Source organism: Calypte anna, chromosome 3 (assembly GCF_003957555.1).
Source record: "Calypte anna isolate BGI_N300 chromosome 3, bCalAnn1_v1.p, whole genome shotgun sequence".
In the NCBI taxonomy this organism is placed as follows: Eukaryota; Metazoa; Chordata; class Aves; order Apodiformes; family Trochilidae; genus Calypte; species Calypte anna.
In genome coordinates this window covers 31,511,379-31,797,624 of record NC_044246.1, presented here as the reverse complement: position 1 = coordinate 31,797,624, position 286,246 = coordinate 31,511,379, and the positions used below count along the sequence as shown (strand labels likewise).

At 40.5% G+C, this 286,246-nt stretch overlaps 2 protein-coding genes across 2 annotated transcripts; both read left to right on the top strand.

Annotated features, from left to right (window-relative positions):
* Positions 1-1,281: 1,281 nt before the first annotated feature.
* Positions 1,282-47,934, top strand: SASH1 (SAM and SH3 domain containing 1). Its single transcript, XM_030448140.1, has 15 exons — positions 1,282-1,368; positions 2,684-2,796; positions 4,235-4,336; positions 18,337-18,469; positions 21,742-22,088; positions 26,541-26,612; positions 28,938-29,081; positions 31,310-31,445; positions 32,192-32,361; positions 33,467-33,676; positions 34,366-34,516; positions 36,701-36,814; positions 42,995-44,127; positions 44,706-44,837; positions 45,568-47,934. The coding sequence occupies exons 1-15, from the start codon at positions 1,350-1,352 to the stop codon at positions 45,826-45,828; spliced, it is 3,237 nt and encodes a 1,078-aa protein (XP_030304000.1). The 5' UTR covers positions 1,282-1,349; the 3' UTR covers positions 45,829-47,934.
* Positions 47,935-90,637: 42,703 nt separating this feature from the next.
* Positions 90,638-245,046, top strand: UST (uronyl 2-sulfotransferase). The gene is made up of 8 exons (XM_030448503.1): positions 90,638-91,220; positions 150,795-150,838; positions 162,622-162,777; positions 170,602-170,681; positions 185,008-185,161; positions 212,144-212,241; positions 213,999-214,156; positions 242,316-245,046. Exons 1-8 carry the CDS (start codon positions 90,971-90,973, stop codon positions 242,597-242,599), a joined length of 1,224 nt encoding a protein of 407 aa, XP_030304363.1. The 5' UTR covers positions 90,638-90,970; the 3' UTR covers positions 242,600-245,046.
* The last annotated feature ends 41,200 nt before the right edge of the window (positions 245,047-286,246 follow it).

The following is a 286,246-nucleotide window of genomic DNA, read 5'->3' as shown; positions in this document are numbered from 1 at the left end:
ATCTTTTGATTTCTTATATGGAATTTCAAATGTCTGCATGCTAGATCACTGCTAGCCTATCCATTTGTATTCTGAAAATTACCACCACCAGTGAATAATTGGGGGGGGTTGTTATTTCTGTTTGCATTAGACCAAAGTCTCTTCCTTTCTTTCTGAAATATTCCGCATTCTTAGGACCTTGTATTCTATTGTTTTTCACTTGGCTTGTGGGGTTTTTTTAAACATACCATAAGTAGTTCATATTGCTATGTCTTAACTTACTAGTTGAGCTGTACAAATTTTATTTTGCTTGTTGGAGAAGAAAATAAATGGGAAAGGGTTTTGTTTGTTTGTTTTTAAATTTTTTCCTAGGTATATTTCCATTCTAAACTTAAGCTGTGTTTCAGGGGGTCAGTAAACACAGCTTAAGGTCTTTTAGGGTGAGAGCCAAATTACTCTAGTCACATGCAGAAACTCTGTGGCATTGTATAAACTGAGTTCCTTTGAATTTTTCAAAAGCAGAGGGATCAAACAGCTCTTTATCAGTAGCATTTCTGCCAGACCAGGCACAGTATGTTTTCTTGCAGATGGCATAAATTCTATAGCATGTGCTCTAATTCAATGTAACAGTTACATACCCTACCTCAAGCCTTGTTTCTTTTTTAGAATGAATTAGTTGCTTCTGGGTCATCAAGCCATATGCAGATATGATATTAATGACCATGGAGACCCAGCCTTGTACAGACATGCCAAAAGCAAGAGTTGGTTGTAACTGATGGTCTCATGAAATTTCTTATGCCAAGTAGCAGAATGTGTGTGTATGTTTATGCATGTGTGCATGTGTTTGTATGTATGTGTAGTATTCCTTTTCTGTATGGATACGCACATATTAGTAAATCATTCATCTGAGTTGTGGCTTACACTGCATAATTGTGGTTCAATAAAAGAGCTAAACCAACAAAATACCTCAAAAACACTTCAAGACTTGACATTAACAGCTCTACAGATATCAAAATGAATGTAAAATATTTTCTGTTTGCAATCCAAAATATGTAAGTTTTAAAGTCCTCTGTTACACTGGCAGTTACAAAAGTGTGTGCATTTCCCTGAAATATCTACATCAGTGTAGTTCTAGTACAGAATAAATAAATGGAAAAAAAAGTTAAATTTTCTTTATTCTTGTTTTAGACTTAGAAAATACAACTTAATGCTTGAAAGCTTCTCTAGCATTTACTAATTAATGTTTCTTTCTGAAATTCTTTTCCCCTTCCCCCTCATCTTCCCTCCCCACTTTTCTTTTAGGGAAAATAGACTGGAAAAAGAAAAATAAGTTTTTTTGGCAAAATTTCCGAAAGAACCAGAAAGGACTGATGAGGCAGACTTCAAAAGGTAAATTTCTTTTTAAAGGCATACAACCTATCTGTGCAAAAAAAGAGAGAGCCAACATCACTAGGGAGTAAAAATCATTTGTAATAGTGTGGCAGATTGGGGGGAGATTGTCAGTCTGGAAGTATTGCAGGTTTGGTTCTTTGTGTCAGGGCTCAGAAAAATAAGTCATGTTCTGTAGTATAGCATCTACATGAGGCTGGGATGCCTTCTGTCCTGTCTGTCAGTGATGGAACATGTGCAAAGTGATGCCCTTAATATATATTTTTAAGTAATATGTAATATCTGTAAATGAGTGAGATGCTTTTTTTTTTTTTCTGATCCTGACTAGCTGAGAGAAATTCTGATCTGTTTTAATTGGAGAGATGTTTCTCCTTTCTTTGACATTTTGTTACTTTGACTTGTTTGCTTTAGGCTTGAGTCCAACCTCTTATTGTAGGAAAAGACACTGCAAGAAGGAAGAGTAAAAGTGGATCTGGTAACTAGTGCAAAAGTAGGAACGATTCCACTCAGACTGCCAGATGTTATTCTCTAGTTCTTCTCCAAAAGACACAGCTGTGTGTTGCTTGAATTATTTCTCTTTCCACAGAAGAGAAATTTCTGCTTCCCTGTATGTATGTTAGATCTTTGTGTTGCAAACAGATGCTAGTCCAGCTCATTAGATCTGTGCTCAGATAGCTTGTGAGAGAGGACAGGAACCCATTTAGGAGGTCGAAAGGGAGCACATTTACACTGTCAGTCAAGCGTGGGTCCTTGCTGCCTCTCAAGTAAAGTTATAATTGTCCATGCTGATAGGAGAGGTCCTAGAATTAAAAGCCCAAATACATCCAGCACTGTGTGTCAGCTCAGTGGCCAGGATAGATCAAGGGACATGCCCAGTCTGCAGTCGAGAGCTGCAATGGCCCAGCATGCTCTTCTTGGAGATGTTGTCCATCCATCCTGACAGGTGACAACAATGGTCCTCAGGGCTGAGTGCAAGACTTTTCTGGCATTAGCACTTTCCCTTTTGATTCTTGTATTTCAGGGTCAATAACTGTGTGGTGACAGTCACTGTTTATTTCTCCTTCTCATGCTTTCTTGCTTTTGTTGTCAAAGTACACAGTTTTCTAGCTTTAATTACTTCCTTTTCTTGCTCAGTTATTTCCAAATCATTCAGTTCTTTGAAATTATACTATGAGGCTGCGCTGAGGAGGGTCTGTTTCTGGCCAGTCAGATCCACGTGGAGACCAGATTTCAGAGCACTGGATAAAATCCAGTGTCACCCCTCTCTGCATCACATTTTCCACAGGCTTGTTATCCCTGTGCTTTTTTCCTGCAGGAGAGGATGTAGGGTACGTGGCCAGTGAGATCACGATGAGTGATGAGGAAAGGATCCAGCTGATGATGATGGTCAAAGAGAAGATGATCACCATTGAGGAAGCTCTTGCCAGGGTATGATATGTATCATACTTAAGTGTCCTTGTGTAACATGTTTAAGGATGTGGGATATACCAACTCAGAGTTTTCATTGGTTTAGAAAATGTAGGAGAAGGGGGAGAAAGTCTGCCTACTTGTCCCATCACACAAATCGGCACAAATTAGATAGCAATTCTTAGTTTACATTGCCTTATTTGTTTCAGAACACATATATTTCTTAATATTTTCCTGCTGAAGGGCAATGTTATTGAAGACTTCCATTTTCAGCAATTAAAACATAAAATAAATACTTCCATTTAAGCTAAAATGTCTTCTGCTTGTTTCTTAGGTGTTTTGGTTTAATAGTCTTCAAGAAAACATATTCAGCCATTTTTGGTATTTGATATGAAAATCAATACAAATGTATTTTTTTATAAGTACATCAGCAGTCACAAGTGTTTCTTTTCAAAATCTAAACAGTAAGAAACCACAAGAAATATAACTGTATGGTATAGTCTTTGTGAAGCAATAGGGCTAAGACTTTAATTGTTCAGGAGTCAAAAGGTTGGTGGTAAAGTTTCCACACCACTTTTGATTTTGTACCCTTGAGCAAAGTACTGTGATGGAACACAGGGTATTCTGTATGGGCTCCATTAGATATGCAGAAAATTTGATTAAGATCATTAATTGGCACTCAGATGTATTTCTTTACTGACATACTACATCTTGAAATAGATTATTCTAGAATATGAAGTTTTGTTATTGTCTGAAGAAAATATTGCTTTGCTGGAAACATGTTATGAAAAAAAAATGCAAAATATTAAAATTACCAGGTGGTAATATTGGGAATTCTTTTTCTCCTCTGCTGTTCCACTTTTGTGGGAGAAGCTTTGTATTTAGTCTGTATGGTTCATATATGTACTGGTACTGTTTCCCTCTAGTGGTCTGAGCTACTAGCAGAAACCTTTTTTGTAATGATACTTTTTGATGATTCTCTCAACTGTTTGACTACAGTAGGATCAGCTTCGTATCTAAAGCCTTTTATTGGAAAACAGGAAAGGTGGCCTTTTGTTTAATATTATAAAAGATGGTTCTGAGTCTTTGCTGTGGATCATCTTCTTCATGAAGGAAATTGTCAGGCTATTGTTCTGTCCACTGTAAACTGTGCCTCTGGGAGGGAGATGTGTAATCTAAATTTTACCAATGACAGGTGATTGAAATTCATATTTACCTATAATTTCCTTTTAAGAAAAAAAAAATCTCCTAATTTAAACTTGTGATTCTAAAATGAATTTATTTATTTTGAATGAGTAAGCTATACAGTGCCAGAGTTCTGTTTTTCCTGGTTATGAGAAGGGAAAAAAAATCCTGAAAGGACATTAACTCTTGCTATTTTAATGAAGATAGATAGCTTCTTCTCACTGTCAAATATTCCCTGGTTTATTGTTTTTTGGGCTTTTTTTCCCAATTTCAGCTGAAGGAATATGAAGCCCAGCACAGGCAACCAAGCACTGTGGATGCTACAGAATGGCCTGATGGTTCTTATTCAACATTTGATGGCTCTTCCAACTGTAATGTAAGTACCTGTCATTCTGATGTAGTTACCCAGTATCATTTAATATTTAAATTCTTTTATTACACTACAGAAATTTCTGGATTTGACTGCTCGTTTTCTTAATAGCAAATGTATCATTTGACCTTGTGACACTATGTTCTGTCTGCAGAAGTCTTTATCATGGATTTTAAATCTCCAAGGTCTGTCGTTCTAGGTACCAATGGTCTTATTTGCCTCATTGTATAATTATTTATTTTTTTTTTCACCTGGCCCTTTGTCACCAAGCTTTTGAAGCACAAGTGATCCCAGGCAAAAATTCCTATGTTCCAAAATTTATATTAAAGGTTTTTAAATATTTTAAAAAGATTGTTTAGAGGGAACTGTTTCACTTTGCTGGTTGACAGCAACTGACAAGTAGTTTCTTGGGCCTTCCTAGCCCTTGTTGATATATTCTAGGATGAGAGTCTGGTGAAGTTGTAGCTGCCTGCTGCTTTCAAACAGTTCTATCTCTGCATTTGTTAACTGTCAGACCAGAGTTTTCAGCTTTTTTCAGACCAATAAACAGGCAGCTTTCCTCTCTCATTTTTATTTCTGAGCTGTGTAACTTCTGTTATTTTTATGGGCACCAGACATTCTTTGTGTCATGGCATTCTAAATTAATGTTTCCTTCCAAATATCTTCATCTTCACTGAGTAGTTTGTTCCACTTCATTTCTTCTTTCATTTCTTTCATTAATTGGAAGTTCACAGATAAATCTTAAAAAAGAACACATTCGGCTCTCAAATCCAAGCTCTTAGTAACCCATATAATTGAACCATAGGCTTTTGAGACCATTGATTGATTTATTTATTTGATTGTCAATGGAATTTCCTGCCAACCGCAGCAGATAGCTTCTCCTCTCTAAATAAAAAGAGAGATGTTTTGTGTTGTTTTATGTAATGTTTAAAATATTTTGTGCTGGAGAAGATTTTATTTGAATTTTTAAAAAAAGCTCATCTTTAGTTAGTTGGGAAAAGGGGGGGACTTATCTTGCCTATACTCTGCACATTTCTGATATATTAGAACAAAGAACTGAGAAAGAAAGATCCTGATTCTTCTGTGCTGATTGCTTAGCCTGCTGAAAATGGCTTGATCTTTTCTTCGTTAGAATTTATAGCCTGAACTTTTTCTTCTTAAGGCCTTTGGTGAAGGTACCTATAGCACAAGAGCCTCAAAACTCTCATTTCTGTGGTCAAATATCAGAAGGACACCTAATTTCTCTCTTAAATCTTCTAATAGTGATTTATGCTTGCGTTGAAGATACTGAAAGCTGTGCACACCTGACAGTATTTGCTCCCTAATGGGACACTGTGGCACTTTTCCTCTAAAATTATTTTCCTAAGCCATCTTTGCACTTCAAGCCATGAGCTCTGATGCCTCACTTCGCTGTCCTGGTAGACTTTGAACCCTCTTCCTGCTAACTTCAGTGGGAGATCTCCACTCCATCATTGTAGATATCTCTCAAGATTTTTGCCCTTGCACCTAATTTCTCTTCTGTTACATGTAACAGAAGCTGTGAAACTGCTTGCCTTCAAGGGAAAAGCAGATCACCTGCAAAAGCGAAACTTCATGTTAGAGCAGAAGTTGGCTTGGCTTCTCTTTTTTTGTGGACGAGAAAGTAACTAGGGTTAACTGAGGTGAAAGACTTCAGGCTATAATTGACATGCAAGAGGGAAAAACCAACAAGATGAAGTATCAGATGTGTCTAGAGATGGGTTATGTGTTCACCCAGACTGTTTTGCCAAAGGACATCTCTTTAAAATTACCAGCTTTTGTGAGGTGCAAAGATGGTTCCTTTTTCAAGCCCTTTCTTTGCCAAATGGTTTGACTTCCAGTGACATTTGTGGGATTTGTACTCTGCAAATTTGGAATATCAGCTTAAACCTAAATCTAAATCTAAAAACTCCAGAATCTAAAAATGAAGGCCAAACATCTGGGGTGTTGTAAGGGTTTAAGTACTCCATTGCTTTCAAGTAAGTTTTAATCACAGCATAAAAACAGCCACTTACAAAATAGCATCTAAAGGGCAAATATTATTAGTTGTTGTTGGTTTCCTTTTAAGGAAAGAAAGAAAAACAACCACTTGTTTTTTTAAAACTTGTACAACTATCATGTGTTTATGACTAACATCACTGCTGATCGTTAACTCATTTTAAAGATTGATTTAAGGATTTTTTTTTTCAGTTTCTCAACTTTTAAATTAATGTACCAGGCAATGCATTTCATACTCTTACAATGCTAAACCCTAAAGATGAATCACAAAGGGTTGAAGGATCATCATCTCAGCATCCAAAGAGAGGCAGCCCAGTGTCATTGCTGTGCTGTTAATTGTATGTCCTTTTTGTTTGCTCTTAAGAAGCAAACAAACAAACAAAGGCATTGCCAAGTCAGTAGGTGACTTGGTTCTGTGCCACTTGAAAGCAGTTTGTAGCTTTTAGTTTCGTTACTGTGATCCCTTTGTTTCACCACAAAACATGTGTGTTATTTAATTGGTAACATGGGAATACAGTTGAAAATGTTTTTCTTTTTAGTGAGATGCATCAGAAGTCTAAAAATTCCTCATCATGTTTTTTGCAAATTTATTTCTGAATATTTATGTTTCATCTTTGCTGGAGTGAAGGCTTCTCACAGTAACACTAGACAAGCTTCCATTGCCCTGTGCCAAGCACTGGGATGTAAAGCAGGTGCAGATACAAATGGATCCCTTTCTGGATTTTAGATAAGGGCCTATTTGTCCTCAAGAGTCAGAAAGTCCAGGGAAAGAGAGGACTTCAAAATCATACCACATTCTTTCTGTTCACTGAGGTGCCTTTTATGCTTCTTAAAGATAGAAGCTCATTTGCTAACTTTTGAGAGCTGAAATTCTCAGTTCATCTGAAACAGGGCTTCTTCATCCCCAAAGCCCTGCTGATATGGCTCCAGCCCAGCTTGGAGGACCAGCATTAGGAGAAACCAGTATAAATCCTTTCCTGTGCCCTCTCTGAAAAAGTGCTAATTGGTACCAGCTACAGTGTTTGTTGTGGGGGTGAAGGAAAAGAGAGAAGCAGTATAGAGGCTGTGACAGAAGTGTGTGTCCTATGTGCGCTGCCACTGACATAAACCACTAATTAACTTTCCTGACATTTTCTGTAGATGCAAGTTAAATGAAGCTGTAATTATCTCTGAGCTGAACTGTTTTGTTGGGCTTGTTGGGCTTCTGTGTTTTGGTTTTGATCAACAGATAATGGTCAGGCATCCAGAGCTCATTAGCACAAGCTTCCAGGTATCAGAGCCAGCCTTTGTTTGGAAGATGCTGCAGTGAGCCGTGCTGTGTGTTTCCCCAAGACCTCCCCACCTGCCACATGTGGCCCTAGCAGCCTCAGGAGACAGACCATAAAATTTATGAGCAGGGAGCACAAAGATAGCATCTCCCTCCCACAGTATGGGTTTGAGCCTGCAATGCTGTTTTACTTCCAAACGCTTCTTTAGCCAGGACTGTCAGCCAGGGGGAAACTGGCACTGAGGATAATGGCTGCACAGACCTGGAGATGTGCCGTGCAGACCTGCATCTGCCATGAGGCCAATGGTGGAGAAACCCCTGCCTTGCATTGCCACCCTTTTCAATCTTCTATTGATCCTCATTGTAATGGATGACAGCAAATTGAGTCCATGCAGCTACGGCTCTAGGTGGAGTGAGATAATCTTTTGTTGCTCCCATTCTCTGTATTTTTTCCTGGTGACGTTTTCATTTACAAAGTCGTTAAACAGGGCTAAGAGTTGAAAGGGTGGGCAATATTGAGTTTGTGTCTACTACAATTGTCACAGACAAAATAACAGATAAAAATGGTCTTTGGTTGCATTTGTTTCAATCCAAGAGGTGCTGAAGCTAGTGAATCATGATTGTATTACCCGTGGTATAAAACTGACTCTGACAAAAAACAAAGTCTAATAGAATTGTCTCTGACTTACAACAGTCATTATTGTGTTGTTTGGCAAGTGTGAAGAGTAGGAAGAAAAGAAATAATTGCAGTATAACTTCTGTAGCACCAATTACCTCGAGTAAATCTAAGTATAACTACACAAATTCACATTGTTCAGTTATGCTGTATTTCAGTCATTCTGATTGTAGATGCTTTCTGAATGCAGCAATTTTAAACTTGATTTTTTATTCATATTACTGGTTGATTCTTAAAATATATAACCATTTGTTAGCATTATTATTGCTCATTCTACAAGATTGTTTAAGTATGCAGAAAAGAAGCCCTTCTTTTGGTATAGTCAGTTTAACTTGTTAGAACCAGGCTGCAAGTCAATGCATATTGGGAACCAGCATGCAGACCCACCAGTGAACCATCAATGGAGACTAGGGTCTGATGAGTTCAAGTTTTTTGATTTTTAAGCAATAGTGTTTCAAGTGAAGCAGCAGGGATATTCAGAGCATTTTGAAAGCTATGCACTATGTTAGGACCATGTTTTTGCAGTTATCACAGGACCTACCAGGTTTTGGAAGTTGTTTTGGGTTTTTTATTTTTCCATGAAAGGCTAAAGAGTGGAAGATATTTCTGTTTCAGTTCTTCTTGGAAAGCTTGGTCCCATCTCCAGACCCTGCATGTTCTTTGAAGTAAGAGAGAGGAGCTGCTGCTGAGCGTGACTATGAATGAATGCACAGCTTTCATCTTTGCTCCAAAGAGTCTGGTGACCCAATTTCTATTAAGATTTCCTGAAAGGCCCTGATGTGCCTCATTGTATTGGGTGGTGTATTTATTATTACCATCCAAGTTCCTATAATACTGCTCGTGCTTAGTAACAGTAAAGCTGAAAAAGGACCCAATAATAAGACACCTCTTCAAAATGATAGTGCTACATTCCCATGCAATATGTCCAGCACAGGGACCTGTCCTGAGAGGCACTGGCTGCCCTTCACAGTATCAGGGATGGTGTTTAGTACCTCTGGGTGAAAGCTAGCAGCAAAAAAATTACAGCATGTTTTGTTACCATCTTTCCTTTCTCTCTCTCCAAGCCTAAGACCAGTGTTCCTATGGGCACAATAATACAAAAATTCATGAGAGAAACATAGATCATCATTACACTTCCTCAGATACTACAAAAATTTTAACTAAGGTCAGTCCTGTGGAGTGGTGATACAAGAGCGAGAGGTCATTAATGTGTTTAGATTTTGTTATTTAGAGTTCTGTAAGGAGTTTTTTACCTATTTGGCCTGAAATTTTTCAGAATGCTTTAGAATTTGCAGGAGAAATTTATTTAATTAGAAATAAAACTCTGTATCCCTTCTTTAAGTACTGTGTGCCATGCAAGACCTGCCGTGTTGTTATCAGATACAATTTAGCTAGGTCTGCATCCCTAGTGGGACCAAACATTGTCACCACAAGATTGTACTGAGCAGCTGGCAGTAGCATGGCCCAAGTAAACCTCCTGCTCACTGCCAGTAGGATTTGCTCCTGCAGATATGAAGACTGGATGTAATTAGTCTGTTGTAAGGTCTCTGAGAAAAGACTTCTTGCTCTCGTGACTGAAGAGAGCTTACAATAAGGCACAATCAGTGACTCCAATTAAGTGTGTTCATAACCCCTTCTGTTTTGACTGCATTCAGACGATCCTGTCTGACTTTACCACAAAATACTGGGCTACATATGTGGGGGAGGATAAGAGCTGGGAAGGCAAATTAATTTAATATTCATTAAATCACATTACTTTTTGCCTTTGGGCATCTGCATAATTGCTCTTCTCACTACCTAGAGAGTAGAAGACTGTGGTAACAGCTTTTTCCTATGACCAATCTCCATGCATGTCTCAGCCAGCAGGAGATGCTGTAATCCATAATGTGGTTTCCCTGCCCCCATCTTTTCTGAGACCAAGCCTATTAAATTGGAACAAAGCCTGGCTCAGTTAAAGAACGAGGAATCTCAAAAGCCATGTGTTTCACTGCCCTATTTGGCAGACCCAGGCTGAATAATCTTTACTTGTGATACAATAGAAAATTTTAATTGCACTCCTGCTGGCTACCACTTGCTCCCTCTCCCCACTCCTGGTGTTTCCTTCCTTGCACTCAGGACAGTAATATTAATAGTTTGGTTGTTTCAAAATACTCTAAGAATGTACTTTAAATTACTACACTGTTCACTAAAGGGATTTAAATCTTTCTCTTCTGAATTTTTTTTCTCTGATATGAATTTCATGCATTGGTGTTCCACCCTTGGTTTCCTGAAGTGCAGGGAGGTTGGTTTCCAGGGGTTGGTTTCCAGGGACAGTGTTGTATTCTATTCATCAACAGTGTAATCTTCACCAAAGAATGCAGATTCTCCCCAGGCCTTGCCAAAAGAAAAGGTGAACTTGGAGGAACATTGTTAGAAAATCTCTTTCCCATGTGCAGAGGACTCTACAGAGAACTAAAAAGGAATGCTGTGTTCTAACACATGTAAAATAATGTATTGAAGAGCTTGATTGCATGAGCCACATGCACCTATGATGTACATGAGTACAGTTGTAATGTCATTAAAATTAATTATGCTAATCTGTCAGATAAACACTGTGTCTGGCAGAGGAAATGTGTCTGGCTTGCAGATGCAAACATCAGCAATGTGATTCTCAAAATTACTTAACTAAAACCTGGAAACAGTTAACATCTAGGAATTTGCCTAAGCAGCTATTCTAGTATCAAGACAGACCTCCTGGGAGAATTAAATTTTTGTGTTCTTGTTACTTATGACAAATATTTCCCACTAATTTCAGCAAGCAGTGTCGTCACAGCTAATGTGTAATATATCTTTCACCAAAGTAGCCATTAGATGCTCCTTTGCTTTCCTTGTAAGTAATTGCAGACCAAGCCTAGACATGGAATTACTGTTTCCTGCAACTTACGTGAGAGGGCTGACAGTACCATTGCACATTTTAGATTCATGCAGTCTTTGCAGTTCATGCTGTTGCAGTTAATTATGTGAAGTGGCAAAAACATTTATGACCTCTGTTAATTTTTTTTTTAAATTCTGGAGGCCTTTATTTTTAATCTCAGGATATGATGCAGATTATCACATCTGAGCCTCCCTCAGTTTTCTATTAACAGCCTTTGCTAGGATCACAGGCTTGTTAAACATTCTTAATGAAACCCGAAACCTTCAAAACTCAAGTTGCAAAGCCCCCAACTTAGATCAGTTTCAGTCATGGCCATGAACTTTTTAAGGAAATCTGGGATAAATTTCAAGGAAGTCTCTGTCGTGTTTGACTTGATGTGGGTCAGTATGTTATTGAAATTGGAGAACACCAGCTGGTTTTATCTGAAGCTTAGACTTTTCCATAGGGTTTTACATCAGAGTTTTGGGGCTGAAGTAATTCAAGGGTAAGAACCCAGCTACAACACACCAGTAATTCTAGTTTACATGGTCACTAGGGAATAGAAAAGCTGTGTATGGTCCCTAGCACAAAGGTGGAGAAAATTGGAAAAGGATATTTAACTACATGGTTGATTAAATCAACCAGTCATCAAAGGAAGTGGGTGTTTAGCCCCACTATAATTTCACTGTGTGATTGATCTGTGTCAAATCCAGATTAACTGGCCATTGACAGTATGATCCTGAGTAAGGGGAATATTTTCTTGGTTTAAGAGAGTACTGGTGTGGGAATATCTTTGCTACAGTGCTTTCTGCCACTGGATAGCCATGCTCCTAAGTAGTAGAGGTTTTCATCAGTGTTTTCTTGCACTCTAAGATGAATTGTCCAAATTCTGGATTTGTCCCAAGGCTTGTGACTAGGTATGGTTGATTGTAAGAGGAGTGCCAATTTATTTGAGCATCTCAGAGTCTGCTTCTTAAGAAGGAAGGTCTGAGCCCACCTTAGGAGGAGAGATTGGAAGTCATGCTACCAGTTTTTCATAAAGCTTCAACGTGGCTAATTCTAGACCGGTCTGAGATTTCTGAATTAAACACCATTTGCCTTTCCATTTCTTTGTGATGTTCTTTTTTATAGCAGTGAAACCAATTTGGGGCAGGGGGGCAGAGAAGTATGTAAGTTCACTAATATAAAAAACATTTAAGCAAGGTTTATTTTTCTGTCAAATTAGCCCTTTCTAAAGGGAAATTCTCAGAGGGGCTTTTTGTCAAAAGAATTAAAAAGTGAAAATAAAAAGAGCATGGTAATGGGCTTCGGTTATATTTCCTACAGACACAGCCTCCACTCTAGTGGTCGTGTTTGAGGGTCAGTCTTCGTCTTGGGTTTGCAGAGATTCTCTGTATTTTTTTTCGTCCACTGAAATTCCATAGACAGTAATTAAGGAACTGGAGGCCAGCAAGAGGTCAGCAAGCCTCCGTCAGTGAAAACAGGGATTGTTTGCCATGTACAACACTCCCTTTTTTCCTTGTGGTGAATAGAAGATTTGCTTAGAGCTGATGACTTATGCCTTTCTTGCAAGTTATGCAGCTAGCGAGTAACCGGGGGAATCAATCAGTGACCAGAAAACAGCTAATTGAGTCCAGCATCACGCTTCTTTCTTCTTTACATATTCAGCGCTGGAATCAGAGCCAGTTTGGTGTCTGATCATGTAACTCCAGAGAAGAGGCGTTTTGTGCACCCAGGATACGGAGCGAATACAATACTTAAGAAGAAGGGTCTGATCCTAAATTTTAGGGTTGCGAAGCTGACAGCAGTTAAGGACTCAGGGGGAATTACGTGAAACTGAGCTTTAGGCCTATAAATGCCGAAGCTGGTAAGTCACTGAGCATGCAGTGTGATGTGGAGAGGGATGTGCCTCTTGTTTCGGAGAGGGATAAAGAGAAGAGGCTTTTGTGGTTATTCTTAGGCACAGCACAGCATGCACAGCATTTCTTGGTTCTTCCTTTCCTTGGGCTTTTAAGTTTTTTTCTGTTCTATTTTCCTTTCTGTGACTTGATCCAGGCATCTTCAATAAAACTTGAAAAATTTAGAACGGTTGTTTTTTTTGGCAGATGTCAAGCCTCTTAGAGAGAAAGAAGAAAGGACACATGTAGCCACGTCTCCTAAAGGGAACAGCAGAATTTCTTTGCATTTACTGTAAAGCTTGTAGTTCTGAAGTGAGCTAGCCAGGGCTGGGGGCTGTGATACGGTAATTCCCATGAGTCTGAATGTGTATTTTTGCCTCAGTTTGCTGAACAAGAATTGCCTGCTAGGCAAAAATAATTGCAAATTGGGCTATTCAGATATTAAGAGATTTCTTTACTTCTTAGGTGGGAAGTTTCCTAGAGGCAACTGTTTGGGGCTGAACTATTACTGGACATAAAAGTTAATTGTACATTTTAACATCTCTCTAAATGGCTTTACACAGCTCATGTAAAAGTCGTGTATGTTTTTGTTTATGGAGCTGGAACAGATTAATCAGTTATGATAGCTTTAACTGGATATTGTCATAGTGTTCCTTAAACATTTTTTATGACTAGCAGGCTTTGCCTATCTTGTGTTTTTTAAGGGCTGCTTCTGTAACCATGAAGTGTTTCCAAACATAGTCCTGCTGAAAGCTAGCTACTTACTTCTGGTTTACATTTTGCCAATTAATTCCAAGTACCCTAATAAATGTTAGTTTTGTGTGTGTGTGTTCGTGTATGAGTGAAACACTAAATCAAAGGGGAGGTTAGGATTATTATTTCTGTGGCGTGTGAAATGGGATGGGTGTTAAAGAACAGCAGAGCAAGGCGTGTGCCTTGCCTCTAGAACAGGCTGCAGCAAAGAGCCTGTGTGAGAAAAGTGGAAGAGAAAGCGAAGAGGGCTCTGGGAGCAGAACTACAGAGAGGTCCTTGAATATCAAAGTACACGTGGTAATTTCCTTTTTGTTTCCAAACATAAAGCTTGTTACTTGGATCTTGCATAGGAGATGATGCAAAGTGTGGCAGGAGTAGCAAAGTATTCCAAACAGAAAGGACGCTAGATGTGGCAGAGGGAATCTATCTCTCCAGGATTTGGTAGCATCTTTGTGTGTCCACGGGAGTTAGCAGCGAAGAGCCGGGTGGTGGTGTCAGTCCTCATCCTCTCCATTGTTTTCCAGACGTGTTGTACCTGGTGGCTGCAGTCCTTGGAATTTCCAGAGGCTGTTAAATTCCTCCCTGTTTCCTGTAGCCCTGCAGCCGAGCTCTCCAAGCTGGTGAGAGCATTGCAGATGTGTCAGGGACGCACTCACTCCAGGCAGGGCGGGGAAGGGCGGCTCTGCCCAGGGAGCCCCACCAAGGGGCCCCTCAGGCTTCTCCAGCTCCCCGGCAGCCCAGCCGGGCCCTGGGCTCTCTCTGTAAAGCCAGCGTGAGTTTTGTGCATCGGCGTTGGCCAATTTGTTATGGTTTAAGGCTGTGGAGCCAGCTGTCTGCAATCTGATGTAATGTTGCCCTGGAAACCAGAAATGAAACACTTAAGCATTCACCACAGAATTACTGCATGCAGCGTTAGCCAAAATAATTAAAAGTTGAGCCATATGGGCTTTCGGATGGAAAAATTTGGAGCAGAGGAGATGGAAGTTAAGTTGTTCCTATTTACTGTTCTGCAAATCCGTCTGTTTTCCCCTTGGAGCAGAGGGAGAGGCCTGCTCTGGCAGGGGGACAGGTCAGTGGAGAGGGCCTGGCTGTTTTACCAGCGCGTTAACAACCCTACGGGGGGAACAGCCATGTGCTGGGGCAGGAGGTGTTGGCAGAGAGGGCTGCAGCACAGCCTCCTCCTGTCCAAAGACTCTCTGGGCCCAGCCTCTTGCAGATGCATCCTTTCTCTTACAGATTATGCCTACCCTTTTGCAGTGCTGCAGCACACCGAAACGCTTCTTAAAGGGGGAGAGGGTGAGGGGCTGGCAGCTGGCTGTGTTGAAGCCCCTCGCCAAGATCTGACTGCTAGAGCTGTCCAGGAAGCCATTTGCCTGGCCCACAGCGTGCTGGGGAGGTTGGGCTGATTTTCCCATCTTAAGTCAGGGACAGCCACCAAAAAAAAAAGGAATCCTGTCACTGTAGAAATGGGGAGGGTAGAGAGAGTGGGCTGGGGAAGTCAAAGCACTGAAGTTCAGTGATTTCCAAATATGTCGCTTATGGGCTGAATGCTTTACATTTCTGTTTTCTGTTTAGTATTAGCTGTAAAAGAAAACATTGCTTGAGCTGGAAAAATTAAGCTGTTTCCCATGTGCCAAAATGGAAACTTCTGATGATTTCAAAAACTTTAAAAAAAAAAAAAAAAGTTTCAAAAACAGGAAGTGAATCAGAAGTAACCCTTTTTCAATCTGGTTTCATTTTCAAGGAATCAGCATTATTTGACAAGAAAGTTTCCTGAAGCAATACCACTGGCATAGTCACAGATAGTTTTAGGCCTTTTTGCACAAACTTATTAGCCGTCCTTTTCCTTTACAGAAGATTTTCCATGCCACATGCTAACTGATATGATGGGAAATAGACTGCTCGAAAGGGACAGACTTGGTTTTTAGTCAACCCATTATCCAACAGCTCCTGTTGTTAGGTGCAAGCTGTTCTCTCCTCTCTCAGCTGAGCCCTGGCAATGGGAGGGGTCTGTGTCTGCTGGTGGAGGCCCCTGATTCAAAGCATGCCAGGAGTTCTGAAGCGGTGGAGAAGACCAGCTGGAACTTGATTAAAATGAGACTTCATTTATTTTGATATGTAAAGGAGACCCCCTGTACTACCCACTCAGGTTTGATGTCAGTACTTTGCATACAGGTTATTTCAGCCCTTGCTCTCATGCTGGTAGTCATGAATGCCAAAGTCCAGACATTGTAAAAGCTCTTTTGGTTGTTGTTGAATTTTGGTGACTCTGTGGGGGATACAGTTCTTCATTGGATCCTAGTGGTGAAAAAGTAAGACTGATTGTTTTATTTGTTGGTATAATCCTGGGAGGAAAGATCAAATATGACTTGTTCTCTAAATCTTACAGAGCTCACAACTGACAAGCAGTAGTCCTGGAAAACCAAGGGTGTACAAAAAGTAATGAAAGCAATGACTTAGAGTAATTGCATTTAAAATAAATGTATCTGGAGTGCAGAGGATGCATGGTGGTTGCTAGCCAAGGTGAGCTTGGTGGCCTAAGAAGTCTTGACTGAACTTCTTGATTACAGTCAATCCATTCTTCATCTTATCTAAATATATCTGTCTTGCTGTTTAATGTGTCACTAAGTTTTCCCAGACATGATCTCTGAATTAATGCTCATCTTTCAGCTTATTTATCTTATTATAAACAAGTCTGATACTCTACTGCCCTGTTATTCCTGGAGATTATTTATTACCTAGCCAGTCTGCATCCATAATAAATGCATTCCTGTGGCTCTTAGATGACAGAATGGCAGTTCCTAGTGCCATATGATCCATTTGGAGTTGCTTCTTGTTTTGAAGTAACACAAATTAATGGGAAATCAGTAAATGACAGTGTCAGTGCAGAAGGCGGCTGAAGTTTGCTCTGATGTGGTTCTGCTGGCCTTGGGTGGTGCTTGCTCATCAGGTAGGCAATCAGCTGCCCTAGCTCCTTCAGGCACTATTTGTTCCATTGGTAGTGTACCCAGGTATCTGCAAATGCTAGTTGGTGTCCTGCCCCATGGTATCTACCATTATTACCACATCCTGATATTTCAGTGTATTAGAAAGTGTTTCTGTGTTTGGCCTGTCTTCTGTTCAGCCTCCAGATAAAAGCAGACAGCATTTTTGCTGGGGGAGAGAGTGGGGGATTTATTTATTTATTTATTTATTTTGAGCTTGGGTTTTGTTTTTTTTTCTTTTTCTAAAAGTTTCATTAAAAAAGGATGAGCACACTGTGGAAACCCAGATAGCTCTGCCGACAGGAAGTTGTATGAGAATTTTTAGAGCCAACCATTAGGAATGCAGTGAATTGGCTCGGACTGTGGGTGAAAACAAAGTAATGTATATGATCTATACTGTGCTCCAGCTGGAGTCTGCTCTGCACACAGGAATGCACAGCAGCATGCAGTGCCAGGGCTGTCCTGTCCGAGCCAGAGAGCCCTGTTGCCTCCTCTCCCCTTCTCTTCTCTTCTCTTCCCTACCCTTCCCTTCCCCCCACTGCCTTCCACATTCTGAACTGATTAAAACAGAGGAAGTAGCACACTGAACATTGGATCTGGCTTGAAAATCGAAGTTGTCTTCTTGTTCACAAGGAATGGATTGTTTCAGCTTGTTGTGTCACTGCTGCTGGAGAGAGGGGAATTTTTTTTGTCTCTGTAATGTTTGGTACTTGAGGGAAAACAGCTGGAACTGAGCATACTGGATCAGATGCAAAACGAAACGGGATGCTGGGGAATATGGACTGCACTGTATATCTGAAAAGGTCAGAGTTTTCCCTTGGTCAGTGCTGGAGGAATGCTGTGTCCATCTTAATTCCAGCCTCGAGAGCCTTCAGGAGGAGTGTAGGGAGCAGGGAGGAGGAAAGGAATATTTTGTAGCTGTGGCAGTTTGTGAGCAAGGCAGATGAGGTCTCCTCCTTCCTTTTCCCTCCCGTCCTTCTTATGCTGCTGGTTTTGATTTTCGGGGAAGACTGAGGGAAAAAAAAAAGCCAAGAGAAGTCGTCAATGACAGAGCTTCAGTTTGGAGAAGCTGTTTATAACCAGGTTTAAACAGCAAGTTCTGAGATGCCAGACAGAGCAGTGACTGACCCAAACCACAGGAGCATAACTGGTATGGTAAGAAGAGCCTTGGGAAAGAGCCCTGCCTGAAACGTACCGAGAGAGGACGTGGAAGTAGTTATTACACAATGCATGGGAAGAAAGACAAGAGCAGGAATGCATTTCAGTGCCTAGGATCTTACGTTGCACAGATTTAGAAATCAAAATGGTATGTCAAGCTTTCAGGATTTAAAAAAAAAAAAAAATAGAAATAGAAAAAACCTCAGTAATTTAAATGTTTTTTTCTGACCTGGGCTGAAAATATAACACCAGTTACAGATCTGCATTGACACAATGCAGCAGATGAGCTGGGTTAACTTGACTTGAAGGAACAAGCTGTGGAACAACTACTTTATTAATATTCCTTTTGTTTCTTTGCCAGTCAAGAGAACAATCTGATGATGAAACTGAGGAGTCGGTGAAGTTTAAGCGGTTGCACAAGCTGGTGAATTCTACTCGCAGAGTCAGGAAGAAACTCATAAGAGTGGAAGAAATGAAAAAACCCAGCACGGAAGGTAAAAAGCAAGATGCATATGGTTAAAACTGCACGTGTGAATACATGTTTCTGTTGGGGGGAATGTGGAGGGTTTGGGGGAGGGGAGAAGTGGCATGTTGTTAAGGGATGGTGTAAAAGACTGCTTTGTTTATAGTGCATGCCTTAAACAAGAAATTGAATTTTGAGACCGTGGAAGGAGGAAAGTGACAACCTAGCATGTGGTTACTGATCTGGTATTCCCAGAGCAGCCCTGGAGAGCCCCTCATTAAAAGATTAGAACTTGGTTTATGTATTATACCCCGTGCTGGGGAGGGACTGAGACTAGGAGCAATCCCACAGGCTAAGCAAGGACATAAGCAGAGGCACTACCATGTTGCTCCCTCCCCCAAGGCCTGGGACAGCACACAGGTGAAGCTCTCACTGGTTGTGGCAGGGTAGCAGCTGGTTGGTGGTACAGTTCTGCCACATGGCATTATCCTGTGGCAAAAGTACAGGAACTCTATCAGGCATTCTTGTGGGATAGTGACTGCCTCATGTAATGTTAACTCCTACTTCTGGGGGAGCCTGCTTGCAGTTTGGCTCCCACATGAGCCTTGCTGCCAGGAGAGAGGGGGGAGAGAAAAGAAGAGGAGGAGGGTGGGGAAATGGGAAGCAGAGTTCAGCCCCTGGGAATGCCATACAGCAGAATTAACTCTGGAAGACCTGTATCCATGTGTGAGCATTCAGATTAATGGAGCCTGAGCCTCAGGAGCCCTCTCTACACAGCTCTGTTTGAGTCCTCACTGTAGTTGTGGACACCCCTCTATGGTAGTGGCCTTCCTGGGATCTGTGTCGATTCCCCTCAGCTTTGCAGTCAGCTGAGACGTATTCTGATCCCTTCTTAGTGCCTTTAAGGAGAAGGTGTGCAGCTGCTAGGGTATGTGGCAGACAGCACGTTGCTGACAGATTTATGATCTAGCCTGCCACTCTCCTGCATGATGATGGTGTTAGTGCCACTCTCCTGCATGATGATGGTGTTACTGGCTTGCGTGATAGCCACAGCCATGCTACAGCTCTGGACCAGGCATTTGCCTTGTTCTGAATGGGAAGGTTTTGTCACTTCATAGGCTGAAGAGAAAGCTGGATTACTTTGAAAGCAAAAATAAGGTTTATGAAACGGGGCACACAAAACAGGACTATGTTTCCCCTACCCTGGGGATAGAATGACCCCAGGAATGTCTGCCCTTGCCCCATCCCTTCCTGGAAGCCTGGGAAAAGCTGCAAGGAACACTCAGCCAGAGGCTCCAGGGGTGGGAGCAGCTGCAGGAGCAGGACACCCAGGGGCCATTGGGCATGCAGATGCTTTTCTGCAGTTTAACCAGAGTTTCTTTCAGCTTGTTAACCATCTCTTTTGCTCTCTATTCCCTCCCTTACAGCGCTTCAAATCCTAATTTCCTTTTCTCCTTCAGTCGTTCTTTTTAAGTATCCCAGGTCCTTCCAGGTTTTTTTCCCAACAATTTTCCACCCCTGGCCCTCACAGAAAACTCACTGAATTAATTGTTGAAAAAGAAAAATAAAGTTGCTCTGCTTCCTTCTTTTCAATCTTCCTGTCTGTACTCTCTGTTTTAAGTCCAGACTTTTCTGAATAAATTATCTATAACTCTAAGTTTGTACTTTATCTAGTACTCTGAAGTCTTGCTCTGCAAGATCACAAAATTCCCTATGGTCGGGTCTGGGGACTGCTGTCTGGCCTTCCAGTTGACTGGATCTATTCTTGACGAGCTGTGTTATGAATGTGAAGTATGTAAAATCTTAGATATCTAGGTTTTGGGGAGCTGCCTGTAAAATTTAATTGACTAACATCAATAAAATTTCAGTAAATTTGTCAGTGTTCAACAAGGTGTGAGAGTAGGCTTGGTTGAAAATTTGTTGTACAGTTTCCCAGAAGAAAGATTCCTCCTCAAGAATCTCCTCACAAAGAACAACTTTGCCAGTTTTTTTCCCTCATATGTTCCTGTAGTTTTTAAAGAAAATTATACTGGTCCCTGATCCTTCTCCCACATTTCTGTTATTGGCGTTGTTATCACCCTAAATATACTTCTGGATGATCTGATACTCACTACAGTGTGCCAAAATCTGAGTCCATGGGTATTTTGTGTTCAACTTTTCCTAGTGAGCTAAATGACTGAAGCTTCCCATCTCCTGGGCACCATTCTTATATAGCATTTAAAAATGAATCACATCTACATCTGTGTCACTATGGCTTTGTGTCATGGACTCACTCCAAATAACATCTGTTACAGTGTTGACACACAATGAATATTTTACAAACTGTTTAAAAACATATTTACTCAGTGGACTAAAATTGTTTATCAGCACATACTCAGTCCCAGGAGAATGTCTATTTTCTGTTCAAATTGAGAAGTAAAGGGGGAAAAGAGCAAGTTGGACACTCCAGTAAGAGTGGTATTAAAATCAGACTCCATCTACAGACTTACCCAGAAAAGTTGTCAAGAGTGGAAGCTGTGTGTCAATTTTGATTAACTATCCCAATGAGTTTTATCTTTGTTAAATAGCATCTTAGGTTTCAGCAAATACGTGTCAAGTATGTTTTGCTGACAGAGTGAACTGAAGATGAGGCAGGAAGCCTGTGTGCAGCCACAAATTTTTTTTTAATCTTAAAATGTGTCCTGTTGTTAAGATTAGTAAATCATAAGTACTTTGGTAATGGTTTGAATTTAGCACTGCTGTAAAACTGGAAGCAATGAAAGATGAAGTCAAAGCTGAGTCGAGACAGAAATTTATTTGGGCAGGAAATAAATGCAGTTTGCATTTCTGTTTACTTTTCTGATACATATCTGTGAATGCTGTGAAATTGGTCAGGTGGGACTGAAAAGGATGTGTACTCTTCTTTGACTCTTTCCTTGGTACTGCATCTAATAGCTGAGCCTACACCTGACTCAGAAGAAAAGACCAGAGAAAAACATGAGAATCAGATCCAAGTTCCAGCTTTTAAGGGTTTTTTAGTGGGAGCATCTGTGGGTTTATTTATCTGCAGATGGGAGAGAGAAGCTTAACGATGAGTTTACTTACAGGTTGCTGTCATCTGCCTACTGTTAACTCATCCAAGAACTCATTTCACAAATGGAAGGAACTGCTTCAGATTTATCCACTTGCAAATACCTTCTGGGCTGCTTTTATCAGGAAGAGTTTTATTCCATTTTAAGTTTGTGATACCTCAAATAGATACAGTGCTGCTCCACACGGAAACATGTCCAATGACTTGCATTGTGCTGTTTTTGTCCCCTGTAGGTGTGGAAGAGCACTCCCTTGACAACTCACCCGTACTGGATGACAGATCAGCACTTTACTCTGGAGTTCACAAGAAGCAATTCTACTTTGACGGCTCCTGTGAAAAGCAGCCTGAGGATGACACAGACTCACTTACTACTTCTCCCTCGTCCAGCAGTCTTGATACGTGGGGAGCGAACCGAAAGCTGGTGAAGACCTTCAGCAAAACTGATAGCCGTGGCCTTATTAAGCCTCCCAAGAAACTCGGGACATTTTTCTCTTACCCAGAAGAGGAGAAGACCCAGAAAGTTTGTCGCTCCTTGACAGATGGGGAAATGAAGAAGAGCCTCGGCTCACTGAGCCATGGGGTAAGTACAGAAAGCATTTGCATTTATGACAGCAACAGGCACAAGCACCATCTTCTGGTGTCCCTGGAGGAGATTCAAAGTGTAAGGAAGCAGATCCGATTGAAGAAAATGGATACTAACTATTCCTGTTCCAGAGCTTTTCTTTGCCAGCGCCCTGCTAGGAAAGGAGCACCTCCTGCACCTTGTGACCTACAATTACTGCGGCACAAAACGAAAGGGGGTGGAGGTTGTGGCTTCCCAAACAGAAGGCTACGAGGGCGCACTTCTGTCAGCGAGTTCAATATTACCTATGTGGTGGAGAGAAGCCTGTACAGTCACCTCAACCTCTCACAGCTGGTGCGTCCCGTTACTGACAGGACCCTGAGCAAGGCTGACAAGCAGGACCTGAGGAGATGCCTGCTGGAGGAGGATGAGGAGGCCAAGAGGAAGTGGGCTGCCACAGTGGATCGCTGTACTAAAAGGGTTCTCTTGAGAATCCACCAAAAGTCTGTGAGTCAAAGAGTTGCCATGAAGGTGGTCTTCCAGTTTCTCTGAGGTTGCAGTCAATGCTTTCTGCTTTATGCTTTAAAATTCAGTGCTTCTGCTTTCCTTGCCATTAGAAACTCTTGAGCGCTGTAATTCAGCTGTAAGGGAAGAGTTTGATATAATCCTATCATAGAAGAGTTTTGTTGACTCTTCAGTTTCTATGTGTACAGAATAACTCAATGAGAGAATAAATATGACAAAACGCTGCTTTCTAATTTCACCTCTTGTAGAAACTGAGATTACCAGTGAACAGGGGAGCTTTGAGATGCTATTAACACGATCTTAGTGATGCTTTCAGAGTCAATATTCTCTTAAAGAGATAGCAGGGGATGAATGAAACTTGCAGAGGATTAGAGCATCCTTAGTCAGCTGTGCTCTATTTCTCTCCTGTTACTTTGTCATATTGGCCTTTCCCTACCCAGTCTGCATCCCATTAATTCACCCACCTAGCTCTCTATTCTCTGCTATATGAACAGCTGCAGAAAGACAGTGAGGTTTACGTTATGTAGACACTGCTTTCCTTCCCACTGCTCAGCATCCCCAGAACTTCCCTCTATGCTTTGTGTCTGACCAGTGCTCCTTCTTTCTAGCGGGGATTGAACGTGTCACTTTCCCTTAGAGCACTATGTAGAAGGAAAAAGGGGCAGCCAAAAAAAAGCAAATTATGCTGTACAATGGGAAATTAAGTGATATGAGCACTGCAGAGAGATCCAAAGCTGCTTCCTGATTGCATGATACAATTTTGACAGTTCCCTTAACCATGATGATGAGTTTCCTTGGAGCTTGCCTTTGGGGTCAGCCAGGTCTCCAAAGCTGAGCCAGCTAGACTGTTGTTTGTTTAGTTGACAATGTAGATGTGTTGCCTACTTCAGTCAGTGGAAACAGCAGTGCACCCATAACTTTAAGCAAGATATTCCAATGAACAATAAAGTACAATCAGTTTTTCCTCTTCAGCTACAGATTTTATTTCGAAAGGTCTCTGCTTCATTTCTTCAGGCATGAGATACTCTTGATATAAGAGCCTTGGTCTCCTTGAATAACCTGTGGGAGGTGACCAAGAATTCATGATTCACTTTTTGCTCTTTGGGTGCACAATAGATAGATTTTTTCTACCCAGTACCATGAATGTTCTCTTTTGACAGCTTTGCTCTTTCTCCTGCATTTACTGCTTGCCCTGCCACTCACAGGGTACTGTTTATTTTCACAGACATTGTGCTCAGAGTAATTGTTTTCCCATAAGGATATTTCAATTATAAGAGAAACCTTACTCATCCTTTTGTGTGTTGAAAAATAGAGGTATCTCAGGCAAAAAAGCATACTCTTGTGTGCTACAGGTGCCCCATAATTAAAAGTACCATCTAAAACTGTCTTTGTAAATACAAATGACAGAAACAAGCTTTTCAGTTCTTCTGGTGAGAAGTCTTACTACAGTAACTTGGTTCTGAAAACCATCTGGACTGACTTTAGCTAGTTCAGAGAGATACAGTCACAGAAGAAATGGACAGCATTTTGTTGTTGTTGCTGAGGAATTCTTCAGTTGACTACTCCTCTAGCCTCATTTGAATGGGATAAATGGTGGAGACACACTGCCCTAAGTAGTTTTTTCAACACATTTCTTCCTGACACTGTAAAAGCTGGCAAACCAACTAATGCCACTCCTGCTTTGTAGAAACAATGCTTATTTGCTGCAACCTCTGGGAAATTGCAATGCCCATGTATCCAGTGGAATTGGTCACTCTGTCTTGCCTTGCTGTTCATTTTTGTCATTTATATTTGTTTCAGTGACCTGGACATGCATGAAATTTTCAAACAGCACCGGTTTTTCTTTTCTCCCAAAACAAGAGTACTTTTGATTGCATGGCCATTCCATTGAATATCCGTGTCCTCATCCACAGACCTTTTGTTTGGTACAGTATTGCTACTGGATTCTGAAGGTGGAAGTCAAATGTTAAATGTATGGGGAGGTCCATAGTGAAACAATAAGCGTGCTTAATATGGTACATTTATTCAGAACCTTCTTACCAGCAGACATTTTGCTTACTGAGAAGACTCTGTTAGGAGGAGCTCTGACCGGCTTGACAGACAAGTTTGCTCAGGGCAGTTCCAGATGTCCTCTCTTCATTGCTGGGTTTACCACACACTGCAGGATTAGTTAGAATGGACTTACAGGACAATATTACTCATAGGCAAATGTGCTGTGCTTTAAAAAACTGATCTTATTACTTGTGGTTTGTCCCAAAAGCTTACAAAAAACAATTTTTAAAAGCTATGCCGCAGTCTCATTGGCTTCAGGAAACAAACACTTTAAAAAATTTTACATCATAGAACCCTCTTTAATGTGTGTAGATCCTAGACAAAGCTGGCTTTGAGTTCCAGTAGAGTTGTGGTGGTTACAAAAAATGTCATCCAAGCACTATAGGTACTCAGCATCCAACATGAAAGCTAGAAAAGAAAACTTTTCAAAAACTAGTAATAAGTATGCTGATTTGCAGTGACCAGGGCTGGAAGCTTGTTTACTTCAGTGGAACTAATCAATGCAATTGTTTAGTAAGTGACACAGTTTATAGAGCTTGCTTCTTCCTAACAGAGTGCCAAAGCAGTAGCTCTCAGGTCAGGGGTCTTCACTGACTCCCAGGTAGAACTTAGGGAATTGATTGTACAATCCGTAGGACTGGTCTTATGCTTAGTTGAGTCTTACTTGTCTGTAGTTACTCTGTTGGATAGTTTGGGCCCTAAAAACTGTTCACAAGTGGTTGATCTTCTGCCTCCTGTTTGTCTCAACTCTGCCTCTGAAGAGAATACTTGTAATAGATACCTGACTGTCACAACCCACACTCAGAGCCCAGAGCTGGAGTTGTGCAGGTAACTTATAACTGCTATACCTTCATTTCCCTGGACTGCCTTGTGAGACATCTGGTAGGGCCTGGTACTTCAGTGCTATGCAGCTGCTTGCTCAGTGGCTAAATGAAAAATCAAAAGCTTTTGCCCTCTGGATTGCAAAGAAAAATCCAGATTGTCTTGAGAGCCCTCTTAGTGTCTGGTCTTTTTTTCAAGTGATACCAAAGCTTTAGCAGAGATTCATGTCCCACAGTTAAACAATGGCTGGCTGTGGAAATGTAACAGTACTGCTTGGGAGGCAAGGAGTATCATAGTGCTGATTTTCTTGCTCTAATCGGGGTGATTATGATAAATTGCACCTGTGTATTCAGCCAGAACTGGGTCACTCCAATAGGTTATTGTGGCACTGTAAACAGAGCATGCTTCCTCCCAGAAATAGCAGAGCTGCCATGTGTCATCTCCACAGGTGTAATGATAAATACCTCATCTGAAATCAGGGCTTGCTAAAACTCTGAGGACATAATGCTTATGGACAGCTGGGCTGGTTTTTGCCTCCTCTTACCAAGGGTTTGCCCTGTAAGGCCCTTAGCATTTCCCTGGATTTCAGTGGAAATGAAGTCTGTGGAGCCAGACCCAGAAGGTAGGTTATTCAATGCTTTAAAAGATTGGTGGTTCTCTTTTTCAGTGCTACTGTGGACTTATTTATGAAGGCAGATGAGAGTGATGAGGTGGAGTTGCCAGCACCCTGGAAAACTTGATGCATAAGATCAACAGTTTCCTCAGACCAAAAAGTTTTTCTTTCAAGAGTAGGCAATAGATGACTCAGCAGCAGCAGACCTTAAGCCAAGGATTTGTCTACGGAAAAGACAAATGACTCAAATTGATTTATAACAGATTTCTTAATTTATAGTAGATTTCTTGTTTTATAATGTCCCATCCTTTTGTTTGTTTGTTTGTTCCCATTTTTGCAGCCATTTGTGTTTTCACTGATGCTCTCTAAATCGCAGTTGTTCTGAATAAGCTAATCCCTGTGATAGAACTGGATCCATCCTTTTTTTTTCTTTTTTCTTTTCTTTTTTTCTTTTGCAGAGAACCTGTAGCTTTGGAGGATTTGATTTGACAAATCGTTCCCTTCATATTGGAAACAGTTCTGACCAAATGGTGAGTTTGACAAGAAGGCACAGACTTGAAATAGCATAAAGTGAAATGTGTGATGGAGTTAGAATAGGCTGAAGTGTAATTTAGGTCTGTAATAACAGTTTGGGGATCCAAGAAAGCAAAGTATCTTTGTTAACCTCAAACTTCCTTAGCTTTGAGGAAAACATACCCACCCATATCCATATGTGTAAAGAGGCAGGAATAAGTGATTAAAGTGCAGATCTGGCCTCGCATCTGTGGGCTATTCTTAAGTCTGACTTCCTCGGAGCATCACCCCAGGCAAAATACATGATTACTCTGCTTTCTTGGCAAAAATAGTTACTATTTGGAATGATGAAACCAACTTTCATTTGCTGAAGATCAGCAAGTTATTTGGGTGGCAGTCATTATGTATGAGATTTATTATTTGTTTTCTTATTGTATCTTAAGAGTTCTGGAGTAGATCAGGATCCTATTGTGCTGAATGCTGTGCAATTGATCTCACAGCTCTTTGTGTTTAAAAAAAATCCACCCCCTCTGAGAATTAATTCCATTTTATTTTACTCTTGTTGATCACAGAGTTACTGTTGGTCAGCCTGCGGCCAAAAATAATAATAGAAATGAGCCAGAACATTATATCAAATTAAATTGCTAACATCTTTTTCCTTTTGCCCATGTATGTTTTCTGTCTCAACATTGGCTCTGATACCTTCTCTGTTCTCTGAAGTCTAAATTGTGAAACATTTTATATGCTAGCATTATATAATTTTTTCATGTCAGCTGGGATTTTTTTAAGGTTGTATTTGTTGGTTTTTGTTTGGTTTTTGGTTTATTTTTGACTTCATAAATTACCCTTAAATTGGCCTGAACAGTGGGTGGTTGTTTTATTCATTAATTATCAACTTAGTAAAAAAAAAGTTAACTTCCAAACTTAGTTTTTATGTTTAAACATAGATACTTTGGCACATTTCGTTCATTTTGGTTTTGATATAGGAAAGTTTGAAACCTAAACATTGTTTTCCCTTTACTGGCATCAGTAGTAGGAGAGATGCAGCACATCATAATAATGGATGCAGATCAAGGGCTTTTTATTAAAAGCATTTAAGTCATTAAATGGAAGATTTTATTTTCCAAAAAGAAAAGGCAAAGCACTGTCCTTAGTTTTTGCTAAAAGACCAAAAGTTATCAAAGAAATTGTAATCACAAACAACTTGTAAAGGAAAAATATATAATTATCAGAAATGAAATATCAGCTGAACACCAGATAAACCTTTTGGAAGAACATTAGTAAAATAGAAAACATGTATAAATTTAGAAAAAAGATAAGTATTTTATGTAGAATATATAAGGTACCCTTATTTTAGAGTTTGTTATGTACCTAAATTGTCCTCCAAAGGATTATTGAACCAACTTAGAGACCAAATGCAGTAGTCAGTCTATTTGGCCAGTCTGTTTTGGTCCTTTTGTGCACCCTTGCCAAGGGAGGGTGTTCTCTAATAGAGCTACCTTGCCATGGTTCCTGACACACTGCAGAATGAAAGACTGTGCCTAATGTGCTGCCTGGACCATCTGAGTAAGGGCTGAGTCATACAAGTAAGTTTGGCAAAATGTCAACTTATCCATGTTAATTCTTTATGTGTGCTTGTGGCATAAGTAAATTCTAGGTATCATAAGCTGATTTAGAAAAGGTTAAATGCATTCAAAGCAGCTGGCCTGTGTCATCCAATATATATGGACCAGCCAATTTAGTTCAGCAGTATTGTGTTGTGTGTCTTAAGAATAGCTCTGCAAGTATAGCCTTCTGTCATGGTTGATGCATTTAGTAGTTTGGATTTATTTTTTTTTCTTTTTTCTAAACAATCCACAGTTAACCACAAAGAAGAATCATCAAGAGAGGTTAAATGAATGCCTGCCTGAAAATAAAAAGTAAATTTGGGTAGCCAAATGTAGGTGTCTATATACCCACGCACACAGATATATATGGCTAAGATCTCAGAGGTGCCTTTGGTCCTGTGAAACAGAATGTAATATAGACCACAGCTACTGTTGTATGGCTTAGCCTGAAAACGTGGGGTTTTGTATAAGGTCAAATACTTACCTGAAACTCAAAGGGATGAAGTCTTCCTAACAGATATCTACACACAGCACCTGCAGGAAAGGTTACAAATCAAGCCCTAGGAGTCAGGTACTACTGCAGTGGTTAGCACAAGGTCTCAACACTGAATTTAGAACAGTAAACAAGGCACCATGCTGGTGTCTTTTTTCTACCTGGAAAACCTCTGCAATGACTACTGGCTGAGGAGAAACTGGCCTTTGTATTAAGGTCTTAAGCCCTTTTTTATTTTGCAGGGCAAAGAGGGAGACTTTGTTTATAAAGAAGTGATCAAATCACCTTCTGCCTCCCGTATATCTCTGGGCAAAAAGGTGAAGTCTGTAAAGGAAACCATGAAGAAAAGGATGTCTAAAAAATACAGCAGCTCCCTCTCAGAACAGGTATGTAAGATCTGCAGTGGAATCCACTTAATAATATAGAAGTGATAATCAGTATTGATTCTCATGCTTCAAGGCAACTCTGAAGAAATTTCTAACAAGACCATGTGGTGTGGCTTATTCCTATGTTCTTACAAAATCCCTCACTGTGAAATGGCTTCCTAGAGATGCCAAATCATGAAAATGTGTTTCAGATTTTCGTTCAAGAAGCTCATCAGCAGAAGCCTGTGGTTGATGGCACTACACATCTCTTTATATATTTCCATTTCTTTATCTATCATCATTATTTATTAAGAGAACTGGTCTGTGACACAGGGTCACAGTAATATATTTTATCTGCAATTTTCACCTTAGTTTAAATTCCCAGCATAATCTCACATACACAGTTCCTCTCTGCTATTACAGCTCTTTTCTCCATCATAGCTTGCCCTCTGCAGCAACCCATTAAAGAGAGGCACACTATAGTCAGAAAAGGGCATCCCACAGAAGATTTTCCTATTATTCTTTCATTACAGATTTTAATAGTTTATTCTTAAAGGCAAACTTGAAGTACATTAGTTTTAAATTAGGTTTTGAATTTCGGTGGCCTAAGAACAATTGCTGTCTTTTTCCCTTTTGTTATACTTTGGGTCCTTTGCTTTGATAGGGTGTCAAAAATTCCTCAGACTTTCTTTAAAACCAAACTTGCCACGTGAAATGTGTCAGGAATAGAGGAAAAAAAAAAAAAAGAAAAAAAAAAAAAAGAATAAAACAAACAAAACCCAAAACCTAAAAAACTAAAAAGCCACCGAGAGAGCACAGCTCTCCCTGGCTCACGTCGCCCCCAGGTGGCCTCATCCCGAGCGCTGGATCGCATGGATGCTTGCACTGGGAAGTGGTAACAGAAAGGGACCCATGCACCACTAGATCTGCCTTTTGGTGTTAATGCAGAGCCTTAGTGCTTGTAAGAGGAGCAGTTGGTAAGATTTAAAATAAAAACCACAAGCTGAAAGACCTGGAGACAGCATAGAGAGGCAGAAAAGTGTCTGGTTTCATGTAATGCTTTGCAACACTAGAATCCCTTGCCTGTAGGACTGTTATTCATACTTACTCATAACCAGGAGCAGTGTTACAGTTAGTATTATTTAATTTAAATTTACAGTTAAAAATTTTTGAGGTCTAATATGATTTGATGTCAATAAGGAGATGATTTGATGTTGGACTGGCCTTACAGTGCCCCTCTGCAAAGTCTGCCTAGGAAAGGGATACTTTGAGAAATTGATTTACAGTGAGTTAGCAGTACTTCTGCTCTCTAGCTTTCTCCCAAGATTGACTCGACCTCTGAAGTCATGTGCAGGCATGACTTTTTTTCTGATGATTCTGCAGCATGCGAATAATATCTTTCATCTAAAAGTTTTATGACTGCACATCTCTACAAATATTCTTCTTGTATGAAAGCTATAGTTCTTCTGTCTCCAAACTTTTTAGTGTGGTCCTTTTAGAATGTTGGTACCTGTCTGGCATAGAGACTGAAACTATATGCCAGTATCATTTTTTTCCTTAAAAAAACAAAAAAAACCCCAGCCAACAAGCAAGCAAAAGCTTGGCCACACATATCTGCTGCTTTGCTTTAACTGGGCTTACAGAATTTCAGTTTTGGAAAGACCCTTTTTGATTTCCTAAAATGCTTGACTGAATGAAGAGAGAAATTGCCTCACCTATTGCATTTGGAGAAAAATCTCTTTATATTTATGCATTTATTTATACTATGCACAGACTGCATTTTCTGGTTAATTATTTTATTTCTCCAAGGTAGATGAGCAAGGATACTAACAACTCACTGTGGAAACAAAAAAAAAAAAGTACAGTGCTGTGCATCTCACTTGTATTGTCTGATTTGGTTTTATTTGTCATTGTACAAAATCCTGATACATAAAGTTGAATTTGATGTTTGCAAGTACTGCTGGCAAAAATACCATGTGTCATTAAAGCCTTTGAATTGGGTGTTTTGTGTAATGTTTCTACTTACAGTGCTAGCTTTTCCAGACAGGGCTGTTTCCTCCTGTCCCTGCTTTCATGCCTGATAAAATAGGCTTTCTGCCACAGCAGAGTACCACAGAAAGCAGATTCATTGAAAATTTCACCCTAATAAAGAGTAGGAAAACAGAATGTCTTTTCCTTGGAGATGAATGAGCAGCTCCTGTCAATGCCTACGTTCATTTACCAAACTGATACGGTTTAATCCCTTTCAGGAGTCCAGCCCCGGGGTTATGCCGGGTTCTCCGCAGTCACCACCGCCAGACAGCGACTCCCTGGACAAACCCAAGCTGAAAGCCGGGGGCTCAGTAGAGAGCCTGAGGAGTTCCTTAAGTGGTCAGAGCTCAATGAGTAAGTTTGGTTGCAATTGCTTTGCTCCATTTGTGTGGCTTCAGGGAGCAGAGATCTCAACAGTAAGCAAAATCAGAAAGTCAAAAGCAGAAGCAGCGGTTAAAAAGTAGAAAGACTGATGGGTTAGTCATTAAGGGCTTACCAAGAACTGTAAGCTCTTTGGTGCAGAGACAGTCTTTTTGCTTTGTATTTATAAAGAGCCCTGAAAAAGTGAAATCCTGCTTTCTGGCTGGGTGTGCTGAGTCCTGCTATTATAATATAAATGATCTGCTATTATATTGTAAATTATTGGAGTGAGAATTACAGTCTTTGGCCAGTAATAAATAGGCTCATCTTTACACTGATTTGCTGCTGGGCACTCCTGATGGGATTCTCATCCCCCTTCCAGGGAGACCTTGAGGTTCTCTGGTTAACTAGTTAGAGGAGTTGTATTGAAAAACCTCTCTAGTTAAGATTCTCTCTACACAAAACAGAGCACAAATGTGGGACACAGATTGTGTGAACTTCCTTCATTATGGTTTATAGAACAATAGAAACCAAGAATATATGGGGAAAAAAACTGAAGAGAATGCTCCGTTTTTAACTGACTCTCTCATCACAAGTTATAGGAGCATTTAAGGACTTTTAACTTTGATTACCATATTTTGTATAAAGAAGACAAATTCTCTCCTTGTCTTTGCTGGTTTCTTAACCTTCTTCACATAGAAATTCTGTTTTTTTGAAGTGATACTGTGTCTTTCACACAGGTGGTCAGACAGTGAGCACAACAGATTCCTCAACCAGCAACAGGGAGAGTGTGAAATCAGAAGATGGTGATGATGAAGAGCTTCCTTACAGAGGACCATTTTGTGGAAGAGCCAGAGTTCACACTGATTTTACTCCAAGTCCTTATGATACCGACTCTCTGAAGCTCAAGGTACCAGATATTATCTGGTTTTAAGGGGTCAAACATTTATTTTGGCAAAAAACTTAATTAAGAGCTCTTTGCAAGATCCACGCATTTCTCAGTGATTTAATGACTTTACATAATTTTTTTTAAGACCTATAACCTGTCTTGTTCTGATATATTTAAGATTTGCTCAAATTATAGCAAAATGTTATAGCACACAAGTAAGTATTAGTAAATCTCCATGTCCAGGGAAAGACACTTCCATTTCTGGAAAAAAAAAAATGTGCCACAAATTAATGTCCATTTTGCAAACATTTTATTTGAACAATTGGAAAAATACTTTGTCTGCTACAATGAGTTAATCCCTCAATAGAAAAATTTTAAAAATCCTTTGAAGAAATGTAGATGCACCTACACATAGTGTAGTTTAAAGGCATTTCAGTTAATGTAATTTTTTTTGAGCCAATGTTGAATTACTTTGGTGACTGTGAGCTGTCACCCCCCTTTAACTTTTCTGGATATCAGGTTTTAACATTTTTAGTTGTGCTCTATTCAAACTATCTGACTCTTTACATTTGTTCCTGAAGATTCTGAGGGTAGCTAATTCCTATGTACATAAGGTTGTCTCTTTAAGGATACAGAAACAGTTGTGGATCTGTTCCTTTCCTATGGTCAGGAGCAAATTAAGAAAAGCAAGTGTTGCATGGTTCAGTTTGCATGGGCCTCCTTTCCTCAGGAGATGAGACATTTTGACCATTTATACTGAGCATGTTCTTATGAGCACTGGTTTCAGACAGTTGCATTGCTTAGGGACATGAGTACAAAAGAGCAGTGAAATAGCAGTGATGCACTGCTGGGGTGTCATTAGGCTTGTGAATCTGGACTTCTGGGGTCCATTCCAGGTTCTTTTGTTGACTTGCTCTTTGGTCTGAGGCATGCGACTTAATTCCCTTTTCTTCCATTTGTAAAACAAGTATAATCAGATGTTTTTGCAAGACCTGTGGTTAACCTTTTGGCAACTAGAGCATAGTCCATTCTATGTACATGAAAATCTAGGAGAAAATGGACATATTTCTTTACATATCTACCAGAAAGCATGCCTACATTGCTTTCCTGCTTCTTTTGCCTGCAGAAAGGTGACATCATTGATATCATCAGCAAACCCCCCATGGGCACTTGGATGGGCCTTTTGAACAACAAAGTTGGCACTTTCAAATTTATCTATGTCGATGTCTTAAATGAAGAAGAAGAGAAGCCAAAGAGGCCCACCAGGAGGCGCCGGAAAAGCAGACCACCCCAGCCCAAGTCAGTTGAGGATCTCTTGGATCGCATCAACTTAAAGGTCAAAATTCTCTTTGTTTATCCTTCAGTTTTGGTTGTGGGAAGGGAACCACACCTCTGGAGTTGTTAGTTTCGGAAGATGCACACCAGTTTCATAATCCTAAGGGTTGTGACTCCACTTAGCAGAATCACGTTTTTGCTGCAGAGTAAAAATAGCTGAGACCAGGCTTGGTGAAGTGCTGCAGGCTGCAAGTTGTATGCTCTTGGAAAACATAAATCATTGTGTAGAATGGCTACTAGCTGCTAGACTTGAAAAGCAACCAAAATGTGTAAAATAACAATAGTGGAAGGGTTTTTTTCCACATTTCTGTTCAGAAGAGCTAGGAATAAACTGTTGTGGATGTTGATCAACCTTTGTGTTTCTTCCTTCCCACAGATATGTGCCCTATTGTGCATCTGGGTAGCATGCTACCCAGGCCATTTAGTACAGTGCATTCCAAATAAATAAATATGTGCAGCGTTTGAGTTCTGGAACAAGTACCTCCCTGAACTCAGAAAACTGTTTATACAAGCTATAATCCTGTAATTTTGCTGTCACACAGTGGTTTGTATTTGCTAAGCTATTGCTTTTTTTGCTCATTGTGAAAATGTTTTACAGTATCTTTATTAACAAAATAAATATGTTGTCTTATGGCTCTTTTTCTTTTCTTTTTTTTCTTTTTTTTTTTTCCTTTTCTTTCTGCCATGCAGGAGCACATGCCCACTTTTCTGTTCAATGGTTATGAAGATCTAGATACCTTTAAGCTTTTAGAAGAAGAAGATTTGGATGAACTGAACATCCGAGATCCTGAGCACAGAGCTGTTCTCCTCACAGCAGTGGAACTTCTACAGGAGTATGACAGTAGGTGGAATGTTTGAGGTTTTCAGTTTTTCTTAAGTTCTGCCAAGGACCTTGTGAACTCCTTAAAAAGAAAACTGGTTCCAGGATTTTGATCTTTTTGCTTTTTTTCCTAATCTAGTTATTTCCAGGATAATCCTGTGTAACACAATTGAGATTTTTGAGGAATGGCTAAAGACTTGCATTTTTTATGCCAGGATTCTTTTATTCAAGCCCTATAGCCCAAGTCAAGTATTGTGAAGTGTGCAACATATCCGGTAGAATACTGATGTTCAGGAATAAATCTTGAGGTAACTTACTCTAAGGAGGTGAGGCATGGGGAATAGAAAAGAAGAAACTTCTAGACTAGAAGGAAGAGGTTAAGGTTGTCAAGGGTAAAAAAAGATCCAGAGGGTTGTTGAGAAGAATAATGTAAATTAAACTTTCTCCTATTTTACCTCTGATTACATATGATTCTTGGACTGGGAGGATTGTATGGGTAGCTTCAAGTTGTACACATGACAAGACAGTGATTTTCAAAGAGAAAATGTACCAGTCAAGGGCATAGTGTGCAAGACACTGACTCAACTATCTGAAGTGCAGCACTGCAATTCTGTTCATTTTATGGAGTGTCTCAGGCAAGTGGCTGTAAAGATGAGGGAAAGCAGAGTAACCCATCACAGTCACATTTGATGGTATCTTTACCACCAGGAGGAAGCAGGGCTGTCCCATCCATGCAGTAGTCATGGCAGAGTAGAATTGTTTAAAAAGAAAGTGTAACTTGAGACATAAATTTAGATTCACTCAGTTCCTATTTGCAACAACCTAAGACAGTACTGGATTTCCCCTTCATCCCTAAGTGTTAGCAGAAATTGAGTATCCCAGAGAGAAGAATCAGTGGAATGGATTGTGTTTCTCAGCTACTTCTGTGCAAAATCCTGTATTTTAGCTTAAACTGCCATAGCTGCAACTTAAACAGCTGCTTATTAAGTGGGCAATGTCTAATTCTGTTAGAGATGTGTGCTTAGCACCTCTGGATGGTGCTGTGTGTCCTGAGCTTTCACTGACATGTAGCTTTCTTGATCATTTCATTTCCCAAAGAGACATCCACACTTTCTGTGCCCTCCTCCATTCCCCAATAAAACTGGAGTTGTAGAATTAGATTCTTTTAACTTAAAGTAGTTTTTCCTCACCTAACATGAGCTTCTCTTATTTGTAACCTATTGAGAATGCTCACATCCCTGAAGCAATATTTTTTAAATGCCCTGCAATTTTGATTCGAAATCTTGAAGAACTGTTTGATGTAGTGGTTGGAAAGTATAAATGCCAGCTCAAAGTCAGGGTGATGAAGAGAAAGAGACACAGGGGCCAGACAGCTGTAACCTGGGAAGGGCAGCAGCACTTAGTTCTACTCATAATTACCTCTCCTGTGCTGAGAATAGGAATCAGAATAGCCATTTCTGAATTTTTGCTGCAGGGGAAAGAAAAAAACAAAAACACAACTCAGCTAAAATTGCATCCTTGCATCATGAAGTTCATTTTCTTGTATCTTCAGCTCCAGATGTAGTTTCTTTATGAAACTTGATTTCTGACCAGACATTCTGGGTGAATTTCTAGGATCCAGCCTATGCAGCCTGAATGGACCACACTTCAGTGTTGGCTCTTTGCACAGACCAAGGAAAGAAGGAATTTTTACCACTAGTCTCTCCCTTGTCCCTTCATACTTTGTTAGGGGATGGTATCTAACTTCTCCAGACCCACTGATCCCTTCTGGCAAGCAGATCAGGGTTAGGATTTTATTTTTTATTCAGTTTGGTTCTTTCCAGTGCTTTTTGCTTTTATTTTGGGTGTTGTTTGTTGGGGAGTTTTTTGAAGTCTTGGAAAGAACTTTCACACCATTATTGTAAATTCATTTCCATGGTTATAAGTTGCAGGACTTGGCCCCAAGGCAGCTGAGGCACACACACAGTCCATTCTGCTTTCATTATGTACCATGCTCTCCTCCTCACTCATGCTGAGGCTGTTTCTTAATCCATTACAGAACAGGATGACTTGTTTGCAACATTTGTGATGTCTGTTTCTAATGCTCACTCTTTTCTAAAAGAGTGGTCAATTAATATGACAGGGGAGATGAGGGTGTTGGAAGGTTGAAGCGTTAAGTCAGATTTTCTGTTTGCCTGTTTTTCACTGTATTCTTGCATCCTCTAGGTAACAGTGACCAGTCAGGATCTCAGGAAAAACTTCTCATTGAAGGGCAAGGCCTAACTGGATGCTCTCCTCGGGATTCTGGCTGCTATGAAAGCAGTGAAAACCTGGAGAATGGTAATGGTGACAGCGATGAGCCTTATAATCCTTGCAGCATTTTTTTTTCAGTAGATAATTTCATATACTTTCCACTCCTGTTAATAGTTAATACAAGCTACTTCATGCTTTGCTTTCTTCTTTGCTTTGACTGCCTCTTTTCCTCTTGACTTGAGCTGTTAGTTTTCATTGCTGCTGTTTCTGATTTATTTATTTGCATTGGTTGGAAACAGATTACATTTCACAAATAATGTTTCTTTTGTAATCCTGAAGCTACAAGCACTCTCTCTGCCATCCCCTGCCTTCTACACTCCCTATCATATTCTCATGCTGTCATGCATCATGAGGATTCACTGCTTATACTTTTGATAGTCCATGTCTAAGGGACCACTGGCAATGGAGAAGTCTCTCAACTCCTCTGAGAATAGGAGATTTTCTTATAAACCTAAGCAAAAACTGTTTAGAAAAAATGTTCTCTGTTTTAGGCCATTTTTTCATGTTTATGTGTGTTGCATGTTGCATTCTCCTCTGATTGGTAGCCAGCTGCAGAGATTTAGGACTTTTTAGTGTATGTACACTATCAAGTTAAATTAATTGAGAAGTTGGCAAGGAAATAAACTATGAAAAAAAGTGCTTATGATGTTGATTCCCACTATCTTGTCTTGTGTAAGTTAAAGGTGATGTGCTGAAAAATTACCAAGACTGGTGATAATAGAGATCACTCTGTTCTGATGAAATCAGGGTGTTGAGCTGACAGGCATGCATTTCTTCAGGGACAGTCTAAACTTGTCATTAGGGGTGAAATATTGAAACAGATGAAATTGGTTTGTGTTTGGCATTCATCACTCTAAGCATTTGAGCACAGGCTTGGCCTCAGGTGTCATCACTATCATCCAGTATAAACAGGAAACCAAGAACAGAATAAATAGAGATACCGTATGCCCTTTGTAGTGACTGCTTTTCCAATTTAAAATAGGAGCTAAAGATTTTTCTCTTTGTGTGTTCCTTTTCTGTCAGTCTGCCACTCAGAAATAACATTTATTGAAGAAAATTACAGTTTGCTTTGAATGCCTAAAATCAGAAACATAATAAATTTCTGAAAGCAGAGAGGATTTTTTTATTGAATATAAATCCCCCTACAGTAAACATGCTGAAATATTATCTAAATATATAGCATACATGACAATTTTCCTTCCTTTTTCTCTCTAAGTGCCATCATAATGACAGCTATAGCACTGAAGTTAAATTGCTGCCTGGACATTTTCCTTATTTTAACAATGTAAGGAATTAGAAGGAATTGTCATTGCCTGTCTGCCTAGATACTTAGTATTAGATTTAAACTAATATTTCTACCTCAGTTTTGCAGAATGTGGAATACTATTGATGATTTTTATATTGCTTTTCATGTATAGCTTTCTGCATTTCTGCATCATTTTTGCTCACAAATGTGTTTGGTGCTTGTTTTGAAAACCATTATGAAAAGAACATTAGGCATGGGATTCATTCAGAGATTTTTTTCAAGGCTGGTTAATCTAAAATGTATTCCACCTTCTTTGCAAATTTTATGGACCATACTTGTTCATCTTCATATTTTTTTCAAAATCTGTATTCTTGTCTGCTAAAATAAGGATAATCATTTGTCTAGTGTAAGCATCATAATGTGCTGGTCAGCAATAATACACTCTACTTCATAAAGGGGAAATTGGTCTTCAGAATTTCTGTGCCAAGGTTATACATAGTATTTTAGTGACTAGAATATTATCCTGTTTTGGGCTGATATTGGACCTTTTGGCCTCAGTTCAAGAATTCTGCTTTTCTTACATTGTGGATAGGAAAGGGTTTGTCATGTACTCTGGCAGCGGTACAAGTGTATATTTTATAGGTACTTTTCTGGGTCCCACTGCAGAAATAATTGTGTATTCTCATAGGTATCCACAATGTACCTCGAGCAGCATTGTGAATTTATTCCAACTCACACAGACCAAGGAACATGCAGTTTGTGACCTATTCATTGCTAGGTGGGAAGAAGCCAAGAGCAGAAAGCAGCCATCCATGATCAGAACATTAGTCTATATTGCCCAGTCCTTAGTTTGAAAGAAGGCAGGGAGAGAGAGCTCCTTTAGACTCCTGACACGAGTGCAGTTATTGAGCATGTTTTGTGTTGTCTGTCTGAGATGCAGTTGGAAATTTTTGGAAATCTGGTTCTCACAGGACTGGCCAAAAGCAGAAAGCCAGAGGAAAGTATAGGAGCAGAGCAAGTGTGATTTTTCCTTCCCAGAGAACTCTTGGGGAATGAATCATTTAAGGGCTTCAAACATTAGATACTGTTTCCTGGCATTCATCCATTTTCCTGAAACTGTCTTTTTGAACATCCCTGGTCTTCCTTAAAACTTCCATACCTAACGGTGTCTGTGTATAGACTGTCATACTTCTTCCCAAGTCATGTTTTCATAGTCTGAGCAGGCCTGTTAGTTATTTTTTACAGGTCATTTATTCCCACGACCGTGCCTGGTTTATTTGAACCTTTTCTTATTGTGCTATGTAGCTTTTTTAAGGAGACAGGGGTTTTGAAGAGATCAGAATTGCACACACAATGCACAGAGCTGAAAAGGCAGACAAACCATGGTTTTATCAGGTGGTATTCTCTGATTTGTTCAGCAACTCAAGCCCTGGTTTCCATAGAGCCAAGTAGTAAGTCTGAAAAGAATGCAACAAACCAGGTGGCCACACTGCCATTTCTGCTAGTAGTGTGCATTTCTATTAGTTTGTAATGATTTGAAAAAGCAATGAGGCTCAGATGGTCTACCATGCCATCATTTTTGTTGTGTCACCAGAGCTGTTTGAAATGCATGCAAAATATAGCCACAGAAAGCACTCTCTAAATGAAGTTAATAACGTCTGGGGTCTGGACAGGCATTCTGTTTCTGGTTTTGAGTACTTGAATTTCTGAGGGCAGTCTCCCATACAGAGAAAAATACTAAGAGAGACACTTAAAATTCGTGGCTGTAGCTCTAGTATCTCTGGAAGTATCCCCCAAATAATCTCCTTTGTTTTGAAGCAAATGATGACAGGGAATTGTAAAGATTCTCCTTAGTATTCTAATAATGAGAAATGTCTGCACCATAACTATAATGAAAACTATTGAAACCCTTGTAGGTTTTTCTCTTTTTTCTGAGAAGGGAAGAAAATGTTACATCTGTGGAAACTTTTTATGTATCTCTCTGGCTTATTAAAACAACTGAAGATATTTAAAAGTTTGTTTTCAGGAAATATTACCTTCTATTCTTAAAGTCTCAGGAGCATAATGAAATTACACCTGGCAGTCAGGAGGATGGAAAGAATAGTTAGAAAGAGAGAAATCAAAGCTGCCCTCCTGATACTGCTGTTTACCATTAACTATGTAAGAGAAATTGTATTATGAAACCCCTCTCCTTTGTGCAAAACAGTAGCATTGAACTCATCACTGTTGTTCAAACCATTTTCAACCAGAGAGCTTAGAGATGGTGTGTTAAGTTACATATTTTATGGACAAAATACTTTTTACCTACTCTCATTCTCTCCATGTGTTTACTTTTATGTAAAGCAAGGCTGGAATGAACTGAAGATTTGATTTTCCTTAAAAAAAAAATAATTCTTCTTTTTCTTGTGTTGGTTTGGTTTCATTTTTTCCTTCATTTGCCTATTTGCCATTTCTTCTTTTTTTGTATTCCCAGGCTGCTGGCTTTACACAGACATATCCCATTTCTGAAGAAATTAAATGTTGTTTATTAAATATCCTTATGGCCTCAGTAGGAGCTTATATTGCACAGTAGTAGCATTCATCACAACTTTTCTTTCAGTGGTGAGGTTCCTGAGTGTGCTTTCTTAAAAACAGTATAACTCCTGATCACTATATCAGATTGAAAAGAAGGTACATAGATTTTGTTATATGAGCTGTGATAGCAAGTCCCAGACAACATGGTGAATTACTGCACAAGTCAGACATGTACTAGGAAATATGAATAATGGAAGGAGAGCATTCCTTTCCATACTCATTACATACTCATGACATTAGTGCCAGAAGGCACTAAAAAATGAATGTAACATTTCTTGCCCATGTCTTTTTAATGTGGTTCTAAGTTATTTTCAGAAGGTGCTGGCCTAGCTCCTCGAAAAGGTGCATCCAGAAAAGTTTTTTTGTGCCTTCTCTGAACTATCTGAACAGGAGATAACAGTGAGTGAGACAGCTTAGTGTGTGATTTGTCTTGCTTAGCATTTGGGAGAAATGGTAATGTTTAGCTTGATTTGAACTGTGAACCATACAGTGTCTGGAAAAGGGTGTTGTTGTAATGCTTGCATTCATCCTGTAGGCATACCTTCATTTTAGATGAAATAACCTTGCTGGCATACCAGTAAACACAATTATTTTTGAGGGGATTTCATTATTTTGAGGGGATGTTTCATTATTTTTCAAATGTAACCTCCAGTTTCTTGGCTAGTTTTCTGGATACTTTGTTTTTTAGACTCCTTGAGCAGAAAAAAAGGCAAGAAAAAGAGAAAGCAAGCTATTTCTCTTTTAGGTTAAACAGATTCCTTCATTTGTATTTAAAACAAGCAGTGTTTATTATTCAGAAGTGTGTATTAGTCTCTCAGGATTAAACCTTTGAAGGGAAGCTATATGAGGAGAAAGCATCCATTGTTAAAAAGTACACCAGATTAATTTATTTTCAGTGAAGTCAGCACAACAACTTTTCAGATCTCTAAAAGTAACAGGTATTCAGGTGACAGGTATTCATTGACTGTTACTACACACTTTTGATATCATTTAGCCTAATCTGTTAATTTGTTTGGGTTGGGTTTTTTTGCTTTTTCTCCACTGGACAAAAGAATTTTCAAGCTTGCTCTGTCTGTCTGTCTATCTATCTCTCTCTTGTTTTTAGAAAGCTTATTGTACATAGAGGAAACTATAACTGCCACTCAGAAAGCATTAACTGTTCAGGATGTGCTGTCATTCTGGGAGATCATCTGCTTTGAGAAAAATGTGCTTTTATCTTGTTAAAAAGAAATTTTAAAAGATGTATGCAGTATTTGAGAATTTACCTTGTATTTCATGCCAATGAGTACTCTAATGAGCTCGGTCCCTTCAATCAGAATTTTTCTGTCAGGCAGGTTTTATGAACGTCACTGTTTGAAATCAGTGGTGCATATCTCATAAAACTACAATATAAAGCTTAAAGAACGTGCCTTTCACATTGATTATTGTCACAGAACCACAGAATGTTAGTGGTTGGAAGGGACCTCGAAAGATCATTGAGTCTGACCCCTAATCTGGGGCAGGACCACCTAAAGTAGGTCACACAGGAACATGTCCAGGTGGGTTTTGAATGTCTCCAGAGGAGACACAACCACACTGGGCAGCCTGAAGTGGTTATAATAAAACACCACATCTCTAAGACTTTCTACTTTGATAAAACACTATGACATGAGCATGATTCTTTTGCATCTTGTCTCTGTTTCATAGTATCAGGTATTTTTCCCTAAAAGTAAAGTTACAAAGGATTAGTGCAACACCAGTCTTCCTGTGCTTTGTTGCTCTCTGGTTTGCCATTGCAAGTAGTTTTCTAGTCATTGAAAAGATGAAATAACACTATTGAAGCACCTTGTAATTAAAAGTAATAGACAGGATCTTTTAAAAAAAAAAATCTTTTCTGAGCAATCTAGTAAACTTCATTATGTGAACATAATTATCAATATCCTAAACAAAGTAGAAAAAATAGTAGGTCTTTGGAGCTATTTCTGCGTGGAGTCAAATGAGCTCATCTGATGGGCATAGGGTATCAGTGTTACTGTAGGATAGTTCTACAGTGGAAAAGGTTGACATGATCTAAGCCTCAAATCTCTGCAAATTGGAGAGTTGGAAGTACATTAACTATTTTAAATGTATTTTCATTACACAATAAATTTCATAGAATCATAGAATTGGCTGGGTTGGAAGGGACCTGAGAGATCATCAAGTCCAACCCTAAAGTTAAGCAGTTCTTCATTAATAAAGCTGAGGCTCACAAATTCATATGCCTAAAATGGCACTGAGTTCTTGTACATTAAGAGTTAAAAAAGAAGAGTAATTTTCTTTCAAAGGCACTTTAAAGTGATTCATCATTTACACTGCAAAGGTGGTTTTGTTTTTTTTTTAATGGTGCATTTTGGTCTATTTCTTTCTAGGTAAAAATCGAAGGACCTGTCTTCTGCCCTCAAAATCAGCAAGTGAGCATAGCTTTAAGGACTTCAGCAGAAACCAGCTGTCAAATTATCCTACACTTCCACTGACCAAGTCAATAGAAACTCTACAGCAAAGTGGAAAAGAAAGCGGGTTAAGTTGTGCACATCGTGCTTTGAAGAGCTCTGTCAAACCCCCAGCTGTTATGGGTCTGAAGAACCGTAGAAGTTTACCAGTTGCTGTTTGTCGGAGCTATGAAACTCTGGATGGACCCCAGGATGTAGAGATGTGGCCAAGATCTCACTCACTGGATGATCTCCAGGGAGAATCCAATGCTAACCTACAGAACGCTAGCAAGAAAGTAGGTTGTTTTCCTCAGGATTCACTGGATATAGCAAAAAAGTCAACTGGCTCTGCCCTGCCACTTCAGTCTCATGAAGGCAGCTCTGTGGTAGGTGCCTTGGTGTCTAAGCAGGGTAAAGGAGCTGGTAGCTCTCAGAAGGGAAGAGCTAAGGAACTGGCCTGCTCTGTAACTGAGACTGCAGGTGGAAAGCCTTCTTTGTTTCCCTCGAAAAACTGTGAAGCTCAACCTGCCTTAGTCGCACATCTTGCAACAAGGACACTCCCAGAAATAAAAAGTAAAGGCTTTCATGACCTTGCACAGGCTGATTATGCTCCAGTCCTCAAGGGAGGTCTAGAAGCTGAGCAAAAAGGCATAAATGAGGCAAGAATGCAACCAAAAAATCCTCAGCCACCACCTGTCCCTGCCAAAAAATGCCGAGAACGCCTTTCTAATGGATTATATATTCCTCCCATGACCTCAAGTGGGAACCACTCAAGTCTAGAAGCACCATGTTTGCCAGCAAAAAAGAATAGCTCATCCATTCCCATTGATTGTCATGGAGTACCTGTCCATAGGACATCTTCTGAACAGGAGCCCAGTACACCTCCTAGCCCACTGCCACCCTGGCTGTCAGAGCTCCCAGAGACTGCTAGTGTTCAGCAGCATGTGATAAAGCTAGGTCCTGCCTCAGCAAGGAAAGTCTCTTGTAGCAGGGGAATGGATCTGGAAATGGTAGTTGAAAACAAGTTGCAGTCTGAAGACATTGATCTTACTGAAGAACCATACTCTGACAAGGTAAGTGGAGGACATTGTTTCAACATTTTTATCCTACTAGCATTTTAAGGGATTCATTTATTTATTAAGTCATTCATTTATTCTGTCTGTTGTATTTTTGTGAGTAGATAAACCATAAAATCATTGGGACATTAGACATTCTGTGCTTGGTTTTACTATCAGATCTTACACCTAAAGTAATGCATGGAGGAAATGGGAAATGTCAGACTTTTTCTGAGCCTTCATCTTTTCAGGCCACTAGTACTTTGGTGACACATTGACATGGAAAGGTCTCTCTCTCTCTGTTAGTGTGGGGAATTAGGGCAAAAAAGGAAATTGTTACTAGATTCTATGCTTTCAAGAAAATCTGAACCGATAGCATAGTGATTAGGACATCTTCTGGGGAAGGAAGGAAGAAAGGAGTCCTAAGGTCCACAGCTTCCTCTAGGGGTTGCTTTTTAAGTTTTTATGGAATCTCAAGCCAGGCTCCTTTTTAAACCCATCCTGAATTTTTCTTTGTTTTCATTCACTGGTCTGTATTGATCTAGTTCTTTGATCTTTATTATCATCTCTCCTTGTGTCTGGCTGGGATCATTCAGCATGGCCGCTGTGGCATTCCTGAGGCATTGGTACAGAGGTACTCTGAAGACTTAGATCAGCCTGTAAAGGATGTTGCTGCACACATGGACCAAATCCGAGTAAAGCAGCTGAGGAAGCAGCATCGCATGGCAGTGAGTATTTCCATAAACCAAATTTTCTTAATTATGAGCAGACTTTTAAAAAGGAGTGACTGCCAGTTAAGAGAGATACCTGTGTTAAGTCCTGATAAAGAAGTGATCCCTATATTCACTCAGTAGGTACAAGGTAGGAAGGGCTACTACAGGGACAGGAGGTACCTCCCTCTGTCCCAAAGGAGGACAGTCAGTAGTTGAAGGAAGAGTGGATAGCCCTCTCTCTTGACTACGTAATATCCTGCAAAATAAATCTAAGCAGACTTCTTATAAGACAACTTGTTCTGTCTGAGGAGGTAGTAGGCAAAATTACCACTCCCTTGCCTTACTGAGAAATTAATCATAGAATCATAGAATTTCAGGTTGGAAGAGACCTTAAGGATCACCTGGGCCAACCCTTAGAATTAAATTAATCACCCTGTGAAGTCTTGTCATTGGGTATTTTTAATTGATCTCTAACTAATTCAAAATGGCACATGAGGGTTACCCATGTGCAGCTGGACACTGCACGCTGTATCTGCATTGCCGGAATCGTTGCTGTTGCTTCTTGTGCCAAGTGATCTTAGCCCTTCTATCCACACCACTCTCACGTGGAAAAACATGAAATGAGAGGAGTCAAGACATCTGCATTGAGCTTCTACTGGTTTGGAAGAGAAAACCAAAGAAGACTTGCTATAAAACAAGCAGTTATGCTTAACATTAAGAGTTTGTTTTTTTCTCTACTGTCCAGATACCAAGTGGAGGGCTCACTGAAATTTGCCGAAAACCTGTGTCCCCAGGACTTATCACTTCTGTATCTGACTGGCTCATTTCCATCGGTCTACCTATGTATTCCAGCTTGCTCACAGAAGCAGGATTCAACACACTGAGCAAAGTGCCTTCTCTGTCACAAACTTGCCTTCAAGAAGCTGGCATCACAGAGGAAAGGCACATAAGCAAGCTCCTGGCAGCAGCAAGACTCTTCAAACCTCTTGACCCAGAGGCAATTTAACATGCTCCATAGTGTGGCACTGCCTGGTTGAAAACCCCCTGCTTCTTCTTGCACCATTATTGCCCTGATTACTTCACACAGCTAAAGGGATCGAGGAAGTGGCTCCCAAGGACAGGCAGAAATCTTCTTCAAAGAATGTGAAGTGTTTCTATTGCTGTCTTTGGCAACTGAAGGAGAAGAGAAGCAACCACCAGGTAACATGGATGTGGTACTTCCCTCCCCTCTCACTTCCCTTTAATGTCTTCTTATTTTGTAAAGTGCAGAGGGTCGGCCTGAGAATCAGACAGCTTCACAGAATTAAGGAACCCTTACACATTTTCTTCAAGTTTGTGAAAGTAATGTTCATTATAGGCCCCATTTCTATGAAGAGCTTCTTAGGCTGGGGTCCTTCTGTACATCTAGTTCCAGTTACCTGAAGTCAGTTCTAAAGACCAGGTACAAGCCAGGGTGCAGATTCCAGTAGAAGCTGTTTGGCAAATGCCTTTTTTTAATTCTAGCAGTCTAGAGCTAATCACACACCTCCTGTCATCTCCACTGTTGCTTGGTATAGGTCCCAATATGCCACAAAGCCTTTAGCTAGGCCAAAGTTAATGGACTGGAATTAGTTTTTGGTGTGGTCCATTTCTGTCACTCCCAACGCAATTAACCCATGGAGAGTCAGAAAGCTTCTTTTTATTTGTACAGAGCTGAGGTTGTTTTTATAACTGCTTTCTAGAAATCAGCTTTTTATTTGCCTTAAAATAAGCTTTTAAGCAGTTACTTTGTGTTCACTTACCTGTATTCATGATTCTCAAGCCTTGTTCCAGCCTTTACCCTTGAGATGCACTAAGGGTGATTTTTAACTGAAGTAGCTTCTACGAAATGCCTCATCATAACACCTTCTGTGTTGTAGAGATGCTTTTACAAAGGCAGGGTTATGCTAGGATTCACTTGTCAGGCTAACTTCTTCTTCACTACAGTCTACATTTACTGTTGTTACTAAACTTTTCCAAGATATACGGCCTTGTATATATGTAACTGCTTTTCATTTTAATCATATTCTGTGTACTGTGTTATATCGTCAATCATTATGCTGCAGCTTTGACTTGGTATCCTGACCATATCAATTCCAAACAGCGGGTTTCTGCAAATGAAAATTCATTTACAGGAGAGAAAATGCATTAAAAAAGCAAATTGTGTCCCATGGAAAACATCAGATCCAGTATCTCCATTGCACAGACAAAAATCTGAAATAGTTTTAACAATTACACTGAGTTTACAGCATTTGATATCCCTCATGATTGTGTATCAATTTTACCTCTCACTGGAAGAGAACATTGTTCTGGCATATTGTGGCGAATCATTTTTCCATGATTTAATGATATTTTTCTGCCTAAATCAGTGTAAAATGTCCCATTCGCATATGTGGCTAATGAATGATCTTATTTTTCTATATGGGTACACATTTTATATACCAAATACAGAGTGCCATGAATAGCACATAACTAGCTTTTTCTTTGAGGTCTACATATGGTGTGTCCTTCAGCTTCTTGTAGCACAAGTGCTCTGTGAGAGACAGAGCAGGCTTACTCTGGCAGGTAAAGGGAGGTAGTATAGAAACCCAGGCACAGGCAAGGCTGTATCCAGTTTCAGTTCTGACTTGAACTTACTGTAAATAAACAGAGAAGGTGCTTCACTCTTTGGTGTCTCAATTATCCCAGCCTCCTAATGAGCTAATGACAATTTTCCTGATAAAAAACTTTCAGATTGATGAATAAATAATTGTGGTTAGCCCATGATTCCTTACTATATAAGGTCCTTTCATGGTCATGTTTTAAGTCAGGTGAATTTTACTACAGATGATAACTAATTTGGCTTTTGGTAGAATTGATAAGTTTTAGATTTACCTCTCTTGTTTCATATTTTACCACTGTCTGTCTACTGCACATCACCCTGTGAAGGCAACCAGTTCACTAGTGAAACTTGAAATTGTTCTCAAGCAAAGCTCCTTTGGATCTGTTCCTGTAATGTTGTCCTTGCTGTGTGGATCATCAGCATGTTCTAATGGCAGCATCAGGAAACATACAGCTTAGGTGCTTTGCACAGCTGGTGAAAATCTAAAATAAAAAGAAAAAAAATGTGATTTTTTTTTTTTCTCTTTAGTAATGATGATTTGTATGTTGTTCCTCTCTGAGGCTCACATATTGACTCTCAGTAAGCAGGAGGTGGAAAGAGTATTTGGGACTTGCTGGGGATTGCTGGCAGGGGCCAGAACTGAATACAAGTAGACAGCAGCTATATTGGAGCAAGGTAAAAAACGAAGGTGGCTATATGCAATAAAAAAGGAAACAAATTTCTCTCTCCTGTATTCATGACTTTCCCCTCTGTTAACAGCAGAAGGAGAGTTACGGGATAAGATAAACCTGTATGCCAAGCACTCTTTGTTAATCCGTGATTTTTAAATGATTATGTAACCCAGGGAAACTAAATCACACCCATCAGGACTAGAGTGAGCAGTTTGAGATTTGTGAGTTTTAATCATTGTGTTGTTTTTCTTTTTAAGACTGTGCTCTGTGGTCTTACTTGAATTATAATTTTAGTTTATATTTTAATCCAAAAAATGCCTTAAGCTTCTCAGTGTTTGAGCTTCCCTGCTGTGCTTTCAGTTCCCTGAGCAGGTGAAGTGGTGCAGTATGAGAGCCCTCATCTCTTACGTTTTCTTGCAACCTTTCAGTGCTCTAAGCAAAAGTTCATTCATTGACTCTTGGGAAGCACAAAAGAAACCTGCTGCTGGAATCCTAATCTGCTCTGCTCAGGCTAACAATGTTAAGCATCTATCCATTATACCGTTGTAACTCTAAAACAGCTATTTAACAATAGAAGCAGCAAGCCCAAAATATTACTGAAACCCATCATAACCATGAGCTTCGATCACTGACCCATTGTCACCACCGAGGTGGTAAGGATGCCCATAGGTCCCCATGCTCTCTTCTGAGCCTACCTTTGGACCCAAACTGGGAGCACGATCAGAAGCATTAAACATTGCATTATCCCAATAGGTCATCATCTCTAAGAGCAGCAATAGTGGTCGATTCACCAAGTCACAGCTGTGCAGTTGTACTGTATTATTTTTAGAATAAATAATACTTTTGGTCCAAGATACTTTTATCTTTAATTGACACCCTCTGGGGAATCAAAAACTGTCAAGCAAGTTATGTAACAACTAACAAAGTTGCACTTTCTGTATATGAAATCAATATTTAAATAACTTATTTTTCTCCATTTGCTGTTCTTAAATGATGTAAGTAGCTGTAATATACCAATACTCAGTATGTCCTGCAGTTTGCTTCAACCCAAGAAAGCTGTGTATTGTAAAGGAAAAAAAAAAAAGAAAAAACAAAATATGAATGTGTAAAGATTACTGTGCTGTTTCATTTAGCAAAAAAATGGTTGACAAAAGGGTTTTCCTGTGTATCAAAACTTGTCTATAATTATATGTCATACTGTTCATAGATAAAAAGTAAATAAATTTCCTTGGTCTCTCTCTCTCTTTTTGGATGTTTTTAATTGAGCTAACAGGTCTTCTATTTAGTCGTCTTGGTAATAGAGTCCAGCTATTTCTTCTGTTCTGTCCCAGGCCCTCTCCCTCCAGCTTACCAAACCTGTCGTTCCTCACCTTGTAAGCACTTTCAGCACATACCTACAGCAGAAGAAAAAGGTATTAAAAAAAATAAAATCCCTGATATCCAGGACTAGAAGATGTCATTCTGTGGGCTGTGGATCATCACTGTCCAGACTTTATCTTTTACATCCCATGAGCGTCAGGCTGCTGGACCCAGGGAGATGTGTGTGACAGCTCTCCCAGTTCTTGCCTTGGGAGCTGTTCTACTTTGCAATGGAATAATTAAAAATCAGTGGAAGCAGCCAAAGTGTATACAAGCACAGTGCTCTGGAGCTGCAGTTAGAGCTCTTGCCTGAGAGAAGAGATTTCAAGCCTGGTTTTCATTTGCAGCTGTGCTTGTTTGGGCAAGGTGACTCATTCTGCAGAGGGCAGCTGGGACTCCTGAGCAGTCAGGTAATCTCTGCAGCCTGTAATAAGATGCCAATGGCCTCTGGGTTTTAGGGTGAGGGAGCTTGAGGACATGACTCTTTGCACTTCTTCTAGCTCACTGTGGTGACTTACTGCCTGGTGTGCTGCTGTTGTTGGTCTAGTTAAATTTGCTGTGTAATTAATGGGTATGCTTAGCTCCGTAGCAGAGTGCTGGCAGGTCTACACAGCAGCAGTGCACCGTAGCTAGAAGTTAATGCTTTATGGATTTAGCCCTAAGTAAAAAGGGTGGATTGTGCATGCGTTAATTGTGATTACTAGAAGCTTAACTCTGGAAATGACAGAAAGAGAAAACAAACAAACAAAAAAAATCTATCTTTTGGGTTGGATCCCGACAGCTGAATCTTTGGTTCCCCTCAGGCAGCGCTCCCATCGGAACTGTACAACGTGGCAAACAGTTCGTGGGAATGAGGAAGCGTGTCAGCTGTGAACTCTGAATTTTTCTCCTCTGTTAATAATCTTTCGGTTCAGCTGAGGACCGGGCCAGTGCTGTGCTTGTGCGCCAGGGGGCACTCCCTGCTCCCCAGGTTGGAGGAGAGCCCGCAGCCGGCCCGAAGGGGCTGCAGCTGGCTCCGGTACAGCCCGTTTCCAAGAGCCTCTCGAGTAACAAAACAGAAATAAAAACAAAACAAACACTGCGTAATATGAAAAGCCAGAGCGCTTGCCATTTCTGCAGCTGGAAGGAGCGTTGCTTCCCTTCCAAGGCTGCTGTGGTCCAGGGTTGCTTTGGGAGCAGCTGAAACACGAAGCCCCGTCTATCGCTCTCAGCGTTTGGCTGCCGTGATGATCCAAACGTGTGCTCACCACGGCCAAAGCCAAATACCGCCACCTATCCTTAGTCTAAAACAGGGGGGTGTTTGCACCCAAAAGGGAAGAGACATGGGAGAAACAGGTAAAATTCTTGCTACAAATACTTACAAAAAGAAACTTCATGCCTGAGCAGAAGGTTCGCATGCAAGCTATGGAGACTTAAAAGCTCTGCGTGTCATGTTGCAGATACCACCAGAGCTACCTCGTGAGGCTGCTAAAGGTTAATCAGTTAACATTCAGGAAGTAATATAAAGTGAAAGTCTTACTAGCTCTTAGGCTTGTCCTTTTCCAGGTACTGCAGTCTTTTATTGCATGGATGGACATCATTATTTTTCCCTTGGGTTCTGCAGCACTGTTAGTTTATGCTGAACTTTTATGTTTGTGTGACTGTGCTTACAGATGTTCAAAGCTTGACCCCAGAGCTCTGATGTGACTGAGATTCTGTCATCTCTAGTGGCTTTGGGCCTGTTCCCATGCAGAAAATAATTTTTTATATATATAAATGAACTTATACTACACAAAAAACAAAACAAACAAACAGATCTTCTCTGGACATTGGTGATGGAATAATATGCTTCCAGAAAGAGTCGGACTAGAACAAAGCCCAAAGTTTTTTTTCAAGGGGATCTTGTTGCTTAGGCTGCTATGCCTGGAGTTCATAAAAACTCTACATGCCTAAGGACAAACAGAAAGATGCCTGGTTAGATCACTTGCTTCCAAGCCAAGGCAGGTTTGAAAAGGAGAGAAAGGTGAGTTGGGATTACAAATCTGAACTTCAAACAGTTTTGTTGTTTATCGAATCCAGCTTTTTAACTTCACCATCTCTGAGGTGAGTCCTGCATAGGCTTGGAGGTTCTAGACTCGGCTCTTCCAAAGTGGATCCCATCCCAGGTAGGCAGAGTGCTTTGTGTTCCTGAAAAGTTCTACATTCATTGTATTGTCAAATGTTATTCTGAAAGTCCCATGAGCTGTATTTCTCTCTTTAGCCACAAAAAGCATAGGCGAATGTGGAAGTTCATGAAAAGCAGATCCATATTTATGTCCACAAATCCTGCCTTAAGGGGGACACACCGGAGAATTACATTATCAATCTGCTTCTATTGCTTTTGCTTTTTGTCTTCACTGACTCCTATGATACTGAATATATACTCATCAGGTACTAGAAATGAAAGTTGCAATTTTTTATGTTTTACGTAAGCATGGGTAAGCTGTTACCTAATGCTGTCATTCACTTTTAATGTTCTGTTTTAAGTGGCTTATTTGCAGTTAGCCAAAAGAAAACACCACTACCTATGAGCAGTTGTCTGCCTCAAAGAATGGAATTGCCTCTCTTGCAAGGTCAGTGTTGGTTAAAAACAAAATGCAATGCCACCTCAGCCATATGGGGAGCCTTTTCTGTACCATACTAGCAGCGTTAGAATAATATCTTTTAGTCCAATGTTCTTATGCCAGAGTCCCCACTGGAACTAGCTTGGTACCCAGAGCTCAGGTTAGTTCAACTTCCAGGTCTTAGCAACCTGGATCTGCTATTCAGATCTTAGGAATTGTGAGCCATGTCATGTAGCCTAAACTGCAAGTGATTTTATATGTTAGAGTAGCTATGTGAAAGAACCATCCTGCTGAGCACACTAAAGCCATAGGCAAACACTACAGACCTTTTTTTTGTTTCCTTTTAGCAGCACTGAATTACCTGTCATTCATAGCAGCTGCTGGGTGAGAAAGCCCATCTTTGGTGACAGTGACCAGCAGGACTGCTCCCCTCCTGCCTTGCACTGCTCTGCCCGCTCACCACATCAGGTCTGCTTCTGGGATGGCTGTGCTTGCTTAGGAGCATCAAAAGATGAGGATCATAGGAGGTGCTTTGGATTTGGAACAGCACCATTTCTGAAGAGCAGAAGAATGGCTTAGATGAATTCAATTACACAAATAAGCACTTATGTGCTTAATGCAGTAATCTAACGAAATGAGATGAGACATGAGAGGCTCTCTCAATTCATTAAGCCTCTTCCCTTCGAGAGAGAGACTTTTTTATCCCCCATGGGCTGGATTTAGCACATTCCTTGGGACCAATTGCTTCCTTCTGAGTTTTTTCCTCTGCAACCACATGAAAAAGCAGGAGAAAGTTTCAGACTGATTTCTGACGTATGTGCAAGTCAAAATTTGCTTTTTTGTCTCACAGGAAAAACCTCTGGAATGAGTCCATGATACTAAAAAAAATTTTTTTTTTTTTATATCTGTGTATATGTTTGTATGTGTATTTTTGCAATTCAATCAGTTGTGTCTCACTTCAGGAAAATGGAGGGCTTCTTCTCGAGTCTATTAGGATTCATGCAAGCTAACATTAAAAGCAATGGCACAGCCTTCCATGCAGTACCTCTCAGTGTGTAGATATGCCTCCCCTGGAGCAGACAAGTGTCTGCAACACACAGCATTTAACCTTGCAGGCAAAGCCTTCCAACCCTAGATATTTCATGCCCAGGAACACATAAAAGTAACACATTTGTCTATGATTGTCTGCAGAGATTCAGCCTCTCCTTACAGCTTTGCAAGCTGCATCCTACTGTTGTGTTAGGTTGGCATGTAAGAAGCTAAGGTGTAGTGAAATGAGGCAACCAGGTGCCACTAATTGCCAGGTAGTGGCATGAGCTTGTGTTAAGCCCACCTGTGCCTGATGAAGGCAGGCTCTAACTGCACATGAGCAGGATTAGGAGGCCAATAAAAGGTGAAGCCTAAGATACCGGCCCAGCTCAGTCCTGAGCAAGCCAACAGGGAGGTCAGCTGCTCTCGGAGCAATAGCACTGATCCAGGCTAGTCAACCCTGAGGGCTATAGACTCAGAGCACTGTTTGTGAGTCTCTGCTAGAACACCTGTTGGACCTTGGAGCGTCATACCCTAAGAGAGGTTCATCTTGCACCACTAAGGTTTTGCCAAGTTTTGGTCTCCAGTACATCATTCAGTGGTTGTGTATGTGTGCGCAAGAACAAAAGTGGCTCTGTGACCCCTCATACAAGCAGCACCAGAGATGTCAAAGTGTTGCAGGTAAAATGCAGGTGATACCACACTGATTGGGTGAGTACTTCATCAGGACCCTGCAAAAAATCCCACATTCCAATGGAAAACACAGGTGAGAAAACAAAGCAAACAGGAGGTCCTCCAAACTGGTAGCTATGTCTGCTCTTTTTTCCAGGTGTACTTACCTTGCTGAGTGCTTGTGTGAGGCTTTGTGAAGTCAAGATGCTATCTGAAGAAGGGAAATTCATTTCAGTCAGGTAAGTGAAAGAACCATCCAAACCAGATGCACTCCTCAGTTCTGAGTAATGTTGTTTTTATCAGGAGAGTTAGGTCCTGAGGCACAAGCAAGGAGAGGCTCAGGAGAGCAGGAAGGTATGGTGGATAACAGTGAGATCCCAGAGATGCCATCTTTTTGGTTTAATTCAATAAACCCTATTTAGCTCAAACACCAAAGATCTGTCAGGTTGCACCCAGAAGCTTGTGGAAACTTTGCACAGTGCCAGGGCAGGAAACATTTGATTTCTGCTATTTGTTTTCTATTCTTTCCAGTTATCAGCCCCAATAGCATTCCTTACTGTGCTGTGGGAATAATAATTTACAGGCTGTGCCTCTCTTCCTCCTTCGTGCTCTCTCAAGGTGTTCCTGAGCCACCCAAGCAGGGCAGTTTCTCCAAGCAGCCCAGACAAAAAAACTGGCTCTGGAGTTTTCCTGGCATGTGTTTACTCTGGCTGCATTAGGGGCACAGGAGAAAGGAAAATGGATCAACCAGCTCATGGAACAGCTGAGGAAGTAATGAGGATTACTGGGACAAAAAAGAGGGCAAGAAAGTAGGGATGAATGAAGAAACTAGTGGAAAGCTGATGAATGTCATAAAAATAAGACTATCATTTATGCCTTCTGGGAACAGAGAGGTCTCACATTCTCCGGTGTATATTTGGTGTGTGTTAGACAAGGCTGTACCATGCATTTGATAAGCTAGTTTAAGAAGACATTTTTCAAAGAAGAACTACCCAAAAATAGATGAAAGATTCAAGGAAAAGAAGAAAGTTGTCTTTGATTTTTAAACACTTGGGGGAGATACGTGCTATTATGGCCCAGAAGAGGAATCTTGTGGCTTAGGACAATTACTACTGGACAAGGCAAGACATCAGATTCTCAGGATGGAGAACTGTTCTCCATCTCTCTGAATCACAACAGCATCTGGTTCATCCTTGTTCATACAGTAGGAACATAAAATGGATTGTTAGTTTTGCCAGACACATAGTTTCTGCTCACTGGCTTGACTTATCAAGAAAGTAGCAGCCACAAGGTTTGTCATCATCATTGCATTAATTGCCTCTAAAACCCAAGGACTTTTTAAAAACAAACCAAACAAAATCCAAATGATGAGAGCACACCAAATCAGCAACCACACATTTGTTGCTAATGAGCCAGTTAGTCAAAATCCAGTGGGACTCTCTCTAAACCACATTCACATAATAACTCTGCCACTTGATGCCATTATCTGCATCAGATGGAAACCTACAGTTTGCTTCCAGCTCTTCTTTGATCCCAAGTGGAATGCACACAGTAACTGATGTTGGTACAAGGCTCTGAAAATGTAAATGGTTCTGCAAGTGCTGCTGCTTTCATCTCAGTTGCAGAAGGGTCAAATATTTGACAAAAGGTCATTTTTGCCTCCATCAATCCATACTTTGAGAAATCACAAAGCCTCAAAACAAACGCATAAATGAAACGATGAAGAAAGCCTATAGGGACAAAGAGATGGGAAAGGTTATTTAATATTGGCAAAATACACTTGAATCTCTATTGATTTGTTGCCTTCTCTTCACTTTGTTGCTTACTGACTTGTTGCCCTTTTTCACAAGAGAACATGTCCTGTCTTTCTTTAGGTAACCTGACTGGAGTATGATTCTCCCTGCCTGTGCAACCCTGAGCCAGGACACAGCTGTGAGATGATGGGGAGCACTTCAGCTTTCCCTGTGTCATGAAATGCACAGCTGCTGCCAAAACTCCTGATCTCCACACTGGTGCCCCTAAATCCACACCTCCCCCCCAGTCCATGCTCAGGCAGAGGAAGTAAAACCACTCTCAACACCCCCCCAAACTCTGCTGAATGCTCTGGTGACCTTGGCAGGGGAGTGGGTGTATAGCTAGACCAACAGCTGAGGCATGGGCCATGTAAAATCTGACATATTCTGTAGGTTTGATCTTGCAGCAAAAATCCCAGTAATGGTCCTGGAGCAAGGTAAGCAAGCAGAAGAGGCACAGGTGCTCGTATGACACACAGAGAAATGTCAAACAGAAGGGAGAGGATCCAGAGAGTTCTGTACCACTTTTTATTAAGCACAAGACATGGATTTACACCACTCCAAGAGCAAGTAAAATTCCAGATTAGATGATACTAAAATTTACCTCCAAGTCTTCTAAAAACATCATTGTAAGAGATTGTCATCACTGAAACAAAAAACAGCCTTTAAAAACATTAAATCTTCTCCTTTGCTGAAAGGCACTGCCATCTCCACATGCACTTCTCAAGTCTTATTTGTTCTGGTGTTCTCTCATGCTGACCAGCAAGATAATAAAACACCAGTCAAATGGTTCATTTAAATAATGTTTGAGGTCCAAAATTGCACTTTGAATGTGTAATATAAATGAAGCCCCCATGGGCTTGTACAGAGAAGCCACTTCACAGGATGTTTTACTGGCCAAGTACTGGATTGCCATCTACTGGAGAGTAATGAAATAAAATCCAATAAGCAGTGCATTGTAAGGGAGATATGTTGCTTCTGCATTTTTTGCTCTAACTTTCACTGCTTCTATACAATGTTATTTTTGCAGTGAGTGACTTAAAGAATTTTTTAAGAAATTTTCTTCAAATTGAGCATATGTGGTCCATTCAGAGCTGGAATTACTAGATAAGCAGCCAAAAAATGTTAAGGATTAAAGCGTTCTTAGTTCTCAGCTTTTGATATTGTGTGCCTTTTGTGGTCTAACTGTTGTAAGACTGGCTACTGGATAGCTCAACAGTATTGCTACTGAGATAAAATTACTAGTAGCAGAACTTATGCCAAAGCCATATTAAAACAAAACACCTATATCTTTATCCCTCTGTCCATCTCCTTTTACCTGTGCAATGAAACTCTGCATTTAAACCTATTAATACACAGTAATCTCTTGCTGCCTTCCAATTTATTTCTTTTTAAGATTATGAAGTCAAATGTTCTCAGAAGATAGGGAATAGAAGAATTCAAGTAGCCAACACAGCCTCAGTTCACCCTACCAAGTGCTCTACAGCTGCCACTGATGAACTGACCAGTTTTTCTTACAGGAAGCTTCTCTCAGTTGCTGCAGAACCTGACTCTGTTTCAGGACACTATACAGGTGCCAGATTTAAAAGAAGGGAAAAAAATAATATATAGGGCTGTGGACTACCTTACTGAGGAAGCTGGGAGGAGATACCCAATGAGGCAGATATGCTCAGGGACAGAAAGGATGAGTTTGTGGCTGTGTCAGTGGAAGCTGATTTGAGTCACACCTGTAACACAAAATATGAAAACAACAGGTAATCTGCTTTACAAGGCAGATGAAAGGTATTGAAGGGTTGGCTGTGTTTCAAGAAAAATATGCTTCAGCCATTACAACCCTTCTGAGTCCTCCTGCCTACCTGCAGCCCTGCGTCATCCCCATCTTCCTTTGTATGTGTCCTGTGCCAGTCCCATATTTTCACTCCACCTTTTATCCTCTTCACCTCTCCTTGCTTACCTTGTCATTACCTTGTCACCTACCAAGGTGCTTGTTCCAGCCTCTTCATCTCAGCTGAATACCACAGCCATAAGTATTTCACTCCAGACAACTTGTTCACAGATTGCTGCCGAGGTTCAGCTGGTGCAGCAAGAGAAAGACATTTTGGGGAAGGCCCTGGGTAGGTCCTGCAGTGTTATGGAAAATCTGCTGAGCAGATTTGTGTGGGGCACAGTGGCTGCAGCCAGCCACATTGAGACTTGCTTTAAGCTGGACAGTTGTCAGTGCAGAACAAATAATGAGGTTTGCCAGGCCCTCCTAGACTGACCCTAACACACAGAAAAGTTTGCCCAAAACAGGTGCCACTCAAATATATGCCCCTCCATTGGCACAAGACAGGCAGGAGCAGCCTGCTTGGTAGGACCAGTGCTACAGAGGGGCAAGAAGAGGGGTAGTTGTCAGAGGCAGATAATTTTTAAGGCAGTGAAAGCTAAAATAGGGTTAGTATAGCAAAGGGAAAGTACTGAGGGAAGGGGTAACAATAATAGCAGAAAGTAAAATGGCTAGGGTCACTGGAGACTCTGGGAGAATTAGATGAAGAGAGCATGCAGGCAAGTACTGTGTTTGTGGATAAGGAAGGCTGAATATGCATATATATGCATAGGAAAAGTCTGGTCTGTCCTTTTGTCTGTAAGTCACCATTGAAGGCTACAGATGCCCAGCATGAATATATACAAAAAAACATGCTTAGACAATTATATCAAGCTATATGCTACACTTCATTAGGGCACCAGGGCCAGCAGTAGGTTGGGTTTATCATTTTGATCAAAGCGGGAGAAGTGCCTTAGTTCAGGGCAGCCCATGGAATTACATTGCAGAATATCACTGTTTTGTTGATGTAAAGAGAAAGCAACAAAACACAAAGAAAATAACGTGTAAGTTTGACTGTATTCTCTAAATAATATTATTTTAAAGTTTTTTTAAAAGATAGTCCACAGCCTTATTCTCCCACTCTCTATGTAGAAGGCTTCAGCTCCTACAAGACAGAGCTGGCTACCCAGGGCACTTGCTTGTATCACAGATGGGGGTATGATCTGACTCATGGTGAGGCAATGGGACCATGAACACTTGTGTTCAGAGAAATATAAAGCAACTACTGGCAGCAACACACCAGATCAAGACAGTGATGATTTGCAGTTTTAGATCCAAGGACTGAGAAGCATTCAAGTAGACATGGGACTTTCCTCAGTTTTGCATCTGCGTGTCAGAGCTGGACCATGAGCTCTGGCTGGACCATGAGCTCTGGTGGGCAGGGGGAATGCTGTTGGCAATGGCAGACCCACCACGGGGCAGCCAGAGTTTTTTTTTTCTTTTGATGCCACTTAGAAAATCTATTGGAGCAAAACTCCCCTAAAATGATTATTTATGAAGTTTTTGTCTCTTGCAGATCATCCCTCAAAGCTCTGCTTGGAAATGTCCCCAGCTCCCCACCCTATTTGGCTTTTTCTCTTTGTTTTCAAGAAATACAGTCTCATCAAAATGGAAAAACAGCCAAACTGCTGCACAGAAAATGGAACCAATAGACTAATCTCCTGACTTGGAGCCTCGAGGATAACTGTACCAACAGCAAAGTGGGTTGCTTTTTTTTCACTCCCTGTCATAAATTGCTTAGAACTGTGATTTGACTCTGTCTTAAGGGTTGCTACAAAGTGGAATACGATCCAAGTCAGATGATGTGGTAGAGTTTCTTTAGAGAGATACAGCATGCCCTGTATGAGAGACAGAGAATAAATCTAATGTGCTTTGTTTTCAAGGAAAGGAGATTAGCAAAATTCTACTTTCTCCTGAAAAGGAAAGACCAAAATTAATGTAAAAAAAACATTATTCCAATAATCCTAGTGTGCAGCCCTGGGAGGCTGAACTCCCCCACTTATCTCCCTTTTAAAAAAATCATTCAACCATTTAAGAAAGTAAATTAAAGAAAATGGTGTAACCAATAATCCCTTAACTGTCCCTATTCCTCTTTTGTCATGAAACATTTTCTGCTTCATTGCTCTAGGTTCACAGCTATTGGCAAAGTCTGGGTCTCATCACTTCTGGGGTTTTTTCTTTTTCTTTTTCTTTTTCTTTTTCTTTTTCTTTTTCTTTTTCTTTTTCTTTTTCTTTTTCTTTTTCTTTTTCTTTTTCTTTTTCTTTTTCTTTTTCTTTTTCTTTTTCTTTTTCTTTTTCTTTTTCTTTTTCTTTTTCTTTTTCTTTTTCTTTTTCTTTTTCTTTTTCTTTTCTTTTTCTTTTTCTTCTTTTTCTTTTCCTTTTCCTTTTCCTTTTCCTTTTCCTTTTCCTTTTCCTTTTCCTTTTCCTTTTCCTTTTCCTTTTCCTTTTTCTTTTTCTTTTTCTTTTTCTTTCTCTTTTTCTTTTTCTTTCTCTTTCTCTTTCTCTTTCTCTTTCTCTTTCTCTTTCTTTTTCTTTCTCTTTTTCTTTCTCTTTTTCTTTCTCTTTTTCTTTCTCCTTCTCTTTCTCTTTCTCTTTCTCTTTCTCTTTCTCTTTCTCTTTCTCTTTCTCTTTCTCTTTCTCTTTCTCTTTCTCTTTCTCTTTCTCTTTCTCTTTCTCTTTCTCTTTCTCCTTCTCCTTCTCCTTCTCCTTCTCCTTCTCCTTCTCCTTCTCCTTCTCCTTCTCCTTCTCCTTCTCCTTCTCCTTCTCTTTCTCCTTCTCTTTCTCTTTCTCTTTCTCTTTCTCTTTCTCTTTCTCTTTCTCTTTCTCTTTCTCTTTCTCTTTCTCTTTCTCTTTTTCTTTTTCCTGTTTGTTTTTCTTTTTTAATTTGTCGAAAGGTAACAATTAAATTAAATACAATTCCTGCACTTGCCACAAGGCAAATGTGGGTCCCAGAAAAACAGGGTATGGGGGACTCTGTTCCTTCAGTGCTGTTATCTTAGTAATATTTAACTGAATAACTTCCTAACTTAACAGGTGTGGTGTTAAAGTATTTATCTATATCTTACCTACTGGATGTCATTAAGGTCACTGCTACCTCAGAAAATGATGTGTTAGAATTACATGTGATGTAGGATGAGGACAGAAAGTACTGAGTACTGCTGAGTACTGCTCAGTTTTCATCTGAAGAGAGAATAAATAGCTCTGACATCTGGAGGGAGAGACAGAGGCAGAATAGGGGGAAGGAGAGTGAAGTGATGATGTCCAAGGAAAATGTGAACGGCAAAGAGTTTGCTCAGGGTCTTCACAACACAGTGAACCGCTGACATTAACTCAGGAAGAGGAAATAATTGTTCATTACTCTGTTGTTAAATTCTGGTGTTCCTTACAGCAAGTTGCTGCAAGAGGCCACAGGAATTAAGGAATTGGAGAGACTGTGGAATATAGCTTAATTTGTGGCTTCTTAAAAGTTTATATTGTGAATGCAGACTTTACACACACTTAAGGCACAGATGGCTAGAGAGTGGACAAGGGGAAAGTTCATCATACTTTTTTCCAAAAACATAGTTTAGGATGCATCTTGATGGAAAGATACCAAGATTATTAAATTCTTAGTCTGCCCTAATACAACTGTTCCTGTGTTGATGCATTTAGTAGGCTTACTGGTAGATTGGAAGGTGCAGCTTGTACTTTCCTCCTTTTATCTAATTTTTTCCATAGTATGGACTAGTGGAAACAATGTGGATTTAGCCACACAGGTCAAAGGTTCACTTTTCTTTTGGCTAAGAGCAACTTGCAGTACCTCAGACTCAAGTTTTTATTGTCTGTGAGAATTCAAATGAAATTTAAGGTTCTTACCATTCAAAACCAAGTAGATCACTACTCTCTTACTCCACAGGACCTTTCAAACTTCAATTGATGCCAACAGTGGCCACATAGAAATGGTCTTTTCTGTCTCACCATTTTTGTATACATTCCATCCACTTTTTTTCCACTTTCTGGATCTTAAGGTTAATGCACATGCTTCAAACACGTGCTGCTTTTCTCCTTCCATGTGATAATGAAACTTGTGACAAAATTATTAGTGCCTCATGAGGAGCAAAGGAAGCAGAAATGTTTCCATTGCATGGGTCACCGTGGGGAGGCTTTGATGAATTAAGCAGCTGTGGAGTGGGTGACATAAGGCTGTTTCGGACACTATCATTGCCATCCCATCCTTTCCTTCCAGCTTGCCACCTACCACCTCACAAAGCGGGAAGCAGGGAAACCATCCATCCCATTCAATCCAAAAAAATTCCAGACATCTGTTATTCCAATCACTAATTTTTCAGGGCTAAAGCAACCTCACAAACTAGAGAAACAACCCCAGCAGCCACTGCCAGAATTCCAGTGCCTCTTTCTGGGAGAGGCTGGGGGCTGCCATGGCTCAGGGGGGAGCCTGGCAGAGCAACTCTGGCACTGCTGACCACCCTACGGTGCTCTCTGGCTCATGTTCCAGCAAGGCCTCCTGGCACGCTCTCCTCCAGGCTCCACTTTACTGCCATTTCCAACAAATAAATGGCTCTTTGCGACCCACAAAGCCCACGCGTTGAAGCCTGCTCCCTGGGGTTGTTTTCTACAGGAAAGCGGCTAAAAACCTCTCTGTCAGTGCCATGGGTTTCCACAAATGGGGGCTGTTGTGATTAAGTGTGTGCACATGAGGGAGCTTTCCAAGCTTGAGCAATCCATCTGGCAGCAGTATGCAAGACTTGAGGATTTGTTCCTCCAGTACAGGACCCAGAGCCGGTTTAATTGCATTAGTCACCAAGCAGCAGTACCGCTGATTTTTGGACCCAGAGCGCTGGCTGGCCAGCAAGTCTCATGGTTATTTTAACGTTGTTTATTTGACCTTTTCAGTGGTCTGGACCCCTCGAGGAACTCAAGAATGTTTCACCCCCACACTGTTGCCTCTGAAACACAGAGCAGTGAGGGCCAAGCCTTAGGCTAAATAGCAGGATGAGGATGCTCAGGCTGGGTAATGGCTCATTTTCAGGGCGAATGGTCTGCTTCTTGCTGACTGACTTTAAAGAAATCAGTTTTTAAATAGTGACTGAGTTTGATGGGAAAGAAGGAAACGGAGCTGGCTGATGTTTATTGCTCTGAGGATTACTTAACATTTCTTTCTTTTACTTATTAGCTGTTAGATTTCTTTATAGGCAAATAAATTCACAGATCGGTAGAACAGAACCATAATCTGACATTTAGACCCAGATTCAAGTTATCCCAAGTCTGTGGGTGTTCGACTCATGTTATTATCCACCTATTCAAGCAGGATAAAAAGAAAGAAACTGAAAAGGTATGTCATAACAGAAAGCTTTCCAAGGCCAGCAGGGCCCGCTCCTTCAGGCAGCTCGTTTAAAGATGCATAGTGTATATCCAGCACCGTTACTTGCTGCAATTCCTGTTACTGAAGACAAAGCATTGCACAAGTTTAAGCAAGTCTCCAAGTAATACTTCTAAAAAGCTGTTTACTGCCAGACCGTTAGTTTTTTAAACCTGTTGAGCCAAACTTTCTCAAACTGTACAGCATCTGGGGAGGAAATTATTGCTCAAATTGCCAGTGTCAGATCAGATGCCAGGCAAACTTTGTTCCATAGCAGTGATATCGCACTCATTGCTGTCTGAACAACACAACTTGTGTCTTGGAGCCCTGAATTTCTTGGCTTTCAGGAGGGCACTTGTCAAACCTGAGCTGATGTGAGAATTTGTACATAAGGAACAATAACAAAACTTGGCTTTGACTTCTCTCATCAGCTGAATGACTCCTGCATGGCAGGTTGAGGAAGAGGACAAAAGCTAGAAGGAATTTTGCACCGAATCTATAAAACTGTGACACTAACAGACAAGTCATATAGCAATAAGGGTGAAATACATAACATTTATTATATGATACTTGATACTATGTAAATCTATGCCCTATGTAGTTTGAAAAGCCTCCAGAAAAAACTTGAACTTGATAGCCCAAACCAGTTGAATAGGATCAAACCACCACAAGGGCAGATCTCTGTTTTAATAATCATCCTCTCACAAGATCTTAGTAGAATTTTACTATGTATTACCTTTAAAAGATCGCACACCAATGAGTTTTGAAGATAACAAAGATGATCTCAACCTGCCAGTGGGTTATTTGTGCCCTCTCCAACACTGAGTTTGCAGGTTGATGCTCCCAAAGTCAGAATAGTTACCTCTCAGGGCAAGGGTGTTTTTAGCTGGAAATATTTTACTATTTGAAACTTCCTGATTAACACTTCTTGGGATTCTCTGAATAGCTGGGGAGGAAGACATCTGTGTGCAGATAAAAGACATTCATGGATTTGCTGTCAGAGAGAAGCAGTTCCCAGAGGAGCATTACCAGAGATCCCCAAGAGCCAGATGAGATGATTGCAAAAACGATACCTCTGGTAATGCAGAGAATAAGAGACAAATAGGCAACCACATGCAGACACTGGCTCTGGGGGTTAGTTAGGACTCTGGTAGTCTATCCAGTAAAATTTTCAGTAGGAAGAAAGCTAACATTTAAATCCCTTCAGATTTATTTTTTGCTCAGTTTTATTCTGATGAGGGAGTCAGGGCAAGCAGCTGTGTTTTCAAACTCACTTTTATGGTGTAAAATTACTTAACAATCTAAGGGGAGGGAGCTGAGGCTTGGTTTGAGCAGAAAGTTAACATTTCAGACTGAACTTCTATTAGCTAACTAAAACATGATAATCTCTCTTACTGCCAAATAAACATACATGGTATGGCTCCATCCCAGCCTTTGGGTTAAGAGCTCCAACTCCATCTCTACTCTGAAAGGATACTCTGTAAAAAATGTGTCTGTATTTATTGGTTCTCAATCACTCGAACCTCAGATCTGCTCATTTAAAAGTAAAAAAGATGTTATTCCTAGCTGCCAGTGCTTAAACTGCACCTGGCTCACAAATCATCTTTCAAAGACTTCAGCTGCACCTTAACTGCGCCTGCTGGGGATCTCATTGGGCTGGGATTATGGAGGAGGCAGTCAGTGCCAGAAAGACACAGCTTGTCTTTCACAGCCCTGAGAGGGTGTGTGAGGCTGACAGCCTTATAAAATATCTTTTTTTAGCTATAAGATGAATGCATTCAATTTGCTGATCAGCTGAAGCATTCCACAATCACCTGAGGCTCACAGGAAAAGGTAAGTGATGGTGCACATCCATCATGAACTTAATTGAAAAGGTCACTGCTCGTCCTTAAATGAGGTAGAATGGCTGCCTTGGAACATATCTGGCCTTCTCTCTGACGTGGTTCTCAAGAGGGACAGCACGGTTATGTTACACAAACTACAAAATCCTACTAGAGGGGAGGAGTGGTCTGCATGGGTAATTTAAATTACTATTTTTCCCTCATGTGGTTTCATAAGATGACCAGAAGTCATCTTGTGAGACAAAGTCCTTTCTAGAGGACTAAGAAAACATAAAGATCCCACAGGGCAATGTAAGCTCTTGGGGGAACTGCTGACCCTGTGGCCAGGATGTGTTATTGGGGATAAGACACAAACACCACAAACTGCCTGGCCTATCTACAGGAAACGCTCGGGTTCTGCTACCAAAGAAGTTGGGGAGGCAGCAAAACATCCCAGGAGAATGCTGGATGCAGAGGCAGGAGGCCAGAGCAGTGAAGGCTGAAGTGAGCCCAGGAGCCAGACAGAGGGGCAGAAGCAGCTGCACCTGTAGCCTGGGGTCAAGATTTAAAGAAAAAGAAGGGAAGGGGGGGCAGAAAGAAAAGTGGGTTGGCTCATTTAATAATTGCTTATTGCCCCTCCCTGTAGGAAATTGGAAGGCTCTGTTAGAAGCAGGGAGTGCATCCTGAGTTGATTTTACCAAGGTAAGATCTGTACCAGACTACTCAGACCTACATCCTGCTCTGGTGCAAGGGAGGTCCCTGGGCTGTGGCAGGGTGAGCAGTGAGAGAGGGGTAGGTCTATAAGGTGACTCCAAAGCAGGCAGGTCTGGGTCATGCTGTGTTATCTTTCCCAAACAGAATGTTCCTCACATGTTAAGCAACTGCTGTGGCTGCACAGGCAATGCTTCTCTGTGCTCAGTTGTATTTGTTGGGGAAACTTGAGTATTTTACCCCTCTTGCTCTTAGCATATTTTCCTCTCCCTTTGCAACTTGTTTTCTCTTTTGTACTTGCTTGCATGACCTCTTCCTCTTGTCTGTGCTCTATCCTAATAAGCTTCTGTGTTCCAGATCTGCTTTTTCCCATTGAATGACAGTCATTCTGTCTCACTTATGTATGTGTGGCTCTGCCTACATTAATAATGGGGTTCTCTGCTTTGCAACAAAATGTACTTTTCTTTGCATTACAAACATGCATAGATGTTCCTGTTCTGGGCCAGTCCCAGTTTGATCTGTGTTGTTACTTAGCAGAATCATATGAAATTATTTTACTGAGTAATTGCCCATCTATTTTCAACTGGTCCATTTGAAAGAGGAAAAAAGTTGACAGCTGTTTTGTTTATTAAATCAATGTCAGTGCATATATGCCTTTAAATGGGTGAGGCCTTTTATTGCAGGGTGTGAAACCTAACTAATACAGGCAATGAGTGTTGTCACGAATCATTTTTAAGTGGCAAAGCTAATGTAAAGAATAGGTGTGTGACTAATTAACACATTCTCATCTTCAAGCCATAAAAACTAACCCATTCCCTCCTACTTTAGCAAGAAAAGTATCACTCCATCCCAAAGATGTAGCAGTTGATAAGTGATCAACTGCTACATCTTCGGGTGTACGAGTTCAATATGGTCTGTGGTGATGTAAGGACACATTATGCACAATGCTGAATCTGTAAGGAGTTTCTCATTTTTGTTTTGAGGCTAAGAGGCAACTAAATTTTTATCATGGGTCTACATATATGTATGCTCTTTCCATTTCACTTAAATCTCAGAAAACAGGGTTATGTTTGCAATAATAGAAATATTTTTGGCACCTATAGTAGAAGGGTAGTTCACAACACTGCAAAAAAGATAATGACTTCTAATTAGGATAAAGCCTGCAGCTGGGAGGTGTGGCGACCAACTTCTCATTTACTCCTCCCTGGGGCTGAAGAGGAGAAGAGGTTCAGTTCCCACCAACTGCTTGCAGCTTGTTGTCTCTCTGCCCTGCAAATCAGAGGGAGAGTTTTTTCCAAAGGAAATGAATGCCACAAAATGGAGAAAGACCATGCTGCTCGCTGGTTTTGTTTTATGGCTGTCATAGCTCCAGGGAGCACAAGGCCATTGACTTCAGCTTAACCTGAGCTAATGGTGGCTGTAATTTCTACCATCCCTTATCTTAGGAAGATTTACCATAGCATCATTTCTTAAAGTCACTGCACATAAGTGACAGCTCTTGTAAACAGATGATGATGAACTACCTGCGGGAATTATTCCTTCTACATATAGTGCTGTTGGAGGGTAATATCTGCCTGGTAGCAGGTGGCTGCAAGAATCCATTGAGAGCAGGGGGACTAGAGAGTGATCATACAACTGCTCCTGCCCTGCAGCAGATTGACTTTTGATGGGACAGCTTTGGGGACAGTACAGTAAACGTGTGCTGCTTGCATTGCCCATTCAGTTATATGTTTAAACAAATTTTCCAAAACAGAGGCTGGGATGTAAAAAGGGAATGAAAAGTGGGGGAACTGTAGCTCCTCCCTATGTAGAAGTATCAGTGCCACACACTCACTATGTTCCCCTCTGGACACTGACTGTACCTCCCAAGGTCTCCAGCAAATACATTCCTTCAATGCCATCTACACTGACATTTTGAGAAGAGCATCTATTAAGATCTGATTAAAACCAGAATATGCTGCTTGGCAAGACCTTGTCATGGGTGTCAAAGAATCAATCTGGTAGGGGCAGAATGCTCTCTGGTGATGGATCCAGTCCTCTGGGGGTGGAGTTGCATCTGGTTTCAACTTCTGCCAGCACACCCAGATGCTATCCCCACCAGCAGTCAAGTCTTATTTGTGGTGCCAGCCACCCAGACAGACTGCACTGCAGCTACCCTAGGGACAGCCCCTCCATACAGTGCCAAAAACCCCATCCTGCCTGCCAGCTCTCTCTAGGACATGCTCCACAGCCTCAGTGCTGGGAGCCTATTTAACATGTTGTAAGAAGACAGTCCTTTAAAAATAGAAAGAAAAGCAGGTCTCCAATCTTTTTTTAAGTTCCTTCTCCCATTTGGGCATGTAAAGAACTGTAAAAAAATTACACTCCCTTTTCCCCTTGCTTGCAACAGACTTGCCGAGAACATGATCTAGTTTTAAAAAAAGCCACAAGTGTCAAAGGTTTCTTTTCCACTTCAGGAGAGTGCAGCCTTCTGCTGGCAGCCACCAAGATCACTCATCCCTCACTTATTGTCATGTTTCATGCACTTTATGATGCTTTGAGCACCTCTTTTTATGGAATGAGGAGCACACCTAGTGATTTTTTTGTATCTCACTGAAGACTTCAGATATGAATAAGCAGATTTCACTGAGTTATTTCTATGAAAGAATATTTTACTGATTTTCTATGTTGGGAAAAACTACCCTCATAAGAAGACACAAGACAGACAACATTCTTCTAGTATCACGGTATGAAACTTTCATATCTTGTCTTGGAGTCATTTGAATCCTATTTACCATAGGATTCATGCTGAGGCTTTGGGGTCAGGTTTCTTTGGTTGGTTGTTGTTTTAAGTGCACATGTTAGTAACAAGGCAGACAGACTCCTGCAATATGTAGGAGCATATCAGTATCCATCTGAATAATTAGGTTTTCTCTAGTGCACTTCAGGGCCTTCTCCTTCCACCAGGATGTGGTGGACACAAGGTGCTTGTGCACTGTTACAATGCATGTAGTATGTCAAAGTGCCTTCTGAACAAAGCTATCTCTATTCCATCTAGAGTAAGAGGGACTGGCATGCTGAAAAAGCCCAGATAATAGCAAGTGTTTTTCAGAGGCAGGCATCCAGGAGGTTTTTTTAGGCAGCTGGCTGGCACTGTGATGATGCCCTACCAGCAGGCACCTTGGTCCTCAGCCTGGCTTCATGGCTGGGAAGCAGGACTGCTCAGGCCACTCTTTGAGGTGATGCTGCCCATGTTCCTGAAGGGCTCTTTTGCTGGGATGCTCTTTAGTGTACCCTGATGGGCCCCCGAGAGTCATTGTAAATGATGCAAGAATTCCCTGAGGGTTCCTCATCTGATCCAACCTTTACTGGAAGAAGTTCTCTCTTCTCCTTACCTGAGTAAATGCTTATACGCTCAGTGAGACAAGAGGAGCAGAAGCAGATTCCCAGCTCAGGGAAAATCACATATGCAGGTCTCCTGAGAAATGATCTATTATCTCCAGTACTGCTGTATCTAGGTGAAGAGAGATTATGGAGCAATATTGTGATGCAGATATTGGAAATCCAGATAACCACATCCAATATTTGAAAATGAACCTACTCGTCTATACTATTGATTAAATATGCCCTGGTAATAGCAGAAAATTTGGAATATATATTTCTCTTGGATAAAATTGACATAAATAGCACTGAGACTGCAGAGCTATATGTACAGGAGTGAACCAGATTGAAAGCCAGGCTGAGGAAACCTTCAGTTTGCTGGAATTGATTTTTCTCTCAGCAGAAAAGCAGATAAGAGTTCAGGATAACAGCATGCTAGCTTTTAGGAAAATAATGCTAGAAAATCTATGGAGTAGTATGACAAACAGAGTTACCATGAGTACTATCTATTGGCCTGGTTTACATTTAGATCCTTTTTGGAAAATAATCTTTCCAGTTTATTGTGGCTGAGTGTTTCCCCCATTTAAAACTTAAGACAGACCTTAAAAAAAAAATCAAATGCAAATAAAAAGCTGACATAGGGGTCAATCACACTTTCAGATCTAGCAGTTTTTTTAATTATCAAGGAGACTGCAGAGTCCAATACAGAATACCTATGTACTGTATGCATACTATATGCACGAATTCCTAGATGTAGTGTGGGACTTGAGGTTTGGATAATATTCCATTAGTGACCGAGGCAACTTAAGTAAGCTCCACTTCCCACACATGCCTTACTACTTCGTGGTATGTCTTTAGATTTTCTTCATCACTGAAGCTCACAGTGCATACCAAAACATCTGTTGCCAAGAGAAATAATATTCCTCGTGGTGTTTCTAGCTATGAAACTGATTTTTTTTTAAGGCTCAAGTGCTAATGCCAAACTCATTTACAGTTATTTTTGGCATTGCAAGCAACAAAACTGTGCATTCTGTTCAGAAAGTAGGTGACAAATTAAGTAAACAAAAAGCTCTTTTGCATTCTTTTTATTAAACTTTCTATGTAGGAAAAAGGTAGTCTCCATATAAAGTATCACAAACATATTTCAAAGGCAGGTTATAGGTTACTGAGGAGATACCAAGTCAAATCTGGGGTGAATGATTGGTCCCAAAGCCAAAAGAATTTGTAGAAAAAAGCTTACCCAGTTGGAAGAAAACAACAGATGATTTTAGTCAGCTTGAATGAAGCAGAAGAGTGAAACCCAGCTTCCTGGATATTCGTGAAAAGAGATGTTAAAAAAAAAACCAAAGTTAAAAACTGTCAAGCAAGCAGTGGCTGGGCAGGAGGGATCAGAAAAACCTGAGCACTGTGTTTCTCCCAGTGACTCCCTAGACAAAGCCCATGTTCTGTCTCAGTGTTTCAGAGTCAATGGGGCAAATTGAGTTGCTGACCTCCACAGCAATTTCAAAGAGTTTACTGCCATTTTTTGCATACTTGAGAGTGTTGGTTTCCACCAGTACTATTTGTTTTGTTGGATTTTTGTGTGATTGTGGGGTTTTTGTTGGGTTTTGGGTTTGGTGTTTTTTTTTTTTTATATATATTGCTGCGGGAGGGATGGGGGCTGTACAGTTTCATGAGGACAGAATGTCTTAAAAGTTTTGAAAATAATAATACAGATATAACTGTTGGCACTGAGTTATAAGAACTGGAAAGGAAAACAATGGAGCTTGCTCAGGTGTCTTGATTCCAGCCCCTTCAGGTTCTGGATGCTCTCTAGATAAAACCACTTTTGGTGCTGGCTCTTTGTAGTGGGATGAAGCCCTAGGAACATGGCAGTCACAGAAGAGGGATTGTAGGCCACAAAGTTCCAGCCATCTCAAGCTTTTCTAGCTTAAAAATTAAAGGTCTATGGACAGGTCTTATGGATACATTACTAGGTCTTTGACCTCAAAAACATTACTGGTTTTGACCACTTGCATTGGTACTGCTGGTTTAAAATTCCAGGTGGAAACTTCTCACTTCTGCATCTTCTCTCCTTAATCTCCCATCTGGTCCTCTCTTGTATCCTTTTTTTTTTTTTAATTGTAGAACCTTTTATCTAGCATTTTATATTTTTACTTCTGGGTGAGATACAATATGTAGGGCTTGCACTTATCTGCTTAGGCTGCTGATACAAAGACTGAAATACTCTGTATGTGGGTTTGGGTTTTTTGGTTTTTTTCTACCATTTTCGTGGGCAAAGTCTATTTTCTTTCTTCTGTGCATTAACCAGAATTTAGGGAGGAGATGACCAGCCCAACCATGGGAAACCGACAGGCTAGGGGCTATTTTGGTTGACAGCAACAGTATTGAATATCTGATTCACACAAAATGAGTGACTACATAATAATACACCTTAAAAAAAAATTCATTGCCTTTTATTTTGGGACAGGTGAATCAATTTTCAGCTTCTGACTCCAGAAGCTTTGAAAAATTGTTGAGCTCATCACAAATCCTCAGAAAAGAATAATCTATAAACATATTTTTGTGATATTTACTTCTGTTGAGAAACACCAAGTACAATCAGTTTGATGGTACAGCCGGAACCATTCAGTGCTCTAAGTGGAACATACACATTTTCTTTGCAAGTATATTTTCTACATTAGCTAACTCAATTAAAATGATCCACAGTATAAGAGTTAAAAATGTTGACATTTATTCTGTCATCTTTAAATTTCAGAATGTGTTTTGTATGGGAATGAACAGTTCAAACAAATGGAATATTATTCTTTAAATATCTTTGGTTTCTTGAAGATAAGGATGTGTCAGATCTGTTTGATTCACGGATTTTTTAATAGCCATGACTCTCAGAGATATACTTTTATCTTCAGTGGTGTGTGCGACTTCGAAGCACTGGCTTGATAACAGATTTAATAATGATATAGTATGTGTAAATTTAGCATAAGAAATTTCAGAAGCACAATATTTAAATTAATATTTAAATATTTAAATAAATTAATATTTTAATATATATAAAATATTTAAATTTAAATTGAACGTGCCCTTCTTCCTTCCCTCATCTTGTTTTCACACTTACGTTGCAATTGGCGTTTTTTCACACAGCAAACAGTAAGCTAATGCCATCTCTCAACTCCTCATGCCTGTTTATTTCCACCTCCACAAGATATTTATTGCTGCTTCTTTATTTCTTATATCCTGAGGCGTATGACTTTTGTTTACATCTTAATGGCATTAAGTAGCAGGATGTGTTTGTACAAGCCTTACAGGCATGATCCTGCTTGGGCTGCTCAGGTATTAATTAAAGCTGCATGTGAAGGGCTTGAAAATTGAAGTTTTGTAAGTGAAGTTGTGTGTTTCTGCTAGAACACAAAATGGTTTAGATTACATAACATGAGGAAATGTGTAATTTGGGGACCATTCACTGAGGTGAGCAGTTTATTTCCTTTCAGTAATAGTTGTCTTTTTATCTTTCTGCTCGATGTGATCCCCAATTCTGTAGGTTTATCCATAAAAAGGCAAGGATACATTTTGATAGCTTGGTGGAACATTTGACAGTTTAAAATCTATTTGCATGCTTGTAAATCTATTGCCAAACAATTTTTCATTTTTAGGTAAATACACAAAAAGTAGGTAGTGGCCTTAACATTGCAAGGCTTGATTTATAGGCAAGCACAATCCTTCTGAGCAAAGAGTAGGAGGTGAGTGTGGACTCTTTCCTTTACCTAAGATGACTTAAACTCACAACTTCCACTTTTCTGCAAAACACCCTCCTTTGGAGGCTGCTGGTCTCCACTTGTGGGCTCAGGGGTCTTTTTGCAAAGCAGAGCACCTTTAAATAGTGCCATTATGGGACTACTTGCCCCCACCCATTATGTCCCTGGTTTGGACACTCACCCATAGACAAGGTGAGTCTATGTCCTGTTCTCTCTGTAGATTGAACAGTTTGATAGAAATTGTCAGTGGAAGCAAAACCTTTTTGCAGTTTTTCTGCCACCTGAGAGCTCTGAGCAAGTCATTGCCTCTATGTTTCAGCTGACAAGAAAATGGATGCTTAATTACAATCCGATTTAAACTACACCCACAAACTGTTGACACACTTCTCCCTCAGAAGCACTGAGAGGATTATCTGTGTGAAACTGTATTTACAATTAAATAACACCTCTGAGCAAGTTTTTTTGGGTATGTCTGTACTGCTGAGAAACCCAAGGGAGGAAGCAACACTCCAGCATGGGTCCTGTCAGTCCTCCTAGCGCATGGTGCCCCTCTGACCAGAAGCTTCTCTGAAATCTTGCTCCATGCCCTGCTCTGTGCCTCCACTGATCTCAGCTGCTGCAATGAGGCCCTGGGAGGTGATAGGTTCTGAGGGGATTGCTTGGGTTGGTTTTGTTCTAAATTCAGAGTATCTGAAGCAATCTGGGCTGACTTAAAGCAGCACACTTAAAACAGTGTAGGGGGTTTTATAGCATGAAACTGAGGGCATTGTCAAGTACCATGGGGCCACAGGGGAAATATTTTATAGTATAAAGCGTGCTAGAATGTCAGAAAACTGTGCAAGGTAGAGGAAGACAAACTTGAGGCATCCATGTCCATACTGCCCTTTGGGAATGATCCACGGAGAGAAACGTTTCCAGAAGTGCACCCATTTGCCTCCTGGAGAAGGTTATCAGGTGTAGCCCACTAGCAACTGAGCAATAGACCTCAACTGAGCCCTGGTATTAGTGCTTGCTGCAGGGCTTTTTTTTTTTTTAATTTAGCAGTAGGGGTGTGCTCAAGGAATCTCAGCAGAGATCAGGAGTTACAATTTGTGCCCTTGCAGAGAAAAAACCAGCTACAGGAGGAATTTTGCTTCCTAGCTCACATAAGGGCTGTTTTAGTCAGAGGATACTATTGACCTGGGAAAAGAGAAACAGAGACAACTCTTACAACTTCTTAAAAATATCTACATTTAGTATGGCTTTATTGTTCAGGAGGATTAAAATACATCTGGGAAATATATGTCTCTTTTAAAAAAAAAAAGTTGTCACTGAATACAATCAATACAAAGAAGGATTAGAGGGTAAAAATACATTAAAATATATAATCATACATTAAACATAATGTAAACATATGTTAAAAATAAACATTTTAATTCTGATTTTACATTGCCATTTAGGTCTGGGCTCCATTTTTAGAAGCAGATTTCAAAATGCTTGTTTAATATCTGCATAAACAAGTTCCTAAATCACGTGTGTGTGTGTGTGTGTGTGTGTGATTACTTTCTGCAACATATTTTCTAATTAACTCACTCACTTCCTAAGAAAAGCAGGGCTTAGGTAGAGAACAACTTAAATTAAAGGTTTGCACAGTCTGTCACTTGTAGGAAATGAGAGGTTTCCTAAGAAGTCAGAACTAAGATTAATACCCCTGTATCTGTAATAGAAAATAATTTAGACTTCTTTTTTTAAGTTTCAGGCAGAATGCTAGTTGAAATACAGCTGGTCCAGCTTTCAAAGATAATTCTCTTAATTAGGATTCTCACTTCATCAGTTTGACATTCCCCTCATTTGTGAAAATGGAAGTGTGGGTCCCAAAGAGCAGAGGTAAGTGGTGAAAGTTAAAACTGCCTGCCCTGGTGAGACATCATCAAACTATGAAACTGCTCCTATTTTTCAGCTCTACATATAAGTAACATGTATATATAAAAAAGGTATCAAACAACTGAAGAGCTGTGGAGAGCAACAGCAATGAGCAGAGCTTGAGGAAATATATTACCAATGAAAAAAACCATAGGATTTTGTTTTCTTTAGCTTGGAGAAGAAGTGACTTAGAAAAATGTTAGTAACAGTTCTCAGAAATTATAGAGGCCATAAGGAAAAAAAGGGTTTGAAATTGTTCTCTGTGACCTCAGTGAACAGGACCAAAACATAATTGTGAGATGTAGCTGAGACATCACCAGTCAGAATAGCAGAGAACTGGAGATGGGTGAGGTGTTAAGATATATTTTTTGTTGGAGGTTTTCCAAACATCTCTTCAGATGTTTAAATACAAGCACTTTTCAGGGTAGTCTGGGCACAGACCTTTCTACTTTGGGAGAGCTGGATATGCTAAATGACCTGCTGAGGTTCCTTGTAGACCTGCTTTTTATCATTCTACAAAATAGGGCACTCTTTATTTACTGTGTATGTAAAAAAATAAAAATAAAATCATCCCTATTTCTCTTTTCTGAAGCTGTTTGATGCCAAGGTCACAAATGAAACAGTTGAATGCCGTGCTGTATGAATGCATCATTTCTACCCCTTGGCATCTTCTGCACGTTTCTAGAAAATTGCTTTATATTTGAGAGGGGGAAAAATTATCTTGACATTCAATCTTCACCACAGTAACTTCGAAAGAGAGGTACTTTACATGAGCAAAAACATGCCTTCCTTTCTGGAAATTGCTTTTTTATGTTTATGATCTTGGCCACAGAAGCAAAAAATGAAAGACATATAGTTCTACCCAGTGCATACAGATTTTTTCACAACCACAACTACAGCACAGCCTTTTTCTATGTCCTTCAGATTCAGATTGTTTCTGGAGTCAGTCCATGCCACCTTTATGCTTATTCAAAGGGATGAAACCTTTTCCTACCTCTATAATTTAAAGCTTTTGGCTTTTGTTAATATACTATATGTGAGAAAGGTTTTTAAAGTAATTAGGTGCATATCTATTCAGCAAAATGTGTACACACCCTTTCAGGAATCAATTTAGTTCTTGATACATGAACTCCCTCAGGCAGGAACCTTCCTGCATCACAAGTGTGATGCTATTTGATTTTGCTGGTTTGTAAACATGAACCTGAGAAGCACAGTGCTTCCTAATGAAACTGCAGCACCACCTAAATGTAGAAAAGAATGTGAAAATGCACATTATAGAGAGCAGCAGTTTTATTTGCTTCCAATCTAATCTACACTCTTTTCTCTTTCTAGTTCTGCTATGTATGAGGCAGGCTGCCTAGTCCATCTGACTCAGTCATTTACTTTTAAAGATCTTCTACTAACCACTGCTGACTTCCAATTCATCATTCAGAGCATCATCTCCTCTGCCAGATGGTCCTCTGTATAAGTTAGATGTCCCTGCTTGTCCTCTTTGATTTTATGATTCTTTCTCCTTTCAGATTATTTTATATTATGATCAAAGCTTTTAAATGTCCTCTTTATCTCTCTTAGTTCCCATCATATCCATAGCATTCTTCTGTCCCTTGAAATGTCTGCTTCTTAGTAAGAGTGCAGACCAGCACTCTTTTAACTTTTTTATTGTTGTTGGTTTTCACTTATGAGTTTTACTGTCTAAGTTGTTCACTGATAAATCTCAAATTCACTCACACTGCTATACTCTTCAGGGTTTTAGATCTGAGGCTTCAGTAGGATCAAAGAAGTCCACACTGAGGGCAAAAGGTCATCTAAAAATGTATGAACTCAGATCTTGGTTACAAACCAACCTATCTCCCAAATCATAGAATCATAGAATTGGCTGGGTTGGAAGGGACCTCAGAGATCATCAAGTCCAACCCTTGATCCACTACCACTGCAGTTACCAGACCATGGCACTGAGTGCCACATCCAGTCTCTTTTTAAGTATTTCCAGGGATGGAGAATCCACTACTTCCCTGGGCAGCCCATTCCAATGCCTGACCACCCTCTTGGTAAAGAAATTCTTTCTAATGTCCAACCTAAACCTCCCCTGGCACAACTTAAGACCGTGCCCTCTCGTCTTGCTGAGAGTTGCCTGGGAAAAGAGACCAACCCCCACCTGGCTACAGCCTCCTTTCAGGTAGTTGTAGAGAGTGATGAGGTCTCCTCTGAGCCTCCTCTTCTCCAGGCTGAACAGCCCCAGCTCCCTCAGCCTCTCCTCATAGGATCTGTGCTCAAGTCCTTTCACCAGCCTGGTTGCCCTCCTTTGGACCTGCTCCAGGACCTCAATATCCTTCCTAAACTGAGGGGCCCAAATGCTATAATTGGAAGTGGTACCATCAACAGCATTATGCACAATGAACTCTGATCAGGATTAAAACCAGTAACTGGGCCAAGAAGCCTGTGAGATCAGCAGATTATACTCCATTAAGACTGCTGAGCACGGATGGTACCTGGGTCTCCTCATGGAGCTCTGGCACACCCAAAAGGTGGGTACAGAGTCCTGCTTTCCCTGTGACTAAAAGTAAAAGTGTCAAAAATAGTACTTTATTTCAACATATTTAGTTTCTGGTCTTCTTTCCAAAAGTTGTTGCTTTCTTTGTCTCCCATTAGCTTATATCTCCAAAGGGACAAAATGTACTTAACTCCATAGTTAATATCTCCTCCTGCATTCTGCTTAAACTGTGATCAGAGAAGGACAGAGAAATGTTACCAACATTGAGTTGCAACATAAGTGCTTGAAAACATTTAAGATGAATGAATGGATAGGCAGAGTAAGTAACAGTGAAATGGTAAATTTTAGTTATATCCAGGTTGGTTGAACTCAGAGGTAACACCCAGATGTCAGGGCCAAGAGACTGGCAGGATGTCTACATGCATGGAGAGGGAAATAGAAAAATAACATGTAAAGGAAGATTAAGCTATTTTTCTGCTATATTAACAGTCAAAGGTCCATAAGTGCAAGAGAGATGTGCTGCAACATTAGCTTGGACAGGAGGCATGTCTGAAGTGAATCAGCAAGACTGATTCATAGCTTGTATTTCCCAGAAACAAGATGTGGAGGAAGAGGAGAGAAATAGAGTGCTCACAGAAAGCTGGGGAGGACAGCAAGGAGTAAGGAACCAAAGGCATCTATGGAAGCCAGGGAGAACCTTGCTTCAGGTAGTGTCAGCAGTGCCCACAGCACCTGGCTGGTCACTGAGGAAGAGAAGTTCTGCTCTCAGCTTTGGATTGCCAAAATGGGCATCTGAAACCTTCAGAAGAGCAGCCTGCCTCTTCTGTAAGCAAGAAACTAACTTTTCTAAACCTTTAAAGGAACATTTAGTGCTTCTAAATAACTTCTAACCCACACAGGGAAGGCCCCATTTCACAGCTGAGTATTTTAGTTTAATCTGTATCCCTGACTATTGTACAAGTTTTGCTTATCACCTGTAAATTTATTCATTCTTCCCATGTTAAGTAACCTTTAATGTGATAGATGTGTCTCCACCATGAAAACACCAAAGAAATTGTCCTCCCATAAGCCAATATATTTTTTCTCATCTAGATTATATTCAACTATGCATCATCTGAAAGGTACACATTAAACTAAAAGGGGATAAAATAAACCACCTTTTTGTAGCACAGAGGGAATAGGAATTTAGATGCAGTGCATAATGTTTATATGTGCATAAAACTGCTCTGCTTCCAAAACCTGAGCTCTGAAACTTAAGTTAGAAAAAAATCCATCCAATCATTCAGCTATATTACTATTATACAATGAATAGATGACACGAAACACTTTTGGCTTTTTCTCTTCCCTTTTCACTTGTACTATTTATAATAATGAGAATCAAGAAGAGCTTGTTATGCAAGCTAGTTATAATTCACATGGAAAGAGAATATTGATTTTTATGCAGAAATTAGATGAAAAGATACCAAACATCCTTTTGTCAGACAGGTTTCAGGCAGTAACTACTTCAACCACATCCACAAGAAAAAAAATGTATTTCTAAGAAGAGAAGTAGTCTTGATGACCAGACTGCAAGATCATGATGCATTTATCTAAGTAATAAAATTTCTCTTGTGGAAATCAAAATGGATTAAAAAAGGGAACATTTATAGAAGGCAGCATGATCCATTGGAAGAAAATAATAGATGCAAGTTTCACTCTAACATCTTTTTGTCCATGGATAATCAATGGCATATGGTGTATAGTAAATTACTTAATTATGTAACATGTCAAACCCTGTAAATAATGTAAGATTTGATTTTATAAATCAGTTCTGCCTGCAAGAAGTTTTGCAATAGGAAGTACTAGTGATTAAAATGTCAGCATGAAAGACTGCTGCAGGTTCTAACACTGTTATAACAGAATGTAATAATTATATGCTTGAAAACTCCGCATAGTAACAAATACAAAGTTTAAATTATTTTAAAGAGGGGTTTCAACTGAAAATTAAAAAGCAGCACTAAGGTACAGCAAGGTGGTCTCCATATGTGGCCTTTTCTAAGATGAGAACATATTCTATAGCTGCCCTTGCAGCACATTTACCACCCTGGCAGCCAGGGGACCCATGTTTGGGGACAGTGTTATATTGTCTGTGTCTGGCTTTTGCAAAAATTGTACATACTCTGAACATCATGCATTTGGAATTTTTTTAAACACTCTCCTATTCTCAGTTATCTGCATTCTTCATTTCCCAGCCAGCCAAATCCCAACAGGATGTGACAGTTCCAATGACAGCAGTTTTTCTCACTTTCTAGAGCATAACATGAAGAAAACAGCAGAATTCCTATAGGCTTTGCCTTACCTCTTCAAGTACCTCTTGCTTTCAATGTAAGATCTACTCTTTTGCTCCTGATAAGTCTAGTACTATTTTTAAGTGCCAAAGGAACATACTGCATCACACAGTAGTCACAGCTCAAAACTGAACTCTGCAGTGGAAGTTTAGTTTTATTTGATGGGCTATATACTGTCTGAAAGATAAAGTGACATTAAATGTATTTCACCTCTACCAAAATGTAGATTGTTGGACACTATTGGCAATGGAAAAAATTTCTGTGCTCTGTGGAAATTTCCTTACTGGCTCTCTTTTTCCTGCCCTCCCACCCCCTTTTTTTTTTTTTTTTTTTTTTTTTTTTTTTTTGGGGGTTTTGTTTTTTTTTTTTTTTTTTGCTTGGTTTTTTTTTTTCATTCTTTTCCTATTTAGCCTTTCCTTCCTATAGTTTGCTTTCATTGAACTAGATGTGTATCTGCTTACAAGAACACAGCAATTCCCATTTTGTTGTTGTTACAGATGTGTTCTTCACGCTTCAAGACTGATGTTTTTTTGAATTTTTCCCAAAAGCTTTTATTTGAAGCATTGCTATCCCTGAAACAACTTGTTTAACAATTCCTCTTAGCTGGAAGAATTGCCAAAGTAGGCAAGGGATTATTCCTTTTGGCAACTAGATTACAAAACATGCTCACAGCACAAACCATCCGGCAGCCTCTCTGAAGCCAAGGGATGAGTTGCATGCAACACATTCAGTGTCTCATCTCAGATTCTCCCCGTAGATATTCCCAAAGCATTAACATGTTTTCATATTCACTTAGTAAAGAGCAGTTAGAGTTTAAATTAGAAGCCACTGGACAAATGTTGGGTATTCTCATCTTGCTAACATCATCTACTCTTTGCCTCTTAGCAACTTAACATTCAGGGCCATACGAGGGAGTAGATTTCTACTCACAGTAGAAATCACAGTATGAGTAATTTCCCTTGAAAAACAGAAGACAATGATGTAAATGTTAGAAAATGTTTCACAGTCCCTCTGCCAAACTTCCTTGGGATCCTCCAGTCCTGCTCTAATTTACAAAAGTCGTGAGCTATGCAGAAAAACAACACGTGGGGTACTCCTGTGCCTTCACCATTCACTTTTTAATGAGTCCCAACATTAAGCAATGTCATCCAAAATCTTCTGAAATTATATTGATTTGTTTGCTTCCCAGAGATTTCCTGGCCATGAAACTCCAGTAAAATTTCTTCCATGGCCCCCTCCTAGTGTTTGTTGCTGTAGCAAACCTATTTCATCTATTGGATGAAAAAGACCATTAAAGCAGAGCAGAACCTGCAGATAAGAAGCAGAGGCATTCTAGGGGCTTCAGGTAGTGTGGGGGAATAATTTGAATTTTCATTTTTCTACCTGTTATTTATAAAAAAAAAAAAACAAAAAACAAACCCAGTGAAAGGAACATCCATATAGCTGAGATACAGGATATGGGTAGGACTGTCTTCAGGTGGACTGTGGCTCTGCCACAACAGTAAATAAGTTTCCCAAGGAAAGGGAAAAATCTTGAGAAAGCAGCCTATAAAGCTGGTAGGCCAGGATTCACCTTTCTATAGACTTACTGGAAAGGTATATCTTTCCAAAGATTAGTAAATAAAGCAAAGATCTGGAAGTACATGGGCATTTGGCAGCTCATTTTTGCAAAGATTGGAAAGCAATTTATGTGAGAAGAATAATTAGTTATTGCTTTATCTAAGATTTTGGCTTGAATCATTGTCATGCTACAGGTGTGGCTATTAGGAGAGGAAGGCATATTGCTTCCTCACAACTGAGGGCAACAAGAGTCCTGACTTTAAGTATGCAGGGCAGTAAAACCAGAAAGCAAAAGAGACAGGAGCAGGGTAAGAGACTCTAAGCTGGAAATATTCCAGAAAGGAACTTTAGGGTGCCTGGAGACCACCAGGCCAAGGTTTTTATTTAATGGACTCATGCTGCAGATGGTACTCTAACCTCATGCACTGAAACTTCAACATTCTTGGGTTTAGGTATATAAAAATGGATAAATATAAGTAATAAAACTCTCAGCATGCTGTTTCAGCACTATGGCTAATAACTGGGGTTTTAATTCTTGTGGATCCAAACCACACATAATGGATTTAGACTACCATGTCCACAAACTGAGAGAACTTGAAATGTCTCAGCTGTAAGACTTGCAGTTACAAGAATCTCAGTTGCCTATTAATATTAGAAATCTTGACTGTTAATAGATAATAAAAGTCTTCACTCATCTTATATTCCTTTAAGAGTTCAGAGAACAGAAGTGAAAAGCCTTTTTAAAAAGAGAAAATGCTTTGAGCTGCAGAAGGGATATAGGAGAGATTGTGTCCTCTGTAATAAGAGATGAATGTTTGTCATTAGTTTAATGAAGGGGCCCCAGAAACCTCCTGCACCCCCCATTAGTCCAACAGTTAGTCCATTGTGTACATGTACAATACACAGTCACTTGTCCTTGTGGGGGAATTACATCTGGGGCAAGTCTCAAGGCTAAAAATGGAGCCATTCCCACATTTCTAAAGCTTAGATTTAAAGTATGAGGGTTTAAAACCGAACACAAACAAACAAACAAAAAAAACCAGGAAAAAAACAAAACAAAAAAACCCCAACAATATTTGGGCTCCCTATTTTACTAAAATAATATCTCATCACTACAAAAAATCTTTCTCTTTTGGTTTTGGCTGAGGCCTTGGTTTAAACATGCTTTATTTCCATCTAATATTTACATGTCTGGTTAAATGGAGATGAATTTTCCAAATATCAGTGTTCAGGTTTGTAACTACTTCCCCTGGCTTGAACGAACATGCTATGTTTGTGAAAAGAAAAGCATTTTGGTCACCTGTGTGAGCAACACATGCAGTAATGAAGAGTAGGAAATTTTTAGCTTCCTGCTTTAAGAAGAGTTAAAGATACAAGTTAAAGATCCCATAATTTTGCAGGAGAGCTTGAATGAGGATAAAATTGCAGTTTATCCACTAGCCACTCTTATCGATAACTATATGGATGCTGATGTTGCAACAGTCAAGCAAATAACAAAGAAATTGTTAAAATATTCTCTCAGGATGTAACTTGACTCTTGCAGAGACTGACAAGGCAATTAAATCTCCGGATTCAGTGGGAGAATCACCCTTTTGACCCTATATTATAATATCTTCCCCAGCACTTGCATCTCCTACATTTGCAGTACAGTGCTGTCATTTTTTCCTGATCTGGGATCAGACACAGATGATTGCAGGAGGAATAATTCTTCATGCCTGGCACAAGGAACCTAGGCTGAGGTCCAGAAGAGTGGAGATGCAGCTGGTGCAATGTGCTGATTCTGGAGCGATAGCCTTGTCCTGTCCCCTTTCTCTTGTTACCTGTCCTGAAGGGAAGAGAGATTCACAGAGCACATGACCTCTGTGTGTATTTGAGGGTTTTCATTATGCAATTCAGGGTGAGATTTCCTACCACATCTGTCATCTCCCATCCTCTAAAAATGTAGGAGTTCTGTATCTCACCTGAGATGTGTTAGCAGGGACTGTCATACACAGTCCTTGCAAGAGTCTTTTGTCCATGGACAAACGTGGTTGTGAAATTGAAAGGCAAGACTGGGGAGAAGGCAATATGACCTCTCTATTGCCATAAATTAGCAAATATTTTTTCATAAAGTTACAAAAACAGCATTTTGCTCTATGCTGTTTGAATAAGGCAGCAACACTTTAACCAGATCTTCAAAAGACGCTGTGTAACGTTCTCTTAAATGCAAATGATACGTGGTTGAGCCTGCTTGTGTTAATTTGAGACACAAAGAGAAGGGAAAAATAAGGTGACATCTTTTGAAAAAGCCTCCTATAAGGGCAGTAGGAGCTGCCTTTACAAGGTGTGATGTTAAAGCCTGGCTTAGCTCAGTCAGCAGCACGCACACAGCCTGACTGAAATAGCGAAGGTTGATGCAGCAAGAGGCAGGGCAGCAAAATCCAGTGGAAAAAAAATACCAGCAGCAGTAACAGAGTCAATCTTTACTTCATCAAGCAACAAAATTGGACCAGTTGATCACAACTGATGCTCTGGTTTTTAAACTCAAGCCTCTCAATCAGGACATTACTCAGTTGAAGGTCCATTATAACGAGGATACATGCTTTCTTTTTCCACGAGAATTGGAAATAGTATGATCTAAGACTGACAACCCCAGCATCTGGGAGTGCTTAAAGCAGTTCATAGTTTTGCTCCAGTCACGTGGCTCTGGACAAAGACTGCAGAAAAATCAAATCAGTCCAGAGGAAGCCTTGATGCTGAGTAAAACTCAATAAATTGAGCAAGGAGCCTTTGATTCATTATAAATGAATGACATTCTTTCTCCTCTTGCAAACGCTTGCCTGCTATTTTAGTGTAAACATTCATGACTAAGTTAATTGAATTGCATCTTTTAATATCAATTTTATTGATTTTATTGCTCTGCTTTAGAGGTCCTAAATAATTTATTTCTGTAGTCTAGTCTTTCAACAGTCATTTTCATAGGCATTATCTACCAGATGTATTTTTATAGGTTTAAAAGATATAAAAAAAACCCAAAAGCTAACTGCATTCCAGAAACACTGTTGCCAAAGAATCTCATTTAAAAGTGGTAGGAAATAGTTTATGATATGCAGATCTGCTTGCTGCTTTCTATATTTCACATTTTAAGAGCAACACGAAATTGCAAGGCTAACAAGAATGAATTATTTAAATGAGACATACTCTTACTGAATTAAAAAAGTAAAGGTTCCATATTTCTCACGGTTCTTCTGCAAGCTGACACTGAATAAAACTCCTGGCTACACAAAATCACAATGAAACTTTACATATAGTCTAAAAACTTCCAGGTTTATATGTGCATGTGTCAAGGAAATGATAGGAAGCCAAGGTTATATATATGTAACTGTCTGGGAAATGAGTCAAAATTAAATTAGAAAGAGAATTCCCTGGCCTGTTGCATCAGCTGCTTGAACTAGTTTAAGTCATCATTTAACACCTCGTATATGTTTGTTTGCACACTTGTGTACAGGACAGTGTCTTCACCTTTGGTGCACCACTCTTTCCTAGTCCCTCATAGGAGGGGAGAGTTATCAGATATTGTTCTGGGACTTTGAATATTACTCTGTTGGTTTGGGGGTTTTAAATTTTGACCCTCCATTTCAGTTCTCAACCATGTATCACCACTCTACACTCAAAAGCTTCCTGATAAAACTGAGTGCCTAAAAGACCTCTACAGCAAAGGAAAACAGTTCTGAAGTATGTTCCCTCTGCTGCAGCTCAAGAGTAGTTTCTATAACTTGAAATATGATGTACTTCTGTTTGGGGCTGGAAGCCGCAGGGCTTTGGTAGCTAAAGGAGGAGCAAAGGCAGTTTCATGCAGTACATGCACTGTGGGACCACCACTTGTGGGAGGCTGAAAGATAAAGTGACCTGATTTACAGACTTGCCAGTAAACTTTATCTTGTGTCTCAGTGCCTTTTTTGTACATCGCTTTTTCCAAAATTTGACTTACTTGATGTAATGACATCCCTATGGCAGATGATAGAAAAGCAGCCAATGCATAGCTGTAATTTTGGTTAATTTGCAGTGTGAGGGGTCTGTGCTAAAGAACTTGACGTTTTCTGGCTTTTTGATATGTGAACAAATAGTTTTTCTGAAATAGTTTGACTGCATGCACCATGTCTGTGAATATTTCAGTAAAGTAACTTACAGCTTATGAGTTGTTTCATATATAAGGACTGAAAAAACATAGGGCCAAACTTACTGAGGGGTTTAGACCCCCAGTTGTTGAGACAGCTGCTTTTTGAAATTCCACCTAAAGCCTGTTGAGGATTAAATGTACCACACTGTGTCCTATTATCCCCACCCCATTCAGAAGGATTTTTCTTCTTCTCTCCTGTAACTACACATCACCTCTCCACTTTGCACGCCACACTAGGTGGAGTAGGATCTTCTCTGTCTTTGGTGAATCACTCTTTTCTACTCCCTCATATGAATCTGCTTCACACATCTTTCCTTTAGTTGTTTTCACTCTCGCTTTTCACCTTTCCCTCACCTTCCTCCTCCCCAAAGCCCTAAAAAAAAAAAAAAACAACAAACAAGTTAGAGAGTTTTCTCCTTCTGGCTGGAGCCTTCATCTGCAAGGAAGGGAAATTTTCATTGTAGATCTGCCTTATTTGATAAGACAACAGTGGTGGTGTGGCCATCAATCTGCAGAGAGCCCTGCACTAACCCTGCTTTGCTGCTCCCTGCTATTACACTGGGATAACTGTGCATGGAGCTGCATGCATGCAACCACTCATTTGGAGGTAGCTGTGTGTTTCTAACATATTTTTTGCATTTCCTGAGTTTAGACATTAATGGCTATCTGCTTTAATTAGTGCCTAATTAGCACTAGAGCTGTGTTATTCCCATGTGACTGTCTTCCTCTTGACATGTCTAAATCTGTTCAGTACATCATATGGTGTTACTCTGTTAACTGTCTAAGCAAAAGTAGCTTTTAATGGATCTGCTGTGTGAAACCTCATGTATACACATTGCCACTTCTGCCTTTCTATTAGAAGTTTCTGCAGACAAACGCAGGAATTAGACTGCTATTGGAAAATCAATACAAAGACGACACAAAGTCACAGGGAACTCAGCTGGGGGGGGTTCTGAGTGGACATATATAAGAGGAAAGGATTGATCACAAAGACCATGCATTAAGCAACATCCTCTATCTCTAGCTCTGTATCATCCTCTGTATCTCTAGCTTCAGTTGCCTCTTCTGCATGGTATGCATGCTGATTAAAAATTAAAGCATCATGGTTGACTTCTCTTGTTACTCATTTTCTTATTAAATTAAGCAAATAAAGACAAACAGTGATATCAGGAGTTAAGATAGCCCTGTGAGCACTGTTTGGCTGGAGCCAGCAGCTGCAAGGGATTAATATAAATGCTTTTTGATAAGTCCATCACACTCTGAGTGATGTTGATAGAACATGCTCCTGTAATTCCAAATACCGTTTCAATTACTGATTATAAATACCTCTTCTGAAGTGAACCTGCTCCATCAGAGTGTCACTAAGTTGTATCATCTGGCAAAAAAAAAATTTATTTCTCTGTCTGCAGATATTTACTGTCATATTTTTCCCAAGAGTATATTTCTGAACCTTCCACAAAGGACAGAAATTAATACAAATCAGCCAGCACAGGGCTGCAATTCCAGTTCAGTCAATGCAGATGAAACTTGCAAGCATTCTATATGAATTAAACGAAAGGGTAGGGTGCACCCTTATTTGATCTCCATCAAATTATCAGCTGTTGCTGAATAAAGCAAAATAAAGCCTGCACAGTTGCCATCAATTACTCTGTTATCCTCTCAGCCCTTTCTGAATCTGAGAGTGCTGGAGGAATCTAAAGCTGTGATCTTTCATGGGTGCTTCTCAGATGACATTACATTATTCTGTCATATCAGTGAACCTGTACTCAGTGAAGCCTTGCATCTAAATGTCCTCTGTCTTTACTGTCTTGTGGAAATTAATGTCCAGACTATGCTTTATCCCTTTCTAGTTGTTTATACCTTTGCAAACTGCCTATTCTCAAATAGCCCCCACTGAGGAATCTTGCTTAGTGAGAATTTATTTAGAGAATTTATTCAGAAAATGTCAACAAATAATGTTTGTCTGTTTCTAAGAATACAGGAAAGATGTTTTGCCTATGTTAGAAATAAAATCCTACCACTGCAAAAATGCGAAACCTTATTGCATCTGTTCCTTGGAGCACTGGTGTTTTGTTTTTTTGGTGTGTGGGATTTTGTAGGATTCCCATGGAAGACTAGAGATCTCTGCAAAACCTCAGAATATGTGGGCTCATTAAAAGAGGGCTGCAGCACCCCAGCAGCCTGGAGCAGATGTTACCAAACAAGACACTAGCAACACGGGCTCTAAATCCTGAGTGTACCACCCAGCTGGCAAGATGTTACATCTGGGCTGGCTGGGAAGCAAAACCAACTAACCAGGGGTGTAACCCATGCACGACATGGCAAAGCAAGTATCTCTGATGAGAAATGCCAGACACAACCTCTACATGTGTTTTATCTTGCTTATCTATTCAGTTGTTTTTTAATCTGCCCATTTGGAGTTATGAATCATTAGCTCAGGAATCTCTTACACAGAATCAATATTGACCCATGTAGAAATTTTCAACAGCTCTGTCTCTGATCTTTTGACTGTATGGAGCGTCCTCTGCCAGCCCTGGTGAAGGGCCTCTGTGCTTCAAAATGTCCTTGCTGGAACCATTGCAGCCAGGAGGAGGATTCAATCTGAGCAAAAGCTGGACTGGATGAGGTCATGGAAGGAAACAGATTTGGACAAAGATACTGGATCTAGGAGAGGAGGAAAAAAGAGTGGGACAAGGTCAAGGCAGGCAGGGGGTGAGGACTGCAGCAGTGAATACCACTCTGAGAATGACTGATTTTGTGTCTGCTAGCACCACGGCATTCCTAAATGATGTCAAACAGATTACTTGAACCACAGGTGGTCACCGAATGCTCTTTTTATGCTTGGTGTTCAGTCTGAGAGCCTGGGGTCTGCTTTGTAGAAGTAGTTAGCATTCACAGCTGTGTATGAAGTCAAAGGGAACTATGCTTTGAATATACTGAGTGCTGCATAATGCTAACTGTTTCACCAAGGCAAACTCCAGTAATCTCAAGGTTGCCAACCAAAATTAAAAGTTACATTTAACCTTCATTTCTCCGTGGCTCATTTTCCAGTCAGTATAATGGTGATATTAGCTACATCTCACACAAGTAATTCATAAGGATTAATCAAAGCTGAAGGTAGTGCAACAATGAATGCTATAGAAAAGCCTCCTATGTTGTTAATAATTCAACACTACAAGCAGGATTTTAATAGCTTTAGACAAAGCCCAAGGACATATGTTGAAGAAAGAGATTAAAAATAAACTGAAAGTCTGCACATACAGTGAACAGTGTTTGTTCCATGTACTGTATATAGCAGCAGTCTTCTGAGCTAAAACAATATAATCACACAATTAAAGGATAAATTGTAAGTCAAACCCTCAACAAGTCAGAACAAGTTTGTCTGAAAAATCCTACCTTTGGATTATAGTAAAGTAACTAGTTTTACAGCACTAATTTCACACAACTAATAATAACTAATAACTAACTTTACACTAATTTTACAGTAACTAATTTATACATTTAAAATCCATGCAACAGCAGCAAAGATTTCTGGTTTTTTTTTTATTCCTGTCAGTTTTTACCTGTCAGTGCTTAGAAATATGGCAAGAACTCTCTCAACAGTGCAGTCTTCTTGCTGGAATTGTAATCCATTAATTGGCCTTGTTTCCATTTTTTTTTTTTTAAAGTCTTTTTCCTGGAGATCAAAGGCATTCTTTGCAACCAGAAAAACATAAAAAAACATAAAGATTTATTGATTCACCTTACAGGTGTTGCCTGTCTTGTCATCAAAGCATCCATTTTTCTCAAATGTTCAGTGTAAGTGCTAACCTGTTTCTCATGTGCAACAGCAGCTAGCACCGCTAAATAAATCTGTAGTTTGTTCATTACAAACAAGCCAGTAGATACAGAGTATCCAAAAGTACATAAACCAGAGCAAAACATCCAGGGCAGGAGAGCATGTTAAAAAAAGCCTCTGATACTTCCTAAGTGTTTCAAAGGAACATTCATGAAAATTAAGACCTAGTAGTTCAACCATGACTTTATCTGGTGAAAGTTATTGGATGTTTCTGTTTAAAGTGAACTGCAGTCCTAAAGGTTTACCTTGTGCTGTCTCGTATTACTTTTAGCTTTTTTAAAAATAAAGTGTCATTTCTAACTTTGTCCTTGCTCCAGGTTTTGCGGAAATATCTGTGGATCTTTGGAAGGATCCGTGCGGTGATTCTGTAGAACTCTGTAACACCCAAGCTCCCTGAGAAGGTCTGCTCTTTCAGCACGCATGTGGGTAATTTTTTTTTAATCAAGAAACACAATGGGATTGGTTATTTATTGTCAGATTCTGGCTTTGTGCTCTTGACCACACCAGCAAGATTAATTTCTATATGTCAGCAGATGCCCTTTGCTGATGGATGCCAGCAACAAAACGAAGCCAGTAAGTGTAGGTAAGATTCAGGCATTCACCCAAGCCTTTCAGTAAGTGGCAAAAACATCTGAATGCAGTCTTCTGAGTAAAATTTCCAGCTGCAAGTGCGCTTATGAGATTATGAGTCAGCCCCCCTAAATCAGGCTGCATTTTTTAAGCCTAAAAAGGAAAAGGGTGATTGCTTTTTAATTTCTGACCTGGAGAGTTGCACTTGGATCATGATTTCCCACTTTTCTCCCTAACCACAATGAATAGAACTTGCTGTTGCTTAGAAATGAAGAGTCTCATGTGACCCCATGAGCAGGATCTTGGGGAAGGCCCCTCTTCCCGATAGTTCCATAAAACAAAATGGTGAATTGGCAGTACCACCCCAAGCCCTCCTCGCTCCACTGCTGTGCTGGCAATGCAGCCACACGAGAGAATGAAACGTATTTCTACTTCAGACAATGTGTGAGGATAAGAATAGCTCCAAATAAGCCATCAGGACATATTGGGGACATATGTTGTATAAGGAGGATGAAGCTATTAAACAGCTTGGTGCTGAGCAAACACCATGCACCCTACTCATGGCGGGAAGTGGCTCTCTTGGAGAAACGGCATGATCGAGTAATTAGAGGCGGTATCCTAAACCATATGTACAAGGGGGTCAAACTAAGGTTGCATGAACCATCTTAATTTTTTAATTTCCGTACTTGTCTAAAGCCTTGTCGCCTGTAGATGACAGCCCTGCTTTTATCACCTCAGCAAAGCCACAATGAGAACAGCTATCCCTCTCTTCTCTTCCACCACGACTGATGCTATAACGGCACCATATTTTAATGCTGAATTAGCCTTGCTTAAATCACCAGAATATTAAACCTTTCTACTGCTATCAATCATCCCTGCAAGGAAAGATTTGCCAGTCCCAATATAGCGTGTGTGGGCCTTTGGGGCCTTGACAAGATGAGACCCCTCACCCAGGCCCCGGAGGGGTGTCCTGGAGTCTGCCCCGGAGGTAAAGGCGCGGGCAGGGGGACCAGGGCTGTGTTTTGGGCAAGGCAGGGCCAGCCACTACTCTCCGCGGTGCCGCCTTGTGCAGGGAGCCTGTGCGGAAAGCACCGTCGCAGCCGCTGCCCCACGGACAACGGTCCCGCAGGGCACCCCGGGGCGGGCCGAGCCGGGGCAGGTGGGTCAGGGCGGGCCGGGACCCGCCGCAGCCAGGCCGGGGGGACGGTGGCGCCCGGCGGCGCCCGCAGGGGTCGCTCGCGCGGAGGCAACGGGCGCGTCGCGGGGAGCGGGGCGGGCCGGGGCTGGGGCTGGCCCGGGTGGGCGGGCGGCGGGTCCGAGGCCCGGGCGGGCCAGGGGCGGCGGGGACGGGCGGCGCGCACAAGTCAGCCGCGAGTTGCAGGCGGTCGGCGGCGGAGCGCTGGCTGTAACTTGACACCGGAGCGAGAGGCCGAGCGGAGAGAGGAGTGAGAGCGGCGGCGGAGGAGGAGAGGAGCCCCAGGGAGCGGGATGGTGACCACCTCCTTCCCCTCCCCTTAGCGGCGCTCCGCAACAGCCGCCGCCGCAGCGCCGGGGACTCTCGCCCGCCCCGAGCAGCTGGCGATGGGAACGGGACGGGTCCCCTGAGCTCCCGGGAACTTTCCCCGCCGCGGGCAGCCGGAGCCGAGCAGGCGGATGGAGGATGCGCTTTCCCTGGCGGGCTGCGTGACCCGGCGGAGGCGAAGGGGAGGATGAAGAAGAAGCAGCAGCACGGCGGCGGGGACTGCCCGGCGCCCCGGCCCCCCGCGGCGGCGGCGGGAGGGGGCCTGGGCCAGGGCGGGGGTTGGAAGAGGCGTCGGCCCCTCTCTCTGCTGCCCTTCCTCTCGCTGCGCGACTACGGCTTCTGCATGGCCGCCTTGCTGCTCTTCTGCCTGGGTTCCCTCTTCTACCAGCTCAACGGGGGCCCCCCGCACTTTCTGCTGGACCTGCGGCACTATCTGGGTAAGGGCGGCTGGCGGCGAGGACTTGTTGCGGCTCCTCCTTGCCCCCCAGGGTGGTTGGGCTAGGGGCCTCCCTCCGGGTGTGAGGGGTAGGAGGGGGTGCAGCCACGAGTCTCCCCGGCTTCCCGGTCGGCGGGACCGGGGCCAGGGCTGCCCGGCAGGGGTGGGCGGGCGTGCGGGCGGGGTGGTGAGGGCTGACACCAAGGTGGGAAGGGCCGACGGCGCCCTTGGAACCAAGGCGTGGGTGTGCGCCCTTTGGGAAGTTCATTTTGGAGAAAGGCCGGGTGCCCGTGAGACCCCTCCTCAGGCCCGAGACAGCTCGGTGTCCAGGGGCGGCTCTTTGTCTGCCCGGGGACTGTGGCAGAGCGCGGTCTACCAGCTACCTTTTGCCGGCAGGTCGGGTGTGAGGCGGTAGCAGAGCGGAGGGGAGGCTGGGCGGGGAGCAGGGAGCTCCGGCACAGCTGTCCCGGCCCTGACAGCGCCCGCCCGGGTGGGCGCAGGGCTGCGCGGTGGTGTGTGTGTGTGTGTGTGTGTGTTAGGGGGGGACGGGGTTACAGGTGGCTTCTGGCAGGAGGTGCTGTTGTAAAAAAACGACCATTCAAACCAAAAAAAAAAAAAAACCAAACCCCAAACACAACTACTTCCTGAGGCGGGTATCCATCCACGTGCTGCTGCTGAGTGCCTCAGGAGAGAGAGGTGTGTGCTGGCGAGGTCAGGGCAGCACCTGACTTGGCTCCGGCGCTTCGGCACAGCCTGTGCCTGACCCCGAGGCAGGGTGCGAGCCCCGCGTTGTGGCCTGTAGCCCTCATGCTCTCGCTGACCACAGGTTTGCGCTTGTTTTTTCTTTGTGCCCGTTTTCCACATCGCTAAATGTGGCTTCCCTGCCTAACGGAGAAGCTGTAAAAAACCAAAAAAACAGAGTGTATCATGAGGTCATGTAAGAGCTGCAGGCTGGCCGGGCCAGTTCAAATAGGGAGCAAAAACTAAGGGTTTCTCTGTACGGGAGGATTCCTACAGAACAATTTGTGGTGTGAATTTTTTACCACATCAGCTACCCTGTGTTATTTGTCTGTGAAGGTAAGTGGTACTCACTGGGAGAAGAAAAAGGGACAGGGCTAGATTGCAAACAAAAACATAGTCCTTGTGTTTCAGAACGAGCTGAAAATCCGTTCCTTATGAATGTTTTGGAAACACAATTCAGGGGATGTGTGTGTTGCTTTCTTTAAGGTTAAGCTATCCCATGTCTTAAGTGATGAGAGGGTATGGAGAGGACAGAGCCAGGTTCCTGTGGGAAGGTGCACAGCAGTAGGAGAAGAGGCAACAGGCAGAAGTTGCAATAAGGGAAATTCTAATTAGAAAAAAAAATTTCAACATGAGGCTGGTCAGACAGTGAAACAGGGATGTTGAGATGTCCTTGCAGCTATTTAGAACCCACCTGGACAAGGCACTGAGCAACCTGAGTTTAATTGTCCCTGTTTTGTTGGAATGATAGGTCCAGCTGAACAGAAGTACCTTCCAGTTCATGTTATTCTGTGATTCTGCTCTTAACTGGAGAAGAAAAAATCAGTGAAAATTGAAAAATCAGTGACAAGTGAAAACAGGAGAAGAAGAAACACTTTACTCTTTTGTGTTTGGGAAATAATATTTGCTTTTTGGGCTTGGGTTTTAATAACTTTTCTTCCTTTACTGTTACAATTAGGAAGAAATTCCTCCTATGGAGAGGAAATGGACGAAGTTTTCACCAAGGCAGAAGCATATTTTGCTTACAATTCATTGACTTTTGAAGTAGATCAAAGACTGATCTCTCTTTTTCAGAGGAGAGTTGATATAAAATAAAAAATTAAAAATTTAAATCTTGCTCAAGGATCGACATTGCTTAGCTTATGTGGGAATAAACTATGAGAAACATGGGGTTATGTGGCTTCTCACTTTGTGGCCTTTTGACTGCTTTTGAGGGGTTGGGGAAATAAAACTAGGATCTGCTTCCCAAATCACTGTATCCAGCAGTTGTGTCTCTGCTGGAATATCTTCTGAAGCCTGCACATGAAAGGCTTGGAAACCACTGCGTCTTGGTGAATGGGTTGTGATCATTTTTGTACAAGTGCAGAAGAGCCTTTATTGTGTGTCTGAACTTGATGAGCCTCTGGGGAAGAAGCACAGTCTTGTTTGAAAATAGTTTTTGGTTTGTTGTGTTTTTTTTCTTTTTTTTTTTTTAAGTGTTGACTCCTCTCAGGAGAAAGTAGACTGACCTATTAATATCTATACTTCAATAAAATTCTGCATGTTATATCAGTTAGTATAGGAGTTTCCTCTCTGTGACTGAGTCACCTGGGATTTTGAGAATACAAGGTCTTGTCTGGCATCCTGCAACAGGACAGTGACTGGAAGGGAAGCAGAATCCTTGTGGCTGAAAACCTTAATCTTCACTGAACAAGCTGTGCTGCTGCCTGGAACATCTTTTGCCTGGATGCTAAGGTGCATGGTTGCAAGCTGTTTTCCAAAGTTATTTTACACTTCCTTGGTGTACAGTTTCTCTTGAGCTGTTAAAAGATATCCTTGTGGATGACAGAGTTAGACTTTTGTTGTACCGAGTGTAGGTTTTGCAAGAATGCTGAATACTCCTTGGGATACCCAACTGGCAAGGTTTGCAAATTATAAACATTTTTATTCTTTTTTTACATCTGCTTGTTTTCCAGGGGACTAATAGAAGTGTTGGGAGGAATAGGTATTGGACATCCCATCCAGCTAGCTTCCAAAGCCCTACATTTTTGTATGTGTCTTTTACACAACAGTTGGACTTGTCAAGTCTCATGACATTTAAAAAATTAAACTTTTTTTTTCCCCTGAAGCCACAGACTCAGTGTACAAGCAACTCTTTCCCTCATTCCTTCCAACCCACAATTTATGGTGTTAAAATTTAAATCCCCAAGCAGAAAGGAGCAGTTCATTTGCAAACTATTTTTGCAATGTGTGAATTTTGCAAGCACCCTTTTTGCATTTAAATCTGCAAAACCCAAGAAGGACCAAAGGGAAAATTGGTTTATCTGTTTAACTACTTTGGGAAACTTTGTTTAACTACAACATGGGAAAGTGTCATCTTGTCTGACTTTGAGCTCTTTATTTGCACTACAAGTTTCAGTGTGTTGGTCATGGTTAGTTATGTTACTCTGGAGGGAATGGTTGAATGTTTTTTTTACCTCAGGACTTGGTAACAACACAAATTTCAACAGTGCGGATAGAAACTACATCTGCATCAGGCAAGTGTGTGCATAAAAGAAGACCTAGGCAGTGTGAAAAAAATTTAGGTCAATAAACTAATTTTGTTCTTAAGCATGCATCACAGTGAGGAGGAGGGATAAGTTTATTTTCAAGGGAATTAAGTGTGAAGATTTGCTAATTCTATGACCCTTACCTTTTGTGGTGGTAGGGATAAGTATTGCAGAATATTCAGACTATTAATAATATTTTTTTCTCCTGGACTAATTTCTCATGTGCCCTGGAACAGCTACTCTGATGTCCTGTCCATATGCATCTCTTTTTTTGTTTGATTGCCATACTGACTGTGGGGAATACTTTGTAAGAGCATTATTGCTCCTTGTAATGGAGGAAGGTAGCTATATTTAGTATTTCCACTTCGCATTGCCTTCTCTTCTCTTGTAAAACTCTAGCAGAGTCATATGGAGCAAATGAGAGTAGATCAGTAGATATGAGGCTATACTTTGTTATTTATACCACCCTGACTTAAACTGCATAATAGTTCAGAGAACATAAAGGTCTGTGGGAAGCTAATGGTTTCTCCTGTCTGTTCTGGCTGTGATTCACAGGAGCACAGCTCAAGTTGCAGAGTGTAGTCATCCCATCAAGATAGATCTAGAGCCCTGGTTTTCAGCATGTTGTTGAGGGCATTGACATTAGTGGTTTACTTCTAAAGAATCTGTAGAAGACATTTAAAAGCATGGCTGTTGCCAGTAGGGTCAAATTTACTGTATGGAGGTGCATACCCGTCCTGGACCATTCATGAGTGCCAAAAAACCTAGAAGATAACTTCCAGGCTTTCTAGTAATAAACTGCTGGATTGGGACTTGCACAATGTCTATGAGGTCTTGCTTGTTGATTCTGCCAAGGTAGTCCTGGCTCACTACTGAAAAACCAACTCCAGCAGTGGGAGGAAGTGAGAAGAGTCTTCCCTTAGATTTGTAAGGTAAAAATCGTAAATCTTGGACAGCCCTGTGGCTTTTGGGGAACACACTGGGGACTCTTCCCCTGCAACTGCAGTGGTTTTGCATTGTTTTATTCTTCTCTCCTTTGGCTTGTTATATATACATCAGAATACAGAAATTAGTATTTCCAGGGGCTGGTAGCAACCCTCAAATAACCAATACAAAAAGAAATAAAAATAGAAATCTTTGATTTCCAGTCTTTACAGTGCAAACTTGTTGTTCAGGTCAATTAAAGCAACTTTCCCGTCGAACTCCCCAGGAGCCTGCCAACAAGTATGCTGGTTCGATTGCACTGGTGGAATCTGCCTGTGCTGAGGCTTCCCATGAAGACAGAAAACTTATGTGGCCAGATGTGTTCTTCAGACAATCTGTAAATTACTCCCTACTCTCACTCTTCATACCACTGGAAGCTCTCAGATATTTTGGCCAGCTGTGCTCTGTGGGCTTAAAGTTGTCACAACAGCAGTTATGTTTACTTTGGACACATGGAATATATAACCATAATTCTGTCAGATGGAAGAAACAATTGTATTTGGGGAGGTTGCAGCAAAAACCTTCAAAATATTTAAAACTAAACACAAAGTGAAAAATTTTAGGTTTTTTCTGAGATAGTATGAATTGACTTTATTTCAGTTTTGAGTTTGGTTTTTGCACTTTTTTTGTTTACCTTTTTATTTTCCTTTTAAAGTGGCTTGACTTTTTCCTCTTAACGTTTTAAAGAGAGGGACAAAAAATACACTGATTACCCAAGGCAAACAATAAAAGTGACTGATGGTGCTTTGTAGAGAAATTTTATTCCTAAGCCGTAGAAGGGGATGCAGGAAACAACAGGTTTTTTTGGGGGGTGGATGAGTTAGGTTTGGGGGTTTTATTCAGGTAATACTGATTTTTATCTAAAACAATTGGAAAGCACATTTTCCAGGGCAAACTTGTCTAAATAATAAAAGCACCTACCTTGTTCTTCTGTGCATTAAATTATTTTTCTGATTGTGTAGTTCCATTGCACTTGTAATTTATTACATTTTAAAATTCATTAGCATTGTAAGGAGATGAAAGGTCGTTTAGAAGCTGTTTCCCAAACCCTTGAAAAGAGGGTCTGAAACAGCACGACAAGTGCGTAGGTACATCTTTCTTAGCTAACTTTTCACTTGTATTTGGGCTTGCTTAATTTGCTTTTTTGAATGTGATATGTATTATCTTTTAGATAAAATATGTTTGGACTCCCACTTACATTGCTAAGCTCTCAAGTTGTAAGTAAGCTTTTTTGGAAGACAAAAGACTTGCCTCATCTCCAAAAAGCTTTTGTTAAAAGGCTGCATGCCTTGCTCATCCTTCACAGCTTTTCTGATAATAAGATTAACAAAGCTCTATGTAACACATGATGCTGTCAAGGAAACTCTTTGGAGAACCAGAATGTACCTCGTTTTATGACTGGCTTGAGCATTTTCTTTTCAAAAAGATAAAGTGGACTGGACTTTTATTATCCTGGCTGGCTATAAAACACTGCATGCAGTGGAGTCGTAGCAAAAAATGATGAATATTATGTGAATGTGTTGTGATGATGGTTTAAATAGATTTGGAAAATTGGAAAGCATTCATTCAGAGGTGTGGTTTCTGCTTTCAAAATCAATTTCTGGTTTTGAATCAGGTATATATGCAACTGTATACATTTTTCTGTTCAGTATTACCAACTTTGTTGACAAAATACAAAAAGGATTAATTCAGTCCTTTATGAAAGGACTTATTAGGGAATGGAAATATTACTAATATTACTAATCCCTTACCAAGGAGAATATTACTACAGCTTTATCAAGAATGTATTTGGCTTTGGTTTGGTTTACTTTCAGGTTATATGACAGTGGGATATATATATACCTGGAATAGGTCAAGTCTACTGGTTAAATTGGGTGCTCCACTGGGGCTTGAGGAGATGGGGGAGGCTTCAGTTCTCTGCCCTGACAAACTTCATGTGAGATTGAACAAGTTGTGTGTTCATTCTCTCTGCAGTTAATGCCCTTTTGTCCAAAGGACATTTTGAAGATAAATGTTTAACAGATTATGATAATCACAGCTATAGCCACTGAAATACTTAGAATCACAGACCAGTTAGGGTTGGAAAGGACCTTAAAGATCATCTAGCCTGGATTCACAGGTGAGGTGGTCCAGCTCTCTGCTCATCTTTGTGGTCCTGTACTGTGTCCTGCACATGAATACTGCAGTACCCTTGAGAGCAGAGGGGAAGAATCACCTCCCTTGACCTGCTGGCCACACTTTGTTTGTAGCAGTCCGGGATATGGTTGCTGTTCTGTGCACCAAGTGCACGTTACTGGCTCATGTTGAGCTTCTCGTCTACCATCACTCCCAGGTCCTCAGAGCTGTTTTCAATCCAATCTCTACCCAACCTGTATTTGTGTAGAAAATAAAGGAAAAAATATACCTGTGATAAATGCTATTGTTGTGGAGGAATTTTGGACATGCCAAAGAGATAAGGCAGGTGGAGAGCATTAGAAAGGAGCTCCTGTGTAGGCTGAGGCAGTCAGTGATCCAGTGACTTTTCTTTCAATGTTCATTGCTACGGTCTCTGTGCAGTTTTAGTTCAAAATTTATTGCAGTAATTGCCAGAATCTCATCAAAGGGCATCAGTTTTTATATGTGTCCTCATACAGAAGCCTTCACGTCCAGGAGAATGTAGCCGTAATGTTTATTTCTTTTTTTTTTTTTTTTTTTGGTGTTGCTGCTTAGACTTAATTTGTAAAAATGAAAGTAAAACCACAGTTCTTTGAAGCTTTGTTCATTAGAAGTGAATGGCAGGCACTTTTAGCTCTATCAGAGGATATTCAACCAAAATGAATTGTGCCTGTCACTTAAGGAAAAAAGTGGTTGATACATTGGTTCTCATATTTCCATAGAAAATTAGGGAAGAGGAAGATTGCTTTTGCATAGGGTTTGGCAAATAATGATAAGCATTAAAATCTGCCAGAAAGGGAGAATCTGCTAAAAAAAAGTAACTGGTACAAAACCTTAAACACCTAATGCTCTGTGGAGAAAATAAAGGCTAATTTTTTTTTCCTTAACTCCAATAAGGGATCAGAGATTAACATCTGTGCTAGCTCTACTGCACTGACTCCTGCTGAAACTATTTTGAAATTAACAGTGTTTGCCAAAATCAGCAATGATAACAAGTGGAGATTTTTCATTTGTTATTTAGCTGTAGGTCTGTGTTGTTAAAACGTGTAGAATGTATGATGAAGATATAATGGAGGGACTTGATTTTGGTGTGATTTTTGGTGGGTGTATAAAATGGTTGAACAGATCAAATAAGATTCTAGGATTGTTCTGACACAAAAACTCGGAACAGTAAATACAGTGGGATGAATAGAAAAAACCCAATGTGTTTATTTTTCATATCTCAGTTTTCTCATACCTTCTTTTACTCCCTGTTTCCAACTGATAACCGATTATTTCTCCCCCATCCTCTTCTTCTGATCCCATCATTAAAAATCTTATTTTAATAACTAGGGAGTTTTTAATGTCTTTTGTGTCTAGCAAGCAACTGGAATTACTGAAGTGGTTTGAGTTTGTTTTTTGTGATCATCACCACATTTTTTTGGACATGAATTTTGGGCACTGAAGAGCCCATCTTTGAGTCGTAGCTTCAGGTGAAAGTGCTTTAGCTTTTGACTCCTGTAGCCCAGTCAAGAAAAGCACTGCTAGTTTGCTGGTTATTTTGGCCTTGCAGCTGTCCCTCCGTGCAAAAACAAATTTGCAGGTGAGATGTAAGAGTTTACACTTCATGTAGGACTGGAGAGAAAGGTCTGTTTATAGGTGTTTGGGGTTTTTTTGGAAGTGGTGACTTTGCACCTGCTGCTGACCCCCTGCAAGTGCTGTTTTGAGCAGCAGCTCTGTGAAAGGAATCCCTGTGTGCTTCCACTGTTCCCACTGCAGCCAAGGGGGTGAATAGCCACTCTGTGTGCTCGTGTGAGTCTGTATGAACATACTTTCCAAAATAAACTACTGCATTGTTGCTCAGGGCAGATAATTTTAAAAGATGTGTTTAAAAGCCATTTTTAAGTGGATTGCCTTTCCTGAAGAATAAGTGGATGAACTTTTAGTCCTCCTCTGGTGCCGCTGTAAGCTTCAGACCCAGGGCATGCACGGTGCCAGGGGCTGCTCCTTCTTACCATAGGGGCAAGAAAGGGATGAAAATAAATTTGAAATAAGTGAGAATTAGGTCCCTCTTTTGATCTTGCTGTAAGATTCATATAATTCTCAATTAGATTACCTGGATTTTCCAGTCTTAACACTGAGGGGAGAGAGCCACTTTTAGGTCATTACAGTTTGGTAGACAGAAGATGCAAGTAGGATCAGCCCTTTTCAGAGATGTCAGTCAGCCTGTTGCCATTAACTTGGAAGGGAACACCAGGACTGAGTTTGCTACTGCTGCCTTAGCCACCACTGTTTGTCCCTGGGCAACAGAGATGCCTCTAGGGTCCCTTCTGAATGCTGCAGCAGTGGCTCAAAAGTATAACCTAAAAGCTCATGGGTTTGTGGGGTTTTTTTATTTGTTAGTTGGTTTTTGTTTGGTTTTTTTTGCTTTTTTTTTTTTGTTCGTTTGTTTGTTTAATTATTATTTTTAAAAGTTAAGTTAAAAAACTTTCAAGTGAAAGCTGTAGAAAATGATGACACATGACATTTCATCAAGGAAAATTTCCCCATTGCTATTGGTGATCAGGCAAGTAGAGTTTCAAACATAAGTATGTTTATATAATGAGGCATTTGGTTTTCTTTGGTTTAGAATCTAGGTTAGAGGATGTTTGGGGACTGGAGGGGTGGATAGGAAGAGGAGAGCAATTATTTGACTGTCTTGCTCTCGAGGACTGCATTGAGGGAAGCAGACCATTTTGTGTTGAAAATAGATCTTTGCCTTTCTTTGTAAGCAAGGAAGCATAATGATTAGGTTTGTGTTTATGGTTTCTAAGTATTAATGCTTTAGAAGTGGACATTTGTATGCTTGCCAGAACTTGCTTCTTATCACACTTAATGATTCAGGTTAGAAGTCATCAGGAGGCTGGGATGAAGGTCATATGGAGCCCATGGCAGTTCAAGTAAAGGAGCAGCACATCTGCCATGCATAAATAGTGTGCTTTAGCACTCCTAAGAATGTTTATTTTAAAAATCTCTACTCACTGAGTGGGTGCTTGGTTCAGTTTAATCTATTTGCCCCAGAGAGAGGATGCCTACAGAAAACTATTCTTACAAGGTCACAAAGCTGCTAGCAAGTGACAAATCTGTGAGATGAGCTACCAGTGGCTGGATTAAAAACTGCTAGTCAAGGGAATTTGACTTAATATTCCACTTATTTTTCACATTTTTTTTTTCTTCCCAGTTTGGTATGTCCCTGGCATTAGGGAGGACAAGGTGCTCCTTAAAACTGTCCTTGCAATTACCTGTTTGTGTTTCTAAAATACATATTGCAAATTTGTAACATCTGAGTGAATGTTTCATAACTTTTGCCTAATTACTACTAGGGACTTTTGTGAAGTCTCTGCTGTTGCTTGCCTTTTGTCAGAGTGGCATATTTCTTTGGAAGAAATGATGATCATCTCGAAAATTCTGAGATGGTGGGGGTGAGAGGGAGAAGCTTGGGATTTACTCTAGCAAAATTTTTAGGTGGTCACTTCATGTCAGTGGGTCCTTGAAATCTGAGTGCTTTGGATGCCTAAAAATAAAGACTACATAAATCACTGGAAAAATAGCACTGTAGAGGATAGCTATCCCTGCTTGACGGGTGGATATGATGCATGTATTTCTCCCCAGTTCTTGCAGTTCTGTGAAAAGGGTGTACAACAGCTTTGATACAATCTGAAATGCTGCAGCAGATAATGTGAGGCAAAGGCTGTGAAACTGCTGACATCCCAGTTCCTTTCATGTCTGCAGCTGATTGTTCTTTCTTATCAGAAATCCCCATGTAAATGCACAGATATCTTTTGTGTTGCCCATTGGGAGATAGCACAATAACAAAATTATGATGAATAACAAAATAGCAGGGCCCAAACCCTACCACCTGTGACTGAGTTTTGTGGAGGGATGTGGTTTGGTTGACTTGGTATGTTGTTTTGGTTTTTTTCTGGTTGTGTCGTTTTGGTCCTCACTGCTCCTGTGCTATAAGCAAACAGGGGTAGTTGTGTATAGAAGTGAATAGTAGCAAATGTATTGGCTACCATTAGCAACAGGAGGCAGGAGACACTGAATCTGCAGTCTGAGGATACATTGCCACTTACTGTCTAAGGAAATATTGAAACAAGGCAATTTGGGAGTAAAGAAAAGTTTGATGTTTCATGAAAATCAGGTAGTACCTGCTGTATATAACAATGAGGGGGTGCCTGAGTGTTTCCCAACCAATTTAATTTTCTGACAGGACTAAATTATTTTCAACCACCCTAACAGAATCACAGAATGGTTGAGCTTGGAAGTGACCTCTGAACATCATCTGTCCCACCTCCCATGCTCAAGCGGGGCCACTTAGGGCCCAAGATCACATCCAGATGGCTTCTGAGTATCCCTAGAAATGGAGGCTCCACAAGGTCGATGGGCAGCCCGTGCCAGTGCTTGGTCATCCTCACAGTAAAAAAATGTTTCTTACTGTTCAGAGGTAACCTTCTGTGTTTGAGTTTGTGCCCATTGCTTCTGGCCCTGTCATTGGACACCCGTGAAGAGAGCGTAGCTCTGCCACCTTCTCCTTTCAGGTCATGCATTGATAATATCCCTCTGAGGCTTCACATCTCCAGGCTGAATGGTCCCAGTTCTCTCAGTCTTTCTCCACATGGGAGGTGCTCCAGTCCCTTCATCATGTTTTTGGCCCTTTGCTGGATTGTCTCCAGTCTGTCTGTATACATGGAGGAGCCCAGAACTGGACACAGACCACTCCAGATGTGGCCTCACCTTCTGAACAAAGGAACTTGATTTGAGAATGTGCAAGGAAAGTCCCTTGCAAAGTAGGACTTCTTAGAAGGTTTTTTTTTAGCACATATAAGAGGAAGAGAGGAATCCAAGTAAATACTGTATTCTTGCACGTTATCTTTCTGGTGTGGATTTGTTTATTAGATAACTTTTGAGCTGTTGGAAGTTCATGTTAAGAGCTGGAAAATAACTACCACTCTCTTGCATGTGAAGTAGGTATTCACATTGTGATTAAATGAAAGCTGAAGTAGTAACTTAATTTCCACAAGTGTGAGCTCTCTATATTGCCTCATTAAATACAAGAAAAACTGATCACTTGATTTCATCATATTCAAGAATATTTTTCTGGTGAGTCAGTCAAGTTTAGTGTGAGTTATTTAATCTTCTCATAAACAGCCTTACTCTATTAAGCCTGTTGCATTTTTACCCTCTCTAGTTTTGAATCTGATACTTGTCCCATCTAATCAACAAGCCAAATTTTGGCAAAGCTCTGGAATTCTTTATGGCTGAGTGGTCATCATTTTTTTGCACTGTGCTACATGGAAGCAGCTGTCAGCTTCAGGTTTTTTTCTCCTGTAACATTTTGATGATGGATGTTAGAAGCCAAAAAATTTTTAAATAGCATGCAGCATCTGTCACCTTCTGACCCCAGCTCAGGTGCCGCTGAGATTGGCAGTAATTGGGCCTTACTACTGTGCTGAGGTGTTCAGTGAGCTACATACAGTAAATTCATTGTGTAATTTTTTGAGAGACCATTGCTGTCGCTCTCGTCTTTGCTTTGCTGGCTCAAGGACACAGAATGTCAGGCCAGCATGGGAACGTACAGCACCAATGGTAGATACAGAGAGTTTTATCTGTTGGGGATCCCATTGGGCTGATGTGCTTTTTCCTCTGTTTCTGTGTGCTGTGGGGCTGGTTTATGCACTTTTCATGCTTAGTGCAAGAGGCTGATGAGATTTGGGAAGATCTTATTGAGGATTCTGTTGCTTCTGGGAGGGCATGGTAAGAGCTGTGCCTGTATAATGGATTTCTTTTTATTATGCTGCTCGATAGTTAGAGGTGTTTGTTTGGATATATTGTATCAACGATAATTTATTCCTTCTTTAAAAAAAAAAAAAAAAAAAAAGGCAAGCAAACAAACTTGGAATTTCCTGCTAGCTGTTTTGAACCAAGAAATCTTTCAGTCCTCTGCAAAAGAAGCTGCGAAGTGTCCTCCTCACTTCCTCTTCTCTCTCTGTCATTACTGACCCGAGAGTACAGCTTTCTGGTTTTAATCCTTATACAGCAGTTTTCATCCAGCAGCTCAAAGTAGAAGATAAATAACAACACTACAACACTTTTTTATTTAAAGGGCACAGAAAGGTCACACACGTTTCTTGGTGTCATTTGGCTGATCAGTAGCAGTGTCAAGAACACCGCCATGATTCCTTGCATTTTTAGAAGGGTATGGGTTTGTCTGGAAACATGTGCAATGTGATAAAACACTAATGTTCAGCAACACAGAAATGTTGTACTGCTTGTACTTATCTGTGCACTGTCCCACCTCTCCTGGCTGTGGGGATTTGGGTTTGTCCAGCCTGTGGGGCTTGTATCTGCATTCACATCCACAAAAAGTAGAGAAGTTATTTTTCTGGTGGAGCTTCTGAAGCACGAGATGGTTCAGAGAAGTGTGAAACCAAGTCTAGCAAACTGTGGAGCAGCTGTTACCCAGCAGAGCCTCCATCTAGCACAGGTATGGAAACGTATTTTCCTGTCAGCAAGCAGCAATTTTTTAGAGTCTTTCCTTACCTGGTTTCTGCCACCTGCTACTGCAGAGCTCTGTGTTTGGCTCAGGGCTCTGGAAATGACAGGGAAGCACGTGGGAGGGAGTGATAACTGGGAGAGGAAAAAGTAGGGTGAAAGAAGGACAGGTTGCTGGGTAAAGTTTTCCAAATTTAAGCTGTAACAGCATACCTTTTGATTTATTCTGTTTAAAATGAGCCTCTGAGAGACATGAATAGTACTGGGGGAGCAGGTAAGTGATAAACAGCATGGTAAGGAGCCTGTTCCCACAGAAAATTATTTTTTCCTGATTTCTGCAGCTGTCCTCAACATGTCTATGGAACTGAGTGGAAAAAGTTGCATTTGTGGCACAGGTAGATGTTAAAACAGCTGCTTTGTGTAGCCAGCACTGCTTAAAAGCTGTGCAGTAAGCTTCAGGAACGTTTCCTTAACATTTATTCTGAAGGCAGGAATATTTTTAATACAAAAGAGCTCATAATGTGAGGGAGCTGATGAGAGTCTCATGCAAATTTATTCATCTGTTGGGGCCTCTGGTTGTTTTAGCTAAAATTTTACCCCCGGAGATTTCCTTAATTTTGAGGTAATGGTTGAATTGTAGGATATAAATGACCAGAGAGCTTGTTTTCTCATTCTAACAGAATCATTACTGTGCCATGAGCACAAAATAATTATGAAACTTTAAGGCAGATCGGTTGAATGGTTTGTGGTCTAGCACTTGTTTTTGCAGGATCATTATGTTTTGGCTCACAAAGCATGAAAAATTTCTGTTTTAAAGCAGAGTACTCTGGATCCTAATTCAAGCCTGAAATTTCATTTCTGTAAGAAATAAACATGATGGTCTCTGAGTATTCCTTTGTGAATATCATCAACATCAAAGAAAATACGAAAATTGCAGTGATTCATAACACATTTAAGTCCAAGTTAAATATTACAGGTTTAGTTATTCAGTCATAATATGGGCCTACGTAAAAATATTTCGTTAGTCATATTCTACAAATAACATCAAAAGTATGGTTTACACTCCTTTTCTTCAGGCACCTGTGCTTCACTTCTGTTCTAGACAGTTTGCTCTCCTGATCCCGAAATGCACTGAGTCCTGCTCACTGACCAGTCATCTCTTATTTTCAGTAAATCTTTTTGGTCTGGTTTAGTGGCATGCTTGTGCAGGGAATATTTAGTGGACTGTAGAACCAAGAACTTTTTGTTCCTCATGCCACATGACTAAGTGGAATTTTTATTACATACTTGTATATTGCATCTGGTTGTGTTGCACATCTTGTAGAACTGGGCTGCTCACACCCATTAGAAAACAAATACTCATATTCCACAGGGAAAGAAGGCTGAAGAACAAGGAAGAGGAAAACATATATAGGGAAGAACAAGGAAGAGGAAAATTTTAAGTGTTCTTTCTCTTTCTTTTATTCACTGTGTTTTTGGACACTAACAACAAAGTGATGTTAGCACTAAAATAATGTGTTCTGAGTTCTGGAGCTGTACTTCCTTGTGAACCACAAAGAACAGTCTATAGAAAGTGTAAACTTGTAAAATGTTGGTTTGTATGCTTTTGAATGCACTATAATTTCTTTGACAAAAAAAAAAAATCAGAATTGGGAAAGCTTGCATTAGTGGTTGTTCTGTGAATTTTACCAGCTTCAGTCTGTCAGCAACACAAAAGTTAAGTTCCTGCTAAAAACTGTAGTTCAGTAGGGCTTGATGAATATTTTCTTTAACTAGAAATAACATAGAGTGTGTGAGTAAAGTAGGCTTATTATACTGGCGTATATTGAAATTTCTTAGAATTTACATTTCATTATTTAATATTATTTTATTTATGCAACTCTATCTTCAGTTTGTTTTATTTGGAGTTCAATCTGTAGTGCCATATTTTCTTATTTAGGAGAAAGGTCTGCTAGATTTGTTTCTTCAGCAGTATTTTTTTTTCCTGTGTGTTTTTGAGTATAGAGATGGTGTAGAGTTTAGATGCAGGGTTACAGGACCTTTTTCTGGACTAGAAATGAGATGTAATATGTTCCTGGGGAAAAAAAAAAAGCGTGCAGGGATGGGATTAGCACAGCCAGAGCCCACCTGTGTTTGACTAGTGAAGGATGTCAGGCTCAGGGGAGACCCTAGGCCTAGGGGAAACCTGATTAGGATGTTCCAGTGCTTAAAGGGGGGCTACAAAGAAGATGGAGACTACCTATTTACAAGGAGTCACATGGACAAGATAAGGGGAAATGGGCACAAGTTGCTCCTGGGGAGATTCTGAACACAAGAGGAAAATTTTTCACTATGAGGACAGACATTGGAATGGTCTCCCAGGGGGAAACTTTGGAAAGTTTTAAGTCTCAGATCAACAGGGTGCTGAGACATTGCACATAAACAATATTAGAAGGGTTGGACCAGATGATTCTTGAGGTCCCTTCCAACCTGACTTTCTATTATTGATTCTATGATGGGAAACAAGGATTACTGCAGGCATGTCAGAAGCAATAGGAGGAGCAAGGAAAATGAGGGCCTGCTGCTGAAAGAGGACAGAAGAGGCTGAGGTAACCTCAGCCTGTACTTTCCTTGCCTTCAGGAATCCCAGGCAAAGAAAACTTGTCCATGGATGAAGAAGAACAGATCAAGGAACATTAAAACAAAACGAATGAGCACAAGCCCATGGGATCTGATGAGGTGTATCCATGAGTGCTGAGGAGACTGGCTGCTGTCACTGCAGGGCCACGGCCACTCTTAATTGTCTTTTGAAAGGTCATGGTGATTGGAGGAGGTTCCTGAGGACTGGAAGAAGCAAAGGTTGGTTCTTTCTTTAAGAAAAGCAAGAAGAGCAAGCCAGCCTCCCCTTGAGCCCTGTGCTGGAGCAAATAATTTTGCAAGCCATGCCCAAACATATGAAGGACAAGGTGATGTGAAATAGTCAGCATCAATTTGTGAAGGGGAAATCATGCCTGACAAGCCTGATCCCTTTCTGCAGTAGAATGCCTGGTATCAGTGGACAGGAGACCAGCAGATGTCGTTTGTCTCAATGTGGGCAAGGCTTTTGACTTATGTCTCTTGTCATCCTGATAGAGAAACTGATGAAGTGTGGCCAGTGAGGGAGGTTGACTGGCAGCGGGCTGAAATGCCAGGCTCCAAGTGTGATCAGCAGCATGAGGTCCAGAGAGAGGCAGTCACTAGTGGCTTATCCCAGGATCACCACTGGAACCAGTACTGTTCAACATAGAATCATAGAATTAGCCGGGTTGGAAGGGACCTCAGAGATCATCTAGTCCAACCCTTGACCCACCGGAGCAGTTGCTAGACCATGGCACTGAGTGCCACATCCAGTCTTTTTTTAAATGTCTCCAGGGACGGAGAATCTACCACCTCTCCGGGCAGTCCATTCCATAGCCTAATCACCCTCTCCGTGAAGAAATTCTTTCTAATATCTAACCTAAACCTCCCCTGGCACAACTTAAGACTGTGTCCTCTTGTCTTGTTGAAGGTCGTCTGTGAAGAGTCCAGTTCCCACCTCGCTACAGCCTCCTTTCAGGTAGTTGTAGACAGCAATGAGGTCTCCCCTGAGCCTCCTCTTCTTCAGGCTGAACAGCCCCAGCTCTCTCAGCCTCTCCTCATAGGGCCTGTGCTCGAGTCCCTTCACCAGCCTGGTTGCCCTCCTTTGGACCTGTTCCAGGACCTCTACATCCTTCTTAAACTGAGGGGCCCAGAACTGGACACAGTACTCGAGGTGTGGATACTCATTAATGATCTGGATGATGGGAAAGAGTGCAAATTCAGCAATTGCAAGAAAGTTATGGTGATCATGGTTCATGTGAGAAGGAGTTGAGAGAGAGCTGGGACTGCTCAGCCAGGAGAAGAAAATCTTATCAGTGGGTATAAATATCTTGTGGGAAGAGTAAAGGTGGAGTCAGACTCTTTCCAGTAATACCCAGCAACAAACAGAGGATACAGACTGAAATACAGGAAATTCCATGTAAATGTAAGAAAACACTATCAGGAGTTACCCCGAGATACTCAAAAGGCATCTCTGAGTACCCTGCGCCAGTTGGGTCTGTGCTGAGCAGGGGGGCAGAGCAGGTGAGAGGCTCTGCTGAGGTGCCTTATTCCTCCCCCATGTTCTGGGTGTGTGCTCTCCTTTGAGAAACTTTGCTAGGAGTAGGAGTGAGAAGTCATCTCTAGCTTAAAGTGTGGAGAAAATGCTTCCTCTCTGGTGCTAGGAAATGAAAGGGCATAGAAAAAACATACATCAAACTACTTTGTGTTTCTCTCTAGAGATGCAATTTTTGTGAAATTAAGGCCTCAAACACTGAGAAGAGAGTCCAGTCCATGTAGCCAGTTTTCACTTTTTGTGGTACTGTACTTTACGTGGAGCTGTTTAGACTCTAAGGGATGCATGCACTAAGGAAGATGGACAAGATACGTATGTTGGTGACTAGTGGCAGGTCTAGGAGCACAGCTTGGGTCCTGATATCAGTATCTACTTAAAGGAGGTTGACGTGCCAGAAATGGATGTCATGTTCATGAGTTGCTTCTATGACTTGAATGTTTTTTCAGGATTCTTAAAAAGTATTTTACAGGAATTTAATTTTTTAATGTGGTAGGATGTAATTTCTCTTGTAAAGGCAAGGACAGACTGCTTGACTGCTAACTACCTAACTTGATGCACCAGATCTTAATCATTCTTTTAAGCTGAAAGGAATATGCTACTACAAACTTCTCGTGATCATGGTGTTCCTTGCATAGATTTCTTTTAGTAGCTGTGTGAAGCCTGTCATCTTGAGTCATATCATTCTTAAAGGGTATAGCTAGCGATTAAAGAGAAAAATAAGTAGTGACTTCAGTAATAACCTTGGGTTTGTGTTTTACACACAGCTAAATATCCTGTTGGACTTGAGCCTAGGAATCAAAATAAAATAATTTAGACCTACAGTTTACTGTAGCTGACAAAAACCCTAGCGGTCTTGCTTGATTAGCTTCTGTAGGTATTCTACAAAATTAGGTTTTTCAGAAAAAGAATCTTAGGTAGTGTGAGGGAGAGAGAATAGATAGGAAACCCAAGAGAGGATATATTTATATGAAGGTATAGGGACTAATAGATAGCATCTGTCATTTGCTTCATTGCCAGCCCAGCATTAAACCTTGACAGTATATAACCATTGTGGGGAGTGCTACTTAGCAACCCCAGTTATCTTTTACCAATTACACTGTGATTGCTTTTTTACTTCTTACTTAGTGTGTTTTTTCCTCCTGGGTCAGTAGGAGAGCATTTCTTAGAACTGAGAGGTAGAACAGTAAATCCATTGTGCCTCTAGGGCATATTAACTTCAAAAGATACAATGCTTCAGTCTCCTCTCTAAAGTCAGACAGAATCTAGCCTGCTTGTTTTTGTTTCTCTGACTCCAGTGTGATTCTATCTTGCAAAGGCATGGTCTAATTTCTTTCAAGTGAAAAATATTGAAGCAGATTTGTTTCAATGAAACTGATACCTCTGGCAAGTTGGATCTAATTCAGGTAGCTGTGCCAAGGATGGGAGTCTTGAAGTTTAAGAAGACAAAAGAAAACAAAGCATTTTTTCAATTACAGTTTAATTTTTTAAAAATTATAGCAAGCTTAGGTCAGAATTACAGAATGGAATTGCTATTGTGTTAATTTATTTACTGAGATGAGCAGTAATATTCTGACATTTTCCTTCACTCACATGACATTCAAATTTGGCACTGATAAGCATTTCTATCTGAAAGAATTTTTCTTATTTTTTGCAGCACTTTTACCATTTCCTGGAATGAAGGAAGAGCAACCTGAGTATTTTTTCATCCCTTTTCCTTCATTGCCCCTTTAATTGTGTTAACCAGATCTAGTTAAATGGCTAAGAGTCTGAGCAAGTTTTACACAAAACCTTTAAAGGGTCAAAACTAAAGGAATTTCAGCTGTATTTTCAGGGCAGGCTCTGATGCCTTCGTAGAGGTTCGATGAAAGCAGTGATGATGCAAGTTGATACAAAATTAATTTGAATACTTCAAATGATGGAATTTAGATGTATAATTGCATTGCACTGATTTTTGTTCTTTTTTCCCCTTACTTTCTTTTCCTCAAGTGTCTTAACGGATCACAGAAGACTTTTTATATTATGTTCTCTATATAAACAGATACCAAGTACTATCCTCTTTTTAACAAGCTTTGTTTTCTCCACTGACGCCCTGTAGCCTTTCCCCCTCCCTGTAGCCTTTCCCCCCCCCCTCCCTGTAGCTTTCCCCCTCCCTGTAGCTTTCCCCTCTCTTCTGGAAAAAGTCCAGCACCCCAAAACTAGGAAACAAAGGAAAATAGAAAGGATTAAATACTTAAAAATGACTTTTTTCAGAGAAAAAAATTTTTTCTCTTTTAAAAAATTATTGATTAAAGCTGATAAAATAAGAGAGCAACAACTCTTGGATAACAGGCCTCTGCAATTGTCCCTCAGAAATTGTCAAACTGGGAGTGGGTATGTGCTCTCCTAGTGGCAGGCCATGCAAAAGCTCTGTTTCCTTTAGTGTGATGGGTTGGCTTGTTCAGGAGGAAAATTAAAAGCTATTTCACTATTCCTCCAGCTGATTCTTGAGTTGTGGACTCAAGAATGTTGTTAGTGGACACCAGTAGCCAGGTTGCAAGCATGAGCCAGGGGAGAGGGTCTTGAGAGGGAAGGGGGACTGTGGCACTGCTCCACTTTCTGGTAGTCATTTAAAGCTGATGACTCTCTGCTCTGAGAAGTAGACAATGCTAATAAAGAGAGTTGGGAATACAAATAAGCATCGATACTGTGAAGTGAATATTGGGTTCTGCTTCATAGACTCATATGTCTTTTTTACAAAGATACACTTTATTGCTCTGTGGAACTGTACGTGCCCTTGCAAGGCACATATCTCAGTCCTTGGAGAAATGGCAACTTTATTATAAGCTGTCAGTGAGCATTCCCTCATCCACTGTCTTTTATTCTTCCAGTACCCATTTTTTTTATATTTATTGTTTTGGAAAAGCAGGAGTATAACCAGTAGCACAAAGAATTTCTTCTGAAGTTGTATTGTAAATTGAAATTTATCTCCTTAAAGTACATGTAATGCCTTACACTGTGTCTTAGTCTCCGTTCATACAGAAGACTGTTTATTTTTCAATTTTTTGTTAAAGTTGTTCCTCAGTTGGATTGTAATTTCCTTTGAACTAGAGGAAGAAGTTTTGAATTAAATATTTAGAACTTGGCACAAGGTTTTAGAAACAGTGCCTATCAGAAACTAACATTAAAAACCTAGCACAGGTATCTTGAAAGGAATCTTTGATACCAGAAAGAGGAAATAGTCTAGATGATGCTCATTATTATTAAATACAAAGTCAACTTAATGGAATATGAACTTTGATTTAGATAGACAAGAATTTACAAAGAAGGAACCTGTTATAGCTATAGGGAGGAATGAAAAATTACTTGAGTTTCAATATTATTTCTGTCAATGTGCCTTTCTCTGTGTCATGTGAATGTTCAAGTATCTAGAAACAACCAGGAATCAGGCGGTATTCCAGCAAGTTAGCAGCGTTTTAAGCTTCAAGGAGGAATGTTTGAAATTGCAGGAATTTCTGAATATCACTTTTGGTGTTCTCTTAATGAAAGAATTTGGATGTGTATTTGAATCTGGCTTTCTGAATGGAATATCAATACGGTCTATACAGTTTAAAATATACTGTAATTGTCATCATATAGCTGACATTTACTCCTAACAGTGAAGAAAACCCCACGATCTAAAGAGAACAAGTAACCACTGGTTACTGTTGGACTTGCATCAAAATCTTTCTCTCTCAGAAAAATGCAGGCTGCTGGAGCTGCCAGCTAATGCACAAACAGAACCGAGAGAGGGAACAGCTGCGCTCTGAAAAGTAGCAGCACCCGCTTTGCCTCCTCTGGTGTTTGCTTTCAGGCTAGAATTATGTATTTTGGGTCAATTTTACAGATGCAACTAAGCTTTCCTAGGTGATCTGTGGAGCTAATAAGATTTCTTCACTGAAGAAAAAAAGAATTAACAATATGTTGGTTTTAAGAATAACTCAATTCTGGTTTAGCTGCCTTTGTGTTTCTAGCATTTCTTACTCATTTCAGTATTTGTTGGATAGAGATTGTAGACCTAATATTCTGCAGTTATCATCTCCAAAGCTACTTGGTGTTGGCCAATTAGACCTTATGCCTGGTTCACCTGGATTATGATGAATGTCATCTAGAAATAAGTGGCAGTGGCCTAATAAAACATTTCTACTTGTTGGGCTTCTGTGTTGCAGGAAATGTGATCTCTCCCTTATGCGTGTCATGGTTCTTTCAGGACTGCAATGGGATGTGCACAGGGCAGAATTAAAACAAGAGAGTGACTAAAATAAAGAAAACTGCAGTATCAGAGAAAAATAAAGTTGTGAGTATAGAGAGTGACAAGTATGAAGGTGTGCATTCGTGCAGCTTTTTGTGTGCATCGTGGTGTGCCAAACAGCACTGTTTCTCACTTGGAGAAGCTACATGGAGCTTGCCATGTAGCAGGAATATTTTTACTAAGTGAATGCTCTTGACTAAAGGTCTTCCAGTGAATTTAAATTCAATACTGCCATAAATCTGACTTCCAATGACTGCTTCTGTGTGACTCCCAAGTTTTTATATATTGTGTCCATCAGTTATTGCTATGAAGAGCAAGCATTTTGTCTCCATTGCTATTGTGTTTTGTTTCAAATGCCACAGTACAGAGTAGTTTATTCTTGAAGTACAGAAAAATAAGCTTAATGATTTATTTGCTCCAAGCCCAAAGAGCATTTATTTCCTGTTTGTGGATTTCCTGCCAAAGCACTGTATTTTAGAAAAGGTTGTAACAGTGGCATTTTCTAGGTAGCGTGAACATAATTCACCATGCAGGAAAAAAATTGTGTAAATTGTGTTTTAATTACAGAATCATGGAGTTATTGAGGCTAGAAAAGACGTTTGAAATCATCAAGTCCAGCCTCTGGCCTGACACCACCACGTCAGCTAGACCATGGCACTAAGTGCCACATCAGCCTTTGCTTAAGCACCTCCAGGGATGGCGATTCCTCCCCTTCCCTGTGCAGTCCATTCCAGTGCCTGATCACCCTCTCCATAAGGACCTGCTTTCTGATATCCAGCCTAAACCTCCCCTAGCCCAGCTTCAGGCTTATTCTAAAGTGACTTTTTTGAAGTAACTTTTGTCTTTTTATTTCCAAATAAATTAAAACTTTCTAGGTTCATGTTACAAAGTTCTGGTTTAGAAAGGGAGTAGGAATTAGTCCTCCCAGGAGCATGTGGTGTTTTGTTTTCTGCATGAGACCTGGAAGTTTTTAAGGACAACACAATAGCAATTTGTTCTTTTTAGCCACTTAGATGTTGCTATTGCCAAGCATACAAAGTAATGTTTTACATAGGTGTTTGACAGGGTCTCTAGTGTGCAGCCAGGATCTGTCTTTCTGCTCCTTCACTGATGACTTGCTCCTTGAAAGTCTTTTCCTTGCAGGGAAGGTAGCAGGCAGAATCTGATCCTGGCCTTGCTGCCCTGAGGTCTCTCATTTCACCTGGCTCCAGGGCACCCTCTGATCAGAATAGTGGCCCTCATCACTGGATGCAGTTTTGAGCACAATCTGTTTAACATACCAACACAAGTTTTCCCCAATAGATGGAGAAATAGTGCTAACATGGCAATTGGTAGCAAATTTTTTAAAGGGTGTGGCAAAATAGGCATTTAAACTTAGTAACTGCTTCTGTGAACATTAGGATATGTTAATATACATAATTGGAAGTGTGTTTCAGTGATCATAAAATCAAAGAATGGTGTCAGGTGGAAGGGACTTTAAGGATCATCTAGTTCCAAACCCCTCTGCATGGGCAGGGACATCTCCCACCAGATCAAGTTGCTCAAAGCCCCATTGAGCCTGGCCTTGAGCACTTGCAGGGATGAGTAAACCCCAGCTTCCCTGAGCAACCTGTTCCAGTGTTTTACCACACTCACACAAAAGGATTTCTTCCTTATGTCTAACCTAAATCTTGATTCATGCTTCACATTATATAATTAGGGACAAAATAGATACTCAGACTATACTTATTTTAAATTAGCACTACCTTTTCTGGTTGCAATAACATTGGTTTTGCAGTGTCTAAGTTTGTGAAGGGAGGAAAAGAAACAATTATGGAAGGCACAAAACTATTAGTTTGGTTTTAGTTTTATAGCTCACATGAGATTTACTCTATAAATACAGAAATCCTTCTCTAAAGAAGGAAGCTGAGTCACTTTTTTTCTTCTGATCACAGGGGGAAAATAAGCCTGATGCTTACTTGTCACATTTAGTTTTCTGCGAAAAGCATTTAAAAATGCTATAATGGCAAGTGTGGTGGTGGCAGCAGCACACAAGTGAGGTTTAAGAGAAGAGAGACAACTCTGGTAGTATCAAGATAAAACTTTGAAGGTTTTCAGAAATGGTAGCATTTAAATTTATTCATATTGTACTTCATTTTTTTTTCCCCTGTTGCTTCAGATCTCTGGAGTATCATAGAATCATAGAATCATAAAATTAGCCGGGTTGGAAGGGACCTCAGAGATCATCTAGTCCAACCCTTGACCCACCGGAGCAGTTGCTAGACCATGGCGCTGAGTGCCACATCCAGTCTTTTTTTAAATGTCTCCAGGGACGGAGAATCTACCACCTCACCAGGCAGTCCATTCCATAGCTTGATCACCCTCTCCGTGAAGAAATTCTTTCTAATATCTAACCTAAACCTCCCCTGGCACAACTTAAGACTGTGTCCTCTTGTCTTGTTGAAGGTTGTCTGTGAAAAGAGTCCAGTTCTCACCTCGCTACAGCCTCCTTTCAGGGAGTTGTAGACAGCAATGAGGTCTCCCCTGAGCCTCCTCTTCTTCAGGCTGAACAGCCCCAGCTCTCTCAGCCTCTCCTCATAGGGCCTGTCCTTGAGTCCCTTCACCAGCCTGGTTGCCCTCCTTTGGACCTGTTCCAGGACCTCTACATCCTTCTTAAACTGAGGGGCCCAGAATAGTAATTTATGGATTTTGTCTTTACTTGGGTTTTAGCATGCACTTAGTTTTTTTCTTCTAACATTCTGGAAAAATGATGGCTCCTAGGATAGGCGTATCTTTGACAAACTAGAAAGCTCTTTAGTTTTGTGAAATGATATGGAGAATGTAATAGAAATTTTTGTACTGAAGCTTCTGAACAGCTGGAAAAAATGACCAGTGCAGGAAAAGATTGTTTTGGACATGCTATAGCCATGACTTCTGGTAATTGCAGACCTTTATTGGCTAAAGGATGTCTTCTGTAGAGCTGGAAGTAGAGCAAAGGGTGCTAAGGAAAGACAGATTCCTATGGGGTATGCCTGTGGTGTGTGTCGGGCTGGGGGGGATTGTCCTGCTGGAACTGTGATTTTCTCAGAATGACAGGAGATGCCACTGTGGGCTGTGTGGAGTTCCTACACTGTTGAATACTGCCATCAACACTGTGAACAGCTTGAAGGTTGCAGGAGTAAACACACAAGGGCTTTGTGACTGTTTTCATTTAGTCCTACCATCAGGGAAACTAAGCTACATACACCCTTGCCTTCCTCCAAAAAGCAGGAACCCCACCTCAATTCCCAGTCTGCGCTGGGCTCTGGCTGAGGGGCCAATACCTCTTGGCAACTGCACTGACTGCATTTGGACCAGTGCTTGATAGCTCTGCCTTAGCTTTTTTTCCCTGATGTATTACAATAAGTTGTTGTGTACTGCAGTGAATCTTGAAGCTGTGGATGAGGCCAGGGGGATAGATAAGTCAAAGAGGTTGCTGTTTCATGCAACACCTGCAATAGCAGCACCTGTCCTGAAACCAAGCCCCATGGGCATGTGTTCTCTCTTCCCATCTGAAGTCATGAGGTTATCATAGAAGAACTGATAAACTGAACAATTTTTTTTGTTTACTTTGTGAGATATGGAAATAAAATGTATTGGCTAAATTAAGAGCACGTAGACCATGTTTACTTATGTTTATAATTAACTTTGCATTTGGATTTATATCAGGGAGGCTGCATTTGTGGATTTTCTAAACATCTTCTTCTGCCTTTCAGAAGGGACACTCTGGCCTTGATTATGATACCATTATCCCATCTGTCCTAGCTGGTTTCATCATGCTGCTTCAAATTGTGTTAACACTTAAATGGGAAAATAGATGTTTGCTAGTTTGTTTTATGTGATGATAATAAAACTGGGAATTTGAAATTCAAGAAATAAGTTACGTTAACTGATTGAGTCCACTCTGCAAATCTTGGAGAATGGCATTTACAAAAGCTGGAGACGATAAACTGGATTAGATTTTGGAGTGCTTTTCAAGTTTGTTGAAAAGTGGTTGCAGCAAACGTCTTGATTTGTGCACTGCCAAGTCCCCAGGAGTTCTGTCTTTGTCTTTTGAACTTCACAGATGCCAGACATTTCTTCAGTGTATAATATGGAAACGTTGAAAATACGTACATTGAGTGGTAGCTTTATGGATGTATTTGTAACATATAGCTAACAGGGAAAACACTGTTCTGGCATGTGCATCTTCCCAGATGTTGAGAACCTCTGCAACACTGTGGTTAAAATGTTTTGTTTTGTTTTTTCCCTGTAAGTTAGAGCTGTTGACATTTAAGGAATATTTGTAGAAGCATTTCAGCTGAGGAAAACATGATTAGAGGCTTGGGATGGGGGGGACAACCTGCATGCTATATATATGCCTCTACTACTGGATATATTTGGCATGTTGTTTAAAATAGTTTACCTTTATTTTCTTTTTTGATAAGCATATGGGATAAGCTGTTTGTTTTTTAATAGTAAGCCACACTGTGGTGGTTCTGGATGTGTAATTACTGGAAAGACTGAACATAATCAAACCTACTCCTTTGGTGCTGGCTGAGTTGGACTGAAATAAGCAGGTTTTAATTGCACATATCAGCAAATCTGCCTGTTTTAAAGTTGTTGACTTCTTCTCTTACTATTGAATTTTAAAATTCAACTGAAACTTCATGATGATGTGGCATAATTTGCTGAAGACATGAAGGTGGGTTTTCTTCTGTTTGCTAGATAGTCCACCTCTCTCGTGGATGCTCCCCATCAGCAACAGAGTGCAGAAGTCACTGTTTGCCAGAGGTCCACAATGAAGAAATTCAGTTTCATTGAGTGTTTGTGGATTAAGCCCAATTATTAGCAATGGTCTACCTTGTAATATTTTCTTGTTATAAGCAATATTTTTTTAATGCAGGTCACCATTTTCTAGATGATTGAAAAAGATAAAGAGGAAATGCAAGCTAAAGACAAAAAGCAGTGGTAAATATATTAGAAGTATCTGAAGTATGTGTTATTGAAGTGAAGGTTAGTGTCTTTAGCTCACAGGCAGCTGTAGCTCTGGGGTACTTTTTGTACCAAGAGATGCCTCTGTGTATTGATTGAGCTGTAAGGTGAAGGATTGGATTTATGAGGGGGCCATCTTGTGCTGAATCCCTGCTGTCTGTTTAGAAGTCACTGGAGCATTAAGCTGCGAATATATGTGGCAACAGTAATAGTATAGAAACTTTGGGGTATGTATCTTTCAACTGCTACAGTTACCTGAGGTGAGAACCCTCCTTTCCTTCTTGGCTTTTTTTTTTTTTCCTAATCACAGATTACTAATTTTTTGTATGGCTGATCTTGCAAATAGTAGTGAAACTGCAGAGGTATGTTTTTAGGATTATGCACTGAGGCATCCTTAACGATCCAGCTCTAGGAACATGAGCTAAGGTGTGATTATCATTCTTCTTCAGTGCACTTTCTCCTTTGTGTTCTCTCTGCCTCCAGAGTTGCTCCGGCAGCTTACCTCCTTCTGGAGAGGTCCTGATCCTGACATACCCTGTTGCATACTCTGGCAACAACTCAAGATTATCAGAGAGAGTTAGAGGAAGAGGTTGTTGCCCAGCAGCTGAAATCACTGTCCTGCTAAAAATATGCATGAATCTGTAAACAAATAAAGATTATGGGTTTGTTCATAAATAATGCATTGAAGGATACTTTTATGAACACCTACTTGGAAAAAAAAACCAATAACTGATAGTATCAGCTAAAATATAAGACTCCCAAACTGCATAGAGAAAATTGCAGAACGCTACCTGAAGAAATCTCAAGTGCTCTTTTCTTACTCTCGAACAGAGATAGGGAGTTGTGAGCTATATGATACTAAAATTAAAACCAGAAACACAGGAGGGAATTACCCTGCAGTCCAGTCCCCTGCAACTGTAAGCAACTACCTCCAATAATTAATTTTAAAACATGTTTTAAAACTAGCTAGGCTTGTTTACTTTTACGTTCCTTCTGAAAGTTTGTATCAAACAATGCTGCTCTGATGTTTGAAAATTCCTCTTGTTTCTAGCTGAAAGTTTTCACTCTGGCTTCTTTATTACTGACATCTTTATTACTCATTGCCTACAAGAAAGCTGGAGCAGGGCTTTTTACACGGGTGTGTAGTGAGTGGAAAAGGGGAAATGGTTTCAAACTTGAGGGGAGATTCAGGTTAGACATTAGAAAGATATTCTTCAGTTTAAGGGTGGTGAGACACTGGCCCAGGTTGCCCAGGAAAGTTGTGCCCCCTCCCTGGAAGTGTTCAAGGCCAGGTTGGATGGGGCCTTGAGCAACCTGGTCTGGTGGGAGGGGTCCCTGCCGTGCAGGGGGGTTGGAACCAGGTGATCTTTAAGGTCCATTTCGACCCACACCATTCTATGATTCTCTATGATTATCTTTGTGTGTTACAGACTTTGTAGTTTAAATAGCTCTAAAGTGGAAGTGCAAGTTAAAGAGAAAAAGAAATGATGGTAAGTGTTTTGGAATTATCTGAAGTAGATTTTATTGAAACGAAGATGGGTGTCTCTAGCTCAGGTGGCTCAGGTAGTACACTTTGTACCAATAAATGCCTCTGTGTGTCGACTGAGCTGTAAGGTGAAGAACTGGATTTTTCCTTCCCCTAAGGGAATGATCTTAGTGCTGAATCTCTGCTTTGTCAGTTTAGTCATGTCACTGGAGCAGTATGGCTGTAAAAGCTAATGTAGCCTTTTCATGTGAAGATAAACTGCACTCCTAGTTTCTGGCAGGACTCCTTCCTTTTCTCTAATGAGACTAGTAATATTTCTTGCACATGTTACAAGGTGAGTTACTCTTTCTGGGACAAAATGGACAAGAATGATGGTATTTTATATTCAGTGTCACGCGAGACTTTTTCAGTGGTGTTCCTACTTATTTTCCTTTTCTGGGCATAACTTTGCTGATGCACACTACATTCCCATTTGTCTTAACATTCATTATCATCTTCTTACAGATGACCTTGGAGATGTGGACACATTCATTAATATCCATTGTTTCCAGGTGAAATTCTCCTGTCCTATTATGGAGAGTCCCTCAGTGTGTGTTTTTGTACTAGTTTTTCCTCATTTTTCTTATTCTAATGCTGGTATCACCACAGTTCTCCATACACTGTGTTGTAATCCTCCTGTGCTGACAGTTCCTTGCAGCTTCGTGTTGCCAGAAAACTACATTATAGCCATCCTAAATTTTGTCCCCAAATAATTACCATACTTAGGCCATTCTGATTATGGACTGCAGTATGTCCAAAGTAAGGTTTGTGTAACTTCTTCTTCTTAGACAGTTACAAACTGTTGTCTTTCCCAGGTAAATGTGCTTAAGTTCAGAGCAGAGGACCAACTTCTGTTGTGGGTTTTTTTTCTGTGTTGATATGCAATAATTAAATTACACTAATAATTTGCATTTCTTAGAGTTTCAGACTAAGATCAAATAAGCTTTTTCTTCCGAATTGCCGTTTCAGTTCCTCATAACTTCATATGTATTTATTAAATATGAACACAGAATTGAAAATTAGGTAAGACTGAGATGGATGGTAGCAAGGAACATTCTTCTAAGGTTACTAATTAGAAGAGAACAACTTACTTTTCCCCCCTGTTTCATGTATGTATTCTGCCTTGTACCTGAAGATGCTTTGTGGCAGCTTATGTATAAGGTCCAGTGTGCTCCTTCTACAACCCTGACAGAGCTCATCAGAGACCAAATTCAAGTTAAAAGGATGAGATCTGTGCCTGGGCAATTGTTCTGGCTGGATCTTAAAAGACTTGTAATTAATTACTTATTTATTGAGTAGTAATGGCAAATATTTGGACATACTGAACATAGCTTTTTTAAAAAATTAAACCCACAGTTTATCACTGAACTACAGGTATTTAATATTTTCTTCTAATTGTTTTTCAAAATATTAAAGTGTTATTTTTAAGAAATCTCTGTTGAAGGGATCTTAGTTTTGTAGTCCAAGATCTTACACAAACATAATACATAGTAAGATCGCTGAATTAACTTAATGTAAGTCATTCTTTTCTGTCATAGCAATTTGTGTGAGATGGTTTGGGCTTAGAGATAGCCTCAAAGTTCTGTGCCATAATATGCTGAAAAGTCTTCTAAGAGGAATGAAACTGCTACAAGTTGTTAGGCCAGCTGGTAGTGTCTTACCTGACAGAGAGAATGCTTGTTAGAAAGCAAGCTTAGACCATTTGGAAAGAAATAGTGTACTTGAGCAGTCAATAATCTTAATATAATCATGTATGCATTGGAAAGTGAATGCCAGACCAAAGTTTTCTGAGAGATGTGGGATTCAAGAAGCAGAATTTATTTGCAATGGGAGCTGTGTGTGCATTCAGTGCAATGGATGGTGCTTGCTGTGATGGATGATGCCTGATTTAGCCTCTGAAAAATCAGTCCTTGTTTGCCAGGTGTTCCCACTTCATTTTTGTTCTGTTCCCTCTCGCCAATTACAGCCAGAGGGGATTTGTGTTTGGTTTTAGTCTGATGACCTGTTTTTTTAATTCCTGTTGCCCTTGTGCTCTGCCGATGTAGTGCAGTAGAGCCCTCTGCTCTGTAGAGTTCTGAAGTGTAGTAGAGCACTGTAGACTCCCTCTAAAAGGCTGAGCAAGTAAAGAAGGTCTACAAAGTAGAGGGATGGCAGCATGTATTAATACCATGCCCTTTTTATTCTCTCTGGTTCATCTTCTCAGCAGTTGCCATGTACACTGGTACATCCAGTGTCTGCCTTGAACAGAATGAGTGGCAGATTGAGACTCAAGGTGGAAAAGAAATCAAGTGGATTTTGCTGATAATCCTGGGTAAATGTATTTCCACCTAAACTGGCTTAATATGTAGTTGTCCTTGATAAGCAGTACAAAAAGGCCACCCATCTTTTGTCTGAAATTTGTCATTTTATTCTAGCTTGAAACGGATAGAGCTAAGCAAACTGTGAAAACTGGCACAGTGTCATACTTCAGACTGTTTTCTTTGAAGTTGTGTTAAACTGGAATTCCAATAATTTTCATGGTACTTCTCAAAGCTCAAGAGCTGGCAGAGTAAAAGTGTTATAATTCCTCCCTAAGAAAAGAGACACTTTGCAGGTCAATACAGCATCAGAGGACAAGTCAGCTGCTTGCCTCTTCTTGTCTTTTCCTCTGACTTTATGGCATACCTGAAAATAAAATTCCAATAAAGGAAATTAGTTCTGTCCTGGCCCAAACCAAGACAATAATTCAGTTCCAGTCACTGTGTCTTTGCTTTATAACACAGTATATTGAACACCAGGTCAAAGCTTCAGATGTTAACAGTTCATCCCCTTTGATATACCTGATTGGCTTGTTAAGGATTACAATGCAGTAGGAGATCAAGATATTAAAGAGAGGAAATCCTTTCTCTAGAAGAGGTGATGAAGAAGTGCTGGTAGAAATGTGTGCTAAGGTTAATGGGAAACTGTATAAATAGTTTTAGTTTGGAGACTTTTCCCTCAGCTACCTTGGTAAAAACAATGAAGAGCCTTATATTTTCCTTTGTATTTAAATTTTGCTTAGATTTTAATGGGAAGCAATGTGAACTGACTGTGTTACATTCCAGAACTACAGGAGTATAGGGCATAGAAGATGGCTCTACAACTTAAACCATAAGAACAAGGGGGGAGTCACTGCTTTTCTAATTAACTTGTAGGACAGACAAAGGAAAATAGTGTTCTATATTTCATTTGGGTTAGTCTCTTAGTGGAGAGTCAAAAGGCTAAACTCAAGAAGGCTGGAAACACAACCCCATCTGTATGCATCTTTCAGGATACTTCTGTTTCAGAAGCTGCTTTTATTTTCAGTGATTAAGGTTAACAAAAAATGACTGAAGCAATAGAAAACTCAGGATAGAATCTGCTGGTTTTCAGATCTCTTTTTCTCATGTGTGCCAAAATGACTGATTAGAGAAATCTCAGACTCCAACCTGTATGGATGGATTTTGAAGAATTGCCAGGGCAGCCTTCCTAAAGCAGTGGTGACTGACTCTGTGCAGTTTTATTTCATGGGAAATGGATAAATCTGTTTTGATTGATGAACCTGGATGGAAAACTTCATTCTAGTACTTGCAGGCACTGTGAGTGTCTGAACTTGCAGGTCCAGAGAGAAATACTGTAGAGCTGTGTAGTTCATACCTAGTTGCAAGTTAAGGCATAGGCATGCAGTGAAAGTGAGAGAAAGTAATATCAAGAACTTGAGTTATAAGGTTCCTCAAGGAAATGTGCTGTCATTCAGTAAATGAAAAAAGTACAGCTCTACTGGTCTGAATAGGGACAAGTATGTGTTTCATGTGAAGGAGTGGCTGAAAGCTACAGTTCTACTGAATAGGAAAAGGATAAGAGTATAATCTCCAGACACCTTAAGCCTTCGTTAGTTAATTTAGTAATTCATGTACTAATCAGGATAATGAGCTCAAGCAGAGTACTGTGCTAGTTGAATGAGACTGATGCAATATGGAGTGGCTTGTTCTCAGGACTAGCTGGGTGCCTCCCATGGGGCCTCAGTGGGCATGTGAAATGTGTCCTGAGAGAATTCTAGTTGACTGGCCAGGCTACAGCTCAGCGCTGGGGAGTGTAGCACTCCTTGCGTAGGAAAACCAGTATTGTGTTTAGTTTGTTCTAGGTCTGTGCCTTTCTTTGGCTGTATATTTGATTTTGTTGGAATAAGGATTATCTTTATTGTGGGAATCATCAGCAAATTGATCCTTTGCAATGGTTCAGGTCTCTCTGAACAAAAGAGAATGATGGAAAACAGTTCAGTTGTAGTGTTTACCCACTACTTGTCCTTGGAAAGAGCCTGTGATCCTAAATTCTTGTCCCTCATGTCAGAGTTCTCTGTCACATCAGATAGCACTTCTCACGAAACAAAGCTTGAAAGATTTCTGTATCTGTATTCATGATACAGACAAACTAACATATAAAAACTGTTGTATTTTGAGTGATTCATATTTGTAGAAATCCGTACTCCAGTAGGTAGAGAGCACACTTAGCCTTCATCACAATCTTTAAAGTGTTTGAGCATATGTAACTTCTGCTCTTGCATTCTTGCTTCCTTACATGTAGGGACAAGAATCTAAATGGCAATGCATCTGCATGAAAAGGGATGCTTCTGTCTAAAAGGTGAAGGCTGCCTCTTCTGAACCAAGACATGGTTTTTAGAGTTGCTATTCCTTTGTAATTAGTTTTACTTGTTTTCAGTGGCATGTTTATTGAGAGAATTGGGGACTTTGAGGGCACTGACTTTTAACTGCTTTTACTCTGGAGATGATTAGTGTTTGTTGTACTGCATGAAAGTGGCAGAAAGCTTTAAACTGATGGCTGCAGTTGTTTGTGAAATAGGTCAAGGGGTTTGAAAATATACACAAAGAGAGAGGCATATTTGGCTTTTCAGAGATGATTAAATAAGAGTTAAAATAGCAACAAAGAAGCAATAAATGGTGCCCAGTGCTGGAATCCCCAGGCTGTGGGATTTCATGCGTGTGCTTGAAGATCTTATTGTTTTGGTCAAATTATTCAAATAATTTGTCTAAAATGTATTGTATAATAATGAAAGATATTACTTAAGTAATGTTTCCTGGAGGGAATAAAAATTCAAATCCTTGATTTAGGGAATATCTATTTCAATAACAATGCTGTCAAATTCTTGTTATTAGGGAGATAGGGAGAGAGGGAGTTGAACTGAGTGTTGCAGGGGAGCTCACAGGTGCAGGAGGAGGTGTCAGGACATAGAAGTAGGAGAGAATGTGATACCTGGAGTTGTGAGAGGTCATCTTGAGAGGTGTTACACCTCCCTTCCTTTTCCATACCTCTGACCTATGCCCTCTGTTTATGTGAGTAAAGGTAGTAGTTACTTTGCGGGTAACTATGGTGGTGGTTATCTCATGGCCACTACTCCTCTAAAGGTATAAGCTCGGTGTAAACTTGTGTTTTTAGCCATTAGAAATTGAGAGGAGTACTTATAAACCAGACACTTTCTGTTTGGAGTGGTGGAAAAGGTGATGGGAGATAACCTGAGAAACAGAGAGGAAAGAGAAGCCTTTACAGTTTTCTTATCCTTTCTTACATAAGACAGGAGATAAGAGAGAAAGAAAGATCACTTGAAGTTGAGAAAAAAAAGCACCTTTTGAACCTTCTTATTTTGCCTTCTTCACAAAAGAAAATTCATAGAAAATTGATTGATACGTTTGCAAGAGAAGACAAGTTGAGCCTTTTGATATTTTCAGCACAGGTATCTCAAAGTCCTATGTCTGGGGGGGTCTGAATATTTTCTGTATATTCTCCACTTGCCTCTGGAGGCAGTGAGAGCCCCTTGGTGCAGTCTGGAGAATGTTGTGGTGGGATGGAGCTGGGTACATTTGTTGTACTGTCTTCCAATTACTACCTTTGAGTCACTCGTCTTGTAATAGATACCTTTTTTTAAGAGTACCTTTTTTAAGAAACTGTACATTTAAAACTCTTAGAAACTTGGAGGTCTGGGTCTTACTACAAATTAAAATATTGCTTGATTTTAAGTTCTGCACGATTCATGTGTACACATATTCTTGGACTTTGGAGAGAAGAATTCTTATATTTAAAAAAAGTGCAAATGCATAAGTATTGGAATGATTTTTGTTTGCAGATCTGAAAGTTCCTGCATCTCATATATTGTCCTGTCATAGCTGTGGATAATGTATCAAACTGTTGCCTTGCAAATGAAAGGTGTAAAATCCATGGTGCTCTTCTGAGTATTGATGTCGGGTGGGAGCCATGTGTTTTTGCATCATTGACACTTGTGCCATGTGCAGACAGAAGTACTGCAACCATTCTGCCTTCAAGAGATGAAAAAATGACCCATTTCTGCTACAGAATTGAAGGAACTGAGCATTATGGAAAGAAGACTAAGGTCTTGTTTTTTAATAGGTAATGGTTATGACTGGGGAAAACTAATTTTACAGACTTCTCTGTAAAACAAAAGTTTGCTAGGTGAGATGATTAGTTTACTAGCCATTAGCTCTGTAAATGTGCTCAATATTTCTCTTTTCCAGTGTTTCAGAGTTGCTATTTTCTTTGTTCTATAGGTTGTACCATAACCCCCGTATTTAATGCACAGGATCAGTAGGGTACTACACTGAAAGCCATTTCTTGGCTCGTTTTCATGAAGTGTGTGCTTGCCCTAGTAGTATCTATGTCATCTAGTGAAGAATTGCCCATGATAAAAAAGTACCTTCTCACTCAGGTAGTCACTACATGCTATTGCTTGCATACTTGATGAGAAAAAACTTCCTTTTTGCATACATCAGGAGTTACATCCCGACAGCCTGTAGCACAGACCTAAGGTTTGATGTGGAAAACACTCATTTAAATAGCCAGTCTTCCAGTGTCTAAGTGGAAAGAGCATCTTGGGACAGGAGGTGACTGCCATAGGCACCACTGTCTGTCCCCAGTTGCTGTTGCTGGAAGGCTGAGGGAGGACAGCTGAAGGCCATGTGGAGCCTCCTCCCCTCAGACCCAAGTGGTGGCACAAGGTCACACCTGCCCTGCTGGGACAGGACCAAATGTGCAGAGTTGTCCATGCCAGTGTGAGCTGTGCTGATGAGGAGAGGTGTTCCCTGAGCATGGGACAGCAGAGAAGTGGGTCACCAGACAAAGCTGTCACATCAGCCACATGGCACGTGGATGCTCTGGCTCTTTAACCCAACCCCTTTAACTCTCTGTCAAGGTGGTCCCTTCTTTCTGTTTCTATGTGTGGCTGTGCTATCTGCACCACCCACTGTGGGGTACAGAGGTGTCCACAGTTGCTTGCTTTCATGTTGTCATCACTGTGTATGTTGGCAGATTCTATGAGTGAAGTGTTTTCTTGCTTTCCACCAGCTTAATGGTCAGCTCTGATGATGTTCATTCCTTATTACAAGAGAAACTTGTGAATGGGATGGTGATTCAAGAGATGCAGGAAAGGAATACTGTTTTGTAGAAAAAGCTTCTAATGGAAATGGAATGTGAAAAAGAACTACTGGACACCTCTGAAAAAATGTTTTTCTTGTTTCTGGTAGTAGCAGAGCTTCATGATTTAAAGGTCTGTCAGCAGATCATGGAGGAATTAGTGCTGGCAGAAGCATATACTAATATTTGGAGAGATTTAGATGTGAAATCGCTAGTTCAGATTCACTTTATCTGTATTTAAGAAAAATAAGAAATATAACATTTATGATGTTTAAGATACAAAAGAGGAACTGAAAGACCCAAGAACCTTGGAAGAATTCTCCGGGCATTGCCTTAAGTATTGAAAGGGCAGATGCTTAGTGTTTATATTTCTTGCCTCATTTTAAAAGCCATGTCAAGGCTAAGGCAGGAAGTGCATGTGTACATCTGTCTAAATCACCATCACAGCATAGGAAATTGCCTCTACTTATGGAAAATAGAGGGGGGGGAGAAAGTCTGCAGAATGCTCAAAAAATGAAATGCAACAAGTAAAGTTCTTTGGGTTTTAAGATACTGTGGCTATATTCAGTCAAATATTTCCTCTGTAAGAAAGGAAGACTCCTCAAAACTGTGAAGATAAATTCTGCAGAAATATAAATATGTATATCTGGGGGGAAAACATTGCCAGTCTTTCTGTAAAACAGTGTTCGTATGAAATACAATGTCTGAATGATGACCAAAAATGATAACAAATTTTGTTAGAAGTCACACCTTGGCTTCTGCTTTAGACTTGACTTTTTTATTGTAAATGTAGATATTCAGAAATACTTAATGACAGTGACTGAGGTATAGTTCAGTGCCTATTGAAAAAACAGCAATTTTAAATTATTTCTATTCTTAACATGCTACAGAGATATGGTGTTGAATCAGTTTAGAATCAGTCAGTACCTCCTGTCTTTTTGACAGAACTATTTGATGCTAAATGCTGTGTCTGTGACCAAATGGAAATTAATCGAAATCCATAGGTCAAAGGCAGAATTTTAAAAGATTAACCTTGAAAATGAGATGGACTAGCACTACTTGTAAACTCTATTTTGTAAACAGCATTGTCCTATGCAACTTTTCTTGGCTACTACTGTTGCCAATATTAAGTATAGTCATTTAAGAAGTAAAACTTCCTTTGGTTGTTAAAATCTGAAAAATTATCTCAGTCTTGCAGAGACTGGTATTTTATATATTTCAATATGTGTTTATTTTGGCCTAAGCATTAGTCACCACATCACTAATATAATGTTTGTGCCATCCATATTGCAAATGCTTAAGTATATAAAGTTATTCAATTGTGTAGGTCAACATTCAAGTTTAAGGTTGTGTTAATTTGCTTTTTCCTGTGTATCAAAATGTTCTTCAGACTGATGCTGTGGTAAAAAAAGGAATGATACATGTGAACAGCAGGGCAGTGACGTGACATCTATCTCTGTACATGGTGTAGTTTTGAAGAGCCACATTTTTTTTAAGAGGGAAGACCAAATTGGAGTACTGAAAAAATCCTGCAACAAATATTTGGAGGCTGGAAAAAACCTTGCAATGTGAGACTTGGTATTGCCTTAGTGTAAGGAAGACTGGGAGATAACTTGATCAGAGTGGTCAAGTACCTTTGCAGGGAGAAAATACCAAGGAAATTATGGTACAAGAGAAAGTCATAACAGGAAGCTGAAAGCTGCAGTCAGATAAATTTGAATTGGAGATAGCAAAGATAATGCAATTATGTGGGGAATTGGGGACAACCATAAGATATGTGAAGAAAAAAATCTGTTGTGGAGAATCTGGCTATGACAAGGTCGGTATCAGTAGCAAGTTCTTCGTTAAAAGTTGCATTACGAGAAACATTTGGCTTTCCTATGCTGTTTGTGTAGAAGCTATGGAAAAAACCCACATTTTTTCATTATGGGAGGAGAAAAATGTTCTGGGAGGTTATAAAAATATGCAGGACAAAAACATTTCATGTGGCAAGGACTCAAAGATACGTCTTTTCTGAAATAAAAAAAATACGAAAATGTTCTGCTGATTTCTTTGGCATATGCTTGAGTTGTAATACTCAACACTCTAAAAATAAGTCAGTTTTTTACAACTTCATCATGGCCCTTGAGTTTTTAAGCAAAACTGGTGGTAGTAGTCTTTGTCAAAATGGACTTGAACTGTTTTGAGCAGAATCAACTCCTTTGGTTCTACCTTGAAAAATGGGACCTCTCTCAGAAAGCAGTCTCGTTAAATGCTCTGCAGATATTCTGTGGGTGGGGGAGCTGGGCAGTAACTGAGGGGTGAAATTTCCCAACCTGTTGTACAGAACTGTGGTATGAGAAAAACCTCTTCTGGCCTTTGGGAGGGGAAAAAAATGAGATGCTTTCTGACTTAAGGAAAGAATCCGAACTTTATGCGGCATTTTCAGCTGTGTTTGTTCACTCTACATACTTTGCCCAAGGGTTAAACTCTGTGTGCTTGAGCTGGATTCTTGTCCCTTCACAAAATAACGAGTGCTTCAAGGCTTGGTATTGAAAAACACTACAGATAATAGCTTACTCATGACATGGCCTTGAACAACGAGTTTCTGTGGGAGCTAGAGTTCCTGGGCTCTAATAAAAGTTGATGCCAGCAGACCCACAAAGCTGTCATGGAAAGGAGTTTCCTGTGAGTTCTCTGAACAAGCCATGAAAGTTTTTGCTGAGCAAGTTCTTCAACAAGAATAGATTCTTGGTTTTTTCTTCCACACAACCCCTTTTCAAGATTGTCATCCCTTCTGACTGTGAGGAAGGGAAAAAGTTTGCAGGCACAACATGACTTGGGAGACAGAGGGGAAAGGGAGGATGCTTCATTGAGCCCAGACCTGGTGGAGCTGGGTTGCATTTTGCAGATACAGGGCAGACAGAGCCAGGGTAGCTGGCAGAGGTGCAGCAGAACAGGAACATCAAGCAAGGGCTGCCTTTGGCCTCACCAGAGAGCCAGAACTTGCGACTGATAGCAGGAGTGAAGCAGGAGTGTCCCAGAAGCTGAGCTAAGCTAAGCTACCAATGAAACAATCATAGCTACTCTTGGGAAATTTCCCTACACACTAGGAGAAAGCTTTGGTTTTGCTTTTTTTGGATCTCTGTCTTGAGCTTTTCATAGAAAACAGCAAAGGGGTTAGTATCAGATTGAATGTGGAGTTTGACCTCCTAAAAAACTGAAGTTGGAAACCAAAAGCAAAGCACAGCAATTCTTGTGGTTTAGGAGATGTCCAGTTTAATATTCTATACCTCCCCAAAACACTACATATTTCCGAGTAATTCTAAACCAGTGCCAAATATCAACATCAGTGTTAGTGCCATTTCTGCATTGGCTTTGCAATACTTGTCTTTCTTCAATTGGATGGCAGTCAGGTTTTTGTCCTAATAGCAGGTGAGCCTTTTATTGTAGTGAAATGAGGCAACCAGGTGCCACTATTTACCAGGTAGTGGGCATGAGCTTGTGTTAAGCCCACCTGTGCCTGATTAGGGTGGGCCCCAACTGCGCATGAGCAGGATTAGGGGGCCAATAAAAGGTGAGGCTTGAAGCACAGGCTCAGCTCAGTCCTGAGCAAGCCAGCAGAGAGGTCAGTTGAATCTGGAGCAGTAGCACCGAGCCAGGCTAACCAGTCCTGAGGGCAACAGACTCAGAGCACTATTTGTGCACTTCTGCTGGAACATCAGTTGGACCTCAGAGCGCTGTGCCCTAAGAGAGGTTCGTCTTGCAACATCTGGTGGAGGATGCGGGCAAAGAATCATATCATAGAATCATAGAATTGGCTGGGTTGCAAGGGACCTCAGAGATCATCAAGTCCAACCCTTGATCCACTACCACTGCAGTTACCAGACCACCTCGGTCTAGCCCCTGCTCAGAGCGCTGTGCCCTAAGAGAGGTTTGTCTTGCAACATTTTATATTTCTGTTCTTATTGTTTTGAACAACAGGACTAGAAATGTTGAGTGATGATTCTTTTCTCCTATATTCCTTAATGTGAAATAACAGAAAAATTAGAAGAAAAATCCTCTGTCATATCTGAATAATCCTGGCTTGTCTTCCTCAGACTTGGAGTTAGGCTTAGCCTTTCACTCACTGGGAGTAATCTGCATATGCCCAACATTACCAGTGTGAGCTGGTCATCCGCTCAGAGACAGGCGAGAAGAGTGCTTTTGCCTGGGATCAACACTAGAATGTCACTAAGTAACCAAGTATTTATATGTAGAATGCTATTAATAAAAACAAACACACCTGTTCTTGTGAATGTGCTGTTAAATCAGATTTAATAGGCAACACTTTGGAAAGAAATGTTTCTGTCATTTGAAACTGTGTGACCTGAGGCACAGAAATTATTTTTCTTAACTGAGAGGTGACAGTTGCTTCTCACACAAACAGTCCAAAAGAAATGGTATAGTATCTCTTCCCAGCCTTAAACAGACATGAATTATTTTATATAATGCTTGGTCATCTCATTTGAATGTTCATGATTTGGTTACTCAAAGCATGAACTTCGTTCTTCTAACTTTCATTCTTTTTATTGTGGAAGTGACATTTGGTACTCTGGAAAGAAAGATAATGGCTTAAAATTAGGGTTGGGTTTACTGTGGCTGATGGGTATTATTATATGGTTGCGTAGAGTGAGTATTTTGTTGCAGCTTTCATGCTGTATTTAAAATTTCACAAAGAACTCAAGTCACAAGATGCCCCTCCCCACTCTTGTAATAACCCAGCTTTTTATTCCCATACAGATGGGAGATCTAATTGGATCACCAGTTTGTTAATCTAAGTAAACCTGCTATGTTAAAGCTGGAGGAAAGAGAGGCATAAATTCCTGCATTTAAGTAATGAGATACTACAAATGAGGCTGGATTCAGTTACTTTTATTGGACAGTGTACAGACAAAAAAAATAAAACTAATGGGCTCAAGCTGTGCAAAGGAAAGCATTCACGTGGATACTGCTGGAAGGCTTCTTTCACTCTGCTTGCTGAAATCTGGACTTCTGTCTCAGCTCTTGTTTTTGAACAAATGCTTGCAGTAAAAAAAATGGATCTGGTGCAAACAAATCTTGATATATATTTTTTGTTAAACATTAGAAAGGAGAATGGTGATTCTTAATGTGTTGCTTGTTATTTTCTATTTAGAAGAAGAAAACAGTTGTGGTTACTGTGCAAGGCACAAGAGCTTGAGACATCTCTGTGTAAAGAGCCTCTGGAAGATGAATGTGGAATATTGTATAGCACACATCAATCAGTGTAGCACCCCTAAAGAGGCTGGGAGAAGAGGCTGTTGTGATCTGTTAACAAACATTATAATCAGTGTCTGAAAATACCTGAAATTGGTATAGTATCTTCATTGAATAGCTTGACTGTATCAGCAGCTAAATCCAACCCCTATCCCCAAACTGCTTCTCTTATTAGCAGTCGCTGTCTGCCACCACTTTAATAAATTTTAACAAGATTATTCCATTTTCCTCCCATGTGCCATAACTAATGCTGCTGTGGGGTTTTTGTGGATGATCAGGACTTTGTTGCTTTTGTTGTATATTCTTGCAGACCTAACAGATTACCTTGCTCCTCAGTGTCTTGTAACAGTAACACTCTGTCCCAGGCATAATTTGGATCATTATCCATCAGGATTGTGGCGGGTTTTGGATAAGGACTTGTGTAAGTTTGAGTCATCATTCACACCTCTTAAAGAAAGGCAAAAGAAGCCTCCTGTAAGGTTAAGTCCAGCCTATGTATTTTAAATTGGATATTAGAAAAAACTCCTTTACTGAAGGAGTGGTCAGGCATTAGAACAAGGCTGCCAAGGAAAGTGGTGGGGTCACAATCCCTGGCAATGCTCAAAAACCATGTAGATGTGGCAGTTCAGGATATGGACTACTTGGCATGGTAGTGTTGGGTTGAAGGTTGGACTTCAGTGGTTTTAGAGGTCTTTTCCAATGTTAATTAATCTGTGAAGCATACTCCAAATAAAAATTGGAAAGTTGACACTAGGGCTGTGCTTCCAAAGAAACACAGCAGAAAGAAGCTACTATTTCTGTGTTGATGCATGAGAACTTTTTGTGTATCAATCTCCACGTATCCAATGCAAAACAATATCTGGAAATATTAGCCCTTAATTTCATGCATTTTTCAAGCTTACTGATTTGAGTTGCTTTTATATTACCAGCAACATAAGAACCACCTTCATCTATCTTCAGAAGACAAGTCATTAAAATCAGACAGTTGGGAAGGAATTAGCACATCATCTGTATGCTCAAGACTTTAAGGATTGTGAAATTCAGAATATATAAGTTAGTAACAGCACGATGGTTGCTCATCTTACTGCAGTATTTCAATGTGATCACATTCCATGTTTGTTTTGCAGACAACTTTTCCTAAGGAGCTATTCAAAACTTGGATTAGGTTTCTACCATGTTGCTGAATGTCCTGTGATCTTGACATTCAGCAATAATCATAGAATTTTTAGGGTTGGAAGGGCTCTTTAAGATAATCTAGTTCCAACCCTCCCTGCCATGGGTAGAGACACCTCCCACTAGATCAGGTTGCTCAGACCCCTGTCCAACCTGGCCTTAAAAACTTCCAGGGATGGGGCTTCCATCACCTCTCTGGGCAACCTGTTCCAGGGTCTTACCACCCTCATGGTGCAAGTTAATAATGAGTTCACATGGTTAAATTTTTGGTACTTCAAATAATAAAACAAAACCACAAGGAAAAAAAAAAGCAACCACCCCAAAACAAAACTTCTGTTAATTGAATTCACATGTTTTGGCTGGAGAACATTCAATTAAATACAAAAATAGAATAGTTTTTTGGTTCAGCAAAAAGGGTTTTTTTGTTTTAATTTAATTGTTTCTTGTATAATTATGTTTCTTACACATAGTGAAAACTATCTGGATTGCATGATGTCAAGCTTTTGTCTGAATGTTTTGCTTTTCTTTCTTTCTTCTCACTAAAAACCAGGTTGTGTTTCCAGATGTAATTTCCATGTCTAGCTTGAGAGTCTGTTTCAAAATAAACATTTGCTGTTTTTACAAGTCTTTGTAGTTTATAAAACTTTAAAAGGAAAACGTTCAAATTTGTTCACACATTCTGCAATCTCTAGATTGCAGAAAATGGGATTTGTAAAAATTCACTTTAACCTTGTTTTTAACATGGCATGATGCCAGAAATATCACATTCTGAAAAAAATGGTTTGGCAGGGAGAAGGAGGCAATCAAAAGTTGCCACGTTGAGTTGCAAGGTTGTGACACGTGAAGCTGTAGACATCTGATAGCTAAAATACTGATGATGTTTCTTTCACCATTTTCCTGAATAGTATTCACTGTTTTGAAGTAGTTGTTCTGTTGTCAACCTGGGAAGGTCAACAGGAGATATCTTGTGCCCACTCAGGAAGTCACTGTGCTTGAGAACAAGTGCAGGACTCTTGCATCAGTGATGCAGGGAGGCTGGCTGCCCTTGGCTTCATCAGGTCCTGGTATAAGACTGGTCCCAAATCAGGCAGAAAATGGCAGGGTAGACAAGGAAAGCCTCCTGCTGGTGTCCCACTTGAGGCTGGTGTTCGTTCTTCCCTCTGTAAGCAGGCACTCCACTGCAAAGCTTGGCTAGATAAATACATTTGGAGGTGGTTGCAGAGTATTCCTTGTTTTCCAGGCACCTCTTGGTGAGGAAAATGTTTCTATCAGATTTCTGGAAGCTTTAGGTGTACAAAGGACAGCAGCTGTGGTTCAGGCAGCATATTTGCCCTCCCTGTGGGCAGGAAGCTGCCTTCTCCTCATTTGTGGAGTAAAGCAGAGGACTGGAAAAGCCCTGTTTCAGCTGGTGTCAGTGGGGTGAGGATAAATCCATGGTACTTATTGCTGTTCTGATTTCCCTGGCAGCTCTGTATGTGGGGGGAAATGTGACAAAAGAGGAATTCACCCCTTTCTAACATGGACAATGTGAAGTTTCACCTCTTGCTCAAACATATACCCACTCTTGCTCATATACCCACTGGGCAAATTTACAATCATTGTTCTATTGACTGCCCCATAACTCCAGCAGCAGTTGTGTATGTGTGTTAAGTGCTTGCTAATGCTCTCCAGTTGCATGTGTATCTTGAGATGTCCTGGTAGGAAGAGGGCTTATTCCCTTGAAGAGCTTTCCTCAGATTTGTTACTACTGTAGCTGCCTGTGTGGCCATGGCAAACTCAGCGTGGCTGCAGATCAGAGAGTTTCTATAGGACCATGGTGGCTCTGTGTGAGGCAGAAATTCCTCCTTGGGTGACTGTGGGTGTGGGGAACATTAAGTTTTCCATGGTAGCCTTGCACAAGGGTCCCTCATGGCCAGGATTGCAAAACACTGCTATGGGACTGCCAGCTGGGGCCCCATGGCATTTGGCTGGCTCAGGGGTTGATGGGGAAGGGTGCAGGCCCTTTGGAGGAGAGCTGAGCAACTCAGCTCTGCCTGGGAATTTAGTTTCTGTGTTGAGCAGGGTGGCAGAGTGCTGATGGGATTGTACAGATGAATTGATTTCCAGGTGGACATCAGATTGTGCTTGTGTTGTACACTTGCCATGACTTGTGGCAAGAGGCTGTCAGGAGGTTTGGTTTGTATCACAAGGGAAGTGTAAGCAAAGCTGTAGAGTTTGAGTGAAAGCTGTTATTCTTAAATACTTTATGGTTGGGAATGTGGTTCTGGGCATTTCTTAGTTGTTACTGCATTAAAAAAGCATTCCTAACAGTTGAAGAAGGTGCAGAACTGCCATAGTTAAAGTGTTTGCAGGAAATGTAAACATATGATGGAGTACACTAGAACAACTTAGTTGGCCTTCTGTTTGATTTGGAAATATCTCAAATATCTTTGAGTGGTGGTGAGTTATTCAACTGTTGCTTTGAATGTTTTCTCTGTAGTATTTTCCTTTGTTACTGATCAGGTGAATGACCAAATCTGGAGGAGTTAAGGAATAAGCAGCTCAGCAGCAGTAGTACAGCTCTCCTGCTGTTAGGTACAGGATGCTCTTGTTACAACAGAAGTATTAGTTTTAAGTATTTTGCAGAATGGGGACTTCTCCTAAATTAAAAGCAAGATATTAAATGAAAGTGTGAATATAGTTGACTAGGAAGAGAAAGAAAACATGCTTCAGTTTCCATAGAAACAAATAAGAAGAAAAAGTATCTCAAACTAGCTTGCGATTCCTGCGTCTGCTTTCTCACTTTAACGCTTAACCAGAAGTCTCAGAAGCAATCAGCTTATCAAGGGTCCTGATTTCAAAATGCATGGTCTCAATTCAGGGCTGTTAGAAAGAATTGTTCTCAGTGAATAATCCCATAGAAACCACATTGTAGTTTTGAAATATTCGATGCTGCATTTGCCGATTCAATCATAAGTGAATTAAAGTTTAAAAAAACATGATCCTGTGTAGTGTCACACAGTAAACTGTCAGCCATAAAAACCTCACTGTTCGAGTGCTTTTTACACAATACATGGAGAAGCCATAGGGTAACTGCTGCATGTTGGGAACAAAAGTCTCACTGCAGTGGTTCAGCCCTCGGGGTCATATTGAAAGCAGCTTGTGGAGCAGCTGGTGCAGAACTTCCCTGTCCCTCTTGGAAGGAAAAGCAGCACCGCTGAGGTGTGGCTTGGATCCAGCTGCTGTGGCTGGGCCAGGTGGCAAGGGGCTGCTGTTAGGGCATCAGTCTGGGTGCTGCAAGGTGGCTCTGGGGGCTCAGTGATGCAGATGTCACGTTTGTACCCAGGTACAGTTCACAGCAGGTTGGCAGAGGGATGACCATTTGCAGATCGTGATGGTCTCTTGTGGTGCTGAGGTTGCTGATGGTTTAGAATAGCATCTGGCTGTGTTGTTTAGGATGTGGTAGAATGCAACACTCAAGCATGATCAGAAACCCAATAAGGTTTTGTAGAAATTAATTTTCTTTACTTCATTTAACCTGCACTCTCCATTAGCACATATTCTGTATTGATGAGAATAATAATGAGTATAAGATTTTTCATATACCATGGCGCTAATTTACAATGGCATATGTACACTTTAAGAAAGGTGCCTATTAGGATCAGTCCTCTGGTTTTGTGTGGTGTCTGCTTTAATGCTTAGAAAGTAGAGTTAATATTTTGATTATATTTGCAGATGATTCTGAACTAAAGATATTGTAAAAGGCAGAGACATTTCAGAGCCATCTAGAAAAGTTGGGCTGACAGTAAATAACAGGGCAGTTGCAGACAAATGTGGAACTGTTATAATTAGAGAAAAATAGTTAAATGCCCAAATTCCATAATGTTCTGAAGTACTATATGTATGGACAATGGAAGCAAAGTCAAAAACAGATTGCAGAAAAATAAAAAATACTGTAATTTCTGCTGTGTGAAAACGTTAGACATGAGGCTATTCTTCCATTTGTAATGGCAGAAATTTTCTAATCACTGAAGACATTGTAACTGGGTTTCTGACTTTTTTGTGCTTCCTTTATGTTTCCTGAAAAGCGTGAGATACCTTCACTGATTTCTGTACTGAAAACAAATTTTGAAACTGTAAAATGCCTGTTTCTCTGTGATAGATTTAACAGAAACTGTAGCTCCTCCAGGATACAGGTCAGCAGCTGGGAGGAGTAAAACTGCTTTCCTTTCGTGATCTTTAAGTGACTAAATTGTTCCTAGGACTTAGCTATACTATGAAATCACGTTTCCCAACCTACCCTAACTACTTCTGACATTGCTGTCCTCTTCTGTCTGGCCGAAGCTGTTATTGAGTAGCCATGTAGAGAGTAATTCAAACATTCAGAATCTCTTTTTATTTGCAAGGGGAAACTGCTTGTGCACTTACAGATGCATGTATGCTTTGGAAGGAGTGCCTTGATTGTCTGGTATTTTTGTGTTAATATCCTCGGAATATCATCATTGTGTTTGATATTCATGGAAATGAAGCATCAGAAATGTCCCCCTAGTAACAGCTGGCATCCATGCAGGAAATCCTTCTTTTCTGAAGAAGAGAAACTATTCTGCTTAACCAGAAATTAAGTAGCTGTAAATGTTTCCACTGATTTCAGCACTGACTTTTGGCAGAAAATATTTTAAAAGTTCACTTGAGTTTTGATGACCTGAGTGTCTTTTCAATAGGACAGTTGAGAAATTATCATCAGGAGTCCCTAGGTAGATGGTGATGTTTTGTTTTTTGTCATTTGGGTTTTCTTATTCTTGTGGTTTTATGGCTGAACTGCAGTTATCTAATGTGATGACATACCCTATTTGTTTCTCCTGCATTGTCTGCCTTAGTCCTACCAGTGATACCAATGTCACCCAAAGTTTTTGGCTGGCTCTGTTAAATGCACAAGTTGGAGGAACAACTACAGAAGTCCCAGAACTCCTTAGCAACTGTTCATCCTACTAGTGTTTGTTTTCAAGTTCATTTTTGGTAAAAGAGGAGAGGGATCCACCTGATGGTTTAATGTTTCACCCCACCACTCTTGGGACACATCCTTACTGCCTTATTTCTGTGATAGCTCCCACAGTAACTTTCGAAGTTTTTGTAATCTAAACCAAGGCTTGCAGTTCCCAGGAGCTGTGGATGGTGGCAGTTGTGAACATGGTCTCTTAGGCTAGATATTTAGCTTAAAAGAAAGTGGTTCTACCTCTTCTGTGATAGTGGTTCTACCAACTACTGCTGTTGCTGGCAGTGCTTCTGGATGCATCAGTGATGGTGGAACACACTGAGGTTGTAGCCCAACCCCATGAGGCAGGGCTGGCATTTTGCATGGGGTCTGGGCTTTTTCTTGCAGCACCCCAGGAGGCTGTAGTGCAGGCTGAGACTTTTACATATCCATGATGAAGTGCTGATATACAGGGTTCTGTGTGGTTTTTCTTCTCCTGAGGAATTCATTAGGATGACTTCTGTTAGATAATAGCTTTCAGTTGTGGTACGTAAACTTTGACTAAACATTTATTGTGTGCTGTGAGAATACCTAATGAAAATGTGTCCTGTTATTCAGCTGCATTATAAAAAGGGAGAATATCATAAGAGCTACTGTTCTTTTGAGTGCCAGAAAGAAACAGAAGGCCCTGAAATCTTTTTCTTGACTGAAGGTGGCGGAAGAGGGTATGCTGAGCCTGCTGGCATCCTTCCCAGCCTTAGCACAAATATAGTAGCTTAATATGACATGATAAATCAAGTGTAAAGTTGCTTTTCTTCCCAGGGAGATTATATGTAGGGTAATCTATGACTCCATTACAATAAAGACACGCTTTTAAAATAGCAGGTGAGGGGGAAGGAGAGAAGCAGTGAACAAATGAAAATTAAAAAGACTGTATGAGGGCAATGCTGGTTTTTCTGGATCAGCTGTCAAACTTTAGGCTTTTTTTGTTTATTTTGGGGGGAGTGTGCATTGTTTCCTTGCTCTGATTCATGCACCAGGCCATTTGTTTTATAAAAACCTAAAAACACAAAAGTAACTCAGCTAGCCTGGTTTCCACCCAGGGTGGTATGCGAGAGTCTGTGTTTTGCAGCAAAATTGTGTTGTTTTATAGGAGTCTCATATAGCTGCCTGTGCAAAATCCTGTTTGTGTTTGCTCACCACATGTTCCAGCTGACAACACCATATTTATTCCTCTCCTGTTAAGTTTCCATGAACTAAAATGGCAGCATATTTCAAGGGGTTTTTAGGAGCTAAATGCAATGCCTGCTTACATCCCCAAAGAAAGAGTAAAAGGTGTGAGAGTATGTAAAGTCCTAGGCTTCAATAAATGAATAATAAAATCTTAGCAATGTTGGTGATAGGATGTGTTTTAGTTAATTGTGAAGTTGGTGAGTGCGGGGCCCTACATGTGCATGTCAGAGGTCTGTGTCTTCTTTCCTAAGCAGTGCTCACCTGAAGGTTCTGTCCTTGCATTGCTGGCATAAAACCTAATTCATCAGTTGCTCTCACAACTTTCCAACAACCAAAATGCTAAAGTAACCTTTCAGAGGGCTCGTAGATCAGTTTATTTCTATAATGGCTGTTACAAAATATGTCAAACAATTATTTGGATTTGAAGATTACTCTGAAGAATAAGTTGTTATTAGAGATGTGTGAGGTGACACTCTTTTGGCTTACTTTAAAGAAGGATTGCATAGAAGGGAGGAAAACTGCCTGGCATGGGAATAGGTTCTCTGGGCCCAGTTGAGTCATTTGAAGCACTTTACTGCTTGTGCCTTGGCTGGGAATATGTATTTCAGCCTAAGTAACTACACTGGTGTCTTCTGAAAAATAACTATTGGTAATCCTGGTTCCACACCATTTTTTCAATGTTTCTACCCCTGTTTTACCTCCTTAAGACCCCATTTTCAGCTTCCTAATTTTCAGCAGTTTGGGCTGGTATATTTTCAGTGTCAGAAGTCTGTCTCTAGCTGTTTTTTTGTTGGTTTTGTTTTGGTTTTTCTTAACTTTTTTTTTTTTTTTTTTTTGTAAAAAAAATGTACTGTTTTTGAGAAGCTGGCTAGGGGAATTACATTGTTCCTTAGTGTTTATAAATTATGGGAGGCTCTAGGTTGGTACATAGTATAATGAGTGGAAACTGTTGTGGGAAATGAGAGGAAAACAGTGGAGACCTTTGAAAGGTCTTGTATGAAGTTGCAGCAGCAGTGGAGAGGAGGTATTTTCACAGCTGTATTTTGTTTGGAGTTAGGGAAGCTGACACTCTGACTGTAGCATGAGAGCTGCTGATAGTGGATCCAGAAGGATGTCAAGACCTGGAAAAAAATAACTGATGGTGGGAAGTCTGAGATGAATTTTTGAGTCTTAGAGAGGACAGTAATGCCACAATAGAGAGACCTGATGGGTGTCCCAAAATGATGTCACACCACAGGCACTGAATCTCTCAGCAATCTGCTATGGCCACTGGCAAAAGGTTTTCACCTTCATTGCAGAGCAGCAAGTTGATCATTCCTGCTGCAGTGCAGGTCAGTTGAGCATGCTCCTTGTGTGAAGGCTGCACTCAGATTGAAATATATTTGATGTTAGCATTATACTGATTTTTGGGTGTTCTTTGAAATAGAATTGCTTTCCTACAAGAGTCCATTTGAAGGAGAGTTCATTATTCATCAGAAAGTGCCCTCTCTCTCTTTGGATGAGAAGTTAGGACACTTTGTAGAAGTGTTAAGCTCTTTATGAGTAACAAAGATGTGGATGGTATAGCCCATTCACATACTTGGCTCTCTGTCCTGGTGATTTTTACACTGCTGTTTTACACTGTTTCTATTTGTGCACATGTGCCTGGTTCCTTACTTTTTAGGTATCTGACTTGAGAAATATTTGTCCAATTTACTCTCTGACAATGACCTCCTTCAAGATGCAACCTGTTAGATAGCTTTAAAACATAAGCATTAAAAAAAAAAACACAAAACCTGTGAGCAGTGAACACTTATGCATGGAATGAGATTTGATTATGTTTCTGTGCTGCTTGTGTGAACACATCAACATTATACATCTGAGTAAAGACTGCCAGGCATGCTAAATGGGGCTTACTTAGAAGTGAGTTTTGCAATATGTTGCTGACTGGGAACTCAATAATTTAATTTCAGAATCACTATATTTAGAGAACCTCTGCTGTAAAGGGACAGAAATCCCATGTGAAGAAAGACAACCACAAGAAAATGACTGAGATCTAGATGTTCTTGCCTTGTGAGAATATTTTTTTCTTATGGAAACATAACACGTAAAAGTAAACTAAGCTATAATTATATATAAGTTAATATTTAATCTTATAATATACAGAAAACCTTACTTCTAGATTTTGTAATAGAGGAGAAGATACTTCTCAAGTATTAAATGTGTGTAAGATAACAGGGGGGGGAGGTGTATTCCTGCTTTCTCAGCTATAAGAAAGTGAGAAGAATCCATGTTCAGTAGTTAGTTACTCATGAATTTTTCATAAACTCATATTAACAACTGCTGCTGTTGGCAGTTAGATAACATTAAACAGTAGCCAGGTTTAGCTATAGAGGGTCTTCAAGCTTTCTTTTGTGTAGAACAATAGATAAATCTCTAGATCAGATTTCTCTAGGAAGATTTCTTTGTCATTATTGGTCATCAAATGTCATCTTTCTAAGAAACTAATACATAATAAAGGATGAAGATTGGATTTTTCATCTATCTGAACGTTACTTTCAGCACGCAGCAGTGTCTTTAATCTGTATCTCAGCCAAGCTCAATGGAAAATTGTAGAAATTAAATACTGTCACTGAAATGACCCCGTGAAATATTGTAGAATTACACCACTGTGCCTGTTACATGATTAGGACAAAAAGCCTATTTTTACCTTTCAGCAACAGTATAAAAGTACTGCCATAAATCTCTGGCATTTAAAAGAGCATTATTATTCTTACAAAAAAGACTCTAAGTCGTACCCTGAAAATAATATACCACCTAATAATATAATGTAATAATGCATCTTAAGTTCTACTATCTTGTAGTATGTCTCAGTATGAATACCTTTGTTTTATCTTTTTTGGTTAGGACTCTCCCAACCAGTCAAGCAAAGCAGAGGTTGCTGCTGCTAGGTATTTGTATGGCTATGTGTAAGTACAGTAAAAAAGTTCTCTTAATGCATGTGTACACTGAAAGGCTGAATTTAGATATTTAGATAACGGCTATTATGGGGAGATAGTCTACATTGCACAGATGTTTTTCATATATTTTAAGATGTCTCCTGTGAGAAACATGGTCTGCAGGAGGCAGCGTGAGTGGTGTTTAGAGATCTATTACACTGCCACATCTGAGTGGTGGCATCCTGATGTGGTTGTCCAAGCTAAATAAAACACAGGAAAATGATATAAAAAGAAAGAACACGCCTAGGTAATTGTTACCAGTGGTGAATGTTTGCATCTCAGAGTTCATAAGTGTGGTCAAAACACCCAAGAGCAGTCTTAAATAAACAGTTACCCAAGTGAGTCAAAATGCATTTTAGACCTCGGTACCTTCATCAAGTTGAAATCCTCACCCATTAGGTTAGCAGTTTATATAGAAAGTGAAAATCTTTTTAGGATAGGTATAGAGCATAAGAGAAGTAATGCCAATTTGAAGACTTCTGTTGAGGTTGATGGAATTTGGACTGTTTGTGTACTTGTATGACACTGCATCCAATGTAGTTATCATAGAATCATAGAATCCTTGGGGTTGGAAGGGACCTCGAAAGATCATCTAGTCCAACCCCCCCTGCCAGAGCAGGGCCACCTAGATCTTGTGTCTTATTTTTAAACATACAGTTTCAATATAGAGGTTCCTAAAACACAAAGCACTTGCACTGAGAAATCTTCGTCACTCAGATGCATTTAAAGAGTTAAAATGTCTTATGAACAGTGTGAAAATTGAGCAGTTTGGCCAAACCATTTATAGTAATGGAAAATATTTGTATTAAATCATATTGATGTCTAGAAAACCATCTGAAACTTAAGTATTTCTTGTAATAGAAGTTAATAAAACTTTATGCTAATCTGTCATAATGAAGAAATAGCTCATCTGGGTACAGTGTGTTCCTTATCTGACCTACATAGATACTCTGTTTTGCAGTTATAGGCTTCTAGCACGCCTTGGCAAGAAATGCTACTTGCAATTTTGTACCTGTTTAGCCTTTTAAGGATGGGAAGCTAATAATGGGTAAACAATTAGAATTATTTTTTTAATTGGATCTTCAGGGGAGAAAGCAATACAAAGAGACAGTTCTTACATAGGGTACTCTTTTCAAGGGTTATATAAGGAAGAGTTTTACAGTGATTCTCTTGTGGTGCAAAAAAGATACGGTAGAGAGGAGGAAAAGGAGATGGACTTCTAAAAGGGCTCTTTTTTATTTTCAGTTGTACTTTTTTTACTTTTTGAAATCAGATAGAAAGAGACAATGAACTCTGAAGAAAGCAGAAAACCATACAGCCATACATCTTGATCCTGCAGGCTACCTCATATGGGGGGTCCATTATCTTTAATGCAGCTTTCTCTGTAAAGATGTGTGACAAAATCATAGCAACTGTATGACCTGAGATGTTATGAAAAGTACATATAAGGAAAACTCATTTGGCCTTAGCACAATAAAAATATGAACAACTCTTTAGAGCTTTATGTGACCAATGGTCTGCGAAGCGTGTTCTTTTCTTCTCTGCTAGGAAGGTGCCGCGGGGGTCAGACCACAGACTTAGGCAGCTTCTTGGAAATGTGCCTCCAGGGATAGAAACTTCAAACCCAACGCCCAACAAACAACCCATTCTGGAGAGCATTTGCACTGTAGTACTTACAATACTAATAATAGTAATAAAAATCCTCCTTGAATAACTGGCAACTTGTTTTACAAAATTCCTTAGATTTCTTTCCCAAGATGGCCTGTGCAGGGGAAAAAAAAAAAAAAAAAAGATGTGTATCTGAAAATATCTGTATAAATGCAATGGGCAGGAATAAAGCTTGCAAGTTGGGTTAAGTTTAAATAATAAAATCCTTGTCTCTGGAAAGACATCATGTAGCAGAGCAGAGCTGATGTCTGCCATTGATGTAATCAGAAACTCCTGAGACTGGTGTCGTCTGAGAAGGTGTAAGGACCAATAGACAGATTCCCTGGAGTTTGTAGGCTGAATGGCAGAGTGAAGTGGGACTAGGAGGCCTCATGTGTGATAGTGTCTTCATTGAAGCTTCATCATTACATCCTTTGTCCAGCCCTCAACCACACCTCTAAATTGTCATCACTTGGATAAGCAAAGCCTTGCAGGGAGAAGATTTATCTGTGGAGTTGTAGTCCTGCACTTCAGATGTGCAGAGGGAGGTCTCTTGCATTCCTTGTGGTGCTCTCTGTGCAGGACAGTGTGTGCATTGATAGGGGAGATGTCATGGCCCTGCCACCATCTCTTGTCCCACAGTTTCTTCCTGTACATTGTGCATTCTGTGGGGTAGAGGTAAAAAAAGTTGTCACTTTTGAGGGCCTGCAAATACCCTCGTGTCTATCTGTCACTCTGGAGTAGAAAGGGGAAATAAAGTAACACTAAGCCTTAAGAAGTTTCTTCGTATGGCCGTCAATTAAAACGGATTTTTTCCCAAGCTAGTGAAACTACTGCTGTACAATCAGCTGGAGTGGGAAGATCTTTCAGAATAGTTTTTACAAAGTGATTAAAAAAATTCAAAGGAAGAGAACTGGTATTCACCTCCTATCATCTCTTCCCCCCCCCCTTTTCTGCCATTTCTTCTTTGTTTCCATTCTGCTTTTATGATGATGTTGTTCTTATCCGAATTGAAATTTTTATGCTTGTTTTTACTGAATTGCATCTTCTGTTTTCAGTCCATTAGTTTAACTGAGCATCATCTTTCTGTGTTCATGCCAGTGTTTCAGCAGATGTCAAATCCCTTCATTTGCTATTGTTACAACTTTTAATACTGGTGCTCCTTAATGTAGTTTTTCCAGCCATAGATAAGAATATTGAGTGATAGTACCCAGAACAACATCCAGACTGCTAGATTTAAAAAAAAAATGTAGAGAGAAATAGGGCTGGAATAGGAGATGGTTTAATTTGCTTGTTGGTTTTAAAGCAGCACTGGGCAGATGCCTGCCTAATCTGCTCTGGGCGGTCTCCAGTGGTGGGTGTTCTGCATCCTCCTGACTTGGTGCAACAATTGTCTGTTTCCAGTTTAAGAGTTTTAGGTTTTGATCATTACTTTCCAGAGTGTTGTCCTTTGGCCAGATTTTCACTCATTCTCTGTTAATTCTCAGAGATAGCTGTCAATGCAGCCTGCCAGAGGTAGTTTTCCAAGTATGCTACCTGAATATCATTAAGCTTAGCTTATTTCCAAATATTAGATGTTTCTGACTACTCTCTAACTGATTAGTTTTTATGCTTCACAGATCCTACCTGTATTCAGCCATAGCAAATATTAACAAATATTATTGGTCTCTTTTCCCAGGCAACTCTCAGCAAGACAATAGGGCACGGTCTTAAGTTGTGCCGAAGGAGGTTTAGGTTGGATATTAGAAAGAATTTCTTTACCGAAAGGGTGGTCAGGCATTGGAATGGGCTGTCCAGGGAAGTAGTGGATTCTCCGTCCCTGGAGATATTTAAAAAGAGACTGGATGTGGCACTCAGTGCCATGGTCTAGTAACTGCAGTGGTAGTGGATCAAGGGTTGGACTTGATGATCTCTGAGGTCCCTTCCAACCCAGCCAATTCTATGATTCTATGATTTTTCTAAGCTTCTAGTTTTTAAGTTGCTGTCCTCAGTTCCCTTCCTGCCTTTGGACCACATAGCTTCATGACATGATGACTAAGAATACCTTATTATTTCAGATGTCTAAAAATCTCTGAAGTTTCTAAGGATGTCCACTGGGAGGTTAAAATATATGTATATATATACACTCTAGAAAATGCAGGAGGCTGAGAATAAACTGTGAAAATCACACCCAGTCTATTGTTTCTGGCAGTCATGTCTAGCCTGGGTACAGCCTGCCAGCCATGGGCATATCCTGTTCAAGCTAATGCTCCTACTGATGGAGCCTCCCCAGTGTTTTTTACAGGGAAAAATTTTACATGGCAGAAAGAAAAGAGTAAGGAAATTGCATAGAATAAAATATCTGGTGCTGGGAAGCCATGAACTGATTTTGATAATGGGTGGCTTTCCAGTTTCTTGCTTAAATAACATTATTCTGGAAGCAGACCCGAACTGATGCTCTTCTGATTACTTGCTAGAAATGTCATTAGTTGTGGGGGAGTTGTTGTACAAAGCCTTGATTTCCAGACCAGAAGACTCCTCAGACAACTCCTAAACTGTTCCTTTCCTTTAGACATCAAATGATCTAAAGAATGGTATGCCAGTAAAGGTTGTACTGGCACCTGGACATTTCAGATGGTGACCAAGTGAAGAGAACAAAGCAGGATTTTCACAGGGCCCATTAAATTTGGCAGCAGATGGATCCCTACTCCTTAGGACTGCTGCTTGTGATTCCTACCAAGGGAAAACCCTGCTCCAAGCAAATAGTCAAAACTCCACATTTTCCATATTAGCTCTCTCCCTTCATCTTTACTCAGTTCTTTCTGCATGATACCTAATTTTTTCAAATGGAGTGATCCTGGTTTTGTTGCTTCATTGCATACATAAACCCATTTATATTGTATTCCCATACACCCCAGTCATTTTTTTTTTATAGGGTTTCTCCAGCATTGCAGTTATTCTTGTTTTCTGTGGTTGTGAACTGGACACAGTAATATTTTTCCTTAATCCTGGTGAGTGATCATCTTTCTCTGTATAAACTTGGCTTGCTTCAAGCAAAGCCCCCACACTTCAGTGATTCCAAGAAAAAAGGAACATAACCACAAGGTTTCCTCAAAAATTTTGCATACAGCTGATGCATGTACCCTCAAAGATAACAAATTATGGAAAAATTTGGCCTGCTTCCATGTATTCACCATGATCTGCAATAATGTTGATGATTTTTTATTTTTCCTTAGAGTCTGGAGGAGTCTTTCAGTTCAGTCAGCTCCAGTGTACTGTTAAGTATGTTTGTGAAATGCATAATACCACTATTTGAGACTATTTTCTGGCTTGTTTCTAATGCCTTAGACTTTCACACTTATAGGAGGGCAAAATATATTATAAGGCAGAACATTTCGTTTTTAAACAATATATACTCCTCTCCAGGAAAAATAATCAAGATGTGTCTTGGGCAACAGACAAGAGCAATGATGTCTTCAGTAAAGCTTTATTAAAGCATTTCAGAAAAGACATCCTAGTAATGTGATGTTGAGTCATTGGTTGCTTCAGGGCAATGGACTAGATTCTTAATGAGGAAAAATTATCTCGTCTTGTATTGCTTTATCACCACAGAAGGCATCTTATCTTCTGGCACTTAATGATGTCAAACACATGCTGTCTTTGCCACAGCATATAAGAGCTACATAATAGTGTTCTCCGTTCTGTGCAAGTTTGTTATGTTGATGTAGTTACAGTAAAGACTTGAGCTTATGAATAGTGGCTTCAGTGTTTATGGTATTCATTCCTAAGTCCCTTATTGTTACTGTGCAATTTTCCTTTTTGTACTACTTTCATCATGTCCTAGTAAGCAATAATGTATAGGTTGGCATTACCATGGTATTTCTACATTTTTGTAATAGTTACAATGCTGAATTTTTCTTTTGTTTTTAAATACAGCCTAGTCTGGTGTGTATTTTCTGCCAGGTGACCCTACATGTGCAAGCTGCATCCTGTCTTAAGTTCATAAAATTTTTAAATATCCAACTCAGGAGTCTTGCTTAGTGATCTTTTAATGGCCTACTCTTATGATAAAAAGTCATGTTCTCGGAGGTTTTCTGCAGAAATATTCTGGCCTCAGTGAACATTTTCAAGATGCTTCTATGTTCATTAAGTTTCCTTTAATGTGACTTCTGCTTTGCAAGCAGAATGGAAAACCCCAATTCTATTATAAGACAATCAGTGAATTTGTGCAAGGCTCTTGTGAGTGAGGAACTAACCGTGGGACCCCAGAGCCCCAGTGCCCACTCCACTCCATTGCAGATGGGTTTGTCAAGTTATTTTAGTGTGTTTTTACTCAGGGTATGGCATGAATCATACAGCAAAAGGTTTCACTTTTATTACTGAAAAAAAAATACTCATTTTAAACATGAACCCGAAAGAATTCAGACTATTGAATTGATGTGGCATACTATGGATGCTGAGATGGGTGCTGGTTCATACACCTAAGGAGCAGAAATCGGAGATCAGGGGAAGGGAACTAGCTCAGCACGAGGTGTTTGGTGCAGCATAAGGGAGTGGGAAATGTCTGCAGCTTTGATTCCTTGGTTCTTTGCAAGCTATTCTGATGTGGTTTCAAATCGGTACTCTTTATTTCATGTCTGTCTAGTAATTAGTTTCTGTCCCCTTAGCTGCTTCTGGCTTTGAGCAAGCAACTGCAATGAAAAAGACCTTTATAAAATCAGTCAAAATTACTTCAGTAGGAGTTAACTCTGACAGAGACCTTTACTGATGTCCCTCCACCCATACCAGCAAGGGTCACTGTTACATGAACCCCTGGAACAAGCACTGCCCCTGCCCTCCACCCTTACTGGCACAGGTCTGCCTGTGCCAGTAAAAAAGAACACCTGAGAGAGAGCTCTGATGACACTGAATGCTTTTCAAACTAATCTGGGAGAAGAGCCTTCCACAAAAGCTCAAGTAGCCAATTCTTCAAAAGTAGCCCTTCCTTCATCACAAGAGGAGGAATCAGAGCAAAAGACAACCATTTGATCCTTTTCTCTGAAGGACTTGTGGAGCATCAGAAACTCAGCCAAAAGAAAGGTGAAACACATATCACCTGGTTACTTTAGTGCTGGGATAGTGGGGCCAACACCACTGAATGAAATAACAGAGAAACCAGACAGCTGGTAAGCTTTATCAGAGATGGCAGAATTAATGAGGTGGTTGGGAAGAAATTAAACACTCTCAGGCCCTGAAGATGGCTCCTGGCAGCTGTGAAGGGAAGGTAGCCTTTTGAAGATGATATCAAATGTTACCTGATCAAGTGGACTACCATAAGGTATCAAATACCCAAGATCTGTCTGTGAGAGGTGATTTCTGGTAACTGGTGAGTGAATGTTGATCCTGATGCCATGCCCTTCCCCCAGCCCTGGTTAAAGAAGTTGGTGCAGAGTTCACCATTAGCATGCTCACATCTGTCAACAAATATCGAAGCCTGAATGAAGGTTTATCCTGCTCCTCCCAAACCAGGACAGTGGATACAGTAGTACTGGAATGTGCTGTAAAAACAAACAAACAAACAAACAAAAAAACCCCAAGCCTCAAACACACAACAAAACCAAACCCATAATGGGAGCAGAAATCCAGCCTTTAAGATGCCTGTTCTAGGGCAAGAGTATTTTGATTCAACTTTGGTCATCATAAAATTGCAAAGGAAGGAAAATGCAAGCTTGCATGCTAAGAACATTGCTTACTGATCCAGAAGGGTGAAGCTGGTTAGGTTACTGACTCCTTAATTTTAAAATTTCTGACTATCTCAGAAAGGCTTCTGTAATATAGGTCTCAGACACTCTATGCTGCTCTCTAAGGCACTGTACAAACTGTGACTGTAATGATCTGTTTTCTCAAGTCTTTTTTTCTCTATGGCAAAAAAGGGATTGCTAAAGATATAGTTTATATATATGTAGTTAATTTATTATTATTGTTATTATTGTTATTATTATTATTTTGGTAGTTTTGCCTATGTTTTGGGGAGGCAAGAAATACATCAATAATGGATCTTTAATACCAATTATAAAACTCAAATTTTGCTACTGTTTAACAAATATGTAGTTCTTATGTAATGTTTATGGCATTTCTAATGTGTTAACTTGTTTAAACAACAAAAATAGTTTTCAGCAAACATCTGTTTTAGCATGGATCTAACTGAAACAATTTTTCTGACACAATGAGAAAACCATAAAAGTTATTTGTATCGGTAACAATGGCAGGCATTGGGACACGTTGGGAAAGCTCCTGGTTAATCCTTTCCGAGGGTTTCAGAAAGCAGAGTTGCAGAGAAGACAGCCTATGTGTGTCTGTGTGTATTTTATATATTAAATAAATATACTTATTTAATCATATTATTGTATATTAAATTTTTTAAAATGTTTAATATATTTTATATTTTGGTGTGTGTAAGGGATACAGAATTTGAAATAGTTGCCTTTTTACTGTAGCTGAGAAGGGAGCATATAAAAATATAATTTTTTTTTTTTTTTCTGAAGCTTTTTGTGTGATATAAAAGAGTATCTTGAAAGGGCAGGTATACTTGTATCAGAATGCAACTCCCATTCAGTCAGTACTGTTTGGGAATAAAAAGGTAGCTTGGATGTTGAGGAAAATCCATGTGAGAAGAGAGCTAAGTGTATACTTGTCAACTCCCATCAGACCAAAATCTGATGAAGGCCTTTGATACTTTGTTATTTATGAAATATTTTTGAGGTTAACTGTGCTGGCTTTCTTAAAATGTGTAAGGATGCAGATGACATTTTATGTCGAGCACGTAATAGAATGCCTTGATTATTTAATTAAAGCTGCTTTGGCTCATTTAGTTTTTGCTAAAATTACAACGTGCATCTAATCTTTCATGTTATGTAGCAAAACAGTTTCGTTTTTCTCTTATTAATAAAAAAGGGGATATTTATCTTCCTTGAATTATTTGACACCTCAGAATTAATGGGATAGAGAAACACTGGTTCAACTAATTGGCAAGTTTTGAAGTTGCACTAGATCACTTTTGTTTATCTCCATCCTTCTTCTTTTTGTAGGAAATTCCACTTACTTGGATGACCACGGACCACCCCCTCAAAAGGTGAGCTGCTGTTATTTTTATTTTTGCTTTCTTCTTGTTTTTTTTTTTTTATTTTTGGTTTGTAACCACTGGTATGTTTACTTGTGTGCAAAGCAACTGCTGGGTTTACATCAACAGCACTTGACCTTTCCTACTTTTTCCACTCAGTCTTTTCAGGCATTTGTAAGTAGCTGGTATAAATCCCTGTGTGATTAAACTAATGGAATTTTTGTCATTAAGTCAAGGGGAGGCAGGATTTTAGTGATGTTTTCTCTGTCAGCACATGCATGCAAAAGCAAGACCACCACAGTTGGAGTTCATAAGGCGAGTGAAGATGGACTTTTTGCTAGCAGTACTTTCTAGAACATGGGCTTTGCTGCAGGTGCAATGTTTTCAGGTAGAGCACTTAATGGATGTGCATAATGAGCCCTTTTATAGGGCAAAATTGTCATTTAACTTTTAAAAAAACTAGAGCAGGAAGAAGGTGGGAGATGCTGTGATTATGTATTTAATAATAATTAGCCATAGGCTAATTTATGTAATATAGTCTTTGGGTTTATTTGAATTTGGGTTTCTTTTATATTAATCTTTTCATGTCACATTGTTTTAATGGAACATAAATGCTTTTTTAAGTCCTATTGGTATTTAAGAAGAAATCTTATCTTTTTTAAAAGTCCCCCACGAAAAGGTGAGTCACTTTGATCACTTCTAGGCAAAAAGTGGAGTCTGCTGATGAAAGGGTCTTTTTTTCCTTAACAATGCAGGATTCCCACCAGTGACTGATGTGGGTGAGCTAGAACAGTTGCTTGAAAAGGTGTCTATCTTCTAGTTTAGTTTTCAGACAGATTATTTTGCTGATGTGGCACACCATGAATGCTAGTGCAGCAGGCGAGAGTGAGTAGTTGGAGATGAAGAACCACTATCTCTGATGGTAGTTCTCAACCATCTCTGCACAAACTGTACATGAAATGACATCTTGAGCCACCCATTTAAAACATCTTGTGGTTTAAATGCTCAACCACGTGTCCCTCAGTGTAGTGAAACAGCTGGCTTTTGATCAGCAGAAGGAGGGTACTGTGGAAAGCTTTTCAACTTGGCTTAGTGAATCCGGGTAATCTGGGTTTCTTCACCTCTTTTGCTGCAAACTATGTATCCATGGGATCTGTGGGTCTGTGGAATCTTCAGATGATAGGTGGAAATCTGTTAGACTCTCAAAGTTCAGATGGGTCACTTAAAAGGATGATGTGCATCTGATTTTCTTCTTCTCAACACAAATTTCTCATTTTTAATACATGCACAGATACAAAACCAAATGGATGTAGACAGAATTGACAAAGTTAACTTAAATGGGCCAAGGGGGGAATCAAAAGCTGAAGAGATTTTTTCACACTGAAAAATTGACTTAATACCCTCTTGTGGTCTTGAACAATTTTTTTTGTTGAGTGCCATCTGCTTTTCTTGCTCAGAAGTACAGGCAGATGCATGAAGTAAAATTTTGTTTGTCAGAAGAGTAAAGCAGTGCTTATTCTGGAGCTGTATTTTTCACACATCAAAATTTAGAAATGCCGAGCTAGATGTGGTTGTAAGGAAAAGTCTGTAGTCTAGCTCAAAATTTTTAACCTTGAAAACTTGATTCAGATTTTTGTCTTTTTGCTTTAGGAATTTTGTGTTCACAATTAATGGTGCTGTGGAAGGAAGCTGTACTCCAATGGGCAATAGCAGTTGGATATATTTAGCCAACCCAAAACTTTCCTGTTTACATGATGAAAATTTCTGTTGCCTGTCTAAACATGTAATTTTGAGCTATGTTTGCACAGCTTCATCCAGCTGCAGCTCAGCTATCTGTATAAATGCCAGCTGATTAGGTACCTACATGATTGATTGATTGGTTGGTTGTGTATGTACTCTTTGATTTGCTCCTTGCAGTCACTAAATTTTCTGAACTTCCTCTGTAATCATTCAGGCACTGTAACACGCTGCCCAAGGCAGAGGTGGAGTCACCATCCCTGGAGTTGTAGAGTCATAGAACTTAGGGATATGGCTTAGTTGAGGACTTGTCAGTGTTAGGTTAGTGGTTGGACTCCATGATCTTGAAGATCTTTTACAACCAAGTTTATTCTGTGATTGTGTGACCCTCACTACTAAAAGCTTAGTAAATAGCTCAGGGAAATAACAGACTATAGCCTTGAATAAGTTACTACAGATATTTTGCTTTTTGAAGTACTCACCTGTGTTTAGAATCACTGATAAGAGATGGATGCATACATTTTGATCATCTCTTGGACACATGTGCAAGTCTGCTTGTTCCTAGGTGGGGTTTTTTGGTTTGTTTCTCATTCTTCTAATCAAAACATGGGTGGGGATAGGTAAAAGGCAAATAATTCCTGGTATTTACTTAGAGTCATGTTTTGCACAGAGATGCTCTTGCTTTCTAAATTTCACACGTTACTTTCTAAGGGCAATTATTTACCCTCCCACTGCTTCAGCTCTGAATTTTGTGCTCTGCCTGTATAAGTGAAAATAATTGTCATTATTTTTCATGTACATTTAATAAAATAATGCCATTTAAAAAATGTAAATTATTTCTCCACTTGTTTCATTTTATTAAAGGCAGTATAAAATAAATGAAAAATACTGGGAGTAGTTATTATATGTTCTCTTTAAATTGTGTTCTCATTCCTTATAAATTGCAGTATCTCAGGGGAAGAAACACCTGATTTCTTCAGAAGATTTCTCCCTTGTCTATCATTTGTAATAGACTGGAATCCTGCTGGAGCTACAGGTGGTGAAAATAATATAGCACATCAGTATTACAGATACTGACAAAAGCTAGAATTAAATCTGTACTAGTAAGTGTGAATTGTGTCATAAAAGTATTTCAGTAGTTCTGGAGTACTAATTTCTGTTTGTGTGGTTCATATTAATTTCTGGATCAACAATTTTCAGGACAAGAAATTATTTTACTCTGTTATTTACCAAAATAGAGAAGGTGATTAGTTATTTTTTAGTACTTTTTATAGTATATCAGAAAGGTGCTGGTATGGGGAGGCTAGCTGACAGTAAAGGGACAATACAAAGAGACTTGGAAAATTATGGCCTTTGAGTAGTTTTAGATGACACTGGGATTTCTGCTGTGCTCTGGCTCTGCTGGAAGAATTGATTGGGAGCACGCTGTTCATCCTGTAGGTGCTTCTTGGTGTTGTTGCTCCTTTCAGGTGATGACACATTGTCACCAACTAGGTTTGAGTCCGTTACCTGCAGAAGCTGGGATGGCAACTCAGCCCCTTTGGATTCCTCTGAGCGTGCAAAGCGAGAGCACCTCAGAGCCAGCCCATCAGTAATGAGTATGTGGATTACAGTCCAGCATAACTGGCCTGTTTTACAAAATAAAATCCAGTTATAGCTATAATCAATCTTGATTTCATACTGCAATTGACTTAATAAAGTGCCTGCGCAAAATACACTGGAAAAGGCAAGCATGCTGGAGACATTAAAATGAAATGTGCAACTGCTGAGAGGGGCATAAAGTAAAGGGCAGAAGCACAGATGACAGATCCCTGGCAATGGTGAAACCACGAGCTCTTGCACTAGCTGCAGCATGGTAGGTGGTGAGCCACAATAGGTAAAAAAGGGTTAAATCTTAATGTGAAAAAAGACAAGTGCATGCACAGGAATAAAACCTCTCACCACATTCAAATATTGACTCCCAGGGCAAATTTGTGAATATTGCATTGGAAGGATAGAAGCTAGTTTAAGGTAGTTGTTGCTTGAGGGAACACCAGTGCTGTGATGTATTACAAAGTTTTAAAACCAAGCTTAGCTTCTTAGTATCTCTCATTTTGTAAGTAGCCAATATAAACATGTGAGTTGGATGTGATAGGTTTTTCTACTTAAACAGAAAATAACTATACCCATGTATGCTGAGCACATCACAGAGTGTACAAAACCCTGGGCTCAGGAGGAATAACAGTGTTTTTATAATTTACAGTTCCAAGATATGTGTAATCTGTTGCTGCTCTAAAGTCTGGCTTGCACAGTTTTTGCAGTTTAGGGATTTTTTGATATTACATGGACAACCTTCAAGTGGAAAAGTGAGTAATTAAAGTGACACCAGAATTCTTTACCTGAATTCATGCTAGTTCCCACAATGAATACCAGTGTCAGTGAAGCATATACTTTCATCATGTGTTTCCTTTATCTTGCTATGAAATGGGTGCATACAGAAAAGCAACTTCCACGATGTGAGGAACTTTAGAAGAGATGAAAGCACTGCTTTTCACAAGAAAATCAATGAGGGTCTTCCTGTTCTTTTTGTGTTTTAATCTGCATACACTTTTTTCAAGAAGAAAAAGAGTGGTGACTTATGTTCTGCATCCCTTTCTGTGCCAACATCAGTTCTACACACTTTGACTTTTCTAAGGGGCATCCTGAGATGTATTAAAAAGGAATGTCTGCAAGATATGAGGGATAGATGTTCTCTTCAGCACTAAGGTGACAAAATGCAGCACAATACTTAATTTTGATCTCAGAAGAGGTGAACAAATTGCAAACTGTAGAGGAAAACAAGAAGAATGAAGAGGAGGTTGAAAAACATGCTATGATAGGAAGGGCTGAAATGAGAAGATTTGGTTAATAGAGCAGGTTTTGTAATCCAGCAGGGTTGTAACCCCTCCCTAAGCAATTACCTGTTTGGTCGGGTGATTGCCTCTCACCTGCTTTATCTCTTGCCTACAGCCAGTGTTGCTGAGTGATGAGAGCCAGAAGTCTGCTCACACTTCCAGGGGCCACTGAACATCAGTGACCAACAGAAACCACTTACTGAACAACAGCATCTGCTTTTTACCAACCTGTTTACCTCTTTTTTATACATGTACTGAATTTGAATGTTGGTTTAACTTATGTTAAATGTTGCAGTTTGAACCTAGCCAGTAACAAAGGACCATGCAACCACTCACTCCCCTCCCCCTGTTTTGACAGGTGAGGAGGAAATCCACCTAAAACCTCATGGGTCAATACAAGGACTATGAGGGTTCCAATTGCAGTCATGGGCAAAACAGACTCAACTTGGGTGAAAAATCAGTCTGATTTATCATTAATCAAATCAAAACAGGGCAAAGACAAAACAAATACCAGAGCTCAAATACTTTATCCCATCCCTCCCTTCTTCCTGGGCTCAATCTCTAGATCACTACCTTCTCCCCCAGAGCGGCATAAGGGAACGGGGAGTGAAGTTTCAAATTGATTTCTGCTGCTCCTTCCTTCTCTGGGAGAAGTCTCCCCATACTCCAACGTGAGGTTCCTCCCAAGGGAGAACGTACTTCTCAAAACCCTCCCACAAGGCACAGTCCCTCAGGAGGAAACTGCTGAAATGCAGGTGGCCCACGGAGCCATGGAGTCCTCCACGGCTGCAGGTCCACAACAGCTGCTCTGTGATCCTCCACAGGCAGCAGGACCACAACTGCTCCAATGGGATGCTTCATGGGCTGCTTCACAACTGCTCCACCATGTTCCTCCATAGGCTACAGGGGAACATCTCACCACAGGATGCAGAGGCACTGGAGTTCAAGGCACCTCATTCCTCACCAACCTTGGTCTCTCTCATCGCCCTTTTCTATGGTATCTTTCCCTTCCCTGGCATAGCTCTCTTCTCTCTCTCTCCTCTGCCCTGGATTTTTATAATCTGTTGTTTCCCCTTCTTGAATGTGTTAATGGCAGGAGGTGCATCCATTCTCACTGGTGGCCTCAACATTAGCTAGAGGTAGGGCCAGAGTTTGGAGCCGTTTTGGAGCCAGGAAAGCTTTCAACAGGTGCTCATAGGAACCCCCTCTGGGGACCCTTCTCCCACTACCAAAACCCCATCAACCCAGAACAACCTAGCTGAAATAAACTTGGTTCTGCTCTCTCATTGGTGAGAAAGCTTCTGCAGCATACTGCAAAAGTAGAGGTTTTGTTTACCTGTCAGCTGCTGTTGTAGGAAGGTATATCCACGTGTACTGTATGAAAAACCTCAAATTAAATCTCTTGACAGGAGGCATCCAACTTAGAAAATTTGACCTTTTCTTTGTAATTTTTTCAGGTTGGAATTGCTACTATCTTAGCTTAGATTTGGTCTTTGTATAGCCATAGGTAATAGGACCTGATCTGAGTCTTAACAGGCAGATTTCACTATGTTTTGGACTGAGTTCTTTTTAGGTTTGAATGCAGTACTTCTTCAGAGACAAATTATTGGAAGTTTTCATATTGGATATACAGATCTGCTTCATGGGACATGTCAAGAACCATTAGCTTTGTCTGACACTTCATAGTAATACTTTTCTTTAGTCTCAGTTTGAGGGCTATGTCTGCAACCAGTCTCCTGTGGCTGCTTGTGCTCCATACTTATGTTTTTAATTTATTTTGGTGCTTACAGATGTAGAATCATTAGAGAATGCATTTTAACTCATTCCTCTAAATATGCCAGCTGCCAAACAGATGAAATGCGTTGTCTGGGGCAGTGGAAGGAAGTCATCCTTTTTCAATTAAATCAGTTGCTTAATGAAACTGCAACAGAAGAGTCTTACATTTCTTCTTCTGCCCTATTTTCAGTGCTCCACTTAAGCTATATGGGTTTCAAACAAACAAAACTATTTGGCTTTACAAACAAACAAACTTCATCTATTGCCTTTCTTGTGGTTTCCAGTGAATTTTTGGTGACTCACAGAGAAGATCAAACTGTCTGGTCTGCTTTAGAGTTGGAAACTTCCAAAAGCTTATCTCTCTCAAGTGTCACTATGGACCTTGACATGACTGAATCTGTGTGGTTTAGCTAGAGAAGGACGAGGCTAACTAGTAATTTATGCTGTTTTCTCTATTTTCATCACTCAGACTTGTTTTATACTGACTTTTTTGTAACTCTTTGTGTTACCAATTCTTTATTGTAATTGCTTTAAAAGTGAGTGAGAATAAGTTGGTATTTGTTTGGAATGAGATTTTATGCAGAAATTCCTGAAGTTAGGTTTGGAATTTGTTCTCTCTTAGTGGCTTTAGAGCTTGTCTTTACATAGGCCATGACAGACTTGTGACAAACTTTAAAAAAAAGTCATCTGATAAATCCAAGAAGATATCAAAGCTGGAGACTGAATTATCTGATCTCTCTTTATTAAACACGCAATGGTTAGGAATGGGTATTCTCTGGAAATGCTAGAAGATGAGATAAAAAGCAAATGCATGGTAAATAACAAAATTCTGAAATTAGTTGGTATGCCAGCTTGTGTAAGAACTTCTGCAGGCAACACATAAAGAAGTACCTTCTGACATGCCATATGCAATCTTTGGGGGTGCTGGAGGATGGGGATAGATTCTATAGAGAAAGGGACTGCTAATATAGCTTGGGTTTGTAGGTGTCAAACAAGTATCTTCCAGTACTCATGAGCCAAATGGGCCATAGCTTTGACCCAGTAACCCATTTTTTAAATTCTTATAATTCAGTCTCAAGTAGACAGGAAAAGAAATGGAGAGGTTGCAGTGGCAAGATGTGATGCTCTATAAAGATACGTGATGTCACGAGAGCAAAGGTGTCATTGCTCTCAACACCTTTCCAGGTTTGTCTGTGTTGTTTTGTCTCGTTCTCATGAATATGGAGTACAATCAGACTACAGGTTATTCTGCTCAGAAAGGAGAAGCCAGGTCAGGCACCCATTTCTGGCCTCTGTCATCAGTAGGGACAGGGGTTGGTCACTTGCAGAAATTGTGGAGATATTAGATTTCTTTCTGGGAACGTGTCTTTCTGGTGTGGGCCATCTGCCTGGGCAAATCATCCAAAGGACTGTTGAATTGTTGGCAAGCTGGCAAAATTCTACAGGACTTGGCCCAGAAAAAATGGAGTAATTTAAGCTTTGGGTGGATACCTAAATTGTTTGCACTGCAAGCAATTATCTTGTTTAAGTTTTCTAGTGTTGTGAAAGATTACCTGGAGACAAAACCACCATTGAAAATAGAAACCCAGGTTTTTGTCAGGATAGCTGAGAAACAGCTCCCCTCCTGAAACTGGCAAACATGCCTGCAGAGCTTCTTCACAGTTGTCCATAGTGCAAATTCACTTTGGGATAAAGTTGCTTTCTCTTCTCAATTTCATCCCCAATGCTTCTTGACATCTTTAACTGTGGAACACAAGTACAAAAACTCCATTTGAACTGACTAGGAAATTGTTGTGTAATTTTCCAAACCCTTAGAGAGAGCTGTTGTAATTATACTGGGGGTTTTACTTTTTTATAGCTGTAAGTACTAATTCATCTAACTCCAAAGTGAATTACATGTTTGAATTGTTTCTATTACCTCTGGACTTTGATGCAGTGCTCAATAAAGTCACTATGTAATTATTTTGAAGTTGTGGCTATTGTTACATGAGTATTATGTTGCCAGAGCATCACCTCGTTAGCTACTCTACATGATACATATTCTTATTGTCAAATAAAATGTAATCTAATTAGCATTTTGTAAACCTCCAATTGCTGTTATCTATCTTGTTTCTTGTAATTTAATAGGAGTCTTCTTTTTAAGTGCCTTCTCTGCCACTATCTCTTCTATTGTCTGAGCCTTGCTGTTATGTGTATTGTGAAAGGGAAAAAAAACTTTCCAAAAAAGTTTCCAATCTCTTCTGTATTTTTAGATCTGCCTGATACAAACTCAGGTTTCTGGAAGACGCTTTTCTTTTTCTATGAAATTATTCAGACACTAAAATGCAGAAAGTAGATTTACAGTGTCCTAAGGGAACTGGTCACATTAAGCAAATACCTGCTTATGTGCCAAAAGCCTGGGTACTGCATGGTTTTCTTTGTGCAGTGGGCACACCCCCTGGTGCATTTAGGTGTGTAAGTGGAATGGTGATGTGAACAGACAAAACACGGGCAGAGTTTCAGCAGTTCATCCTTAAAGCTAGCCACGTTCAACAGTGCTGCAAGTGAAGGCTTGATTACAATTAATGACTGTTCTTCTGAAGCAAGCTGTGAGCTTTAATAGTTATCTTGTATCTTGTCCCATTTTACTAAGTGCATTCAGATGTTTACTGAATCAAGGCATTGATATATTGGCCTCCTTTAAGCTAAACAATTGTCTGAAAATAATAGTCCATTATTTCAGTTTTCTCTATCTACAGTGAGGTTCTGTGTGTGGTTATATTTTGGGGTTGCCGTGGCTATTGCCAGTGTGTAGAATAAATTCATGCTATGTAGGAAGGTGTGTTTCAGTAACAAAGGTGAGACCTGGCCAAACTTGGTAGCAGCTGACATTGTTTTCAGTTGATAAAGTTGTTTGCACTTACAATAGGGACTTTACAAACACCTGCTTTAATTTTACTTCATTTTATAATAATGGTATTAATAAGATTTGCCTGAGGGTACTGGCTAATCAAGTCAGGGGTTTAATGACAACTTAAATGTTATCTGGGTGCAGCAAAATTCCTCTTGAAATGAGTGAAATGCCAACAAAGAAAAAAAAATTTACAGTATATTGCAAAATGCAACTCTGCTATGAAAATCAAAGCAGTTCATAATTATGAAGTATTTTAAAATGTTTCTGTAGCCCTAAAAACCCCATCACTTATCCTGTATCCAAGATGCTAAGCTAATGCCTCCTGTATGAGCTCTTGCTCCTCCACTGGCACTTGCCAGACTGCTTCACATTTCTCTTGAAGACTTCCACATATTTGAACAGCAAAGCATGCCAAAAGCATGTGGCTGAGCAGAGGAGAAACTCATTTTGCACACATTGCAGTGGTTTTGTGTGAATAGTGCTGCAGGGCCATGGCAAATACTAATATTGGGTTTTGTCACAGAAGAAATTAATCAAAAAGGAGACAATCCAGAGTATATCCAGAAAGAAAAACTCTCATGATGGTGTTCCCTGTTGTTATAATCAATATAATAAAATGTGTTTGCTTGTTAACCTTTCAGACCTCATTAACAGTTGTTTTGGAGAAGGCGAGCTGTAGTGTCACATAGAGATGTTGAATTCATCACCTTTGGAGTTCTCTGATCATTGAAGCTGGGATTTTGCTTTTCATAGGAAGCAAGGCTTCTGAAGGAAAGATTGATAAGGAATAAAGGGATAGGTTTCTCGTAAAAAACTTTATATAAATGTTACAAAATAGTTAGACTTGGTGTGTTATGTGTGTTTTATATAAGCCTAGGGAAGCCTGTGCTTGATTCTTGAATAAGCAGATGCAATGTCCTAGGACTTGGAAAATTTAACCAAGGCTATTATCACCAAAACCCACCATTTCCCTAGATGATATGGAGAAACAGATTCCATGTTTTGTTTCTGTTGCAGTGAAGCATATCCTAAACATTGCAACAAGTATCAATAGTAATGTAAGAGAATACAGATTTTTCCTTTTATTGTGGTTTTTTTTTGGGGGGGGGCTGTTATTTGTTTAGTTGGTTTTTTGTTGTTTGGTTTGTTTTTTTTTTTTAAATTCTGGTTTGCAGCCCTCTTTGAAAGTAATCTGAAGGGCTGCCTGATGAGGAACCCTTTTTCTTCCCCGATGAAGATCTATTAGCTGTTCAAATACTGTGAGAAGTACCAGAAGTCCACATGCCTCATCTGATGGCTTTCATGTTAGAAATCCTTCCACTGGGAGAATGTGATTGCATCGGCAACAAAAGTTAACTATAGGTTGAGACACACCATCACTTTGGCCTAGGAGCTACTCCTTGTGCTGAACACATGTTGCCTGCAATAAAGCTGCAGGCCCAGTGCCGGGAAACTTTCAGTATCTGTTGTCAGAACAGAAAAATGAGCTTTCCGTAAAGGAGTGCCAAATCCGCTCCACTGCAGATGAAACTGGGAGCTCCTGGCTGTGTTAGCTGATTCAAAAGGCTTGAAAACAGATTCCTCTCCACGTGTGTTATTAGGTGCTGCTGCTATATGCTATGCAGTATATATTCGGCCAGTATAATGGTGTGACTTAAGAATTCATCTTAATGGAAGGACAACCCATGGACATTGTCCTGGAGCAAGAAGTCATCCAGTGTACTTTGAAACAGTGACTGACTGCTTGCTTGTTCTGTTTTACCAGGGAGGAGAGCATGCTGCAAGTGTTATCATTGACTGGAGATACTTCTGAGGGGGCAGGTTGGATGTGCCTATTCTGTTTTGAGGTTCAGCCAACATCACAGCTACAAATGTGATCGGACTGTGCCACTTGGCCTCCAGGCCACCTGTGGCCTCTGGTGTTGTTTATTCCACAAGTACATAGGTTGCCAGTGGCATGATATGTTCTCTGAATCTCTTTGGAAGATTCATGTGTATGTTTTAAATTGAAACAGTTGATTAATTGTAGCTCTATACAACTAGTGGTTGTTGGGTGGTTTTTTTTTCTTTTTAAGCTAAAGTTTTGCAATTCAAACATTCCTCTTGCATTATGTCAGCTTCACTTTCAGTTGCCAAAGTGTAGTGCAAATTCACTCCTCCTTGTTCTTTGTGTGGGAGGTGATTAGCTAAAGCTGACTGTTTGCACTGAGATTACAAGCAGCAAGCTTAAGCCCATTATTATTTTTACTAGAAGACATCAGCAGTGGCTTGGTGTTTCTGGAGTTGCTAAAAATCTGCACTGTTATATTAAACAGTATTATGTGGGAGAAAGCTCAGCTTGTCACCTCCTGAGCCAAGTGTTTCTATTCTAAAGGGGTTTTAACTTGCTGGTAGATGTCTTAGAAATTTTCCTGTAGGTATCTGTTGGTTAACAGTCAAAACATGCTGTGATTAGGAGATACTCAAAACCAAAAATACCAGTCCACTGACTCAGGTTTTTTTCAATCCTTATTTAGGTACTTCCTTTCCCCAGCCAGGTGGTCTACAACAGAGTTGGAAAGTGTGGGAGTCGAACTGTGGTTTTGCTTTTGAGAATTTTGTCAGAGAAACATGGATTCAACCTGGTTACATCTGACATCCATAACAAAACAAGACTGACTAAAAATGAACAGGTAAGTTACCTCTGCTCACCTTAGATCCTGTTTTCTTACTGTGTTTGTGAAACTGGGAAACAAAGGTATATGCTAGCAGAAATCAAATTGAAAAGGTACACTGCTACTCTGACCTGAGTAATCAGCCAGATTTCATCATCCTCACGAGAGGCTTCAGTTAGTAGAAGAAATGGATAATAGAGCCAAAAGCAACACAGTGTGGAAGCTAACCAAAAACACTAACTTCCAGTGAGGCAGCTCTTGAATTTTGTCAGCAGTTAGTGAAGCAGGGTCAAGAAGGGTTAGTGCAAGTGAAGTTAGATGCCAACAGCTTCTAGGTCTTGTATTAATGTATCTGCAGGGCACAGCCATTTACCATAACACACTGTCCAGCAGCCAACATGGTCTGGTTGGCTTTTTCTTACTTTTTAAATTCACTCCTGGTAATGACTTTCTTCAAAAAGTTATTATTTCCCATGGCCATGCAAACTCACGTTGCTATAATCTGACATGCCCTTGATTCTATCTCAGCCTCTTGCTCATCAGCCTTTTTCATGTTATCACACAACCCTCACAAAAGCAAGTAAAAAATATCAGATGAAACATTTTACCCAGACACTTCTTTTCACTTTCCTGTAAAGATGCAGAGTGCATTATTTTTGCAGATTTGTTTCCACAAAAGATCAAATTAGTTAAATTCTCTTGTATTTAGGGTAACCGTATGCTCTCTGTACTGCCACCATCAGTAGGTTTTGATGTAAGTAGTTCAAAAAACCTCAGGCTCCAAAGTGTACAGATGTAGTCTGATACCATATCCACAATTGCTGCACTTGTTGCTCACAGCTGCTATTTTGATCTGCTGATCAGGTCAGTGCTACAGTAACTTCTGTGTCACTCACAGGAATAGCAGCCTGCAAACCACAAAAGGATGTATGCAATGATTAAAATAGGGACGTGGGCCTGCCAGTGGCATTGTGCTGTGATCGGGGGTGATTTATTTGTAGCCTGTTTACAAGCATTAAGTTTGTTATTTTGGTTACAGCAGTTCATTCCAAATGGAAATCTGGGAGCAGATACTGCTCCTGCAGGTCCCACCCTCCTCCTTTACAAGGTGGCCATCAGGGTCCCAGTAGTAGCCGGTCACCTAACCCTGCACAGCACTCAGGTTCAGCTGCAGGCTGGGGCCAGCAGGCCAAGGTTTGCCAGCCCAAAGGCTTCTATGCATGGCTGCATGGAGTGCCCCAGTAAAAGGCTGTGGGGGAGGACAGTGTACCCCCACTACCTAATCTGTGCCCCAAGGAAGGGGCAGAGCCCTGGGCTGCAGGCACTGCAGCATCCCTTGGTGTGTGTCCCACTGGGAGCCACACAGAGCCTGGAGAGTTCACACAATGCTCCCGTCCCCTGTGGGTCGAACTGGCCTGTGCTGTTCGGTGGCTATGACTGCTTTTGTGGTTTTGGTTGTTTGGGTTTTGTTTTGACAATGTTCCCCATCCAGGGAGTCAAATTCTAAAACTTCAAAACCTTTCAGGTGTTTATAATCACCAGCTTTCACTCTCATCAGCTGCTTTGTTTCAGTCCTGTTCTGCCTTTCTGTGGTAGGGAGATTGTCCTATGTTAAACCTGATACAAGGTTGCATCTCAAGATCTTCTGTGCTTTAGTCTGTCATCTTTAAGACTCTTAAGAATCCCAGACTTGGTTTTGGTGCAACCAGTACACTGATAGAGAGTGAATAACTGCATTACTTTTTGCACTCCAGAAACTGTTAGTGTATTAGATAGCAGATGTGCTAGAACACAGATGGTATTGGGGATATTCCTACAGAGCTGATGATTTACTTTATAGATTTGCCTACTTTAACTTGAGTCACTTTATTTTAACTTATGATTTATTTACATAGCTACAATAGGTTTATAATTTAATGAGTACTTTTACTGAAAAGTGCCTTTGGATCACCAGGAAACATGCCTGCAGACAGTAACTGTTCTGTTGTTCAGGGTATTTTAAGTTGTCTTCTCATTTTTTATCAGCAGAATATGGGAAAACAGATTTATTCTCCCACCTTTAATGTGGAGTACACAAGAGGAAGTTAAGAGTTTCAGGCCATAATGAATGGTCTCAGGTTTCAGGCATTGGAAGGAAAGAAACAAGAGCTGGGGTCTTGGCTTCTAGCATGAGCATGGGCTTCTTGCTTGCAATGATACATCTCTTCTGTCATTTATCTGTCCTGTGGTTGGTTAAAGCCCTGATCCACCCAAGACTTTCCTGTAAATATTTAGCTAATGCAGCCTGCTGTTGTTAAGTAAGTTAAGTGCATAGGTGTTCTTAATGACTGCAAGGACTGCACAAAACTGGAATCCATATATTCTCATACCCTTTTCTGCTCACCTTCCTTCTAAGAAATTTTCTCGAGTTGTGTGTGCCTGTCAGCAATAAGAAGTGCCATTCAACATCTGTGGGCATAAGGAAGTGAATTCTGGAAACAGATAAATTAATCTGTGCCTTACAGTTTGCTAGAATATTAAAATTAAATACAGAAAATGAAGTCAGTCTACTTGGGGTGGCTTTGAAATGACATAAACTCTTGAAAAACGTGGGTTTTGCCTTCCCTGACTTCTTCCCACATGCCTATTTTTTTGCATCTGAAGAACAAAAATTGAGTACGCTTATAGATATCCAAATACCAATCACACACAGGAGTAACTGTGTGTTACTCTTACTGTGTCCTACCACCCATCTTTATGGCTGTGCAGCCAAATTTCTACGTAATTCCAGTTTAACACACTAAAAATCCATGACTAATTTTTCTTAAAGACAGAAAATTGGTCATAGGAGCTTGGGGAGCTAAAGAAATTCTTGAAACCATTCCAGTTTTTTAAGAGCTGAAAATTAGGATCTAGTCTCATTCCTGTGAGTTGTTTATGGAAATGAATGCTGAGATGAAAGTGATATACCAAATACCTGTAGATACTTGTGCCTCCTGAACCCTGCATGCCTTCAGCAGAGGCTGAAAGCAGTAGAAGAAAGAAAAAACTCTCAAGAAAAACAGATACGGGGATTATTTTTGTATCCAACTTGTATCAGTGTTGGTAGAGACCATAGTGTTACCCAGCTGACCTCACTTGGAAAATCCATGTTGACTCACCGTTTTCATACATTTTGACCTTGAATTCTCCAAGTGAAATACAGCAGCTTTAAAAAGTAGTAACATTTTGTCTGTAGTATGGGTGGGATTATTACCTGATTACTTCTTTGTTCCCAGTAGAATTTACCTCTTCCAAATCCTGAACCAAATAGGACTGTGCTGAGCAGGCAGTGTAAGGGGGCTGGCCAGTTCCAGAAGAGGAAGGTGTCCTCACTCCCAGGCCTGAGTTGACTTTTTTTGCTGGATCAGTTCTGTGGCTGGAGCTAAACCATCCTCCATGTTTCTCCCCTCATGGGCAGGGCCCCATTCAGTGTTTTCCAAAACCATTTGACTGTGCCATCTGCTGGAGTGTTATTTACAATGCAGCAACAGCAGAGTACAAATACAAATTTCTTCTGTATGGTCAACTGAGATCCTACAGTGGTGTAGTGTCGGTCAGAGGACAAAGAAAAAACTTTCCCTTGGAGTGTTGCATCTTGGTGTTCTTGCTCAGGTGGGCTTTAAGTTTCAAATATAGCTTGTAGTTTACGGAATTGCCTCTGGGGATCTGTCTACTTTAAAGTCACTGTTTAGAAGAAAATTAATTTTGGAGAAAAAAATAGAATAAAAGCTTAAGCAAGGAATCGCTGCAGTAGAAAGATGTTATTCCAGGGAGCAAATCAAAGATTGCAAGGATCTGCTCCTTGCAATTAACTGGTGTTTGAGAGGAAAGGGTGGAAAGACAGAGAATACATGCTTACCACACCACAGAGATCTTTGCAACTGCTTGCTGTGTTTTATCATCTCTGCAGTCTCCTGCCATGTGGTGTGCATGCTCTTCTTTCCTCAGGCAGCACTCTGCACCCAGTGCTTTTGGTTTCCTTTTGCCCAGCAGTGGAGCTGATGGGACTGGGTCATGCTGTGAGCTCTGCTGCTGGGTGCCAGCACCTGCATCCCCCCACATGCTCTTTGTTTCCCACCATTTCCCTCTCCACGGATCCTTGTTTAGTAGCATTAATGCTCTGGTGCAATTTAGTTAATTTCAAAAGTAAATTTCAATCTTTTTCAGCAGGGTTTTACTGAAACAACCTGACTCCCATAGGAGAGCACAGGGCAAAAGTGAGGACAAGGAATGGCTCTTTATGGGCCCTTACCCTAGCAGATGTGTGTTCCTTTCAGGCTTCCTTCAGATATTTTTACAGCTTCTCTCTCTCCAAACATGGATGTGTTCTTTTTCATCTCTCCCTTAACTGTGTTTGCCAGGGTAGTTTATCTTCTGCTGCTTGTGCCTTTCTGTCTCTTTACAAACTTAGGTTGGTTTAAGACCATCTCCTAGATCATGTGTGCTTGTATGTATGACTCCTTGATCACTCGTGCCATCCAGAGGAACTTGCTTTCCTCAGCTCTCATTCTCTGCTCACTCTTCTCTGTCCTGTATAGTAACCATAGTATTAAAAAAAAAGCACCAAACACCAACCAAACACTACATAAATAAATAAATAACACTAGAGACTTTACTCTTCTTGGTGACTTTGGAAGACCTTTTTTTTTTTTTTTTTTTTCCTTGTTACCTTTTTTTTTTTTTTAACTTTTATTCCTGAGCAGTGTGTTTGGCTTGTTAGATTGAAATCAGTTCAGCAAAGTGGGATTAGAGAGAGAGCATCTCATGAGAAATATGGCTACAGTCTTCACGTGGCCATGAGCCATTGCAGTTATTTATTTTTCCCTCCTGACATCTGTGTGTTGTTTCAATTGAGCCTTAGTTACCCTTTTGGCAGTGTTTTTAAAAGAAGTTTTTTTGCTTGTTTGTTCATATGCATATTGTGGCTTTATCCACATCTGCTTGCAAGTCCAGTGATCAGTAAGTGTCTAAATATGAAGGTACTTTAAGTCAAGACAAAATTTTGTGTCTGCTTTGGAGTGAGCAGTTATCATAGTTCAGAAGAATGAGTTTGGTAGCAAGAGATTAAAAAAAAAAAAAAGCCAGGAGCCAGATGTTGTCCAGCTCTCTGTGCATCTTTCCAGGCTCCCTTTGCTCCTGAGGCAGAAGTGTCTGTGCTAGTCTGCCAGCAGGTTGACAGGAGCCTCATGCTGACATCAGGTGAAGTGCAATGGGAATGGTGTTGGTGGTGTAAGTGTTAATCTGCCTGGTACTAATAAACTGGTACCAGTCCCAGGGTGAGCTGAGGGGCAAGTTAGGCTTGTGTGGTACCCTGTGGCACTCACATATACCCACACAGGTGTTAATTAGCTGTATTATACTAAAGTTGCCTTTCTTTTTAAAAACTCAGTGGCATTACTTTGTGCGGGTAGATGATGTTTACAGCTCCATATTTATATTCTAATGATGTTTTTTTCGTTTATTCCAAGGTGGAGTTAAAGTGGTAACTGCAGTGGCATGAATAGACTTTTAAGCCAGTACCAGTAACCTCCTTCTGCCATCTTCCTTCACTCGAGCAGATAGAGTAACACTTTCATACAGTTCTGAGAACTTCACTTCTGTAACTTGTCTGGGTAAAAACAAAAAAATAAGTCAATTGAGCCATCTGATACTCACCATTTAGAGCCTCCCCTCTTTTATTCATTCTGTAAGGTGAATGAATATAATTTTTGGCAGAGAGTATTACCAGTCCTAAGGAAACTTTTGCTATTTTATTTTACTAGAAAACCCTCTGTCTTTTCAGAGTATTAACAAGTAATATTCCATTACTTTGTGACAATTACTGCAAAGTTTCCTGTGATTTTTAATTCTGGTCTGGGCAAGCTTTCCTCTTCATGAGGTTTATTCATTTCTCTCATAGCATTTATATTGTACTGAAGGAGCTGTGTAAAAACCTGTTTACACTTGAACCAAACAGTTCAGATATGACTTACTAAAGCAGGGAGGCTATTCCCTTTCTTCCTGTTTTTTTCTTTTTTAAAGTCTTTTTTTAAAGTCTGTGGTCTTCTTGTTTCCCTTTTTCTTTCATATTGTCTTTATATTGGTGATTTTATATTCTCTATGTTCCATTGCCTTGGATTTACAGCCTTTCTCAAACCTAATATACCCTGATACAATCATATGCCCTGAATACTTTCTCAGATCTAATATGCCCTGCTGTACAAGCTATATACCTAATAACCCTTATGTACTCCAACTAGTTTAGCAGGAAAAGGCCTAGCCTGAGAATACAATCATTTGCTTCAGTGCTCATTGTACCTGTACATATATAAAATTGTTATAGGCAGAGGAAAAGTAGGCAAAAGCATATTAGTGTGTGCATTTTTTTTTTATTTGGTCCTAGAAGTTAAATGGCTATAGCTCGTAACAAAGGCAGACAGTTACATGTCCTAGGAAAAAATGGAGAATGAAAGATGGATGAGAAGCAGTAAGATGTGACACGCAGCTTAGCAGTTAGGGCAAAATGCCAGTATATGGCAACTGGGAAATAGAAGGAAAAACAATTGACTACTACTGTCCCTTAAATGTAGTTTAGTCTTTGTAGTAGCATGGGCAGCATTTTCTACCATGCTCTTCACGCTTTTAGTGCAGTAACTCATCACATGATAGTCAGATTATTTTAGCCACATAACAGGCTGGAACCTATATTTTTCCTTATTTTGTCTATATTAGCTATAGCATTCAAGTTTTCAGAAACAGATTTTTTTTTAAAAAATAAATGTCTCCATAATGGTGTGTAAATTTAGGACATAAATAGATATGACTCAAACCAGAATGCTTGGCTCACCTTTTCTTACCTCTTTTTTTTTTTTTTTTTTCCACCAGTTTATGAATTTGTTTCTTTCTGTATGACTTTCTACTACCCAGTTTGTAAAATCAGTAAACCTATAATTTCATTTTCAGTGTCCCTGTAACAGCCTGCATTTGAGCATCGAACAGAAAAACTGAAAATAGATCTTAGGAAATTAATAGTAAGGAAGCAAAATTAACCAGAATGTCTCGACTCTCTGGAGTGATGCTCCACTAGACAATTTCAGCTTCCTTTAGATCATAGCTAGAGCTCAATTTACACAACGTAGATAGTGATATCCATGGTGAGCAATTTTCAGTATATTCTGTTTACATTATTCCACTTTAATGATCTGAAAATTTAAATAATTTATTTTTCAACAAAAATTTAAATAGTGTGAACGTGTATGAACTAGATTTTAGTATTATCTTTCTAAAAGTGCCCATCTAGTTTATACTCTTGATTTGCTGTAATAGTAGAAGGAATGGCAAGTGCTGATTTCTGTATTTAAATGGACAAATCAATCAGTGGTCTGGGAACACTGGCAGTTTTTAATTGTTATAGGAAAATGGTCATTGGCTTAGCTCTCCCTTTCTATTTCAGCTTCGAACATTTTGGTATTTTACTGAATAAAGCCAACGTTTTTAAAGGGTACCTGCCACTTTCAAAGCTCTGGTGCAGGTTCAGGCAGGGTTTAGGTCTTTCTCTTAGTTTATGCCATTCCTTAAGCTGATACTCACTTTTGGAAGTACATAAGCTCCATGATAGCAGAATGGTGTCTAAAGCTTAACCTTACTTGCTTAGCTATGAAATAGTAGTCATGCTATCTTGCTGGAAGTGTTTGGGAGGGACAGCAGGGAAGGAGTTCCTGAGTAATTTGGACTTGAAAATATCATCAAATATTGTATCATCAAATATTGATAGAGAGTTATCTTTGTATCAAAATGTGTGTTGACATAACATGGAAAATTTGATTTGTTAATTCTTTTTAGATGGAATTGATTAAAAACATAAGCACTGCTGAGCAGCCCTATTTATTCACTAGACATGTTCATTTCCTCAACTTCTCAAGGTAAGGCATTTTTTTCAGTTAAAAGTCTTTTTCATTGATTTCTATTAATTGTAATATACAGAACATTTTCTGCTCTTTTTCATATAAACAATATAATGTACTTTTCACCTCCTCCCTTCTGGCACTGGAAGACATTCAGCAATTGGGGTGGGTTTTTTCCTACACTTTCTTTGGTACAGAATGGTTATGTACAGTATGTTTGTGAAAACCTAAGATGCTATTGCATGCCTTTGAAATGACCTTGGTTTATAACATTTCCAGCCAACATGCACGAGATGGTAACTTGGTTAAAAGTGGCAACACAGTGTTGTGAATGTTTTATCTCTATATAGTCTGAAAATACTGTCAACTTCAATCAACTCTTCAATTTAACCAATTTAATTTTCCTCTGACAAAATAGTCCCCATTGCACAGGAAAAAAAGGTATATAACCATACAAATGGATCATTCTATGTATCACAGGACTGCAGGCTTTTCTGACAGCTACTTAGAAGTATGCACCAAGGCTCTAGAGCCATTCTATATGACATTCTATTATAGCAGGTAATGTGAAGAAAACACATTTTGGGTGAAACTTCTGAGAAACTTTTGGAAGGATGCAAATGAGCCCTGTCAGCTAACATCTAACATTGAATAGAGGTTAAAGCTAACCACAGATTGTTATTGTTTAGGCTGTAAATTTAATTTGGAAATTATACTAAGGTACCATTTTGTCTGTGCCACTAGATTGGAATCCTTGCATTTAGGTTTAAAAGTCTGTAGAAGTGTGAATTTTCTGCAGATCTTTGCAAGAGTTTGACACCCCAGCGTTTTGTTTACTTGGTAATGGCAATGCCTGTCCCTTGAGTGTATGGCTTCAAGTGTGCATAGACGGTGTAGTAAGAAATTATAAAAGTTGGGAGAGGATGTTTTGTTTTAGTTTCTTTAGAAAACAAAATATTTTGAGCAACTGGGAAGTCACTTCACCTGTAACTTAACTATGGGCATGGATTGGTTACATGAAAATAGGGTTAAATAACATTTCTATCATCTGTATTCTTTATTCTGATTCCATGAGATTTTATTCCATTCCATTCTAATATATCTGTCAAGGATAAAATTCATTAGGATAGGACTTCACATTTTTGGTAAATCATCTCTGCCAAAATGCAAGATAAAACAAGTAGCCACACCTGGAGGCCAAAGGGATGTTTTTTGATTAAACTGTCCTTCCAGAGATCATATGCAACATGAGAACAGGTAAAAGAGAAACAGTTACCTCTTGCTACTTCCAAGGTCCTGTTTTCTATTCTTATGGGATGTACTTGCCACACAGGTAGCATCTTTCTTCTGTAGTGTATCCATGGAATGAAATTGTTCTACTTATTTCTTCCAATGCAGATATATAAAAATTATAAAGGATTTATAAAAGTATTTACAGCTTCCTTTCTGGCTGTTCCTTATAAACTCCAAAAACATATTTTTCATTTTAGTGAGAGGATGTTTGGTTTAACTAGTAGCTATTGAGTAGTAAATAGACTGATGAATGTTTAAACATAGGCTTAATTGAAGTGCATCAACATTGCTTACTATTGGTTAAGCATTTCCTTGTGTTTTCTAATAAATTAAACACTTTTGAGAGTGTTAGGTTTTAGTTTATTGGCAATGTTACACCCAATGGTGAAGTAGTATGCTGTTTTTCTGTTCCTCAATTCTAAGGTGATGTTTTAAAAACTTAATTTGAAGCTGGATGGGGAAGTACTGATTTTGCAGAAATTTCAAGAATATGATTTAAACGCGCATTTTAAATATTACAGTATTATTAAAGCATTTGTTTTGCTTGACATTTTTGAAACTATTCCTTTCTGGACCCAGTATAGTAGCTGAGCTCAAATTGTATGTCACACAGTACTTCCCATTTGACCCAGCTTTTCTGCCAGCTGAACATAAAACCTGTGAAGTATTTCAGAAGCTGAAAGAGTGAGGGTTTCAATGTGAGGTTTTCTGACTGACAGCTGCCTCAGACAGCAGCTTGCCTTGAGCAGCCAGGGCAGAGGGTTGCAGAACAGATGCGCAGGGACAGGTACGAGAGAACTCCTGATTGCAGGCTTAGGGCACCTTCAGATGTGTGAAAGGTTCAAAGTTCAGCTTGAAGAGTGAAGAACCTCGGTGTGAAACCCTTGATCCTGCCCAAGAGAGTGGGGTAGGCTTTCTACCTGCCATTATAGCAGAGCTGTACCTGGAAATCATTAATTTTTGCAGGGGTAGCCATGCTGAGCAAACTTGCTTTCCTTGTATGGCATTTTACACCTTTGAAACCAAGTCGGTGGTTTTTTTGCAGGAAGGGATAAAAAATGCTTTATTCTCCTTCCTTCTGTGTTTATCAAGCTAGCAGACAGGTGGGAGATAGGTGGCTTTTGGTAAACTTGAAGGTTGCTGTTGAGACAAAGGGAGTCTCTTCCACTCTCCCTTGTACTTCTCTGCTTGAGTGTTTCCAAAATCTGTAGGGATAGCATTAAACTTTTCAGGGCATACCACCAAGGTGCCAGAGAAGCAGAGAAAATGTAAGCAGAGTTGTGCAAAACCAGTCTGCTTTGCTTTTACTTATTGGTGCTTTTTGACTCCCCAAACAGTAGTAAGAAAAGTAAACTTCCATTTTGTTAAATATCACTGATGTGATGTTTGCAACAATGACTTGGATTTGCCCCCTTTGCACCTTGCACCTGCTTATAAACCTGTCACCTTTCTGATTATTCAGAAAAAATGGCATTCAGATGGAAAAAAAAGGGAATGTATCTGCTTTCCAGAAAAAATCTCTAGTGGAAGTGAGCTAAGCCTTCAGTTGTGAATTGGAGCACGTGAGTGTTTCTCAGGCACCATTAATTTTGCCAAACCAAGTTCTGAAATTGTGAAGATCTCATCCTGACCTGAATGCTTGCCAGGGCCATTTTCCCCTCTGTTTTGAATAGTGTTTTAAGACTGCCTGCTGTTTCAGCTGAGTAAATGAATCCACGTTTATTCTTCTGTGTCTTCATCTTTTGGTTTAGTACTATTTTGTCTGAGTCTAAAGTAGGACAAAGAGACAGACAAGATAAGTCTTAAAAAGACACATTAAAGCAAATCTAATGTGAATTTTTACAGACATAGATCTAATTAATCACTACCTCAAACAACAGATAAAAAACTTAAGTTTCTTGCTCTTCTTTGATGTGGTGAATGTCTACATAGCGCTTGTCACAGGAAAAGCCTTTATTCCAACAGGTCACAGCTTCTGTTCCTAGTCTCTTCAGTGCAGGTAGGGCTAGCTTTAGGATATGACTCAGTGCCTCAGGAGGGTGGCTACTCTATCCAGTTCCTTTGGGGACCATTTCATATGGGGAAGGTGGTACTGTGCATTGAACTCTCCTTTACTTGTCATTTCAGGTTGAGGCTTTTCTTTATGGCTCTGGTTATCAGCCTCCTCATTTCATCCACAATGCAGAGCTGACTTCTCCATACCTGGCTTTCTTCTAATAACACCATGTAGAAATTGTTCTTACATACAGAGCTAAATACTTAGGTGCTTTTTCATTTCATACCACCCATTGGTACCCAGGCAAAGCCATCATGGGATTTTCTTGCTTTTGATTGGAAAAAGAGTGAACTTCTCAGAAAAAGCATCCAGGCTGCATTTGAAGGCATTGTGTTCTGCTGCTTCTGCCACTTCCTTGGTCACTTGGTTCCAGTTGTCTCTAAGCTTCACTGTCAAATTATTGTGGCTAATTTCTGATTTAGATTTCTCTGGCTTGTGCTCCTAATTGACTGAAATGCTTTTTCTGTTTCCTGGTGTTTCTCCTCATGAATCTGTCTGTTGACACCAAACAATTTTAGTCTTCCTTTTGACAACAGTCACTCTCAAACCTTTTCCTGGCAGTAGTTTTCCTCATCCATTTCATAACTACGTGAATCTCTGAATTCTCTGAAACTTCTCCAGTAGTTACATAGCCTCTCTTAAGTATAAGCATAAAAACTGTAATTTGGACCTGTGTCAGCATCACTAATACTGTACACAATAGGAAAAAAAACCTCTTTACAGTCACCATGATTATACCTTCTAAAGCTATGGCTGTGTCAGAGCAATCTGGGCTTTCGGGGCACATTGTTTTTCCCATGTATTTGCTATATCTTTTCCTAGTCACTGTTTACTAGGCTGCCATTTCCCATTCCATAGAAAAAGCCCTCATTCCATGTTACCCTAGGAGGAAAATGAGTGACCTGAAGCACACAAAATTACCAGCTGCTGTCTGACTGAAGGGGAAGTTGTGAAGTAAAAAATTCTTTGAATAAAAAGAAAATGAAAATTCTTGTGATGTATAGGTGTACCTTCAGAATGCAGGGATCTGTTGGCCCATCTTCAAAACAAAAGCAAAAACCTTTTTGCCTTCACAGAGGGACATGTGCCTGAAAAGGGCCCATTGCAGAACCAGGGTGACAGCTATCATTTATCTTTGTCATATTCCAATTCCTTTTCACAGTCTGCTACATGTATTTAAAACGAATTATGGGAGACGTTAGTAAAAATGATGAATTTATTTTGTCTCTTTCTTAATTGAAGTTTATTTACTAATTGTTACTGTGAAAAGCATCCAAAATGTCAATTAGAAGCTAATATGATGAAGTGTCTCAGCTATAAGGTGATAAAGATTTATATGCTGGTATTTTTGTTGAGATTGAAGGAGATAAAAAGCTATTTCAGCATAGCTGCAGGTTGTTTGCTGACCTTTATCATAAATACCACTTGTCATCTATTTATTTAGCCTGAGAAAAAATGAAGCAGGAAGAATCTTTAAGCTTGTGCAAAAGCCCTACTTGACCTCTTAGCAATCTCCTGCTGAACTAAATAACTGTAACAGTCTTTGGGCAGCTACTCAAGATGCTTGGTGTGTGCTCCAAGAGTCACAGACATCAGAGAAGGAGAAAACATTTGCAGGAATGCACAGGGGGTGGTGAGGCCACAGCTTTGTGTCAGGATGAGTCAGGGTCGGGGAGAATTGAGCAACTCCTGTTTTGGATTCAGGAAGGGAGCTTTCCTCCCTCTGTTATCTTCCAAGCATGCACTTACAGACCCAAGTTCAGGCAAAGAGGGAAGCTTGGCTACTTCCTCAAGTCTCTGAGTATATGCAAGTTACAGAGGAATGTTTAAAAACCTAAAGACATGCCTCTGTCTGTGAGTGGTAAGTGACTTTTGCTTGTTTAAAGGCTGGCTCATTAGGTCAGGGTAAAGTCATAGGAGGGAGAAGCATTAAAAAGACCACCCAGGGAGAGAAACAGGCTTTTCCATGTCTCACTGGAACCACGAATTCTTCACTTTCCGCAGTAGTTACAGGCCACTGGGGAATGATCTCCTTTAAAATTTCCTATGATGTGGCAAAGCGATGCACTGATAAATCATGGACTTAATTTAATCTTACATTTCAATTAGTCTTTGCAGTTCAGTTTGGTATATCTTCTTTGTTTAAAGTCAGTATGAATTATCATCCAGCATTAGTATGTGAGGAGTCTTCCTTTCTGGGCTGTCTGCTGCCCTCTTCTTCCTTTTCATATCTGCTGTATGTAATTAGGATATGTGTGCGTGTGCAGGGAACAACACTTTCCTTCTAGCATAATATTCTAAGGAAATAAAACTTAAACAGCACTTACAGCTGTTCCACGTCTTTCTAGTTCTCTCCTATGCCTAATTCCTAAACAATTCCTGAACTCATTGGCCAGTTCAAAGCAAACTTCTAGAAGGCCAATAGAAGACTCAAGAGGTAACCACACTACTGCAGGTACATCTATTGCCAGGTGACATCAAACTGCTGTACCCTCTGCTGGGCCACAGCCAGGAGCCACCTCCCTGTGCCCTGCCTGCATGCCAGCCCCAGCTCTGCCACGTCCCTCTTACTCAAGGCATGAGAAGTGAGAGGGGACAGGTTTTGGGAAGGCAAGAGAAATCTCTTGGGTCTTCTGATTGAGACAGTACTTGTCGTAGTCCCTGGCGTCAGCATGAGAAATATTTCTGGGTTTCTGTTACTCATTAGCAATGTTATTATAAAAAATTCTTGTTTTCCTTGAAAAAAGAATTTTTTGGGAGACAGTATTTATTTTATATTTTTACATATATTACTTTTTTAAATAGACACAATGGTACATACTAACTAATAAAAATGAGTAAATCAGGCTGCTATAACAGCAGAGTGTCACATGCTGCACTGCTGGTGGGTTTGGAAAGTCTCCTTCAACTCTGACCTGAATTCTGAGTTATGGGCTGCAGCAAATCACATGCTTTATGAAAGCAGAGATAGACAAAGAGAGATTCAGTCTGGATAAGCCCCAAACTAAATTTAATTTATTAATATTGTTCAGGGTTTTTTTTATTACTCATCAGTTTTGTGTGGTTTTGGGGTTTTTCCTCATGCAGAAGCAGCTCTATAAATTGCTGTTTAACACAGCACTTTGATGGTACAACATTCACTGTTCTTGGGCTCTGTAAAATGTGTCCCTAGCCAGCAAACAAAAAGGAACTGAAGAATTAACTTGACAGCATGTAATGGAATAAGCTGCTTGCTTGAAAGCAGGAGCACACTCAGTGCTGACAGTGTGGTGTTTGAAAGCCTTGCATGTTAGCTTGTTGCTTGTAAAGACTGGATGATACCTTTATAGTTTTTTATGGCAAATAAATGTCTGACTTTGCCATGACTTACCCTTTGTATGTGTCTTTGTTCCATTGATTTGTAAAGAGAATTTCACTTTTGAATTTTTTTATAGACTGGTAGGAGGTCAGTAAAACCAGGGTGATTTTGTGATGTTGTTTTCATTGACTTGAAACTGTCATGGCATAGTTGTCACAACACTTAGATTTATTAATACCTTGAGGGTTCTTGTTTCTCCCTTGCTCTGAAACAAGCAATGTCACACAGTGCATAGATGTTTTGTAGAACATGCCTACTACATGTTCTAAGCTTCACCAACCTTTGAAAATAGTATACTGGGGAAACTGGTGGAGGTGACATAGCAAGATGTTGAATGTTCATAACCCTTTGAATTCGTACTCAGGTAGGATTCGTGTGAAAATGGGTGTGAAAATTCAGTCACTTGTGCTGGTTCTGTACAGCTCAGCTGGGTAAGAGATCGGACTTGATGATCTCAGAGGTCCTTTCCAACCCAGATGATTCTGTGAGATTGGGCTCATTCAGTCAACATCTTGAAACATTGAGTGTCAGCTAAGATAATCTACTAGTTTCATGTTCTGGATTTTTTTTCTCCTATAAAAAAACCCCATACACACGTAGAGAATGTCATTAAAAATTTGGTAAAAAAATATTATTACCCTCTGGACAGGCTCTTGAAAGTAGGGAAATGTCAGCTAAACTTACATGCACAACCTTAACAGTGTGTCTTTATGTGTGTTCATTACAATCTATATTTTTTTGCTAACACATCATGAAACACTTTCTACCATCATGTGAGGTCTGCTGTGTAAAGTACACATTTCATGAATGGCCACATGGTGCTGTAATCCCTTCTAAATCTTTTTTCCTTTTTTATACTACATTTTTTTAATGATGTGAGTGTGTAATGATGTTTTTTACCTGTGACTTGATGGAAGACTAAGCACAAATCTAATGTGCAGTTTGACCTTTGCATGGTCTGATGGTTTTTTGGGGGGTTATTTTCTTAAAAAAATATTTCAGTGAGTTTTTCCACGTATTTTAAGATTATCTGATTTAAAATTTATTTCCCAAGATTTCCTGTGTTCTTTGCATAATAGACCTTTTAGCATTTATTCAGCTGGTAATATGATATTCTCAGAATGGAGATGGTTGCTTGCAATTTAGTTACTGAAGTTGAGATCAAGCATAACACCTAAACTACCCTTTTTTACTGTTAGGGTTCCGTGCTCACATTCACACTGTAAATTATATTACCAGTTAGGGAATAAATTTTGTAGCCTGTAGTGGCAATCATGTAGCTGATCTTGGCTTCGAGGAAACAGATGGATTGTGGCACTCCCAAGTCCTTTTCTAGTCTTTCTCACCCTTGTGTAATGCATGATACAGTCTACCTAGGTCTGAACTGAAAAGTTTCATCTTTCAGGAAGAAAATTTAAGTCTTGACTCAAAGTCACCAGTAATGGACAATCTGCTGCCCTTCGTGAATTCTTCCAATACTGAATTGTTTTCTTAGATTGTAAACTGTGAGCTGTTTTTCCCTTCATTTTTCTGAGAAAGCCAATTTCTGAGAAACTCCAATCTCGGAGTACATTTACCCACTATGTAAAAACTTCCTTTAAAAATTTTTCCCCCAAATAAACTGTGATGCAGACCCATCTTGGCCTTCTCTGTTTTCTTTTCCCTTGGTTATTTCAAGCTGCAAGTTTTCTGTCTTTCTTGACATTTCTGTCTTCCCATTGCAAGGCATTTTTTATACATCCTTCCCATGACTTTAGTGAACTCTGTGTGTGCTATGCCTAAAATGAACTCAGTGATCACATCAGTGCTGTTCCAGGTCTTTGCTCCTCTCTGCTTCTCCTTATCAGAGCAAGGGAAACTAGGATTATTCTGGCCTGTAAAGTCTCAGACAGAGCTGATAATTTGTGGAGGGATGCAAATTGTTGCCAGAATTGCTCCTTCTCTGTGAGTGTCCTCTCCTTCTCAATCTAGATGCTTTTCATTTGCTGTACTACAGCACATGAGGTTTACGTCTGTCTTGCTTCCCCTGTGGCTCAAGTTGCTCTCTATCAGCAACTGTTCCTTTCCTTGTTCTCTATTTTTGCAACTTTATCTGAAATTCTTATCAGCAGTTTTGCACCTGCCTTCCAAATCACAGATTATCATGTCAAACTGTGTAGATTCAAAGCCTCAAGCATGATCATACCCACAGCTCCCTCTGTTTGGTGGTGATTATGTGCAGTTTCACATCCAGGAGGGAGCAGCCATGGTTTCTCTTTCAGTTACATTTATTTTTATATTTTCTAAATTGTATACATGATCTATACCACCAAGTTACTGGTTTATTTTTCTTTTATTATGCTTGATATACTGTATTTCTGTTTCCATATAGACATTCCTAGCGTTATCTTGAATAGCTCTCTGCAACAGCCATTTCCACAGAACAGCTGAATCACCCATGAGACTCTTGATAAATGTATTCACATGAGAAGTTGAAGATGTAGTGCCAAATGCATTACAACATCCTTTGCATTGTAACCTTCATAAGAAATTGAGCCCCAAGTTTTTATGTGAACATAAATATCTGAGCCAAATCTCTTGTTTCATCCAATTTTGAAGCTGTATCTTGTCTGCACAGGATGTTTGTTGATCTAATACTTTCCAAAGAGCTGTATCAGCTGTTCTGCTATTTGCTGGAAATGTATGGTAATAACTTGTAATTAAGTTTTCTGTATAATGTGCAACATTTGTGTATCAGAATTATAATGAAATGTTAATCCAAGGTTACGAGAGATACTGAGGCAGACCTTTGGAAAATCTTGAATACAAGGTATTTGGAATTAAGTTATTTTAAATAATGCAGAGATTTGCTATATCTGCTATTTGTGTTTTGTGGAGAAATGGTGTTTCCTCTTTTACTTTTTCCCAGCTTTAACTCTGCATTACATAAATGAAAACACAGGTCCTGTTCCCTTCTCAAGTGTTGCCTTTACTTGAGTTGGAAATTCTGTACAGAACCAGGCAGGATTTGTATCATTGTTGGTGCTGTTCCTTATGAATGTATATACTGAACAACTTCAATATCCTCAGCATAATGAAAAGAATGGGCAACTCCCCTCATTGTTTAGCATGAATGAATGTAGAAGACTGACAAAACAATATAAAATATTCTGGGAGATTTACGGGATAGTGATATAGAAAAATAAAAGACTTATGGTGTAATCTTTTAGCCATTTGCTGGTCTGAGGCAGTTTGCAAATCAGTTCCCAGAGGACTCAGTTGTGCTTTTAAAAGGACATTACCCAGACACTTCACTTCAGAAGCTGAAAATTCTACTATTGAAATCATAGCTCCAGAAGGTTAATTAATGAGTGGAGTGTTGCCAGTTTGCAGTATTTTATTGTCAGCCTTGAACCACTGAGCATTTTGGATCCCCACGCACGCCTCCCATTGAAGGGCAGCCCAGCCAAGGCTGGACTTTTGGAATTAAAACATTTATCTCATCTCACTTTGCTTTTTTTTCCCTCCTACTTCCAAAGGAAAACTTGAAAACACAGTCACTGCTTAGGGTGAAGGTATAATGCAAAAGCTGGAAGCGAGGCTACAGACAAAAGGCAGAAGATTTGATTTTGGAGGCTCGCAATACCAGGTAGTCCCAGGCAGACAGTACCTTTGGGAATCTTTGCATTTTGTCCTTGAGGAGGGTCCTTGGAGCATCCCAGAAGTGCCTGATGCCTTGAGTGCAGAATAGTGTTGCTTTGCCATGAGTGCGTGATAATACAAGATAACTTTTCATTTCAAATTACCTTTTCCAGGAGATAGATTTTCATGTAAGTCCTTGAAAGGTGAAATTTCTATCTTGGTGCTTTTACATGACCTCACCCTGAAGCTGTGCTACAGCAAGTAGTAGAGCTATAGGATAATTGATGAGTAAAATTTGCTGGGTAATTATATTCTTGGCATATGATTCTCAGCTGTAAAAGGAAAATTCTTTTCTAAGAAGGACACAATATTCCTGTCCTTGTTAATATTAGGTGACTAACAGTTCTTATTTGCTTCCATTACATAGAATTTCTAACAACCAATTTATTTAAGGGAGACATTTTACAGTAAAAGTTGTTCTAGATAATAGGTTGAAAATCTTCTTTTCCTTGAGGAGTGTAGTTCGCCCAGAGGAACAAAGAATCCTGTTTCTGTTTTTGCAAAGCATTTTGTGCTCAACAGAAATGCTTCAGCTTCCTAAAGTGAAGTGAAATGAAAAAATAATAGCTGAGAGATTATCCATTATAAATCCAAACAAATCACTTTGATTGAATCTTTTAATTTTTTATCTTTTTTTTACTCCTAAGGTATTTATAAATAGTTTTGAAAAAAACCTTTGGTCATTTAAATAATAAAATTGGAATTCATCAGAGACGTTTTTCTAAGGGGCAGACTTGCAACATCAGATATACTTCTTGCCTTTTTTTTTCCCCCACTTTTATCAAAAAAAGGAACAAGGTACTATATTATTAATTAACTTAAGTATCACTGATTGAAGCCTGCAAATATTCTAGTTCTTTTTTATAAAAGAGAACCCTACAAATACACCTATCACAACAGAGCAGCTAAAAGTAATGGGACCTAAAATAGCATATACTAAAAGTACAAGAGCACTGCAGAGGATGAGTGCTCTGCTTGAGTGGTGATTTCCTGGCCCACTATACCCAGTTGCAGCAATACACTGGAGGGCATGAGAATGATGCTGATATCTTTAGCATGTAGGATCCAATCTTGATTCTACTCAGGGAAGGTAAGCCTTCTTGCACAGACTTTTTTTTTTTTTTCTGTCTAAATAGCTTAAGTTACTGATTTTTTTAACCAGTGGGATTCTTTAAGCCACATGGATGTTGCTTAGCTTCCATAAAAGATTCTCAATACTGTCCATAGAAACAAGTGGCTGGAGTTTGAAGTATTATAAACTATGTTTTTAAACAATGCAGATTTGAGTAAGAGTAAGAGCCAGAACACCATTTTTCTAAAGATTCCCTGCTTGTTGCCTGGTGGAGCAATTGCATCTGCATGTAAACCAGGCTGGTTACAGTGGGCAGGAAATCAGAAATTTGGGCTGTCCTGTGTTGGGGGGGGGCAGAGTATTTCAGAAATGAGAAGTTCTGTAGCTCTTTGAAGGAGTGACCTCCTGCTTCAGCTATCCTCTTAGAACCAACGAGGTTACATTTGCCTCTTCTCTTAGAGCTCTTGGTTTTGGACTCATACTTGACGTGTTCAGGGACATGACCTTACTGGCATAAGTGAGGGCTCTGACACTTGGGTGGGTTGGTTATGCAATCCGACCCATCCTTTTACTTCAGAAAAGACTTTTGATTTCTTTCTTTGCTTTTGATTTCTTTCTTTTTTCTGAGGAGCATTTAGGCTTAATGTCCTCGTTGATACCCAGGGCAGGATATCGCTGCTGTCTTGCTTCTCTGAATCTTGTAATATTTCTGTTGCTGTCTTGAGACTACTTATATGTCATCACTCCTTACAGTCTTCATTGCTTCCCCTTTCTTTGCTCTTCTCCACTCCCTTTGTTTTACTATTACTGGTGATCTGCATCAAGCAGGAGAAAGATAATATATTCAGTAATTAATGTAACCTATTCCTCCATTAATTTAACTTGAAAAATTGAGTGTTCATGGCTATCAGCCATGGCATTCACCAAAAGCTTCCCATTTATGTAAATATTGCCGAAGCTTTATGCCCTCATTGTCCTATAGTATATCCAAGAATACCTTTTTTTTTTTTTTTTTTTTTTTTTTCAATGTAGGACAACATAAAGACAAAAAGCAGCAAAGATGAAGAAAAATTCAGGATAATGAATTAAGGATATTTCCCTTGCAAACCCATGTCCAAACTGGGCTTTGTACTAATCAGGAAGCAAGGAGCATCTGTCTTCTTAATTGGATTGTTTTAAAGCTTTATGCTGTCTGTGCAATTTCAAATTATGGCAGTGATCCTGCAACGCTGAGGTCAATTAAATTTCAGATATGCATAGTTATTCATGAGCTGAGCTTTTGCAGACTGTAGTTTAGTAGTCTGGGGAATCATGCAGAATAAAAATCAAGTCGAAACCATATGGAATTTTTCACTTTTACTAGAATTCATATTTTTAAAAATTTTGCTGGCTCTTTAATATTTATGAGGAGCCGTGATCTTTTATTATACTTGTTGAATTATTCATCTGAATATGAAGATGAAGAGAAGACGAGTTGGGATTTTTCATCTAGAGGATGTCTTTAGTTTTTTCAATTCTAATGTAATATTTTACATTTTAAGAGAAAAAACATCATGACTCAAAAAATAATCAGAATGGCATTTGAATACTTAAATATGGGTTTGTCCTCAAGCTCCTAAAAATGAAGCATAAGCTAGTGCTCAAATAAGGATTTTTCTCCTCAACTGGGGAAACAGAAGGAAGAAACATAATTCATGCTCTTAGATAATGCAATTTCAAAGTTGAATTTACCCTATGAACTTGTTAATCAAGAAAGTTTTTATTTTGTTCTTTATCTCACAGCATTTTTAGTCCATTTTTCAGTTTTGACCATGAAAGAGTGTAAGTAACTTTCCTTTTTCCTTCCAGTTAGGGCTGTTCTGATGCTGTGTATTGATGTAAAGTATGCAGTCAATATTTTAACAATGTAAAATACAGTATGATTTCAGAGCTTCTCAACCTTCCTTTTCCTCTTTTCCTTATTTTGTATCATATCTATTAAACTGAAAGTGTTTGTCATCAACTACCAGAAAGAGTTGTACGTGAAGGTAAAGTTGAGCTGATGAGGTTGCTCTGGTTTATCTTCTCATCTCTGAAGTGCAGGAACCTACGCTGTATTTTGGTTTTGTGCACAGCCTGGTTGCAGCTGGTTTTACCCTTTTGTTTTCCTTGGTCTTGAATGTACTTTAATTTGTTACTAATTTTCTTTTTTTGAAGCAGGAATTTTCATAGTGACTTTTTAAAAAAATATCTTTGTGAAGTGGAATATAAGGATAAGGTGTTGCATAACTGCAGAATAACCTCAAACCCAGCCAGTGGTGCAGGCTTGGGATGAGGAGAGGAAGATCTGCACAAGTTCCAGCAAATACAGGGATGGAAATACCATGCATATCTGTCAGTTCATCCAAAAGAAGCCTTTTGAAATAAGCTTTGTGTGTTGCAAAATCCTTTGCACATTACTATACTCACTGCACAGGTGGGGGTGTTCCAAGGCTGCCTTTTGGCTGTTAGTGTTAAGGGGTGCCTGCTCTGACATGACTTCCCAGCTGGGAAGGGTGATGAGAAAGAAGAAATGCTCACTCAGATTCAGCTGCAGAAGGTTTTTTATCTACAAACAGGAAGGAGAAAACTCGAGAAGAAAAACTGTTGGCACAGTGGGAAAAAATGGTCGTTTGTAATACACATGCAGCTTAATGTAACATCATATATACTGCTTGTCCTAAAGAGATCTGATATTCTTCTACAAAGGTTTGATAATTAGTTGTAAGCTTCTCAGTTTCACTCCTAACTTTGTAAAAGCTCTGGACTTATGTAGACAGTGATTTGAAAACATTGAGATGAAAGATAGGTATGTGTGCATATGTGGAACCTTCTGATGAGATTCACCTATTTCTCTTCCCACCAGGTTTGGAGGAGACCAGCCAGTGTACATCAATATTATTAGAGATCCTGTCAATCGGTTTTTATCCAATTATTTTTTTCGACGTTTTGGAGACTGGAGAGGAGAACAGAATCACATGATCCGTACTCCCAGCATGAGGCAGGAGGAAAGATACCTGGTATGTTTAAATTAAAGACTCCTTACTGGTTTCCCAGCATTACATAACTGATATTCAAACTGGAACCTCGAGAAGTGCAACACAACGGTGTCTTACAGCTTGTATTTTTTCCTCTGTCTTGTTTGTCCTTATCCTAAGTTTTGGCAGATGGGGCTTCCACCACCTCTCTGGGCAATGTGTTCTAGTGTCTCACCACCCTCATGGTGAATAACTTTTTACTAACTTCCAATCTAAACCTACCCACCTCTAGTACTACCTGACATCCTAAGAAGTCCCTCACAATATTTCTTGTAGGGCCCCTTCAGATACTGGAAAGCTACAATAAGGTCTCCTCAGAGCCTTCTCCTCTCCAGACTGAATAACCCCAGCTCTCTCAGTCTGTCTTCATAGGAGAGGTGCTCCAGCCCTCTGATCATCCTTCTGGCCCTTCTCTGGACATGCTTCAGCACGTCCATGTCTTTCTTGTAGTAGGGGCTCCAGACCTGGATTCACTACTCCAGGTGGGGTCTCACAAGAGCAGGGAACAAGAGCAGAATCACCTCCCTCCACCTGCTGGCCACGCTTCTCCTATGCAGACAAGGATCTGGTTGGTTTTCTGGGCTGCAAGTGTACACTGATGGCTCATGTTGAAATTCTCATCCACCAGCATCCCCAGCTCCTTTTTCCTCAGGGCTGCTCTCCATCCAGTCCCTGCTCAACCTATCCCTATCCCACATCCAATCCCTACTTGGGATTGCCTTGACCCAGATGCAGGACCTTGTACTTGGTCTTGTTGAACTTCATGAGGTTGCCATGGGCCACCCTCTCCAGCCTGTCAAGGTCCCTCTGGATGGCATTCCTTCCCTCCAGCCTGTCAGCTGCACCACACAGCTTGGGGTCATCAGTGAACTTGCTGAGGGTGCACTCAATGCCACCATCCATTTCACCAACGAAGTTCTTAAACAAGACTGGTCCTAATACTGATCCTTCAGGGGCTGCACTTGAGGGATATTTATAAATCTTGTAATTTACAAATTTTGACATTTACTAATGTTGAATGGGAAAAATAGAAGCTAGGGGGGCACTGGTTTGATACTGATTCCTTTGTATGCCCGGCTCCTGAACAAGACAAAATGGTGGAATTAATTCTTACCCTTTCTGTATTGTAGATCCAGTTTCATTTGACTCAGCCACACTTAGAGGGTTCACACTGCAAAGGGTTCAATGACACAGCTGTGACAGGACAGCTTGATGGGCTGCCATGAGATGTTGCAGGCCAGATGTAATGCCAAAGGAAGAGAGTTCTATGGCTTTTGAAGAACAAAGACAGGATGTTTTGACAGTGTTTTTGAGGGGCAATAGAGTACAACATGTGGTGTGGATGAACCGTAGAGAGCACAGCTCTGAACAACTGCCACACAACACTTTTCAGTCCTAGCCAAGGTCAAATGGATCCAAAGAGGATTAGGTTTTTTTTTCATATGACAGGGCTGTGTTGATTTATTTTGTACTTTACTACTGTTATTTGTCATGCAAAGTCCTGTAAGCCTGAGCTTATAAATTATGAATAATTGAAGTTGTGGGTGGTATCAGTGCAACTACATATAGCCTTAAATTTTAGTGACATCTGCTATATGAATATAACTCATATATATATATATATATAACTCATTTCAGTAATCTTACTAATTGATTTCCTCTTTGGTATATGTCTAGGGACACTGAAGTGGTCCCTGCATCAGCTAAGCAGGTTTTCACCTCCTGGTGTGCAGTCAGGAGGCAGTACCAACAGTTTTGTGTCCATGAATTGGACAGAGGGTTTGCAGAAATTCACGTGGTTTGTTTTTTTCACTGTGTTACTACTTCATTAGCGCTATCATGTTTTTGTTTTAAAAAATGATAAAAAAGAGCAGCACAGTCTTTACTTCATCCTGAGTGCTTCTACTTCTCATTTGAATTGGTAGGTGCAGTGGTTGCACTGCAACTGTAATTGCATCACAACTGACTGACTATAAAAGTTGGTATTAATTCAGTACTGCCTATGCAGTTTGATATGATATGTACAGCCAGTGAAATATTACTTAAAGCATAGCTGAAATTAATATATCTGATTTCTGTTTTTTGTGTTGGTTTAAAATGTATTAGAAAGAACACGCCTTGCATTATTGTTTACATTGGGGTGCTCTTTAAGAAATTATTTACATGCATGTGCACATGTGAACCCATACACAGATCAGTACAAAAGCTATAAGGTAAAGGAAATAAAAAATATCCATCTAAGGTCAGCAGTCATTTTGTTAAAGGGTTACTTGTTGGTCTGAGGCACCATCAGCATCCTTTATAAAAACTGGTTTTGCCTTTTCATTATGATTTTCTCTCTTGATAAATTAGCATTAGAATCCTGGAAGTGTTTTTGAGCTAGGTCCTTCATCCCTCCGTGGCAGACTTTGGCTGTCACTTGCACTGCTCTAAGAGGGCAGTTGCTCCTGTCACAGTGACATATAGGCCACTCACCAGTGAAATTCATTTTAACAAAAGCCACTCTTCTGAAATGTTAAAGAAGTTTAAGACATGTGTTATCCAGCCACATAATATATTGCATGACTGCATTTTAATCTGTTCCTCAGTGGTGCAAGGAGATCTGCTGGCACATATTTTAAAACTCAGGGAATGGATTTTGTGGAATGGTGGCTTCAGAAATCTGCTAAATCAATTGCATAATCCAGCTCTGAAGCAAGTTAGGCATCAGCCCTTTAACCCAGGACTGATGGCTGGTCTGATTGCTGCCTTCATACCTTGTACAAATCTTCCCTGATATTTATTCTCTCTCTCTCTTTTATTTATTTATTTATTTATTTATTTATTTATTTTTTAATTGACAACTCATCACAAAGCAACACTTTTTTTTACAGGGGATTATTTGAAGCATAAGCTTAGATTCAGTTTCGATAGTGATCACAGTATTAAACCCAAGTCAGCTGAGATGAGGTGTGCCTGACTGTGAGCAGAGACATGAAAGCAGGGCCAGGATAAGAGAATCTTTTGCTTTTCTTTTTTCATCATGCCTCAAATCAACAGCTAGGAAAATAGAAAGTTGCTGATTGCTTCACAGTGTTGAGTTCATTGATGAAGAGTCTGAGAAGCCTTGTTGACAGCAGTCGAAGACTTGCAGAATGGCCTAGAGAAGCTGTAAGTGTAACTCCACATCTATCAGGAGAGAAAGGTTTGCCTTTGGAAAGTTATCTATCTCAGAATTAGGGTATCAGGGGCTAACTGCACTTTTCTCAATCATGACATTCCTGGCTTTCTGTCTCTTGGAAGGTGCTGTGGGCAACTAGGAACCTTTCCAAGCCATTCCACTGCCAACATTGGCCTTCCTTGAAAAGCTGAGGGCAGTGTGTGTTTTCCCTCAGAAGCTGCAGTGTGAAAGCATGGGAGCTCAGCACCTCTATAAAGCAGGCTCTTAAAGGAGGAAAAGCATTTTAAGATCAAGTTTTGTGTCTGCTTAACTCCTGCTTGGCCATTGGGTTGTGATATCCTTAGAAACATTACCTCCTCTCAATTCTAATCCTTAAAAAAATGGGGGTATTGAAAAAACAATAAACCTGGAAGTTTGTAGTTCTTTGGGTGCTGTTTGGTCTTGTTTCTTTTTAAGTTTGGAAATCTGAACTGCTGACATTGCAAAAATCAGAAATAGAGACAGAAATTTCCACCATTCACAGATAATTTGAAATTTTCTCTGAACAGAGCTTCAGGCTCTGACTCTATTCCAGAGAAAGCAACCATTTATTCAGGAGGCAGAGAAATTGTTGTAAATGTTTTGTAAATGTCTGTGTTTACCAAAATTTAATTGAAAGCCAGGATGTAAAACAAGCCCTTTATTCACAAGTAAGATATGGCAGAGGCAGCTGCTGCAATGTGAGACTTTCCACCCGGGTCAGCCAGCTCCTTGCCCTGCCCTGGCCCTTTCTCTGCTGGAGTGAATTACTGTCAGTCACCTACAGAGATCACTTCCAAGCTTCCCCAGAATAAATAGCAGCAACACCTTAACATGGAATAGGACAGAGATGTTCAGGCCTGAAACAGTGGTAAGCACTTCAGGTTGAGTCTCAGGCACACACATGCGAGAGCTATGCTGTGTTATGGTCCTGTAAGATGAGATAAATTCACAAAAGTTAATTTAAATCCATTCCGGTGAATGTGTTACAGGTTGGACTAGAGTTCTGAAAGTAAATACGCTTCAGTAAAGTCAGTAACCTCTTATCAGTGCAGCTGGTACCAAGCAAAGGAAGAGTATGCACCAGGTGATTTAGTTTAAGGCTTGGAATTGCAGAAAGCAGTCCTGATAAAGAGAGGGAGTAACTTAAATGCTTGAAAGTTTTATATTGACATTGTCCTTTCCATAAGGTTTTATTAGTAATTACCTAGTATTTATTACAACTGGAGAGTGAGACATCAAATGTGAAAGGTAAGTATGGATTTTTTGTTTTTCCTTAATAATTTCTAAAACTTTGATCTAAGACAGTTAAGGCTGAATGAGTGTGTGAAGCAGCGTGGGCTGTTTCTTGTTGCCTGAATTGCAGGAAATATGCTTTTATGCAATTCTGATCTCTGTTAGGCCTACAAATAATATGGCTCCTAACACACTCAAGTATGACATCTGAACATCTTTGAGCTCATTTGTCAGAAGAGAGAGGCTTTGTATAAAAAAGATTGTTCAGTAAATGAAGAATTTGCTCTCTTCCTACAGGATGTTTCAGATTTTTTTATAATTAGCAGTTAAGTTTATGCTGTGTCTCTGTCAGGCTTGGCATAGTCTTTCAGCCTTATCTCTGAAAATAAATATGCTTTTATCAGCTAAAAATAAAAAAAAATTCAAACAATAATCAGCTTCTGTTATGCTAAAGATTACTCATGCAAGTAATCCCATAAAGATGCATCTGTCTATTTCTCTTTTAAATTAAATGCAAAAAATATTTGTAAAAAGGGAATTAGGATTACTGCAAAGAAGGGAAGAAAAATTCAGAGGACATTAGGGAACTTTCAAGTAAAACTTTATAAAATAGGGACCTCTCCTATGGCAAAGGTAGGCTTTTTGGCACCAGTGCTATTTAACATCTTTGTCAGCAACATGGACAGTGGAAATTGAGTGCATCCTCAGCAAGTTTGCTGATAGCATCAAACTGTGTGGTGAAGTCAGCATGCTGGAGGGAAGGGATGGCATCCAGAGGGGTATTGACAGGATGGAGAATTTGGCTTGTGCAAACTACATGAAGTTCAACAAGGCCAAGTGCAAGGTTTTGCACCTGGGTGGAGGCAACCCCATGTACAAATACAGGTTGGGAGGAGAAGGGATTAAGGACAGCCCTGAGGAGAAGGACTTGGGGGGGGGTGGACCAGAAACTGAACATAAGCCATCAATGTGCACCTGCAGCCCAGAAAGCTGTGTCCTGGGCTGCATCAAAAGAAGACAGGCTGAGAAAATGGGTTGTTAGAGGCTCTGAGAGGACCTTATAGCAGCTTTCCAATATCTGAAGCCTTCAAGAAAGCTGGGGTAGGAATTTTTGCAAGGCCATGTAGTGAGAGGGCAAGGAGAAATGGCTTTAAACTGGAAGAGGGGAGATTTAGGTTAGACATTAGGAAAAATTCTTTCCTGTGGGGGTGGTGAGACACTGGCACAGGTTGCTCAAGAAAGTTGTGGCTGCCCCCTCCCTGGAAGTGTTCAAGCTCAGCTTGGATGGGCCTTGGTCTGGTGGGATATGTCCCTGCCCATGACAGGGGATTGGAACTAGATGATCTTTAAGGTCCTTTCCAACCCAAACCATTCTATGATTTTCTTGCTAAATATTTAAACCAATGTTGTTTAGGTTGTTTCATAAAGTTCAAACAGAACTAGAGAAAAAGCTGAACAGTTAAACTCCACAGAACAATTTTTTTCTATTCCTAAATTTTGACAATTTCCTTCTATGACTTACATAGTTTTTTCTTAATATAAGAATATTCATTAAATACATTTAACTGTTTTTATTATTTGTACCCCAAAATTTTAATCTGCAATTAAAAATACTCATTTACCATTTGCACTGATTTTTCTGAGAGCATCTTGCTGTCTCAGTTCCTGTCTTTATCTGGATAGTAGAAATATTTAACCATGGTTAATTGTATTGTGAACTGTTATTGGTAGTAGCACTCTGGGCTTTCTCCTTCATGACTTTAGATGTTTCTTGAAGCCTTTCAGTCTTCCAGGGAGCTGGCCTCCAGGAGAGACCATGGTATGGAACCCATGCCTCCACCTCCTGACTGTCACTCTCATGAGTATGTTTCTTTAGAAAAAAGGCAGTGGCAAATTGTCAGCCTGCAGGTTTGGTGGAGTATTGGGTATAGAGGATTCATTTCTGTGTGGAATTTTTCTGCTGAGGACCTCACAGAGGCTACACATGTGCATTGACTGAACCTTGGAACTTTTAGAAGGGGTCTTGTGGATTTGGTTAACGTTGTTTAGATTGGAAATTTGAGGCATGCGGTGGTTAAAATTATTTGCTTATGTCTCTGGAGTTCATACCAGGTATTAGGGAGTTAAATATATAAATCTAAAAGTACATTTTCCATTTACTGGGTTCTGAGCTGTAGGTAGGAGCTGAACTGTTTTATCCACCTTCTGTGCTCTCCTTAACTTCCCATCACTCAGTTGTCCTTTTGCTCCCTGTGTTATACATTGGTGCTGAGATGGTTTCAGTTGGGTCATTGGAGGTGCCATGATGTGGCTGTAGATCTGGTTTGAGGATCACACAGTGGCATCAATCTCTGTCTGGGACTGGGCTGCCGGGAGGGCACTGCTGAACTGTAGCCACCTGTCAGCTGCCCCAATCAGAATAATTTGCTGCTTCTTCCCTCTAATGAGGCTTTTAATAGTTTCCAGCTGTTCCCTTATACTGCATTAACTCTTCACAGAAAAATGTCTGACCCATTTTTATAACTGTTCATCTGCTGTGTATACTCTAAAGCACCATCTTGCCTTTAGATTCTGCCATTTCGTATTAATAATTTATTGAACCTCAAAGTTAATGCTAATTCAGACCTTAGCTTGAGGAGGGACTGATGAAACAACTAATAAAATGTAATATTATAGGAAATGTTTTCATGGCTGAAATTTACTTTTCAGTGACTTCAATTTACTAACCAGTATTTTTTAACACTCCCCTGTGGGGTTTGCATTCCAAACATTACAGCGTTACGGAATTATATGAGAGCAAGAAAATCTTAATCTGTTTTCATTTATTAATCTGAGTCAATTCTACATAGTAAATAAGCAATATACCACTGGCAGCACTAAAATATTTTATGATATTTATAATATATACTTATATTGATTGTAAAGACAAAAAGATTAGGATTTTATTAATACTATACCTTTATTTTAATCATACCATTCTGTATATCATTCCTTTTCATGGAGGCAGGATACAGGATAGCCACAATATTTTGCTTCAGAATGTTAAAATATGAAATATATTTTCATGAAATGTTATATGGATATGAAAATTTCTGGCTATTGCAAATGTTAAGAAACCACTTAAGAAACCAAAAGCCAAGTAGCAGAAGAGCCCCAAGCACTATGTACCCACAATCTTATTTAAACTTAACCTTATTACAGTGTCTTAGAACCACCAATAAGTAGTATATATGATATTTAAGACATTTGTATATTTAGGAATTTATATTATTTTAAATATGAACCTAGATGTATTAAGTAGGTTGAAAATGGTGACTTCATTTTAATGGAAATTTTATTATATTTGTTATTTTTGTCTCTCATCATGAATACAGGATAGCTCTTGATGTTTTCTTTTGTGGTTTTTATGTGTTGTGGTAGCTTGGGGAACTGGTTTTCTTCTACTTCTCTATAGGAAAGTATTGTTTGTAGAGCAGAAAATCAAAATGCAGAACAAAAATTCTAATATTTTGACTCTAGTCTTCTAAGACCTTAGAACCTGAATAAGAGAGGAGGGTTATATTTTCAGAAGATTTATTTTTGAAGATTGAAACGAGAACAAAAAGGAGCAGTCTTGTGTAGCCTATGGATAAAAGCCAGTCAATCTCACCTTCAGCAGAGTTAAGAAAATGGTTTAGGGGGATACTCCTTATTTCACACAGAAAATTATGAGTTTACAGCAGATTGTTACCAGCCAGGAAGGAGATCTTGTGTGTGTGGTGGATGCTTCTACCATAGCATCAGTTCATTTCTCATTAGCAGTAAAAAATCCAAATCCCAAGCCATAGAGAACCTCACTGACTATAAATAAATAGTGTCGCTGTAGTTGACTTCCTTAATTTGACAATTGTGACCTCCCATTCTCAAAATGGGTTTGGAAGAACTGGAAAATACTCAGAAATGTGTAGGAGCACTGATGAAAGGACTTTCCATCTGAGGAGTGATGAATATTAGGACTCTTCAGATGAGGAAGAAGTAACAAGGGGAAGGATATGAGGAGGCAAATTTGCATGAGTCATGGAAGATGCATCAGAGTGAAACCTGGATGATCTCAAGTGGAATGGGCAGTTGCCAGAAATAGCTGAAAGATGTTTTTGATGTTTTAGATGACATTTAATTAAGCTGTGGAAGTCCTTCCCGAACATTGTTGTGGATAACAGTTTATGTGCAATTATATATTGATATTTTGTCTTAAGTTGGAATAGAACAATTTTTAGAACTACGTTTTATCATCCAGAAGGCAAAAGTGCCTCAAATTTTCATTTCACTTAGTATAAATTTGAAAATTAATCTTTTTTAAATTAAATTTTATGCATGGCCTAAATATCCAAGATGTGACATTGGCCAGCAGGTAGTCTGTTTTAAAAACATGATCTAATCGTGTGTGTGTGTGTGTGTGTGTGTGTGTGTGTGTAGTTAGAGGTCTGGATTATGAAACATTTGGTATTTGTTTTCATGTTTCATTACAAAAATGTTTTGAAGTCTTCTCTAAGTAATTTGTGGTAGCCTTCCTTAGAAAACTCTACCAAATACCCACCTAAGTATATTTCTTGCTCGAAGTAGACCTTTATGCTCTAATCAGCTGAAATAAAAACTCTTTTATGGGCAGTGTGATGGGGAAAAAAACCTGCAGAACCTCTAGTCCTCTTGGTAGAGGAAGGGCAGAGAGAAGCAGCCCTTCCCTTAGTGCAGATATATTGAACATGTGGCATGATAATGTAATCTAGAGCAATCAGATATTGACTTCACTCTGTAGGTGTTAAAACCTGCAGGAACTGACCTGTGAGAATCAATCTGAATTTATTAGCCCTTCTTATTCCTTGTCTGTCGTTCTCCTTCCTCTTTCCTTTCTGTGGTTTGTACATAAGTTTTCTGGTTGTCAGTGCGACCAGAAAAGTGAAATGAAATTTTGATCTCTAAAACCCATGAGCTCCCATAAAGCTGAAGCTCTGAGGTGGTGGATGGCAGGGAGAATGCAGAAGGGGGGGGTAGCAGCTGGTGTGGGAGGGATAGCTGTGCTTTTCTGAAAGCATCCAAAGCTGTCCAATTGTTTAGGTGTTTGTCATCAGCAAAATATTTTCCTGTCGTGTAATTTTTTTGGTGCTGAGGTGGACTTTTTTTGTTGAACACAGAATGACTGGGTCACACTCTGAAGTACTTTATATTGAAACCACGTGGAAGCAGAGATGGCCTGATACTGAAGAAAGAGATGTTCAGTGCTCAGGGATACTCCAGGCTCAAGTTATCCTACTTTTTCTGATGTGTCTAGGTTTTATTCTAGGCTACAGAGTTAAATCCTGTGCCTGGCACAGATCCCACAGCCTGTTGGACCAGGGTGCTCCTTCCTGGTTAGCACTCAGGGTCACCTCCCATGAGCTGGGGCACACACAGGCTGCTTGAATGTCTTGTAGGACACAGCTGGGCTGTATGTGCATGCCAAGGAGGTTGGGAGACACTTCCCAGCTAGAACACCAGGCAGCGCCTGCCAAACCTTCATAGCTTCTTGCCTTGCTGTGCTTTCCACAGCAACTGCAGGGGGGTCTCAGCTGCCTCTGCACACACCCTCCCAGTAGGTGCTGGTGCTGGAGGGTCTCTGCTGAGGTTTCTTTCAGGTGCCAAAGATGATGGATTGTTGTTTGTCCAGGCTATAAATAAAACTACTACTGCCTGAAACCAATAGTTCTTCTGCTGGGGTAACCCCTGTCCAGTACTGACAGTCTGGACAACACCAGACCATGAATTGGCTTTTCACTAAAAGAACATCCTGGAGTGCCACAGTAAAGGTGCCAACCTGGCTTAATTTGACAGTATAATCTTTCAAATTAGGATACCATGTGAACTTAGGACCAAGAAGAACAAGAAGGAGCTGGAGGAATGGATGGGTAAGAGAAGAGTGGGAATGGTGGGAATGGCAGGAGAAGTCTCAAATACACATCTTCAGTGCAAGGATCAAAATGTTTTACAGGATGGTATTTCTGTTTAAGATCTTTCTAGTTAAATGGAGGAAGAGAAAAGAAGGGCTACTTGAATTAAAAGGATTAACGTTAGCAATCACAGCAGGAATGTCTGAATCAACAATAACAATCTTACCGTGTGAGATTTGAGGGCACCTATAGCCACTGTTAAGGCTTGCTTGTCCCCTCAGAGAAGAGCACACAGTCTTTACCCTCAGTATCACCCTGGAAACTGTCAGGACAGTGTTCCTCTGTGCCAGATACACCTCCTTGGTCACTGCTGTGATTAGTCCTCTGCTTGTCTCATGAGCAGAGAGGGAGAGGCCTGGCTTTCTCTGGAGTGTCAAGTACCAGCATACTCCAACACTTTGTTGGATGATTTAGTGTTAGTAGTAAGTGTAATGAAAAGTCATTGCAAGGGTCTTGCATTCATAACACTGTGAACATAATCTGTTGCATGCTGAGTAGTATCTCATTGAAAAATAGAACTGACTCTAATTCTTTACATTCAAGTAAAGAACCCTTTGCACAATAGTAAAATATTAAGCATAGAGGTGCGAATTTAGTTTTTGCTTTTGTCTCATTACAGAATGAACAGTTCTGAAGTGGGGAATGGGTTTCTCCCCCCAAAAAATGCTTTCTGTCTAGTCTTGCTCTGTTTGCTTCAGTATGCTCCTATGATGTAGAAATGTTCACTTTTGTTTCTATGAAACAGCAACCAACAGCCATAGGTTTGTATTGGCAAATGGATTGGGTTGTTCTCACTGGTTGCTAAGCCCTCCCTGTCAAGTTGCTGGTGTACTTTCCATCTTGGCATAAAGGATATTGCTACAAATAATTTTCTTTTTTATCTTACAGTTTAGTTGGGGTATTTTGGGGGTCCTTTTTTTCTTTTTTGTTGTGGTTTCTGTTGGTTTTTTTTTCCTGCAAGAGTGCAATTAGTTTTATGAGGGTTGTCAGCATATAGTAGCTTCAGTTAAATGAACATCTATAGTCTGATGGTTCCAGACTCGTATTAGGTGTCCTCCTCCCTTCTCATTTTTTTCCTAAAGGGGTATGAAGGGATGAGGAACTTCAGACAGTGAGGCAACGGACTGGCTTCTTTGCCAGAGGATAAGCAATTGCAATCAAAAGAGCAGCTGGCAGGTTTTGCTGCCTAGTGGAGTGGCTTTGGGAAGACTGATGGCTTCTGTGCCCTGAGACAAGGACAGCTTCAAACCGTGTGCCCTAGGGCGTCTCTGTACCTTAATTAAATGGAAAAAAGCCCACTCATCTAAGGGACACTGATTGTCATGTGGAGTCCTTTAGAAAGACAAATAAACCCTGATTCTTTCAGCTTTTTTGTGGTGGATTTTACTTGAATTAAAAAGAAAAAAATGTAAGTAGTTTTCCTTAGTGAGATGATGTTGCCAGAAGAAGATGTGAGGGAACAGACTGTGGCATACAGCAAACCAGTATTTGTTGATGCTGAGTGTGGGTTTGGGGCGTTTGGCCATTGTTTCTTTGTACTCGGTCAAGTAAGGAAGGGTATTGCTGCCAGGAAGTCATTTATCTGTCTTATAATTCCACCATATTTAAAGAAAGAAATGAAGGAAAGCAAGACACAGACATCAGCTGTTTCAGATGAGCTTTTTTAAAATTTTTCTTTAAGTCAAATATACTAAAAAAATACACATGTCCCTCACCAGTTGGCTGACAATGCTACATGGTCATGAGTTTCACAGGGGCTATGGGACCTGTCTTAAATGTAAAGATAATTCCATCTTTCAGGAAGAGCAGATATTTTGTGTCAGTTGAGAAAATACATTGCCCTTGGAAAAGGCAGGGAAATTCTCCTTTGTTGTAAAAGCAGCACTAACTTTTTCTAATTTTTATTCTAAGTGTACTTTTTTTTTTTTTAATGTTTACTAGTATTTTCAAAGCTCCTGGATCTCTTGTAACTATAGTTCCTTTAAATAAAATAAAAAACAAAACACCAAAAAACCCCCCAAACCAACAAAGGGTGTTAAGATGACTATTTGTTGGTCTGGACTCCAGAAAATAGACAGTTATTGTCTCAAAAAAGGCTGCCTACTACTCAGTGAATTATTGAAACGTAGTCTAGTTAGGTTACCTTGAACACAGCTTTTTTTCCTACAAACTCTGATCCAAGCAAAGCCAGCCACTATTCATAACTGAGCTTGTCAAGAGTAATTTCCTTTTTCTTGGGGAAAAATCCACTAAGCAGTGGCAAACAGGAAAATTTCCATGGTGAATATGGATTGCTAATTAAGATTATTATTTTTAAGAAATTACTTCTCTCTTTAAAAGGAAAAAAACCCCAACCCAACCTTATCATTGTTTGAAGCAGGAAAAAAAAAATATTCAGAATGTAATCCAAAGAAATTATGTCTTTAGTTATGTCTTTGATAAACAGGAAGAAAACCAAACACATTTTACTTTTTTTTTCTGCACTCCTTCTAGCAGAGTTATTAGTTTCCATGATTTTATTGTTGATCTTGTTATTTGCTGTGCTTTTTTTGAAACCATAGCACCTGTGATGAGGGGATCTAGGGATCCTTGATTGTCACAGGGGGAGGCAGGCAGGCAGGCATGGCTTTGCTATTCATAGTTCTAGAAAAGAACTTTAGCAGATGACTCAAGGATCAAAAAATAAGAGAGAGAAATAGGGACATTAATTATGCCCCCAAAGCTTGTAATTTTAGTTTTTAAATACTTTGAGCTGTTAATACAATGATGGTTTTGTCACACTGGGGGGGGGGGAATCAATATGTTTGTTCCATTTTGTTCCACTATTCACAAAGGCAGTGCTGCAAATGATGCAAAGTATTTTAGTAATTTTCCAGAAAAGCATTAGAGCTGTTCAGCAGGGGGAAGATTATGGCTAGGAAAATTAGGGGCAGCAGAGCAGAAGCCATCCCCAGTTACAGCAGCAGGGAAGCTACAAGCAGTGTGGTTTTCTTCTCTCTGAAGCTCCTTTTAGATTTCAGCTCTGAAGAGACAGATTAAAAGTCGGTCGATGCTTGGAAGGGAGCTGAAAAGAAAGCAGAATTAGCACACAACCTGCACTTGTAGCACTTTTCTGACTATTCAAGAGGCTTGTGGTTAGGTGCCACCACAAATGTGATGGGTCAAGGGGACATAAAAGATATTTAGATGTTGCTGCTATGAGGAATTGAGTTAGTTTTTAATAAAATTAGGGGCAGCAGAGTAGAAGCCATCCCCAGTTACAGCAGCAGGGAAGCTACAAGCAGTGTGGTTTTCTTCTCTCTGAAGCTCCTTTTAGATTTCAGCTCTGAAGAGACAGATTAAAAGTCGGTCGATGCTTGGAAGGGGGCTGAAAAGAAAGCAGAATTAGCACACAACCTGCACTTGTAGCACTTTTCTGACTATTCAAGAGGCTTGTGGTTAGGTGCCACCACAAATGTGATGGGTCAAGGGGACATAAAAGATATTTAGATGTTGCTGCTATGAGGAATTGAGTTAGTTTTTAATAAAAATTGAGTACTGTGCTTTAAACATTTATCACCTAACGAAAAAAAAAAAAAAAAAAAAAAAAAAAAAAGAGCAAAGCCGAATATAAATGTATAACTCGTACTGTACGATGATCATATGTTTGCTCTTTTTTCATGAAGAATTCAGCATCAGGTTTTTCTTTTTTTGCTAGGCAGTATGCATGATGTGAGCGAATTATTTCAGGTGCACATCACAAGTTGCTGGATACTGTTTGCCTCCTTTTAGCAGCTGTGAAAGTGCATTGTATCACTAGAATTCATGATGGCAGTTTAAGCTATAACTTAGCAGTGTGTTGAAATAAAGCTTTGAAGATGTATCAAATAACCAGTGTTCAAATTTTTTCTTTAGTGAAAATTTTACTATATCTGCAGATTAGAGAAGTTTAATAATTAAAAGAAATACTGCTTTCCTAAAGCCTGTCATAGGGGTTTTTTTCAGATTTTTTGTGGCATATCTTCCCTTCTCCATGTATATTTTTATTTGGAACATTTATATTGGAGTAAGCATATTCCTCTCTAATTCTTGTCGTGTTAAGTTTTAGAAAAATACATGTAAATGAAATTGACTCTCTTGTTGGTTTTGCCTCTGTCTTGTTGGGATGTAGGAGAGCAAAATATTTCATACTTCTTGCCAAGGAAATAAATTTTCTTTTGGCTCATGGGTTGCCTCTCTCTGATGACATCTTTAAAATTCAGAACTTAAATTTTTTTTTTAATGAGCCTATTTTAAACTTTTGTATTGTTAAAACTGTACTTTTGTGGTCCTTCACTAAAAATGGTGTAATGCTAGCTTCAAGATGTTGTGGCATTCATAGAACTTAAATGTGTTTCTGTTAGCATATGCATTTTTGAGGCTTGGGCTACAATCTGATGAGCATAATTCCTGTGCATGCATTAAAGGAATGAGAACATCTGACTCGGGAAAGAAAACATCAGGAAAATGTGAATTACAGAAATGTGTCCATATTGAAATAGGCTTTCCTGTATTGTAGCAACGAAGCAGTATTTTGAAACATTTAAATCCCATTATATCTGTACACATCACATTGTGTCATGTGTAGAGCTACAAACTTTCTGCATTAAGCCCCTCTGGAGATGCAAGCACCATCAAGCCCAGATGGGGAAGACAGCACAATCTGGGAAGATGCTGAAGGGTTGCTTCCTCTCCAGTGTCTTCCCAGTTTCTGATGTTCTGTCAGGAAGCCTTTGCTCACAGAGAGGGTGATCAGGCATTGGAATGGGCTGCCCAGGGAAGTGGTGGAGTCACCGTCCCTGGAGGTGTTTAAGGAAAGGCTGATGTGGCACTCAGTGCCATGGTCTAGCCAGTGTGGTAGTGTTAGGTCAGAGGCTGGGCTTGATGATCTCAAAGGCCTTTTCCAGCCTCAGTGATTCTGTGATTGTTCAGTTTAGCAATTTCCTGAGCCAAACATTGCATCCATAGCTGTGTGTAATAGCCCATGATAGACTTTTCTTCTTTTTTATTTCTATTCTGGTTTTTTTTTTTTTTTTTTTTAAACAGTTTAAACCTCTGTTACAAGGACTTATGCATTTACCAGCACTGAATTTTTCTAGCATTTTATTGCCTAACCAGCATTATAGGATCCTTTTATAACTCCTTCACATTAGATTTCTTTACTGCTCTCATTAATATGCTCTGAAAATTTTGCTGTTTCACTGTTAATCCTTTTTTGTTATACACAGGAGATACCTCAGCACAGATGCAGTGTGACCCTACTCAGTGCCTTGTTTCACTAAGATAACTAACTATTTTATTCCTGTCTTTAGCTTCCTATCCTTCTGCAGCCTCTCCTGTTTTTTCCCCCTTTAGAATTTAGTAACGCAGGACTGTGTTTATCACGTCTTTAGTGACTGAATCAAAAGCCTGCTGAAAGCTGGAAAAAGGACAGCTTTCTCTGCTGACTTTGATTCTTGTCCTTGCTGGTTGTGTTCTTCAGTATAGTGGCACCTAATGGAAGCTGGTTCTGACAATCTTCTGTTCATCTTACCCATTTTTTCTAATGCATCTTTTCCTGTCACTTCAGTTCAAGACTGCTTTTCTTCTGACTTATTCCCTCTCTAGAGGGCTCTTCTCTGTATGTAAGAGCATCCAGATCTCCTGTGGTGTTCTTTGTGATGTGATTTTTCATTTTGAGCCATTTGTAATGCGTGTCACTACTCAGTTGTGAGCAGGACTTGCACTCTAGGCAGAACATATGTGGAGAGGTGATATTGGTGCTGTATGAGGATTTCCTTTATATCTTACACAGTTTAGTTTTCAAATGTGTAGCACAGAAGATGCTGGTTCCAGGGGGCAGAGACATAAAATTCCCTCCCTGGTGCTTTCTTGTTCAGGTGGGAACTTAGGTAAGGCACCAGCAACGTCTTTTCTGCTTTACTTGGAGCTGAAAGCCCTAAGTTAAACTTCTAAGAAATCAAGGAGGGTATAGAACATGGTCTTAAAAAGGAAATACTGTAGAGAACTGTAAACCTTCAGATAAATAAAAATGTGCTATAAAGCAGATATCCTGCAATTATTCCTTGTGTTCATCAAGATTAAGACAAAAAGGAGTTTCCTCAAATTACGTTATGGTGTTTCCATATTGGATTCTAGTAAAGATTTTCTGACAGTAGGAGCAGTAACAGACTGCTATGAATTAGGGTGGATACGAAACTTTTATGAGCAGACTGGACAAATGGAAATCCTAGTTTAGATAAACTTGGTTCTCCCTTAGCAAAGGATGGACTAAAATGCTTCCTGATGCTCTGTGTCTGCTCTAAGAACCTTTCTTGCCAGGATGGGAAGCAGGACAACACTGCATCTCCAGGTATGGTGAGACCACCCTGCCTGAAGGACCCTCGGGTGACTGCCAGCTGCATCTCTGTCTACTTCCATTCCACTGCCTTCAGCTTCATCATCAGCTCCAGGCTGAGGCTGTCATCTGTCTGAGAATAACTGTATCTGCACTCTAGAACTGTGTTTTGTGAGCTTAAGTTGCTGGATGTACCTGTTGACTCGCTGCTTTTCTCACATATATTTGTTGGCAAGGGTCCAGCAGTGCTGCATTAGGGAGGGCTGACAAATCCTTGAGATGAGAGAGATTTCCTGCCCATCATTTGCAGAATGGGATATATGCCATCTTTAATTGTCTTTTTCAAGGGTCATCATCTGAACAGACTGAATTTTCCAGGTTCTTGTATGAAAAGCTGTTAGTAAACAGAATTAACTGATGTACTGTTTCCCTGCTGTTAGTTGCTAGTGGGATTCATTCTTGATTGCAGGATAATGATCTGTATTTTTGGTCTTCCCTGGATCTGTGCCCTCTGTAACAGGATGGTTATTTAATGCTTACACACTTCTTCCAGCTGGCAGCAGTCTTTTGGCTTACTTTTTTGGCTCAATTTCTTAGTCTCTTTTATATATATATATATAGTTATATATATATGGTTCAAGGTGAAAAATAAAAAAGTGGTGGGAAAAAAAATAAGATAGGAGAAGGTGCTTGCTTACAATTATGAAGTTATTCTGTTCTAATTGGAAAAACTTGTATTTGACAAATTACTAATATGGTATCTGTTAAGAGAGAAGAACAAGAAAATACACAGGTGTATGTATTTCTATGTTGAACATCATTATAAGCTAGAAAACTGGGAACTACAAATACATTTTATGTTTATCACATCCAAATTGTGGCACTGTGGGCATAGTTCATCATCTTTGCTATGCTGATGCCAGCAGAAGTTTGTGTATGAATGAAGAATTTATGCCTTCACTAAATGAAAACATCGACAGTTAATAGAAGACACTGTTTGGTTAGCTGTTGCTTCACTTGCTAAGATGCCAGGAAGAAAAACTCAGGACATTGTTGGCAGAAAAGCCAGGCAAATTCACCCATCCAAGAGTCCATCAAAAACAAAAAAGTGGGAATTAAACTTGGCAGCATAATTGCTTATGTGGTCTGGGGGAAAAAATGAGAAACACACATCTTGCCAGAAAAAAGTGGAGAGTCAATTCAAAGAAAACCCAGAATTATCCTCTATGAAAAAAAAAATAAATAAAAATCAAGGCATTCTGTGCTGCTGTAAAGACAGCACAAATTGAATCAAAGCAAGCCATAGGCTATCCTTTAAAAAATCAGCTTTCCTCATTAGAGCACAAGAAAAAAGACCTAGCTGAAACAGCCTTCGTATCCTAACATAGCTTTTTCTCCAGAGTTTCTTAATAGAAGTTTTTCTTGAATAACTGCATTATTACAGAACAGGCTTTTTTAATAAAAGAAAAATGTGCTCGTACTATTAAACAAAATGAAGTTCCATTAACATGCAAATAAAAATGTCTAGCCTACCAATGCAGTTACTCAGGAAAAGTATCAGGCTTTGAGGAGAGAAATAGAAGATGTATGAATTCCTTACTATACATCTCTGCTGATGTTTAAAGTTTAATTCAAATCACAGGGATTCTGTAAGTTTCCCTTCCCCTTTCTCACATGCAGCATCAATGTGCTATCCTGAAGCTTGTGAAATGGAAATATTTAGTATAAATCTGTAACCTTTCTTTGTAACCATAGGGGCAGAGGGCTTAGCAGGAAGCTATGGGGAGCTACAGCGTTGCTTCTATTCAGTGGTGGTAGGTGGAATGTTTTGCACAACCCAAAGAAATGGGGCAACAGGGAGGTGACTGCATGTGTGATTCTGTGTAGTGCAGATTAAAGCCATTTTTGTCTGTGTGAACAGCAGTCATACTACACTTGGATAAGAGCAGATGTACCTACTTAAACCTTTGCGTTTGGATGCAGTTTTGGGTACAGAGGTAAGTTCAGTTTCAGTTTTCTATGTTACTTGATGAAAACTCATTCCCTGGAGATGAAGCTGGGGGTAAAAGTATTTCCAGGCATTTCAGAGGTTCATCAGAAGTACCAATTTTTGTTTGTTTTTTTTTTTTTTCCCCTCAAGTCAGCTAAGCACTTGCACCCCAACTGAGCTCCCTCTTAACCTTTCTTAAGTTGGCTGGTGGACTCTCCCCTGCCTGGAGGAAGGAGAGCTGCCTGGACTGTCTTCTCCATCCATTGGGTCTCTGAGCTGGAGACTCTGAAGGAGGGAGTGTAGCCATCCTGCGCATGAGTGCCATGCTAAAGAATGAACAAAAAAGCTATTTTCCCTTTATTTTATTTAGATTAAACATCAGAGAACTAGGGTTTTTTCAAGTTTCTAAAGTGCATTTTTCTTTAATGAAAAATTTTTCAAAGCAGAGACTATATTCTCCATTTTTAAAATATTTTTTTTGTTGTTGTATACTTCTATCTTCAAGCTGACATACTGGTGTGACTTGCTACTCAGGCCAGTAATGCCTGAGAGGGAGCTTGCTCTTCAAGAGGGAAGAAAATGTCTTTGGAGCCTTTTGTCTTGAAGTCGCCTAACTAGATGGCTAATATGAAGAAGAGCTGAAGTGTGGGCACCTGAGTGTTGCCTCCATCCATAACTGCCTGCCATTTCCTCAGTACAACTGTGGAAGGGGTAACTTTTCATAAGGGACCTTTCTAAAATAGCTCAGTGAATAACCAAAAAAGCCATAGCAGGGTCCAGTCCTCCAGTCATCTTCACTGTTTCCTGGGGACTCACCGGCAGCTTTCTGCAAGACACCAGCTTGGCCTTTGTAGCCCCTGGCTACTGAGAGCATGCTGCCACCATTCCATGGCCCCTGAGACTTCTGTTTGCCTGTGGGGAAGGCAGTCACCCACAAGAGACTTCTCCATTGTAGCTCGTAGGTAAACACCCCCATGTGTTAGAGCAAGTGGTTGACTAAGAATTTGCTGACAGAAGTGGTGGCTGTAGGAAGCATCTGAAAAATTGAAAAAGAGGATAAGGGAAGAGAATCTGTTTCCAAGTGACCGTAAGTAAAGAATTATTCAGGGGTAAAGAAAACCTGACTCAACTGTTACGAGCACATTGCTTTGTTTTACAGGGCAGCTTCTGTTTTGAGCTAACTTTTAAGTAAGATGGCTGGAGGACAGCAGTTTGAATCAAATGAGCTGGCTCTACAGGGTGCTTTTGCTTATCCAATGGCACTGCTGCTAGGAGTCCCTGAAACTTTATAAAGGATCTTCTGATCTCCTGCGTAGGCTGTTACACTACCTCCTTTTTGAGCAGTGCACCAGGCCTCACAGAAGTGTGGGTGATAACAAGGCTCTTCATTCTCTAGTTTCTTTTGCTGCTGCTTTTTATCAAATGCATGATTTAACTGAAGGCAAAGAACAGTTGGTTGAAGAAATGATAATGAGGGTTTTCTGGGCATGAAAGAGATCAAGGAATTTATTTTTTTTCAGTAGTTCAACTCTTGACAGCTATGTGGAGGAAACGAACTTAAATTACCTGCAGAGGTGTTAAATGTCTGTGCAGCCTTTCAAAAGCTGCACAAAAGCATTCAGAAGTGTACCTCTTCAAAAGCAGACACAGAAAGTGAAGAGAGTTGAAAGGAGTATCATCTGTGACTGAAAACTAGTTGTAAAATGCAAACCTTAGCTCAGTTTTCAAATGTACTTGTGCTGTTTTGACCTTGTGTTTGTTGAAGGTAAAGCAGCATACATCTTGACCTGTAAGCAGGAAAGCAATGGCTAAAGTCAGTTAGGAGCTGTTGTCTCTGAGAAGCACAGCCCAAAGTGTTTGGTGCCCCAGGAGCTTCCCTGTTGTGTGCTTCAGTTCCAGAATCCTATAACTGGGCTCTATCCACTGTAGACCTAAATCTCTTGCATGGACACCGCAGAGGATGAGCCTGCTTGGATGTCTCCCATAGCTATAATCTTCTCTTTTGCAGTAGTTGAGATCCTCTTCAGGATGAAGCACGAGGCCCACCTCTGCTGTCTTGTCAGTAACTATGCACCATCCCTGCCAGGTAGCTAGAAAGAGAGGAGAAGGCCTCTGGCATCCGTGGATTTAACAGTGCCATAGAAGAAGATGCTGGGAGCATGGTTGGCTTCTGTTGCAGTGGCAGTATTTGGGCAGAGGGGGACAGTCAGTGTTGGGGTGAAATGGTAATGTGCTCTGATGTCTGGTTCCCACTAGTTGCAATGACCCCATAGGCAAAATGACTGAAAAAAAATGAATTTGTCAATGGAAGTCATTAAATGTAGCACCAAGGGGATGTGGCCTTCACAGCTGGAATGTGGTGGTGGCATTGCAGCATTTCTGTCAGTGTGTCCTGTTTTGTTCCTTCTTCTGGTAGAAGACCAGAAGACATCAAAAGGAAAGAAAAATTATTTGCTACTTTTTGAGCTGGCAGAGCCTGCATACAAGTGACAGGGCAATTGCAGCTGGTGCAGAGGGGAGGGGAGGCATTTGAGAACAGAAACTTGCATTTTGGTTAGCTGGACCATCTCTGCCATCTTGTGGAGCTTCTCCCCATAGTGCCCACTGCTCACCCTGCAGCCTGCCACTGGTTTCTCAATAAACTGTCAAGCTGACTGTCATCTCCAGTGGGCCATCGTCCCACCCAGATTGGCACAGCCCTATGACCTGGCAGCTCTCCTTGGAAGACTGGTAAACTTAGCTTTGGCGGTGGTCTCAGTGCTGGTTTGGGAAGTGATGCCCAGCATCTGCCAACCCCGCAGCAAGCTGCTGTCACTGCCAAGAGCAGAGTTGCATGAACGTGTACCAAATGCCTCCAGAATTTGAAAGAAACAGGTCATTTTGCTGCAGCATGGGTCTAGTAACCCAAATACTAGGTTAAGATTGAATAGAAGCATTAAATATCATCTGATGAAGTAAAAACCTCTCCATTTACTGTTAAAAATGTGTTACGGTCTAGTTTATTTTCCATCAAAATATATAAATAATTTGCACTCCTAAATAAGATGTTTTAAGTCAAGAAACATATGTTTTTTTAAAACCTTCATGCCAAGTATACGTTGACTTTTGAGTGGCTTTCTGCAGCATTACGAAGTAGGAAGTTGTGCTTGTCCTTGCTTCATTTCATATTTATGCTCACTAGCCCTTTTCTGAGCCATCATGTTTGCATTTTCTTCCCCATCACTCCGTGGCCACCCAGAACTCACCAGGTGGGATCAGAGAAGGCAGCACGCTTCAGTTTGTTTGTTTGTTTTGGGTTTTTTCAGTGTGGTTGTATTTAGTTCCTATGATGCAATGTTGTCCTCAGGATGTAACAGTCAGTTTGACCTCTTCACAAACACCAAGCAAGTATGTGAGAAAACATTTTATGAGCCACAAGAGAATTCCTGGGGGCTCTTAGCAGAGCAGAAAAATTTTCCTTTGGCTGGCGATGGTGAGGACTAGACTGTGCCTCTGACTGTAGTAGCATAAGAAGAAAAGACTTGTAAGCAGGAGAGGTCACCATAGACTGGGATCACTCACTGGTTTTCCACATCATTTGATTCCTTTTCCGTTCATGGAAACTTTAAAGGTATTTATTCAGGTCACTGCTTCCTCTATAGTCTTTATGACACACCTCAATTCAGCATCTGCAGCCTTCAGACTTAAGTAAGAAGCAGGCACTGTGGCTAAGCTGTAAGCTGGGTTTCACAGAATTTGCAGTACTCTATGAGGACAGGGCATGGAAAGACAACATGTCATGTTTTTTATTTTGATTGTGAGAGAAAGGCGACTTCTACGACTTCCCATAGGTTATTGGATGTTTGCAAAGTGTGTATGTACTTGAGTTATGATTCCTCATTTTAAAGTGGTAGGGATACTAAGAATTGCCAGACATCCATGGCAATCATGGCAATGGATGGCATGGTGTTTCTGTAGTTTTTGGTTGAGGCACTAAGGATCAAAAAATAGTGAATACCTTGAAGCCCAAGAATAATTTTTTTTAAAAAAAACAACTTAGACATTCCTTCTACCACACACAAAAAAGTTATTATTTCCCCCAGTACACTTCAGATTTTATGTTATGAGGAAAAAACTCACCAAAATCTCAAATGTATAAGGTCACATCTTTTTGTATATGGTACAGTATTTGCCATCAGTTAAGGATATTAACTTAGGTAAAGTGTTTATTGTTCTACAAAAAATACTTCCGAGTTTGTTGTGTTTGTGATAGCACTGAAATTCGCAAGGGAATTTTGTATCCATGAAATATTTTTAATCATGTGTCATCTCCCTCTTATGACATGTATGAAGTCACTATGGCAAATAAGAGTTTGTTTTTAAAATTAAAAAAATTAATAATAACACACCTTTGATGTATCTCTGATAGTAGTCTGACTTGTTGACAGATCAATAAATATAGGCACGTGGTTTTTTATGTGAAAGACAGACAATTTTACAGGAGGTAGACACTACCAATATACCACTTCAGCCAAAATTATAATGCCAATAGAAAAATACAGCACTATAAAGAAATATGGTTTCTGTTGTTCCTTGCAGCCTCAGGGCTGGTTCCTGGGCATCCCTCTGCCCTGCAGGAGACAGAAGCCCAGTGGGATGTGAGTAGCGTGGATTGTACCTGAGAGCTGAGGAATAAAATAAAATTTCTCTCTCTTTGTTGTGAAGGAGTATGATCAAAGTAGCTTTGTATGCTTCTTTCTGTGTCTTTCCTGACTTTGTTAGAAAAAAGTTATTTTACAAGGCCCCTCTGGTGATTTAAATGAGCAAGTCTGTCATCTCTCACCTCCCAATTTTTTGTCTCACATGAAAACCCTTCTGCTCTGAAAGGTCTGTGTCCTGCTGGGAAAACATGCTTTTACTGGGAAATGTGACATTAATGTAGCTTAAGATAACAGAATAACACTGCCTAGTATAATGTCATTTTACTTTAGGTTTCTGTGCTCAGAAAGAAAATGGAAATTCCTGTAAATCCTGCTAGCAACCGAAGAGCAGCTTCCTGTAGGCATGTTTAAGTTTGTAATGACTACCACACTTCGGGCTGACCTTTCATTCACCCCACTTCTTGCTTAAAAACTGATTTCACATCTCATGGAGCTGCATAGTTATGAGCAAGTATAAACTTCTCTAAAGACACGGATGGTAGCTGGTGATTTATTTCAGAGGTTATGAATACAGTAAAATAGGCGAGCAGGTGCTGCAAATGCATCAGGATCCTCCAGCAGCTGTAATGCAGCTCATAGCAGCGGTGGTAAATGGAGACTGGAAAAGGGGCAGCACTTCTGCTGCAGAGAAAACCTGGTGTTTCTGGTGTCAGGAACATGAAATGTGTGCTGTTATGTGGCAAAAAAAGTGTAGGTCCATATGAAAGCATGCCTGGTCTTTATCTTAAACTTCTAGTGCATCACTGAGGAGTGGGGAAGGCTTTTGTCTCTCATCCTTTTGCATTCCTCCCACAAATCATTGGAAGAGAATTGCCACTTAGTAGTTTAGCTTAGTGCCATCCTGGTTGTTTCCACAAGACTACAACAGTTTACCCTAAATAATACTAGAAGTCTCTTTTTGACTAAATATAAGCTGTTCACTTGTTAAAGCTGCAGAATTTTCTACATGAATTTATGTTGCTTTTACTACGTGGATGTCTCTCCAGCCGTATTAATCAAATACTGTTTTCAGAATGACAAGAAGGTTACACTTGGTGTTGGGTATTTACTTACCTTGGGGAGTATTTTCTGATTCACTGTATTCTGTGAAAGAAAAAGGTAATTTTCTTTTTTGTGAGTTAATGTCCATTCACCTTTCCATGGGAGTGACAAAAGAGAAATAGTTCTCATTTGGACATTAGTAAAGACTTTTTTTAATCTTCTATAGGTGTTTCTTCCTTTCAATTATTCTATCAATCAAGTGCAAGCTGGCTTGGATGTAATTTAAAGTATTGTTAGAACAATATTTCAGGTTTTGAAATATCCAAGCAGTTTAAGAATTTACTGCAGGTCTCTGCAGGTTCTTGCAGAAACCAAAAATATATATCCCTGAAAAAAATCTTCTGTGGTGTCTATAGTAAAACTACAGTAAACCTGTAAAGAACTTCACTTTTTAGTTCATGCTAAAAGAAACCCTGTTGGGATGACAGGAGGCACATATTGCCCATGCCACCAGTAGATTTCTTAATGATATTCATAGCATTGAAAATAGGGGTCTCAGTAGCTTCAGCTCAAAGCCTTGAATGTCAAAATTCAGGTCTTGACATTTAAGGCAAGCTCTTTTCAGTAAGGGGAGCAGGAGAGGTAGGTTGGTTGTATCCCAGTTGTCAATTTAGTGTAGTTTGCTTTGGTGGTTCATCACCATCTGATTTACTTCCCAGCCCAGGATCTTCTGATGTACCTTACAGTATCTGATTTACATAAGCATAAGACAGAGAAGAAATAAAGGAATGTACTTCAAAAGGCTTATGGACCCAAATGTGACTCTAATGGAGAGGGATGAAGCTTTGGGAAGAGCTTTTCTGCTCAAGTCTCTGAAGTGAATGCTGCAGCTGGAGGCCTGTACCCCCCACTCCCTGGGGACCCGGGGGTGTTCTCTGTGTCTCTCATGCTGCCAAGCACTTTGGTGTTGGAGACAGTGTGTTGCCCACTGAGTGTTCTCTACCACCTTTTATTTGCTTGATGAAGTATGGATTTAATTAGTTATCAGTTTGATATTGATGTGTATCAAGCCTATTGTGTTATAGTGAACTGTGTTCAGTTCTGGGCCCCTCAGTTCAAGAAGGATATTGAGGTCCTCAAACAGGTCCAAAGGAGGGCAACCAAGCTGGTGAAGGGACTTGAACACAGATCCTATGAGGAGAGGCTGAGGGAGCTGGGGCTGTTCAGCCTGAAGAAGAGGAGGCTCAGGGGAGACCTCATCGCTCTCTACAACTCCCTGAAAGGAGGATGGAGCCAGGCGGGGGTTGGTCTCTTTTCCCAGGCAACTCTCAGTAAGACAAGAGGGCACGGTCTTAAATTGTGCCGGGGGAAGTTCACATTGGATATTAGAAAGAATTTTTTCACGGAAAGGGTGATCAGACATTGGAACGGGCTGCCTGGGGAGGTGGTGGACTCTTCGTCCCTGGAGACATTTAAAAAGCGACTCGATATGGCACTTAGTGCCATGGTCTAGTGACTGTGGCGGTAGCTGATCAAGGGTTGGACTCGATGATCTCTGAGGTCCCTTCCAACCCAGCCTATTCTATGATTCTATGATAAAAGCACGTCTTTAAAGTGAGAATGAAAGTTGGTTTTGAAAGATGAGATCCTTTCATCTTTGCTTGTGTTGTCTTTCACAGGGTTTTTTGTGCCTTTGGAGTCGGCGAGTCTGCTTGCAGAATAAGGATCTGTTAGATTAGATAAGGATGTTGGAATCCAATCTTGGTTGCTGTTGTGTTGTGTTACAGCCCTAGAGTAGATCTAGAAATGCAATACAGTTCCTCAGGGTGCGCTAGCTATGCCTACCTAGGCTCTGAAAAATTTTAAATAGCACCTAATTGGGTGAATGATAAATCAGGAAAATTACAAGTACCCTAATAATCCCTTTTACTCAGTGAAGGTTTATGCAATAGGCTCAGTTCTGAATATCTGAGGAACATACAGAATTTTAATCACAAGCGATGTATGTTTTTATATGAAGAGTAAACTCTGAAAATTACAGTTTACGTTTGTTTATTCCGCTCATTGAATAAAGAAAGAAAAAAAGAAAAAAGAATATAATTGTTGTCTCAATATAATTGTTGTCTCAATTTTATTTATTCTGGCTACCTCACATTTCCCCCAGGGTGTATTTAGAAGAAAGAAGAGTCTGAAAATAATCTGAATATTTTAAATATTACTCAGTATGAAAGTCGATCCATGTTTCCTGCTTTGAATCATGCAGTAATCTCAACATAATAATTCTTGTTATTTATAGTAAGAAAGTAGAAAATGTGTATTTTGCATTCTAGGACAAAATAATTTATTTTGTTTTTTAACCTTCTTAAACTTTCTGATAACACTTAGAAGTACAAAAATTGATTGTTAGGTGACTTTTGAAGTATTTGTTATAGCCTCAGCATAATTCTTTGAGGTGACTCAAAATGATGAGGCATGAGATAAAGAAAACACTTGTTAATAAAGAAAGAAAAACTGCAGTGTTCAACCTCTTTCTTTTCCTTTTTTTTTTTTTTTCGACACAGGATATTAACGTATGTATCCTGGAAAACTACCCTGAATGCTCCAATCCCAGGTTATTTTACATCATACCATATTTCTGTGGACAGCATCCAAGATGCAGGTAAATCTATACAAGCTATCCCAATTTGTTCAGCAGTAGCTATTGCCAACATTTTGTCAGAAAACTGGTAATAAAGAGGCAACAGTTATTTGATGTACAAAAGAAAAATCTAAGTACTGTGTAGCCCTGTATGTGCTAGCTGCATGTATATGTTCTAAAATAAGGAGGGTAATGCCACTGTAGCACTATTCTTTTTTATTGATTTAATAGTTAAATAATTAAATGAATATCTGTAGATACTTTTTTTCTGGGTCAGCAAAGTGAGAATGGCAGTGGCTATATGTGCTCATTACTCATTTTACTTGCACTGTAATTTTGCAATACAGGGTTTTAGTTCTTCTCAAGTGTTCATACCACATATTATATATGAGGAATTTCAGGTTTCTTTGCCCATGTAAGAAATAGTTATCATGCTTAAAACTATGTAAGTGCAGCCTTCTGCTGCTGTAATTGAGCTAGGTCATTTCTAGTGTGAAATATCCAGAATATCCTTCTCATATTGCTGTGTTACTGATACTGCATAGTAAATTTTTATGCAATAATATATGAATAATTTTAAATACCTCTTGTTTTCAAATACTTATGTATTAGCAGTCAAAGTGTGTTCTTTATCAGGTTTGTTCAGCTTCAAGGTATCCTATCTCTTTATTGTTACCACTTCTTCATAGTAGAACAGCTGCACATGTTCTCAAAAATTTCTCTCATAAGCCATACATTTTTGTAGCAGTAATACTGAGTGAAAACGTGTTCCATCTTATGTCTGTTTCTAAGAACCTTTGCTGTAAAATCCTGCTTTAGTTGTTTACATAAGTGAAATTATGATTAAGAAACAAAACATATTAATGACTTGATTTTCATTACACATTTTTTTATTAATGCATTTTAGCCTCATTAGCAAATGCTTATGGTTGCACATTTAACTTGTGTGCATGAAGAATCCTATTAACAACAGTCACATGCCTAAATATTTTCACAGCACATCTCTATGAGATTCCCAAGTATTGAAGTATTCCCAAGTATTGAAGTAGTGTTTTGTAGGTTGTTGTAGATCTGTTTCCTACAATGCCCTTGCACTTCCTTCAGCCACTTCTTAGTCTCACGAAGAGCTGCAAGAAAGAGGTTCATAGTATTTGGTAAGACACTCTGCTCTTCCAGAAAATGGATCAGTGCACAGAAAGTGGTAGGGAATGATGTGAATCTCTGGCAGATCTACAGGGCAGTCAGGGATAATGGCAGGGAAAGAGAAGTTCGAAGAGACTGTGACAGAAGTTAAAATGAAGGACAAGGTGGGAAACAGGGTATTAACCTCTTGTTTGCTGTTCACTGGGTAACAGCAGACAGTGGTTGCTTACTCAGCAGTTCTGATGTGGCTCAGGGACATCACCAACCCTTAACACTCTTTGTCACCCAAGGAAGATGTTCCTCCCATGAGACAGGTCATGCTTCTCAGTCACAGGAGTTCACAAGTTTGAGCTTATGAACAACCTGGCAAAAGATGTCTTCAGAGTGGAGTACTTCCATGAAAAGTAAACCTCATAAACCTCTTTTTAATGTGATCATGCCAAACCAATTCTAGATTTTGTGCAGAAAATTAAGCCACTAGGTTTTGGTAAGGGTTTTTATTATGTTTTGCTAAAAGTGCAGCACTGAATATTTTTTGATTCAGGTGAGTTCTTGGCTTGAATTTTGGAAGAAAACACATATTTTAACTTCATTTTTACCTCTTCTTTCTTTCTCCCTCCATTAATTTCACACAGGGAGCCTGGCGAATGGGCCCTTGAAAGAGCAAAGCTGAACGTTAATGAAAATTTTCTGCTTGTGGGTATTCTGGAGGAGTTGGAGGATGTGCTGCTTTTATTAGAAAGATTTTTACCTCATTATTTCAAGGATGTGCTTAGCATCTACAAAAACCCAGGTAAGTTTTTCTATTAAAAAGCTATTGTTAAAGAAACTTCAGCAAAATCGGCGTGGCTGAAAGGTAAGTGTTTATGTCTTGTTTAATCAATTAAGTGATTTACCTCCCTTTGAGGAAGCAGATTTGATTAATAGGGTACATACTCTGCTTTTATTCTGTGGTTTTGTGTATTTTTCATTTTTTTTATGTGGTTTTCATTCCGGGGCAAGGACTTGGTCCTCCAGTGATCTTGCCACGTGCCAGGAAGCTTCTCATTTACCACTGGAGTGGCTTTTTCTTCTTTTAACTATGTAATGCTCAGCTCTCAAATAATACTGTCAAAATATTCTCAAAATGTCATCAGTATCTAAGTTAATCTTCAAGCAATAGTTTGGAGAGCTAGAGATTCTTCAGGACCAGAATAATTATTTTCCCTTAGGCTTGACTGAGAGTTGAAATGAAATGAAACTTCAGTTCAACTGAGTTTAGGTAAAGTACAAATCAGAACATACATTTAAATCACTCCTAAATACAAAGCATGCTGGGGGAAAAGGCTTATGAGATAGGAGGAGAGAAATTAAAAACAAGAGTACTTTGTCTACCCTTTAATTTATACCCGACCATCAGTCTGAGAGGGTTCTCTCTTCTCTGTGTCAGTCCATCCCTTCCAATGCTTATTTACTGCTAATTGCTCTAGAAGAGAGTCTTGTATCCTATACCTTAGCAAGAAATATGATGTTTCTGTGGGCCTGTGCATGTCGTTTCGGCAGAACTGATTTTCTACTTAAATCTGGCTGGACTACCAGGGGGGATTCCTTCTTCCTTGGTCACTCAGTTGCATTTATGACAGTGTGAAATTGCTGCAGCTACTGGAATGTGTGATTTGTACCAAGTTGTATGGTAAAAGCACATGAATTAAATACTGAATTTTGTTTGCAATGCATGCAGCTGATGGCTGGCTTTTGACTGAGAGCAGCCATCACAGTAATCAGTCACTTTGGTGAAATTATGGGTTTCTGTCCCTAACCAGGAATTACGGGTAGCTGTTTCCCAACTCCTGCTTCCAGGATGCCTCTTTGAAAATTTTATATTTACCAGTGTTACTGGAAAAGTAGGACATTTGTCCTCTGAACATTGTGTCAGTGGTCATTATCTGCTTGAAATAAGGCAGGGCAGCTATTTTGAAGGTGTGTTACTTTGTAGTGGTGGAATATCCAGCCAGAGGGCTGTTTTGCTCAATAACAGATATGAGGAGAGCTTACTATGGTATGGACATGGGAGCAGTGCCCAGTTTTGGGTTGGTTATTTCTGTATTTTTTGTAAATTAAAAAAAAAAAAACCCTATGTTTGTGGTACATGGAAGTCTTCCTTAAGGCTTGTACAGTTCAGTCTCCAAGGTTATGCTGTGGGGATGTTAGATGAGAGGGAGGCAGGGGTTCAGTAGAAGGGTGCCCTTTTAGCAGTGGACAGACTTTTCTTTGGGAACAGTCTTTCTGTAGGACTTCCTCTGCTGTTCTGTGCACACCAGAGGTTTTCACTTCTTTTACAATGGGGCTAGCTAACAAAACAGCATGCAGGGTCTTGATTTTCATCAGGGTGCCCTAGGAATTGTCAAGTGTGAAACAAGCAATCTCACAGAATCATTAGGTGATGGATAATCTTTCTCTGTGTATATTCCAGTATCTGGGGGAGATTTGATTCCCTACTTCAAGACACTGATTTCCTCTGGGTTTTGATTTGAAAGAGTGGTTTTGTGTCCCATTTGAAGATTCACCTTTTTCCTTCAGTGTTCCCCATACTGATTAAACTTTTGTTTTATTTTTCCCGTTCACTTATGGACAAGAAAAATAGAAATGAAACTTTCTTCGTGTTAAGTCTCCTCTTTTCATACATGCATATGTTTGGGTTTTCTTCTGATCATAAATATTTTCAGGTTATTTCTCAGATGGTGCTAATGCTTACAAAAAACTTAATCTGCCAGAAACAAATGAAAAAAAAGCCTCATAAAATCCAAGTGCTGTGTAAGAAATCCATCATCATTCTCCTCAGGGCACCTTAGGCCTGATCTGCAACACCCTCTGCTGTTACATCATGAAGTGCTGGAAGGAAGAGATGTTCCTCCATGCAGTTCAGCTGTGTGGTGATCTCACAAAGCAGCAAATATTTTGGGCCAAAACTCACTGTTCGTTGCAACTAGCACTTGCAAATTAAATCTGTACAATTTATTGTGTTGTTTGCAGACCTGCTGCACCACCTGGGATACTCTTAAGGCATTCTTCCCTCTTTGTATAAAGCTTTTCCATTACTTTTATCTGTTTAATATACTGAGATGAGAAAAACACCTTGAAGGACCATGTACAGAAGGGTGATTAATTTCAAGGTCGGTGAAGCTCTGCACAGCATTCCACTACAGTAAGTGATTCTGGATCAGAACCACCTAAAAAAATGGATTTGTAGAGCTCCTTTGAAGCAGCAAGTAACTGAAGGAAGGCAATTTTAATGCAGCATTGGCTTGTTGATTACATAGATAAGAAAGCAGAGTAGGAAACTGGTGGTTGCTGTCCCACCAACTTTATAATGTAAACCAAATTAAAACCAACTACATCTTGCTGTGGGAAGCAAACTGCTGAATTTTATCAAACCCATAAAATCACATTCTGCACTTAAGATGCCGGAGTTCTGGGTGAAATCCCTTCTTCTTCCCAGAGCTGGGACACTTCTCCCTCATTGCAGGTGCTTTGGGTGAGCACCAGATCATTACAGCTCCCTTCCAAGCAAACTTCTTATTGTTGGGAGCCTTCAGTACAGGTTGATGCTAATAGAAATCAGGAAATCTGGAAACTTTTTGTCATCTCACTTTCTTTTAACCATGCAAGCCATATTCAAGCTTCTTTTTTTCTGTTGTGTCTGTAGTAAAGTTTCTCAACTCAGACAGCATGTAACATTCCTTAAGGAACTCTTGCTCGGTGACCTTCTAGCTAGAAAACAAAAGCCTGTAGCCTTTTTTTAAATTCTAAAATACTTGGCTGCTAATTTTCTGAAGCAAGAGGTCTGACACAATAAAACTGTAGCTCTACTGATCAGATAGGTGGTACTTTTACATCAGAAAGCCCAGGGGTGTGAGCACAAGCATCTCTGTATGTAATGACCCGATAAATGCTTAATGTGGTATGACCTGAGTGCTTTTGTTGGTGACACTAATGGTTTGTTTTGCATAAGCTCACATAGGGAAACAGTGAAGAAAGGTAAAATACAAAAAAAAATAAAAGAATGAAATGTAGTTGCATTGTTCAGACATTATTGCTAACATTGGTTATTAAGGTCTTTAATATAATCTTCTTTCCAGCTGCTGTGTATTTCTTCTGTGCTAGCATCTTCTTTTTCATTGTGTCATATTTTGAAATGCACACCATTTTTTTCAGATATTTTTCAGTTTAAAAAGGTTGAAAATTCTGCATGATGGGAAATTTTAGTGTCAAAGAACACTAGAAGATTAGTTTCTTTGTTACATTAATTAAAATGTTGCTTTTAGGAAATTCATATGCCAAATATTTTCTCCTGTGTGTTTTTTAACAATGTGCATCAAAATGTGAAAGCTCCTTGTTGTGCTAAAGTTTTCATTGGAACCAGTCTAGTTTTATCTCCTAGAATAATTTAGAGCTACAGGCTTCCTGGTTTTTTCCTTTTCCACTCCTTGAAATTAAGTATTTTCCTAAGGTTGCTATCAAGTCAAGAATTGGGACAGGTCTCTTTTTGATGCTAGTTTTGTTTAAAGTGACAAACTCTTTCCTGCCTTGACAGCAAGAAATGCCTTAGACAAGGGCTGCTGAGGGCAGGGTGTAGCAGGGAGAGTCATGGGCAGCAGGTGGATTGTGAATAGGTAGATAGATCAATAGATGGGTAGAATAAAAAAAAAAAATCAAAATGTTACTGTGTTTACTAGATTTATTTGCTAACCCAGTAAAATTTTCTCAACATTTTGTCTTTCTTTTTTTCCCTGGCATTGGAGCATATAGGGTGCAACAGCAGAGACTTGGATTATATTTACTTCAAAATTTGGGGAAGTATTCCTTAACTCTTTGAAAGGCTTGAAATACAGCATTATTTTACATCTAAAATCTCTTCTAACTCTCAGGAGCACAAGTGAAAGAAAAATAATTGGTCAGTCCTGTTCATTTTTGCTGGCTATAGCTCAATTCTGCATCTTGGCTGGTAGCCAGAATGCAGAGAATACTTACACAGTTTCTTTTGAAATGGGTTATGTGTGGGTTTCGTATATTTGGTCTTTTTAAGAGGCAGAAATTACACACTCTACACACAGAGATATTTTTTCTGACTTGTCAGCTTCTGTGGCAGGGGGCAAAAGTTAACAGCATCTAATGCAAAAGAATGGCAATGAAATGTCTTTTGTCACCTCAGAAATAGCCCATATCCTCTCACCTTTCTGCAGGAGTTCATAAATTTTCTTTGGCACCAGAAGCCATATAAAAACATTTCTTCCCAATACCAGGAAAAAAAAATCTTTCTTTCCTGAAAGTGACATTTTGCATAGAGAATGTGTAGATCTTACTTTAAAGCATGAAGACTGACTTAAGCTTTTCAGTGAATTTTATTGAGTGCAATGAAATTCCTCATGCTGTCAACTGGAACAAAATATATTGTTCAGGTAAGCTGCAAATTGTGCTTTTTTTGAAAATGCAATGAAAATGTGCTTCTCCTTAAGAACCACATTTACAGGGAATGTTCTAACTGTAGTAGTAATATTATCCTGGGTGATATAAACCTGCTGATTTTTTAAGTCCATTCTATACATGAATCCTAGTGACACAGTCTGGACGTTTCTATTTATAAGCTTCCTCTTATCTTTAAACCCACTAAGGAGGAAGATGATGCCTTTTCTCTTTATTGCAGTGCTGAGGTCCCATGAGGCAGACAGATGATAAAGCTTTTTTCGATAGAATTAGGAAAAAGGTGGAATCAACCCCAAAAGCCTTTGCATTGTGCTGAAGATTTCTCCTCTGCCAGGGCAGCACTGAAGGTGGGTCATGCCTTCAGGTGGTTCCTGTGCTGGAAATGGGAAATACCATTTTCACACTCCTTGTCAAAAGAAAACTCTTTGCAAGTAGAGAAGGCTGAAAGAGGCCTCCCTCCCTGTCTCTCTCTCTCGATCTTTCCCTCCCTCCTCGCCTCCAAGAGGAAAAACTGTGGGTAAGAAATGTTGAAAGTTACCTCATGGAAGGAGGCAGTGATTTTGTGCACTGTCCTTAACTAGGTATTCTCTTATGTTCTGACTTTGTTCAACACAAAATTAAAGTAAGAAAAAGTCAGAATAAATGATATGCAACTTCTGATAGTCTACCTGCTTCTCATGAACTGTACTTTCTGGAGAGGGTTGTGACTGGGATGTGGAAAGGGTGTGTATTGGCTCGTCTCTTGTGCACAAATGCTCAGCACTTCTATGAACATCTTCACTCTTGATGTGAGGACAAAAGCAGCTTGATTGGATTAAATTGAAATGCTAGGATTCTTTTGTATTGCTCCTTTTTATCTGCTAATTTCTTAGAACAGAATTTGAGAAAACCTTGAAAACATTCAAATGCTCCAAAACTTTGGAGACTTCAAGCAGACTGTATTTTCTTTTGCTTTGCACTCAGTTTTGTGCTTTTCCTAAATATTACTTTTAAGAGGAATCACAGTGCATAAAAATTTTATACAGAAGAGAAAAACTCTAAATTTTATGTGGAGGTAAAACATGAGGTTGGACTTGGTAAGTAAGGAACTGCATGATGCTTTCATGCCAAGTTCCCATCCATTATCTGAAGCAAATTGTAAGTGCGACTTAAAACATTTTGTCCAGAAGGTGGTGTAATCTCCCTGCTTGTTCAGGACTTTGAGGGAGCTTGAATTTCTTCCTAGTAGTAGTAGCCCATGTGAATTTACATTCTGCCTGGGTGGCGTTTTGTTCTTTATCACCCAACATCCTGTTCTGAAAATAGGAAAATAAAAATAGGAAATATGAACAAGCGGTTCCTTTCTTCTGCCTCTGAAGTCTGAACTTTCAAAATTACAGAAGAATGCTATAAAGGGATGTGTGTGCTAAAGCAGGCAGTTTAAGCTCCAGAAAGAGTTCAGTTGTATTTTTTTGCTTCTCATAGCACAAATTTCTAGTTTCCTGTGTGAAAGAAAGGCAGGGAAAGTGGAAGAGTCACAGTGCATATCACCATGGATGTTTGTTCCCAATTAGGTCGATAGCATCCAGGACATTGTACACAACTGATCCATTCCTTGGTTTGTTTTATAAAGCTGAAGATAGTTTCAAAATCTATAGATAGATTATTTAATGCTTCAGTCATGAAAATACAAGGTTTGGAGAGAAGGGACAAAACTGGGCTGCCTGCTCTAGGATGCCTTGAAGTTAATGGATGCACCAGTGATAAGCACAATCAGTAGAAATATCCTTTCTTTTTCCAGTTCCATAAAAGGAAAATGTGTTGTTCTCTGTCTTTCAGAGGTCTCAAATCTCATTTGGAATAAATTAAGCAGTTTTGAGAACAGGAGCTCTTGAAAGAATTTGAGCACTTCTCTGCTTTCTCATGACCTTTTCAAAAGATCCGCTAGGTCTTTGGAAGATTTGTCTTGGAAGATAAACTTCTCTGAGTCAAATTCTGCAGCAAAAGTATAACAGCTGTGGTTCTTCCTTTGCTGAGGAAGGTGAAGCTGATCCAGACTATGTGTGTGTTGTGTGACAGCCAAAACTGTGGCACCAAAAGTTTCATCCAAGATAATGTCAGTCTCATTGCTAAACTACGTGCAACAAGAGAGTTTGTCACGGCTTTCCAAGGCCACATGAAGCTTGTATGCATCCAGGCTCAAGTCTGCAGTTTGTACTATTCCCTGCCAGCAAGTACTTGTTAGATCTGAGTTAGCTCACATGTGTGTGGTTATGCAGCAGAGCATTTGCCAATAAGTTCATCTTGTGGCCCAAAATGAATGGCAAATTTTGAGGCAAAAATGAATGGCACATTTTGAGGCATTGACAGCCTGACATGTCAATGGCACTCCAGGTAAATCTGGTACCTGTGATTACAGTGCAGGAAGTATGATTTACAGGTTGATCTGCCAAACATATTACTATGGGTCTTGTTTCTCCTAGAGTCAAGATGCACAGTTGACTGTCTCTGTACAGACCTAATAGGGACCTTACAGTACCTGAAGGGGCCTGCAGGAAGGCTGGAGATGGACTGTTTGCAAGGGCCTGTAGTGATAGGACAAGAAGCAATGGTTTTAAATTAGAGAAGAGTAGATTTAGACTTGGATGTTAGGAAGAAGTTCTTTACCATGAGGATGGTAGAAAGATGGAATAGGTTGCCTGAAGATATTCAAGGTGAAGCTTAATGAGTCTCTGAGCAACCTGATCTAGATGACCATGTCCCTATTTAAAGTAGGGGAAGTTGGATAAATTACCTTCAGAGGTCCCTTCCAACCTGAATTATTCTATAATTCCTTTGTGCTATAATGCACATTGTATATACAAGAACTTGGGCATTCCTTTTGCCCTCTTCCACCTTTTTCATATTGCTCTTTCCAGTCATCTGATGAAGTCTTTACCTTAAGCCAAACATACTTCAATTTTTTGCGTGCTCTTGTCTGAGCCTCTCTGTCATGAGAAACATTTCCCTCATCTAAACTTTCTGTATAATGTGTTTATGCTTGTAAGATTATGAAGGCTGAGTCCACCAATGGCATAATCTTCATCTTCTACTGCAATTCCAAAAGACTTCAGTTTCCAGGTTTTGCATTTTATCCCATGTCTTCATTTGTATTGTTTCAATTTCCTTTCATCAACTCCATTGATGGGATATCTGGTTTTGGACTAAACCCACACAGATGTAATTTCATACTTTGTTGCAATAAACCCAAAACTTACTTGTAGTCTAAATCCCAATGGGCCAGTAAGCCAAACTGTTGCATCCCATGTAACAAGAATTCACGTGTTTGGTTTTTTGTGTGTGTGTCAGGAGATCATTTTGAAGGGTTGGAAGGAGCTGGTATCTTTCAAGCAGCTGTCATGTTTATCTAATGAGCATATCAGTCACAAAAGATGTTATGGCTTACAACAGTGCTCCTGCTATTCATCTGAGGCTGATTCCCTGATGCATCTTTTGAATGTTTCCTGTTCCTAGTATAGCAAAATTAATAAACCATAGACAAGCAGCTTTCTTGAAGCTCTGGCACAGTGGGAAAGCTGCATTTGGATATGGCATTAGCTATATCTCTCATATGTTCCAGGGTTGCTGATGACAAAACACAAACATTTTAATGGCAGGCAGTTAAACCTTGCAACAACAGTTCATTCCTTCTTGACTAACTTACCAAATAAAATCACACTGCTGTATTAATCAGTAACATCCAAGCTAAACCTCTGTTACTGCTTCTGCTTTAAGGATAACATTAGCATAAAAATCACAGCAGTAACAGATTATACAGATTGTTTCTTTGACAACTTTGATCTCTACTCAGACAACAGAAGGGAATGGCCTTCAAATCCCAATTAATAGCCCTACTTCTGCTCCCAGCTGAAGTAGATTGCAGGTGTTCATTTCACCTGTATGGAAACAAGTTGCACAAGAGTTCTGAGGCTAGAATCTGAAAAGCCTTTGTTAATAATAGGACCAAAACAACTGAGAATTTAGCGTGAAAATAATTGTGTCCTCCAGTCTGTTTTCAGGGTCAGTGTTTGTGGAGAAACATCTTTTAACTGAAAACTGAACATATGTGGCATTGAAGACACAGATCACAGAGCTGACTATTCCCTTTGCTTTTAGGAGCATAGCCATATCTTCAGTCCTCTAAGAAAGCTATTGTATTTTGTCCCTCAGACTGATCATAAGTGCTGCCCATTATATCAGTGGTAGAAAAAGGCTACAACTACATCTTTTTATTCTTATCTCTGAGGCATCTTGAAAGAGCAGTATGAGTACCATGAGGGCAGTACTTTTGATGGCTCAGAAATGTTTTGAAAAATAATAAAGGTAAACTATCTAGAAATTTCATTATATAAATTCTTTTGCCTGTAACTTTCGTACAGTAGAGATGAGCAGCCATTCCTAAGGAATTACTTGAGTTTTTACATAAACATTGCACTTTAAGATCAAGTTTTTACGATGACACAAATGAGCTGCTATAATAATTAAAATGCTTTAATAATTAAAATGAGGAAAACATGAAAGAGCGTAAATTCTGCCAAGTTAGGTGTGAAAATATAGCAAGGCACTTTCTGGCATGCAGCTTGCTAAAGGCATTAAAGCTAACACCAAAATGTTTTCTTGAACAGCATTACAACTAGGTGGGCCACCAGAGAGTTGGGGAGAGGGAGATTGTGTAGCTGGAAGAGGTGGTAGGGAGGCACTCTCAGGGAAGAGACATCTTTACATCTGTGAATAGACCTGTTACTCCCAGAGATCACAGTGTAGTGCACTCTAAGCCATCTTAAAACTACTGTTATTACTATTAGAAAAGAATGGAAAAAAATAGTAATAGGAATTTCAGCAAAGTGCAACGCGTGGTCCTTGGTTACAAAGTTATGAGAATTAAAATGAATGAAATATACTGTCAGTGAAACTCTGCTGCAAGCTACTCAGAAGCCCTTCGGTACATCTCCTGCTTTCACTTCCTGAGTAGGTAATCCTTTCTCTTGAGCGTAGCTTCACACCATGCCATACGTGTCCTCCTTCCTCTGTGCCCCTTTGTTTTACCCGCCCTGAAGGCAATGTGTGGGTTGAAAAGCTGACCCCTTGCTCTTCCAAGAGTGAGCCTTTCTTGGAGTTTATGCTCTCTTCTTCCTTTCCCAGTTGGGATTGTCCAGCCTTTTTGATCTGCCTCTCTTGAAAACATGCTCTCCAAGAAGCTATAGCAAGAGAAGAGGGTTTTACTAAACAGGGCTAGTAAGATTCCTTCTTCTTGTTCTCTGTTCTCGAAGGGGAATCACAAGTTTACAAATGTAGTAAGAAAGAATGTCCTCCCCTTTCTTGCTCTTGATGCTCATCTTCCATGTCTCCTCCCTTTCTCCCAAACTGCATTCCCATTGTGTTCTTTAATTAGTATCTTCTTTCCAGTTGGGCTGCTTTTCTTTCTCTAACATTTGCACAATTGTTATGACACTTTATAAATCTAATCTTTTGAGTTTTACTTGTACTGTTTGGACTCAATTTGAGTAACTTTTAAGCTGCTTGCAAATGCCATCTATAATACTGATTTGGTGTTAGGATGCAGTTCTTTTTCTCTTCAGTTATCTATAGGAGTCCAGCTGTAGGAGGAGCCTCACAAATCAGCTACGTCCTTGGAGGAGACTTCAAGCACAGGGATATGAGATGGTACAAATATGATTTTCAAAGGGATCTCTCTCCAAAAGGTCTTAAAGAAAATAAATTGTCAGGATATGAAAGAGAATGTTCTTCTGCAGAGTAAGCTGGTTAAAGAGGTAAACACTAATTGTTTGGTAGTTTCTCCTTACTTTAAACAACCAGGGAGTCCCTCCAGGACTCTGCTTCAGCCTGGGATAAATGTTCTCTTAAAAAGATGATATTGAGGTTAGAGAGGTCACTGCCACCATGAAATTATCAGGAAGCAACAAGAACAACACTGAAGTGTTTCAGTAATCATAACAAAGAAACACATTAAAATTCAGCTTGTGTGCAGTTGAGAAAGTTTGTCCTTGGCACTCAGGGCTCCTGTCTGCTGATGGTCTGAGTCCAGGTCTTTGTCCAAGTTGGTAGAAAAGTACATAGATTTCCAAATGAGTGGGTTATTTTTTTCTGCACTGGAAAGCAGCACCTAAAGAACAAAAAAGAAAAATTAAAACCAGAAAAAAGATAATAATGGCTTAAAAACTGAATGCAAAGCTAAGCTAGATCAAGACATGGCTCGTTTTTTTCAGATGATGGAAAATGGCGATACAGGACCGAAGAGCTAAATCCTGGGTAAATCTCAAGAGAAGCTGAAAAAAAGACATTCACATTTGAGGTGCTGCAAAGCAGGCAGTTCATACAGCTGTGGTTCATATCCACAGTCAATTGTGATTCAGGAGCATGAGTATGTACCTGTTCTTTCTCTGATTTGTCCATTCTCTTTTAAGTCCATATACTAGTTAGGTAAAAGATGGCAAGGATGGCAATGAAGCCAAAATAAAGGTAATTTTCAGTAAAAATATCAGGACTCATTTGCCAGCTAGACTTAGCAGAGGAAGAAAAAAACCTATTGAGTTGGTCTCTGGTTTTCTAGCAGTGAGAGCAGCTGTTTTGGTAGCAGTAGCAGCAGCTCATATAACAAATGTTTCATGATGAATGCAAACAAAAGCCAGTGCTGAAATTCCAGCTTCACTATGTATGCATAAAATATAAAACCAGTTCAAAATAACCTAACTATTCAATTTAAGGGATTTTTTTTCTCCCCTTGTAAATAAATTCCATATGGGCATTAGTGTTTGGTCTGTTTGGTTCTCCAGGGCTCACCCATTTTTATCATACAGGCCAAGGGCAAAAAATGAGCATAAAAACAGACCAAGAAAAAAAAAATTTAAAGAAGAGCACGTGCAAGAGGTGTGTGGTTTTTGGGGGAGGGTTTTGAGAATACCAAACATGCTTACTGGATTGAAATTGCAGCTGATGTTTGTGAGTTGGCTGAATTCACTTGCCTCCAAAATAGGTCTTGGAGGAATTCTTCATGCACCTCCATGCACTTTGGTTTCTGAAGAAGACTTGTGGTTTTAAAGGCATCTACATGTTAGAAGAATGTTATGCCCTCTAGCATAAATGTCTTTCCAGATAGCTAGTGGGAGGATTTCTGGGGAATGCAAGTTGCTGATGAGTGCATACTCAGGGGAAATGAGGGTATTGGAGAGAAAGAAAAACATAATAATTGGAGACTCAAGAGAAATGCAAGAGCTATCCAGGGGGCAGTGCCTTAAATTGTCTTCCTCCAGATGCTGGAGTTAAAACAACAAGTAAACCCCAGCATCTACCAACCCTCCCTGCTTTGCTGCTTGCTGGAAGTCTGGAGCAGCATCTTTTGTCTGCCCACGCAAGTGTTCCCACTCTGTTCTCAGGTCCTGAAATATTCTTTCTTCACAATCCATTTGCTTTCTCCATGGCTTGCTTTGACTGCTCTGGTGTGGCTTCCCTGTAACTATGGGATTCATCAGCTCTCTGCATCCACCAGGGGAAGAAACATTATTTAAGGTGTTCTGCCAGATCAGTAATATAAACCAATATACTCTGTTCCTGTGCCTTTTGCAGATGTGAGGAATAGCTGAGGGAACTGAGGTTGTTCAGCCTGGAAAAAAGGAAGGATACTGAGAGGCAACCCTACAGTTCTCTACAGCTACATGAAAGGAGGTTGTAGCAAGGTGGTTATCAGTCTCTTCCCCCAAGGAGCAAGCAATAGAACAAGAGAAAATAGCTCCAAGTTGTTCCAGGAGAGGGTTTAGATTGGATATCAGGAAAAAGCTATTCACTGAAAAGTTTGTCAGGCACTGGAACAAGCTGCCCATGGAAGTGGCAAAGTCACCATTCCAGGAGGTATTTAGACCTGTAGATGTGGTGCTTATGAACGTTGTTTAGTGGTGGAGTTGGCAGTGGTGAGTTAACAGTTGGACTTGATGATCTCAGAGGTCTTTTTTGTATGATCCTAAAATTCCATTCAATACTTTCTGTGTTGTGAAAAATCTTAAACCAGGTATTTGTAGGGGTCTGTGTTCTTCCATAGTATTTCTTTCAATTGAGCACTGGAGGATCTATGAAGTGGTGTTAATATGTGATGTATTGCTGTACACATGTTCCATGCATACCCATAAATCATTACAAGTATTGTATCTTTAGTATTACAGAGTGTGCAAACACAGGGCTTAGAACAAAATCTGAACGTTTGTCTTGGTCTTTCTCCTCTGGCTACTTGACTGCTTTGATTAATTTGATTAATTTCAGCTTTGATTAATAATCAGCTACATTATTTGGTTTTTTGCTTTCTGTGGAGGGGGAGAAGGAGATGGATAAGGAGCACTGCTGGACCTAGCCAAAAAAAAAAAAAAAAAAAGGGGAGAGAAGGAGTTAGCTTCTGTGTTGTTCCATAGTTTGCTTGTTTCTAGCCACAAACAACTGCAACACAAGTTACTGGGAGAGTCCAGCTGCTGGCTGTGTTGGGCCTGTGTTGAGGAAAGGTGTGGATGATGCTGACATTGAGGCACAGGAGCACTGCTGCATGCCTGCCCTGCAAGGAATGTGTGTGCACAATCTGTCCAATGCCTCTCATGCTTTGCTGAGCTGTTGCTCTTGGGGTGTTACAAAGTTTGGAGGTTTACTGTTTGGGCAAGAACATACGCTTTTTTTGTTACATAAATGAGAGTGTGGCTAAAATATATGGCTAAAATATAATTTACATCTCCTAAAAGCCAGTGGAAATTGCATGTGACAAGAATGAGAGTGTAGCCAAAGTAAATTTATTTTAAATGTTGAATGAAAATATTCACATAAAACTCTGTTTTAACCTAAATAGCACTAAATATTTTCCTTAGCACTGAAGTATTTTTATTTTTTTTCTTCTGCTCTGCACTGTCCCTGTAAGTGCTATGCTAATTTCACAGTAGCCATCACTGATCTTTTGAAGGATCTTCAGGTAACTGACAAGCATGGTTTACTTTACTGGCTGTTGACAATACTTAATATTTAATTAATACTTACTTATCAGGTGCTTAAACTATTTACCAGGGAAAGAGGCTGCTCTGCATGAGTGAGGAGTGGTGAATGGCTGTTTATCTCTTGTTTGATGCCCTGAGTGACTGCCTGGAGTTCAGCAGCAGGAAGATTTCTCATTTGTGCTGTATGCTGGTGTACAGCTGGGTAGAGATGGATGTTGTCAAGGGGTTGACATGCAATAGTGTTTGTAGAAGAGAGGATGAAGTATATATATAAAACCAAAATTTATATCATGCCATCTTAGTGCTCTTTTTGTCAATCCAATAGATACATCTATCTGTGCATTGAATGCTGTTTAAGCTAAGCTTCTGGTAGAACTGTCCTGGGGGTTTTTTGTGGTTTTCTTTTATCACTCTTGGTAGTATCTTGTCCTGCATTGCTTCCAGGACCAAAGTATATGACCTGTGGGGCAAGGAAACACAGCAGAAGCCCAGGACTTGCTTGTGAAAAGCAAAGAATGAATTAATTAAGAGGAAGATCTATTCTAGTAGACTATCAAGAAGCCTCTGCATGTTACCAAAGTAGGTGCTAGAAGAGTGCTTAGAGTGAATGAACTGCAGAAGACAGGAAACCTGGGAAGGAGTTTGGACAGTAAAGCTATGAAAGGACCTTGAAGTGGGTAAAGCATGGCAGGACCAGCTGGAGTAGAGTTCAGTAGTGAAACAAATGTGCTCAGGTATTTGGCAGCAAGGTAATTTCACCAGCTGCTTCCTCCATGTTCTCTCCAAAGACTATTTTTTTTTGGATGCAGAGCATCAGATGCATCGCTGCTTTTGCACTGTCCATAGCTTATGTTTCAGTGCTTGAGAAGTCCTCAGTCTGTTTTTCGGCACTGAATCTTGGATCGGAGGGATCTGTGTTTGTCCACTTTCACCATAAAGATACAAGGTAATGGTGCTTTCCATGTCATCCTTATATTTTTTTATATATTATGTATGTGGATTTTTCAGGTGTAGAGTTTTATCCCCTCTAGATTCTTATCCTTTCCATTCCTATACTTAATTTAGTTCTGTAAGTGGTAAATACAGTGGTAAAATTTGGGTGCCCATGATAGCAATTAAAATCCCCTAGAGACAGTACACAATCTGGTAGTCCTGAATGCCAAGCAGCACTTCAAAGAGGTCTTTCCCAGATTTAGGTACTTAGTTTACCACCCCAGGATTTTGTGTGTTAAACTAATTGATTTTCTTTAATGACCAGGTGAGATGCTTAGAATGGAGCATGTATGGTCTTTTTAAGCACAAGGAGACAGATTTCTCTTGTTAAGATTGTTATGTTTTGTTTGCAAAATGGTGAATTGTTCTTTCCAGTCAGTAGGGTGAGAAAGACTGAGATGAGTGCTGTTGGTGTCCAAACCCTTGACAGAAAGACATTATCCAGATGGGGATATATACACACACACACACATATATACATATTTATATCCTGATATACCAAGAACAATTTTGGTGGGACTACAAACCCTTTTTTGGTAGTAAACTGCTTTCATTTCTTAATAGGTGAAAGTAATAGGAACAAATTGCAGCTTGTTCAGCTTCACCTGTTTGGTGCAGCCGGTGCATCTGGTTGATAGCAAGAAACCTCGGTCTGTTGTCTTACACTTTAGCAAAGAGCTTACCAAAAATGTCAGCCCAGTTCATTTAGAACATTTACTCACAGAATGGCAGTGAAATTGCAAAACATATTTGTCTATGTATTAAATTCTAGCATTTAGTTGGCACTGCTTCTGCTGTTGGTGGAATATGGTATGGGGTCCCTGGCAGGCTCCAGTGCTTTGTGAAGTTGCAGAACCCATTATATGTAGCCTATTTTAAGGGCAGACTCTCCACTTAAGCCAAAGGTCCTGCTTTGAATCGCTGAAAATTATTTTCCTTGGTGCATGTTTTTGCAAACTACTTGTAGAAATCAGTGGTTTGAGTTCCTGCTTAATTCAGCTATTTACAGCTTCTGTTATCCTTCCAGACCACATGCTGATGTACATCCCATTTGTTCAACAGGTTTTGTTTAAACAAAAATAAAAAATGAGCCCATACACTCTTTGTATCTCGTGTGCAGAAAAGGGAAAAAAACTCCAAGTCCCACACATCTTTTTATATTGTATGCACATGTGTGAGTAATTTTGCAAAGGAATGGCACATGATGCATTGGTATATTTTATGAGCAATTGGCAGTGCCAGACCAACATTTTGATTTTGGAGTAGTGGCAGAACTTACACAGATTGCCACTAAAATCAAAGGATGAATCTAGCACTATTTCTAAGTCTTAGCAGACAGACTGGATAATAAAAGGCAAAAGAGATACAACAAAAGTATTTTGATATGCAGATGTCACCCACTTTAAAGTCTTGAATCTCACTTTAATTTTTCCCATGCTACATAAATAGTCCCTTCACTTCCTTCAGCCTTGTGGTTTTTCATTCCCTGCTGTTATTCAGACCAAAAAAAAAAAAGTTATATTTATGAGGACTCTATATTTGCTCAGTCTTTAGAGGGGTTTTTTTCTTCAGTAAATGTACTTAACAAAATTAAATGCCTCAAGAATGTGCCAGAAATGCTGTCAACCACTGTGGCAAGCAGATGGATGAAGTTTCAGCTGACTGTGTTGTGCCAAGGCTACTGTGTTTGTTTAGAAACTGATGACCATAGTCACTAGCCACGCTAGAGCAGCCTGTGGGAGCAAGGGAAATGGTCAGGGACATGAACTGGCTTTCGTAGGAAAAGACAAAATGAAGTGGGATGCTCTAGAAAGAAAAAAACCTTAAGTCTCAATTTTTCATGAAGAATCACGTTTTAAAATTTAAAATAAAGGTTCAGGTGGTGTTAGTTGGGGTTTTTGGTCTTTTAAACCAACAAATATCTATAGTGTTGTATAATTCCCTGCAACACACCATGCTGATGACCAGAACCTTGGCAGGACTGCAAAGCTGCTCCGTTCATGGAGAAGTTCATCCATCCATGCAGCTTCTGGCTTGAGGGAGGCTTAGCTGCTGAGCACCAGAAGCTGAGGGACTGTGCCTCTGCCACACCTTCTCCAAGCATCCAGGGTTGGCCACCATTCAAATATTCAGTATAGTGATTAAGTGGGTACTTCATCTGATCCATTGTACTTGTGATATGCATTAGGATGCATGTTCTGTATGTTGTGTGTCTGTTCAAAATTTCTTAGAGACAGGTGTGACAGGTTTACCCACACCTGACAGCACCCATTTTTACTCAGCTGTGTCTGGATGGGTTCAAGCTGACTTTCTTTATAGTAGCCTATATAGTGCTATGTTGGACTAACAAAGCTAAAACAAAGCTAACAGCACACCAATATTTTTGTTGTTGCTGAGCAGACCTCACACCACATCAAGGCCTTTTCTGCTTGTAGCTCTGTCCCCTCAGGCAGTAGTCTGGAGATGGTCAAGAGCTATGCCAGGGGATCCAGTCAGGACAGCTGACCCAAACTGGTCAGAGAGTTCATACCATATAACAACATGCTCAGCAATAAAAGCAGAAGTGGAGGAGGAAGAATGGGGTTTTTGGCTGCCAGGGTGGCCAGTGCTCAGAGACTGGCCTGGGCTGTCTGTGGCAGGTGATGAGGGATTTTCTTTGCATTGTTGTTTTTTTTTTTTTTTTCTGCACCTATGAAACTGTCCTTACGTGTACCCATGAGTTTTTTCACTTTTGTTCTTCCTGTTCTCTCCCTCATCCCACTGGGGGGCGGGCAGACTGAGCAAGCTTCCACTTGGTTGCTTGTCTGCTGACTGTTGTCAGCCCACCACAACAGGGTTTCTTGCTTGACTCTTGACACAGTGAATAATATACAGTGAATAATGTTGAAGGCCTTTATTTCACTACTCTGGAACATTGCAATGTAGGAAGTTGTAATGGTTTTGATGGTTTGTTTTTTTTTTAAAAAAAAGCTTGTTGCAGTTTTATTGTTCTTTTTAGGAACCTCACTCCCTCCTAAAACTTATTTTTCTTGAAGAACTCTTCCTAATTACTGTCACATCCTTCCTGGTTTCTGTCCCATTTCATCCTTATTCAGAGGTGTTAATGTTTATGTGTGGCCACAGATACTGAAATGGAAAAAGGCAGCAGGTCATTTTATCTCCTGTTTTCTTAAGCACAAGGGAAAGTATTGTGTGGTATAACTTTGAAGCATGGGAGTCATTATGTCAGGTCTAGTATTGTCATTAAATCAAAACAGTGCAGTCATCCTGGAAACCTTGATATTAGCCAGTCTGTCTAACACTGGAATGAAACTGCTGATTGAAACACTGCAGGCATAAGACAATTTGCAGGACTAAGTGCAGGAGCAGTGGCATTTCAAACCCTGTAAATCTCCCATTCTGATTCATGAGTGTTTTCACAGTACTCAGCTAATTCCTTTAACCTGCAAGAGAGTTAAGGATACCGAAAATTTACTTCCTGTGAACAAGGTGATAGATGACAGGATGATGTGCCCAAGTCTCTTCTCTGTCAGCACAGTAATGATATGCAAGCTGAATTAAACAGGGTCATTGAGCAAACCCTTTTTTATTCAATGGGAATAAATTGGTGCTCATGCATGAGCGAGAATGGTTGAGGTGTGCTGGAGCTGGTGATGTCAGTCACTGAAGGCAAATGAGAGGTACTAAAGGGGAGGTTCTCTGCTGCTGACTGGTACAGATGGACAGGGTGCATGTGGAGGCCTTCATCTGCAAAGGTCTCTGTCTCATAAGCATGCATCAGAAATGCCATTTCCCCCTCCTGCAGGAGAAAAATCTATGCCTGGAATACAGAGCAAGTACATGCCTGTGTAAATCTCAATGGTGTTTGCACACCATCTAAGCACCTAAAAATGTTCTGTATTCATTTGTATAAACCCAGGCAGATTAAAATCACACATCTTGAACTGGGACCTGCTTCCAAAATTTTTCAGATGTATAAATAATTGCTAGGGGAAGTCTCCTGCCACAGCTCAGGGAGACAGTACCTCCCGTGATACACCCAATCTTCAGTGCTCAGAATCAAAAGGGGTATGCCAGACCTAGGGATTTTCTTCTGCCTTTTTCAATTTGTTGTCCCTTGCCTGTGGCTGTGTGAGCCACTGTTATCTGCCTCAGAGGTTTCAGGGAGGAGCACGACCCCTCAACTTGTAGCAAACCCCAAGTGTCCCAAGTGCCTCATCACAAACCAGGACTGCAGACTGTGTTACAGAGATGGAAGGAGCCCACGTGTGAATCCACCTTGACTTGGGTTTAATGGTTTTCTAGAAATCCAGGAGGAGCCTCAGTCATTGTGGAGTCCTTAGTTAGCAACCTGTTTAGATCTGAGACTTCAGAGTCTGCTAGGTGCATAGAAATTTCTCTCTTTTTATGAGTGAGGATGCTTTCCCTTCACACAAGCATATTGTTGAAGGCATGGAAGGGAGCAGTGGGTCACCAGAGGCTTCCTGGAAGGAGGAAAGATGCATTTTTGTTTCTGGTCTATAGTAACCTTGGGGACTCAGAGACCCTGGCAACCTTAGGACTTAGCCCTGTTAAAACATTCTTTTTTTGCCTTCTAGCCTGAACAGTAGAGAATCTAGACGTTCCTTCTCATTTCCCTTGAGGAAAAGCATGGGGTGAGAATCGCATTAGCCACGCTAGGAGATTACTCTCCTCTCCCAGGACTTCCAGTTAATATAATTCCCTTTCTTTTTCGTTTTTTCTCTTGCTGAAACAAGTCTGCCTGTGTTAAACAACAGACCCTTTTCCTCAGTTTTGGCCAGAGGAGGAAGCCTTTGTCCTGATACCCTGGCAGCTGGCCAAGGCCGTCAGGCTGTGGGCCAGGAGGGGGTGAACTTGAAAGGAACAGTGTGTTGTTTCTGCTCTGGTAGCATTCTTCCTTCTTCACCAGTGCCTCAGCCCCTGGCTGCCTTCAGTCACTCATTATACACAAAAGAACCTCAGGGCAAAAGAGAGAATTTTCTCTTGACCGCCTGTATCTTGCAATAATAAGAAATAAAGCAATTTCAGGGCTTTCAGCTGTCTGTGCGCAGACATAGTTGGGAGAAAATCTGTAAAACTGGCAGCTTTCTCACAAGGGGGAAGAGAACTGATTATTCTTCCCCCTCTTCATTTTAATAGCAGCTTTCATACAGTAATGTACATATGCCAATCCTGTATACCCTGTCAGTAGTGGTTTTCCTTTGGCAGTGCATAAATTTTATTATTGGCCATTGCTACTAGTCCTAGTTAGTATTTTTGCTTTTGTTTCTCCTTTCAGTAGTTATTCTTACATAAAACAATAACCAGACATATGTGTGCTCTAGAAAGGCAAGAAGAGGCAGCACTTAGAACTAATGATTTTTAAAGCAGTGTTCTCAAACTTTTTATTAAAAAAAATGTAGCTTTACTTCACATTCCTGCAAGGCCTGATACTGCGGGATGGTGACCACTGTATTTGAACAGCCAGTAAGTGGAAACAGTAGCAAATTCAGACATCTTCCAAAAATTACATTCATGCTGAGGTATCTCAAACACATCGACAAAAAGGCTTTCGTAAGTGGTGCTCTGCACTTGGAAACTGACGTGCTCAAAACGTTTGGAACTTGCATATATGAAAGACTTAAACGGACCACTGGGTCATTCAGCTTGGCTTCTTGTTAGCTACATGCCACACCTTTCTCTTACCTCTGCACAGAGATCAGTAACTGGAGTTGTTTGAGTTATCCAGTGCTGATGTAAAAATAACAAGTGAGAGCAAATCAACTCTTTATATTTTGCTCTAGTGGTTACTTACCTTCACTACTTTTAAAACTTCTACCTTACAGTCAGTCTTTCTCTATCTTCAGCTTCCAACCCTTATGTATCTATAGTTTTCTTACCATGGAAATATGCAGATGCTGTAAACAAGTCACCTCTCAATCTTCTTTTTTTTTGGTAAGCTTTCCAGAATGTATTTATCAGCTTTCTCTAAAGTGTCCCTTCCAGCCCCAGTATTCATTCTGTTTTCATACCCTTTCAAAACTGGAAGCTATATGCAAGTGTTGCACATATCAATATCATAACGGAAACAAAAACACCTCCACCTCACTCCATCCCTCTTGCACACATGCTTCTCCCATCACTTCCTTTTTGTGAACAAAAATTACAGATATCAGCCTGCTGTGACATGAAGCACAAAGACAAGGTCCCTGCTCTAGGCTCTTAAGTCCCAGGTTGTATCTCTGTAGAGTTTCTGCATAGCATACCTGTGGCGAAGCTTTTCCTGCTTTTCAACACTGTTCAACTTTGTTTTGATCACTGAAGCTTTCTCTTCTTTCTGCAAAAAAGTAATAATGTCAGTGTCTGCATAACTTACTATGCAATGCTGTTCACAAGCGATCTGTGAGAACCTATTTTTAAACTGTGGTTTTGTCAGATCCATATTTAACTGGACCCATTCAATATTACTTCTACAGCCATAAAAGATACATTAGAAATTGCATATGAACTGCAACCATAGCAATTTTCTTGGCAACTCAAACTAGAGAATCCTGGCATTTCCTCTGCAGTTGACTTTGGTTTTGGCACCTCCAACTCTGGCTAGTTCAACTGAGAAGTTGCTGAACAGCAGTAAAAGTGCCTGACTGCATTTTCCTAAGAATTTGCCTTATCACTCTACCAATGTGCATTAATTTTCAGCTTTTTTTTTTCTCTTTCTTTATGTGTTAACTTACCTTAATTGCGAATGCAACAATTTGAGTGCACTAAAGGAGTTTCTGAGGAGATCCTGTTGAGATTTGTTACCTGGTCATGTGGAAGTTACGAGACATCTCCAGACTGAGCCAGCACCAGAGGCAGCGTGTGGTACAGAAGGGTCAGCTGAAGGGGTCCCATGCAGCTAGAAGCCTCTGTTGTTGTATCCAGAGTTAAGGACCAGTAGGAGCAAAGGTGTTAACACTGTGGAGATTTCATTATAAATACTTTCTAGCTGGAGAAGAGACTTCAGAAAGTGATTATATGTTTGTAGTGCTGAGTGTAAGTCAAGTGTTTCATGATAGTGATAGAATGCCTTTAACACCTTAAGTAGTATTTCAGAGCACTGTTGGGTATACATCACAGTTACATTGTCCAGCTGACTGTCACACCAGCACAGTGCTGACTTCTGCAACACATTCCCTATCTATGTTACTTGCATACTGTAGAAAGATATTTCTTTTGTTATTTTCAGCCTTATTGGCCTAGGGTACTTCTTACATTTATCACTTTTTTTTTTTTTTTTTTAATTTTCATATTTCTAGCTTATTCTAATTTTGTGCTGTGCCTCTTTGGTGTTTACATCCTGGAGCATTAGTAGTGCTGTCTTTCAGATTATCTCCGAGCTCTTCCTGGCAACTCTCTGGTTTGGCATCCCTCCATTTTTTCACTGCCATGTTATAATTTTCTAAGCTCCTTGTATTTTGTCCATGTTACTGTTAATAATGAAGCTGTATAACTTTTAACAGTGATATTATTCTTTCCTCTGGTTTCTTCATTTATTGTAGCAGTATGAAAGAGCACTACTGTTACTGTTTTACCTAGTTCAGTCTTGGGCATGGGGCCATTGTTTTGCTGGGTCCATTGCTAATTACAGTCTGGTCTTACTTGCTTCCAAGATCACCATTTGATAAATACAACATCCAATTTGCTTAGGATTGCAGGTATCTGGAGTTTTGGCTGTTTTCATGGCCCCTGGAGAGCTCTCCTTTCAGAGAGATCCTTATCTGAGCTGTAGGAGATGGGACATTGCAGTGTGCCAGTGGGCTGCAGTTCTCCTAATCTCCTGGAGTCAGAAGTCATTCCATGTCATCAAAGTGACACCATAATTCAGGACAGAAAAGCTAAAGCAAAGCCAGAACTGCCAGTGAGCCTAGCTTAACTGCCCTCAATATGCACAGGGCGCTAATCTTTATCTACATCTTGTACAAACTTAAGTCTTATTTTTGTTGATATGAATAACTGAGAAGAGAGTAAATTAGCGGTAAGAAGATTAATAATTGTGGTTCATGGTGTTTCAGACAGACAGAGCTAGTGGATGCTGTGAGACCAATCAGCAGTTAGTTTCTCATCAGCTTTGGGTTTTAACACACTTCTTCCCGGCTGGTGACTCTTTTAAGGTTTTCTCCACTGTCCCTGCTTTCCTTTAGCAAACACAACCCTACACAAGGTGCTCAGTCACACAGTATAGCTATGGTGTACCAGCCCTTCTCCTGGCTGGGGACTGGGGACCAGGGACCTGCCCCAGCCCACCACACTCCTCATCGGTAGCAGTCAGAAAGACATCAGCATGAACCAAACTGTTACCTATTCATCCCAAACCATCTTTTCCCAGATATCTTTTGAGAGCCCAACTAAAAATTTCAAGTTTGAAAAGTGGATCAATTGTGCCAGAATTTTTTTTTGCCGAGCTGCAGTTAGATATTCTGGAGGGAGATCATTCCTAGCAGAGCCAGCAGAGCCCTGTTCCACGACCACAGCGATGGTTTGACTGGCATATCAAGGAGAGGCCCTGGCCGATTCCCACGTCACTTCTAACCACAGTGACATACATTTATTTCCATTTAAAACTGTGGAGAAGTGGGGATGTGCTGCAACTCAGCTGTGAAGGATTGAAACCCGGGGCTTCCCTGCCTAGTTCCAGGAAATGAATTTACAATGTCTGTGACAGCCATCATGTTCACACAGCCTTAGAGCAGCAGAGCTCAGCCTGGGGGTTTTCTACCATGAGCGTGAGCTGGGTGAGCCCGTGGGCACACCAGGCTGCAGCCACCCGGTCACACCCTGGCTCTAGCCCCAGCCTCTCCCCACCGAATCCCCAGGAGTGCTGGGCTCCCCATGGCTTCATCCAGCAGCAGCAGAGCAGAGGAGAGAGCCTCTGCTCAGGCACTGGGGAGAGAGTCACTCCAAAATTTTCCTTTGAGGTGGAGAATGCCTTTAGGATAATTTTGTCTAAATATGGCAATCCAAGGTTTCTTGAGCCACAGAGTCTAAAAACCACTATTCCCTCTGGTTTGGATCGCTGCAGTAACACCAGTTTTTTAGGTTAAAAAAAAATAGGGAGGAAAAAAACAGTGTCAGTGAGTAATGTTAAATACTCATCACCTGATAATCCAAAAGGATCCATATTTGCATGCCCGTTTAGTCTTCATTCGAGGCATGAGCAAGCTGCAGTGAGACCTTGGGTCAGTGTATAGTACATGCTTTTTAGTAATTTAAAAGAATGCCAAAGCAAATACAGTTTAAAAAAATAACCCTAAGAAGTAAATGGTGTAGTTTGTTGCCCTCCATATGGTTAGCTGTCTCAGAGGTCATAAAATGGGGGTCCTTGGTGGGACAGCTGGGTTTATGTAGCATATGCAGATTGTTATTTTGGCTTTAAGCCAGGTGTGCCTAATGTTTCCATTTTGTTTCTGTGATGAGGAGAGGTGGTGAGGTGACTTCAGGAGGCAGTTCTGTGATTTCATTCATATTTGTGTTAAAGAGCCTTTTAAGAGTATTTAATATTGGAAAATAGTCTAAATAAAATTCAGGTGCAAAAAAAAAAAAAAGTGAAGTTCACTTGTTTTATCAAAAGGCTTGAGCCGGCAGCCAGGTACAGCCATAGTCCACAATCTGACAAGCAGCACCTCACAGCTATTTAAGCACTGTAGTTACTGGTGACTGTGCTGCAAGGAAAACCAACAGAAGCCAGAGAAATCTACATTGTGCTCCCACAACCTTACAGAGCTTGGGTGTTTCTGCCTGTATACGTCGTATTCATCTATAACTGCAGGTATGTGCATAGAGAAGAGAATTTTACACATCCAGGAGGTCTCTGTGCCATGACTACTGCAAATCCAGCTGGTGAGTTTATTTTGCTGCTTCCTCACAGCCTGCTTCAAAGGTGGCAGGCAGCACCTGGATGCTTTGGCCAAAAAGGTGCCAGCGGGCTGCTCCCTTGCCTGGCACAGCACCAGTAAATTCCCCTCTGATTGGTCCTGCCCCATACTGACCACCTCCACCAAGAAAACAATCTAGCCCCTTTCAGCTTGTCAGCATTGGCAGAACTCCTGGGCCCAACACAAGTGCCTCTCTCTGCTGGGAGGAGCAGCCACCACCAAAGGGAGCTGGAGCTGTTAGAAGTGGCTTTTCCCAGTTAGAGTCCTGGAGGGACTGTATAAGTAAAGAGCTTTATCCAGCGATGTAAATGGAGTTTTTTGTAACAGAAGTAAGCTATGTAAAATAAAATTGAAGTTGGCAAGCAGTTTAAAGACTTAAGCTTAATAAATGCAATATTTAGTAGTGTATATTTGCTGCTGAGTTTGTAAAGAAAACCAGACTGCAAAGCTGGTGAGAGCTACCAACTAAGCAGCAGAAAAAGGAATGTCTTGGACTGCTCAACAGTCATAAGGCAATTGCCTTCTCAGCCAAGGACAGACTCAGTATAGTGTCCCTCCTGGAGTGTATCCATCTAACAGCCATCAATAGAAATGTGAACAATTAACTGAGAATTTTAAAAGATGAGACATTTCGTAGTCCGTTGCAGTCTCTGGGTAAAGGTGGTGTAGAAGAGAATAAGCTTTTGGAGAACACAGGTATTTTCACCAAGAAATATTTTACCCTGTTCACTAGCTACAGGTGGTACTTCCTATGCTTACATCTGTTTCAAGTACAAGAATTTCATGATCCTTCCTCTACACCTTCTTTTAGCTAAAGAGCACATTAAAGATTGCTTATTTAATTTTAATTCAGCCTTTGTACATTTTAATAATTTTATTCCTCTCTAAATAAAACTATGCACATTAAACTGTGAAGAGTCAGCAAACATAGAGAATATATTGCTATATGTCACTGTAATTAAAGAACAAAGAAGTCTGTATACTTAGTTATTAAATAACTTAGATTCATGAGTAGAGACAGAGATTTCAGTGTAAAGAGCTACGAAGCTGAGTGTAAAATTGCCATTTAATTATAAGCAGAATGTTTTGGGTTTTTTCCAAGTAATGGAAACCATTCTTTCTCTAGAGAGGGAATGAAAAATGCAAATGCAAAATAAAATTAATGCTTGGAATATTTTTTGTGTGTGATTTAGGACAGCATTGTGTTTGGTAACTAGTTCACTGATTCTCTTGTATATTATATCCTTCCTACATTTCAAATTACTGTAATCCACAAGTGAAACTGAGAGGGAGAATACCTGTTTCAGGTATAACTTTTTTTTCTTCTGCACCAGATGTATGTCATGAGATTGAATGAAATGAATGTGAGAATGTCCAGCTGTCTCGTGTAGGATTATTGAAAATAACCAGTTTTCAGTTGTTTTTTCTTTAATTACTTTAAATTATTAATTTACTACTTTTAATATGTGTACATTGTCTGAAAATTAGAATATGCTCATAGGTGTGGATGCCCTAAGCTACCTGAACATCAGTTATTTAAAATGTAAAGAAACTGGATCATGTTCACATAGTAGTACTCTGCCCTTCTGTTGTACTTTTCAAGATTTAAAATCTTGCATAATACCAACTTTTTGTGTGAAGATCATTCCTGGTGTGTTTACTAGCTGAGTTATTTATCTTATATTACCTCTTGAAATAAATGGGTTTGCGTTTGGTTGAAATTCCTCTGCTCTGTACTATAAAAAGTAATGTTTGATTATTTCTCTTGGAATCCCAAGAACAACTTTCCCTGCTAGGAACCATGTATCCATCCCTTGGTCTTACACCTAAGCAAGCAATTGTGAAAACATGTTTCTCTGTAGGGCTGCTAAGCATATCTTTAGCTTTGCTGGCAGGTGCTTCAGAAGACCCCAGTTTGGACTGCTCACCTGAGCAAAATGATAAGCCTATGATAAAATTACCTTTTGATTTAGGGACTCCCTCTGGAAGTGAGGGTCCTTGTTGCTGCAGTGACCCAGTTGTAAACATGAAGTATTCTCTGTTATCTGCTTCCTGCTTGGAGGTTTTTTTCTTTGTCATGCTTCACGTCCTATCTCTCAAATTTTTTCAAGTAGCAGAAGCAATGTTACAGTAAGAATTAGGTTTCTATATCAAAATCCATCTCTTCTTCACTGCAACAATTTATCTGTGTAGTGATGTAGAATACGGGGTTTTCTGTTTGGCATTTGAGGTAGCACAAATAAAGGATATAAGTATTAAGGAAGGAAGGAGCAGCAGAAGCCTAGATATTATCCTGCAACAAACAAACCCCCAGTTGTCATGCAGACCTCTGTTGTAGCAAAAAGCAAGGAAGTGAAGTAAGGACTGACAAGATTAAAACTGATCTATTGCTTTTAGAGTAATAGATGTCCTTGAGATGTCCTCTAATCAAGTGTGTTCCCTCAGGAGTGAATCAGTTACTCTTAAAATCCTCCAGACTTAAAGCCTAACTATCCTTGCCATGAACAAGTTGGGTTTTTTTACTAATATGTAACTAGCATCTCCTTGCTTCCATTGATTCCATCCACCTTGCCTGGTCTGCACCCAGGTGTTACAGTCTCAGTGGGCATCACGTTCTCTCAGAGTAACATATGAGCCTTACTAGAGTAACATTGAGCACTGAGCTTTCAGAAAACCTATCTATAGAAGCTGGTACTATATTAGCATAGCATTCATCTGCATTTCTAAAGAACTGGCAATTGTTAGGGAGGACATAGTGATGCTACAAGTCAGTACTTCTTTCTCCTCCTTTCTCCTCCTTTCTCCTTCTTTTCTCCACAGCTGACTTTCAGTTACTTTTCAGTCTTGGAGAAGATGGGATGCTCTGGCAGCCTGTTGCCTGTTGCCATTTGATAGAAAAGCCTATTGAGAGAGGAGGCAAAAAGGCAGTTCAGTATTTTGTTAGTAACTCTAATTCTTTATCAACAATAAAGGTGTTTTGTTTCCATTTGCCAAAGCAGAAGTCTAATTTAAATAGCAGGTATAACAGAATGAGAAAGTCAACTGGTATATTCTCTCCTGAGGTGTCATATAGTGATGTCAATGCTTTAGTGCTAGCCTGAGGTGGATTCCAGTTGATGTATATCTGTTTAGATTTCAACAACAATAAAACACGACTGAGACAGAACTTAGAGTGCCACATAGGTTTAGCACAGCTCAGCTGTGTACTGGTTATATATTTCACATGTGTCAGGCAAAAATTCCAAAGCTAGGCAAGATTATGGGCTTATCTGCATGTAGCTTGTGCTCATAATTGGTATGACTTAATTTTCATTTATAGATAATGGTTGCGAATTAAGATCCTTGGTGACAACACCCAGTGCCAAATGCCATGTATGAACTACCCATATTTAAACATGCAAGTTCACTTCAAATGTGTACTTTTTCATCTCTTGTTAAAAGTAAATTGATTAAGGAGACAGATTGAGGTCATTTGTATCAGTATTGCAGTAGGGCCATGCCTTAATCTTCTTCTTAAAAAAAAGTTTAGGTCTGGTCTCATTAATAGTCACTCACCATGTTCCTTGGTTGTTGTTTTTTACAGAACATAGGAAACTTGGCAATCTGACTGTGACAGTGAAAAAGACCGTCCCCTCTCCTGAAGCAATACAAATCCTCTACCAACGCATGAGATATGAATATGAGTTTTATTACTATGTCAAAGAACAGTTCCACCTGCTGAAGCGTAAGTTTGGACTGAAGTCTCATATCAGAAAACCACGTCCCAGACCTGAGTTCTTCATTCCTTCACCCCTGGAAACAGAAGAACCAATAGATGATGAGGAAGAAGACGATGAGAAGTGGCTAGAGGATATCTATAAAAGGTGATGGATGGAAGAGCTGTCCTTTTTCTTCTGGTGACCCCTCCAGCTTTCTTAAGATTTTTTTTAATTATTATTAAAAGTAATTCCTTAAGGAACTGAGTTAATGCGCAGCAGCATCCGAAAGAACGAAAGAGACGATTTGCACATGCTGGGGCCATCGGGAGACACCTGGTTTTGCAGGTTTGATTCATTATATTGTGTTGGCTCTGTAGCACCCATGCTGTAAGACAGTTTAAGAAAGAAGTGTCTACTGTCTATCACAAAATAACTTTTGGAATACGCAGTAGTCCTTTGGGAGCCTGCAAAACACGGAAGAATTGATTAGGTGGTCTTGAAAAGTGAATTTTACAGATTCTTGTCTCTCTCTTTCTCCAGAAACAGGTCTTGATTGCATAACACTGTGGCAGTAACTCCCAGCAACGTGGACTGGGAAGAGAGCCACTTTTTACCCCAGAGCACACTGGTATCCCAGTGGTATGGCCAGAGCCACTGCCCTGTCTGTGCACATCTGGATAACAGGCTCAGAAGGGGGATAGATAATGGCTTCTGAATTCCCCTGTGCAGGAGGAGCGAGGCTGCTATTCTGGCAAATTAATATTAGTGGATATAAGGCAAGTTACAGGAACTAGATGGTCCTGGTAAATACTTCTAGTTCATGGAGTGGAAAGAGCTACCAGGTCAGTGAATGGCAACAACAGATGAAAAGTGCAAGGCAGGGTTACCTAAACAATAGTGGTTTCTTTCTGCAGTTGAGTACTTTACTATTAGATTCTGAAGGAAAAGGTGCAGCGTATGGTTTTTATGTTCAGGAAGGATATTCACAGATTTTTATCTGAAGAGATACAGAAAAAGTCACTCATTAAAAAATGTAGATGATCTGGAACTCCCATTAAGCATGACCAGCGTTCCTGTGACTGCAGAGTTTAGTTATTCACTTCTGAAGCTGAGTGCTGCTGCCCCACCAGTGCAAACACCAGATGTCCCCTTTTAGCATGGCTAGAAATAAAATTAACAATATGGGCACAGACAGCTTCTCCAGTTGAAGTATTTCAGAATGATAAAAAGGCTGCAGCATACTCTCGTGAAACCAAAGCCGATTCAACAATCCATTGTTAAGAGAGGCCTGGGAAAGTTTGCCTTTGTTAATCACTACAAGTATTATCAGCAAACACTAGAGAAGGGAGGGATGGAGGCTGGGAGGGGAGAGGGGAATAGCTGAAACATGTGACATGCTGTTGTCTTTAAGGTGAGTGCCTCCGGGATTCCCTGTGTCTTGTGGGCTTACCAGGACCGGTGGTGCAGAAGTGAGGGACCTGCAGGTAGCAATGGGCAGAGCTATTTGCCCATCTGTGTTCTGTAGCAGAATTGAGGGATTCTGGGTCTTGATGAGGTGTTGGTCTCTTGTGCACTGTTGTTGACAGAGGAAGATGGACTAGTAGGGGGTAATAGCAATAAATTCCTGTTCTAAAGCATAGGAAAGAAGTAGAGCGAGAGTTTCAGCTCCTTGCCAGGTGAGTCCCAGTAACACTTAAGGTGCAATACACCTCTGTCTAACTCACATTCGTTCTTAAACGTCTACCAGACAACTTTTGCTTTCTACTCTTCAGCTGCCTTAGCAGCCATCTGCCATCTGCAAGGTCATACTTCAGTTTGCAATAATAAGCAAAAGTTATTTTGTGATGGACAGGGCGTATAAACTCAGGCTAAGATCGAATGTGCTTTCCGAGGGTTTCCTCTTCATTGAGCCTGCTAAGAGCCAATAGACATTATGGCCCATCTTCATCAGTCTTTACTGTACCTACATGTAGAGAACAAAAATAAAGTATAATCATGTTAAGACAAGATGCAAACTTACAGAAAATATTATGTTGAAGGTTCTGTTCTCATTATTAACATCCAAGGTTGGTAGTAGCACTATGCTACCGTGGGAGACCACGCTAAAGGAACCTGAAAATGGCACAGATAACAACTAACATATTGGTTAAAAAATGAATCTGCTGCATTGTATATTTTAAGTGGTTTCTATGAAATTACATTGAAAGAATAATGATTAGTTTACACACTGTGGAGTTGTTATATTTCGGAAAGAAAACTAATATTCACACCTTCCAGAAAATCTGTTTGAATCTTTTTTGCCAATGTTGTAACAGAATAATCAGTCACCTAACACATTCACCCTTCCTGCAAGTTCACTACCACTTACTGTAAACTCTGTGTTTATCTGTTTATTTAATGGTATCTTCAGCCATCACTACTTATAACCTAAATACAAAACCTGTTTAATAATTTACTTGCTAGGTTTTAACATTGTTGTATTTTTTGTAACAATCAACCTGGCCTCTCCTTCTTAAATGGTACTTCATAAATTTATCTGGCACATAGTGTCTGAGATTGCTGGTCCTACAGCTTATTTGTCTGTCATGAAATATATTTTACTTAACTGTTAAAAGGTACATTTTAAGCTGGTTAATCTTTTACTTATTTATTGAAACTTTTCAGCACATTCCAAATTCTAAGTTGCTCAGGAAGAAGTTGATTTAAATGATTATATTTTGGTCGGATGAATATTTCTTATTAAAAAAAAAAATCATTGTTTGTAAGCCTTTAGCCCACAACAGCTTTGTAGGAAGTGCCATGCATGTACTTGTAAATCTTTGTGGGGGGAAAAAGGTCGGTGCTTGACATTTATGAAAATAAGAAAATGTGTGTACATTAGCTTAGCTATAAATGAAAGCAGCGTATGTTTTGGGATGAAATATTCTTTAAATTATTCACTACCGTCTCCTGAAATATAAATAAGCCATATGACTCTCTATTTTTCAGTGCAGTGATGCTTAAAAATAAAACTTGTTCATTTCTTCCTAGCACCATAGTCCACTTGCTTACATCAGTTTTCTTGCCTGGGGACAGCAGCAGTGGGCAAAAGGCTGGAGTTGCTCCTGGCAGAACAGGATTGGATACAGCATAGTCTTATCATCTGAAAGTCACACTTTAGCAGTGAGATCAGGGAAGGTTTTTCTTGAGTTATCCCATGTCCTAAGTGTCTGGAGATGTAACTAAGATGTGCAGGAAGTGCTCTGAAGTACATTGCCTCACGTGCTTTGTGGCTGCTAAGTAGAAGGAAGTTTTATCCAGAGGAGAAACCGCTTGGGCCCCATACTCTGCATTTCACTAGACATGGTATTTGATGGCCAGGCATAAAAGCTCCAGTAGTCCAGAAAGATTTGTAATGTAAGTAAAACATCAGTGCTTTCACACTAAAGAGAGAATCAACTGTTGTTAAATAGCAGCATTCTGGAGAAAATCAATTGTAGTCTGAAGTTTCAAGAGATAGTGAAAAGTGGTGCGGGTTTTTTGTTCCTGTTTAATTTACTTCTCTCCCACATAAACTGTGCACATTATGCAAGGCTAAGTCCAGGTATCTGAAATGTTCTCTACTTATATGTAGAGAAGTAGGGCAGCAGAACCAAAGGTAAGTGATACTGATGGTGTATTTGAAGTGTTTCAATTAATTTGCAGTTCTTTATCATTGGGCATTTGAATTGTTTGGATGTGTGATATAGAATGGTACATCATATCATAAAGACAGAATCAAAATTATGATTTTGAGACATTGGAGACAGGTTTTTTTTTGGCTTCCAGCTATTGAATTCTTCCTCCTTTCAATACTTGATCTAATAAAGATATTTAATGTAAAGATAGATTTCCAGACTAACAAAGGAAACCACACTGCATGCCAGCTTGGGTCCTTGTATCAAATGAAAAAACAAAGAATAAAACTGTGCAGCCTCTTAAGCAATAAAGGTCTGCAATTTCCAGTGAGGGATAATGGTAATCTTTACCTCCATTTTAAGAAAGGGAACATCTATGACACTAGACCACAGCCTAAAGCAACATAATTTTTAGAGCTGGAATACTGTGATACAATACAATGTAATGCAAAGTTTTATTTTTAAGGAACCAGCCTTTATTGCAAAGAGTTCAGCAATTACATAAAATATTGTCAATTTGTTTGAATGAGCCATGACCAGAGAAAATAATCAAATACTGTTACATATAGACCTCCCTGCACAGGCTCCATGGGGCAAAAAAAAAAAAAAAAAAGAGAAAGGTCTTTACAAGCCTTGGAAGTGCCTGTCTGGTTGTGTTGGAATCAGTGGGACCACTTTTGCAGGGTCTGTCCAAAGGGAGCATTTGCAAAGTCAGGCTCTGCTTAGGTGTCCACAGGAATGGTGGGAAGGGTGCCTGAGGCAGCTCTGTGAGAAGCAGCCACTGGAGGGTGAAAGAAGTCCCCTGCCAAATGTTAGAAGTGGATGAAAGGGACCTTATCTTGAAGGCTGAAAGTTAAATCTCAGCCAGCATAAATCAGTTGCTGATGTCTACTTAGAACTGAAAAGCTGTCGTATGTTTTCTTCAGTTTGCCCAGAAATGGCACTGCATGCCAGGCTGCAGCATGAAGTGAATTTCAAAGATCTGTTACAAGCTTTTGAAAACAGGTATGTGACCACAACACCAGCACACCATAACAACCGTGTCCCAGCACTGATGTCTGATGCTGTCATATTGGGAGAGCCCAGAGGTGAGGTGGAAGTTTGTTCTGGGGGCAGGATTGGATGCAGAAGAGGGGGAGGTTTTCTGCCAGTACACATTTGGCCTTTAAGATGCTGTAGGATGGTAAGATTTGATCAGTGGTATGTCTGAATAAATCATAATCTTTATAAACACAAACATGTGGATTTCCTTTTCTGAGTATATAAAGGAAGAATGCATTTTTTAATTTAACTGATCCTGGCTGAAAAGGTAAGTTAATAACACAGCTGTCAGGCAGGCATAATAGTAGTGGGGTTTGTGTAAACTTTTGCCATCCTTCTGTTCCCATCTATGGATCTGATGGGGGAAAAAGGCTGATGGCAAAGAATTCTACTACACTGCAGGAGAACTGGTGCTGTAAAAAGTGGAAGATGAGCAGGAATACATGGAGGTGATGCTGTTTCAGGTTAAGAATAGTGGTCTAAACACCAGGATGATACAGAGCACACAGCAGAAGCATTAACACAAACTGTTTACTGTCTTGATGGCTTTGGCTCATCTGGGAAACTTGGTGCCATACTTCAAAATCAAATGCTGCTTCAGATTTTTCATTTGTGTTAAGTTAGCATTTTGGGGGCCATTTCCCATGCACTTCTGAATTGCTGCTCTGCCTCAGAAACATGTACAAGCACACAGCTTACACCTGGATGTGATGTGATGTGCAGGAGCTGATCTGAGACATGGATTTGATCCTTCAGCAAACCTCTCTCCAAATTGAGTGCAGGTGATGAGCTGCATGAATTAAATCCTTCTCAGCACAGTGGTGCTGCTTATAAGCATAGTAATATTTTGTTGTTCTCCCACAAGAGAAAGTATTCCTGCAGTTTTTCAGTTTACTAGGCCAGCATGATACAGGATACTGTAGACAGCCTCAGCAGGGTTCACGAGAGCGTTGTCAGGTAGTAAAGGCCAATTGCATCTCTCGGTTTTGAACTCCTGATCATCTCCAGTTTGTGTGGTGGAAAGCTCAGGGAGGGGACATCAACTAGTCATTTATATCACATTCCCCGGAGACAACAAGATTCCTGGGGTTATGCTGGAGAGAACTGCTGGAAGAAGTGGCAATGAGGCACCTAAGGCTCACTGAATAGCTGTGATCCTTTGCTGTTTTTACTTTCTCCATTTGCTTGTATTTAAACAAAGGTGTGTTGTATTTCCCAAGGTCAGTCTATGTAGTGTATTGCTGCACTAACCATATTGTCTGGGCATTTTGGAAAATGATTGATGTCTTTATCCTTCAGATCCACAGCGGAGGTAAAGAAGTGCTGTTATCCCCATGTCATGTATTGAGAATGGATACAGCAAGTGGGTAAGTGATATTCTCAGTGTCATACAGTAAGGTTATTGAAAAGCACCAATTATAATTTATCCAAGTGTCTTAATCCTTGAATTTTCTTGCCTGCTCTGAGATCAGTCCTAGATTTTAGGAGGCACAAGTACAACGGAAAATTTTAGCTACATGGAGTTGTCTCCCCTTATCTTGTCCTTAAAACTGCAAACTTTTCAGGTAACTACCTAAATATGAATTACTTCTTAGCCCTTCAGCAGACCATTTATGTCTTTTTGGGACAAAGATTAATTGCTAGTCAAATCTGCTTTTTGCACAACTAACACCTGCAGAAATGGCATGGCTGTAAGGTAGCCATATGTTTGGGAGAGGAGATGCTGTAGCAGTAAAAGCAGGTGGTGGCTGGCTGGCTGAAGTCACATCTTGTAAATTTAGCTGTTCACAGGAATGGTCACCTTCCCTCCTGCAGTATCTGACACTTGTAGCCTACCTGAAAAGTCATCAAACCTGCACTCATGTATGTAGTCTTACTTGGTAGTCTTTACCTTTTGTTTTCTGCAGTGCTTAGAAACCCAGAACATGAAGCATTGCCTTACTGTCCAGCAACCAGCATGAACATGGAGTGAAAAGACAGTTCTTGCTCAGTTCACCATGTAACTGTTTTTTTCTGGTGTGCCCATAAACCAGAAAGCTTCTCGAGATGCCAGACAGGTTTATATGCCTCTCAGCTGGGAGATCAGGTACTTTCCCCTCATCTCCTGGTCCCTCACTTAACGGGGCAGTACACATCATTAAAATTTTTGCCTGCATCTTCCAGGAAAGATCTTAAGGAAGACTGAGCAACCACAGACATAATCCAGCCTCCTGTGTCCAAGTGTCCATGCTTTGTTGAGGAGCAAAAGCTGCTGGGTCTTGCTCTAAACTTTGATACCGAGTGAAGGCTTTTCAGGTTGAGCCCACCTTGTAGGTGTCAGCTTCATTCCTGCTCCAGATCTTGTTTCTGCTCTGAGCATTAGGGCGAGCCCCAGCCTGTCTCTGTTGAAATAACTGAGGCTTAGCAATGCCAAATTTGTCCCCTTTGGCTTTGGGCCGGGAGGCTGAAATGCTCTGGCAGGTGAGCACATCAGGGTGCAAAGAAGTCCCCGCAGCGTCAGTCCTCGACATGAGCAGAGAGACTCGGTGTCAGCAGAAGCCCTGGAGGCTGGTGTCAGGGAGGGGAGAGGGAAACGGAGCCAGTTTCTTAGTCGTAGCTAACTAGTGGGCATTTCTGCCAAATCTCCCTCGGTGAGATTTGTACTAGTCCTGTCAGCACTTGCTGTGGGAAAAAAACCTTTCTTCCTGCGCTTCTTGGGACAGAAAGCTGGCAGGGATAGCCTGGCAGTGCCTCTTTTCCACAGAGGTTGAAAGGATCCAGGGTAGATGTGAGGGTGCAGGGGAGGGAGGGCAGCAACCTCAGGAGGCTGAGTTTGGGCTGCATCTTGCCAGATCCAGGCAGGACAGTGTTGATAGAGGACAGCATTGCTTCCTTGAAGCTTAAAAACCCAGCTCCTCACAGTGGGGCTTCTTGTCAGAAACTGTTGTGAGAGCTCCTTGGCATCTCCACGTAACTTTAGCTTTTCAACAGGTTTTTCCACCAAAGGACGTGATTTGGCCCACCAGTGCTGGCTGGAAACTGAGCTTTCTAGTGACTCTACAATCCAGCCCTTGTCAGACACGCCACTTGGGTCCGTGCATGGGGCTCTTTGTGATAAACCTCAATGGAATTTGGAAACTGTTCAGCAAATTTGACCTCTACTTTGTCTTATAAATATCACAGTGTCGAGCAGCATCTCACATGTCTTATCACTCCAAAACTGGGAGAAGGAGATGGAATTATTATGTGGTCAGCTCTGATTTTCCAAAACAGTATCTTTTGAGTCAAGGAAAAAGCTTTTCACTTCTCAGAGCAAAAAGAGAATGTCCTCTTTTATCTTGGGGAAGGAGGCTCTTCTCAAGCTTACTCTGGTCCCTTGTGGGCATGTACCAGTTGTCCTAAGGGAAGCTGAACCATTTTCATCTTTTGTAGGCAGAGCACCGTGGCAGCCAGCTCCTGTGAGGAAGGTGGAATGAGACCCAAGCCATTTCTCTGTTCTCACCTGGGGAAAGGGAATGGAGGCATCAGCAAAACATAGGCCAGGAACAGCTCTGACCAAATTTAAGAGCTTCTAACTTCTCTGCAAAATAGGTGGAAAAGTGCAAAAGCTTACTGGAGCAATACAGTGAAAATGCATTCAGCCACAGGTCAGCATTTTTTTAGAAAGCTGCTGCTCCTTGCTAACATGAGGAATATCAGGCCCTTTCTTTCCTTAAAAAAATGTATGTGGTCCTGTGGTGCCCCTTCCCCGGCCCCCCTCAGCTGCCACAGCCATGCTGGTGCTGTCATGGGCAGCAGGAGAGGATGCAGAGGCACGGCTGCCTTGGGAGCCCCACACAGCTGGCGGCCCAGCTTGATGCTGAATCACTGTGTGGGCCAGCCTAATTGCTTAAAGCTTTCCTTTTCCCCTCACCACGAAGGCTGAAGCATAGTATTTATCTGCTCTGCAAAACTTTTATGAGCTGGGCCCAGTTTTGTAGAATTCCTGAATAACAGGGATCACAATAGCTGCGGTGGAGCCACTTTGCAAACCCAAATGCCTGTGCTGTTTGCCTTCTTTATGTGCAGTCTCTGCAGGCAAATGTGCTCCTCTGCCTCCCACCAATCCCAGCAGCAAGTGCCCCTGACTGCTCAAAAACCAGCTGAGGTGCAGCTGCCCAGCATGTCCCAGGTACTTTGGCCCCCACTTCCTTTCTCTTTCCCTTTCCCTTTCCCTTCCCTTTCCCTTTCCCTTTCCCTTTCCCTTTCCCTCTCCCTCTCCCTCTCCCTCTCCCTCTCCCTTTTCCTCTCCCTTTCTCTTTTCCTCTCCCTTCCCCTTCCCCTTTCCCTTTCCTACCTCATCAGTCCCTGGCTCAGAAAGGAGCCTGAGTGCCACTTGAAGGGGGGCTGAATGCAGCCTCTCAGGGACTATACTCTAGTTTACATTCCTCTGGAAATAAAAAAGAGGCACTGAGAATTTCCTTGGGGAAATTTTCCACTGGGATAACCTCCTAATTTTTCCTGCCAGATAGTGAGCTCGGAAAAAGTAATTTGAAACATGACAGGTAATCCCCACTTTCCCCAGAATATCTCTTCAGGATCTGGCCAGCCCTGACATACTGTGAAGCCAGCAGTGCTACATCATATCCTTGAAGACTCTTACAGTCAACATTTAGGATCAAATAGTAATGACTAATAGTAGTGATGATAATACTGTGTTTACCTCACAGGGTTAATGTTAACTGAGTAGTAAGATGCTGCAATTGAAAAATAACAAAGCTTGGTAGGCAGAGCAAATATTACACAGGAGCTGGATGAGTGCAAGTTAAACTGCAGGTGCCCCTTGCTGAGGCCTAGATTGCAGTGCTCAATGCCTGGGCATAGCTGGCTTTTCTTTTTTCCTTCCCCTCCAGTGTATGCCACTCATTTCAGTTTAGGTTGAACAGCCTTTTAGAAATACGAAGCCAAGCCAAACCCAAGCATCCACTTTGGTTTTCTCCAGTCTTTTTCCTCCAAAAGTGGTTTGCTTTAGTCCACTGAGTCAAAAGGTATTGCTGCCTTACTCACCATTCCCATTTGCATTGCTCAAGAGGGGACATGGCAGAGAAATGGTGTGGACAAGCCCTGAAGATCACACTGGGATTCGGTAGCTCATTCTCAGGGAAGCACTGTGTTAGCTCTTGGGATTTCAGGCCTGGAGATTGCCTAAATGGTTGTTTTTATTTGCTCAGAGCTGATAGAGCCTGCGTAAAGGTGCCACCCTAAAGAGAACAGCAATCTGAAATGATCAAGCAGAACAAAACCAGGCTGGCACACAGAGCAATGGCAAGTTCCCATTGCAGTCAGGCAGTTAGCATGTTATGTGTCTGTACTGTACAGGAATAGGAGCAAGTATATGTGTAGAGGTTAAAAACATCTACTGCCCTCTGGAGCACCACAGGGCTTCTAGGCATGAAAGACAGAAGGGGTTTGCTTCTATAAAGCTTGAAAAAGAGAGACTGGAGCAGGGGAACCAGGAAAGAGGTGAGATGCTTGGAGAAGTGTAAAGAGCAGAAACCTGTACAAGGGGAGGAAAGGATAGAAACTCCCAGTGCAGGTAGGAAGCAGCTCAATAGCCATAAAGAAAGTGGCAGAAAGACCAGACACAGCCTCTCTGGCCACTCTTGCCACCCCTCTGATGAAGACACACTTTGTGAAAAGCCCGATAAAAAGAAAGGAGCACAGCAAGAGAGAAAGGGTTCAGCCCAGGTCCATAGAGGTGGATCCAGGTAAAATTGCATAATAACCCTGAGAGTCACTGGCTTTCAGGTGCTGGCATCAGTCTGAGGGGAGGGCCTTTCTGAGGGGAGAGACAGGGCCTTTCTTCTTCTTGTTTCCCATCAGCAATGGCCACTGCTGGTGCAAACTAACTAATACTACATATTCTAAAAAGGAAGCAAAGCTGGCTATAGTACTGTTTAAAGCTTTCTTCTAACAACCAGCCAATATCAGCTTTGTTTAAAGGTTTCTTTTTCCCCTCTCAGTCTCAGCTTTGTGATCTCTGCTTCTCCAGAAAAAAAGTGCTTAAGTCAAGGAAGGCTCTGGGCTGACTCATTTTTCTCAGAGGAAGGGTTTTTCCTCCTGCTGAGGTCCCTTGTTCCCACACCTCATGAGTCTGTGCATTTCAATGCAGAGCCTGCACTCTGCAAAAATGGACTGCAAGCTTTCAAAGAATGCATCTGTTTATATTACCTCTCCCTGGCCCAACATCCTGTTTTGGGAAAAATAGCTTCTATAATGAGAAACGGGGGAGAAAGCAGGCAAATGATTCTTCATGCAAGAGATGAAGGTTTTCCTTTCCCCCTTAACTTCTTTTCTGTTTCAGAAGTGGGCTCTTTTTTTTCCCTAGAATTACAGCCTAGGGAAAAGAAGTGGATTACCCCAGCGATGCTCTCCGTACGGAGGGAGACACACAGTGGAGGGAGTCACAGAGGAATCTCCACCTGCTCATAGGAGCTGCCTGGAGATATCCCCAGGTCCTTTTCCTCTGGGCAGCTTTCCAGCAGTTCTTCCCCAAGCCTGTAGCATTTCATGGGGTTGTTGTGTCCCAGGTGCAGGACCCGGCGCTTGGTCTTGCCGAACATTATACAACTGGTCTCATCCCACTGACCCGACCCAACCCATCCCTGATCCCTCTGTAGGGCATTCCTACCCGCAGGCCGACCGACCAACCAACACTCCCTCCCAACTTGGTCTCATCTGCAAACTCACTCGATGTGGCGCTCAGGGACACGGTTCCGTGGTGGACTTCTTCTCTGTGTCATGGGTTTACGGCTGGCCTTGATAATCCTAAAAGTCTTTCCCAGACAAAACGATTCCACGGACATCGCCCCCGGCTGCGGCGGAGCTGCTCCCCGCTTCCCCCCCCCTCCCTCCCGGCTGCCCGGCTCCAGGCGGTCGCCAGAGGGCGCCGTGTGCGCAGCCCGCCCGCTGCCCGCCCCCCGGGCAAGGGAGGCATCGCCGGAGGCCGCTCCCGGTAGCCAAGCAGCGTGAAGTCGGAGCCGATTCTGTGGTTTCGTCTGGGATTCAGCGCTTATTACTCGTCTGTGGCTTGGTGGAGGCAGCACACCCGGCTTCGCTCCCTCCCGGCTGCATCTGCCGGCCCCGGGTGCCTGCAGGCCCTCGGCGAGGAGGATAAGGATAAGGATGAGGAGGGCTGGCTGCTTGGCCACGTCCTCCGCGAAGGGAACTAACTGCCTGAGAGAGCCCGGACGGAGCCAGGGCTGCCAAGCGGTTCTGGAGGGCGCCCAGAACAGCGAGAGATTACAGGCGAGAGATGATAAGAAATGTGGCAGGATATTAGAAGAGGGAAACCAGAGAGTGGCCACATCTCTGGAGATGGCAGCAAAGACAGGCTGGCTGGAGACGGGAGGAAGAGAGAGAGCATCTTGCTGTGCACTGAAATGACAAAAGAGACCGAGTATGTGAAAAGTCCTTTCCAGGCTGGGGCAATAACCATGTTCAATGAGTAAACATAAAACCTGCAAAACCGTATTCCCATTGACTTTTGGTGGTGGGAAGAACAAATTAAACTTCCTCACAGATGATATTCATGCAACATCAAAGCTCAGGAAAGAGGAATAGCCTAAACCTTATCAGTCTCTCTCTCTCAATCATTTGCTATTATAATTGCAGCTTTGCTGGGCACATTCAGAAGCACCTGGCTTACCCAGTCTCACTCTTCAGGGATGGGCACCTGTGTCTTTTTGTAGCACCTCACTTTAAACAGAAGCCTTCCTCCCTTACATCTCCCCCATCAGCACCAAACAAGAGACGGACAATTATCATGAGGTAAACTTGCCCATGGTGAACTTGCTCCTTGTTCACTGTTTTGGTCTGGACAGAACGTAGGACCTGGGACACAGGCACAGGGAGAGAGATTAGGTGGTTTAAACCTTATGCCTCGGGCCCCTCTCCAAGGAAAAGCTGCTGCTAACTTACAGCTGTCTCGTGCTCTCTGTGGAATGAGAGGGAAGTCCATTCAGTCTGGTGAAAATAAACCCACCATCATAGCTGGCATTCTCGTTGGTAGTCTCAGTGCAGAGGCCAAGGATTTGAGGGCTATGACACATGAGGCAGCTCACTCCTAAAGAGCTTGATCTGGGTTGAAACGTGTCATCAGAAAAGCATGAGGAGCCTTGTGCTCCTGCTGTCAATACAGTACTTGCCCTCTTCACACAGACTGGCTTTCCTTTTCTGTCCTGCCAGTCTGGCACACGGCATGGGGACCCATTACTGTACATTCACTTTAAAGGAGAAGGACACACAGTTTCCTCTCACTCAGCTTCAGAACTCAACCATCAATCCTGCACCTAGTGTTTTCCCATCACCATTTACCCCTCTCCTAACCAGAAGAGAAGGTTGTGTCCTATCTTGCCTCCTACCTGGCAGGCACCCTGTCACCTCTTCTGCCTCTTCACCCTCCCCTCTTGTTCCCAGGCTGCTCCTGGGCACGGAGCTGAGTGCCCAGGCAGTACCTTGGCATGGTGACACAGCTGCGCAGACTTTCAAACAGATGAGCAGTGAGAAACAGACTGTTGCACAGACATAGATTCTGTGAACAGCCCCATGAGGAGGAATTGGGAGTCCTTGCAGATATGGCTGCACCATGCTGTAGCCCAGGGAAATCCCATGGTCCTGGACAACAGCCATGACTTTTGCTGTCCTGATGATAGCTGACCAGAGACTTGAGAAACTCACTCTCCTTGAGTTTGCCCGTCCTGCACCATCAGCCACTTGAGCATTCTCTAGTAGCTGGGCTTCCATGAGGAAAAGTGCCTGTTTTGTGAAGCACTGTTTGCTAGAGGGCCAAAAAAATAGTGCTCCTGTGCTTTGTTGTCAGTCTTCACATCACTTAAAACAAATTTAGGGTAAGACATTGCAAAGGTTGGCGTTAAATGGAGAAATTAAATCTCGTCAAAGAATTGTTTGGCTCGCTGACTTGCCACAGGTGCAGCTCTAAGAATGAAGCAGTTGTCAGGAGCTCTTCCAGGAGCACGGCAGACGTAGTGGTGTAAATGCTCTACTGTTGTCAGCCTTCCCCTCCAGTTTAGGATCAAGAGTCAGTCTAGGACTGTGCAAGAGGCTATCTCAGGCAAGAAGTGTTGACTCTAATAAGGCTGTTTATCATATGATATGAGAAAGCAGAAGCTTTCATCATAGAGGCCTGGAGGCTTTTCTCTTTGCAGTTTTATCAGCAGGTCTGAGTTTATACAGGCTCCTCCTAAGGTGTGAAATCTCTATTGAAGTGGGTTTCATAATCTTCCTGGATGAATTAATTTAATATGGTAAACGTAAGCAGAGCATGCAGCAGATAGACCAGAACAGCTCTGTGAGACAAGAAGGTACAGGGAGTGAGACAGATGTGGTGGTGGTGGGATATGCCACCAGCAAAAAACAGCACCCAAAGCAGAGCCTTCTAGATTTGTCATCCATCAAAACTGACTTGCCACCACACATCACCACTGTAATGATCTCACATTTCATAAGCTTTTCCTCATGGAGCCTTAATCAAGAGCCACTGCCCCATCAGTGAAATTAAGGAGGTGAATCACCCTGGACATGATCTGTGGGTTTTTAATGTGAAAGGACAAATAAAAAAATATTTTTAAAAGGTTAAAGAAAGTCTTCCAGTTTTCCTGGGCAATTCTGGACGGCCTAGTTTGATCTCTTCCCCCCACAATCACTGACAAAGTTGTTTTCTTGGTACATTTACACACGCACATTGTCATTCTCCCTCAGAACTGCACTTGCTATGTGTTCATTCTCCAACTTAGAAAAAAAAAAAAAAAAAAGGTTGGAAAAATGTAAGTGAGGAATGAGGAATGCTCCAGTGAGGCCATGGGGACAGCTTTGCAGCCTCTGCAGTGCCCAGTTCCTACACACCTTCCCCTGGAGGCTAGAGAAAGGGTTTTAAATTCTATGATGCCAAGAGAAAGGGAGGCCTGCAGCTGGTTTGAGTCCTGGAGTGAGGAAGTTAAAGGAACGAAAGAGTTAGAGGCAGCTCTTTCACGTAGGTCAGTAATGCAAAGGAATGTCAGATCCTGCAAAGAAAGTTTGCTTATCAAGCTGCAGATTTACTAAATGTGTTCCAGACCTGCATTGCTTCATTCAAGTTTAACAGAGCAGTAATACTTAATATGCCCTTTAGCAATTTAATACTCTCTTGTACAAATCACTGGAAAATTTAAAATAGAAAAATATGTCCAGGCTTAAGTGTAAGAAAAAGGGAAACTCTGTACAAAAACAGAGGAGAAAGAATGCATGGGTAAAGCTGAGTATTAGTGAATATCTTACCACATGTATTATTCTCCTGAGTTATTAGTAGGTGCACTCTCATCTGCAGGCTAAAGGAGAAACTCACAGTAAGAAGTTACAGAACAACAACTTTCAGAGTCAGGGCTTGAGACTGGCATCGCAGTGTGCCCAGAAATTGTTGCTCGGGAAACATGTCTTAGAATTTCTTTTGCCTTCAGAGAGCACAAATATGGGTCTCATCTTCAAAGAAGTGAAAATCAGACAGGAAATATTGCTGTCAAACATCATACGATTGCTTTCAGAATAAAAAGGGGTTGAACTTGTAGATCATTGAGACATTTAAGGTAATCTTTGTTGGAGACAGAGGTAGGACAAAGTAAAATGCTTCCCTGCTGCCCAGTTATGTGTGAATATGAACACATCAGTTCAGACACATTTCTGCATAAATACTTGGGCTCTCAGGCCCTGTGTAACAAAGTACTTTCTGGGCTCTGTGTGCCCAAGGTGTGCAGGGATCTGTCCCAGCTTGGACAAGAGGGTGTTATTTAATAATAGGCAGGCATGTGGTAAAGAAAGGAAGGACTTTATTCTGTGGTAGTCAATTAGACTGCTTGACTCTTGTTGTTTTGGGTTATTTTTTTTGATGGAGTAAAGGCTCTTAAAGCAGCCTTTCCAACCAATTATCTGCACTATGAAAGCAGAGTCCTGAAGCTGTAGCTGCCCCGCAGAGCGTTGGACCAGAAGATGAAATGATGCCTGTCACTTCCTGCAGGGAGATGTTCCCAGGACAGAATCCAAATGCAGGAAAGAGATTAGTTGCATAGATGATGAGCTGGGTACATCCATCTCGATCTGGGTGCATGATACACCCAGATACAATGGGTGTATACAAATGATACAAAACTGTATATGATACAAAACTGTATATGATACTACACTGTACAGTGATTGCTTCTAATGCCAATGAATCATCCTGTCAGTGCATATATTGCTGCTGACCCAGACTGACAGCCAGTAGCCAGCATAAGTCAATGATACACAGAGGTCAGAGGGCCTTACAGAGGCTGGGAAGAGCCATCGCTCCCAGGGGACAAACTTACTTGAAACATAAAGGACAGTGGGATTACAGATTTGCCAAAACTTGTGAACTGAGTTACACAACAGCTGGGACCAGAATCTCCCCTCTCCTGCTCTATTCACACACTACCAGGCCCTGAGCCATTTTTTAACAATTATCATTGCCTTCCACTGGCAACTTCAGACTAACTCTTTCCGTGCTATTTAAGGCTGCAGGACTGGAAGTGACCTCCTGAATCACTGATCCCGGCCCCTTCTAATTGGAAGCAACCACATCATATGAGCCTAGTCAGAAATGCCTCAAAGTGAGCAGGGTGGTGGGACGTGTGATGATTTCATCCTTCCAAATTCCAGAGGCAACACCCAAGCTGTTGTGGCAGTGATTTGCCTCTTGCTCAGACATTACAGGAAGTCTACGGTCGCCTTCTAACAAAAGTAATTTGTGCTGAAAGGTGTTTGGTTTCGCATGTATTTTCCTGACAACATGGCTATGGAAATGCAAGTGAGGTAGGATCTGGGCAGAGCAGCTACTCAGTTCTTCTACCATGTTAAGTGGCAATAGCACAGAGTACTAAAAAGCAACTTGCCAGCATCTGAGACACTAGGAGAGTTTGCTAGGCCTCAGAAAGCCTTTTTAAAGCAGAAGGTGGTACAATAAATTAAATATCAAACAGATCTGGTATACAGCAGTGGGACCTAATTTAGACAAGAGTGTGTTGGGAATATCTTTCTTCGAAAGGCCATAGTTCATAGCCTCTGGGATACACAGAATATTGTGCGTTTGTTCTTCTGACATAAAGATGTTGAGTGATGAAAGCCAAATCGCTTGTGTCTGTGGGGCAAAAACAGTTACTATTCTGTTGCCTGGAATAAAGTTCTTATACCTGCATTCTTCCTAGGTGCAGTTGAGTATTTTAATGTCCATTGTGTGAATACATTGGGAAGTCAGCAGTAGTTAAAACAGAAGTGCTCAGAGCCTAGTTTGAGAACAAGCTCTTTGACTAGAGAAAACAAGATATAAACTGGCACTTTTTTCTGGCGCATGAAAGATAATTTAAGAGCCTGAACAAGCTGCCTTCTGTTTGAATGTATGCAGTTCTGCTAGGTAATTTAGTGGCCAGGGCTTAGCAGCATGGCCTAGCAAGTGACCTCTCAGGCACAGAACATCTACAATTTACAGCAACATCAAAGAGGTCTTCAGCTATTGCACTGACTGTGCACCTCATAGTGACAACAGCAGTGCCACAACTACAACATAGAAATAGCCAGTGACAGGAGAAGTAGTCTTGAACAGAAGGTTAGTTGCAGTTAAGTCTTTTAGGGAGTTTTTGAACATTCTAAGCCTAAGCATAATGAAAGAGTGGTTCTTCAGTTTAGTGTCTCATATGTTAACTTGTTCTGGTTTATTAGCAGTGCATGGATGCATGGACATGTGACTGCTTGAATGTGTCCACTGAACATAAAGGCTTGACCTGGTCAGTTCATATTTCAAGGTTGCTCTGGGTTGGACTGCATATGAGATGTTATACCCACGGATTTGTCTCCAGAAACATGGAACCTTTCCATTCAGGTGTTAGTAATGCCCCATGATAGCTCAGCAAAGAGTTCCAGCTGGCACTGATGGAGTCATCAGTTGGTGCAAATGCAAAGGAGATGGGAGGCTTTGTTGGCATCCTGATCCACTGAGCTCCACCCTTTAAATCTGCTGATACAGGCAAGATCTTGCCTCCCTGACCAGGCAACTTCCTCTCCTTCCTGACTGGAGTGCAGGCATTGTTCAAATTCAGTTGTGCCAAAATGCTAGAAGAAGAATTGCTTTTGCAAAGTCTGCTGTTGCAGCTCAGAAGTGACAGTGGTACTTAACAGGACCTGAGAGCTCCTTGTCTTTGAGGAGCTGATTTCTGGGAGTCTTTTTGATGGGATATTCCATCACAAGCCATCCAGACAGATGTGTTTGCTACTAGAACTTCTTCAAGGAAGATGGGAGGAAGGTTGAGAAGAATGAAGATGGCAGATTGATGATCTCCTCTTGCTCCGGTGCATTTTTCTCTGCTGAAAATGAACATATCTTTCTTCTGAATGCCAGAACATTACAGGCAGTGAAACAGTAACTACTGAGTTAAGGACCAACAGTAGAAACTTGCAGAGTAAATGTGACCAAGAGGAAAGAGCTAATGCTGCCAGGACACCTGCTTGTTTGTGACCATCACTTTCAGCAAGCAGCCTCTGGCCTGGCAGCTGAAATAAGGTGGAGGCTGGAGAGACATCCATGCAGCTCTATGGAGTCCCTGGAGCAAGTGACAGCTTTTAGCCTATCAACCTGACAGCCCAAGCTGATGTGAGGTACTGTGAAAAGCATATGCCAACTTTAACTAGTCCAGGCTGAAACCCTGCTTATCACCTGCCTATTTCCACTCCAAGTTCCTTGCCACAGCACAGCAGCAAGGGGAGGTCCATTTTTCTGACCAAGCAGAGAGAAAAGAACAGCATTTGACCTGCAGCATAGGAATGCTGGTTCCAGTAGGCTCCCTCCCTGATTTATAGATTAGTTTTGAACCCCCAAGAAGCTGGATAAGTGAAACAGAAGTGGAATGGAGCATGACTCAAAAGGAAAACGAAATACACACAGTAAGTACCCCTCCCTGCAGAGCTTTCCTGGTTTTTATCCTTACACCATCACTGCTACAGCTACTCAGAGTAGCTGACTCCCTCTTCTTTCAAATTATTAAACCCTGTCCAGGCTTGGGGAAGGAGTGGGTGGTTCAAACCATAAGTAAAGGGGCAAGCCAAACTGGTGTTTCAACACCTAGGCTGTGCACTCTGTCAGGCTCTGAGTTCACTGGGTATTTGTAAAACCTTCCCTAGCCTTACCCTTGTGTTCACACACACACAAAGTGCCCACCCCAGTGAGACAGGCTGGTCTCATTAGCACTGTCTGTAGCTGGGCTTTAGAGTCAAGCTGGGTGCCAGGCTCAGAGAGGAGGTCAGTGCCAGAGCCCCGAGGTAAGAATTAATGCCTCATCCCACAACACAGCATCCTCCTGTTTATCAGAGGTTACTGGGACACCTGTGAATGGTGGCAGCAGGGTTATGACAGGCAAACACACAATCAGATGAAAGATTTTTGTTTCCTTAATTCATGGTCAGCCCTCCAATGACTGCTGGAAAAAAGAGGGGCTAAATGCAAATAGAGAAACCGAAGTATTTGCAATCTGGCATTGAAGTAAGCTTGTAGCTTTGTTTTGTTTTCAAGGATAGTCATTACACACTGCACTGAGCAAAAGGTATCTCTAGGTTTAAATCTGTCTTGTGGGATTAGAGTCACTGGATTTGGAGCCAACCAGTCTGTTATTTGGGGAGGCTGAAGAGGTGGCCGTGTCTGAACTGCCCACTCAGTCTTGCCAACTCTTCAGTGACCTTTCTCTAGAAATGGAGAGCCAGAGTCCAGTCAGAGCACAGCCATAGCTTTAGAAAGGAAAGAAGTGGAGCAAGGTTCTGATTTTGGCAGCACAAGCCCACCTCTTTCAGGAGTACAGCAGCTTCAGACCTCACACTAGTAGACTGAGCATGGAATGTGGTTTTCTCTTGTCACTGAAACCAAATTTGGGCCTTAATAATAAATATCTAAGAAGATGCATATGTATGTATGTCTAATTACTGGAGCACTATGGCCTAGAACACCCACGTGTTCAAGTGCCCTGCTCCCCTAATCATTTAAAGTGCTGTGCATGCTGCTTGGATACCTCCTAACACTGTTTGCTAGATCAGATATCAAATAGGAATGTTAAACTTTGAAAGCAGGGCAGTGGTATGCCTTGGTAATTGCCCTTCTCTCTGAATAATGGAATCTGACTGGATAGGACAATGATTTATTAACATTACCTCTCCTGCCTTCCCCTTCTCCCTTCTCCATGTGCCATCCCAAGCAATTCAATCAGTAATTTTTTATCACCATATTTTATTGTGGCATACTTATCCCAGAGGACTAACAAATTTATGCTCCTAGAAAACTTGGATTTGCATGGTTATTGGAATCCAAAGGATTTTTCTGCCATTGTTGTGTGAACATTTTTCTCATTTGCAGAGCCAGAGTTTTTTGTATTGCTGCTCTGGCTCATATCCCCTTTACTTCCACCAATAACACAAAATTGCTGGAAGTTAGAGTTAGGCCTAGGGCTGGGATCTGGCTTACTGAAAAGTAAAATTACTAACCAAAAATTTCTTCTAGTTCTAAATACAAACCAAATTGTGGAGGCTGCTGTAATGGAGGATTGCTTCCTACCCCATAGGTATCATTGGTTGCTATTCATTTCTAGACAGTCTAGAAAATTGGTGATATTTTATTTGTGATTCCAAAGAACATCAAAGCAGCTGGTGAAGGTCTAGAGCATAAGTCTCACCAGGAGCAGCTGAGGGAACTGGGAGTGTTCAGTCTGGAGAAAGTCAGAATCTCTACAACTACCTGAAAAGAGCTTGTAGCCAGGTGGGTGTTGGTCTTGTTTCCCAAGTCACAAGTGATAGAACAAAAAGAAATGGTCTCAAGTTGTGCCAGGGTAGGTTTAGACTGGTTGTCAGTGGTGCTTAGGGCCATAGTTCAGTGATGGACTTGACAATCAGCTTGGTACTGATTTGACTTAAAGGTCTTTCCCACCCAAAATGATTCTATGAGTCTATGTTTATTGGTGTTGCATTTGCCTACTTGTTAATCAGTACCAGGAGAAATCTTAGTGTGCACTATGATCAAAAGTCAGCACTCAACATCTGGTGAAGCTTTTCTCTCCATTGCTCTATTTATAAACCAGCACCATGTTTGGCTCAGAAAAAAATGATTAGCAGAGGAGACAGACTGATACCAGCCCATGGTCATCTGCAGCTGTTCTCTCTGCTGAGCAGTTGGTGTGTGTCCCTCTTGACTTGAGTGGTGTGCCCCTTCCTTGCTCATGATTCAGTGTCTGCACTGCTCACCTCTGGAGCTCACAGCTGCACATGCCCAACCTACACCCTTCCTATCCCATGCCACTGTTTGATGCTCTAGACCAACAGATGCCACCTCCTCAAAACCCTTACTCAGAATCTGGAAATAATAGCACTGTAGGACTTCTTGGACATGCCTGCAAGCCTGAACAACAGATTTGCTTCTAAGAATCATGAAAATTGCTGCTCTTTTTAACAGCTCAAATTTAGCCCCTTCTGTGATGCCAGTGGGACTTAAAAGGCCTCATTCACACAGCTGCCACTCTTCTCAAGAGAGTGCAGTAAAACCTCCCAAACTGGAAAGGAAGCAATTCATATGAGCCAAGTTCATGTGTAAATGATCAGGTTTTGTAGGGAGCCAAATCAATCACGAGAGCAAGCTATCCAAAGAAATGCTTCAAAAATAGCTGTCTCCTGATGGAGCAGGTCAAAACTAACCATCTCATTCAACTTCAGAACCTGTGAAGTTATGGTCAGACATGCAAAGCACTCAAATAACTCTTGAACGATGCACCAGATACACAACTGCAGTCAGTCTTAATGTTAGCATATGCCAATTCACTCTCCCATCTCCTCATTGCTCCCCTGATGCACATCATGAATGCACTAATCTTTAAAAGAGATTTTCCAGAGTTTTTTTTTTCCCTGGTGGTGGCTGAGCTGTGGGAAGCAGACTGTCAGAGCCAACCTCTGTGTTGAATAGATGTATCTGTAATGACATACTGAAAATGTGATAGATGTTCCCCAAATGGATCCTATGAAAGTCACTACCAAGAGTAACTCGGTTCATGTTTTGCAAAGCAGTGATAAATACATAGTATTGTATCTTTAAAGGGGACAAAAACATATTTTTCACCCCTTTACAGTGCAAGTGCCTTTCTGTCCCTGTGGGTGGTAACTTGCAGATGTGCCTGGGATCTAGCTCAGAGAGAAGCTTCACACAAAATGAAGAAAGTGCTTGTCCCCATATCAATTTTGCTTCAGGATATGATAAGGGTATCAACACAGGTTAGAAATGTTCATGGCAACAGTCTTTCCAATGTCGTTCATGCTTGTTGTATCTTCATAAGTGATTTTCAAAAGTAGCCAGTGTCAATGGAAAACAGTTCCTTTGTATGAGAAGGCCTGATCTCAATTGTTTTTTTGGAACCAGACATTCAGTCCAGTCACTCGTCCAGAATAATACTGCACAAAATATGGTATGATGTCAAGAAATGCACTTCCTGGCAACATGGCATCTTCCGCGGCAAAAGCTTCTTACAACAGACAAAAAAAAAGTCGTAATAGATACATTTCTTGATTGCAATCTTGGTTTAGACCATATCTGCCAGAGAGCAAGCACTGTTGGTCACACAGTAAGTAACTTCCCCTTCCTGCCTTATTTCTGCTCTGAAGTCCTGCACTCTCTCTATGTGTGTTTACGGGTACAGCTCTGTGATTACTTTGGAAGCTCAAAACACTTGGCATAAGGGGTTGTGGCCGAGTTTCCTTGGCTCCAACAAGTCTCCTCAGTGCCTTCAGTTCTGGCGAGCACAAAACAAAGTTTTTGCTTCAAATACCATTCAGTTTTTCAGCAATAAACCCAACCATCTCAGATGGTGCTCTCTGGTGTTGCCTGATCATTCCACCTGCTATCGTCAGGAATTAGGAAGGGAATCTGGAGGACGAATACAAAGATACATCTGAAATAGTTATTTGGGAGGGATCCCTGCTGTCGATTACTTCTTTGTGTAGGCTTATCAACCAACCAGTTGTCTGAGTGTGTCTATTTGAGTCTTGCCTGGCCATTTCTGTGTGAACTGTTAACCATAAAGCATGCAGGATACAGTCTTCTCCTTTGGAGATGGTCTTGTAGTGGGATTTCAGATTACCTGTTGGTTCAGTTTTGCTGCAGGCTCTTTACTCTCAGCTACCTTGTATGTGAAATGCAGGTTTTGTACTGTCTCCTGTTCCTTTTCTAATACCTAAGCACTCCCACTTCTTCTGGTTCCATCTAAATCTGTGTTGGACATCTTGGGTTTATGCTTGTTACTGAGCTTGGGACTGCTCAGGACTTTTGCAATGTGTGCATGGCATTGGTGAAGGAAGAGTTTTATATTGGCACATTAACTACCAAGGGGCCGGGTGCAGGACAGGAAATACAAGTCCTTTTCTTACATAAACATTTTCAGTTTGGGTTGGCTGGATACCTGGATACCAGTCCTTTATGGGTTGGGATCCCTTAGGTTTATTTACCCAGTTGTGTTCCTGTTTTCAAATTTAATGGCTCTGTAACTATCATCACTCTGGTGGAAAAAATATTGATAGGCAAGATACAAAAGATAATTTCATGCTAATTTTCAACAGAAACTAAGAAAACCATCCAGCTGGAGGCATCATCAAACATCTCTCTCTTTATGCACACACAGAAATGGATGAGCTACATTTGTAATTTCTTGTCATCGAGTGGTATTTTGGAGTTGTTCTGCTTTCAGAACTGGGACTTAAAATTCCTACACAAGTAAAGAGCAACTTTTTTTTAAACTCTCAGCATTCTGATAAAGATGGGTTTTTTACAGGAAAAAAAAACCCAAAAACTCTACACAGGGAAATCAGTTGATAACCCTATATAGTATCTAATTGCACCAGTATCAGAGACTTGTATACCAGAAGAACTACTCTCAACACTGAAAATAGCCTAAACAATACTGCTTTGAGTTTTTCATAACATGCAGTGTCAAATAAACAGGCTTTAGGGCAAATACAAGTATTGGTGGTCATGTTTTACTAAGTAGAAAAGAGACAGAGGCATTCCAGAGATCAGAATGAAGTTTAGTGCTTAATATTATGGAAATAGATTAGGGCTGAGAAGAGTGTCCAGGAAGTAAGTTCATTGGTTTGCCTGCCTCTCAGACAGCTTTTTTCTCTGTCTGTCTTCCTCTATCCCTCCTCTCATTTTCCTCTTGTTTCCAGCACAAGACCGCAAATGAAGAATTGAGGAGAGCTGGGCAGGAGCAGATATGACTAATTGCTTCATTAAAAAAAAAATCTGAAGAGGTAAGATTGCCTTACAAGATTATCCTTGTCTGAAAAGAATTTTAAACAGAAGGGATTTGTGCCCACAGTGGTAAATTTTTGGTGTGTTTTTATATTAGATAAAGATAATTAGTCACTGGTCTGAAACCTGATAGTAGCTTTCCTGCAGCAGCATGAAAGTCAGTAGGGGCAAATGGAAGACACTGCTGGTGAGTCATAGAGTATAAAAATAAACAAATAATTTTAAAAATCATGGAATTGAGATGAATTGGGAGGGGGAAAGTAGGTAGAAGAATTATTTTTAACTTTGAGACAAATGTACGTGACAATTGTATAAAACTGATCTAGCAATCTGTTAATACTGAAGCTTCATTTAAAAGGAAGTAAACTAGGACTAAAAGCTGACCTGAGGTGCCCCACACAGTTGCAACACTCACCTTCAGTCAAGTTTTCAAAACCTAGGGAAATTTAGAGCACATCACACAAGAGCCTGAAATCTCTGCCAAAGGAGATAGATTTTGCTAGAGAATGATCCAGATGCCAAAACTTCAGGTAGTATTAATATTTTAGAAAATTGTCTCCAACCATCAGAAGCAATACTCAAGGGAAAAAACTAGGCATAAATAGTGAGAGGGAAAAGTTTGGAGCTCTAGGGATATGGAAGATGTAAAAAGCAGCTGAAAACAGGTAAGAAAGGGGCAGTCATATTTGTGTCATAGGTGACAACATGACTACTTTGACACAAGAAATACTACTAGAAGGAAATGGCCCCTTGATAGGGATATGTAGAAATACTCTTATCTCCATTTGGAACCTAGAAAGCAAATGTGCATATATCCCTTCTCTTCTCTCATAAAGGAGGACTATATTAAAACACACTGAATCAGAATTAATATTTCTAAAATAAGGAAACCAAGAAAACATGAAATCAAGAGACCTAAAGAGATGATGGGGAAGATCCTGGTCTAGAAATACTCATTTTTAGTGAATCTTGAAACACCAGAACAATGCAGAATGTTCAATACACGTCCCAGTGGGTCACCAGCACACTTGACATAACTGAAGCTCAGTTTGCCTGACAAAAGGGCTTCTAGGCAGCAGAAGAATTAATTGTTAATGAAATGAGGCAGGGGAACATAGTCACTAGAAGTCTACACTGATTTACAACATAGCATTCTTGTAAGAAGCTAATGGTAAACAGTGTCTGTGTAGTTTCTTCCAAAAGGATTAGCATTGGGCTTGAAGCCACTCCAAAGAGCTCATTATCTGGTTCCCTTAGGGTGGCTTTCTGTGTGCAGCAGGTTATTCAGTGCTCCTTAGATACAGCAAGATTGAAGCAGCAACCAGTTAGGTGGTGGTTTGACTACAGATCATAGAATCATAGAATTCGCTGGGTTGGAAGGGACCTCTGAGATCATCAAGTCCAACCCTTGATCCACTACCACTGCAGTTACCAGACCATGGCACTGAGTGCCACATCCAGTCTCTTTTTAAATATCTCCAGGACCAGAGAATCCACTACTTCCCAGGGCAGCCCATTCCAATGCCTGACCACCCTTTTGGTAAAGAAATTCTTTCTAATACCCAACCTAAACTTCCCCTGACACAACTTAAGACCGTGCCCTCTTGTCTTGCTGAGAGTTGCCTGGGAAAAGAGACTGACCCCCACCTGGCTACACCCTCCTTTCAGGGAGTTGTAGAGAGCGATGAGGTCTCCTCGGAGCCTCCTCTTCTCCAGGTTGAACACCCCCAGCTCCCTCAGCCTCTCTTCATAGGATATTTGCTTAAGTCCCTTCACCAGCCTGGTTGCCCTCCTTTGGACCTGCTCCAGGACCTCAATCTCCTTCCTAAACTGAGGGGCCCAGAACTGGACACAGTACTCAAGGTGTGGCCTCACCAGGGCTGAGTACAGGGGCAGAATCCCTTCCTTGGACCTGCTGGCCAGACTGTTCCTGATCCAGGCCAGGATGCCATTGGCCTTCTTGGCTACCTGGGCACACTGTTGGCTCATGTTTTGCCACATTATCAAGGAACTGTTCAGCTGACAGATGTGTGACAGATATCTGATGTAAAAAGAAGTGAAAACCTAGCAAAGGACCTTGATGATTTCATGTTTCAAAGCCAAGTCAAGTAGTCAGTATGACTTTCAGCATTTGAGTTTGAGACACCAGCAAAGCACCTAAGGGAGTGGGATGTCATCAATGACTGGAATCCAGCTTGGCTTCTGACAACAACTGAAAAAATACATCTTAGAATAAGGAATAGAAAATTTTACTACCCTAATCCAGTTTGAGCAGGGATGTGCTTTTACTTCTTGTACAGTATTAGGGAGATTGTTTCAATGCCCACAGTTTTAGAAGGTCATTGAAATATTGGAATGGGTGCAGAAAACAGCCACAAAAATTATGCAAGGTCTAGATAAAAAGGCCATAGCAAAAGACTTGGAGAACTCAGTCTGCGGATTTTAATAAAGACTTGTAAAAAATGAGAAATGACTCGATTACAGAGGATGTTTCCCTCCTGGGGGAAAATGTCATGGACTAAAGAGTTCTTAATCTAGGAGAGAAATGCACAACAAAAGCCAATAGCTGAAATTGGAAGCCTGGCAAATTCAAATGAAAAAATAATCAGAAATGTTCAACAGTGAGAGTAAGCATTAAAAATTTGCCAAAGAAAGTGGTCTGTTCTTCATGTCAAGCTATCATCACATCAAAGCTCCAGGCATTTCTAAATGACAAGCTTCTGTTAGACAAACCATTGGACTCTTTATAGGAATCAGTGTCCAAAACCTAACAGCCCATCCTAAGGACTGAAACTTAACTGGATTTGGGAGGCTCAGACCAGATGAGTAATTGGCCTTTCTAGCTCTCATTCTATGGGCCTAAGACACTGGTGCAGGTGAGTTGAAATTTCAAAATTCTCATTTAGCAGCCTATTTGTCACCTCTTATAAAAAAAGATTTCGTGCAGCTCTCACCTCTAAGGACTCTACAGGTGAGCAAAGCACTGTCTCTGCACCTCTGGAGATGCAAACTCTGCTAAGTGACTCACTCCTTGTAGCTAAGTGCCATGCAATAGCAGAGGTTTTTCTCAGACTTTTACATTTTCCTGGGTAAAGAGGATTTTCTCTCTATCTTTCTCTCTCCATCTAAAGCCACAATTGCCGAGTCTCCTGGAAAATATTTTCTAGCTTCTGGAATGGATTATTATCCCTGCTCAGTGCAGATCTTCTGTACTGTATTTCTCTGGATGGCTTTCAGAGCCTCTTGGGGCCCAGTACTTCCCATAGTCTGGCAAAATCCCTGACCACCATTTGGGACCTTGGTTTGTTTATTTTAACATTTACACTGAAAAAAACCCCTGAAACTAAACAATGCCAACCATTGGTACAGAACAAAAAAATTAATATAGACCAAACACATTTCTATCCACTAAATAAAGATGTAGAATATAGGCCTCACCCAGTGTCAAATCAAATAAAGGCCAGCGTTGAAAGTTTTGTCTTGCAACACATTCTACAACTGTCCAAACTACATGGCAAGAAGAGTTAAATACTGGAGCCAAAGGCTTGGGGGGGATGAGACCTCCTGCCTGGTCCCAGCAACTGAGGCTCAGAGATAGACAGCAGGAGCATTCTGGTTCATTTCAACTATCATAAAAACTATAAAAAATTAACAGCCCCAGGGCATTTACCAGCTCCTGCTGAAGAGGACAGGGCTGACAAGGTGCTCACCTTAAGGAAAGCCACTGCTGTAAGTAAGCACATGTGGCACAGGCCTCAAAGAAGCCCTTGCCTCTCACCTAGGGCCCTGTTCTTCTGAAACTCCTGGTTTTTGCTTCTGTCCTGCTCTGTCTGGGAGGTAGGCTTTGGGGGCTGATGTACCACATGGGCTTTACTTGGATCTCTGCACCTCTCTCCACAGTCTTCCCAATTTGGGGGATTTCTCTGCTTGGCTAGCAAACAGGAGAGAAAGGAATTAAGTGTCACTGAGGCATCTGGGGAAAACTTTCCTATACTTCATCAGGGCATGCACACCTAGGTTGAAAATGGTGCCTCAACTCCTTTCCCTTTGTCCCTGGTGCTGCTGCTCGCCGCGGTAGAGCTCCTGGGTTTCCAGCCCTTAGTTCCATGGCTCCAGTGCCAAAGCCATTGTTTTTTTGTGCTGGAGTTATGTGGTTTCTGTGCCAGAATTATAAGTAAACCATGAAGAAAATACTAGCATTTTTTTCTGTAGACTTATGCAACTTTTTCCAGGAAGACCCTCAAAAATGGCAAATGGTCTTGCCTTGTCATTAACCGTAGGGAAGCCTATGGCACAAGTGTGTTATCTTAAAAGAGCAGAAGTTTGTACAGAAAGAGCACATTTGCAGAGCAGAGGTGTTCAGAAGGATATGTAACTCCCACCAAAAGAGCTGTGCAATGGCCTGGGTTAGTAAACTGATGTGAAATCTGCTTTCCAGACAAAATTCAGTTTATAAACACAGCTACTACTGCTCTCGAGCAGTCACGAAGCGCCGTTACAACCTCCGTTAGGTTGCAGGCAAAGTCCTACAAAGAAACCAGCATTCCCTAGGTCCCAAAATGGCACTGCCTTCTCACAGGAGCAATGAGCTTTTCCATCCCAGGGGAAGAGCTGGGAAGAGCCATCGCCAGCCATGCACGGGTACCCAGGGGCCTGATGGCTTCACCGCTGCCTCTTGCCTCGGGCACCAGCAATGCTCCCCCGTGCTCTCCCACCAGGAAACACTGCTGTGCATGAGATCCCAAACACTTTATAAAGTGCTTTCAGCCTTAGCATGCCCATCAGCACTTTGTAAAACACACAGGAAAGGAAACACACGTGCCAAATTCATGGTGAGACTGATGAGGGGTTCAAGGTTTGTCCTGAGGAAGTGCTTGCTTTCCTAAAACAGGGGAGTGCTCTCACTTGTGTTTGAGCAGCCCTCTTTGCTTGGGAGCTCAGATACACCCTGTGAAATCTGCATGGAGGACCGTGTGGTTTTCAGGTTGGTGGGTGGAGATGTGCCCATTACACAAGGTAGCTTTACAGATGCTCAAGAATTAAACCAGTATTGGACTCTTGCACACTTGTAAGGTACACAGGGCTCGTGGAGCGCCTGCCAAGTTCCTCAAGTAGTAACAGTTCATGACACTCTTGAGATATCTGCCAGATGCCGTCACAGTGTTCTGAAGTTCCTATTTCAGGACATAATTTTAAAAATACTTCTAGCTCAGGATTTAGATGCCAAAAAGCATTTGTGCATGAATTGTAATGTAAACCATAAACCCAACAGGAAACATCAGAGCCTTCTCCTTTTGTAGACACAATGTGACTAAGGAGCATTAGGAAAATGTTCCTTTATTGGCAAGAAATATACATTTCACTGTCCCATATGTGCAAAACGAAACAACCAATTAAGATAGATCTGGCAAAGAAAGAATATTTTTACCTTGCAGCACTGACCACACATCCCAAATTGTATATTGATTGCAATATTTATGAGTATCTCACAAGGGGCAGGTGGTGAACACTCTGCTCAGCACCAAGTTTGGCTGACAAGGAGGCACTGCAAAGTTAGTAACTGAATCAGCAATTCAGCCCAGCCTGAATTTGCTCACGCTTCTGGAGCTCACACTGGGAATGCTCAGTGGCCTTACAAAAGCTCAAACATAGTCACTTTTGTATCATCAGCTGGCTGGCATGATCACTCTCATAGTACTAATATAATTCTTATCCTTTCAGCGGATGCCAAAATTAATTGCAGTAGAAAAGCAGCCCAAAGAAGAGACATTTGTCTGCTTAGCCTAGTGTAAGATCAACATTTGTAGATCTAAGCTCAATAAAGAGTGCATGTGTGTTTATGTGTTTTCAGCACACTGGCCCTTTGATCCCGACTTTTGTTTCATTTTTCTCAATTACAATTTAGGTGGTATGAGGAAATCTTCACACTAACATGATTTTACCCCTATTTTTCCCAGTGTGTTTTTCCCAGGGTAAATGCAAAGACAACAATAACAGTGTGAACAGCAGGACACCACTCCCTCTCCTGCGGCCACCTGTCCTGGATGCACGTTTTTAGCCTGGCCACAACAGCTTTTCAGCCCTAACAAAGTAGCTCCCTGTTATTTTGGGGTTACTGTCACTGGCTCTGTTAACCACTGAGTAGATTCACATACCCTATACCATCTTTTTGAGCCACACCTCACCTCCTTTATCAAGTTTGTGTATATAAGGCCACTGAGCACACTAATAAGTATTAATGGCCTTGATTAGCCTCAGCTGGGGTTTCCACCCACACCCATAGGCCCAGAAGCCCTATTTCAGCTCAGTCCCTGGCTGAGCTGTGTTAGAGGAGTGTTGCTCTCTAGTTTGTCTTTGTTTATGCCTTTCTTTTGCTAAAGGCCTTCTTGATCCAGACCTCAACCTGCAGCTTGATATCCTGGCGAGGCTTCAGCACAGCTTTGTTGCTGTGGACCTGTCCAGCCACTGCTAGACTTGATCTTTAACCTGACCTATGGATTGAATTTCCAGCTTGGCCATGAGTCTTTCTCATCACCTGATGATCTGGACTCCTGGCTGGTTCTGCCTATCATTTCCAGGTTGGTTCTGCTCACCTCATTCAGATACTGTGGGGGGGCTCTGGCTGGAGAGGTCCCTGACCTGCTGTCCCCTGGGCTCCCATCACCTTCTGGCTCCCTGAAGTGAGGGAGTAGCTGGCCTGTGAGGTACCAAGGCACTGGGATCTGCATTTAGGTTTCTAGGAGCATAAAAATGGCCAAGAGGGTCTGAACAAGAGTCGCCCAGTGCAGCATACTTGTCATGCAGAGGCAGGTATGCAAAGCTTACAGCAAAGTGTAAGTGTATAGCAATATACCTTGGCCTGTGTTGCTGAGTTTTATCAGCTGGTGCTTGAGGTGATATCTTGATGTTAAAGTTCAAGTTCTACACTCACCAGGCCATGTCCCTGCTAACCCTTGTGGTCAGTCTGTGTACTGGTGACCAGCTCTGCCAGGAGTCCTTGGGCTTGCCACTGGCATCACCTGGGTCATCTTATAAGCTCCCTGGTTTCCTCACTTTCTCACTCAAACTTCCTGGTGTGTGTCCCCTGAGAACTGCTGGTCTTGAACAGAAGTTTTCAACTACAGTCTTTCTGTAATTCTGTAATTTCTTTTGCATTGCCTTCTCATTCCCTTTCACTGTGTTACATCTTTCAGAGTAGCTTTTAAACACAAACATGGGGAGGTCAAATAACCCTCAGGGATTTTTAGAGAGATTCTGGTTTGTAAATGGGACCTGAAATGTGGAAAGTTGGGTATGGACAATATAGCATGATGGGATGAAGAACTGCAGCTTGGGCTATCTGGGCTGGTTAAAAGCAGTATCAGGGCCAAGCCTGTGTACTGGTGTAACTATAAGTTTTGGTCTTACTTGGGAAATCAGTCTAGTTTATAAGACATTGAAATGTCATATGAATGACAGCTTTGAATAATTTTTACTTGAAAGCATTGGACTTCATAAAAGTAAGCTCCAGATATGTGCAGCATGTTGGTACACTCCACATAAGAGGCATAAAGAGTTCTGGTTTCCCATGTGCCTGCATATTCTGTCTCCTATGGTGTTCACCAAAATAACCCCATCTTTTTCTTGATCTTTTAAGGCTTCCTCGTAACAATATCCCGAAGCTCTTTCCAGGTACACAAAGTGATGATCCCTTCTCTGGTTCCCTTAGGCTTCTGCTTCACTCCATGTCCTCAGCATTTCCTCTTTTAGTGATACCTCCACTTCAACCTACTCTTCAAGTCAAATGCTTCCTTGTATTTTCACCACCTGCTATTTTTGCCTGGTAGTTCAGCAAGAGACTGTGTGCACAAGCACCAAGAGTAGAGCTGTGTGCTCACTGAAGCCACAGCCAACAGCTGGTTTCTGCTTGCCCTTCCCTCCAGAAGGGCTCTGGTTCAAGTATCTCTCTCTTTTGCCCCTTCTTCTTTCCTCATTGATTTCTGTGAAATACAAAGCTAGATTTAATAGGCTGCTGTTTTCTCAAATGTAATTAAAACTGGCTACCATCTTCAAGAGAGCACCTGGGGAAGTGGCTGATAGAAAGATGGGCTTTGTGTAAGCCCTTGTTCCTCTGAGCTCTTGCACTACCAAGGGAGATTAAAGTGCTCAGGGAGAGGACTTATTTTACCTTCCTCACTGTTTATTTCAAATTCATCCAAAACCAACTCTAATAGTGTATTTGAAACCATTTTAAAGCAACAGCTTTCTACTCCCTGTTTTCAGAACTGTGGTGCAAGATCAGCTTTTTTCCACTGGGTTGTGATTAAAAAGAGCTTCCAAACAGGCATTGAGCTGCATGAGTATGTGCGGAACTGCTCTTCATTAATTTACAACAGAGGGAATTTTGCAATTCTGAAAGAAAGACTAGTAAGTGTAGCTGAAATGTGCTTCTCTCCTTTTCTTTTTACACTGTTTCTGCACCAACCCAATGTGTAACAAGATATTTTTCGGAGACCTCTGTCAGCAGGCAGAGTTTAGTGTGCAGGCACCAATCCTAATATTATGGGAGCTTAGAGGCCCTTGAGTGCGGAACAAATTGGTTTTAAAAGCAATAGCAATTGCTAAAAGGATTGTATTACATGAATAGATTTGAAAGCTTACACTGTGAGCAATGCAGCAGATGAGAGCCAATGATACAGACTAAGTACTTTCTGAGCTGCTGGGAGCAAAGCAGGTCCTGATTACTGCATTGACAGAGGTGGGTTGTGGGGGCAGCTGACACCTCATTAAAGTCAGGGCTTTCAATCCATCTCATGGCTACTGTGGGACTGGGGAAAGAGTGATAGAGCAGCACTATCAGTCACAGGCTAGAGGAGAGAAGGAGAACCTGGATCTGTGTGTTCAATAACCCTCTGTGCTGACTGACCTAAATGCTGCTGTGGTAAACGTAACTGTAAGTAACTCTAAAAGGAAATTAAATTAAATGAAAAAAAAATAACAAGGGGATCCTCAAGTAGAGGGAACTCTAAAGAGATCTGTATAACCTTGACAAAAGACACCAAGGCCCACACTCCCAAAGCTGTACAAATGAAAATCAGGTGGCTGAATAACTTTTTAACATCCCAACCACAGTCTGGAGAGATTGAAAGGAGATGGCAGTCTACTAAGCTTCTTGACAAACTGATTCTCATCCATTTTGAGTGAAAGCCTCAAAGATTGAGCTGTCAATATTTTTCAGGATGTTCATTCTACTGGGAGTTTCTCATGCTTTTATTTACTGTATTGTAATACTGGTTTTCTGGTTACATGCATTATATTCATTGGAAGTAACTTGTCCGCCTAAATACAGCAACACCTTGCTTAGCAGACTGAAGAAAAGATAAGTGTGTTTTGGCTGTAACTTCCTGCTACGGTCACATCAAGGCCTTGATTTCCTCAGACTCCTCATTAGGACCACACTTTAGCAGCAATGGTTTATGTCTTTAAAATGGTTCTTATTAGCTAAAGCCAAAACATTTTCAGGCAACCAGATTCTTCTTTGGGGATGTTATGAATGGCATGTAAAATGATGTACTAATGACTGTCAAAATAGCACAGCACTGAAATTCTATTCAGTAATTCATGCCCACTAGTTTCCAAACTGTTGTTAATGGCAACTTATTTCTAGATGTTAACAAGGCAGCAATAGAAAGGCAGAAACCCAGGAATCATCAAACTAAATGTTAATGTGCATACACATACAAGCAGACATGCACGTGCATGCCTATGCACCCGTGTTTTTTTACAATTAGACAATTCCATGTCAGTTCTAAGTGTTGTCTTTCTACTGCTCTATGTGTACAAATGTTTCTTATGCAAGTATAAAAAGATAACGAAGATGGAGGGAGGAGCAAGGGTGTGTATGACCCAAGAGAAGCATACAAGTCACATGGACACATACTGAGTGACCAGTTTGAACTTGCTCACAAGCACCACAAGATGAGTCTGTCTTGAAGAGGATGCTTTGTCCCCTGGCTTTAATATTTTACAAACATGCTGCTAACCCTCAAGTGGCTTTAAGAGTGGTTTGAAGATCTAAGCCAAAGATAAGCAATACAAAGGTGTCCACAGGCTGGTGGAGCAAGATCTTCAAAGATCTGAGCTTTTGCCATCCATCTTAATGGCATGTTATTGCTTAAGTCATGCAGCTATATAGTTCAGTGTTGTTAACTATTTCATTGCTGAGTAAAACTTGCAAGGAAAAACTAGCATGATGAGTAATACTAGAGTAACAAGTAAAGGAAGATGTACAGTAGGCACTTTCACTGGTATCTCACTTTGGCTTTATGTCACAGTAACATCTGAGCTTCAGGTTTGTATTGTAACTTATTGTCTTGAAATTATTTGCTATCAAATAAGCTGGTATTCTTACTGTTCTGCTGTTTACCAGAAACCTACCTTTTCTTCACAATTTGACACTACTGTGGCCATGAGACGAAAAAATATAAGCTCCTAATAAAGGAGCAAATGGCAGGATGATAATTCTGGACATCAGTAGAGCAGATTCCATCATCTTCAGGATACCATAGAAGGCTGCCATAGAGCAGCATGAAGGGGTTTGCATTCTTTTTGATCTTCAAGAAGAGCTTCCTCCTCAGAGCACCAGAATGCTTCATTCCAGTGGAAGTGAGCAGCCCTGGCAGGGAACCAGCTTAGGAACCAGGATTTGCAAACCAAGGAATTGTGTAGTGTATCAAGTAACAGTAATAATCTTTTTGCCTTTCTGTGCAAAAATGGTATTGCAAGACTAAGTCCCTTCCATTTTCTGTAACTGTCTGAATAAGCCAATTTGACTCATCTGTTCATTCTTCTTATGACCTTTTTTTCCTATGGATCTTACTGTGATTCCCCACTGAAATATAATCAAGATATAAATCCCAGCAAAGATCTGCAAGAGTCATGCAAGTAAATGCAGACCAAAAGGTTGATGTGTGCTTTGTACAGTGTTGTTTCTCTCTAAGTCTTGAGACAGATTCTGTGGTCTCTTTCACTAGAGGAAGCAAACATCTCTTCCTCATGTGAAAATAGCATGCAGATCTTTGAAGGCACAACCCAGGTATCTGTCATGACATTATAAGGCATTTTGACAAAGTGCAGCACTCTGAAATGCTAATTTCTTGTTATTCCCTACTGAAATAAGTTTGTTCTTCACAACCAAATTTGTTGATGGTGATGTGGTAGGACTCCAAGTTGATGAGAACATTGAGGAAGATCTGTCAAACTCCTTTAGTCAGGCAGTCTGAAGGCTGCAAAAGAGCTTTTAAATTCAAACACAAGGCTTTTTTAATCATCAACTAGATTCCATAGCTTTTAAAACAGATAAAACTCAGAGTGAGGCAAAACAGAAATGAAAGCATTTGGAAACTGAATTCCTTCTTGCCCACTGTGTCCTGGCAGGAAAGGTCCTTATTTTCAGGCTTCCTTTGAGTTCACCAGCTCAGGAACTTTCTGCATTGCAACAGGATCTCCTCTGAGATCTTTTTTTTTGAAACTCTAGGAAATATCTTTTGCTCCATCCCTGAGGCCTGCCTGTGTGTCTGCTCTTCTGAGCAGTTTGCCAGTCCCTGTGCTCTGCTTGCTGCAGTCTCCTCACACCCTCAGCACGAGTCCTCAGAAATTCTACTCAATTATGAAATATTTAATTTGCTTGCTGTTTAATCAGATTCTTAGATTATGCAGTATCCAATAAAACTTACCTGAAAAATCAAAGAGGCTGATTAAGAGGGGAACTATCTGGCTGGGGTGGGCAGTTGGAGGATATAAACTGTCAAGGGAAGTTTATTTTAAGACCAGCTTGGCACTGAATGCATGTGGTGAAAGAACATCGTGTAAAGAGAAGTTCAGGGCCAAGTTTTTAAGGTTGGTTTCTTTGTTGGTTTGGTTTTGGTTTATTTTAGCTTTAATGCTAAATACTATATAAATTGCACATGGCATGATGGAAGAACTGACCCATAGAAGAGATTGCTGTGGTTGTCAGAAAAAGATAGAATAATGATCTTCAGAAAGGGCTATAGGAGACAAGGTAAGAAAAGCTACAAGAGAGAGAGAAACATTAAGCACTGTCAGAAAGAGAAACTGAAATAGAGAGATGATGTTAATGTACGATAAGATGTTGTTTTGTAGTAATATTGTAAATACTGTAAAAAAATTCAATCTATGTTGTACATAAGCTCTTCTAGAAAGGTAAATTGCACATAGGAAAAAAAATCTCAGGTAAACATATGTTCAAATAAGAAAGTAGCTTAACTCACAGGCACTTTTTCATGGGGGACTTCCAGAGAAATACAGATGTTTTCCAAAGACATAGCTCATTCATAGTCATGTAATGCCAAAGTCTGTCCTAGCCCTCAATTTTGGCTCTTGCCTATTTTTTATCTGGAATGGTAAAACTAAACTATCTCAGAGTCTAACAGTACCTATTTCAAGTAATGGTTCACAGATAGGCAGTGAAAGAAAACTACGCAGGTAACTTCCTATTCTTTTGCTTTTTAAAGAACTTTGTGGGAAGGAAATGGTGCAGGTATTTTGGTCTTTCCACAGATGTGAGCCACAGGTAGGCATGCAAAGGAGAAGCCAGGCCCATCCCTGAGTCTGCTAGCAGCAACAGATCTGTGGCTGCACAGTTTGCCAGAATACAGGGCACACCACTGTTGCTGGTGGTGGCAAGACAAAGATCTGGTCAGACCAGAGAGGTGATGGGTTCCTGGCCATTCCTAGCAGGAAGGAGGTGTGGGTGTGAGAGGAGAGCAGAGTTCCCAGCTGATAGGCCCAGGGGCAGGTTAGAGTCCCAGAAAGGGTAGCGTCACACAGCAGGTATGTGCATGGGAAGCTCAGAGAGCTATTCCTTAATGAGTCTGCAGCATGCCAGTCTTTAGACTGGCATGAGTCAACCATTTGGTTTTTAATCTCTTCCTCTGCATAGTGACTGTTGATGAGAGGATTACTATGAAGTGCTCTGAAACTAAATGGCATGTTTAGGATCTCGTGGCTATGTGAATAGAAGTCACATGCAAGCTTGGTTAATAGCAGAAGATGCAGCCTTGTTTACTTTTTCCAAAAAGAAGCTTAAAAGATCAAATACCCAGTGTCATGCTCTCACTGACATTTTTTCAAACAGGATGCAACAGCAGCTCTAGAAGTTCAATTGCTGTCACCAGTATGTAAGTGAAATACCTCCTCTCATGGGTGTCACCTCTTCAGGTTCACCTTGTTCTTATGGCTTGAGAAGTCAAGGTGTGGGAACAGGTGATCACATCAGCTGAGAAAGTGGACAAGCCAGTACCTTATACAGATCTGATTTTTTTAAAATGTTCTAAACAAGCATGTGCCTGCCTGGATTTACCCTGCAAGACAATATAATACCCAGCAGTGTAACAATAGGGCCACGGCTTGCCAAAATAAGACTTCTGTAAAGCTGAAGTTTGATGCAGATCCAGGTACTTCAGGCTCACCCTCGTCTCCAAACCACATTTTTCAAGTCTTTACTGTTAATGTTGCATACATATGTTGAGCATAACAAAATCTCTTCTACTGGGCATGAGAGGGATGGGAGCATGGCAGCTATCTAGAAGCCTAAAGAAAGAGAAAATGAGTCACAGGCATAAAATAGGTCACTTCCACTTTGTGTAAAAGTGCTTTTCTAGTAGGCAGCTTAGCCTCTGAAATATTGAACTGTTTGGGCTTAAGTTTCCTTCTGTGCTTGATGTGTCTGCTCCAGATAAGTGGGGAAAAGGAAAAAATCCCTGCATAACAACTGGTGTTTTCAGCTGATGAATATGTGATTGTGGATTCTAGTGAAATTATTCTAACTCCCCCTGATTGAACATGTGGTTTTGTTTTGTTTCATGCATCTATGTAGCTTCTTTAAAAAGAAACCCTCCGTAGCAGCTGTGTTGGCTTGTGCTAATATTTGCTTCCCTCACAAAAAAAAAAACGAAGCAGTTCAGTAAAAGATGAAAACCCTCTATTTTTATTTCAAATCATGCCTTTGAAACTTGAGTTTCTGCTGGAAAAAGGAACACAAGCTTATCTATAGTGGGTAGGTGGCTGTAGAACTAGATCTTTGAAGAAGCCTCTTTGACCCCAGAGACTCAATGTATTTTGGCCATCAAACTCCCCAAACAAGGGGTTTTACAATCTTTGAAGATTTGCAGATAATGTTTTTTCCAGGAAATTTCTTAAAGAGGAGGGAGGGCTAAATATACTACAATTGTTGCTTTGTCATGGCAGATAGACTGTTGTCTGGACTCTGTCCTTGATGGAAAATTGATAATAGTTCAGTTTTGAAAAGTGGGTGTTTCCTCTGCTTTTAGTTACCATATTAGGCTTTCATAAGAAAAAAAAAAACCCACCTCATTTCTCATGTTCTTTTTACTTCCCTGAGAGCTCTGTGTCTCAACTGCTTACTGAACGTGAAGCAAGCTGCTGCTTTTTTTTTTCCCCCCCTACTTGTAGGAAACAGTTGCTTTAGGAGTGGTTCTGGTAACCTGATACTACTTGATGTATTTTTGCTGGAATATGGAGCCTGCATAAATTGCACCATAAGCAAATTTCTTTATAATGGAAGGATCGGGAAGCTGCAGCTTGGCAGGACATTTCATTGGTGTGGGTTTTTTTAAGGTGGCTTTTCCAGATGCTTTTTAGCAGATTATATTGGAGATTGTTGCAAAAGGTATTAGGAATATGGAGTTGTCACTGTCTGTACAGAGCATCTCACCTGTGGACAAAATGCTCTACATTCAGAAAAGAATCCTACCAAACTGACAGGTATTACTCTACAACCTGAAAGAAAAACTGCTGTTATTTGACCTTTGCAATGTGCCTAATTATTTATTATCTGTGTTTCATGAGCTCAGAGGCCCCTGATGAAGTTGAGTCCAATCTTCTCATGGTCTGAAATACTGATGGAAGGTTAGTCCTCTCTCCTTCAGAGGTGAACTGACAAATAGCTACAAAAAGTAGTAAAAAACTTGTGTTTCATTAAACCAAAGATTCCTTTCTGACTGGGACACAGACGTTGATACAGGGACTTACTTAGGTAGGAAATGGGCATATGTAGGCGACTCTAGTGTGGCATGATGCAGGCAGGGGGTTTTCCAGTGCTGGTTCCAAAAAAGGAGCTGGAACAGAGCCTTAAACAGGAGAGTTTCTTCCCAGCTGAACAAATGCTCTTCCAGATTATGGCTAGAGAGAGATCAAGCAAACCAGCTGGATCTGCTGCATGCTGAGTGCATCCCAGGACTCCCCTTCTATTTGAGCACATTGTTCCTCCCTAGTAAGCTGAGCCTCCACTCCAAAAATTTTTCTTTCAAATTGTTTGTGTTGGAAGTAATGTTTATTAAAGGAGCCAGAGGGAGCCTGGAATCCTCTGGGCATCCCCAGGACATATATAGCAAGCATAGCTGTGAAAGAAGCTTCCCCAGGCTGCCCTTCCAGCAGATATTTGGATCTTGCAGGGGTTTCACCTCTGAGGAAAAAGGAGAAGCAAAGATTCATAAGGCGCTTTTATTTCCTTATTCCCTCTGGTGACACTGTCAACAAGGGTGCTAGACAAACAGAACAGGTGCCTATAACACTAGTGCCATAGGTGCTGACCAAAGCCTCCCAAGTGACAAGGCAGCATGGAGGTGCAGCAGTACCGGCTGCGGGTCCCCATGGTTGTTGTGGATTGTGCTTTAGCTGGTGGGTTCCTTCCTGCCCACTTGCTGATGTTCTAAAATGCTCAACCCCCATCACCTCCAGCATTAGCAGTAGCATGGCCTTTGCTTCAGGGCTTTCCAGGGCACTATGCTGCTGATGCCTTTACTAGGCTTGCCTGACAGATCTGAGAAAAACAGTTCCTCGTAAGGCCAAGACTTATCCTTGCTATCAGCAGGAGCTGATAGCTTACAACAGAGTGGGGAAACCCTGGCCAGGCACTTTATCATGGAAAGCACTTTCCAGAGAGTTTAAAACTTGGGTTGTTTGTCTGGCATGGGCTGAGGTACTGGGGAATGCTCTGAACTATGCAGACCATGCAACCTCTGTCACCACATCGTCCGAGCAGAAGAGCTCCATTACAACCCATTAAAGCTCCCAGACCACTCAGACTTGACCACGTTGTCATTACAGTATTATCTGTCCCCAAAATATTGGGGAGTAGTGCATCTTCCCCCAGCTCTTCTCCTCTCTACAGTGCACAAATGCACGTTGCATGTGGCTGAGCTGTCTGTCAGGCTGTGCCACACAGGAATTTCTCCTGATAAGGTAAACCCCCCAGAAACGGTGCTGAGCCCTCCAGATGGGAGGAAAGAGGAGCTTCCCACTGTTTTCCTGCCCCTGGAAAGAATGCTGCCCAGTGATCAGATTGAAGTAAACAGGAGATTGGAGTCTGGAATGCAACTCTCGCCTTATCAGTCCCTGGCCTCTGCCTCAGGAATACTTTGTCATCTAAGCATTTATTATGAGCTCACCAAGTATCAGTAAGGCTTCTGGGTTTCAGGCTTCTGCTGCTAAATAACTTATGTGATGATGAATGAGTACTTTCAACTTACAGCACGTTGCTTCATTCATCTCCAAAGCTCTTAAGGGGAATTTCACTGGGCCCCCTGGAAACTCCACATGCATTAAATTGTTTCGAAAACCTTTCCTCAAAGGCTGTAAAGATACAAAACGTATCTTCTTGTTATATACAAACAGTGTAACAGCCCTAACTCTGGCTTCTAATTCCACAGCCAAGTGGCAAAGGCTAGCTCATATTCACACTGTTTAGGGTTTGCCTGCCCTGGAGCAGGGTAGCTGTATCTGTGCTGTTGCTTTTGGCCTGGGTTTCTTCCAGTTTCTGTGTAGCAAAATGATGCCTGTGACACTTAGCTTTTCTTTTACATTTAACTGCTTTGAGTTCAAAGTCTCTGAAATAACCTCATCTCCTGACAAATTACCCAATGAGAAAGTCCTTCAGTAACAGTATCAGAAACTCCTGCTCAAAGAAATGGTTACCAAGCCATGTGTCATGACAGAATAATTATAATAATTTGGTTTTATCCCTTAGTCTCATGCTTTAATTATTATGAAATAAGAGAATAGACTTTAAAAGACCTTTTTAAAATATATGATTAAAATATGTGGCGACCTGGTTTCCCCAGACAAAAGATGAACTCTGCTGCTTGCAAACTGCTAAGGAGGAGCTGGTCTGTGCCCGAAGGAGGGATTTCCCCAAAACTCAGCACCTGAGGACCCCAGCCCTCAGACACTGACACTTTGCATGCATCTCCAGCTCTGGGGGCTGTCACAGATCATCTTAGCTTGCAGGTACCCATAGACCCTACTTCTGAGATCACTGAGGTTTTTTAGATTTCAGTCGTATTTTCATAATATGTGACAAAGAGAGGTGTGGGTTTTTTTGAAAATTTTCCAGATTATAGTTTTTTGTCTCCTAAATGTTTAAGTAGGGTAGTGAAATGAGGCAATGAGGCAACCAGGTGCCACTAATAACCAGGTAGTGGGCATGAGCTTGTGTTAAGCCCACCTGTGCCTGATTAGGGCAGGCCCCAACTGCGCATGAGCAGGATTAGGGGGGGCAGTAAAAGTTGAGGCTTGAAGCACAGGCTCAGCTCATTCCTGAGCAAGCCAGTGGAGAGATTGGTTGAATCTGAAGCAGTAGCACCGAGCCAGGCTAACCAGTCCTGAGGGCAACAGACTCAGAGCACTATTTGTGCACTTCTGCTGGAACACTTGTTGGACCTCAGAGCACCGTGCCCTAAGAGAGGTTTGTCTTGCAACAAGTAGTGGCATCTGTGATTACATTTCTTTGCTCACTGATGCCTTACCTTCTACACGGGCTAAAAACTAGATGCAAGATGAGATGTAACAGAGGGGTTACTGTAGCTGTGCAGAAAATATTCAGAGGCTGCAAATGGGTATTAAGGAAGCACTACAGATCTAAAGGGACATGGGCTGAAGGAGCTAGGAAGGTAATGAACCTGGGGCAGAGGTCTTAGATATAAGCCTATGCCAGGAAGGTCCTTCAGCCACAGGAATTCCCAAAGATCAATAAGATTTCAAGATCTTCTGTGTTTGTTCTCTTGCCCTTGTGGCCAAGAAGGCCAATGGTATCCTGGGGTGCATTAAGAGTGTCCAGCAGGTTGAGGGGTATTCTCTTCCCCTTCTGTTCTGCCCTAATAAGACCTCACCTAGAGTACTGCATCCAGTTCTGGGCTCTCCTCTTCAAGAAGGACAGGGATGTATTTGAGAGAGTACAATGGAGAGCTATGGGGATGATTGAGGGACTGTAACACCTGCCTTATGAAGAAAGACTGAGAGATGTGATACTTTTTAGTCTGGAGAGGAGAAGACTGAGAGGAGATCTAATTAATGTGTATAAATGTACAAGGGCTGGGTGTCAAGAAGGAAGGGAAAAACCTCCTTTCACTTGTGCCCTGTGATAGGACAAGGGGTGATGGATTCAGGAGCACAGGAAATGCCACCTCAACATGAGGAGGAATTTCTTTACTGTAAGGGATAAAGAGCCCTGCAACAGGCTCCCCATAAGGGTTGTGGAATCTCCCTCTCTGGAGACTTTCAAGACCTTGCCTGGGTGCATTTCTGAGTGACTTGCCCTTCAGGGAGGTTGGATTCAATGATCTTCAGAGGTCCCTTCCAAACCTTGACATTCTGTGATTCTGTAATAAAAGAAGGAAATTAAATAGGAAGTAGTTTGCTTAACTGAATTCTTTTCTTTACTAGAATTTTACTCTTAATTTTAGTTGTGTTTTTTGTTTTACTGGCTTGGTCTCTGCCCTCTTGTTACAAATTTAATGTTTACTTTCTTTTTTCACTTTTGTAACCTTTCTTCTTGGTCTGAAGAAATCTGAGTAAGAGTTAAGTTATCCCACAGGGCCATAAAAAAGGAAAGACAAGGACAGAATAAAACTAGAAAGGGCATTTTGGTAGAACACATGGTATATCTAACAATGTATAATTGGCAAGAGGAAATTGGGATTTTTCTGGCAAGATCTTTCAAACAAGGCTCAGATACAGGCTGCAGAAGTCACTTAAGGGTGTTTTTAGATTTATGTACTGATGATAGCTTGCCTTGGAAGTAGTCAGAGTGAAGTCCATGCCCACTAGTTCAACTGGTCAGTTCCCAATGAACAACTTGTTTTACTGTTCTTGTTTGACATTGCATGAAACAGGAATTAAACCCTAAAGTTTTAAAAATACAAAATAAAAAGCAGATCATCATGGTAGAGATTACGTAAGTCCAGCAAGGTGCTAAAATTGTACATTATTTGGCTATGACATGTCCAAGTCTTAGCTGTTTCAGATGGAAATTGTTTATGGAAAACTAACTGAGCAATGTTAATCAGAATGTACTCGACATTTCCTATCTTTTCGTAAAACATCAGTAAAGTAATTTAAATGATAGATTACTTTCCAGATAGAATAAACAGCAAGGTGTTCATGGTAGAATATGTTGTGCAGTCTATGCTGCTCCAGAACAAAGCAATTCCTTCAGACTTTGGGATGTCTATGAGGGATCAGCATAGTTTTGGTAGCAAAGAAGAAGTATGTTGTTCAGAGTGAGAGATAATTACAAGACAAGATGTGTGCGTGCATACATCAGCAATGCATGCAATATCTGTTCTTTCCCATTTCACATATTCAGGATTAACTCTTCTTTGTGTACAGAGAAGGGGATAAAGCAGCAGATGAAATTCAGTGAGGAGAAATTCAGATCTGCAGGGAATGTTAAATTGAGCTTCCTATGCAGTATGCTGGG

Bases quoted from the DNA above. Each gene is read 5' to 3' on its own strand.
- UST (XM_030448503.1), top strand. From the start codon at position 90,971: ATGAAGAAGAAGCAGCAGCACGGCGGCGGGGACTGCCCGGCGCCCCGG. The intron at 91,221-150,794 runs GTAAGGGCGGCT...TTCTTTTTGTAG, and splicing joins GGACCTGCGGCACTATCTGG to GAAATTCCACTTACTTGGAT. The intron at 212,242-213,998 runs GTAAATCTATAC...AATTTCACACAG, and splicing joins GGACAGCATCCAAGATGCAG to GGAGCCTGGCGAATGGGCCC.
- SASH1 (XM_030448140.1), top strand. The intron at 18,470-21,741 runs GTAAAAAGCAAG...TGTCCCCTGTAG, and splicing joins GAAAAAACCCAGCACGGAAG to GTGTGGAAGAGCACTCCCTT. The intron at 26,613-28,937 runs GTGAGTTTGACA...TTTATTTTGCAG, and splicing joins GAAACAGTTCTGACCAAATG to GGCAAAGAGGGAGACTTTGT.